The following is a 254,170-nucleotide window of genomic DNA, read 5'->3' on the forward strand; positions in this document are numbered from 1 at the left end:
CGCCTGGGTGGCTTAGTTGGTTAAGCATTGCTTTTGGCTCAGGTCATGATCCCAGGGGCCTGGGATGGAGCCCCATGACGGGGTCCCCGCTCAGCTGGGGGCCTGCTTCTCCTCCTCCCTGCTCTTGTTCTCTCTCACTATCTTTGTCTCTCTCTCAAATAAATAAGATCTAAAAAAAAAAAAAAAAATACAATTTTATTTATCAAGGTAAGGCGACTTCTTTCTTGTTTCTTTCCAAGTTTTTATTTAAATTAAGTTAGTTAACCTATCGTGTAATATTGGTTTCAGGAGTAGAATTTAGTGATTCATCACTTATATATAATACCCAGTGCTCATCACAAGTGCCCTCCTTAATGCCCATCGCCCATTTAGTCCATCCTCCTGCCACCTCCCCTCCAGCAACCCTCAGGTTTTTCTCTATAATTAAGAGTCCCTCATGACTTAACCTCCCTTTGTTTTCATCTTATTTTATTTTCCTTCCTTTCCACTATGTTAATCTGTTTTGTTTTGTAAATTCCACATGTGAATGAAATCATGTGGCATTTGTCTTTCTCTGACTGACTTGTTTCACGTAGCATTATACCCTCTAGTTCCATCGTCGCAAATGGCAAGGGTTCACTCTTTTTGATGACTGAATAATATTCTGTGTGTGTGTGTGTGTGTGTGTGTGTACATGTACACATGCCACATCTTTATCCATTCAACAACTGAAGGACACTTTGGCTCTTTTTTTTCAGCATGTAGAAGAGGCTTATTTTCTTCTCTCCCCCCCACCCCCCAGTATGTAGAAGAGGCTTGTTTTCATTAGTTGTATTATTAGGCATTCTGCCTTATTCAGTGGAACTATTTCCATTATAATTGGTTTGGGTCTAATTATAATATCCTGCCTTTTGTATATAATTTTGATGTATTAGCTCCTTATAATTTATCACACTTCTTAAATAATAGTCAGATGTATTTGTGCCTATTATTGAAAGTGAAATTAATATATAACCCAGATTTCAGTTGGGGCTTCTCGTTCCTGAAGATTTAGGTAAATTTGGTTCAGACCTTCAATCTCAGTTATTTTGTACACAGAATTAACCACAAAATTTCTGTGACTTCTTATGCTTCTTCCTTCCTTCCAAGATTAATTTCAGAGAAAGAGTGTGCAGGTGGGTTGGAGGGGCATAAAGATAGGGACAGAGAGTCTCAAACAGACTCCACGCTGAGTGTGGAGTCCAGCACCGGGCTCGATCTCATGATCCCGATCTGGAGATAACAAGCTGAAATCAAGAGTAGGACATTCAACTGACTGTGCAACCCAGGCATCCCTTCCCATACTTATTTCTAAGGGTCACTCCTCTTTATCATCCATCCTAGCATATTTTCCCATTATAATCTAGCCTACACCAGCCAGTAGGAACACCTTCATTATCTCATTTTATTTTCCATGACAAAATCCAATCAGTTATGATTTTGTGAATTAAGTAGCATTACTGAAAACTTGAAGAGCTGTTAGGAGAGATCACATCCCACAATCTTTGATCAGTTTCCTTGCCCACTTGTCAGGCTCTGCCTCCTTTTAAATCCCCATGCCTCTAACAAAGACCTTTCTTATGATATGCAGACCTTGGAAAAGTATAATCTATTCCTATCAGTTTTACTCTGTCTTTAATGGGAAACATCCTCTTCAGTTTATTCTGCCTGCCTCTGACACCTGGAGTTATGGAAAATATTATACTTTCTATTTTGTAATATTTCACTTTTTCTATTTCACCACTATGATGACATTAAAATGTAATGTTGCTGACACTTATTCCACTCATCAGTGGCTGGAGAGATACTCTGATTCAACAAGCAAGTATTTATTAGACAACCTCCAAGTACTGAATACTGTGCTAAGTACTAGGGATACAAAGACATAGTAATGAGAAAAATATCTTTTAAAACCTTTTGCAGTTGAAGAAAATATAAAATTATAGAAAGTTATGGGATGTTTCCATAGAAAATAGAAAGTTATAGAACTAAGAAGGTGCTTGGTGGTCACCTGTTCGAACTCTTTATCCTTATACAGATTAGAAAATTAAGGAATAGATTGCAGAACTTATTGATGGCAGATCTGGGACTGATAGCTGTGTCTCCTGTTTCTCGGTCTGGTTATTTTTCCTAGACATCTTGTATTATGGGGGATTTTGACCAAGTGAGGATATAGGTGAGATATGTTGGGGAAACACCAAGGGAAAAAATGTAGTATCTACACAGGGAAAAAAGAATGAAACAAACTGGACCTTATGATGAGAAAAAGTGAGAGAGGATATGCCAAGTGACAAGGCAGCACTGGGTTCATTCAAGTAGGAGTGGTTCATCAGCAAAGTGAGGTGTTTGAAAAGGAAATGAACTTAGGTGTATGCATTAGTAGGTGGGAAAGAAGGGAGAAATGTGAAACCAGAGATTCCTGAAGCTTGCTAATGTTTCATATCATTTATCTGACTGTCTGATGGTACCCAAAATTTCCTCTGATGTCAATTTTTTTATGTGGGGTATCAGAGTAGGAGTTGGCAAATTTTTGAAAAATCAGGACCCCTTTGTGGGATTCTCAAAGGGTTGGAAAATAAACCGAGTAATTTTTTTTTTTTTTTAAGTTTTATTTAGGGGCGCCTGGGTGGCTCATTGGGTTAAGCCTCTTCAGCTCTGGTCATGATCTCAGGATCCTGGGATTGAGCCCCGCGTCGGGCTCTCTGCTCAGGAGGGACCCTGCTTCCCCCTCTCTCTCTGCCTGCCTCTCTGCCTACTTGTGATCTCTCTCTGTCAAGTAGATAAATAGAAGCTTAAAAAAATAAAGTTTTATTTATTTATTTGAATGAGAGAGGTAGAGCATGATAGAGAGCACAGCAGGGAGTGTGGGAGAGGGAGGAGCAGCCTCCCAGCTGAGCAGGGAGCTTGATGTGGGGCTCAGTCCCAGGACCTGGGATCATGACCTGAGCCAAAGGCAGACATTCAACTGACTGAATCACCAGGTGCCCCAAACTGAATGTTTAAAAAAGGAAAAGAAACTCTCTTCTCTTAGATTTATTGGTATCCCTGATGTAGACCAAATGGTTCCAAAAAATAAAATTAAATGTGACAGTGTTAACCAAAGAACCTAGATACAGACACAAATACATGATTTCTGTGATCCAGAAGCTACACAACACCAGACTGCTTAGGAGCGGTGATAGGGAGAGGATGGAAATACCGCTGAAGACCTGGTTTGTTCCTGAGTACAGCAGAAAGGGGAGCACCCATCATGCTCAGGAATGATTTTCTTTGACCTCTCTGTTGTATGGCGTTTTCATTCTCAATCAGCACACAATTTGACCTTGCGTTTAAATTGGTAAACTAGGCCAGTTAGAACCTTTTTATTTTTTTAAAGTTTACTGTTTATAAGACTAAATATCCACTTAAAATAGGGTAGAACATAAACATTTAGGAATAGAAAACCAAGCAGAGCAAGGCCATTGTGGAACTAGACCTGAAAATGCAGCAAGTGATGTACTTCCTCTGTAGTTTCAGTCTGGGATAATCTTTTTATCCCTGTTTCTGAATGTCTCTTTGCAAACTTAAATGGTTTTTATAGACGCCTGGCCCAATGTGGCTTCCTTGGTCCAATTCTACATGATCATTCTTATAATTCTTCTATCCATGATCATATTATTATGTATTACATGGGTTTCCTAGTTCAAATACATTTTTTAAAGTATAGCTGACCTACAATATTCTATTAGCTGCAGGTGTACAACACAGGAACTTGACATTTATTTACATTATGAAATTCTCACCACTGTAAGTCTAGTTACCATCTGTCAGCATATAAAGTTATTATAATATTGACTATTCCCTGTGCTATACTTTGTATTCCTGTGACTTATTTTACAACTAGAAGTTTGTACCTCTTAATCCCTTTCACCTATTTCACCCATCCACCTACCCTCCTACCATCAGTTTGTCTTTTGTATTTATGAGTCTATTTCTGTTTTGTTTTGTTCATTTTCTTTTTTTTTACATTCCATGTACAAGTGGAATTTTTCAGTATTTGTCTTTCTGTCTAATTCATTTCACTTAGTATAATGCCTCTGGGTCCATCCAATGTTGTCACAAATGACAAGAGTTCATTCCTTTTTTCTGGCTATGTAATATTCCATTGTATACATACTATATTTCTTTTTTATTTTTCATACTATATTTCTTTATCCATTTATCTACTGATGGACTCTTACACTGCTTCAATATCTTGGCTTACAGATAGTTCTGGAGTGAACATGAAGGGAACATATGTCTTTTCAAACTAGTGTTTTTGTTTACCTTGGATAAATACCGTTAGTGGAATTTCTGAATTCTGTGGTATTTCTATTTTTAATTTCGTTGAAGAATATCTATACTGTTTTCCATAGTGACTGCACCAGTTTATATTCCCATTGACAATGCATGGGGGTTCCCTCTTCTCACATCCTCACCAATACTTCTTATTTCTTGTCTGTTTGATTCTAGCTATTCTGTGAGATGGTATCTCCTTGTAATATTGCAAAACCTTATTATGAGAGTTTGATTTGCATTTTCCTGATGATTAGTGATTTTGAGCATCTTTGCATGTATCTGTTATACCATCTATAGGTCTTCTTTTGAAAAAAAATGTCTATTCGGGTCCTCCACCCATTTTTAAAAATTGGATTATTGTTTTTTTAATTTTTGTTTTTGTTTTTGGTATTGAGTTGTATAATTCCATTATATGTTTTTGACATTAACCCCTTATGGATGTATCATTTGCAAATAGCTTTTCCCATTTGGTAGGTTGCTTTTTCATTTTGTTGATGATTTTCTTCACTGTGTAAAACCTTTTTAATTTGATGTAGTCCCAGTTGTTTGGTTTTGCTTTTATTTCCCTTGCCTGAGGAGACAGATCCATAGAAATATTACTAGGACTAATATCCAAAAAAATACTGCCTCTGTTTTCTTCTAGAAGATCTGTGGTTTCAGGTCTTACATTTAAATCTTTAACCCATTTTGAGTTTCTTTTTTGTGTATAGTGTAAGAAAGTGGCCTATTTTCATTCTTTTGCAGCTTGTCCAGTTTTCCTGACACTATTATTGAAGAGAATATATTTTCCCCATTATATATTGTTGCCTTCTCTTGATTAATTGCTTCCTTGTAGATTTTTTTTTTTTTTTTTAATAAGAGAGAGTGGAGCGAGAGCAAGCACAGGCAGACAGAGTGGCAGGCCGAGGCAGAGGGAGAAGCAGGCTCCCTGCCAAGCAAGGAGCCTGATGTGGGACTCGATCCCAGGACCCTGGGATCATGACCTGAGCCGAAGGCAGCTGCCCAACCAACTGAGCCACCCAGGTGTCCCAACTTCCTTGTAGATTAATTGACTATATAAACCTAGGTTTGAAAAAAAAAAACAACTACCCAGGTTTGTTTCTGGGCTCTATATTCTCTTATATTAAAGTGAGCGTGTTTTCATACCAGTGCCATACTGTGTGTGTGTGTTTTAAAGATTTTTTATTTACTTATTAGAGAGAGATCACAAGTAGGCAGACAGGCAAGCAGAGAGAGAGAGAGGGAAGCAGGCTCCCCGCTGAGCAGAGAGCCAGATGTAGGGCTCAATCCCAGGACCCAAGACTATGACCTGAGCTGAAGGCAAAGGCCTAACCCACTGAGCCACCCAGGCGCCCCTGCCATACTGTTTTGATTACTATGATTGGTAGTGTAGTTTGAAATCTGGGAGCATGATACCTTCAGCTTTGTTCTTTCCCATGTCTATTGGCTATTTGGGGACTTTTGTGGTTCTGTACAAATTTTGTGTTTTTACAAATTTTTATGTTCTAGTTCTGTGAAAAATACCATTGGTATTTTGATAGAGCTTGTACTGAATCTGTATATTGCTTTAGGTAGTGTGGCCGTTTTTAATGGTGTATTTCTTCCAGTTCATGAGCATGATATATCTTTCCATTATTTTGTATTACCCTCAGTTTCTTTTATCAATTTCTTATAGTTTTTAGAGTATAGTTCTTGCACTTCCTTGGTTAAATTTATTTCTAGTTTTTTTTTTTTTAAACTAACATATAATGTATTTTTATCCCCAAGCCCCAAACCTGAATCGCCAGGTTTACACACTTCATAGCACTCACCTTAGCACATACCCTCCCCAATGTCCATAACCCAACCACCCTTTCCCTAACCTCCTCCCCCTATTTCTAGGTATTTTTTAAATGCTGTTGTAAATAAGACTGTTAATTTCTCTTTCAGATAGTTCATTATTAGTATGTAGAAATGCAATTGATGTTGAATCAAAGTGGCAAGAGTGGCATCCTTGTCTTGTTCCTGATCTTAGAGTAAAAGCCAAAAGCTTTTCACTGTTAAATAGGATGTTTGCTGTGGGTTTGTCATTATACAGCCTTTATTATATTGAGATATGTTCACTTCATGCTTTTGTTCACTCCATACATACTGTGTGAAAGTTTGCACAATATGGATGTTGTTTTTGTCAAATATTTTTTCTGCATCTATTGAGATGATCATTAGATTTTTATCATTGATTTTGTTAATTTGATATATCAAATTATTGATTTGTGAATGTTGAACCTTCTTGCATCCCTGAATAAATCCCAGTTGATCATGGTGTATGATACTTTTAGTGTGTTTTTTAATTTGGTTGTTAATATTTTGTTGAGAATCTGTCTGTGTTTATCCCAGGTACAAGGCTGTAATTTTATTTTTGTAGTGTCTTTGTCCAACTTTGGTTCAGGATAATGCTGGCTTCATAGAATGAATTTGGAATGATCTCTTCTTCTTCAGGTTTTTGAAATAGTTTGAAAAGTCTAGGTATTAATCTTTTTTTAAGTGTCTGGTAGAATTCAGTGAAGCCATTTTGTCCTGAATTTTTGTTTGTTGGAAATTTTTTGATTAAAGGTTCAGTTTCATGACCTGTAATCAGTCTATTCAGCTTATCTATTTCCTCCTTATTTAGTCTTAAAAGATTATATGTTTCTAGGAAATTACCCATTTCTTCTAGGTTATGCCATTTGTTGCTTTATAATTGTTTACAGTAATGTTTTATAATGCTTTATATTTCTGTGGTGTCAGTTGTGACTTCTCTTTCATTTTGATTTATTTGGTTTATCTCTCTTCTTGATGAGTCTACCTAAAGGTTCATCAATTTTGTTTATCTTTTCAAAAAACCAGCTTTTGGTTTTATTAATGTCTTTTTTTTTTAGTCTTTATTTATTTCCATACTGATTTTTATTATTTCCTTCTTTATTAATTTTGGGCTTTGTTTATTCTTTTTTGGGGTTTCTTTAGGTATAAAGTTAGATTGTTTGAGATTCTTCTTCTTCTTCTTCTTCTTCTTTTTTTTTTTTTTTTTTTTTTGAGATTGGCCGATAGTGCTACAGAACTGTATCTCTTCTTCAATTCTGAATGATACCCTCACTAGGTAGTGTATTCTTAGTCGTTTCCTTTCAGCACTTTGAGTATATTGTGTCCCTCTCTTTTGGGCTGCAAAGTTTTTGCTGAAAAAACAGGTGATAGCCTTATGCATATTTCCTTATATATAAGTAGTTGCTTTCCTCTTGCTGTTTTTAAGATTCTCTCATCTTTAAATTTGGACATTTTAATTATTACATGTCTTGGTGTGGACTTTTGTGAGTTCATATTATTTGGGGTTCTCTCTGGACATGGATTTGATTTCTGTTTCCTTTCCCAGGTTAGGGAAGTTTATAGCTATTATTTCTTCAAATAAGTTTTTTTTCCACTTTCTCTCTCTCTCTTCCTGGGACCACCTATAGTGTGAATATTGGTATTCTTGATGTTGTCCCTTAAACTATTCTCATTTTTAAAAATTTGCCTTTTCTTTTTGCTATTCAGCTTGCGTGATTTCCACTACCCCTTCAGATTGCTGATCTGTTCTTTTGCATCATCTAATCTGCTACTGATTCCCTCTAATGTATTTTTTTCTAATGTATTTTTTATTTCAATTATTGAATTATTTCACTCTAAGTTGCTCTTTTTTATATTTCCTGTCTTTCTGGTAAAATGTTCACTGTGTTTATCCATTCTTCTGCCAACTTTGGTGGGCATCTTTGTGACCATTACTTTGAACTCCGAACAGGTAGATTGCTTATTGTCATTTCATTTTTTCTTATATTTTGTCTTAGGTTTGGAACATATTCCTCTGTCTTCTCATTTACCAGATTCTCTATTTTTGTAGTAAGTAGATCAGCTGTATCTCCCAGTCTTGTAGGAGTGGCTTTATGTAGAAGAAAAGCCCTTTTCCATCCTCCCAGTCACCAGAGTTAGGCACTCCATAGGTGTCCCCTTGTGGTTTGTATGAACTCTCCTATTGTGACTGGGCCATGGTTACTACAGGAATTATGGCCCAGGAATGCTGGTGGACAGGACTAACCCTCTGTGTGCCAGCTTTGTGGTGGGAGTGATGGTCCTATTTGGGCTTCCTGCTGGGTATGGACAGTATGGGAGCTTCTTTGAAGGGGCAATCCCTGGGGCAAATGGGTTGGGCAAGAATGCGCCTGCTCATAGCTCAAATTCTTGAGAGAGAATCTGGTTCATTGTGCTCAGCTTATATCTTGGTTTCCTTTTGAAAAGTGTCCACTGTTGGTCAACTCAGCTATGGCTAAAGAGGAAGGAAGGAATGATGAAAGCCCCTTTCTTCAGTAAGGGAATATGGTTTCCTGTTTTTAGAGAATGTCCATATGCTTGGTCCTGTGATCTATTTTTTTCTTTTTTCAGGCTCATGGTTTTGAAAAGTGTGATTTATTTGTTCTTCAACTCATTAAGCATTTCTCAATGGTATTTTGGTCTGGGATTCAGGTTTTATTAAGGAGTACTTAGGAAGTTTAGAATTAGGATTTGAGATCTCATCAGGAAAGGTGAGAAAATGTTAAAATTATGGGAAATGTGGGGCTTTGCTTCCTTAGGCTGTAAATGGCAATAGTTAAAATGGAGTATAATTTTCTCCATGTTCTTGATTCTTTCACATGGCCCAAGTTTAAAATAAAATGAGGGTAGATTTTTAAAGAAATATATATTTGACATGGTGGCCCAACACTCCTTTAAAAATGAAAGTCAATTTGAGAGATTAAATAAAATTGGACTGTAGTGGGAAGATTGGGGTAGGGTGGATTTTTTTTTCTTTTTCTTGTCCATAGATTTTGATCAGTGGTGAAACCATAGAATTCCATTTGCTCTTTTGTAAAGATCTGAGACCCCAATGCAAAGCATCATTCATATCTCCTAGTAATGTCTGCAGGATTTGGTGGGTCACAATGAAGCATCTTATTGATTACATTATGAGAAATCCATTCAAAACTCACCTAGAACTTTAGTTTCAGGATGCATTCTGTGCATGCAATGGCAGAGGCTGCTTATTCATCATTGTGGTTAAAACTGAGTACTATAGGGTGCTCAATTACAGCCCTGGCAAGAGGATCTTCGGGGAAGTAATTGTGGTTTTTTTCATTGCCTTTATGCAGCCTCTGAGTGAGGAGCCTTATGATTCTTTGCCAGTCTGGGGCAGCAAGAGAACTAATATGACTGTAATTTTGACTTCCCCTGTCCACTAGATCAAATCAATACTCCCCCATCCCTTTAATAAAACCATTTCCCACAGATGTTGAACAGCTGTCCTTGTCTGAAGATGCTTTGAGAAAGAAAAGGGCTAGAAACCCTTAATTTCCTGTGTTGATAATAAGCAGACTTGTTTATTGAAAATAAAACTTTCCCCTAGTTAAGGAGGAGAGCAAGAAGACATGAGTAGAAGAGTGAGCCAGAGAGGATGGAGGAGTGTAGAGGAGGAGTTTTTCGGAAGCCCTCTTATGAAGGTTATATTCTTAAGGTCATCTGCATTCGTTCTGCATCCTATAATTGAAAATGGTTAATAAAGTGCTTTGGATCAAGTAAGTTACTTAAAGAGAATATAGGACATAGAAATTATTTCTATTAGGATTGAAGTCACCTTCCAAAAAGATAAAAAAAAAAAAAAAACAGAGCAGTTTGGGCAGTTTATGACAAGTCTTACCTACCATATATTGACTTACTTTGATAACTTTTTTTTTTTGGCTTCACATGTATAGAAGTGCCATCAGTATATGATAAAAGGGAACCATGTTATTCTGTCTTTCAAGAAAAGATTTAGTTTTCTCTTGTTTCCCCATCATCTCCCTTAGTCTGGAATGAAACCTAGCAAGAAGAGAACAATAAATAATAATGTCAAGAAGTTGGGCCTGGGTGGGGATAGTAGAAGACTCAGAGTCAAAGATGGGCTGCTTAATCCACACCTAAACTATAGGGGATTGGTAGGTCTGTTCCTTTGCAAATTTGATAGGCAAACTCTAATATTGTCAATTACTGGATTTTTATAATTTTTTCCAGTTGTAGCTAATCTTTTGAATTTTCATGATGAAAGAGATATCCTCAATGACTAAGTCCTGAATATTTTTATCCTTCTCAAAAGAAATACATTAGGCTTTCTTAGCGATTCTGTGTGGGAACCATTCCTGTAATGCAATCAACACATCTTCTGCATCAAAATAAACCACCATCCAAGTTCCTAACAGTGGCAATAGAGAACAGCTGATGAAAACAGGTGGCATGCACAAGTCAGCTATGAGGAATTATTTGTCTCTGTTGTCAAAAGCAAACCCTTCTAGACTCATTTTTCTTTTATTGAAAGATAGCAAAAAATAATGTTTGGGGAAAGGCTGCTATCTTAAAAGTAGGAAAATATTTAAGCTACATTATCTTAGCTGCGTTGAGTTTTGGTGGTGACTGATGGGTACAATTCTGTCAGCTTTGTTTTCTCAAGAAAAATTGTCAATCTAAACTGTGGAAGAAAAAATTGTCAGCTATGTCTGGATGAGCAAAATTATTGGTTGCGTCTCAGGAAGGTGAAAGTTCTGGGGAGTAAGAGAAAATTGTCAGATGCATATTTTCAAGACAGAATTGTTGGCCATGTCAGTTAAATAACAGGTTATTATTATTTTACTGCTGAACTGTGAAATTTACCATTTTTATCCCCTTCGGCATTTGAATTGACGAAGTGAACTCCACCCAAATTGTCATGTGCATTAGTACTTAGGAAGGACAGACATGCCACACGTGCCTTTGTGCTGTGGCTGGAAAGATAGATATGTATAGGCAGCCAACCAGATAGTATATGATAAAATGTTGCCTGTATGAACGGAGAAAGAACCATTCTGGATTCCTTTAATGGGTACTTCAATTCAAAATGAAAGGCAGCTGGGTCAGTGGGAGGTGGGACAAAGGCGCAGGGAGTGGGCAGTCATTATGAGAGCACTATACTTAATAACATGGCTGGTGACAGGTTTGTACTAAGTCAATAATTCTTTTCTGAGTCACAGTTGGTTCTGGGGGTGTGTGCTGGGGGGGATGAAGAGAGAGAGGCAGAGAGAGAGTGAGGGATGGAGATGGGGAGACAGAGACTGAGACTGACTGTATTTCTAAAGTGGCTTCCATTCAACTGGTAAGAGTATTTCTGACAGAGGAAGGTAACCTTAAGATTAAGGAGCAAAGACATGAAAATATCTTGTGTACACCTATAAAACACATCATATAATAAGACTTGTTTATTTAAGATTTATTTATTTAGAGAAAGTGAGCGCAAGTAGGGGAGGGGCAGAGATAGGGGGAGAGAGAAGCAGACCTCTGCTGACAGGGAAGTCTAAAGCAGGGCTTGATCCTAGGACCCTGAGATCATGACCTGAGCTGAAATCAAGAGTCTGACACTTAACTAACTGAACCATCCAGGTGCCCCTAATAAATGTTACAAGAGTTTTCAAACTCATGTTTGAAAAACTAGCCTGAATGACACTGAAAAAATGAGGTTGATTAAATTTCATTACCAGAAGAATGGTAATTCCCTTCCCAATTACTGAAACGCTAATACTGGGCACATTTTATTTTTTTAGACCTAAATGGTTGGCTTCAATTCTGAAGGAAATCTCTGGGATAGCCCCAGAAATTTGTCGTCTGTTTTATTTTTATTCTGTGGGTTTGTGATTGTGGTTTTGGAAGGCAGGTCTGGTTTTGAGTCTAAATTAAAGAAGTTGAAAATGTTGAGTTTTAGGATTCCTAAGGTTTGTTCATTAGAAAAACTAATTTGCTTACCTGTTTTATCATATACTCTGGCTCACAACGTTTAATGGCTTCCTGATGCCTGCAGGATAAAGTAAATATGCCCTAGACTAGACCTGAAGACCTTTATAATGTGGACCCCCTTGGTCTTTTCAGTCCTGTTCCAAGTCCTTATGTACACCCTGTAGACAAATTGCTCCAAACATTTTTGGGCAATGTGCACAAAATGTGCAATCCTGAGCCCCATCCTGTTGTTAATCTAATCCTAACCTTAACTCTAATCCTGACCTTGCCTCTTCTTATTGGAGTTCTTTGGGACCTAGAGCAAATATATCTTTAGTGATGTCTAATGCATCTGAAGAGCACTCTTACTCCTTTGTACCTTAGGCAGTTACAGTTGTTACTCTGTACTACTAATTTGGCACTGCATATATACTGTTTTTAGTTAAATATTTTTAAGGGTTAACTGTGTGTATTATACCTGATGTGAGAGATAGGCACGTCTTATTTCCCATTCCATCTCTTTGGCTATTGTAGTTCAGCAGGGAATCAGAGAAGAAAATAGGTGGTTCTGAGAGGGTGCATTAAGTGTTGTGAAGAGGAAGCCCAGAGCACAATGAGAACAGACAGGAAGAACTCCTTACCTAGACTTAGGGTTCTGAAGGGGTAATCTTCACTGTGGCAGTGGCATTTTGGCTGTTACCTGAAGGAAGGGGAAGAGTCCGAGAGGTGCACAGGTGTGAGATCCTAGCTCCTGCAAGGAAATCATGGCAGGGTCCTTTATTGAACTAATAAATAGAGTTAATATTCTTTATCCCTTTTCCTTTCTCCTTATGCCAAGCAAGTGGACTCCATGTGAGATGAGGGGGACGAATGATGAGGGAGATGCATATCCCGAAAGACACTGTGGGCTATCCCAAGCGGTTTAACATCATCCTATAAAGAGCCATTGAAGAGAAGGGTAAAAGGGGAGAGACAAGGTCGAATTTGTATTTCAGAAACATGACTCTGGCTTTTAGTGGAAGAAGATTGTCAAGTTGGATAACCATATAGTCTGGTCTACCTGTTATAGTGTTCTGCTCGTTTTAGCATATGTCTTAGATTTTTCATTTTTTAAAAATAATTAGGAACTCTATACTTCTAGCTTCTGCCATTGACTGTTCTTCTAGTATTTGAAATATATGTCAGGGAACAGAATTCCCATCTTAACATGTGATTAAGTCTAAAATATACCTCCCTTTCAAGGACAGCACTCAAAGCAGTCATGATAAAAGAGCCAATGGAGGGCTCCTGGGTGGCTCAGTGGGTTAAGCCTCTGCCTTCGGCTCAGGTCATGATCTCAGGGTCCTGGGATCGAGTCCCGTATGGGGCTCTCTGCTCAGCAGGGAGCCTGCTTCTTTCTCTCTCTGCACCTCCATCTACTTGTGATCTCTTTCAAAAAAATTAAAAAAATCTTAAAAAAAAAAAAAAAGAGCCAATGGATAACTAGATTCTAAGTCCTTTAGGTCTTGACTAGTGGTGGGGGTAGTATATAAAACTGCTTTCCGGGGTACCTGGGTGGCTCAGTGGGTTAAAGCCTCTGCCTTCAGCTCAGGTCATGATCTCAGGGTCCTGGGATCGAGCCCCACATCGGGCTCTCTGCTCGGCAGGGAGCCTGCTTTCCACCCCCTCTCTCTGCCTGCCTCTCTGCCTACTTCTGATCTGTCTCTGTCAAAGGAATAAATAAAATCTTAAAAAAAAAAAAATAAAACCGCTTTCCTACTTCTGTACCAGCTAGTTGTGTCAATCTGTGATATGCTGGAAACTATAATGTTCAGCAGAAAATGAGGGACAGAAAAAGTGAAATGCACGTGAAACAATGAGCAGAAAACAAATTGGGTGTTCTTGTAGCATATAAAAGGAGAAGTCCCACTATTGTAGTTTTGTTATTTATCATATGTTATACATCCACAACTATTTGCTTGGTTTTATTATTTGATAGCCTTTTATTTATCAATAAAAGCTTTCACCAGCTGTGAGTTCAAAAAAATCAAAAGCACATGTTCAGTGAAAAATTAGGTGCTGAGTTATTGTTTCTTGAGAAAGTTGATGTTCATCAACAAAATGATTAAACAAGATGGCATCCCTTACCAAATGAAAAGCAGTAGATAGAAGTCACTGAGAGCCAATCTATTACAGAATTTAGTATTTGTAAGAAAGCTGTGTATGACTATAACAATTTAGTATGTACAGTTGCAGAAAGTATGTTTTCTTACCACTCTGTAAACATAACTTTTCAATAGATCAAATAATGCTCTGTTTATCTTCAATTCCTAGTCTTCTAGCTCATCTGTGAAAGGTGAAGAATAACCATTGTCTCCATTAGCAGGAGAGAAATCCTCAATCATTGATGCCGGGAATGTATCAATATTATCTATCAGATGCTTCAATTAGAAAATCCATTATTTCCAATAATCGTCCTTTTCCTAAACAAGTATCATACATGGAACTAAAGTAAGCCTTTTGGAAGTTTATTTGATTGTCACTGTGACTGTTATTGCAAGTTTAGTTTAAAGAGAAGTTCAACTTTGAATAAGAAATTATTTTGTGATAATATAGATTTTGGTGAAGCACAGACATGAAGTTATGAATATTGCTTTTATACTGAATTAAGAAACGTATGGAGCGGAAATGTACTTGGATTTTGTACTACACACTTTATAACACCAGAACCATTCTTGGGAGGAATATGAGCCAAGCTCCAAGTTCCCAGCACACTTTCCATTGTCCCACCAGGCTTCATTTACAAAAAGAAAAAGAAAAGAAGAAACTTTTAAAAGAATTTCAAGGGCTTCAACTTCAAGAAAGTAACAGCAAGAGCATTAAACCCTAAGCATGGGGCCTTCTGCTCATGGGGCCCTGGTTATGTGCATGCCTGTGAAGCTGGCCTGGGATGTAATCAGCTTACCAGAAAATGAAACCAGTTGTTGGGTTTATATGGCTTTGTGCATTCCAGGCCCCTTGACTCCATCCTACCTTTTTCAGAGAACCAGGAGTATGATCTCCCTCACTTTGATGGTGAACATAAACATGCACAGTCCCATCTGGGAGAAAGTCCAACTGAAATGAGAAGGGGTTATTCTAAACTGAAAATGAATGCCCCTCCTCGGTCAAGTCTTTCCAGGCCCCTTACTGAGAAGAAAACTCCTGGCACCATCAGAGCCTGATGCAGAACCCCTCAGGAGGTTGAATCTACACAGTGGAACAGATGCGTGTTCACACCCACATGTCTCTTTTTCCCTTTATTACTTTTTATTTTTTCCTAGTGGGGAAAATATAAACAAACCAAAAACACACACACGCACAAATGTGAATGTGTTTAGTCTAGACTAATCTTTGTATTTGGTTCTGGTTTTCCTTTGGGTGGAATGCAGGGCTGGGGAAAGAATATGAAGGCTTCATTTGACTCGGGAAAAGAAACTTCTGGAATAAGCACTACTTTTTAAAATAATTTTTTAAAGATTTTTATTTATTTGACACACAGAAATCACAAGTAGGAGGAGAGGCAGGCAGAGAAAGAGCTGAGCAGGGAGCCTGATGCGGAACTCAATCCCAGGACCCTGAGATCATGTGCTGAGCTGGAGGCAGAGGCTTAATCCACTGAGCCATCCAGGCACCCTGGAATAAGAACTACTTTAATATGTAGTGAACTTCACATCATCTTGTTTGCTTCTGTTAACCAATATGCAAGATAACCATCATTATTCTTATTCTTTGGGCTGAAGACAATAAGGCTCAGAAAAGCTAAATAACATGTTCAAGGTCAGACATGGCAAAATCAGAGTTTGAATTCATGTCTCTCTGACTGAAAAGCTGTGGTCTTTCTCTGGAGATTAGATTCTTGTCCTCATGCAGCAGTGATCTTTTTCCCCAACAGGGTGTGCTTAAGTTCCTGGCTTTCCAGGGGGGAAAGAATGCTATTCCTCCCTTCTCAGTTCCCTCAATAATCCTGGTAGCCACACTCGTACACTGAGCCCATGTCTATGAGAGGGGAGAGAAAAAAGGGGGAGGAGTTTTCCTTGCCCAGTTAATTTTTTTTTTTTAAAGATTTTATTTATTTATTTAACAGAGATCACAAGTAGGCAGAGAGGCAGGCAGAGAGAGAGGGGGAAGCAGGCTCCCTGCCGAGCAGAGAGCCCAATGCGGGGCTTGATCCCCGGACCCTGGGATCATGACCTGAGCTGAAGGCAGAGGCTTAACCCACTGAGCCACCCAGGCACCCCTTGCCCAGTTAATTTTCCTCTCTCCAGTGCTCAGATGTAGATGCTGCACCCACTGGATTGTGAAGGCAAGTTCTTTCCTTTCTGGGCTCTCTGAAACTCTGAGGTAGATGGCAATCTGCTACTTTTACGTCTCCGACCTTTTGAAAGCACTGATGTCATGATTAAATATTTGAAAAGAGCACTAACTTTGAGGAAATGTGCTTCTCATGTCCCCTCCTTCAAACTTCCCCTCAGCCCTTGCTCTACCTTCCATTCTTTGACCCTATTTCCAGGACAGGGAGTGCTCTCTTGAGTCATTCTTTCTGTTTCCGGATGGTTCACATTAATGGTGACTCAGAATAGCTCAACAGCTCTCTCTTCTCTGAAAGATCTCATGGTTAGATTCAGTCAGTGGCTTCTGGGTGTCTTTCTGTCCTTCCATTGTCATTCTGCGCAGCCTTTGGGGTTTTCCCTCTTTAAACATTCTGGTTATGAATGGTTATCATGACAGCGAGTGACTCACCACTATTTAATTTATCAAGGGGTAGGCGAGGTACTGTGACATCAGCTGCCTGCGTGTCTTTGGAACCAGACACATGCCCACCCACACCCACACTACTTTGCTTTTGTCATTTAGAGCTGGAAGTGCTAAATAGGGCAGGATCCCAGTATTGTAATATCACCGTCTAATGTTTTCCACTGACGCTTTTCAGAGTCAGGTGCATGACCCGGCTAGAATGGGGGAGTGGAGGCAGGGGACGGACTTGTGTAGGGGATGCGCATCACCACCCTAAGCTGTCTTTGGATCTGAGGTCATTTTTGTCCCTTTCACTCCTCTTTTCCCACTGACCACCCAGACCACTTTGCCGGGGAACAAAGAAATAGTGGGGCAGTGCTTCTTAGCCGGTTCATCGATGGGGCCCAGACACAATCCACAGGACACTATTGACAGTCCTAGATGAGGTTAATATATATGTGGTCACCTGGAAATTCTTTTAAAAATTGGACAGCTGGGTCAAAGGCTAACCTACTGGGCCTCTGACTGGTCAGCCAAAGTTCTGCTACCCAGATAAAGCAGAATTTCTCACATCTGCCTTACTGGCTGCCAGACTCCAAAGCCACTTAATAAGTAGCTCTATGACCTTGAGAAAATTACTTTAATTCTGTATCTCAGTTTTGTCAAGTCTAAAATGCAGATAATAGCATTACCTCCCTTAAAGGGTGGTTAGCAAGGGTTGAGAGAGTTAATCCATGTAAAGTACTTGGATCAAAGTTTGACACATAGTAAAACTCTCTAAGAGTTAGTAATTATTATTATCCTTAGTAAGCCTCCAGTTTGGGAACTTCTCAAGCTACAAATGTATAAGTAATATCATAGCCTATCTGGGAGATGAAAGCATCGTTTTTGGAAGGTTCTGTGCCTCAGCCAGAAAGTATCTCGACTGGCTGTCAGAATCTTCCGGATCCATAAGTACCTTGATGCCCCATGCATAGGATGCTCTCTGCTTGCACTTACAGTAAAAGGAAGCATGTAGGGACTTGGGGCTGAGTTGGATGTATCCTTATTTCCAGCCCTTTTTGTGGTTCTTCATACGGGCTGATGTGTCGTAGATGCTCAGTGGAATCGGCACTGAGGGCTCTGCCCAGGACCCTTTATCATGAAAATGCTACTCTTGCTCATGCAGAACTGGCTGATCAGTGGCAGAGAGGAGGATGGTTTCAGGTACTGCAAACTCTGTGTACTGCAACTCTATGCACTGCAAACTCAAGGACTATGATGTAAGTGTCCCTGAGAACACAGAGATTTGTTTCAAGAATGGTCTTGCCAGCCTCTAGAACAGCGCTTAGCTCATGGGCCATGAATAAATATTTGTTGGAGGTGAAACTAAACGAAAAACATTGGAAGAGCTTTGGGAGGTGATGTGTTTAGAAGGGGCCACAAAGGGACTAACTTAAGGCCTGTGCTTGTAGAGCTACCATGTTTTCAACTTAGGTTTTATTTTTTAATTCTTTTTGTTTGTTTGGTGATAAAACATGCAGAAAATGAAGTTCACTATTTTAAACATTTTTAGGTGTATGATCTAGTGATGTTAAGTACATTCACATCTCTGTAGAGATATCTACCTTGCATCTCCAGGAATTTTTCAACTTTGCAGAATAAAGTACCCATTAAACACTAGTTCTGCATTCCCTTTTACTCCCAGCTCCGGCAACAACTACTCTGTTTTCTGTTTCTATGAAGTGGACTGTGCTGGGCACCTCAAACCAGTGAAATCGTGCAGTATTTGTCCTTTTGTGTCTGGCTTATTTCGCTTAGCACAATGCCCTTAAGGTTTATTTACATTAGAGCATGCATTAGAATTTCATTTCTTTTTGTGGCTGAATAATATTATGATCAGTTGATCTATCTGTCTTTCTCTCCCACATTTTCCTTATCCATCTGTCTTAGTAACTTTGGGCTGCTGTAATAGATTACCATAAACTGGGAGTTGAAACAACAAACTTTCTCATGCTCTTTGAATCTGGGGAGTCAGAGATAAAGGTACCAGCAGATACTGGGTCTTCTGAGAGTCCACTTCCTGGTATGCAGATGGCTGTCTTCCCCTTGTATCCCCACATGGTGGTGAGTAGAGAGCAGGAGCAAACTCTAGTGTCTCTTCCTATAACTAGTCTTATTCACGAGGGTTTTATCTTCATGACCTAATTACTTCCCAAGGATCTCACCTAATATCATTGCTTCTGGGTTAGGATTTCAACATATGGATTTAGTTGGGGGGGCACAAATACTCAATTTTTAAATACTAGTCCTCCATCTATGGACATTTGGATTCCTTCCACCTATTGCAAATAATGCTTTTAGGAACATGGATGTGCATATACCTGAGTCCCTGCTTTTAGTTCCTTTGGGTGTGTACCCAGAATCGGAACTCCTAGATCTTACGGTACCTCAGTGTTTGATTTTTTTTTTTTTCCTTTGAGAAACCACTGTACTGTTTTCCTTAGTGATTACACCATTTTATAGTCCCACCAGCAATGCTCAAGAGTTCCAGTTTCTTCACATCCTAACTAACCTTGTCACTACTATACCATTGGGTGTGAAGTGATATTTGGTTGTGGTTTGATTTGCATTTCTGTAATGATTAGTGGTGCTGAGCATGTTTTTTCATGTACTTCTGGGTCATTTGTATATTTTCTTTGTAAAAATATCTGTTCAGGTCCTTTCCCCCTTTTTTAATTTGGTTGTGTATGGTTTTGCTGTAGAGTAGGATAGTTATTTTAAATTCTTTGTGTAGTAAATGTGATGTCTGTATTTTTTAAGGGACACTTTGTGCCAGTTTATTTTCTTTAGAATGGGCATGTTTTCCTCTTTCTTTGTCTACCTTGTCATGTTGTTGTTGTTGTTGCTGAAAATTGGGCATTTGGGAAAAGTGCAGTCTCTCTCAGTCTGTGTAGACTGGCTTTGTGCTAGAGTAGTAATCTCTTGCCCCGTGCATGCACTTGTCTTACTCTTCAGGCAGCTTTCTTGAGGTGTTCCCACTCTTTTTCCCCACTTGAGCTCCAAGTTAAGTGAGATGGAGACCAGATAGATATTCAGGCAGACCCGAGACAGATCAGAACATTGCATGAACCTCTGACCTTCTGGTACATGGGAGAGAATCGAAAGCTAAACATACTGCCTTTTCTAGACCAAGAATGTGCCTCACCCAAGAGATGGTGGGTAAGGACAAATAGAAACACCACAGAATTCCTAATATTTTGAAAGTAGCTTTTTCTTGGGTGGATGTTCCCTTGGTTGCTGGTAGACTTTTGACTTTGACTTTGTCAAGGGCTAAGGTTATTTTGACCAATCTGCGCGTGCGTATGTGTGTGTGTGTATGTGTGTATTTAATGTTTTCATAGGACTTAGAGACTCCTGGTCCACCACTATGTTGATATCTCTCCTCAGGTTAGGTTTTATGGCTTCTTTTAGAGTATTTTTGGGGGAGTATTGATGGAAATTGATATTTCTTGAGTGACCTGTCCATTAAAGTTACTCTTCTTTTTAATTTTTGGTTTTTTAAAGTTAGTTTCAGGGGTAGAATTTAGTGATTCATCAGTTGCATATAACATCCAGTGCTCATTACAGCAAGTGCCCTCCTTAATGCCCATCACTCGGTTACCCCATCTTCCCACCAGCAACCCTCAGCTTGTTTCCTATAGTTAAGAGTCTCTTATGGTTTGCCTCCCTCTCTGTTTTTGACTCATTTTGTTTTTCCTTCCCCTTCCCTGTCCCTTCCCTTTCTTTCTTTTCCTTCCTTCCTTCCTTCCTTTCCCTTCTTGGGTGAAATCATATGGTATTTGTCTTTCTCTGGCTGATTTATTTTGCTTAGCATAATACTTTCTAGTTCCATCCACATCATTGCAAATGGCAAGATTTCATTCTTTTTTATGACTGAGTAATATTCCATTAGGTATTTTATTCCATAAAATTTATAATTCCATTATATACAATGTAATATATAACTCCATTTTATATACACACACATACACACCACATCTTTATCCATCTGTCAGTGGGCAACTGGGCTCTTCCCATATTTTGTCTGTTGTGGACATTGTTGCTATAAACATTGGGGTGAATGTTCCCCTTCAAACTACAGTTTGTATCCTTTGGATAATACCTAGTAGTGCAATTCCTGGCTTATAGGGTAGCTCTATTTTTAACTTTGTAAGGAACCTCCATTCTAGGCATATGGATTGGAAGAACAAATACTGTTAAAATGTCTATGATACCCAAAGCAACCTACAAATTTAATGCAATCCCTTTCAAAATACCATCAGCATTTTTCATAGAGCTGGAATAAACAATCCTAAAATATGTATGGAGCCAGAAAAGACCCCAAATAGCCAAAGTAATGTTGAAAAAGAAAACCAAAGCTGGAAGTATCACAATTCCAGACTTAAGCTTATCATGTAGCTGCAATGATCAAGACAGTATGGTTCTGGCACAAAAATAGACATAGATTAATGGAACATAATAGAGAACCCAGAAATGGACCATCAAATCTATGGTCAGCTAATATTTGACAAAGCAGGAAAGAACATCCAAAGGAAAAAAGACAATCTCTTCAACGAACAGTGTTAGGAAAATGGGACAGCCACAGGCAGAAGAACCAAACTGGATTATTTTCTAACATGATGCACGAAAACAAACTCAAAATGGATGAAAGTCTTAAATGTGAGACAGGAATCCATCAAAATTCTAGAGGAGAACTCAGACAGCAACCTCTTTGAGCTTAGTCACAGCAACTTCCTGCTAGACACATCTCCAAAGGCAAGGGAAACAAAAGGAAAAAAGAACTATCAAAGGACTTCATCAAGGTAAAATCTTTTGCACAGCAAAAGGAAGAGTGAACAAAACTAAAAGGCACCCTACAGAATGGGAGAAGATATTTACAAATGTCTCGTTAGTTAAAGGGCTAGGTATCTAAAGTCTATAAAGGACTTACCAAACTCAACACCCCCAATGCCCCCCCAAAATCCAGTCAAGAAATGGGTAGAGGGCATGAACAGACATTTCTCCAAAGAAGACATCCAGATGGCCAACAGACACATGGAAGAAAGTGCTCAACGTCACTCAGCATCAGGAAAATACTTATCAAAACCACAATGAGATACCACCTCACACTGGTTGGAATGGCTAAAATTAACTCAGGAAACAACTGATGTTGGCGAGGATGTAGAGAAAGAGGAACCCACTAAAGTTACTCTTAGGCACCATCCCAGATTTCTGGATTTTGAAACCATGGGTAAGTAGAAACTCTTATGAGAAATCAGAGTAAAGAGGATATGGACAGTCATGAATGGAGTATAAAGAAAGCCTTTCTAACCTCTGCTATGAGGATGTGATTGAGGGCATTATTCACATGATTTGTGTGTGTTCTTTATGAGATCCCAGAGGAGAAGTTTTTCTTTCTCCTGATAGGTTGTGAAATATGTAAATATTCCCTGAAAAGTAGGCAAGAAATTTATCATGCCTATTTGCTTCATGAAGAAACTAAACATTAATAGAATTTTAGCCAGAGTTTTTCTTCCTACTTTACTAAGCTGTCTCCCCACCCTCCCTGAATATTGAAGATTCCTTTGTAGTTGAAAGTGAAATCTCTGTCTTATTTAATGATGTATCCTATCCATCTAGAATGGTGCCTGGCATTTAGCAAGTGTTCAATAAATATATGTGGAGTGAATGAATGAATGGGAGGAGCCAGTTTTCTATAGAAAATGAAAGGAAAAATGAGGACTTTCTTTTCAAAACTTTGTTTAGTGAACTTCATCAGGAAGTATAACATACATACAGAAAAGGGTGCCTACATTAAATATATAGGTCAGTGAGTTTTCACATGAACACATTTGGGTAACCAGCTCCCAGATGCAGAAACTGTATGCCCTCTGCTTGCTGGTCAATACCCACCACCAACCCTTATCTTCTCTCTAAACAGTAACAACTACCCTGATTTTCCTAACCCCAAAGGATTTGATTTGCCTATTTTTGAACTTCCCATAAATTAAATAATGTAATCTGTACTCTTTCATGTTTGGCCTATTTTTTTCAACATGTCATGATATTTATCCATGTTGTTGAATGAAATTGTAGTTGAACTTTGTTACTTTTTGAAACTTTAGAAACATTTAATTCAAACATTTAGTTTGAAATCAATGCCAGGTAAAATCCCGGATTTATACAACAATAGCCTTTAATAGCCATCATTTACTGAGAACCTAGTAACAGACACTATGCTGAGAATGGGAATTCATGAATGATTTTACTTAATTAACTCTCTTGACAGGTTTCCTGATGTGTAGGCATCATTCTCTCTTGATAAAGAAACTTAAGCATGAAGAAGTTAACTAGCTTGCCAGTAAAAAACAGGCTTGTAATTGATGAAGCCCTCATCTGAACCCTGACCCTGCATCAACCATGCCCAGGCTTTTATTAACTACTACTCTGATTTACCTCCCCATATAAGACTCCTTTAAGACATCACTTTAAATGAATATACATTTAGGTAAAACTAGGTGGAAGAGTGGGCTGGTCTTCCTAATTTGGATATGGCTGCCTTTTAGTCATCTGCTCTGTGTGATAGGATAGTTTCCCAGGCCTCTTTTTTGTCCTGAATGGTATATATGTTGACCGTTGGATCCTTTGCCTTCTGGTCACCAAGGCTGACTGAGGGACCTGAGCCCAGGAGAAGAAGAATGGAGCTGGCCTCCAGCCTGTGCAGAACAGATTTGGGCCTTGGGATAAAGTCAGCAAGGACCATCTCTAGCCATGTCTTGTTTCTTTGGGCCGCAATAGTCATGGGTCGCAGACCCAGCTAGAGGTCAACTCCATACCAGCTGTTCTCAATTTCTGTGTAAGAGGTGGTGACCTTGGCTTAAATCAAGTCCCAGTTGAGAACTGGATTTCTCTCAAGTGAACTGTATCTGTGGAACTTGTCCCCAGAGGCTAACTCTCCCAGCCTGGGATTTACTGTGTTTACCTCCTAGCCGGTCTTAACACACCATTCAGAATGATGCAAGTTTTTTCTTGTTAGATCTTCCTTGGGCCAACATTTGAGTGTCTTCATTTTCACAGCCTTAAATACTCCAGGCTCACTTTGACTGTTGCTTTTGCATTTGTTTGTAGAAGTTATCCACGTGCAAGGACAGACTCATCCACTTGGCACCAGGAAAGGCTCTACTCATACGTTACATCCTGTCTCACCATGACCTGTCATTTCGTGAGGCAGCACACACCCTAACTGTCCATTCTCCTTTTATGTTTGATTTTTTTTTTTTTTATTTTTTTTTAAGATCTCTATTTGCTGATTTTGCAGACTTAGCTAGCATTTAACTCTTGGTTTAGAGTTTTCACTTCCCCAGTCTAGGGTACATGGCTCTCTTTTAGTTCCTTTCCTTAATTCTTATATTTCAAGCTCCCCCCTTTGTGGGGAGTCTTCCTAGTGCCATCAGCTCCCTTTGGTAGCTCAGCATGTCATCTCTGGGCTGCGTTTGAAGTCCTCTACTCTCTGGGGTTCTGTGATGGTGGCCTTTACCTATTTCGTCTGCTGAGCTAACTTTTTAAAAGGCATTTTTCTCCGGGCTCTCCCTTTTCTGTTCTACTTCCTCTGGTCTCAGAGAGTGATGTTTTAAGGTGGTAAGTACAAATGCATACTCCTGCGGCCTCTCTGAACGGTCTGGAAGAGTGAGCTTGATTTTTATGCCAGGCACAATACTGGACGCAATCCCAGGCATAGCCCATGGGAGCCTCATGGCCACCTTTGCAAGAGAGAGAGAGAGAGAGAGAGAGAGAGAGAGAGAGAGATGCTATTGCCATTTAATAAGAGATGAGGAAGTTGTGCCTAAAAGCACAGGGCTGGGAATCAAACTCAGGTTTATTCAAGCAAAAATGTTGTCTGCTTTACCCTAGTGGCTCCAGATCCTTTTCCTTTTGTTAATTATAAAATAATACTGTCCAGAGGCAAAGGATGACCACATATATAGTCTGTGGAGGAGCTTCCTAAAATAGAAGGCCAATCCGGCGGTATTTCTCTGCCCATTCACCCTGTCCTTCGAAGCCCAGCTCAGATCTGCCCTGTTCTGCCCAGCCTTCCCCGGGAATGCTTCCTCCCGGTGCCCTTTCCTTCCTCCGAATAACTCTGAGGCCTGTTTGCTCTTGTACTTGGCACCCACTTCTTTCACCCTTTCATGGTCTTCTTTGCGCCATGATCCATCCACACTCCCCATCACTATCCTCATATGGGGCACAGTTCTTTTGTATATTTTGTTTTATCTTCCAAACTGCCCTGAATGGTTTATACCCCCCAAATATATTTGGATGAACTGAGTAAACCACATCTCTGGATTATCTTGTAGGGTCTGGCTATTGTTTCAGTTCATATTTTGTCTTTTCTTTTTTTCCCCCTCAAGTCCAAGGACTTGCTCTTGTTTCTCCCCTACCTTGCTACTCATAAAAGTGCTTGTGTGTTTCCAGGCCATTTGTGTCACCTTCCCAGGCTGCTTCTGGTCTCTGGTGGTGGCTCCCTCCTCTAGACTCCATATCTTCTAACAGCAGCCTTCCTTGTGTGTGGAGCCTATGCAGCCTTGTATTAATATACTTTCCTAATTTATTTCAGGGGACTGTTCAATATCATTTGAATTCCTTTTACTTGCCAGGCATAGATCAGGTGGGAGGGAGTAAAACCAGGATCCAAGGAGACCTCAGTCCCTGTTCCTGAGGAGCTGAGCAAGCTGTTGTAGTGGTGTGAGAGGGGAGACAGGCCCTGCCAGGGGGAGGAGTTGGAGTATGTTCCCTCCTGTGAAGTGGGGCTGCAATGGGGGAACTAAAATGAGTTCAGTCTGAAGAGCCTGGGTAGCTCAGTCAGTTAAGCATCTGCCTCAGCTCAGGTGATGATTTCAGGGTCCTGGGATCAAGCCCCACACTAGGTCTCTCAGCTCATTGGGGAATCTGCTTCTCCCTCTCCCTCTGCCCACACCTCCCACCTCCACTTGTGCTTTCTCTCTCTCAAATAAATATCTTTTAAAAAATAAAAAAATAAAGAGTTCAGTCTGTTGAGACCCTGAAATGGGACTGGAGATGGGGGAGTGGCAAGAGATGTGGCCAGAACCCAGAGCGGTGGCCCTTCTGGAAGCCCTGGCCAGAAGGTTGAGCTTGAGTCTGAGAACAGTGAGAAGCCCCTGAAAGAATTGGGTCAAGGGTGGGTCCAAGGCTGTCTCCCTGAACATGTGGCTGAGGTCTGTGAAGGCAGACAGCTCGTGCTGCTTTCTGTCACTGGAGATCGCTCAGCACTTCCTTGCTTAGCTGTTGACAGTTGATAGGGCTGGTGTTTCTCCTCCCAGCCCTATTGTCTGACCCAGAATTGAAGGAGGAGGAAAGTGGGGCCACGCTCGAGTGCTCACTCTGTTCTGGTCATTGGCTGCGCCCTGTGTATGTAAATAATTTTATTTAATCTCTACCAATACATTATCTTCATTTATCAGATGTGTAAACAAAGCTGATTTGATCAGTAACAATATCTAATAATAACTACCAGAAAAACTAAGTTACTGCAATTGAATTGGCCAAGAAGGAGCCAAACAATCCCATCGCAGTGTACACTCAGTGCCTGGTTAAACCTCATTTCATGGAGGTCTTTACTGAAAATGCCCCGAATGAAATTTTCTCCCTCAAATGTGTGTCTTCCTAAAGTTCACGATGGCATCATACTAGGAAAAAAAAAATGAAACAGAAATAAAGCTCTGCAAAGCTACCCTTATCTAGGTTCTTCCATAACAGACTAGACAGCATTGTGACTGTGTTGGACATAACGGGCCTGGCGAAAAAGAGCAGTTACTTCTTTGAGGTAAGATTGGTAGGCATTTGCCTACTTGTGATTCACAAATTATCTTTTTAGCATTTGGGACATGAACTGGCAACTATATAAAACTTTGTAACAATTATGAATGAACTTGATATATGAAAAGAACTACCAGCACCTCTGCTTGAGAAAAATCCCCACTTCAGTTAGAAATGGGATAGGATTATAATTAAATGCTATTTATCTAAAGCAGCAGTGGAATTTCTCAAGTCAGGGGGTTTTACCTGCTACTTTTTTTGACCTTTACTTATGGGACCTGCCGCTGTGATGGTGGGACCAGTCTTAAAGGAAATGGAGAGAGGCCTGGGCCACCCCTTACTGCTCTGTGATCTCAGCCAAGTTGCTTTACTTCCCTAGGCCTCAATTTCTTCATCTGTTTCTTTCTTTTTTTTTTTTAAAGATTTTATTTATTTATTTGACAGAAGGAGATCACCAGTAGGCAGAGAGGCAGGCAGAGAGAGAGAGAGAGAGAGAGAGAGAGGGAAGCAGGCTTCCTGCGGAGCAGAGAGCCCGATGCGGGGCTCAATCTCAGGACCCTGAGATCATGACCCGAGCCGAAGGCAGCAGCCCAAACCACTGAGCCACCCAGGCGCCCCATCTGTTTCTTAACTTAAAGAAGCCTCTTGCCTGCTCAAGTACACCATGCCAGAAAATTTCCCCTCATGCTTTCTCTAGCATGATCAGGTCCCCATCCCGACTGGATCACTGTATCTGCGTATTGAGATTTTCGATGGTATCCCACCTTAGGAAGCATTTTCCTTGCCTCCTTGCGCCCTTCAGATGTCACCTTATTTCTTTTTTCTCATCCTAGTGAAATTTTGACAGAACTACCCATGCTCACTGACCGAAATTCCCCTTCTCCGCTTCTTGAACTCTCTCAGGCGGTAACCTTTGCCATTCCAGCAAAACCACTCCGGAGGAACTCAGGGTTGCCAATCATGTGTCTAACTCCAGCTGTCCACATTCAGGCCTCCTTTAACACAGCTGATCATGACTATCTTCTCAAAGCCTTTTCTTCACTTGGTTTCTAGAAAACCTCTCCTCCCCACGCCCACCTGCTTCATTCCTTGCTCTTCCTCTGTGGGTCGTCTTTGTGGTTTCTTTTTCACTTCTCAGTCCCTGAAAATTGGAATGGCCCAGAGTTCAGGCTCAGTCCTTGGGCGTCTATTCTCTATGTATATTCCTTAGATAATTTCTTCTAGTCTGATGGTGTTAGTACCATCTGACACTGAGGATGCCCACGTGTGTATCTCCAGCCACGTTTCTTCCCCAAGTCCAGATTTTGTTTCCAATCAATTTGTCAGTCCTCCACTGCAATGTCGAGTAGGCATTTTAAATTCAGCATCTCAGAAACTGAACGCCTAACTCTTCCCACCCCACTGCCCCCAAGCCTCCTCTTTCTACAATCTCTTCATTTGAATTTCATGCTTTTCCTGAATAGATGGCCGTTGCAATCTTCCACATCCTTGGTACAACCAGTCATTATGTCTACCACTCTCGTCTCTTACTTGCCTCAGTACGGTGGCCTCCGATCTAGTCTCCTTATTTCCATCTTTGTCTTTATTTCCCAGCTTTAATGAGACAAAACAAAACTTACAACAGGGTGTTGATTTGATATTTGTATCCAGAAAAAGGATGGCCACCATAGCATTAGCTAACACCCCCATCCTGGCATTCTGTTAACATTTCTTTTTGTGGTGAAACACTTAAGATCTACTCTCGTGGCAGCATTCAAGTATATGATAAAAATCACCGTGCTGTACATGCGATCCCCAGACTTGTTAAACTTGTAAAGTTTGTACCCGGCAACCAGTTTCCCTAACTCCCTAGCCCCTGGTAGCCACCACTCTCCTCTTCGTTTCTGAGCCTGACTTTTAGAGTCCATAAAGAAGTGTTATCATACCGTGTCTTGGGATCTTCCTCTTCGCATGATGCCCTCAAGGTTCATCCAAGTTAGTGGAAATGGCAGGATTTCCTTTCTCCTCATGGCAGAATATTAGTCATTTATATCATTTATATATATATATATATATATATATATACACATACATATACACACATATGTATATATACACACACACATATATATGATAAAGATTATAGAAATATATATATATATATCTATAGAGATATATATCTATATCTTCTTTATCAGTTCATCTGTTGATGGACACTTAGGTATTTTCCATATCTTGGTTATTGTGGGTACTTTTTTTTTTTTTTTTTAGATTTTATTTATTTGTCAGAGACAGAGGGAGAGAGAGCGAGCGAGCACAGGCAGACAGAGAGGCAGGCAGAGGCAGAAGGAGAAGCAGGCTCTCTGCCGAGCAAGGAGCCCGATGTGGGACTCGATCCCAGGACCCCAGGATCATGACCTAGCCGAAGGCAGCTGCTTAACCAACTGAGCCACCCAGGCGTCCCTATTGTGGGTACTTTTGTAATGAACATGGGAATGCAAACATCTCTAAGAGATCCTGATTTCAGCTCCTTTGGATATATACCCAGAAGTGGAGTTGCTAGATTATAAGGTAGTTCTATTTTTAATTTTTTGAGGAAACTCTACATGTTGTTTTACACAGTGGCTGCACCAATTCTTAGTCTGCCAACAGTACACAAGGCTTCCCTTTTCTCCCCATCCTCACCAACACTCATCATATCTTGTCTTTTTGATACTAGCCATTCTGACTAATGTGAGGTGGTATCTCATTGTGGTTTTGATTTGCATTTCTCTGATAATTAGTAATATCAAGCACATTCTCACATACCTGTTGGCCATTTGTATTTCTTCTTTGGAAAGCTGTTTATTCGATTCTTCTGCCCTTTTATGCTGTTGAGTTCTATTAGTTTGTCATATATTTTGTGTATTAACCCCTTATCACATACATGATTTACAAGTATTTTCTTCCATGCCATAGATTGCCTTTTCTTTTTTTTTTTTTTTTTTTTTTTAAGATTTTATTTATTTATTTGACAGAGAGATCACAAGTAGGCAGAGAGGGAGGCAGAGAGAGAGAGAGAGAAGGAAGCAGGCTCCCTGCTGAGCAGAGAGTCCGATGCGGGGCTCGATCCCAGGACTCTGAGATCATGACCTGAGCCGAAGGCAGCGGCTTAACCCACTGAGCCACCCAGGCGCCCTAGATTGCCTTTTCATTTGCAGAAGTTTTTAGTTTGTTGTAGTCACACTGGTTTGTTTTTGCTTTATCGATTGTGCTTTGGCTGTCTTATCTAGGAAATCACTGTTAAGACTAATGTCAGGGAGCTTTGTTTTCTGCTAGCAGTATTACAGTTTCAGGCCTTACATTTAAGTCTTTATTTTGAGTTAACTTTTAGAGTGGTCTAAGATAAGCAGGCAGTCTCATTTTTCTGTATGTGATTATCTGATTTTTGCAACATAATTTATTGAAGAGATTATCTTTTCCCCATTGAGTATTCTTGGTGCCCTTGTCAAATACTAGTTTGCTATATAATATATTTAAGGGTTTATCTCTGGCTCTTGATTATGTTTCATTGGTCTTTGTGTCTGTGTTTATGGTAGTACCATACTGTTTTGATAACTATAGTTTTGTAAGTATAGCTTGAAATCAGGAAATGTGATGTCGCTGGCTTTTTCCTCTGGATTGCTTTGGCTATTCAGAAACTTGTGGCTCCACACAAATTTTAGGATTGCTTTCCTCATTTCTGTGAAAATGCCATTGGAATTTTGATATGATTGCATTGAATCTATTGAGGGCTTTGGGTAATATGGATATTTAAAAAAAAATTTATTTATTTTTTAAATTTCTTTTCAGTCTTCCCGAGTTCACTGTGTATGCACCACACCCAGTGCTCCATGCAGTCAATGTCCTCCATAATGCCCACTACCAGGCTCACCCAACCCCCCATCCCAGTCCCCTCCCAAACCCTCAGTTTGTTTCTCAGAGTCCACAGTGTCTCATGGTTTGTCTCCCCCTCCAATTTCCCCCAACTCCCTTCTCCTCTCCATCTCCCAATGTCCTCTGCATTATTCCTTATGCTCCACAAGTAAGTGAAACCATAAGATAATTGACTTATTTCATTCAGCATAATCTCCTCCAGTCCTGTCCATGTTAATACAAAAGTTGGGTATTCATCCTTTCTGATGGAGGCATAATACTTCATAATGTATATGGACCACATCTTCTTTATCCATTCATCTGTTGAAGGGCATCTTGGTTCTTTCCACAGTTTGGCAACTGTGGCCATTGCTGCTATGAACATTGGGGTACAGATAGTCCTTCTTTTCACTATGTCTGTATCTTTGGGGTAAATGCCCAGTCATGCAATTGCAGGATCATAAGGTAGCTCTATTTTTTAAATTTCTTAAACAATCTCCGCACTGTTTTCCAAAGTGGCTGCACCAACCAGCATTCCCACCAACAGTGTAAGAGGGTTCATTCCCCTTTGTCCACATCCTCCCCAACACTTGTTGTTGGACATTTTAACAATAGTCTTCTGATATACAAATATGCAATATCTTTCCAATTGTTTGTGTCTTCTTCAGTTTTTTCTATCATAGTCTTGTAGTTTTCATCGTATAGATCTTCAGCTCCTTGGTTAAATTTATTTCTAAGTATTTTATTTTTTTGCTGCTGTTGTGAACGAGGTTGTCTGTTTATTTTCCAGGTATTTTATTTTTAGTGTATAGAAATGCAGCTGTTTTCTACATGTTGATTTTGTATCCAGCTTGACTGAGTTCATCCATCAGGGCTAGCAGTTTTTTGGTGGAGTCTTTAGGATTCTCTCTATATAAGATTATATCATCCATAAGCAAAATAATTTTACATCTTCCTTTTCTATTTGGATGCCTTTTTCAAAAACTTGAGATACAATGCCATAGAGCATTATATTAGTTTGAGATGTACAACATAATGATCTGATATTTATATATATCACAAATGACCACAACAGTCTAGTTAACATCTATCACCACACATTAGTCATACATTATTTTTACCCCTGTGATGAGCATTTTAAGATGCACTCTTAGTTACCTTCAAACATACAATACTGTATTATTACCAAGAGTCACCATATTGTACACTACATGCCCAGGATTTACTTATTTTATAAATGAAAGTTTGTACCTTTTGTGTACCTGTACGCCTTTCACCCATCCTCCACACCTGCCTCTGGCAATCACCAATCTGTTATCTGTATCTTTTGGTTTTGTTTTTGCTTTTATATTTCATGTATAAATGAGATCATATGGTATTTGTCTTCTCTGTCTCACTTACTTCACTTAGCATAATGCCCTAAAGTTTCATACACGTTGTTATAAATGATGGGATTTTCTTATATGTTCAGGATTGAGTAATATTTCATTATACACACACACACACACACACACACACACACACACACACACACACATTTTATCCACTCGTCCATTGATAGACACTTTGGTTGCTTCCATGTTTTGGCTATTGTGGGTTATACTGTAGTGAACATAGGTGTACAGGTATCTTTTATTAGTTAGTAAATACCTGGAATTAGAATTTCTAGATCATATGGTGGTTCTATTTTTAATTTTTTGAGGAATCTCCATAGTTTTCTATAGTGATTGCACCAAATTGCATTCCTATCAATAGTACAAAAGCTCCACATCTTCACCAACACTTGTTATCTCTTCTTGATGTTTGATACCATTCTAATAGGTATGAAGTGACACCTCATTGTGGTTTGATTTCCATTTCCCTGATCATTAAGGATATTGAGCACTTTTCATGTACCTGTTGTCTGTCTGTATGTCCTTGTTGAAAAAACCTCTATTAAGGTCCTCTGCCCATTTTGTAATCATATTGTTTTTTTGTAATCAAGTCATCTGTAAGTCCTTCATATATTTTTGGATATTAACTCCCTATTAGTTATATGATTAGCAATTATTTCCTTTCATTGGTTACCTTTCATTTTGTTGATGGGTTCCTTTGCTGTGCAGAAGCTTTGCTGGTTGATGTAGGCCCACTTATTTATGTTGATTTTGTTGCCTCTGCCATTGGTGTCAAATCCAAAAAGTTGTTTCCAAGATTGATGTCAAGGAAACTACCACCTATATTTTTTTTCATAGAATTTTTATGGCTTCAAGTCTTTTGTTCAAGGTTTTATTCCATTTTGAGTTAATTTTTGTGTATGGTGTAAGATAGTGATTCAATATCTTAATTTTGCATGTGGATATCCTGTTTTCTTACTGTTATTTGAAGATAACTGTCTTTTCCCCATTGCATATTCTTGGCTTCTTTATCATGAATGAATTGACCATATATGCATGTATTTATTTCTGGTCCCTTTATTCTGTTCTGTTAATCAATGTGTCTTTTAATGTCAATACCATATTGTTTTGATTACTATAGCTTTGCAGTGTAGTTTGAAATTAGGAATTTTTTGCCTCCAACTTTCTTATTGCTCAAGGCTTGGCTATTTGGAGTCTTTTGTAGTTCCATACAAGTTTTAAAATTCTTTTCTGTTTTTGTGAAAAATACCCTTGGAATTTCAATAGGGATAGCATGGAATATGTAGATTGCTTTAGGTGGTATGGACATTTTAACAATATTCTTCCAATTCATTAGCACAGAATATCTTTTCATTTATTTTTTTCAATTTCTTTCATCCTGCCTTATATTTTCAAAGTATGGATCTGTCACCTCCTTGGTTAAACTTACTCCTAGATACTGTATTCTTACTTTTTTAAATTAAATTTTTTAAATTAAATTTAATTAACATATACTGTATTATTAGTTTCAGAAGTAGAGTTTAGTGATTCATCAGTTTCATACAATACCCAGTGCTCACTACATCAAGTGCCTTCCTTAATGCCCATCACACAGTTACCCCATCCTTCCACCAGCAACCCTCAGTTTGTTTCCTATAGTTAAGAGTCTCTTATGGTTTGCCTCCCTCTCTGTTTTTGTCTTATTTTATTTTTCCTTCCCTTCCTCTATGTTCCTCTGCTTTGTTTCTTAAATTCCACATATGGGTGAAGTCATATGGTATTCGTCTTTCTGTATTTGACTTATTTTGCTTAGCATAATACTCTAGTTCCATCCACATAATTTCAAATGGCAAGATTCATTCTTGTTGATGGCTGACTGTCTCTGTCTCTGTCTCTCTCTCTATATATATATACCACATCTTTTTTTTTTTAAGATTTTATTTATTTATTGACACAGAGAGAGAGGGAACACAAGCAGGGGGAGTGGGAGAGGGAGAAGCAGAATATTGTTAAAATGTCCATACCACCTAAAGCTGAGGAGGCAGCCCGATGCAGGGCTCGATCCCAGGACCCAGGGATCATGACCTGAGCTGAAGACAGATGCTTAACGACTGAGCCACCCAGGTGCCCCTATATACCACATCTTTATCCATTCATCTGTTGATGGACATCTGAGCTCTTTCCAGATTTTTGCGATTGTTACTAGATACTGTATTCTTTCTGATGCAGTTGTAAATGGAACTGATTTCTTAATTCTCTTTCTGATAGTTTATTGTTAGTGTATAGAACACAACTGATTTTTCTATTTTGATTTTTGTATCCTGAAACTTTACTGAATTTTTAAATCAGTTTTAACATTTATGGTAGAGTCTTGAGGGTTTTTTGCATCTAATGTGTTATCTGTGATAGTAATAGTTTTCCTTCTTTCTTTTTGATTTGAATGCTCTTTTTTCCCTTGCCTAATTGCCCTGGCCTGGTTAGAATTTTCAATACTATATTGAATGAAAGTGGTGAAAATGGGCATCCTTATCTTCTTCCTGATCTTCGAGGAAAAGCTTTGAGGTTTTCATCATTGAGTATGATGTTAGCTGGGGGCTTATCTTATATGGCCTTTATCATGATGAGATACATCCTTCTTCACTCAATTTATTGTAAAATTTTAATCATAAGTGGATCTTGAAATTTGTTGTAAGCTTTTTCTTCATCTATTGAAATGATCATATGATTTTTATCATTCATTTTGTTGATATGGTGTATCACATTGTTGGTTAGCAGATTTTGAACCACTCTGTATCCCTCAATAAATCTTACTTTGATCATGGTTTATGATCCTTTTATTGTACTTTTGAATGGGGTTTGCTATTATTTTGTTGAGTGTTTTTAAAATTTATGTCCATCAGGAATATTGTCCAGTAATTTTCTTGGAATGTCCTTGTTTATCTTCAGAGCTATGCTGACCTTGTAAAATGAATTTGGAGGTGTTCTACCCTCTTTAACTTTTTGGAAATGTTTGAGAAGAACCATTGTTAATTCTTCTTTAAATGCTTGGTGGAATTCACCAAAGTTAGGCTGTCTGGTGCTAGACTTTTGTTTATTGGGAAATTTGATTACTAATTCATTCTCCTTACTCATTACTGGATTGTTCAGATTTTCTCTTTTTTAATATACTAGTCTTAGTCAATTATATGTTTCTAGGAATTTATCCATTCCTTCTAAGTTATCTAGTTTTTTGGTATAAAGTATTTTTTAGTAATATCTCATGATATTTTGTATTTTTGTGGTTGTCAGTTGTAATTTTTCCTTCTTCACTTGTGATTGGGTTCTCAGCCCTCTTTCTCTTCTGAGTTAGTCTCTAGCTAAAGGTTTGTCAGTTTTGTTTATCTTTTCAAAAAAGCAGCTCTTGGTTTTTATCAATTCCTTTTATTGTTTTTCTGGTATCTATTTTATTTATTTCTATCCTGATCTTTGTTATTGCCTTCCATTCTGCTAACTTGGGTTTAATTATTTTCTTCCTTTTTTAGTTTCTTGAGTTGCAATGCTAGGTTGTTTGAGATCTTTCCATTTTCTTAATGTGCATTTAGCACTATGAATTTCCCTATTATTACTGCTCTTGCAACATCTTACAGGTTTTAATATGTTGTATCTTCATTTTCATTTCTTTCAATGTATTTTTTGTTTTCCCTTTTGATTTTTTAGTTTGATCTGTTGGATGTTCAGGAGCATATTGTTGAATCTGCACATATTTGTGAATTTTCCAGCTTTCCTCTTATTACTGATTTCTAGTTTCATACCACTGTGGCTGGAAAAGACACTTGTTATGATTGGATTTCAATATTCTTAAATTTGTTAAAACTTGTTCTGTGGAATATCTTGTGGTCTTTCCTTAGGGAAGTTCTGTGTGCTCTGGAGATGACTATACATTCTGCTAGTGTTGGATCAATGTGCATGTCTATTAGTTTGATTTGGTCTAACATTTGGTTCAAGTCTAAAATTTCCTTGTTGATTTTCTACCTGGATGATCTCTCCATTGTTAAAAATGGAATATATAAATCCACCACTGTTATTATTGTACCATATCTATCCTCAGATCTGTTTGTATTTGCTTAATACATTTAGGTACTTCAGTGTTGAGGGCATATATATTTATAATTGTTATATCTTCTTGATGAATCCATCTCCTTATTATATAAAGTCCACCTTTTTCTCTTGTTAGCATTATTGGCTTGGAGTGTATTTTTTCTGATGTGAGTCTAGTTTCCTACTCCTATTCTTTCTTGGTTTCCACTTACAGGGAGTATTTTTTTTTAAAGATTTTATTTATTTATTTGAGGGAGAGAGAGACAGTGAGAGAGAGCATGAGAGGGGAGAAGGTCAGAGGGAGAAGCAGACACCCTGTGGAGCTGGTAGCCTGATGTGGGACTTGATCTCAGGACTCTAGGATCATGACCTGAGCCGAAGGCAGAGGCTTAACCAACTGAACCACCCAGGTGCCCGGGAGTATGTTTCTTATCCCTTCATTTGAACATATGTGTGTCATTTAAGCTGAAGTAAAACTCTTGTAGACAGCATATAGTCTTTTTTTTTTTTTTAATCCATTGTTCCTTTTCATTAGAGAAATTAATCTATTAACACTTTGAGTAATTATTGCTAGGTAAGGATGTATTAATGCCATATTATTAATTCTTTTCTAGCTGTTTTGAAGTTTCATTTTTCTTTTCTTAATTTCTGGCTTCCTTCCTTTGTAAGTTGATGATTCTCCATAGTGGAATATTTTGATTCTTTCTTTTTTGTTTTTATCTTTGTGTATCTATTCTATATTTTGGCTTTGTAGTTCCCATGAGGTTTATATAAAACACTTTACATATTAGGTCTGTTTGATGCTAATATCAATTTAACTTCAGGTGCATACAAAAACACTATCCTTTTACCCCCTTTTTAAAATAAAATTTTACCATTTTTTAAATCATGTATTCAACAAATTTTTGATGCTGTAGTTATTTGTATGCTTTCATGTGTGTGTGTTTTTAAAAGATTGTATTTTTATTTATTTGACAGACAGAGATCACAAGTACGCAGAGAAGCGGGCACAGAGAGAGAGAGAGAGAGAGAGAGAGAGAAGGAGGAGGAGGAAACAAGCTCCCTGCAGAGCAGGGAGCCCATTGTCGGGCTTGATCCCAGGACCCTGGGATCATGACCTGAACTGAAAGCAGAGGTTTTAATCCACTGAGCCACCCAGGTGTCCCTGCTTTCATGTTTTAACCTTTATTCTAGAGGTAAGTAGTTAACACATTACCATATGACAGTATTAGGGTATTCTGAATCCTGTGTATGCTTACCTTTACCAATGTGTTGTATATTTTCATATTACTAATTTGCATCATTTTGTTTCAACTTGAACTCATTTTAGCCTATCTTGTAATGCAGATTTAGTGATGGTGAATTGCCTCAACTTTTGTTTATTACAAAGGTCTTCATTTTACCTGCAATTCTGAAGGAAAACTTTGCTGGGTAAAGTATTCTTAGTTGGCAGGTTTTTTTTTTTCTCTCTTAGTGCCTCCAATATATAATCTCATTCTCTCTTGGCTTGTAAGGTCTCTGCTAAGAAAGCCACTGATGGCTTTATGGGGGTTCCTTTGTATGAGAGATTGTTTTTTTCTCTTGTCTCTTTTTAAAATGTTTTCTTTGTCTTTGGTTTTAGAGTTTTGTTGTTAGTATCTTGAGGAAGAATGTTGTAGATTAAAATATTGAGATGACCTATTAAGATAAGTATTGAAGGGGAGGAGATGAAGGATTGGATAAAATAGGTGAAAGGGATTAAGAAGTGCAAACTTGTAGTTATTAAATAAATAAATTATGGGAATGTACAATATTAGGAAATATAGTCAGCAGTATTATAATAACTTTATATGGTGACAGATGGTGACTACACTTATGGTAATCATTTCATAATGTATATAACTATCAAATTGCTATATTGTGTAGCTGAAACTAATACTGTAAATTATACTTCAACAAAAATTCATCATTGTCACAGTTATCCAATATCCATTAAGACACAAATCAGCTAATGTTCCTCCTCTGGTGAGAACCAGCACTCTCTTTCCTTTTCCCTTTTCTTTTCCTCGTGGCTTTTATCTCCATATTTACTTTATTCTCTGTCTCTCTCTCCCAAGTAGAAGATAAGCACAAGAAGATAGGGTCTTACTGGTTTGCTTATTGTTACCTGCCTAACTCCCAGAAATGTACCTGGCACCATTTTTCAGAGTGGGAGCTTAAAAATATTTGTGAATGAACTAGTAAATGAGTGATAAAATGAGGGTGTGGGAAAGGTGATTTCTAAGGTCTTATTCAAATCTGCTTATCCATGATTTTGTGCAGTGCATAAGTTTTTCCTTTCTCACTAATGACTTGGAAATATATAAAATAAAACTTATAAGGTCAAAAGCAAACAACAACTTCAACCTAACTAATTAACATAATTATCATTATTATATATAATTATTATTAACATAATAGCTGTTTTTAAAAGTTCTTTTGATTTGCTTTAAATAAATTCATTTAAAGCACAACAGCCTTGTGAGGTAGGTATTAATTTTCATTCTCCAGATGCAGAAATTGAGGAAAGATGGAACATACTGGCACCTAGCCTAAAGACCCACAGCTAGTAACCAGCAGGGCCAGAATTTGAACACAGAGCTGTAGTTCTTTATTGTGTGGCCTAGGGAATATGAAATATTGCTGGCCTAGGAAATATGAAATTGAAGGTTTTTTTAAAGTTAGTGAAATACAATATTTAAAACAGCCAGTGTCTCCCTTCCATTGTAGCATACTCTGCCTTAAAAATATTTTGTAATTGGGACGCCTGGGTGGTTCAGTTGGTTAAGCGACTGCCTTCGGCTCAGGTCATGATCCCAGCGTCCTGGGATCGAGTCCCACATCGGGCTCCTTGCTCGGCAGGGAGCCTGCTTCTCCCTCTGCCTCTGCCTGCCATTCTGTCTGCTTGTGCTCGCTCTCTCTCCCTCTCTCTCTCTGACAAATAAATAAAATCTTAAAAAAAAAGATTTTGTAATATGCATATTTGAAACATGGATATTATAAACATTGATTTCATGGAACATAAGTAATAGAAATTAAAATACTATAGTTTCCTTAATTTATTTTTTTCTCTGGTTGGTTTTTCTTTTCTTCTCTTTTAACTTTTTTTTTTTAAGGGTTTGTAAAATTTATTTGAGAAAGAGAGAGGGAGAGGGAGCATGAACAGGGGGAGGAGCAGAAGCAGACTCCCTGCTGAGCAGGGAGCCCAAATGGGGCTCAATCCCAGATCCTTGGGATCATGACCCGAGCCCAAGGCGCTGAACTAACTGAGCCTCCCAGGTGCCCCTCTTTTCTCTTAATGCTTAAGTTGTTTGGAGGTTTATTTACTTATTTATTTATTGTCTTTATGTATTTGGTGTATTAGAAATTGTGACATCATTTCAACTATAGGAGTCACAATAACTAGAGGATTGTTAATTTATATGAAAAGCAGAGTGAGTCTTTATGAGATTACCAGACAGGGGATTATTTCCTCATTTGCCACTGTCTCTCTAGCTTTGAGGTTCTAGCGATGCTTCATCAAGAGGCTTTATACCATTACCTAAACCCATTTTGTCAGGTGAGGTAATTTGGGCTCCCGCCCTTAGGGAGAGAGGAGGGAGGCAGCAGGAGTCTGCTAGGTGAGCACTGACGTATGCTCAGTGGACTGAATCTCCTAGCAGTAAGCAAAGGAGAGGGAGGGAGATGTAAAAGTTTGTGAGAATGGCTGTTTATTCTAGTTTGTGCTTACAGCTTTACATTCTCATTAATCCTCGTCACATTTCCGTGAGGGATGTATTATTTTACTCATTTTTACAGATGAGGCTTGATGGCAAACAACTAGTGAAAATGCAAGGCTGAATCCCAAACCAGGTCCCTTCTACTATGCTGTTACTTGTACTTCATTGTATTCTTTAGAGCCATATCAAAAGCTACCCATAAGGGAAGGGTTAGGGCACCACAGACATCTTAAGTTACAAGCAACAATACCCAGATTTCTATTAATGTGACTATTCTGTGTAAGGAATAAAAGCAAGTGCTCGGTGAATATGCCCACAAATTCTTAAATTAGTGGTTTAAATGCTGTGAATTCATTCTTATGGGGGTAAGGAAGAAATAAAGACACTCTATGTAACTATTTTATTCTTACTACCCAACCAGAAATCTCATTTCAGTTTGAATGAAGAATTGGTTAGAGAGTGAAATGTCAAATTGGGTAGAGAAATTCCTTTTGAAACAGTATAAAAGGAAGTCCCAAAGAAAGCATATTTGTTGAGTGTGTTTCTGGGAAAAATAACTGATCCTTTCAGGAGTGTGTTGGACTAGGCAAACATAGGATTTGTGAGAAATTTCTGGGTAAGATAGGGAAGTGTAGGCAGGTGGCCGCCAATATATGGAAACAAAAGTATCTTTGTTCTTTGAAACTGAAGAGTGCTGGTAACACTGAAACAATCTCTAATTGCAGCTAATTCTTTTCTAAGCCGCTTTTGTGAACTCTAACAGCTAGAGAGTGTGCTCCCAGGGGAAGGAGGAAGGCAGGGAGAGAGCACCTCGAGCCCTCGGTGGTGAGTCCAGTGACTGGTTCGTGAGCAAGTGTCTTCACCTAGCAAGTACTCTCCCCTCGTATTGATTGTGGGAAGAAAAGATGCTCCTCTGGCCGTGCTTTTTTTCTGTATCCTCAACTCCAGATGCCCTCCAGCCCAACAAAACCAATTTAAAATTCTCAGCAGCTTGAGGAGAAGGTCCATGATAAATAAGGCCTTTCCTTGCAGAGTCTAGTTGTCACGCAGGTGATGAGGTCCAGAATCAGAGCATCAGAAAGGGGTCAAAGCTAAGCTAGAATTACCCCAAACAGGGGAGAGGGTAATGACAAACCAGCTGAAGAGACTGAGGACAGGAAGAAGCGCCCGGTGGGAAGGGCAGCTGTGTGCCTGTGTGCCTGTGTGCCTGCCTGCCCGTAGAGGTTCATTCTTGACAGTATTTGCAGAGGAGGCAAGGGGCAGGGAGAGCTTCATGAGTGCTGGCTCATTGTTATTTCCAGCTCTCTCTCCCATTCAAGTTCACCTGCAGGCCCCAAAGCAGCAAGTCTTCCTCCACCTTCATTTTACAGCGTCACCAGCCCCTGCCAGCCCAGGGCGGGATGGCGCCCTAGCAAGAGAAACTTTTGAGCTCATATTCTCAAATTTCCCTCACCCTGGGAAATGACTAGCAAAATTTGAAATGTGGGAGGTTCTCAAGGTTCGTCCAGAGGATAGATGGTGAAATGAGGATTGACAATATCCCCCGAGAATTGAAATTATTAAAAAAAAAAAAAAAAATCCAGTCACTGGATTACTGCTTTTTAACAGCAACATTGCTTCTTCTCTTAATATCCTGGCTTTGAGCTAAATGCTGGAGGAATCACCAGTCAAACTCAAAGGTTACATCATAGGGCAGTCATTTCTCCAGCTCAGGAATAACTATTTAAATCAAATCCCAGGGGGGCAGGGGGTGGTTCCTGGCTGGCTTAGTCAGGGAGCATGCAACTCTTGATCTCAGGGTTGTAAATTTCAGCCCCTCGTTGGGTGGAGAGAGTCCTTAAAAACAAAATCTTCAAAAAAAAAAAAAAAACCCAAAACAAAACAAAACAAAAAAACCCCAAAGTTGGCCCAAGTTGAATAGAGATAGAAATACGGGGAAAGGGAATTCCCTTGAGTTCTCTGGCAGTTTAGGAAGGACTGGCGGGGATTGGGGAGGAATGCGGTGGTGGCTCTGGGTGGGAGGGCCGTGGCAGGGAAGTGGCCGGGGTTAGGTTCGAAGGCTCGTGTAATTGTAGGAAGACTCATGTAATTGTCATCAGTGTTTAGTAGCTCATGTTTCTAAAAAGTGTTTCCCACTGATGGTGGGAAACACACTGGTGCTGCGTGAGGGCTGACCAAGGGGAGGAGAGGAGGACAATCTAACTTGTGGCTCCCGGAAGCCACGTGGCAGGGGTGAGGACTGGCACGTTTGTCTGGTGCCTCCTGGGCCACCTCTCCCCACTCTGCTTGCCTAACACCGCCTGCCTTTCAGATACATAGGAAGACGAATCTTCCTTGGGAAGAGTGGATGTGAAGAGGGAGAGGAGTCTGAGAACTGGGCTGGTCTCAGATCGAAGCCATTGTGAGCTCAGCTCCGTGAACCTGCTGCATCTCGAGAAGCCTTCACAGGCCACACACCAGAAGAGACAACCGTTTAAGGTCGTTAGAAGTGCTGTTGCTCCATCCCTAGTACTGGCTACACACACACAAAGTGCACAAGCTAAAGGGGACTGGGGGGGAAAAAGTTGAATGTATATAGGCTATTCCACTAGAGATAAATTTTGGCTTTAGTTATCTAGATACTACTTTAGGTACAGTTTAACAAATAACCATCTAAAAAGTATCTTTAAAAAGCAATTTCTTTTCATTCCCTTTGGCCTCATTGAAGTAGCAGTGGTTCAGGCAGTAAACAGAAACTTCAACAAGACAGTACTTAGAGTGCATTAAATAAATATAAATTTTATTAAAAACACTCACATAGCGTTATCAGGAATGATATAATAATAAACGCTTTTCAAATAACCTGCATTCATAACATTACAATACTTACAGTATTTATAACCATCCTCAGGTTTTATAGACAAACCAAACATGAAAATGAAATGAAACTAAGTTTTAAAAAAAGCACAGAAAAATGCACACAGAGTTCATTATCTTAGTGTCAAACTGCAAAAATTTCCTACACAAGTTAACCACTAGCTTGAGAAGTGAACTGTACACCACTGTGCGTCAATCAAGATGAAAAATTCATTCAAGTAAAGTTGACACCACTCAGAAGCATTTTCAAGTATGGCTATATAGTTAACCTGATATTCCTATATAAGCAAATTGGAGATCTGCTTCCATTCATTCTAACTGAGGCAGGTTTGATATTTACAATTATAGATCTGATATTTACAATATGCCACTCAATTTCCTCTCTTCCTCCCTCCCTCCCTCCCTCTCTCCAAAGCAAACCCCAAACTACACTTCTTGCTCGTTGGCCAGCAGTTTGACAAATGACAGTGGGTGACACAGAAACCAAATATTCACAGAGGGATGGCTGACTCAAAACCAACAGATGTGCCTGTAGTAGCCAAATATCTGGGGTTAGATACATGGTATATGTAAAATATTTAAATCATGTGGTTTGACATACGCAAAGCAGACGTTTTTGAAATGTCTGTAAACTGGTCACAGCCAAAGACTGTGGGGCGATTTTTAAAAAAATCGAAAGCCATGTTATAAAGACTTGACCAGTAAAACTCAAAGGCCTCATTTAAGAATTTATTTGAAATGTCAGTAAGCACAAATGTACTCAGACCAAAATGTAACTGTACAGTCGATTGCACGCCACACCCTTATGTGTTCTGCCTGTGGAGGGAAGTCATTGTGGCCCTCTACTGTATTGGCTGCGGGATCAAAAACTCTGAAGAGTGTCAAGAGACTCTAGCCAACGGCCACTTGCCAAACTCCTGCCTTACAATCTTCCCTTTATCAACTCAGTGCATTCTATTTTCATGTAATTTTTTTTTTCCTGCTTGAAACAGTCAAAAGATTTCCCCAAACTTTTAAAATGCTTTTCTTTACAATAAAAAGAGCCAACAGATTTTTTACAAAATTAGTTTTAGTTACATCAGGACATATACAAGTAAAATAGGAGGGATTCAAAGTAAAAGGGTTAAATCCCTGAAAAAAGAATATATTTATTAACCTACAACAATTTTACATAAACACAGGTGACATGTTGGCATAAGGAGAACATGAGCTGAAATATCCCTGAATTTTTAGAACAAAAAGGTTGAAGTTCAAGTTATACTTGCTAAGAAATCAAGTATTGAAAAACAGGTATGCTTTTTTAATAATAATAATAACAATAATAAAAAGACTTGGAAAAAAAATGATGGTACATGATGCTCTAAGCTTTCACTCTCAGTTCAATATCCTATTGCCAAACTAGTGTTGAGGTATATGACAAGTAGGAACATCACTCAAACCTTTAATGAATTCTTAGCTCACATTATGATATATTTGTAGCAGGCTGAGTAGCACCATCATGATGTGAATTCTGCTTCAAATCCATATATATATATATATATATATATATATACACACATATATATGTATATATTTAAATTTTTTTACAGTACTAAAATACTAAAGCATTGCGTTAAAAAAGTTTTGTTTACAATTTAATTTACTTACTATACATCTCTTTCACCACTTCTTTATACAAATTAATGATTTAAAACCACCACAGCAAACCAGCTGCCCGTTTTTTTCTTTTTAATTAACAGATTCACATGGAACTAACCCTGTTTATTCATCTTATGCAGGCATCAGTCTGCTCAATCTTCCTGGAAAAGAGGACACTTCAGCTAAGAAATGACAACATCACAATATACAATTATCAACACAAAAGCAGACTGCCATTCGGTTTGCTGAAGAGCGTACAGATCCATAAAATAACATCAGCTTAAGTGAACTAGCTTTGTTAAATCTGTAGCATGTCGTTAATAATTACCTGCAGTTAAGAGAAATTCCTAAAACTACATATTTGAGCAATGAACTTGTCATACAATGTTTTATAAAACTGTTTTACAGTATAGCATGTGAGATGAGCACCAGAAAACACGTGTTGTGGATTAATGTATTCCCTTGAATCCAGTTGAGGATTTAACTGGCTGTATTAAAAATGGACACATTGCTCATCAGCAGATGCATGGCTAAAAGCAAAAATATTTTAAAAGCTTTCCTTGTTTCCTTAAAAAAAAAAAAAATCAACTTTGCATTCTAAAATGAAAGTAAACTTTTTTTTTTTTTTTTAAACGTCTCAGTACCTTAGCATTGTTCAAGTTGTCAAAGCTTAGGTAGACAAAGTGCTTCTAAAACACCATTTAAAATATTTATACATATACGTGTGTGCACATATACATATGTGTATACATATATGTACATATATGTTTATTGTCCTACAAGGACTTCACTGGATGAGCAAAATCCAGAGGCCTTTAAATGTCCACATTAAAAAAAAAAAAACCCTCATGTAAGAATAGGTAATTATGCTAAAAACTTGAATGAAAAGGTACCCCTATTATTCAAGGGCATTGGAGTACACTGATAGCATCTTGATGATATAAAGGCATTAAATTTTCAATTGTTAAAGACACCATTTTCTTAGCACCATTTCTTAGAACATCCGAACAAATTCAGTGTTTTGCTCTCTGTTTATTTATGCTTCCTGTAGCTATTTTGATAAATAAAAGTTAATATTAAGATTACAGTAAAAACTGCATGTTAAAAAGCCGTAATTCCAGTATTTCAGTACATTGTATATTCAGCACCAGATGGTATTTTAAAATTCCTGCCACTGTAATACTACAGTACTTGTTTAACTTGTGTTCCATGACTATGCAAACTTGGTATTATTAAAAGTGGTCACAGATGTGTAGAGTTCTAAGGGGGAAAAATCACATTTACATATCATCTCGTCCAATAATAGAACCAGTGTTTAAAAATGTAAATTGTGGAACACTTTCTTCCCCACCTTCTTTTTGCATAGAATGCTTTGGTCTTTTTGCCTAGATGCCATCTGTGACCACTTAGGAGTCAGTGGAAATTAAGTGCTATGGTAGGATGACCTCTTCTTTTGCTGGTGAGCTGAGGTTCCTCCTACCACATTTGTCATAAATCCTGTATCCTTTCCCCACTGCCCCCGTCATGAGAACTATACTATGGACAGGTTGGTTGTGGTCTTTTCAAATGAGGTACCCACCACAAGGGGTGACATCATATGTATCTGTTGTAAGGCCCTGTGACCCGAGTGAAGGCATATGGAGATGTAGTTACTGTGGAGTCTGTGGTCACGGACATGGTCCTTTCAGCAAGGGACTTGATAAAGCGCAGGTAAGTGGGCTCGGAAGGTTCATGCGGCTCAGTGGGCTCCCGTTTCACTTTTTTGCCGTGGGTTTTCTGAGGCACATAGTCCGGGCCATACTTCTCACACTCTTCCTCTTTCTCTCGGGCTTTCTCAGCCATTTTGGCTTCCCAGAGCGCCAAGCCATGTTTTGGCTCATTCATGCTCTTATGCTGGTAAAAGACAAGCGAGATCCTGGTGGGGTGATTCCTATTGGGATTCTTTAAAGGGGTGGTGGCGTGAAGCTCGCGCTTGGCACACTCAATGAGAATTGACCCGTGAGTTGGAGCCACAGCCACTCCCCCAATGTCAGGATCTAGAAAGCTCTGCTCACTGTCTGACCAGACTTCATCATTGTCCTCGGTGGCAGATGGCTGCTTTTCCTGGTTACCAGCCTCCTGTAGCTTGTGTAAGCCTTCTTGGACAGAAGCGGTTCTATCATGGCTAAGACCTGGAAGCATCTTAGAGAACCCATTAGCTGTGTGGGCAAGCATGTCATTTTCCTTGTTTTGGAGGTGCAGGGCATGGAGAGAGCTGTTGAACATGCCTGGAGCGGCACCGTAGTTATGGATTATATGAGAAGATGGGGGATGTTCACCATTCTTATAGTCTATGTTTGGATTGCTCACACTGGGTGGTAATCTAGAGGCGGCTCCCATGAAGTGGCCATCCATCTCATGAGTGGAATAAGGAGTAAATGTCCCTACATGGTGTACATTTGTTTTAAGGGTACAACTGCTGAAGGCATCTCCCTGCATAGTTTGGTTTCCATAACCTAAGTACTTAGAAGAAAAATTCTGGCTATTTCCAAACCTCGGCTGGTAAAGTGTATGGATGGGTGGTAAATTTAGTTTAGAGAGAGGGTCTTGGTTTGGATACCTGTATAGATCCATGGGTTGAGGCTGTGGAGAATAGGAACCCAGATATGGGGAGCAGTTATCCACCGATACATTTCCATTGCACTGATAGGATGGATATTGGTTATTCTGGTTGAGAAGCCCGGTGTAGGGATTCATGGGATTAGAAGAATTCAAATATGAACCTGTAGCTTGGGATGGTGTGGAATAGAGGTTCATAGGGCTGGCACTCCCATAAACATCTGAAGTGTGTGAAGAGCTCGGGTAAGCCTGGATCACTGGATTGGGCCGTCTGATGTACAGGTTGGCAGATCCAGAGGAAGAGTAGGAGTTGACAGGCTCTGACTGAGGGTTATTCGTCACTGGGTGATGCTGGGGTGGGTGCTGGGGTGGCTGCTTCTGTGGCTGTGGAGGTTGCTTCTGCAGCGGCGGGGGTGGGGGCTGCTGGGGCTGCTGCATGACTGGTCCTGAAAGTCGCAAAAGCTCTGTGGACAGGAGAGGAGAAAGCACACACATGTGTCCAGTTATTATTTTACAGGAGCTAGCAAGGATGCTTAAATGGACTGGAGAACCCCGCTAAGATTATGCAATACCCATTAAACAAGGATAAGAGCAAAGTCAGGGTTCTGATCATTGTCTGGTGTAATTTTTTGTCTAAAGCATTAGATAAAACAGCAGATCTCTACAACAGTACAATTTGGTAAGTGAAGAAAAATGTCACAAACATCCCCAAGCTGTTTCACTGAGAGCACCATGTTTTCTGGAGCTTCTGTGTGTCTGACGAACCACACTCTCCCTCAAGTGCCCATCTCCCTCCATCCCATCTCCCTGCCCTTCCTGAGTCCTCCCTTCCTCAAGGAAGCCTGCTCGGACCTCATCTCCTAGTGCATGTATAATACCCACTGCAGACATCAGTGAGATAGAAAAATGCGTCCTAATGTATGGTAATTATGCATTTTTAGTCCTCTTCTCCCGCTGGTGCAAATGAGTTCCTTGAAGGAAGGGCCAGGTCTTATTTTACTTATTTCTCCATTGCCTGGTGTGCAATAACATTTGTTAAATAGTTGGAAGTAGCATAAAATTTGTTACAGGAGACAAATTTGTTCAACAATGCTATTAGAAAAAGAATGACATTCATTTAAATACCTCAAGCATATCTTCTATAATTGGCAAACCCTATCTACAGAGTTGTCAATAAAACTTTAAAGTAATTTTCAGCTTTGTAAGTGAAAATTTTGTCATATGTCTGTTTCATGACCTCGCTTAAAAATCTATATATAAGAACAGAACAAATAAATGGAGCTGTAATGGCAATCCTAAGCATTGAAATGATTATTACAGAGACCAGTTAGAAAAGACTGGAGGCAGAGTTCTGATTATACTTTGCAGCTCACTTAAAGGAGAGATTAAGAGTGAATAGGATTTACTTCTCTCTCTCTCTCTCTCTCTTTTTTTTTGTCATGAGATGCCTTTATTATTATTTTTTTAATTTATTTTTTATTTATTTTCGGCATAACAGTATTCATTGTTTTTGCACCACACCCAGTGCTCCATGCAATCCGTGCCCTCTCTAATACCCACCACCTGATTCCCCCAACCTCCAACCCACCTGCCAATTCAAACCCCTCAGATTGTTTTTTCAGAGTCCATAGTCTCTCATGGTTCACCTCCCCTTCCAATTTCCCCCAACTCCCTTCTCCTCACTTCTCTTAGTGTAAGTCAGCCAATCAACACACATTTTTGTTGAGCATCTTTAGCATATTATTCTAAATTACTTAGTTTCTCTAGGTTTTGAGATGAATTGGTAGGGGAATTTGACTTGGTGAAGATAGTTGGCTCTAAGCAAACTAGTAGACTAAACTTAAAAAATAAGCCTTTTCCTTTTGTTAATGCCAGGCTAATGCCATCTGTAAGATGTGGATATGGATATTACATGGTATGGCATTTTGTAGAAATTAACTGAAGACAAATGCAAGGGGCTTTGACAATCTTCTCCTGCCCATTCACCATAATTCCCATTTTCAAAGTTCTTATTTCAACAAATAGTACTGTTTTAGTTACCTAGGCTTAAAATGTTGAAATCAGTCTTAAATTTTTCTTTTGACTTTGTTCCAGTGTTTGGTCATCCATGAATTGAGAATCATTTTAGGAGTATTTGCTTCCATAATTTTTGCTGTATCTTCATTGCTACCACCCAAACTCAAGCTTTTCTCTTGGTTTATTGCATCAATCTCCAAACTCATAGCTCCCCAGCCTCTAATCTGCCCTCCTGTCACTGCTAGATTAACCCTAATTTCACTATATTACCTGCCTATCATAAAACTGCCACCTATTATAGAACAGAACCCAAACTTCTCCATTAAGCTGGGGTTAAGGGTGCCCTATCTCATTATCATCTCCAAGAACAAAGCCTGGTCCTTGGGACTTCAGAGAAGATTTTGGTACAAAACTAAGACCATGATTGAATATATTCATCTGAAATAACTGATACTCATTTTTAATGTAAGTTTCAGATAACACAGATGCACAATGCTTTACATTAAAGTTACCTGCCAACTGTTTAGCCTGGCTTGCATTTTCAGTCTGTTTTGTACGAGATGAGGCTGACTTTTCCTTTTCATTCTTATTTGCGCTGTTCTCCAGAGAGGAAAGCTTTTCAGCTGCAGCTTTCTTGGCTTCTAGTTTCCTTTGTCGGCATGTCTTGACTGGTTCCGCTAACATCCTGACTTTCCGCCGAAAAGAACTCAGCACCTGAATCGCACCATTTTGTTTCTTCTTCTCTTGAGCTTCCACACTCCCAAACTCATCCACATCAGAGACTTTGTAGAGAGGCAGAACATGCAGCTGCTCATCCTCAGGTTTTCCTCCGATTTCTCGATTGTCTTCTCTAGTAAGGGTGCATACCTGTAGGGAAATAAGACAGTACTCAGTTTCAGCCCAAAAGAAGTGTGTGTGTGTGTGTGTGTGTGTGTGTGTGCGTGTAACTTTCCCCCTGTCAGTATTTAGATTTGTGGTGGTGGTCTCCTGTACCAGATCAGTGACAGGCATATTACCATGAATCACGTCTATCTGTTCTTAAGGGAGGTGCCATTAAAATGGTACAGGGAAAAGACAGTCCACGTTAACTTTTTTTTTCCCCTTTTCTTTTTTTGAGTCTATCAGGAACTGTTGCCCATGGTGACTTTCTTCTTCACATATATTTCTGATTCTAGGAAGAACCAAAATGAAGCAATCTCCCACCTTTCACACTTGAAACATAAATGCAAGAGATGTGAAACCTCTTTAAGAAGAGGCTATAAGTTTCTTCCACCAAATGATTTCCTGTTTTGCTAGTTATCAGTCACCTAATCTCATACTTCTGTACACAAAGACATTTCACATCTTCCCCCACACCAGACTCTTAACTCTCCTTCATTGTGCTTAAGAAATTTCCACAAAATACCAAAGTGAAATCTAAATAATGTAAAATTGGGTCCCCTAGGTGGCTCAGTTGGTTAAGCAACTGCCTCCAGCTCAGGTCATGATCCTGAAGTCCTGGCATCAAGTCCCACATCAGGCTCCCTGTTTGGTAGGGAGTCTGCTTCTCCCACTCACCTCTCCCCTCTCATGCTGTCAATCTCTCACTCTCTCTCAAATAAGTAAATAAAATCTTAAAAAAAAATGTGAAATTGAAGATGTAGTTGCTATAGGGAATATATAACTCGACACTGTGTCTATCTTCCTCTTCTTTCCGTCTCTGTACTCGTTAAGACTGACTTACTATCGTTCCTCTCTTGTTTCTCTTCTAAGCTGTCGTACCATACGAGGGGCTGTTCCAAAAAGGGAAAAGTCTACTACTCCTGCTTTGCTAATTTAATTGTACTTTTTCTCTTTTGTTAGCCACAATCCTATTGGTGTTGATGAGATATTATTTGTTGGCTGGAACATACTAGCTCTTAGTAGTTCGTGTTTTTTTTTTTTTTATTATAAACATATATTTTTATCCCCAGGGGTACAGGTCTGTGAATCACCAGGTTTACACACTTCACAGCACTCACCAAAGCACATACCCTCCCCAATGTCCATAACCCCACCCCCCTTCTCCCAAAGTAGTTCGTATTTTTGACTGATGCAGAAAACAATGTGATCATAGTTATTTAAAGTGCAGGTAAAATAAAATTACTGGAAGAGACTCTTGAAAGGAATGTGAGCCTAACAGACTTAACTTGAAAGATAAATTCAACATGAGATGGGACTAAAACGAGCTTTTCACTTCCTGTACATAAAAGTCTTCCAAATCCACATCTTTTGGGCACCTGCCACCTTTTCTCACGTTTGTCCCTATTCCATTCTTCTTACCTCGTGTTGCTTTCCTTTCTACCTCGTGAAAACCGTGACCTATTAGACGCAAAGTCCCCTTTATGTGGAACCCTGATCATCTCTGTCTTCTCTCCATCACCTTGCTAGAGTGAAACATGGCTATGTTTAGACCTATTATGGCTCTGATTATCATTTATTTCTCCCCAAATCTAGCCTAGCCTTCTAATAGTAAGCAAGTGTTCAACACATGATTAATGATGATTTTAGATATTGTGGATGATAAGCCTCGTTGTTGGTCCTCCTGGGTCAGAAGTCTGCAAGCCAAACTGTCTCCGAGCCAGTTTCTACATGGCCAGTGAACTGAATGGGTTTTTTTTTTGCATTTTTAATTAAAAAAAAAAACACAACAAAATAAAGAATGTGGTCTAAGATACTATGTAAGCCTAAAATATTTACCATCTTTCCTTTAATAAAAAAACCCTTCTGACCTCTGCTTTAAACCATTAAACCAATACCTTTTCTGCCTCTCAAAAACTTCATACCAGGTTCCGTGAATTACTTCCCACTATAGCTTACCACCTCCCTGGGTTCTTTTCTACCCTAGACTATGACTTTGGTCTCTGTATTCTATTTTTCAACTTAAGTCTCATTGGTCATCTTTCTCAACTACACTAATATATCCATGTTGATGACTCACTAGGTGGATTAATTTATAATTTCTTCACTTGAACTTTTTCATTCTTTATCTCCACTCTGGTTTCTCTTTCTCCATGCAAGGCCACACCATGGACACTATCAGTGTTGAACACTGTTCTACCCTCAGCCCATATTCATTTTCTCCACTTACCAAAACCTCCAATTATACAGCCCAATCCACTTCACCCACTGTACTATGTAGTTATAGTGGGCTCTTTTGTACTTTGAATTTTCTACAGTACTCACTGTGCCACAGAGGATGTATTTTTCATTTACACTTCTCTCTGCAAGGTGGACTGGTGCCTTGGCTTGTATATGGCTTTCTACTATACTGATTATAACCTACCAGATACCTGACTCTGAATTTTGAAGGAACTTTTGGTAGCTAATGGTAGCTGGCAATGCACAGTCACTGGTTTAGTTAGCATCAACATTTCCATGATTTTCCTGTGATTGTCAACAGATTTCCAGGAATATGCCAACCCAGTATGAGAGTACTAGTTATGCCAAATATGGCCACCTTTGCAACAGCAACTCATTCATGAAAACACTTGTGCAATGACACCTGCAGAGAATACATTACTCTAATCACATGCTACTAACTTTCAGCTTTCCACTATTTCACAGGATGTGCTGCTAACCAGCACACTTACCAATGTGCTGCCATTCTGCATGTTGTGTAAGTCCCTGTGGGCGTGAGCACAGAAGTCCAAACATGCAGTGACCCCTGAGAATGGCCGGCCTTCCTTCAGACCCAGTCGGCACTCTGGTGCTCTGTGTTCATATTCAATCTGAAAAATAAAAGTGTGTGTGTGAATGGGGATGTACTTAGGCATCTGAAATTCTCAGGCATACATTTGAGAAAAAGTGTACGACCTGTGCACTGAAAAGGTCAAAAAGACTCCTTAGTATTTTTGGCTATTAAGAACTTTAAAAAAATGTTGCATATTTTATATCCAGAAATACAATGGAGTGACACAAAACTCTGATCTTTTGGTATATAATGGTGTGTTGGGAGGTATGTTGTATATGCCAATATCACTATCCTGATTACTAGTAAATATGGATCTTTAGTAATCTTAAAATCAGGCAGTAGAAATCATCAAATTCTGATCTTTTTGAAAATTCTCTATTCTAAATCCTTTGCATTTCTCTCTCTATATTTTAGAATGTCAATTCCTTCAAAACACTTGGCAACGTTTTGACAGATAAGGTACTGAATTCATTGATTGACTTGGGGAAAACTGACATCTTAAAAATATTTAGTCCTGTGATCCATAAACACAGTATATCTTTCCAGTTTGGGTCTTTTTAAATTTCAGCAAGTTTGTAGTTTTCAGTGCACAGGTCTTGTACATTTTTGTCAAATGTCAAATTTTTATGCCCAAGAATTTCATATACTTGATTTTGCCTTTACTTTTGAGAGTTGTTTTTACTGGGAGAGATTTCTAGGTTGACAGTTTTTTTCTCTTTCAGTACTTAAAAGATGTTTCTCCTCTTTTTTTCTTACATTTTTCTCTGATGAGAAGTTTAACTTTAGAAATGAGACTTTACAAAATCAAGGAATAAAGCCAGGGAAGAGCATAGAGATGAGAAATGAGGATAATATATTCAGTTGGGGGAGGAGATAAAAATCAAATGGTAGGTTTTGACAGCATCCATAAATTTAACAGGTCTTCCCCTGTACTGTGTGGAAAGATCACAAGGCTATTTTTTGGATCTCTAAACCATATTAAAACATATGGATGAACATTACTAATAGGAACTACCATGCAATACAGAAAACACCTTATCCATTCACAGCTATTGACTGATTTAATTTAGGTAGATCTTACATCTATTTTTTTACGTATTTTTTTTAATGTATATGTATGTATTTAAATTTTTAATTTTTTTCCCTTTATTTAAATTGTAGTTAACATAGATGGTAAAATTGGTTTCAGGAGTAGAATTTAGTGGTTCGTCACTTACATATAACATATGTTACATATAACATCCAGTGCTCATCGCAAGTGCCCTCCTTAATACCCATCACCCATTCAGTACACTGCCCACCCACCTCCTTCCATCAACCCTCAGTTTGTTCTCTATAGTTAAGAGTCTCTTATGGTTTGCTTCTCTCTTTTTTTTTTCCTTTCCATATGTTTATCCATTTTGTTTTTTCAATTCCATATATGAGTGAAATCATAAGGTGTTTGTCTTTCTCTGACTTATTTTACTTAGCCTAATACACTCTAGCTCCATTCACATCACTGCAAATGGCAAGATTTCATTCTTTTTGATGGCTGAGTAGTATCCCATGATGTGCACACATTTATATTTTATGGTAAGAATGCATAACACGAGATCGACCGTTAAAGTGTCTGTTAAAGTGTCTAATACATTACTGTTGACTGTAGGTACACATGTTGCAAAGCAGATCTCTAGAGCTTATTCATCTTGCTTAAATGAAACTTTGCCCATTTATCAGTACATTTATTCTTATACAAATACTGAAACACACCTGAAGAGTCATATCTAATCATCCTGTTATAACTAAAATTTGGGGTACTGTTGTATTTTGGATATGTAACTGGGTGGAATATCAATGCTTAGAAAATCACATGTGTATGACACCATCTATAATAAAAATAAAAGGAGTAGAGTGAAAAGAACATTAATACTTTGTTATTCTGTCCTCTTTCCCTGCTAAAGCCATTGGATTAATAGCACCTATAAAAAAATTTATTCAACAGAAAATGGTCAAACTTGAAATCCAGCAACATAGACTTTACTCATTTTCTTTTTATAGCTTGATCTATTGTGTTTCTCACTCAGAATTATTTTACAACAGTACCAAAGCATCCCATATATTTTTCTGTGATACTTACCAAAGCAGATAAGGTTGTAAAATAAGTATTAATCCAACTACTATTAACAGCATTTAAAATATTTTTCATAGACAACATATACATTTCTAAAAACCTAAGTTGTGACATGAAACAACTTTATAAACAGATCATCATTATTTAATTTGCCTCTTTTGCTCCCACTTAAAAAAGAAAGAGTTCAGGTTTGAGGAAAGTGTTAAAAGTCCATAATTGAAACAAGAGTAGCCAAATCATTAAATTAGTATTGGTGTCCCCATCTGTCTCTGCTACATAAACTAATCTAACCCCATTAGTCTTTAATGTCATTAAATGACAACTGTTTGCTAAACACACTCTTCTTCATACTTCCCTGTACCCCCTGCTGTTGTGTACTCCTCTCTGGCTACCTTCATCACTTCCAGCTTTCCTCCATCTATCAGTCTCTCTCTTTCCCTTAAATCTTTAACTTCTTTTACTATATTGTGCCTACCCCCAGCATTTACTTTACTGGTTTCTCATCTTCTACTCCTAAAATGTCCATGTGTTCCAGAATGCCATCAGCAGCCCCTTTACTTTAGAACCTCCACTTTGAAAAACTGTATTCACTCCTATGTATTCAGTTTCAACTACTTGCATTTTGATAAGTCTCAAATCTACAGTGCTAGTTTGGATTTTTCTCCTGATTTTCTATCCAATTATTCCAGAATTATGTCAAACATAGTTGTCCCAAATAAAATGTATCATTTCCCCCTATTTGCCCCCAAACTTACTTTTCCTCATTGACTCCAAATACTAAATAGAACCATCTGTCCAAGCCAGAAATTTGGTGAATCCTGAACCTCTCCCTTTTGCTTATCCTCAAATCCAATCGGTCACTAAGTTCTGTAAGTTCTACCTCAAATATTTCACACATTTTATTTTCTTTATTCTATCACTACTGCCATCTCTTTAATTTAGGACTTTAACATCTCTTGCTCAATGACTACACTAGCTTACTTCTCCGATTTAATCTTATGCCAACGTACGTTGTATTTTAATTTGGCTTATTGGGTAAACTATATTTATTTATTTTATGCTTTTTTGTATTATGTTATGTCACCACATCGTACTTCATTAGTTCTTTTTCTTACTGTGTCATGTCAGTCACCATACAATACATCATTAGTTTTTTTTTTTTTTTTAACTACAAAGCTGTGATCACCAAGACAGCATGGCACTGGGATAAAAACAGACACATATACAGTGGGAAAAAGACAGTCTCTTCAGTAAATGGTGCTGGGAAAATTGGACAGCTATGTGTAGAAGAATGAAACTCAACCATTCTCTTACACTATACACAAAGATAAACTTGAAATGGATAAGACCTCAACATGAGGCAGGAATTCATCAGAATCCTAGAGGAGAACATAGGCAGTAACCTCTTCAACATAGGCCACAGCAACTTCTTTCAAGATATGTCTCCAAAGACAAAGGAAATAAAAGTGAAAATGAACTTTTGGGACTTCATCAAGATCAAAAGCTTCTGCACAGCAAAGGAAACAGTCAACAAAACAAAGAGGCAACCCACGGAATGGGAGAAGATATTTACAAATGACAGTATAGACAAAGGGCTGACATCCAAGATGTATAAAAAACTCCTCAAAGTCAACACACACAAAACATAATCATGTCAAAGAATGGGCAAAAGACATGAATAGACACTTCTCCAAAGAAGACATACAAATGGCTAACAGACACATGAAAAAAATGTTTATCATCACTAGCCATCAGGGAGTTTCAAATCAAAACCACATTGAGATACCACCTTATACCAGTCAGAATGGCTAAAATTAACAAGACTGTAAACAATATGTGTTGGAGAGGATGTGGAGAAAGGGGAATCCTCTTACACTGCTGGTGGGAATGTAAGTTGGTACAGCCACTTTGGAAAAAAGTGTGGAGAGTCCTCAAGAAATTAAATATAGATCTACCCTGCAATTGCACATCATTAGTTTTTGAGGCAGTGTTCTTTATAAATTAAATCACCCTCCTCTGCCCCCAACACACACTTAAAATGCCCCAATGGTAGCCTTCTTAAGTACAGGGTCAAGTTCAAAGATTTTTATATGGTCTCCAAGGCCATTTGTGACCTTAATTCTTAAATCTCTACTTTCAGGGAGAACTTTTTTGTTCCTTCAGAAATATGCATACCTCTATTCCAGCTGTTATCATATTATTCTATAATTGCTATTTTACATATCTCTGTCTCCTCTAAAGACAGAAACCCTACATTGCTTACCTTTATGTCCACAGTGACTAAATATTTAGTTTATAACATAAATATATATATTTAATATATATAACATATACTAAATATGGTATCTAGCTTATATCCATTTAATGCTCCTGTTGTTGATGTTATAATGACAGGGAAGACTTCACAGTTTTTTTTTCCCCTTCATGAGCATTTCTGAACAAATCACCTAGCCTTCCAAATAGATACAGTCTACAACACACCCCCAAAATAGGAAAAAGATGTTTTTACTTGGTTCATGGAGCTAAGGCCAATTAAAAAGAAGAGAATCCAGCAAAATCTGACATATTTGGACATTTCTATGTACACTTACAAAGCAGTACACTCACAGCTTAATATATATAGACATATATGTGAAAACAGTTAATAGGTGGTTAGAACCTATAGTTTGTGCCACATAATTTTAATTAACCACCAAAGTCTGATTACAGAAGAGATATGAAAACAAGATTAGTGGATAGAACAGCTTGTGAGACTTAAAAGCTCATTATCTTTACAGATTAAAAGACCAAAAATATGCTCTTTTGGATGATATAATTCTTATGTACCAGAAACAGAACACTGTGGGTTCTCTAATTGGGAAGAGGAAAAATTAGAAAAATAAAGGAAAATCATTGCTTCAAAAATAATTTTGGAAGTAGGTAGGTCATCAATAATAAGTAAACTGTTCCAGTCATTGTCAATGATTTTTTTTATAAACTTACCTGATTATTATATGCATCAGGTGCAAGTTTCTTGTATGTTGGTGCCATAAGAGTGGACAGGTTTTGTAAATGGGACTCCAGTTTCTCTTCCTGTATAAAATGAATAATTCTATGTATTAAATCCTAAATCCTTTCCATATGTAAGAGAGGCTATCAGTTAAATTTTTCTCACTACATCTTAGATCAAAATGACAATAGTGTCTTTCTTATTAAATAACGTTCCTTAACACAACTATTTCTAAATAAAAAGTATAAACCATACATCATCTATTTTTGTATGTGTTATTAGAATGTCTAGCTCTTTGGTGTTTTATATTAATCAATTTTGTACTCCCCATGTGGATATTTGGCATTTTATAAATGTAAGACTATGCTAGTAGTGGGATAAGGAGAATAAAGCCATATGGTTTTAAAGAGGTCACATTTTCCACTCCTTCTCCAGTCAGCTGCCATGGAAGATGAGCTATTGAAAGGATTTCTTTGGTTCATCTATTTTCAATCTTCATATTTTTAAATGTTTATAAAAATAGCATTCAAAATTTGAGAAAATCTTTCCGCTGAACTAAAAGTTAGTAGATGCTTTACATATGGATAAAACTCTCAGAACTAGAAATGTTGAGAGTTTATATGCAGAACTTTGTAAATTTACTTTAAAGGAGAAATGTTCAGTTACACTCCTTCCTTCCAACCTACAAAAGAAACATTTTCTAGGTAAGATAGTTGTAAAATGGTAGGTGATAATACCTAGTTATTCCATTCATATTTAGAAGTTCTCATTTCACAGTAACATTTTTCTTTTCTCCAAAACCGTAGAAGATGTAACTACCTGGAGGAGTTACACTTATTTATAATTTAGAAGATGAGGAGGTTTCTAAGCCAACCTCTCCTACCTACCTGAGGGAGGATGTTCCTAGCTATCCCTTGGATTTGCTTTATGTTAAATCTAGTAAAAGCGATAAACATTTATAAAATAGTAAAAAAGCTCCGCAGTATGGAAAATTAAAGTGGCTTATCAGCTATGTAAAACTGCTACACTTCATTAGGCTTATTGTTTGTATTTTCTTCTTATGAAGAGGGATATGTAGCCCATTTACTATAGTTTATTAAAAATACAATCCTGTGAAAAAAATTTTATCATCATTTCAAGAGTTTTTGTACTTTACTAAATTTCCACTTACTATTATAGTCACAAATAATAACACTAGCACATTTTTCATTTAGAGGGACATATCAATAATATATATAGTATAACTGTATTTCAATTGCACTTAAAGTTTGACTGTATTTCAATTACACTTAAAGTTTGAAAAAATTATGAGGTTCACAGAGTCACTAAAAATTTGGTCATATCTAAATGGTAAGCATTCAGGGGTTTTTTGATTATTCAATTAGCATACACTAGAAGCTATACCCAAAAGTTATTAAAATTGATATCCATTTTTAAGTTATATTTTGAGAAATATATAATATCAATTAAAATTTTATATTAATATCTAAATATGTTTTAGTTACTTGAATGCATTCGTTATGATAACTTTATCAAATATCACGGTATGACAATGTGATGAGAAATGGTCTTTATTGAATGGGATAGTGATGAACATGACTTCTGCAACTCAGGTTTGAGAAAAATGAAAGTTTTAACAATGAAATGTTAATACTTGGTTTTAATACCATAGTGATGGCTGCTTAAAACTCTGCAGTTAACATAAAAGGTAAGTACGAAAGGCCATAGGTATGAGTAGTTTATGTTCAGACTTTACTACTTTGGTAAACATAGTTATTATTATACTAATTTTATCAAATATATAATGTATACCTACAGTTCAGCGAAAATTTTGATGTACCTCTGAGATGAAATTCTCTATGTTAATGAGAATTTAACAGTATGTTATACTGTTTACTTCATCTGTACTCATCAATTCTCCATGAAAATCAAAGAGATTATATATCAAGAAGTAAACAAACCTCTTTTGGGTCATCCCCAAGCAGCTTAAATTTTCTTGGGATCTTGCTTCTGGCAAACTTACATCCATTGTAGTACATGCTCCATGAACAACCAAAAGAAAAGGAGGCACCACAGGTCTCAGGGTCCAGCCCTTGACAGGCACAGGTTCTCCTGAGGAATCAAAGGACCAAGTTCATAGATAACGATATCGAACATTTCTCTAGGCTACCAATCTTGTATTCGGGATGTCTGCATGCAAAAACGAGTGCAAATTAGTTTTAACAGAAGTTCATTTAAAGCTTGCCATAATCATATCAGAAAAGAACTATTTTAACTCATTTTAAAACAAACCAATTTAAACAAACTTTTTACTATAGCGTAATACATATAAATTTTATAGCTTACAAATGCTCACCAAAAAAAAAAAAAACCCAAAAAATACAAATAAGTAACACCCAGAGTAAGAAACAAATATATACTATCAACTATAGTCTCCATGTTATATATTAAATCCATAGACCTTATTCATTTTATTTATTTAAGATTTTATTTATTTAGTTGATAGAGAGAGAAGACAGGGAGAGAGGGACTACAAGCAGGGGGAGAGGGAGAATCAAGCTTCCCACTGAGCAGGGAGCCCAATGCAGGGCTCTATCCCAGGACCCTGACCTGAGCTGAAGGGAGATGCTTAATGACTGAGCCACCAAGGCATCCCTTCTTATTCATTTTATTTTATTTTATTTTTTAAAAAGATTTTATTTATTTATTTGACAGATGGAGATCACAAGTAGGCAGAGAGGCAGGCAGAGAGAGGAGGAAGCAGGCTCCCTGCTGAGCAGAGTCCGATGCGAGGCTTGATCCCAGGACCTTGGGATCATGACCTGAGCTGAAAGAGAGGCTTTAACCCACTGAGCCACCCAGGCACCCCCTCCTTATTCATTTTATAATGAAAGATTGTACGCTTTTTTTTTTTTAATTTTTTATAAACATATAATGTATTATTAGCCCCAGGGGTACAGGTCTGTGAATCGCCAGGTTTACACACTTCACAGCACATACAAGATTGTACACTTCTATAAACCTTTCCCTATTTCCCTTACCCCCAAGTCTCCCAACAACCTTATTTTTTAGGTTATTTTTTAAAGATTTATTTGTTGGAGAGAAAGAGCAAGAGAGAGAGCACACAAGTTGGGGGAGGGGCAGGAGGTAGGGAGAGGAAGAGGGAAACAATCCCAAGCAGACTTCATGGTGAGTGTGCAGAGCCCCATGTGGGGTTCAATTTCATGACCCGTGAGGTCATAACCTGACAGAAACCGAGAGTTGGATACTCAACAGACTGACCACTCAGGTGCCCTCACGATCCCTTCTCTACTGTTTCAGAGTTCAACTTTTTTGTTTCTGATTCCACGTAAAAGTGGAATCATGCAGTATTTGTCTTTCTCTGGCTTATTTCACTTAGCACAGTGTCCTCTAGGTGCATCCATGTTGTTACAAATGACAAGATTCCACCTCCCTTTTTAGGCTGAATAACAACTTTTTTCCCCTCTCCCTCCATAACACATTTTCTTTATCCACTTACCACTGGTGGACACGTAGGTTGTCTTTACACCTTGGTTATTATGAATAATGCTAATGATAATAATAATGATAATGATTTCATTTCTTTTGGATATATACTCAGAAGTGGGATTGCTGGATCATATGGAAGTTCTATTACTAACTTTTTGAGGAATCTTTATACTATTTTCCATAGCAGTTATAACAGTTTATGCTCTAATAGGATTTTTCTTTTCTCCACTTTCATGTTAACATTCTTGTCTTTTTGGTATTAGACAATCTAACAGGGTCAGGTGATAGGAGATATCTCAACTGTGGTTTTGATTTATATTTCCTCAATGATTAGTGGTGTTGAGCACCTTTTCATGTACCTGTTTGCCATCTGCATGCATTCTCTATAAAAATGTCTACTTAGGCCCTTTACCTAATTTTTTTCTCTATTGAGTTTTATAGATTTCTTGTGTATTTGGGATTTTAACCTCTTTTAGATACTTTATTTGCAAATATTTTCTCCCATCCAGTAGATTGCCTCTTCATTTTGTTGATAGTTTCCTCTACTGTTCAGTTTTTGGTTTGATGTAGTCCTGCTTATTTTGCTTTTGGTGCCTTTGCTTTTGGAATGCAAAAAAAAAATTGTTAAGATCAATTCCAAGAAGTTTACCCCTATGTTTTTTCTGGGAGTTTTAGTTTCAGGTGTTGTGTTCAAAACTTTAGTCCACTTTGAGTTGATTTTTGTGTATAGTGTAAGAGAGGCCTGATTTCATTCTTTTAGGTGAGATCCCTCTTTTCTCAATACCATTTATTGAAGAAATGATCTTTCCCCCATTGTATAGTTTTGGTTATTAGAAATTTTTTTTTTACCATATTTGCATACATGTATTTGTTGGTTCTGCATTTTGCTCCATTAATCTGTTTGTTTTGTTGTCAGTACCATGTTATTTTAATTACTATAGCTTTGTGATATAGTTTGAAATCAGAAAATATGAGGACTCTAACTTTGTTTTTTGTTCTCAAGACTGCTTTGACTATTGGGGTCATTTGTGATTCCATATAAATTTGGGATTATTTTTTTCTATTAGCATGAAAAATGCCATTGGAATTTTGATAAGGATTGCACTGAATTTGCAGACTGCTTTGGGTACTGTGGGAATGTTAACAATATTGATTCTTCCAGTCCATGAACATAGACCATCTTTACATTTATTTGTGTCTTTTTTTCTTTCATCAGTCTTTTCTTGAGACATCAATCTTTTTTGGTTTTCAGTATATGGATTTTTCATCTCCTTGCTTAAATTTATTCCTAGGTATTTTGTTTCTTTTGTAAATGGGATTATTTCCTTACTTTCTCTGTTAGTTCACTGTTAGTATATAGAAACACAACTGATTTTTGTATATGGATGTATCCTGCAACTTTACTGAATTTGTTTATTAGTTCTAACACTTTTTGGAGTCTTTAGAATTTTCTGTATATAAGTTACCTGCAAATAGTGAAAGCTTTTCTTTTTTCCTTTCTGATTTGGATCCCCGTTATTTTATTTTCTTGCCTGATTGTTCGATCTAGTATGTCAAATAACATATTGAATGAAAGTTTTGAGAGTAGGCCTTTTTTGTATTGTTCGTGATCTTAGAGAGCTGTTCATCACTGAGAATGATGTTAGCTGTGGCTTACTCATATATGGCCTTTATTATGTTGAGGTGCTTTCCTTCTATACTCAGTTTTTATTATGGAAGGATGTTGAACTTTGTCATATACTTTTTTCTGGACTTCATGAATGATCATACCATTTTTATGCTTAATTTTGTTCATGTGGAATATTGCATTGATTGGGAATACTGAACTATTCTTACAACTGTGGAGTAAATCCCACTTGATCATAGTATATGATCCTTTTAATGTACTATTGGACTTGGTTTGCTAATACTATGTTGAAAGTTTTTGCATTTAACTTTTCATCAGGGATACTGGCAGATAATTTTCTTTTTTTGTAGTTTCTGTCTGGCTTTGATATCATTATAATGCTGGCCTTGTAAAATGAGTTTGGAAATAATTCATTTTCTTCAAGTTTTCGAAAGAGTTTGAGAAGGATTGCTAATCCATCTTCAGATGTTTGGTAGAAATGACCACTAAAGCCATCTGATCCCAGGCTTTTCTTTGTTGGGAGATTTTTGATTACTGACTCAATCTCTTTACTAGTAATTGGTCTATTCAGATTTTCTATTTCTTCATGATTCAGTCTTGGTAAGTTGAATGTGTCTAGGAATTTAGCCACTTTCTCTAGGTTGTTCAACCTGTGGATGTACAATCGTTCATAGTATTTGCTTATAACATTTTGTATTTGTGTGGTACCTGTTGAAATGCCTTCTCTTTCATTTGTAGTTGTATTTCTTTGAGTCCTCCTTTTTTCTTGGTAAAAAGGTTTACTATTTTGTTTATATTTTCAAAATGTAGCTTAGTTTCATTCATCTTTTCTATTGTGTTTTTAGTCACTGTTTCATTTATTTCCACTCTGATTCTTGTTATTTCCTTCCTTCTGCTAACTTTAGGCTTTGTTCGTTCATTAGGTTCCTTGAGGTAAAAAGTTAGGTTATTTATGTGAAAATTTTCTTTCTTTTTTTTAAAAATGTTGATATTTATTATTATGAAGTCTTTTAAAACTGCTTTTGCTATAGTCCACAAATTTTGGTATATTTGTTTCAAGATTTTTTTTTATTTTTTTGGTTTGTTATTTCTTGAATAAGCTTTTTGCACCTCTCCCTTTTGTTTCCTTCTAGCACCTTTATATTGTGTATATTGGTCCTCTTAGGGTGTCCCATAAATTCCTTAAGCTAGCTTCACTCTTTTTCATTCACTTGAACCCCTCTAGAGGATTTTTTAGTTTAGTTATTCTTCAGCTCTGTGACTTATGTTTGATACTTTAAAAATATTTTCTTTTTGTTAAAATTGCTTTGTTTATATATTGCTGTTCTGACCTCAGTGAACATCACAATCTTAGGAGTAGTATTTCGAAATTATTTATGTATATTGTGACATGAAGAAGTTATTGTTAATGTCAAAAAAATTTCAATGTAAGGTAAGTGTAAAAGGTAAGTGGATATCCTATAACCTTAATTACAAGTAGGAAATAACAATATAAACTCATGATTTAATAGCCCCAATTGTAAAAAATTGTAAAAAATAATTACTATATCTGCCACTGAAAATGTCATAAAGTAACAATATCTCAGTGGTAATGAATATATCTTGGCACAAAGAGTGACCTCTAAAAGCACTTCTCATCAAAAGGAAATAGGTTAAAACCTACAAGTTAATAATGATACCAAAAAGAAAGAACTGACGAATTGGTCATTTGGGGTAATTACTGAGACACCAAATCCCCATTCTCAAATTTCACAACTCAAGATATGTACCATATATTTATCTATTAATTTGCTTACAAACTATACTTAATGGTAATCAGTTTATTTATTTTTTTTTTAAAGATTATTTATTTATTTATTTGACAGAGAGAGAGATCACAAGCAGGCAGAGAGAGAGAGAGGGAAGCAGGCTCCCTGCTGTGCAGAGAGCCCGATGTGGGACTTGATCCCAGGACCCTGAGATCATGACCTGAGCTGAAGGCAGCGGCTTAACGCACTGAGCCACCCAGGCACCCAATGGTAATCAGTTTATAAGAAAAAAATCTTTAAAGAACTCTAGCTAATAAATGCAGAAGGAATGTTATAATTAGAAATTGTCATTTTAGAGATGTCAGCAAAAATGGCAGAAAAAGGATCTCTGAAATTTCACTCGTCCATAAAAGCACTTAGAATACTGACTGGTAAATATTGTCAAAATTAACTTTTCAGAAACTTGCAAATTAACAACGACTTGCAGCATTCCAGGGAATATTTATTCAAGAAAAGCAATGGAATTTCCATTAGAAGAGTAAGCTTCATAGTGTTTTCATTTGCCCTATACCCACTGTTCCCAGAACTCTATGACAGCTTTCAAAACCAACAGCCCACATTTATAGTAAAAATCAGCAACCTGGGGACCACTGGAAGGGGAAGAATTAGGCTAGATATCCTTTAATGCTCCATTCCCAGAAAAATATCATTATTTTACCTATTTGATAGTTCTCTACAAGACCCTACTAGCAAAGCTGTCTTCATTTACCTGACCTGGAGTCAGGAGGTGTTAATTGTTAACCACTGTGGCTGCCTGAGGTAGCAGATAACAGGTGGCTATTTAAAAAAAAAAAAAAAAAAAAAAAGGCTATTCAAAAGCTTAAAATTAAAAGATGGGAAATAAGATGTCTGTAGGAAGCTTTAAAAAGTTCTGACATGTGCCTGGGAGTCCAGAAAGCCATGTACATACCTAAGGCTGTATGCTCACTCACAAAAGACATAAGCTCTAAACTGGCTAACTTTGAAGCTCTGCACAAGCAGGGAGTAAAGGGGTAAGGCAGAATTGTAAATTGCCTTGCTGACTGTTGAGGGCACGCTCTAATATACATACAGAGATCCTTTGCCCAAGACTGGGAGACTTACTGATTTTAAGTAAGAATCTATGTATAATCATTAGGTGACCACTAAGCTAACCAAGCACAGACTTCCACAACTGCTTATGAGAAAAATATAGATTTTACTGAAATACTTTAGAAGAGTCACTAAACTAACAAACAGTACCAGTAACAATAACAAATCCTGGGTAGGGCAGAGAATCTAGCCTTGTAACTAACTATATAATTCTAACAATTATAAAACATACAACAAAACAAAGTATGGTTAATACACAGGAAGAAAGCTGTCAGTGAGGAAGTCCAGGTGTCAGACTACTAAACAAAGACTTTGAGTTATGATTTCAAGTATGTTTAAAGAACTGAAGGAAGTCATGCTTAAAGAACTAAAAGTATGAAAACAATGTCTTTTCAAATAGATGAGATATAAGAAGTAGAAAACATAATAATAAAACAAGTGGCAATTCTGGAACTAACAAGTAAAAATCACTGAAATTAAAAAAAAAAACTCCATTACAAGGATTCAATGGTAGATTTGAGGAAGGGACAGAAAAAGCAGTGGGAGAGAAGTTGAAGTCAATTGAGATCATACATTCAAAGAAACAGAAAAAGAATGAAGAAAAAAATAACACAACCTCAGAGACCTGTGGGGATAAAATCAAACATACCAACATGTTCATAATGAGCATCCCCAAAGTAAAGGAGGAAGAGTAAGAGAGTATGAAGCCCAAACTCCTCAAATTTGATGAACAACATTCAAGAAGGTCAGATAACTCCCAGTAGCATAAAAAGGTGCTCCACACCTAGAATAATTATAACAGACAGCCAAAGAGAAAGAATCTTGAAAGCAGCAAAAAACTCTTTTGAGTAAGATTAACAGCTGACAATGGAGGTCAGCTGACGATAAGACTGTCAACTAAGAAATTCCGTATTTAGTAAAGCTATGCTTTAAGAGTGAATAATAAACTAAGGTATGCCCTGATAAATAATCTGAGAGTGTTTATGGTTTTAGGCCTGCTCTGTAATAAATGCTAAATGAAGTCCTTCAGACTGAGAGCAAAGGATGCTGGACAGTAACTCGAATCCATATGAAAAGATGAGCACCAGTAAAAGTAAATACATAGTTAAACAAAAAGACCTTATATGTGTATTGTTTTTAACTCTTTATATCTGATTTAAAGGCAACTGTAGATTGACACTTGAAGGAGGAGTAAAGATGGCGGAGGAGTAGCAGACCGACATCAGGTCACAGTTCAGTTAGATAGTTATCAAACCGAACAATCCTGAACACCTACAAATCCAACAGGCGATTGAAGAGAAGAAGAGCAGCAATTCTAGAAACAGAAAATCAACCACTTTCTGAAAGGTAAGATGTGGGGAGAAGTGAATCTAAAGCCACGGGAAGACAGACTTTGGGGGAGGGGTTGGCTCCCAGCAAGCGGTAGAGCAGCAGAGCACAAAATCAGAACTTTTAAAAGTCTGCTCCATTGAGGGACATTGCTCCAGAGGCTCAGCGGAGGTGTAGCTATCATAGGGAGAGCTCTCAGAGGTCTCAAATTCTGCAAGGTCACAGAGGGATTGGGGGTGTCTGCGTGTAGCAGAGCTTCCCGGTATTAGAGCAATGAAGCCAGCTATAGAGACGGAGCTGAGGAGTGAGCTCTCAGCTTGGGGTTACCTTAAACTGTGATCGAGGCATAGTCAGACCACTGCTCCTTGAGCAAGGACCACACAAGTGGCAGATCCGGGGAGACCCACCAGAAGAGCAGAAGGAATCTGCTGGGTTTGGAGACTCTAAAGGGGCTGTGTGTCAGAGACAGAAAAGTTTGGTCACAGGCCGGGCGAGCTCAGAATGCGACTGGAGAACAAGGAGATGGGAATGACTGAGTGCTTTTCTCCAAGGGCGCACTAAGGAATGGGGCCCTGAGCTCTCGGCTTCTCCAGGCTGGAGACTGGGAGGCTGCCATTTTCATTCCCATCCTCTAGAGCTCTATGGAAAGCGCTCAGGGAACAAAAGTTCTGGAGTGCAAACCTGAGCAGATTACATGGCTTGGCCCCTGGCAAGAGCAGTGCAGTTCTGCCTCAGGCAAAGACACTTGAGAATCACTATAACAGGTCCCTCCCCCAGAAGATCAACAAGAACATCCAGGGAAGATCAAGCTCACTGATCAAGGAGAACAGTGGAATTCCAGAGGAGGGGAAAGTAAAGCATGGAATTCATGGTTTTCTCCCCATGATTCATTAGTCTTGTGAAGTTAATTAATTAAAATAATTTTTTTCTTAATTTTTTAACTTTTACTCTTTCTTCTTTTTATGTTTTTTAAACTAGTTTATCTTAACAATACTTTTAAACCTTCATTATTATAGTCATATTTTATCCTTCATTGTATCTAATTTTATTTTTTGTACACATACAAGGTTTTTTCTTCTGAAAAAGGTTGGGAACAACTTCTTTTAATAGATCAAAATATACCCTAAATCTAGCACTCCAGCCTAAGTAAATTATTCTAGTCTCCAGCCTAAGCAAATTATCTCCACTTTCTTTTTCTTTCTTTCTTTTCCCACCCAACTTATCACTCCTTTTTTAGAATTTTTTTTAAATTTTCATTTTACAGTCATATTGCATCCCTTCATCATGTTTACCCTTATTTTTGTGTACACATAAGTTCTGCTTTCTTTAAATTTTGGGAGGTAGTTTCTTCTAAGAGACTAAAATACACCCAAAATCAAGTGGGCGGTTCTGTTCTCTTTAGCAGTCTAATATATATATTTTTTAAATTAAAAAAAAAAAAATTCTTGTTTAAACTTCTTTTTACCCTCTTTCTTCTCCCCCCAATTTGGGGTCTCTTCTGATTTGGTTAACACACATTTTTCTGGGGTCTTTGTCACCCTTTTAGTATTTTATTCTCTCATTCATATATATATATATATATGTATATATATATATATATATGTATATATATATATATATATATTTAAGATTTTATTTACTTATTTTGACAGAGAGAGAGAGATCACAAGCAGGAAGAGAGGCAGATAAAGAGAGAGAGGAGGAAGCAAGTGACTGGCTGAGCAGAGAGCCTGATGTGGGACTCGATCCCAGGACCCTTAGATCATGACCTGAGTGGAAGGCAGAGGCTTAACCCACTGAGCCACCCAAGCGCCCCATCTCTTGTTCATATATTCTTATCTGGATAAATGACAAGGTGGAAAAACTCACCACAAAAAACAAAAAAACAGAAAAACAAAAAAAACAAGACAAACAAAAACAAAAACAAACAAACGCAACAAGAGGCAGTACCAAAGGCTAGGGACCTACTCAATACGGACATTGGTAATATATCAGATCTAGAGTTTAGAATGATGATTCTCAAGTGCTAGCTGGGCTCAAAAAAGGCATGGTAGATATTAGAGAAACCCTGTCTGGAGAAATAAAAGAACTAAAATCTAACCAAGCTGAAATTTAAAAAAGCTATCAATGAGGTGCAGTAAAAAATGGAGGCTCTTACAGCTAGGATAAATGAGGCAGAAGAGAGAATTAGTGATACAGAAGACCAGATGATGGAGAATGAGGAAGCTGAGCAAAGGAGAAGCAAACAACTACTGGACCACGAGGGGAGAATTTGAGAGATAAATGATACCATAAGATGAAAAAATATTAGAATAATTGGAATGCCAGAAGAAGAAGAAAGAGAGAGGGAGGCAAAAGTATATTGGAGAGAATTATTATTATTATTTTTTAAATTTTGTTTATTTATTTGTCAGAGAGAGAGAGGTAGAGTGAGCGCAAGCACAAGCAGACAGAGTGGCAGGCAGAGTCAGAGGGAGAAGCAGGCTCCCTGCAGAGCAAGGAGCCTGATGTGGGACTCGATCCCAGGACGCTGGGATCATGACCTGAGCCAAAGGCAGATGCTTAACCAACTGAGCCACCCAGGCATCCCTGGAGAGAATTATTGTAGAGAATTTCCCTAATATGGCAAAGGGAACAAGCATCAAAATACCGGAGGCACAGAGAATCCACCTCAAAATCAATAATAAGTCCACACCCTGTCATCTAATAGTTAAAATTACATGTCTTAGTGACAAAGAGAAAATCCTGAAAGCAGCCCTGGACAAGAAGTCTGTAACATACAATGGTAAAAAATATTAGATTGGCAGCAAACTTATCCAGAGACCTGGTAGGCCAGAAAGAACTGGCATGATATATTCAGAGCAGGAAATGAGAAAAACATGCAGCCAAGAATATTATATCCAGCTAGGCTATCACTGAAAATAGAAGGAGAGATAAAAAGCTTCCAGGACAAACAAAAACTGAAAGAATTTGTAAACAATGAACTAGCTCTACAGAAAATATTGAAAGGGGTCCTCTAAGCAAAGAGAGACTCTAAAAGTAGTAGACCAGAAAGGAACAAAGACAATATACAGTAACAGTCACCTTACAGGCAATACAATGGCACTAAATTCATATCTCTCAATAGTTACCCTGAATGTAAATGGGCTAAATGCCCCCAATCAAAAGACAGGATATCAGAATGGATACCCCCCCCCCCCCAAATCAATATACTGTCTACAAGACTCATTATAGACCCAAAGACACCTCCAGATTTAAAGTGAGGGTGGTGGAAAACAATTTACCATGCTAACAGACATCAAAAGAAAGCTGGGGTGGCAATCCCTGTATCAGACCAATTAGATTTTAAGCCAAAGACTATAATAAGAGATGAGGAAGGACACTATATCATACATAAAGGGTCTTTCCAATAAGAAGATCTAACTATTTTCAATATCTATGCCCCTAACATGGGAACAGCCAACTATATAAACCAATTAATAAAAAAATCAGAGAAACACATCAACAATAATACAATAATAATAGAGGACTTTAACACCCTCCTCACTGAAATGGACAGATCATCCAAGCAAAAGATCAACAAGGAAATAAAGGCCTTCAATGACACACTGGACCAGATGGACATCACAGATATATTCAGAACATTCCATCCCAAAGCAACAGAATTAACATTCTTCTCTAGTGCACATGGTACATTCTCCAGAATAGATCACATCCTGGGTCACAAATCAGGTCTCAACCAGTATCAAAAGATTGGGATCATTCCCTGCATATTTTCAGACCACACTGCTATGAAGCTAGAACTCAAGCACAAGAGGAAAGTTGGAAAGAACCCAAATATATGGAGACTAAAGAGCATCCTACTAAAGAATGAATGGGTCAAACAGGAAATTAAAGAAGAATTCAAAAAATTCATGGAAACAAATGATAATGAAAACACAACTGTTCGAAATATGTGGGACAGAGCAAAGGCAGTCCTGAGAGGAAAATATATAGTGATACAAGCCTTTGTCAAGAAATAAGAAAGGTCTCAAATACACAACCTAATCCTACACCTAAAGAGGCTGGAGAAAGAATAGCAAAGAAAGCCTAAACCCAGCAGGAGAAGAGAAATAATAAAGATCTGAGCAGAAATCAATGAAATGGAAACAACAACAACAAAAAACAGTAGAACAAATCAATGAAACTAGGAGGTGGTTCTTTGAAAGAATTAACTGATAACTCCTTGCCAGACTTATCAAAAAGAAAAGAGAAAGGACCCAAATTAATTAAATCATGAATGAAAGAGGAGAGATCACAACTAACACCAAAGAAATACAAACTATAAGAACATATTATAAGCAACTATATACCAGCAAATTTGACAATCTGGCAGAAATGGATGCATTCCTAGAGATGTATAAACTACCAAAACTGAACCAGGAAGAAATAGAAAATCTGAACAGACCTATAACCAGTAAGAAGATTGAAGCAGTCAACAAAAATCTCCCAACAAACAAGAGCCCAGGGCCAGATGGCTTCCCAGGGGAACTCTACCAAGCATTTAAAGAAGAATTAACTCCGATTCTCCTGAAACTGTTTTAGAATTAGAAATGGAAGGAAAACGTCCAAACTCATTTTATGAGGCCAGCATTACCTTCATCCCCAAACCAGAAAAAGACCCCATCAGAAAAGAGAATTTCAGACGAATATCCTTGATGAGCATAGATGCAAAAATTCTCACCACAATAATAGCCAGTAGGATCCAATGGTAAATTAAAAGGATTATTCACCACGACCAAGTGGGATTTATTCCTGGGTTCCATGGTTGGTTCAACATCCACAAATCAATCAATGTGATACAATACATTAATAAAAGAAAGACCAAGAACCATACAATACTCTCAACAGATGTTGGAAAAGCATTTGACAAAGTACAGCATCCTTTCTTGATCAAAACTCCTCACAGTGTAGGGATAGAGGGTACATACCTCAATATCATCAAAGCCATCTATGAAAAACCCAAAGCAAGTATCACTCTCAATGGAGAAAAACTGACAGCCTTTCCACTAAGGTCAGGAACACAGCAGGGATGTCTACTATCACTATTGCAATTCAACATAGTTCTAGAAGTCCTAGCCTCAGCAATCAGACAACAAAAAGAAATAAAAGGCCTTCAAATTGGCAAAGACAAAGTCAAACTCTCACTTTTTGCAGATGATATGATACTTTGTGTAGAAAACCCAAAAGACTCCAATCCAAATCTGCTTGAACTTTTACAGGAATTCTGTAAAGTGTCAGGATATAAAATCAATGCACAGACATCAGTTCCATTTCTACAAACCAACAAGACAGAAGAAAGAGAAATTAAGGAGTCAATCCCATTTGCAATAGCACCCCAAACCATAAGATACCTAGGAATTAACCTAACTAGAGAAGCAAAGAATTTGTACTCAGAAAACTAGAAAGTAGTCATGAAAGAAATGTAGGAAGACACAAAGAAATGGAAAAACATTCCTTGCTCATGGATTGGAAGCACAAATATTGTGAAAATATCTATGCTACCTAAAGCAATCTACACATTTAATGCAATCCTTATCAAAATACCATCAATGTTTTTCAAGGAAATGGAAGAAATAATCCCCAAATTTAAATGGAACCAGAAAAGACCTCGAAAAACCAGAGGAATGTTGAAAAAGAAAGCAAGAGTCGGTGGCATCACAATTCCAGACTTCAAGCTCTACTACAAAGCTGTCATCATCAAGACAGTATGGTACTGGCACACAAACAGACACATAGATCAATGGAACAGAAAAGCAAGCTCAGAATAGACCCTCAAATCTATGGTCAACTAATCTTTGATGAAGCAGAAAAGAATGTTCAATAGAAAAAAGACAGTCTCTTCAATAAATGTTGTTGGGAAAATTGGGGCAGTCACATGCAGAAAAATGAAACTGGACCATTTCCTTACACCACACATGAAAATAGACTCAAAATGGATGAAGGACCTCAGTGGGGGAAAGGAATCCATCAAAGTGTTTGAAGAGAACACAGGCAGCAACCTCTTTGACATCAGCCACAGCAACTCCTTTCTAGAAACATCGCCAAAGGCAAGGGAAGCAAGGGCAAAAATGAACTATTGGGGACTTCATCAAGATCAAAAGCTTTTACACAGCAAAGGAAACAGTCAACAAAACCAAAAGACAACTGACAGAATGGGAGAAGATATTTGCAAATGACATATCAGACAAAGGGCTAGTATCCAAAATCTATAAAGAACTTATCAAACTCAACACCCAAAGAACAAATAATCCAATCAAGGAATGGGCAGAGGACATGAACATTTCTGTGAAGAAGACATCCTGATGGCCAACAGACATATGAAAAATTGCTCCACATCACTCGGTATCAGGGAAATACAAATCAAAACCACAATGAGATACCACCTCACACCAGTCAGAATGGTTAAAATTAACAAGTCAGAAAACAATAGATGGTGGTGAGGATGGAGAGAATGGGGAACCCTCCAGCCACTCTGGAAAACAGCATGGAGGTTCCTCAAAAAGTTGAAAATAGAGCTACCCTATGACCAAGCAATCACACTGCTGGGTATTTACCCTAAAGATACAAAGGTAGTGATCCAAAGAGGCATGTGCACCCTAATGTTTATAGTAGCAATGTCCACAATAGCCAAACTATGGAAAGAACCTAGATATCTGTCACCAGATGAATGGATAAAGAAGAAGTGGTATATATATATATATATGTATATATATATATATATATATATATATACAATGGAATACTATGCAGCCATCAAAAGAAATGAAATCTTGCCTTTTTCAATGATGTGGATGGAACTAGAGGGTATTATGCTGAGCAAAATAAGTCAACCAGAGAAAGACAATTATCAAATGATCTTCTTGATATGAGAATTTGAGAGGCAATGTATGGGGTTTGGGTGGTAGGGAAGGAAAAAAATGAAATAAGATGGGGTCAGGAGGGAGACAAACTATAAGAGACTCTTAATCTCACAAAAGAAACTAGGGTTGCCAGGAGGAGGGGGGTAGAGAGAGGGTGGTTGGGTTACTGACATTGGGGAGGTATGTGCTATGGTGAGTGCTGTGAAGTGTGAAGCCTGATGATTTACAGACCTGTACCCCTGGGGCTATTAATACATTATATGTTAATTAAAAAAAATTTAAACAAAAAGCATAAAAAAGATAACTGTAAAGCAGTAATTATAAATGTTAATGTATATACAATGCATAAAACTGTATGACAATAAAAGCCCAAAGGAAAAGGAGTGAATGCAACTATATAGTAATAAAGTTACTGTACAGTATTATAATTAAATTGGTATTACTCTAATTTAGATTGTTATAACTCCAAGAAATATTGTAAAAGAGTGACAAGGGAGTGGAAATGGTACACTACAAAACGTCTATTGAACACAAAATAATGCCTTAAGGAAGAATAGTGTAATGAAATACATACAGAAACCAATAATAAATTGGCAAATATAAATCCTACTTCGACAATAGTTACATCTACTGTATATGGTTTAAATAATGCAACTAAAAGGCAAAAACTGGAAAATGAATTAAAATTTCAACTATGTGTCAGTTTTAAGAGACATGATTTAGTTTTAAAGATATCAATGGGCTGAAACTAAGTGGACAGAAAAATATGTATCATGTAATAGTGATCAAAAGAGAACTGGGATGGCTATACTAATATCAGATAGAGTAGGATTTAAGAAAATATTATTACAAGAAACAAGTACTTTTTTTTTTTTTTAAAGATTTCATTTATTTATTTGACAGAGAGAGAGAGAGAGAGATCACAAGTAGGCACAGAGGCAGGCAGAGAGAGGGGGAAGCAGGCTCCCCACTGGGTAGAGAGCTGGATGCGAGGCTCGATCCCAGGACCCAGAGATCAGAACCTGAGCCAAAGGCAGAGACTCAACCCACTGAGCCACCCAGGCGCCCCACAAGTACTTTTGTTTTAAACAAGTACATTTTTATAAAAGGGTCACTCCTTAAGATGTAACAATTATAAATATGTATGAGCCTAAAAATAGAGCACCAAAATACATAAAGTAAAAAATGACAGAAGTAAAAGGAAAAGCAGATTATTTAATAATCCAATTTCAATAATGTATATAACAACTCGAAACAACTGTATATAACAACTAGAAACACTGGAAATCAACTGAGCTAAACAATATCTAGAGAACACTCTGCCAAATAGCAGAATGCATTCTCAAGTGTGCATGGAATATTCTCCAGGACAGACTGTATGTTCTATCATAAACAAGCCTATCTAAATTTAAATGTTTAAAATCAATGGGATGGGGGCGCCTGGGTGGCTCAGTGGGTTAAGCCACTGCCTTCGGCTCAGGTCATGATCTCGAGGTCTTGGGATCGAGTCCTGCATCGGGCTCTCTGCTCAGCGGGGAGCCCGCTTCCCTCTCTCTCTCTCTGCCTGCCTCTCCATCTACTTGTGATTTCTCTCTGTCAAATAAATAAATAAAATCTTTAAAAAAAAAAAATCAATGGGATGAAATTATAAATGGGGCAGAAGCAAATTTGGGTAATTAATAAATATGTATATGCAACACACTGCTAAACAGTGGGTGAAATAAAATTGTAAGGGATGTTAGAAAATATTTTCTGACAAATGAAAATGAAAAATCAAAATATTAAGACTTTATGTGATGCATCTAAAGCAGATTAGAAGAAAATTTATAGCTTTACAGACCTATATTTAGTAAGTCCTCAAACCAATAAAATAATCTTCTGCCTTAAAAATCTCAAAAAAGAGAAAACTAAATACAACACAAATGAAGGAAATACTAAAGATTAGAGTGGAAATTAATCAAATAAAGAATAGAAAAACAATAGAGTTAAGTCAAAGGAATCCAAAGTTCTTTGGAAGGATCCAAGCTTGAGAAAGCTACATACATGGAATCAGAAAAAAGAGAAGACCCAAAATATTAAAATTAGGCATTAAAAAAGAAAACATACCTTATAAACATACAATAAAAATGATATATCATCTAAGTGGATAACCTAGAAGAAATGGACAAATGCTTAGACATGAACTACTGAAACTGACTCAAAAAGAAATAGAGATTAATAGAACTATAACTAATAAAAGACTGAGTTAATAATCAAAAAACTGCCAGTAAAGATAAGCCCAGAAGTACATGACTTTGCTGCCTAATTCTACCAAACATTTAAAGAATTAGCACTGGGGTGCCTGGCTGGCTCAGTTGGTTAAGTGTCTGCCTTCATCTCAGGTCATGATCCCAGGTCCTGGGATTGAGCCCCACTTCTTCCTCTCCCCACTGCTCATGCTTTCTCAAATAAATATATGAAATATTTTTTAAAAAATAAAGAATGAACCCCTATCCATCACAAATTCTTCCAAAAAATGGAAGGCAAACTTTTCAATGGATTCTATGAAGGAGGTATGAATCTAATACCAAAAACAAAGAGATCAAAGAATGCAATATATCAATATCCTTTATTAACATAAATGCAGGAATCCTCAGTAAAATCTAGCAAAGAGATTTGCACATACAAAAGATCTGTACATTACAGCCAAGGGTGATTTATCTCAGAAATGCAATGTTGGGCCAACATGCAAAAATCAAAGTAATATACTACATGATCACCTCGTTAGAAGCAGAAAAAGTATTTGCAAAATTCCAACATCTTTTCATAATAAAAATAACAAGCTAGAATAGGGAAAAAGAAAAAAAAACCCCACCTCACCCTGATAAAGAAGATCTATAAAATCTACAGGTAGCATCATAGTTAATGGTGAAAAAATGAGTTTTTTCCTAAAATCAGGAACAAGACAAAAATGTTTGCTTTTGTCAATTTTATTCAATAGCTACTACAAGTTCTAGCAAGGAAAATTAAGCAAGAAAAAGAAATAAAGGCACCAAGATTCAAAAAGAAAAAATTAGACTATCGCTATTTGTAGATGACATAGTCTTGTATGTAGTAAATCCTAAAGAATCTACGAAAAGAGAAAAAATATAACACTAATAAAACTAGTTCAGGAAGTCAGCAGAATACAAGATGAATACATAAAAATCAACTGTTCTATGAAGACTAATGAGGAGCTAAAGGAAACAAAAGCAATATGCCTTATAAAAAATTCAAAGTAATGGTCATAGATATTGGACTTGAAAAAAGGGCGCATGAAGTCAGAACACCAAAAACAAAGAAAATATTAAAAAATCATGTCATGGGGCACCTGGGTGGCTCAGTGGGTTAAGCCTCTGCCTTTGGCTCAGGTCATGATCTCAGGGTCCTGGAATCGAGCCCCACATTGGGCTCTCTGCTCAGCGGGGAGCCTGCTTCCCCCTCTCTCTCTGCCTGCGTCTCTGCCTACTTGTGATCCCTCTCTCTCTGTCAAATAAATAAATAAAATCTTTAAAAAAATAATAACCAGTCATACCGAATCATACTGAATACTTAAGTATTCAGTAGCTAAAATGAAAAATATCCTAGAGGGAATCCACAGCAGACTAAAGGGTGCAGAAGAACAGATCAGTGATCTGGAAGGCAGGAGATGGAAAGCAACCAAGCTGAATAGCAAAAAGGAAAAAGCATTTTAAAAGTGAGAATAACTTAAAAGACTTTGCAACATCATCAAGCATGATAACATTCATGTCGTAGGGAATCCCAGAGGGAGAAGAAAAAAGGGGGCAGAAAATGTATTTGAAAAAAATAAGAGCTGTAAACATCCCTAAATCTGGGGAAGGAGACAGAATCCAGGTCAGAAAGCACAGAGAGTGCCTAAAAGGTGAACCAAAGAAGATCTATTCTAGGATACATAAAAACTAAACAGGCAAAAAGTAATTATAATGAGAAAAATTTAACAGTAGCAAGAGAAAAGTTACATACAAAGAAAACCCCATAAGGCTATGAGAGGATATTTTAGCAGAAACTTTGCAGGCAAGCACAAAATGGCATGATACATTCTTTTTTTTTTTTTTTAAGATTTTTTATTTATTTGTCAGAGAGAGAGAGCAAGAGCGAGCACAGGCAGACAGGCAGGCAGAGTCAGAGGGAGAAGCAGGCTCCCTGCGGAGCAAGGAGCCTGATGTGGGACTTGATCCAAGGATGCTGGGATCATGACCTGAGCTGAAGGCAGCTGCTTAACCAACTGAGCCACCCAGGCGTCCCTGGCATGATACATTCTAAGGGCTGAAAGGATAAAGCCTACAATCAAGAATACTCTACCTACTCTACCCAGCAAGATTATCACTCAGAATTGAAGAGACAGAGTTTCCCAAACAATAAAGTAGTTCATCACCACTAAACCAGCCTTACAAAAGAGGTTAAAGGGAATTCTTTAAGTGGAAAGAAAAGGCCATAACTAGAAGAAAATTATGAAAGGCAAAATTTCACAAGTAAAAGCAGACATATAGTAAAGGTAGTAGAGGAATCGCTCATAAAGTCAGTGTGGTGGTGAAAACTGAACTAGTAAAATCAATTGTATCTACAAAAATTAGTCAAGTGATAAAATAAAAAGATGTAAAATATGACATCATATACATAAAATATGGAAGGGGAACAAGAATTTAGTGCTTCTATGTGTTCAAATTTAAGTGACATCAACATAATATAGACTGCTATACACACAAGATGTTCTATATGAACCCAATGGTAACCACAAATGAAAAACCTGTAATAGATATACAAAAAAATAAAGTGAAACTAATCCAAGCATAACATTAAAGAAAGCCATCAAACCACATGGAAAGAAAGCAAAAGAAGAAAAAAGGAACAGAGAAGAACTACGAAAACACCAGGAAACATTAACAAAGTGGCATTAAGCACATACCTATTAACAATCACTTTAAATGTAAATGGACTAAATGCTCTAATCAAAAGATCCAGGGTGACTGAATGGCCAAAAAACAAGCTAAAGACACACACAGACTGAAAGTGAAGGGATGGAAAAAGATAACCCATGGAAATGGAAGTGGAAAAAAAGAAAAAAAACTGGGGTAGCAATATTTATGTCAGACAAAACACTTTAAAGCAAAGACTGTTGAAAGACACAAAGAAGGGAACTACATAATGATAAAGGTCAATCCTTTGACCTATGGGTCAATCCCATAAAAAGTACAACAATTATAAATATCTATGCACCCAACACAGGAGGACCAAAATACAGGAAGCCAATACTAATACACATAAAGGGAGAAACTGACAGTTATACAGTAATAGTAACTCTACTTGCATAAACAGATAGATCAAGCAAACAGTGGCTTTGAATGACACATTGGACCAGATAGACCTAATAGATATATACAGAACATTCCATCCAAAACTACAGAACAATTCTTTTCTCAAGTGTGGATATTATCCATGGAACATTTTCCAGGATAAATCACATGTGAGGCCAGAAAACAAATCTAAATACATTTAAGAAGGCTGAAATCGTATCAAGTACCTTTTGACCACAATGGTATGAAACGAAATCTACTATAAGAAAAAACATAAACCTCACAAACAGGTGGAAACTAAATAACATACTATTAAATAACTGATGGTACGGCAGTTGGGTGGCTCAGTTGGTTAAATGACTGGCTTTCTTGGTTTCGGCTCAGGTCATAATTTGGGGTTATGAGATCAAGTCCCACATTGTGCTCTACACTCAGTGGGGAGTCTGCTTGAGATTCTCTCTCTCCTTCTGTCCCTCCCCCAACTCATGTGTGCACATGCTATCTCCCTCTCAAATAGATATTAAAAGAAAATCTAATGGATTAACAAGAAAATCAAAGGGAAGATTAAAAAATACATGGAGACAAATGAAAATTAATACACAATAGTCCAAAATCATTGGGACACAGTTAAAGCAGTTCTTAGAGGGACGTTTAGGACATTACAAACTTACCTCAAAAAATAAAAATCTCAAACAATTTACCCTCATACCTAAATGAATTAGAAAAAGAAAAAAGCCCAAAGCTAGTAGAAGGATGAAATAAGGAGGTTAGAGCTGAAATGGATGAAATAGAGACTAAAGAATAATAGAAAATATCAATGAAACAAGGAGCTGATTCTTTGAAAAGAGAAATTAAATTGATAAACCATTAGGCTGATAAGTAAAAGGAGAGTGAGGACTCAAATAAAAACAGAAATGAAGGAGAAATAACTGAAATAAGAGATACAAAAAATCATGACAATTTTACAAAAATTATATGCAAACAATCTGGACAACCTTGAAGAAATGGATAAATATCTAGAAATATACAATCTTCCCAAACTGCATCAGAAAGGAATAGAAAATACGAAGAAACCAATTACTAGCAACAAAAGTGAATCAGTAATAAACTCCCATCAAAATCTAGGACCAGGTGGCTTCATACATGAATTCTAGCAAACATTTAAAAAAGAGTTAACACTTATCCTTCTCCAACTATTCCAAAGAAATAGCAGAGGAAGAAAAGTTTCCAAATTCAATCTATGAGGCCTACATTATTCTGATACTAAAACAAAGACACTATTAAAAAAAAAGAAAAAAGAAAAACGTAGGTCAATATCTCTGATGATAACAGATGCAAAAATTCTCAACAAAACATTAGCAAACCAATTTCAACAATACATTAAAAGGTTCATTCAACATGATCAAGGGGACTTATTCCAGGGATTCAAGGGTAATCACCACAAATCAATAAATGTTATATATCATATTAATAAGAGAGAATAAAAGCCATATGATCATCTCAATACATGCAGAAAAATAATTTGACAGAATACAATATCCATTCATGATAACAACTCAACTTAAGTAGATTTAGTGGGAATACACCTCAACATAATAAAGGCCTTATATAACAAACCCTATTAGGGAAAACTGAAGCTTTTCCCCCTCAGATCAGGAACAAGACAAGGATGTTCACTCTCACAACTTTTATTCAACATAGCACTGAAAGTCCTACCTGCAGCAATCAGACAAGGAAAAAATTTTTTAAAAAATTCAAGTTTTAAGGAAGAAGTGAAATGGTCACTATTTGCAGATATGATACTATATAGAGAAAATCCTAAGGAATCCACCAAAACAACTATTAGAACAAATAAATGAATTCGGTAAAGTTACAGGATATAAAATTAGTATACAGAAATGTGTTGTGTTTTTGTACACTAATAATGAAGTACCAAAAAGAGAAATTAAAGAGACAATTCCATTTACAACTGCACTAAAAATAATAAAACACTTAGGAATCTATTTAACTAAAGAAGTGGAAGGCTTATACCCTGGAAATTATAAGATGTTAATGAAAACATTGACAACAACACAAAGAAGGCTCATGAATTGGAAGAATTAATGTTAAATTGTCCATACTACCCAAAGCAATGTAGGGATTCAATGTAATTCCTGTCAAAATAACAATGGCATTTTTCACAGAAGTAGAACACATAATCCTGAAATTGTTATGGAACCACAAAATACCACAAATAGCTGAAGTATTCTTGAGAAGAAAGGTAGAGCTATCACAATCCCAGATTTCAAGACATACTACAGATAACCATAATCATCAAAATAGTATGGAACTGGGAGAAAAAATAGACACAGAGATCAATGGAATAGGATACAGAACACAGAAATAAAACCATATATACATAGTCAATCTATGAAAAGGAGGCAAGAATATACACTAGGAAAAAGACTTCCTTTTCAATAAATGGACAGCTACAGGCAAAAGAATGAAATGATTTTCTTACAGCATATACAAAAATAAACTCGAAATGAACTGAGGACCTAAATGTGAGACTGAAATGATAAGATCCTTAAAAGAAAAATGAGCAATAATCTTTTGGACATCAGCCTTAGCAATATTTTTCTATGTCTATTTCTATTTTTCTATGTCTTCTCAGGCAAGGGAAATAAAAACAAAACTAAACTATTGGGACTACTTCAAACTAATAAGGTTTGCACAGTAAAGGACACCATCAAGAAAACAAAACAAAAGAACCCCTATGGAATGGGAGAAGATATTTGCAATGACATATACAATAAGGGGTTAATATCCAAAATATATAAAGAACTTATATAACTCAAAACAAAAAAAAGTTAAAAATTGGGCAGAGGACCTAAATAGAGATTTTTCCAAAGAAGACATAGAGATGACCAACGGACATTTGAAAAGATGCTCAACATTGTAAGTCACCAGGAAAATGCTAATCAGAACCATAATAAGATATCAGTTTGCACCAGTCAGGTGGTTAGAATAAAAAACACAAACAAATGGTGCAGATGTGGGGAAAAGGGAGCTCTCATGCACTGTTGGTGGGAATGTAAACTGGTACTATCCCTACGGAAAAAAGCATGAAGTTATGTCAAAAATAGAACTGAAAATACCATATGATCCAGTAATTCCACTACTGGGTACCTGCCCCAATAGCCAAGATATGAAAGCAACCTAAGTGTCCATTAATAGATGAATCAATGATGAAATGCGGCATATATATATACAATGGAATATTATTCAGCCATAAAAAGAAAGAGACTTTGCCATTTGTGACAACATGGAGAAACCTAGATGGTATTATGCTAGGTGAAATGCATCAGATAAAGACAAATACCATATGACTTTATTTATATATAAAATCTAAAACACAAAACAAATGAGTAAACAAACCCCAAGGAAACAGAATCGTAAATACAGAGAAGAAATTGATTGCCAGGGGTGGGGAGAAGTGGAAGGATGGGTGAAATAGATGAAGGGGATTAAGAGGTATACACTTTTAGTTATAAAATAAGTCATGGGGATGAAAAGTATAGCATGGGAAATATAGTCAATAATACTCTAATAATATTGTATGGTGATAAATGATAATTACATTTTTCCTGGTGGGTATAGCTTAATATATAGAACTGTCAAATCACTATGTTATATACCTGAAACTAACATAACATTGTATGTCAACTATACCTCAATTAAAAAAAACCATAAGAAACAACTGTCTAAGTGTATGCTAATAATGAATAATCCAATAATGGAATCAAAATAATTCCATTTAATAGCATCAAAAAGAATACTTAGAAATTTAATGTGTGTAGGACTTGCATACTGAAAACTATAAAACATCACTAAAAGAAATTAAAGTCCTAAGTAAATGTAAAGGCATCCTTAGTTAACCAATTGGAAGACTTAATATTGGTAAGCTGGCAAGCCTTGGTCTTTTGGTCTACTGATTTAACAGAGCCCCTGTCAAATCCCAGATGAGAAAATTGATCTTAAAATTCTCAAGGACATGAAAAGAATTTGGATTAGAAAAAAAAAAAATCTTGTAAAACACTGGGGGACTTACATAAATACAGAGTAGTGGTTGCCAGAGGGGAGGTGATGGAGAGAATGGGCAAAAGAGGTGAATTCCAATTTCAGAACTTACCTCAAAACATAGTAATCAACTTTGTATAGTACTGCCATAAGGACAGATTAATGGAGTAGAGTCTCAAAATAACCCATACATCTTTGTCAATTAATTTTCAACAAGAGTGACAAGCCCATTTAATGGAGAAAATAATCTCTTCAACAAATGGGGCTGAGCCACATGTGGAAGAATGGTACTAGACTCTTAAAATCATAAAATTAACTCAGCAGTGATCAAAGAACTGAATATAAGAGCTAAAACTCTAATACACTGGAAAGAAAACAGATGTAAATACTCAAGACCTTGGACTGTGCAATGGTTTCTTAGATAACAGTACAATAAAAAAATATATAAATTTGATTTCACCAAAATTGAAAAATTCTGTGCTGCAAGGACATGATCAAGAAAGAGAACCTACAGCGTAAGATAAAATATCTAGAAGACAGATATCTGATAAAGTTCAAGAATTTGGAGTCTATAAAAAACTCTTACAACTCAAAAAAACAATGAACTCAAAAATGAGCAAAGAATCAAGTAGGCATTTTCCAAAGAAGATATTTAAATAGCCAATAGTACAGAAAATAATGGCTAACATCATCAGTTATTAGGGAAAAGCAAATCAAAACCACAAGATACTCTTCACACCCACTAGGAGGGCTATAATAAAAAAGATAAACAGACAATAAATAGTTTTGATGAAGATATGGAGACTTTGGAACCTCCGTATACTGCTGGTAGGAATGAAAAATGGTACAGCTATTCTGGAAAACAGTTTGGCAGTTCCTCAAAAAGTTAAACACAGAATAACCTTATGACTAACAATGTCACTCAAAGAGAACTGAAACATATGTCTGTACAAAAACTTGTACACAGATGTTCACAGCAGTAGCATTCATAATAGCCCTAAAGTAGAAACTATCCAAGTGTCCATTAACTGATGAATGGATAAAGAAAATGTGGTACATATACACAATGGAATATTATTCAGCCACAAAAAGTAATAAAATACTGGTTAACATTAGGACATTAAAAACCTGTAAAACATTACGCTAAGTGAAAGAGGCCAGACAGAAAGGCCAAATATTGTATAATTCCACTAAGACAAAATTCACTGTATAGGCAAATCTATGGAGACAGAAATTTGATTAGTAGTTGCCATTGTAGGGGAGAGGAGAATGGGAATCGACTGTCTAATAGGTATGGGGTTTTCTTCTGGGAGTGAAAAAACATTGCACAACTTTGTGAATATACTAAACCACTGATTGTATAAAATGGTGAATTTTAGGGGCGCCTGGGTGGCTCAGTGGGTTAAGCCGCTGCTTTCGGCTCAGGTCATGATCTCCGGGTCCTGGGATCGAGCCCCGCATTGGGCTCTCTGCTCAGCGGGGAGCCTGCTTCCCTCTTTCTCTCTCTGCCTGCCTCTCTGCCTACTTGTGATCTCTCTCTGTCAAATAAATAAATAAGATCTTAAAAAAAAAATGGTGAATTTTATGGTATGTGAATTATATCTCAAAAAAATCCCTGCAGGGGCATCTGGGTGCCTCAGTGGCTTAAGCCTCTGCCTTTGGCTCAGGTCATGATCTCAGGGTCCTGGGATCGAGTCCCACACAGGGCTCTCTGCTCAGCAGGGAGCCTGCTTCCCTTCTTCTCTCTGCCTGCCTCTCTGCCTACTTGTGATCTCACTCTCTGTCAAATAAATAAATAAAATCTTAAAAAAAATCCCTGCATAATAAGGTGGAGCAACTTCAAGATGATTTCCCACATGAAATGGCTACTAAAAGACATTTTTATTTCTATAGGGTCCTTTCAAGTAATATTAGAATTAGCACACGGCAGCTTCATTTAACATGACTCAATTTGGCTCATGGTTAAATGACAAATCATAAAGCAACTATAATCAAAATATTCATCTATATAACAGATTTTTACAAACATTCTCAACCTTTGAGTTACCATCTGGACTTCTAACGGAAAAAAACAAACACACTTTAAACTAAAAATTAGTTCATATTCAACCTTATGTAAGTTTAGAAACACCAGCAAAAACTTGTCAAAACTGACCAATAAAAGTATACTTCAAAAAATAAGAAAATTATCAATTTGCAAACAAAATAATGGAAACAGGCAATAATCCTCAATGAATATGCTGCACCATTAGGTGAAAGTTTTCTGGGAAAACTGATGATAGACAGATCAAGCTGGCAACTCCTGAACTCACTCACTCTTAACACCATTAAGAATGAAACAAAGCAGACATTATAACCCCCATGCTGGATATGAAGAACTAAGATTATTTCATCACCACTTATGAAGCACATCTACCAATAAATACATATATGTATACACACGTAACTTGCTTAGGTTTCGTAATGTCAGTGTAGAAAAGACAGCTGGGATAGAGGAGTAAGGTGAACAAAACGAGTGTGCAATCAACCAAATCCAGAATGCAGGAAATTTTGTAGAGCAAATGATATCATCTGTTTTAACAGTAAATTCATTAAAAAGAGAGGGGGAACTGTTATAAACAAAAAGAGGCTTATGAATCATATAGTTTATCTTCCAAACGAGGATACTTTTGAGAGTGAAAAGGAAGTTCTATTTTTTTTTTTAAAGGAAGTTCTATTAATAATTATGCTAGACAACAGGCATGATCCGGGACCACTCAAAAGTCTCAAATACAAGGTATGGGCTTTCATGTTGTCAATATCTTTTTATTTATTATTATTATTATTATTTGGAAAGAAGATCCAGTTAGGGAATCTGAACATGAAATGATATTAAAGAATCACTGACATGACACTGTAACTAGGTTTTGTATTTAAAAAAAAATCCTTATCTGTTAGACACACACTGAAATGTACATAGGCGAGAAGGTATCTGTGCTTTGCTTTAAAACACTGGTAGGGGTGGCGGTGGGGGTAGGATGTAGGGGAAATATGTGAAACAATATTGATAAAATGTTGGTACATACTGGAGCTGCATAATGGGTCCATGGGGATTTATTACACTGCACTCCTCCAATTTAAGCATGTTTGAAAATTTTTGTAATATAATGTTAACTTAAAAAATTTAGCAACACCCAGCATGGCAGAACATGTTTCTGGCTTTGACTTCCTATAATGACAGATACACTCCCATAACTCTTCTTGCCAAAAAAATATTGGTTAGGCTTAGTCATAAAATGGAAATCTCAAAGGGAAATCTTTAAAGAAGAAACAGCTGCTTAGGCTCAAAGGATACGTAAAAATCTGTTTTTGACTTTCCCACTGCTCTCAGAGTTCTTTTCTGGACTCACAGTGGGGTGGTTATGGAGCAGGCACTGGGATTTGTAAGATCTCGGAGATGAGGTTCATACAGCTTTGAATATTAAACTGAGTCAGCAGCCCCAATTTGAGATTATCCTCTGTTCTTGGCAAAGTCATGAGTTTAACTTCTGCCAGACATAAAATTTATTTTATGGGGTATTAGTAACTTCAAAAACTACATCTGAATGAAGTCTCTATTGCCACTGGTAAGTGTATGTTTTAATTGTGTAAGTTTTGTTTTGTTTTGTTTTTGGAGAATTGTTTAAATATGCATAGCCCAAATCTAAAACTTCATCTAAATAATTACCCTTACCTTTTGAAATTCCAGACAAAGAGAAGCAAAAGTATGCAGATTGGCTTTTAAAATGTCTTAATATTTGAAACATGTCTTTTAACGGTTTTGTACTCATCTCCTGTTTAGACCAGTTAAACTAAAATTTTTCTTAGACCCTGGCCCAACCATTACTCATGGATTTTAAATGCAAAATAATACAAAAGTTCTTAAAATAGAATTTCTTTCTATATGTCAGACTCCATTTCAGGCAACAACATTTATAGAAATTATAGAAAAGCCTACAGGGGAAAAACACCAGAGATATAGAATAACTGAAAATTAAATCAGTTACGAAGAATGTGAAATAAAGTTTGCATGAAACCTCAAGAAATTTAAATAAACAACTGTTATTTTCACAAGAAGTTCTTCCGTGGTTCAGAAGTTCAAGCCATCAAGTCTAAGAGGAAGTCTGCTTAAAACAAACAAACAAGGCAGATACTTAATTCCTGAGGAAAATGCTGTCACCAACATCATCTCAAGGTGCCTTAACTTTCATTTTCTTTCTGATTAAAGGCATTTAAATATATCTTTTAAAGAAGGAACAAGGAAAATTAGGATATACTGAATAGTATTATATACCTAAAGCCGTCCATTGTGAGTTTATAAGTCATGTGTTAGATGTGTTAGAAGTGGGTTTACAGTGAGGTACACACCACGACATTTTTGGATCATAACTACCACAGGAAGCCAAGTCACACTTTCATATATGAAAAGTAAGTTTCCTAGACATATTATTTATAGTTTATTTGAGCACACCCCATCACCCAGAGAAAACCCACATCAACATGAAGTTAGCAAAGCAGTACCAGTCAGAGTAATAGTCAGCAAAGGAACAAATTAGGGTAGTAATAGGCTGTTGCAAAGAGCAGCACAGTGTTTCCATAAATTCAGTCAACTATATTGTAGTTTGGTGAATGCAGAGGAAAAGAGACTAAAGGAAGAAGTGCAAAATTAAAATTATTTTAGGATCAATTTGAGTAAAATAACTCCTGTAGGATTCACTATGAATCCTTCCGTATTCTAATGTTACACAGGAATAGCATAGCAGAGGAACATTAGTAATGAAGCTTTTTCCAAGTGAAGAGTTAAATACCCTAAACTGGATCAGGTTAACAAACAAAAACATAGTAGCACTTGGATGCACTAAATATGTTTAACTGGATACCCCTGCTTTCCTATGCCACATGTTAATAGTCCTCGAAAACAGTGCATGTCTATAGCCACTAACTTCTTGCTTATATAGCAGCAGTAAAAATGAAAGCGATCTTTATTATTATTGTGTTAATAATAAAAGAGATTGAACTGATGTATGAATCAGTTCGTTTCTACAGAAATTCTGTAAGCCTTCTATTTTGATGTTTGTTACCTTACAATTATGTATCTGTTTCAGATACTGCAACACAGAAATGGTGTCAATACTTACTAGTGTGGTGGCCAGGCATACAAGACTTCTCACTGTAGCAAGTGGACACACAGATATTTTCAAGTTTATGGCACGATCGAATTCATGATATGGTACAGACATTCAGACTCTCAGCAAGCTGCTCCTAACAAAATGTCTACACTGCCCGAAGGTACGAAATGGTTAGCGAAATCACCTCAAATTACACACGTTAGCAAATCCAACTTCCTTCTGCTTGACTGTGAAAAAGGCGTTTTGGTCCCCATTGTATAAATAAATGTAAAAATGCAGGTTTGACTCCCATGAGTCAGACCCATGATCAGGTTTTGCTGTCAGTGAAACGAGAGGGGAGGCTTCACTTACTCTTCATTCAGGGCACACCGGCGATTGGTGAGAGTGCCGTATTTCCTCAGGGTTTCAGTGAGCTCGGAGTAGAGTTTGTCAGCCAGGGACAATGGGATTCCTTCCCACACCAGGATGAGAATCACAATCACTGCAGCCTCACAGGTGTGGCCAGCTCGCTCCCGCACCAAGCACAGCAGTTTCTCTTCACTGCAGCTTCTGCGAACCACCTGTGTGGGTCCCCATTCCACCCCAACACCCCCACCCCAACCAAAACAAAACAAGGGTCACTTGCGGCAGAGGAGAGCAACGATTTATGTATGCATATTTTTCATGTCTGGGTCACAATTAGAGCAACATTTGTCAGCACATGCAACTTGCCTTTTGCTACCCATCTGTAAAATGGGGTTAGAACCCAGAGAGAGGCAAAACTGCTCAATGTTCAGCAGACTATACCAGTGCAGGGAGGGGCAATGACCCCTGCATTAAACCTAGAGCTATATGGAAGACAAGCAGGTCTTTTTCACAAACTTCAAGGTTTTCAAAAATGACAATATAAAGATTAATGGAAGGTATTTAAAAGATTATGGATAACTTCACATTCCAGGAAGAATCATACTTTTTATCAATTTGAATGGACCTCCTCCTCTCCATTAAATTCTTTCAATTAAATATAGTTTGTATGTACTTTCAAAGCTAATCTGCCTTTTTCTTAAGAGCTAACACAAAATAAAAATAAGCAATATTCATTTCAACCGACATAAATGACTCTTTTATCTGGTAACCCAATTCTTAGGGTTAGATTAATGAATCAAAACACCCAAGAATGAAGACCAAAGGCCTTGTCAGGTCACACTTACCCATTTAGCAATAGGACATCCCTGAGAACTTTTGCCTTCTTTACCAGTATAGATGACTCTTTCAATCCTAATAGCTTTACCCTTCTGTCCAAACCTTAAAAGAAATCCACAGAAACACACACACATAAAATTAGCAAATGAAACTGAGGCAAACAAAATACTGAACATTTGAGCATAATTTTATTCTATGACCACACCCTGAGAAATGAATGGTTTAATTCATTTTTAAAAAATAAGTCTAAGCCAAGCAAACAGGATAACAGACTTTAAGTTTTGTATTTCTTTGGTATCAAAATATATTGATAACCATAATGAACTATTTTGAAATTATATGTTGGGTGAAAATAAATGGGAAAGCTTATTTTTAAACAATTTCACAAAGCACAAAACTTTTTTAAGTTTGTTAAATTCAGTCTTCTAAGATAGATTCTATTTGATTTTTGTCCTCTACTAAATTTAGCTATTTTAAAACTTGGGGAATCACAACAGATTTTAGTTAGAACTGTTCCTCACAGACTCTCTACCATTTTTTAAAGATGGCTTGCAAATAACTAGTATTCAGCAATTTTGAAAATACAGGATAGTTCTAGAGATAGATTATATTTTCCCTTATGACCATTTACTACTTGCTAGTAACAAAAGGCATTTAGGGAAATCTACTGTATCTGCCAGGCTACTAGAGGATTATTTAGTGAATTTCTACACACTAATTTAGAAATGGGTAACTTGTAAATTGGGCAAGAATGATACAAAATATGTTCTTGCTGCCCACAATGTCTAACGTATTTTAATGATAACACTGTCTACTTCCTACCATAGTTAACAGCTAACATCTGTGGATACCTATTTGAAAGTCTCTCTCTGCATCAACTGTCTCACTCCTAAGAATCTTCTACATGCAAGACTAACTGTGTAGATTGAGGTAAATACTTGCCTACCTGTGACTGACAGTAAAAAAAAATGTAGCTATAAATAGAATGTCTCTATTTCTATTCAGCATCTCACACTTACCCTCTGCTTATACTAAGGGACAACTTCCTTAGCGGTAACTACTCATTTACAGCTCTAGGTGCATTTAACTCGATGATTCCTTTCTTAAACCACATCTCCCCTCTCTTTCTTCTCTGACACTTTATCATCAAGTGGGAAAGCCAGAGTGGGGCCTCTCTTTGCAGCCCGTGCCAGCACCCCTGTGCCTGGCAGGCGGGCTGGCTGGTTCTCGTGCGTGCCTGGGTTTTCTGGCATCCATCTCAAAGTGGGCAGCCTGTGCCAGCTCGCAGACTATTAGTCCTGTCAAATATTGTGACTCTCTGGTGAATAGCACAGTGTGGAGTGCTGGCAACCCTAGAATAGCTAAGCCTACTAATAATTACTCAATTTACAATTGTTTACTGCTTTGTATGTGAAAGCTGAAAAAATTCTGACATATACAAAAGGATAAACGTTAATCTGCCCTGTGCCTTTGCGTTAATTACCTTTCTTCCATGATTTCTCTAATAGCTGCCACATTAGGACCTGCTCCTAGATGGGTATAAAAAGGACCTTCATCTTTTTCAATAATTTGCTCTGTTGAGATAATAGAAGATTATTATTTTAGACCTCAATTATACTAAATATAAAGGCTACATCCACAAAGCTTATCCCCCAACTGCACATTAAGGGCCCTAAATGTGACTTTAAACATTTTTTTTTCTTTAAAATGAATAAATTGATGGACTAATCTATTAGAAAATGTGCCAAATAATTAAGTATATGTACATGCTGGCTGTTGGATAAAAAAATATTAAATTACATTTCAGATACGGAATAAGAAATTATTTATTTTAAACAAAGTAAGTGGAACTAAACAAAACGGCGAGGGAATTAGAATATATTATATGTAATACCAACTATAATCCTGTTTTTTTGAACTGAAAAAAAAAATTATAGCTGACTAGAAGCCTGCCTGATACTTGGATGTTAAAAGATTAAAAATAAAGCTTCCTGTTTGATCGTATCCCCAGGATATTGCTGTTTTTATTGTGAAGGTACCTTTTTCTCCTCCTGTTTCTCCCCAACATTTAATTGTTGTGTTTTGAAAATAAAAATATTAATTCCAGACCCATATTTGTATGTACTTTAAGAAAAATTTATGATGAGAGAAAATACTGGAGAGAGGGTCTGGTAAGAGGAAGAGGTTCTTGTAGACTACTGAAGATGGAAGTGGGAAGAGAAGTTAGAGTCCTCGGAGAAGAGACTGTAGAGGATTAGAACTTACCTAATGTTATCTATGACATGTGTGGTATGGCGCCCCTGAGGCAACCTAAAATTAACCACACAAAGGGGCGGTATGACTCCTCCCTCCATTCTTCTATAAAGTGTGGGGTGTCTGTTGTAAGAGGAAGAACATGAGGTGGGTGGACCACTGGCCACATTGGTTTGTCTTTTCAAATGTCTTCTACTGTATCCACACTGAGGGACTCTAATAAAGTCTTTATATATTTTATATGTATTATATATATACATGTGCATCTATCAGCAAAATGTTTCCCTATCACATATCTTGGATTTTAACAAAAAAGTGTTTGAGATAAAAGAAAAAAACATATTGCATATTTTCTATCAAAAAGATGACACTTTAAAGAGAAAATAGAATCAAAATGAATATAAATCACACAATATTTCAAGCGTGTAAATGAAGGGCAATGTCATGAGTATTTCGAACTTCAGCATTACAATTTTCCCCAACTCACCAAGACTGAAGGTAAAGGCCCCCATTGAGAAATTAATGTTGTAAAACCACTAATACGTTCAACCTTGAAATAATACATATGAAAAAGCTCCCACATTAAGTTGCAGATAGCAGTTATTTTTCTCATTTTAACAGATGTTTTTAGAGATGCCTAGGTGTCTCGCCAGAAGATGATATACAAAGAGTTAAACAGATTGATTAATCTAAAACAGAAACCTTTACATTTTAAAGGGTTTGATTAGAGGAAGATATGAGCATGCACATTGTTTTATTTATTTATTTTTTATTTTTTTGGAAAAACTGAATGTAAGTGAAGTTCTCTCTCGCACAGCATAAGCATCTGTAATTTAAAGACAAGAAATGTAAGCTTCAGGTTTTTTATGAGCCTTTACAAATTGCTGCCAGACTCAGGGTTTCTTTCTTTTCTTTTTTTTTTTTTTTAAAGAAAGAAAATCCCATATCAGAAGATGAATTTGCTAATTCTGGATAAACACCATGTGTCTCAGTACATTTCTAGCACTTACCTACACATCTGCATGATGGGAAATCATACTGAGTCTTGACAGGTGTATCCAATAAATTTTTTATAGGAGTATCTAGTAATCTGGAAGGTGACTCTAAAAAATTATTGAGAACAGAGCCAGCTGTTCTTTTGGTTGGTGTCTTTTCTGAAGAAGGAGTTGCTTGCTGTTCTAGAGCTTGGGTATGGCTATCGAGTTCTGCAGCTGTGGTCTGTCTAGTTAAAACTGTGACCGGCCCTGACATTTCAACTTTTACTTGCTTCTGTGATTTGAGAGTCAGAGCCCTATGGTCAAATAATGATTTGACCTGAAACTGCTTCAGATGTTGCTCCATGGTCTCAAGGATGCTCCTTTGCTGCACATTATCACAACTTGGAGGTGGAATCTCTTGCTTAGTTATCTTTTTCCACATTTTGCTTTCTGGCTGTGCTGACGTGGAGCGCATACAGGTATGGGGCTTGGATCCAGGTTCAACCTTAATTGGTCTGTGCATCTGACTATGACAAGACTCAGTATGGGGGTGTTGTGTTTGCTGCTGCTCTTGCTTTTGCAAGAGGTGCCACCTTAGAGCAGCATGCTTTTGAAGGTCCTTCTGGGGAGGAGTCTGAATGTGACTTCCTCCCTGGTCAGACACAGGGAAAGCATTTGCCTGGTTTTGCATCAGGTACCTTTGCTGAGGGAGCTGTGCTGCTTGCTGGCCAGGCATATCTTGGTTTCTACTTCTATATCCCTGTAGAACTGAAGCTTGTTGAGGCTTCTGCTCTTGTTCTTGAAAGCACCTATGAAGAACGTCTTGCTTTGGAGTCACATTATTTGGAAAATATTGCCTGTGATGCAAGTTTTGGGTCTTGTTTCCTGCAAAGAGTTCAGGATTTATAGTCTGTTCTTTATTTTCTGGAACTAAGTGTGTATTGTTTGAACAAGGAATCTGTAGTTTGCTTGAATTTGATTTCAAGATCTGACCATAGGGGGGATTTCTACTATTCATATTCTGTACTTGCTCCAATCCCATTTGAGCAGTAGGAGTCTGGAACTCACTTGATTTCAAATACTGATTTTCACCATGGAAACATTCCTCCACTTTAATCTGGCGAAAGAATGATCCTTCTCTTTGCTGATCATTGTTGCCTTGGGGATGAGAAAAAGTCTGGGGCATTTGTTCTTTATTCTTCATTTGTAATTTTTGCTGCTGCTGCTGGTTTTGAGAGATAAGCGAGTTCTGGGATGGTTGTGTTTGTGTTTGTGCTGCCTGCTTATGAGGCCTGTGTTGTAAAATGTGTGAGTTTGAGAATGGCTCAGTCTCTGAAGCCTGCTGATTCAAGTGCTGTTTTAACGATGCAGGTAGGAGTTTCTCAGTTTGGGAATCTGGTCTTTGTTCAAAATAAAACCTGTGGGTGCACAATGACTGCATGTGAGCTTTGGATGAAGGGTCTGTCTTGGAGAAGTGCACCTGGAGTGAAGGTTTTTGGAACTGGAGCTGCTGGTCCAATGTACCTTGAGACTGCTCTCGATTCATCTCACCTTGGTACCTTTGTGGCCTCTGCTCTGGCTGCATTATTTTCTGGATGTAAGCTTGCCCTGGGAGTCCCCCAGGCAGGCTGGAATTTCCAGTGTATTGTTTGGAGGTCATTTGATTGGCGGGGTTGGACTGATACTGAAGAACTGACCGCAGTGATGCCTCAGGACATTTTGGGTGGGATTCTGCTTGATGAAAATGAGGGGGCTTCAGTTCAATCCACCCCGGTTTCAGAGAGGGCTGTGCTGGGAGCACAAGACCTCGTGTTTGTTCCTTGTCTCGACCCTTCGGAATATCTTGCTCTTTGTGTCCCATCAATCGCTGGCAGTGGTCTTGTGGATCCCCACTGCTACCCAGCATTGGTGGATTATGCATGATGTGTTCTGATATTTGTCTCGCTTTCTCAGAACATGCTGGAACTGTCATCGTCCCTGGAGTTTGTATGTCATTCTGGTTAACACAATTATTCTGAGGCCTTTCTGGAAGCATCAGAGAGTGGTTGGATGCATGTGTAGATGGATTAGGACTTGGGGATGGCCGTGCCTCGGGTTGACCCTCTATTTTTACTTCCCTTAAAAGAGCTGTGTTACTTTGGTTGGGGTAGTGATGGTGTTCTTCCAAAACTCCATCGTTCAGAGTGCTTTTTCCTTCTGAAGGAAGCTGTGAAACCTCTGGAAGAGGAGGAGGGGGAGAAAGACGCAATTGTGATGGTGGTGGTGGTGTGGTAGGGGCAGAAAAGGAATCCTTAGAGAACACTGAGCTTTGCTTGAAGTAAGCACCATTTGTTTCATTTTGCTTTAAATATCGTTCAGAGCTGCCACCAGGAGCCTGCAAATTGCTGCTGGAACCTGAACAGAATTCTTCACCAGATACCAGCTCTGTGGTTCCTTGGATGGTACTGTTTTCGGCACGTGACGGGCATCTGTCAAAAACTGATTTTTGTTTTTCTGGTTTCTGAAAGGGACAGATCCCTATCACTGCACCTGTCTTACTGGCTTTGTCAGCATCACAGGCCTCAGTCACCACTGCAACTGGCTCGGGAGGCAGCTCAGAGTTCGAGGTCTGTGGGACATTGATCTGCCCTGAGGTATGCGATGGGTGAGTGATCTCACAGGACAACTCGTTAGTAGCCTGACTGTTAATGGCATGTATGTGAGATGTGGTTTTCTGCACCGCAACGGAAACACAATCTGGATAATATTGAGACAGTGTTTTTTCCAGGAGTTCACCATGTGTGTTTTCCATGGAAGAGGCAGAAACTGTAGCACCATTAGGCATTAGCACTGCCTTGTTTTTAAGAAGTAATACAATATTCTTGTCATGGTAGTTAGCATTTTTCTCTTCTTGCTCATTCAGAATCTGAAGCTCTGGTTTTTCAGACCTACTGCAGTTATGTGCTGAAAAACCGATGAAATCTTTAACTGCATTTTCTTGAGCTACAGAGCTCACAGATTCTCTCTTATCACTCAAATCGGAGACATTCATTTGACTGCTGCCTTTGCCTGGATTTCTTTCTTGGCTTTCCCCGAAGTTATTTCTTTCTCCATTAGCCTTTTGGTCTTGTCTCAATTTCTTGCTCTGGTGAAGCCCAGAGAGGGAAGGTTCACTAACTGTGCGCTTGATTCCTCCGTTTTGTAAGCATCTGGAATACCCTCTACCTTCTTGTATAAAGTCCGGACTCCCGCGACTGTTCTGGCTTCTCTTCATAGGGGGTATTCCATAGTAACTTTTGAAAGACTGCCACTTGGTGTCTCCATTTACTTCTGAATAAGGTCGCTCAGTTAATGGGCTTCCATTCTGGAGCTTTAGAACCAGAGGTTCTGTCTGGCATAAGGGAGAAGGAGATGGTGTCAGGAATGGACTTAGTCTGTTGCCCTCAACATGGTTGGTTCTGTCCTGTTCCATCAGGCTTGCTTCGGGGCCATCCACGAGGCTGCCCTCTGAATGAATTCTAAAGAGCAGGGAAACAGAAATTGAAGTTCATTAATACCTATTAGCACTAATAATAAATCTGGAAGAATAATGATGGCATTGATGATACTGAAATTCCTAGACACAGCAAACTGAGATACTCATTTTCATGTTTCAGAGTGAAAACCAATAGCTCCTCAGGAACTGATTACTCTTGTCTTCTGAGCAACTCTCAAATATTAATGATGATCAAAATCACGAGCTAATGTGGGAAGTTCATACTGTATTAGTAAAGAGAATCAGCTTCCTTCTCAAATAATTCTTTCTGTCAAAATGCTAAGAAGAATAGAGAAGGATTACCTCCTTTCTACCTTCTCTAGTATCTTATACATCCAATCACTTGCTAAGGTTTATCAATCCCATTTCCTATATGTCCCTTGAATTATCCCCACTGATACTTGGTAACCAGACCTACATTATTTTGCTTATTTGTTACAGTAGCTTTTTAGAGGGTCTCTTCCCCAGCCCAGCCTGTCCTCTCCCTAGTCCTTCAAGGTTCCTTCAAATTATTACCAAAGGGAATGTTCTCAATGCAAATCTGATGTCATATCCTCCTTAACATGCTTTTCTGGTTCCATATTTCCTGTATTAGGAGTTCTCAAACTCTTTCATCCACATGCCTGGAAGACAAGAGGTGCTCCCTGAAGCGTTAATATTCCAGCAAATGGAATGGGCTGAGAAGTGCTGTTTAAACAAGATGGGACCAGGAAGGGAGACAAACCGTAAGAGACTCTTAATCTCAGGAAACAAACTGAGGGTTGCTGGAGGGGAGGGGCATGAGAGGGATGGAGTGGCTGGGTGATGGACGCTGGGGAAGGTATGTGCTATGGTGAGTGCTATGAATTGTTTAAGACTGATGAATCACAGATCTGTACCCCTGAAACAAATAATACATTATAATATTAATTTAAAAAAAAAGTATCATTTGTAAAATGTCACTTCTAGGTGATTCTGTGTCTTCTTCCGTAGGGGCTGACTGCTCACTTCTACTGAGAATTCCTACTTGATCCAAATGGTTTTTCATAGGCAGATTTCTGTTCTTTCCTTCTATATCCTCTCACAGCTTATACTCCAAATATGACAACAGCATATAAATATCCAAACACGGTAAATGGTTTCAGGCTTCCATGCTGTTGTTTTGTCCGGCTAGAATGTCTTCTTAGTCCCCTGATTTGCCCAGTGACTCATATGTGTCTGAAACAGTCTCAGGTTATTACTTCCCTTATGATTCCTTCTTTGATTTTCCAAAACAATTAATCACTCCCATTTCTATGTTATTTCTATGTCTTGTATAAGGTTTGCTGCTGAATATATCATACTTGAATTTATTTTGTTTATACTCTCTGGGATGTGAACTTCTTAATACTCTACTGTGTTTTGTATAGAGTGAGCATCCAATCAGTTTCACAAAACTGATATGAACTTGCTCATCTTACAATCATTTCTTCATTCACTCATTAATTCAAGTATTTTGGAGACCAATACTGATGGAGATTTCAAAGTCTAAGTGATTGGAGTGCAGGGAGAAATGGGCACTCAAAAACATAAATAATCTATAAAGTGAATGCTGCCTCATTCACGGTATAGTCATGTTTTATTTTCCCACAGTTTTTCTCATCACATTTATTTTAAGGATGTAAATAAAAAATCTAGGCTATTTTCCTTTTGGGCTATAAAAAACTATTAAAATAGCCATCGCTTACTAACCAAGACAAGTGAAAAAGAGGAAGAAATAAGACATAAACATTGGAAAGCCACAATAAAGTTATCATTTACAGATAACAAGATTGTATTGGTCAACCAAGAGAATCAACTGAACAACTGTTAAACTTATGAGAAAAGTACTCAGTAGCTTTGATACATAAAAGCAACAACCAGTCAGAAACTTTAGTGGAATAAAATACTGTAACAGAAAAAAATATTCTTAAAACAGTAGGAATAAATTTAGCAAGAAACACGGAAGGACTATTTAAATCTTTAAGACAGTATTGACAGATACACAAAAGCAAAACAAGGAGAAAGGTACACTATTTTTGGATAGTTGTCAAATGAATTTATTAATTTAGTATATTCTCAATGAAATATACATTGAGAATAAACACTGGCAGAATATTGTGAAGAATTAAAGAACCTGACTCTAAAGTTCATGTGGAAAAATAAACAAACTGGATAACCAGGAATAACCTGAAAAAGAATTGTAAAGGGGCCTGGGCAGGGCAGTAACCAAATTAAAAGATACTAAAAAGGAACAAAGGCTACTGTACTTCACACAGCTTGTACTTGGAAATCAGTAAATGAAAGAGTGTTAATAAGACCAATGAAACAGAAAAGAATGTACAAAAATCAATTCTAACACAGAAATGTGGCATCCTGACGGCACTGCCAATCAATATGATATTGAAACTGGACAGTCTTCTGAAAAAATGATAAAGTTGGATCTACCCCTAACATCTTATACCAGAATGAATTTTGATAGATTTAACAGTTAAATATGTAAAACAAAACCCTAAAAAATCTGTAACAGTCTGAGAAAACTTTAAAAAAAAAATCTAATGACTAGGTAAATTCTTTATGACACAAATTCTAGAAGCCATAAAAAATGAGAAAGTTCAGTAAAATATATGCATGCAAAAATAAACCCATAAGTAAAATTAAAAATCACATAAACCTTTCTTAATATACAGAACTCTGACAGATCGACAAGGGAAAAACCAATCATTGAATAGAAAAATGAGCGAAGGACATGAACAGTTCACAGAAAATGAAATGCAAGTGGCCTTTAAATGTTTAAAAAGATGTCTAGTACAACTCATAAAAAGAAATGTAAATTAAAACCTCAGCAAGATACAGTGTTTTTTTTTTTTCCCCTCAAATTAGCAAAGATCAAAAAGTCTGATAATATGAAATACTGGTATGCACATAAGGAAAGAAACACTCCCTTGTATGGTTCAGGGGAGTGAAAACAAGTACAAATACCATGGAGGACAATTAAGTAATAATCTACAGAGTTTCAAAGAAGCCTTCTTTGACCCTTCAGTTTTAACAAGTTTTCTAACAAATACTCATATATATGTTAAGTGATGTACGAACAATCTCCTGTAATAGTAAATGGTTGGAAACAACCTACATTTTCAGGTGTAAGTATTTTCCACATAATTAAATGAAATACAGCAAGCTACAGAACAGTATGTGTAAGAATGCTACAACTGGGGGGTGCCTGGGTGGCTCAGTCAGTCAAACGTCTGACTTTGGCTCAGATCATGGTCTCAGGATCAAGCACTCGGCTTCATACTGAATGCGTTGTCTACTCCTCCCTCTCTCTCCCCTACCCCTCCCTTGCTCATGCTCACTGGCCCTCTCTCTCTTTCAAATGAATAAATAAAATCCTTTAAAAACTGCTACAACTGTGCATTTACAAAAATAAATATAAAATCAGCTCTGGGCGGATATACAACACAACTGTAATAGCATTTTACATCCAGAAAAAAGACTGAAGAGTCTGGAGGATAGCACTGGGAAAGAAACTACATTTTATTAATATATTTGTAACTTTTAGGCATGTATATTACTTAATTAATAAATAAAACTTAAACTGCAAAGTCACAATTCCTATTGGACAAAGAAAACAAAAGAGTAAAGTGATTAATTTCTGCTAGACCAACTTCCTACAGATGTTAAGAGTTGGGTTAGATGTGCATAGCCACTAGTTACATATGGCTCTGGGGCCCTTTAAATGTGGTGAGCACAAATGAAGATGTACCCTAAGTGTAAATACATGCTGGATTTCAAAGCCTTTAGTGTGGATAAAAACAAAAAACAAAAACCAAACCAAAACAAAAAACCCCCTGGATTTTTAAAAGCATTTATTATATGTTGAAAGAATACTATTTTGGATATTTTAAATAAAATATATCATTAAAGTAATTTTATTTACTCCTAAATTTTTACTTGTTTTAGTGTAAGTAGTGGAAAATTTTAGATTTCATACGGCTTATGTTGTATTTCTATTGGACAGCTCTGAGCTAGACTAATATTCTTAATCATCAATAATCCTTATTAATAAAAAAACTTAAGGTTCTGGAATCATGAGTGAAAATTGATTTGTAGTCCTTAATGTAAGGGGTTTCTGCAAGATCAGGGTCACTACCACTTTTTAAAAATAAGGAGGACAGAAATAAGCCTAGATAAATTCTTTAGGGACCAGGCCAATTAGCTTTCCAAATACTGTAACAGAAAAATGCTTTCTTTTGGCAACTGTAAAATCATTTCACACTCATACCAATCAAAATATTTACATATACACATATACGTACATTTATGTTATATTATATATAAAACTTGCAGACTCCATATGCAGTATATATTGTTCAACTTAGTTTTCTAGATGTAAAATACTATAAGCATTTAACACATTATTCTCTATTATGGTCCTTTCCACATAATTTGGACATTCTTTAAAGTGTCAAGGGCAGAATTACAATAGATGGAGTTTGCAAATCTTTTATGAGCATAATAGCGCCTAAGAACAAATGAAGGTGACTTAAGATGAAATTTATTTCAATATGGAACTTTAAACACAATACCCATCTTTAAATACTAATTTAAACTATTAACAGAACTATTCTGTCCATGACAGCAATTTCCTTACTGAGTACAACCATTGGATGTGAAAAGCTAAAGGGTTAACTTTTTTAAGGAGAGCAGGAAAATTATGTATTATCTTTTTTTTTTTTTTTTTTTTTTTTTTTTTAGGATGAGGATAGTTTATTTTGAGGATCACTCGTTACTGGTTTATGGATCTGATTCAGAAAATTTTAACCAATAAAGTGCCACTGAAGGGGTGCCTGGGTGGCTCAGTGGGTTAAAGCCTCTGCTTTCGGTCATGATCCCAGCATCCTGGGATTGAGCCCCACATCGGGCTCTCTGCTCAGCAGGGAGCCTGCTTTCCTTCCTCTCTCTCTCTGCCTGCCTCTCTGCCTACTTGTGATCTCCGTCTGTCAAATAAATAATAAAAAAAAATTTTTTTAAAAAGTGCCTTTGAAGAGGAATGTATTCTATATATTCTAATATATTCTATAATTAATATATTCTAAACCACTTTTTGTGTACATACCCCAGAAAATTACATGATCCAGTAATTTAGTTGTTAGAAAGCACACTTTTAATTTTATACTGACACTGGTCATTTTATACTGACACTAGCAAGCATTATTTATTTTTAATAAAAGGAAGAAAGAAAAAAATGAGACTTGTTTATGTTGCTCATTATAGAAATATTTAAAAAGCATTGATGCTATCATCTTTACAGTGTCCTTTATGTAGCTTTCCCAAGCTTATAAAAATCATAATTTGTATATAAAAGAAAAAAATCCAAGATAACTTTTTATAGGTATCTATGCACTGATCAGTGAAATTAGAGTTAATAAGGTTGTTTTCATAAGCTGAGGGAAAAAAACAAAACTTTTTCAAAGTTAAACTGTTTTTTGAATGAATGTAAATTTTTGCTATAGAGATTTTTGTGTGACATTCCTTTTGCTTTTCAGATACTAGGAGTAGAAATCGTTTTTATTCATTCATATGTGCTCTTATAAGTAAGTAGTATCAGAAATATTTTGAATTTTCACAGCTGAGTGTTTTGAGATTGATATTAAATATCTTTTATTTTGTCCTATACTAGAGAACACTTAATTACTATAATGTACAGTACCAATCAGGATACTATTCCCTTGGGCAATTGAATATTCAAATGTTTTTTAAAGTAATGCTAGCTCTTGTAGGTTTGTGTATGGTAATTTATGCCAAATAAAACTGTATCTGTAAAAATCAGGAGAGAGAATTTTTATTTTAGGAGTCTCAATTTTTCACTAGGGATACAACTCACTTAAGAGGATACTGTCAGATCAAAATTAAGGCAATTTCCCCCCTAAAACTGTTATGAAGTTTATATGCAAGAGTAAAGGCAGAAGAGCTTTTGGTAAACCTGGTAACGATGACTGGTTAGGCTTACCCAGGAATGTTTAACATGATGCCAACACTTCATGTTGCAGTAATTAGCTACAACTTAAAAATGAATAAATGAGCTTTTAATACATTCCTAAAAAGACGCTCTTATGGGTCATGGCTGATTTCAAGCTATCAACCTTTAGCTCACAATTCCTGAAAATTTTACAATCTGCTCTCACAAACAATTACAAGCTGGTTCCAACACACTACTGATCAGAGCTACCCAAATATTAACAAATCATATTCCTTTCTTTTCTTTTTATAAAAAATGAAACAGAATGAAAGCTCCCTAAGATCAAGTACATGCCATATCATATTGATAGTCTTCAATCCAGAGTCATACTGGACAACAAAACTCCTGTTCACAGAATTAGTGAATTGCATTTTAAACTAAGAAATTTTACAGTGACATATGTGATATGTGATATCATAAAATCATATGATGATATGTGACGATGATGGTCCTAATAATATATAAAACATTTCAGAGTATAAGAAAGGATCTAGTTCCATTCTTTCACTTTATAGACGTAAGAACTGAGCGATTTGCTTGAGGTTAGGCATCAAAATACTCTCTCCCACAAGGGCTAGACTGGTGGCTCCATAACATCAAGAAAAATGCATAATTCAGGGAAAATGTTTTATTTTACTAATAAATTCACTTTGCCCACATTTTGAGTCTTTAGTTCATTTGTGCATTCAGTCAAGCATTAGTTGCTTAGGGCAAGTGTTATGGAATTAAGCTAACACAAAGATGTACTGCCTTGGACTGTGGTAAGGCCATGTGACTGTTTAAGAGCCAAGGGACTACAGGAGAGAGGAAACACACTCTTAGCTGTCAAGGTCTGGATACCATCAACTGAAATCTTTCATGAAATTTAGCTTCATTCCATCTTGCCTTAGTAAGAGACAAATAGATATCTCACTAAGTCAAAGTTAGTTTTAAAACGTTAATAATCAATTAAACATGTCTATCAATATCACTGAGGCAGAAGGACTAGTAGAATATAACAGCAGTCATCAAGTACAGAGAAGACTATGTAAAAAGTCTGGTAGAGTACATTAAAAAAAAAAAACTAATGATACTCAACAAATGACTTATGGAAACTTTTCTAACTACTGAACTCTTAACCTAGGAAAAGACATGGCATATGCTTATCTGCCTCAATAGCTATCTTTGCTCATCAAAATGCAGTAAATAGCTCATTATTTAAATTGTGCACATGTGGGTGGGCACACACAGGATTTTTGATTATGTGGTACAGTGACACTCAAATTCTAAAACCAGATTTGGAACTTTTAATAAAAATTTATTTATTTATTTTTGAGAAAGAGAGAGAGCATGAGCAAGGGGGCAGAGGGAAAGGGAGAATCTCAAGCAGACTCTGCACGGAACACAGAGCCTGACACAGGGCTTGCTCTCATAACCCTGAGATCAATATCTGATCCAAAACCAAGAGTTGGATGCTTAGCCAACTTTACTCCACAGGTTCCCCTGGCATTTTTTTTAAGACTAAAGAGACAGACTCAGAAATTATTTACTTAAATGACAGATGTCAATTAAACCACAACTTAGAATGTTGTAATTTAGATCCTATTAGTCATATTATTTACACTTATCCCTTTATTTTAAAGACTTTATTTATTGGACAGAGATCACAAGTGGGCAGAGAGAGAGAGAGAGAGAGAGAGAGAGAGGAGGAAGCAGGCTCCCCACTGAGCAGAGAGCCCGATGTGGGACTCAATCCCAGGACCCTGAGATCAGGACTTGAGCTGAAGGCAGAGGCTTAACCCACTGAGCCACCCAGGTGCCCATATCCCTTTATTTTAATAGTCCAATTATTTCCTATAAAGTATGGCTTTCTAAGGAATGAAAAAGAATAGTTCTATCAGCCATAAATATCACCAATTTTGTTTGAAATTCTTAAGGTCAAATTATAACAAGATAATGTAATATATACAGGAACACACAAAAATATGTTACGGTCACCGTACTGATTTCAGCTAATGTCCCAAAATAATTTTTCATAAGCTATGAGAGTGAATGAGTGAGAAAAGACAAACAGACAGACAGAAAGAATGAAAGAGAGAGAGAAAGAGAGAGGAAGGGAGGAAGGTAGGTAGGGAGGTAAGGAAGGAAAGAAAGATATTGAGACAGAGATTGAGAACTTTTTGTTTTTTTGTATTTTTTTTGATTGAGAACTTTAAATAAAAAATGCCAAATATGTCAACCTTCATCCTCTATGTCACAGGTACAAATTTATACTCAGCTGCAAATACTGTCTTTTGACTAGCGGCTAATATTTTGGTTTCCTAAAGCCCAAACAGGTTTAGCCACAGCAGTTTTCCTTTGGTGTTTGATTTTGCTCCTTCTCCTGCCTCTCTGACATAATTTATTATGAATTCAAGTCACACTGGCAGCATCTGTGAAACAATTACTGCATCGAGGACTGACTCTGCAGTCTAATCCATCATAATTATGACAGGCCTCTTTGAAGATGCTATGATGCATGACTTAAAAATAGCACATTAGTGTGCAAATGGATCAGCATCTCACTTCACCAATATGCATTTAGGGCTGTAATTTAGCTCAACACCATTTGACTCCTTTTGAATCCCTCAAGAATGGGAGCTGTATCTCTCATCACAGAAAGCTGTAGATGGTGCTCAAAATTTGTGAAGAGGGCTTTTTGTTTTTGCTTTTATTTTTTGGTTTATTGATTTTGTTGGTGGTGTGTCTTTTACTGTTCCAAGAGAGAAAAACACATCATTTAAATCTCATGTCAGTTTTTTTTCTTCAAGGAGACAAGAGTCAATTTATAGATCTGCATAGTTGCCATAGTATAAAACAGTACAGAAAAAATCTATAGAAAGGCTTTTTCTATTAAAAACCTTTGACTTCATGAACTCGTATCAAAAGTACGTAAAATATTCTGCTATTATCAGATGAGTCCTATTTACTGATATAAGCAAATTATTGGAGGTAAATACTTAAAAGCAGTACTTGTAAGGATTTTATCTACTGAAGTCCGTGTTTCAGCATCAACCTTAGGAGATGACTGGACTTGTTTCCAATACCTTCACTGGCAGGTTCTGCAAACCCTATAGGTAATTCTGGTGGTAAGAAATTAATTCTTTCTTGATATAGAAAATGCTGAATAAAGAGGAGGCATTTGACTCTACTTGCATAGATGGTACTATCTCCAGATCTATTTTAGAATCTTTCTACCAAAATGGGACATAATTTGTGTCAATTATACATTTATTTCAGGATATGAGGACAATGGGCCCCAGTATTGTCTATTAAAATATCTGTATGCATAGGGCTCTAAAATCCTAACCATAATGTTGGTTTCAGTTCCTATCTTCTTGCACTTATGACATTCTATTCAGCTTGACTTTCTTCCTTCACAGACAATGTTGGTACGGTTAAGTACCACTCGGGTAGTAAGCAAAGTGTTTTTTGATTTTTTTTTTAATATCTTATTTATTTATTTGACAGAGATCACAGGTAGGCAGAGAGGCAGGAAGAGAGAGAGGGAGAGGGAGAGAGCAAGAGAAGCAGGCTTCCTGCTGATCAGAGAGCCCGATGAGGAGCTTGATCCCAGGACCCTGAGCCAAAGGCAGAGGCTTTAACCCACTGAGCGACCCAGGTGCCCCAAGCAATGTGTTTTTATAGGGCTTTACTAATAAATTAAAAACTATTCTTTATTAGCTTAATGTTAATTCAATAGTAAAACAAAAAATTCGAAGGCAAATAGCCAATCCAAAATATACACTTCCAAGAGCAAAATTAATGTGTCCACACAATACAGTTAAGACTGGAATACAGTGCTTCCTATATGCATTAAGTATGGAAAAAAAGAGATGAATTAGTATTTTCACGGTAAAAATGATTTTTATATTTTTCATCTTTTAAGAACTTTCAATCTTCATACTAAGAAATCTGTGAAGATAAACTTCACATTTTTTGAAAAAGGACCCAAGAACATAGAAGCATATAAAAATCGCAAAGAAAGTTCTCGCTTTTCTGGAAGTGCATCAGTGAGGACCGTACCCCTCTGACAAGCATGTGCGTTGCTCCTGTAGTGTACTGTCTGCTCAGAGGGGAGACCTTGTCAAGTTTTTCATAATCCTCAGTGGAGACTATCTAATTCCAATGTCTGAAGTTTTAAAATTTGTTCCTTATCTTAACAGTGGAGACAAAATTTAATAATGTATAGATTATTTGAGGGAGGAGACTCAGGAGGAATGTCACTGATGATTACAGAAGAGGCTTACAGACAGAAGTCTGCATTTAAGATGTAGAGACAACTACAGTTTAGAAACATATCTGCTTACAGTTTGCAACTCTAGTCAACCTGGTTCCCAGTGAGTAAAATGGGCATCATCTTGTCAGTTTCCAAATATCCACATTCTGGGATTTTCTCAAATTTAGGCTCAAATTGGGGCTCCTGATCTCTAACTCTCACCAAATTAATAGGTGCTGAGGGAGAAGATCCCCAAACAGAATTCAAAATGTAATTTGTCACAAGCATTATCTGTTTCTCCTAAGTTATAAAAAAACTATTCAGATTTTCCAGTTTCAGTCCATTCCTATCACTGAAATGGCTACCTGTGAGCTGACTGTTCTCACTAGGATACCCTCCAGAGTACACTTACTCTACTTACTCTAACTTACTAGGTTACACACTATCCCAAGCTTGACACTTTCAATTAAAAACAGACACACGACAGAAACTGTAGTTGTTTGGGCTTGACCTCACATGTAGAATCTGTGCAGAGGGCAAGTGATCCAGCAGAAGGAGGCTGCAGGATAGACTGTAGGCAAAGTAGAAGTGGGTGAGGTGAGAGTAGAGATGAAAGGAGGGAGCTGTGCAGTAAGAGCCCCACATCCCCTCTGAAGAACCCATATGTGTCAAGAGAGAACCAGTATGTGAATGCTTGCCCCAAAGAGGGTATCCCACGGCCAGTCAACGTTGGCTACCAAAATAGCAGGACCAAAAAGTCACAGCCTTATTCACTCAATAAGGAGCCCTAGTGCCTTAAGCTTTTTTCATTCTTCCCAGCCCTGCTCAACCTTCCAGTGGCTGGAATTAAGTAGGTGACAGGGAGAGTGAGACTCTCCTATTCTCAACTGCAAGTGTTGGAACCTGAGGTCAAGCCTGTGCTGGGGAAGAAGAAGACTGAATCCGGCTTGACTTGAGGGGTTTAGGATGAACAGGACTTAGTTTCAAATACTGGAATGAAATTGTTCCAATAACCAAAAGATGCTATAAAAATCATGGAATCTAGTCAAGAACACACCATAGGGAGAGTACGTTGGGGAGAGACTATCATAATATATCTCAGGGCCAATTACAGGGGAAAATGCTTTCCTTTTTATACTCTGAGGTATGGCTTTTCCAATAAAATGGTTACATAAATCCAATAAAACCATTTCTAGTAACATATACATTTTATGTAAATTCTGAAAGTTCATAATCATTCAATGTTTTTACACAATGACAGTGGTACAGTCATGAAACTAACATGTCAATTTATTCATTCTTCTTTTCAACAAATACTTACTGAACACATCCTATGTGCTAGTCACTATTGTAGCCAACAATTATATTACCCTGAACAAAGGAAACAAACACCCTTGGTGTTACTCTCTTCTTTGATCATCTGTGTTCTGCTAAAAGATCTGATAAATACTTTAGATCCCCCAAAACTTTAAATGTTATCAAAATAAAATAAAAGGAGAAAGACTATTCAATTTCTTTTTCCTCAAAAAAGTTTCTTACTTCTGGAAGCACAATCTATGGGATCCAGAAGTAGTATTAAACATGGTCTTCATCCCTAAGGATTTTTAAAAGTATTTAAATGGCAAGACAAGACATATACATATGGGAATGGCTATTCAGAATAAGAAAGCTGGTTTCTAGGCCTGGATATGGATTTCTGTGCAAGTCACAACCTCTACACATCACAATTCAAAAAAGAAGTCTATAATGTAATATGAAGGAAAGGAACAAGATTATATCTAAGGTCTTTTTGAGTTCTAAAATGCTACAACCTCTAAAATTGGCAATGACAAATGCCAATGACTGGCGTCTTACTGAAATAAGTCATCACAAAGACTACTTTTGGTCAGGAAGGCGTAATTGTCTTCTCATTTTACACATAAGTAAACAGAAGGTAAAAGAGTAAAGTAGATTTGCATTGCTGATATGAGGCAGAGGTGAATAAGAAATGCAGACCTGTTTCAACTTCTAAGCCAGTGTGAACAGATGGAGGGGTGGTCAGTTCAGGGCAGAGAAGCAGATTCATTACTCTTTATCAATACTGTCTTGGGAAGTGAAACACCGCATTGGCTGATATGAATACAGTCAATAGGCCAGCAAACTCTTCTGTGGGACAGGGATGATTAAGAAGCTGTCGTTGCTAAAGGCTAGATAATAAAATATTCCTTAAGTCTCTCCACCTCCAAGAAACACTGAGTACCCTTAATGCAAGCACTTTGGATAGTGGATGTAAATCATATTTTGATCACTGGAAATATGAGTTCCTGATTATGAACTGACAAATATATAAATCTGTTTAAACACTAACTTCATGTGAATCTGATGAAAACAAATCCCATTCCTTCAATCCAATCAACTCTCAGGAGAAGATAAAACTGAATTACTGGATTTTCAAATTAAGACACAGATCTTGGGTAACGGTGTCCACCCCAAAGTTAGATCTTCCTGATATCCCTATGAAGTCTCTTTCTAAATGTACTGCTGATAACCTAAAGATGAGTCTGTAAGTACAGCCGGGTGAGCACAAATACATATCCTGTTATTGGAATAGAGTCACATCACATGGATTTCAAATGTATTTGTAAAAAGAGAGAGCCAGGCTGAGGGAGAACAAGTAGAGAAATAAAGTTAAAAGTACGTTAAAACTTTCTTTAATGAAAATCTTCAAAGACTTTAATACGATGATGGGATATCTAAAATGGCACTGTGATATGTGCCATTTTTAGTATCTTACAAACCAGCATCACATGGAATAGCACATAGTGGAAAACCCTAATTCAGATGCATATGATATGCAGATTTAATATGTACATGGATCTTGAGGCTTTGGTGAGAACCTTTGGCCTGGGAGAATATAAATTCATGTCACCACTCATAATTTAGCTATAAAGAGCTCTGAGTCCATCTTCAAGAGCCAAGGGCATGTATATATGCCAGTCTTGCTTTCACTTGAAATTAAACATATAAACACTGAACTATTTTCTTCCTCTTATTTCTTCCAATTATATTACCTTTCATATTATTCAAACTCTTCCTTAGAAACGGCTTTCGTTTTTAGCTTAAAACCTCTTCTGTACTGGCAGAAATGTTCAAAGTGGTAATAAAGTCTCAAACTGAAATAAGAGTTTTAAAACAGTAACTCATTCTGTAATTATTAGTAACATTTTTGCTTGATAATTCTAAGAGTGGCAGCCATTTAATTAATGCCAAAAATGATTTTCATCATATATTCTTATTTTAAGAGACAAATGAGCACTTAGTTTTAAATTTTTTAAAAACAGCTTTTGTGATCTCTATGTTCCCACCTGCCACATTAAGAAAACTACTCTTAATTGTCCAATACCAGATCACATCAAAATGGAATGGAAGCATAAGGATTAGCATAAGGTAAATTTTTATATACTAAGTATAAATAATAGAAATAAAAATTGGATTAGAGTTGAGAAAATACAATGATATAAAGGGTACTACTGAATAAAATAGGAAGAGAAAATAGCTTTTTATGAATTTTTAAAAAGATTTTATTTATTTGACAGAGAGAGAGATCACAAGTAGGCAGAGCAGCAGGCAGAGAGAGGAGGAAGCAGGCTCCCCGCTGGGCAGGAGCCTATGTGGGGCTCGATCCCAGGACCCTGAGATCATGACCTGAGCTGAAGGCAGAGGCTTAACGTACTGAGCCACCCAGGCACCCCTATGATTATTTTTTGAATCAGAAATGCTACTATTCTCATATATGAAAGAAATAAATTTCTATCAAAGATTTTGTCAGCCTTGAAGTAAATGATTAAACTTCTTTCTTCTAAATCCTTCCAAATACACCATATATTAGATAAAACAGTATTTAGCGCTAGTGTTGAATATAATATAAAATAATCCTGAAGCATAATTTTTTGAAAAGATTTTTATTTATTTCTTTGACAGACAGATCACAAGTAGGCAGAGAGGCAGGCAGAGAGAGAGGAGAAAGAAGGCTCCCTGCTGAGCAGAGCCCCCCGATATAGGGCTCAATCCCAGGACCCTGAGATCATGACCTGAGCTGAAGGCAGAGGCTTTAACCCACTGAGCCACCCAGGCGCCCCTGAAGCATAATTTTTAAAATGAAATTAAGAGAAACAGGGAAATTTAGATTCACAGCAGAAATTTTATTCATATTAAACTATCCCATGTAACTCTTTACTTTGCCCAAATACATAAGAAATTGTTAAAAACATTTTTTATATGAGAAAAATAGGCCATTTAAGTTATATTTTTAAAGTTAAGAGAAAGGTTTCTCTCAGGGTGTAATCTAAGTGATCATTCCTTTGATATACCATTACAATGATATATCTTCATAAAGTATACAGGAAAGAAAAAGAAGAAAAAAAATAATGTCTTTTTAAAAAATTATTTTTTTTGAAAAAAATGTTAAAAGGATTATAAACTCACTAAATCTAAGCATTAAGAAAAACTAAAAATATCCTTCCAAACATGTCTATATTAAAAATACCATTTGAATTCAAAATAAGACCCAATTACCTGCAAGTAATCCTTGCAAAGAATTAAAGAGAAATAAACACATTTGAAACATTCATTTGTTTAACTCTTTGGCTTTAAAAATATTAACTTCTACTCTACCTGTCCTCTTCCATCTGCCCCAGAAACTTTAACCAAAAAAATACTCTGAAGCTAAAATAATTTTATTTGAGGAGAAAACAACAGATAGAAGGAAATGGTAGGTAGTCACCTAATAGGAAAATTACTTTATTCACATAGGGAGAAAACAGAACCCTGAATCGTCAGATTTTTCTATTCAAAGGTATTGACTTACAGTTAAAACTTACTACTTAGGCCACTCATTTATAGTATTACATAAAAATTCAACAGTGCCTGCTAAAAGAAGTTATGGGTTAGAATCCCATAAGGAAGTTGGCATTCCAGTCTCCTTTCCGTTTCCTGTAATTCAAGGCAAATGTTCTCTTTGTGGCAAAATGCAGCATGAAGACATGGTGAAATTACTGCAGCCAAGAAAACAAAACAGAACAACTGGCTGATGTCATCCTCACTGCAGTTAATGCTTTAAGTGGATGCTTAAAATGGCATTGCTGAAGCAATGCTAAGAAAATGTTGTATTCCTTTCTCTTTCTCTATTCAAAATACTTTCAAAACCCCAAATCTTTCCTCAGAATCCGCTCTGACATTTCCAGCTTTGGAAACTGCCACAGAGCTATCAATCTTGTAAAAAGTTCAAGTACCTCCTAGCTAATTTAAGTTTAAAATAATTGATATTATAATGTGCTGTATAAGAATTCAGGTATTTTGGTAATAAATACAAGTCAAATGGCACAAAATTTAAAGAGCACTTTCATTAATTTTCCTGAAGATATATTTTACAATCTAGCAAGTGATCATAAGATGCTGTTATAAAGACACAATGAAATAACCCATTCTCTTCAGTTTAAATGCTATTTAGTCAAAGAAAGTTGGATTTTATAAAAGGTTTCATGTGGAATTTTCTGTGGAAGTAAGCATTACACCTTTATTACTAAACATGGCAAACGTTTAATGGTAGGTTTGACACCTATTTTCAGAACTGCAGTTTAGCTCATTGTTTATTGAGCCTGTCAGCTGAGTACCGTGCTAGATGCCATGAAAAACATGATGGTGACTGGCCATAGTGCTCTCTGGAAGTTTACATTTAATTTAAAGGTAGAATATGGAGTTATGTGCCTTATGTGCCATAAGGCTCATATAAACATGAACTACAGTAATATCAAAATGAGGAAGATTGATAGAAGACTCAAGAATTATAAGGATTTCTTCAGTTGCAGTGAGAGAAGACCATTCTAGGTAAAGAAAAATGCTTGAGAAAATTTACAGAAGACTCAAAACACAGAGACCTTAAAATAACAAGAAATCCATTCAGCTCTGCATAGGTATATATAAAACTTTATAGAGTGAGAAGGGTACAGATGTGATCATAATTAGGATGTCATTTTTAGAAAGGCTATTTATGATTGTTACAAGTTTTGATGCATAATCACTCAACTTGATTAAAATTGGCTTAAAAATTTAGTATGCTTCTAGATTTTACTTCTGAATATATTTAAAAAACTGAGAATCTTTTCAAATTCTATTTCCGTGACCTCAGGAAAACCAAGTAACTATATTATCAAACTTCAGCAAGTTATGTCAATATGCTTACAGATACTGACATCTAGTTCTAAAAAGTAGTCACTGTAGGCTATTTCATAATGTGGCTGTTCATTTCCATTTCAGAAGAAGGTTGGAAGAGTTTAGTCAAGATTTAAACTCAGACTTGCAAAACTGCTCTATGCAGATAAAAAAAAAATTAGATGGGCAGATGCATTTGTAAACTAAAACTTCTATGGAGTCTTCTGGTGCAGAGGTAGTGGGGTGCAGAAAGAATGACAGCCTTCACAGTGTTAGCTTCTATAATTTGGGGAATCCTAAATTTCAATTTAATGTGCTCAAAGGAACAATTTTATTCTATTTTAAAATATAATTGTGTAAAAAAACCCTGTAAGTTAGCAGAAGAAGGAAACAATAAGGATTAGAGCAGAAATAAAATAAAATAAAATAAAATAAAATAACGAAAAACCAATAGAAAATATTAACAAAACTAAGAGTTGGTTATTTGAGAAGGTAAAATTGACAAACTTTTAGCTAGATTAACCAAGAAAAAGAGGGAAGACTCGATTAAATAAAATTATAAAAGGAGGAGTAGACATTACAAATGATACCACAGAAATACAAAGGATCGTAAGAGACTACTATGGACAACAGTACACCAACAAACTAGAATATCCTAGAAGAAATGAGTAAATCCCTAGGAACAGATACCAAGTATGAATGATGAAGAAACAGAAAATCTGAGCAGACCAATAATGCATAAGGAGACTGAATCAGTAATAAAAAACCTCCCAGAAAGAAAGGCCCAGGACCAGATGGTTTCACTGGTGATTTTTACCAAACATTGAAAGAAAAATTAACATTAGCAGCCAATACCTCTCAAATGCTTCCAAAAAATTGAAGTGGGAACACTCCCAAACTCATTTTACAAGGTTAGCATTACTCTGATATCAAAGTCAGCTAATAATACTATAAGAAAAGAAAACTACAAGCCAATATGCCTGATGCCTGATGTCAATATGGTTTGCTAGTATTTCCTTGAAATTTCAAGGAAATACTAGCAAACCAAATTTAGCAGCACATTAAAAAGATCATACACCATGATCAAGTGCAATTAATCCCTGAGATGCACAGATGGTTTGCCATACTCAAATTAAAAAAAAATGATAAATCATGTTAACAGAATGAAGGATAAAAATCACATGATCATTTCAATAGGTTCAGAAAAAGCATTTGAAAAATTCAGCATCTGTTCATATTAAAAATTCTCAAAAAAGTGAATATAGAAGGAACATACCCATACTTAATAATGGCCCTATAAGACAAGCTCAGAGCTAACATCATACTCAATGGTGAAAGGTTGAAAGCTTTTCCTCTAATACCACAAAGTAGACAAGGGTGCTCACTGTCACCAATTTTATTCAACATAGCACTGGAAGTTCTAGCTAGAGCATTCAGGCAAAAAACAAAATCAAAACAAAACGGGCACCTGGGTGGCTCAGTTCTTAAATGCCTGCCTTCTGCTCAGGTCATGATCCCAGGATCCTGGGATCGAGGCCAGTGGGAAGCCTGTTTCTCCTTCTCCCACTCCCCCTGCTTGTGTTCCCTCTCTCACTGTGTCTCTCTCTCAAATAAATGGATAAAATCTTTAAAAAAACAAAATAAAACAAAAAAGAAATAAAAAGCATCAGAATTGGCAAGGAAGAAGTAAAACTGTTTCTATTTGCAGATGACTTGATTTTATATATAGAAAATACAAAAGACTCCACCAAAAAACTGTTAGATATAATCAATTCAATAAAATTGCATATACAAAATTATATGCAAAAACCAGTAGCGTTTCTATATAGACAATGAATTTGCTGAAAAATAAAGAAAATGATTCCTTTTACAATAGCATCAAAAACAATTAAATTCATAGGAATGAATTTAACTAAGGAGATGAAAGGTCTGTACATTGGAAACTATGAAACATTGGGGAAAGAATTAGAAGGCACAAATAAATGGAAAATTATCTGTATTCATGAATTAGAAGAATTCATCTTATTAAAATACCCATACTACCCAAAGCCATCTATAGATTCAGTGCAATCCCTATCTAGCTTTCCATGGCATTTTTTTTTTTAACAGAAAACAAAAAAATCCTAAAATTTGTAAGAAACCACAGAAGACCTCAAATAGCTAAAGCAATCTGAGTAAGAACAAAGCGGGAATCGCTGCACTTCTAATTTTAACAATATTATAAAGCTAGAGTAATCAAAATGATATGGTACTGGTAAAGAACAGGCACAAACATCAGTGGATCAGAAACAAGAACCCAGAAATAAACCAATGCGTATATAATCAATATCTGACAAGTGAGCTAAGAATTCTGGAGAAAAAATAGTCTTTTCCATAAATGATGCTGGGAAAACTGGATAGTCACATGCTAAAGAGTGGACTTAGACCCCAATCTTACACCACTCACAAAAATTAACTCCAAATGAATTAGACTTGAACATAAAGACCTGAAACTATAAAACTCTTAGAAGAAAACATAGGAAAAAGCTCCCTGACATGGGTCTTGGCAATGCTTTTTTTGATAAAACCTAAAACACAAACAACAAATAAAAAATGAACAAGTGGGACTACTAAACAAACTAAAAAGCTTCTGAACAGCAAAAGAAATAATCAATGAAATGTGAAAACAACCTACAGATTGGGGAAAAAAATCTGCAGGTCATATTTCTGATAGGAAGTTAATATCCAAAATACATAAAGAACTCATAAAACTCAATAGCTAACAACAGTAACAACAACCCAATTAAAAATGGGCAGAGAGCCTGAATAGACATTTTTCCAAAGAAGAGGTACAAAAGGCCAACAGGTATGTTAAAAAGTGTTCAGTATGACTAACCATCGGGAAAATGCAAATCATAACCACAATGAAGTACCACCTGACATCTGTTAGAATGGTAATCATCAAAAAGACGAGAGAGAACAAATGCCGTTGAGGATATGAGGAAAAAAGAATCTTAGCACACTGTTGGTGAGACTACAAGTTGGTACTACCACTACAGAAAACAGTATGGCAGTTCCTCAAAAAATAAGAACAGAACTACCAAATCATCCAGCAATTCCTTTTCTGGGTATATACTTGAAGCAAACAAAAATACCATGGTTTTCTTTGGAAAAATGTCTATTCATTTCTTCTGTCCATTTCTTCATTGGATTATTTGGGTTGTTTTTTGATGTTGAGTTTGATTAATTCTTTATAGATTTTGGATACTATCTATCCGATATGTCATTTACAAATATCTTCTTCCATTTCCAAGGCTGCCTTTGTTTGGTTGACTGTATCCTTCACTATGCAGAAAATTATTATCTTGACAAAGTTCCAATCACTCATTTTTGCTTTTGTTCCCCTTGCTTCTGGAGACATACCTAGTAAGAAGTTCTACAGCCAATGTCAAAGAGTTACCACCTCTGTTCTTCGCTAGGATTTTGATGGTTTTCTGTCTCACATTTAGATCTTTTATCCATTTTGAATTTATTTTTGTGTAAGGTGTAACAAAGTGGCTCAGTTTCATTCTTTTGAAACTAATGTCACACTGTATGTTAATTGGAATTTAAATACAAACTTGAAACTACAAAAATAAAAATTAAAAACAAAACCAAAAACATGATGTTGAAGGAATATTTGTACCCCCATGTTCTTTGTAGCATTATTTATAATAGCCAAGACATGGAAACAACTAAGTGTCCATCAACAGATGGATATCAGAATGGATAAAGAAAATGTGGTATATATCAAATATCAAGTAATCAGTATAGGTTATTTTGCAAAACAGAACAAAAAATGATAAAGAGGAGATGCTTCTCATTACAAGTAAATTGGATCTGTCAACCATCTGACCAATGGAAGCTTCACGGTTCAAATATTTCGGAATTTCTCATATTTTGGGACAGATGTAGTGCTGAAATGAGAATACAGGCACACCTTGTTTACTGCACTTCACTTTAGTATGCTTTGCAATTAATGCATTTTTTTTATAAATTGTGGTAACCCTGTGTAGGGCAAGTCTATCAGCACCATTCTTCCAATGGCATTTACTCACTTTGTGTCACATCTTGGTAATTTCCACAATACTTCAACTCTTCCATTATATTTGTTATGGTGATCTGTGAACAGTAGTCTTTGATGTTACTGTTATCATTTTGGGGCATCATGCACCACACCCACACAAGATGGTAAACTTGAACAACAAATGTATATGTTTTAAAGGTTCCTCTAACCAGTCATTCCTAGTCTCTCTCCCTCTCCTCTAAGTGTTCAGATGAAAGAAAGAGTCATATATCTCTCACTTTAAATCAAAAGCTAAAAATGATTAAGCTTAGTGAGGAAGGTATGTGGAAAGCTGAAACAGGCCTCTTGCACCAAACAGCCAACTTGTGAAGACAAAGAAAAGGTTCTTAAAGAATATTAAAAGTGCTACTGCAGTGACATGTGAATAAGAAAGCGAAACAGCCTTATTGCTGATATGGAAGAAGTTACTGAGTGGTCTGGATAGAAGATCAAACCAGCTACAACATTCCCTTAAGCCAAAACCAAATCCAGAGCAAGGCCCTGACTCTCTTCAATATTATGAAGGCTGAGAGAGGTGAGAAAGCTGCAGAAGAGAAGCTGGAAGCTAGCAGAGGTTGGTTCAGGAGGTTTAAGGAAAGAAGCCATCTCCGTAACATTGAAGTGTAAGGTGAAGCAACAAGGGCTGATGTAGGAGTTGCAGCAAGTTATCCAGAAGATCTAGCTAAGATCATTAATGACTACCCCAAACAACAGATTTTCAATGTAGATGAAACAGTCTTCTGTTGGGAGAAGATACCATCTAGGACTTTCATAGCTAGAGAGGAGAAGTCAGTGCCTGATTTCAAAGCTTCAAAGGACAGCCTGACTCTGCTGGTAAGGGCTAATGCAGCTGGTGATTTTAGGTTGAATCCAGTGCTCATTTACTACCCCCGTAATCCGTGGGTTCTTAAGAATTATGCTAAATATCCATCTGCTGTATAAATGAAACAACAAAGCTCAGATGATAGCACATATGTTTACAATTATGGTTCACTGACTATTTTAAATCCACTATTGAGACCTACTGCTCAGAACAAAAAGATTCCTTTCAAAATACGGCTGCTCATTGACAATGTACCTGACCCAAGAGCTCTGACTGAGATGTACAATGAGATTCATGTTGTTTTTATGCCTGCTAACACAACATGCATTCTGTAGCCCATGGATCAAGAAGTCATTTTGACTTTCAAATCTTATTCAAGATATACATTTCATAAGCTACCATACACAGTGATTCCTCTAATAGATCTGGGTGAAGTAAACTGATAATCTTCTGGTAAGGATTCACCACTGTAGATGGCATTAAGAACATTCATGAGTCATGGGAAGAGGTCAAAATATCATCATGAACAGGAATTTGGAAGAAGTGATTTCAACCTTCATGGATGACTTTGGGAGGTTCAAGACTTCAGTGTGGTAATAATTGCTCATATAGAAAGAACAAAAGAACCAGAATTAGAAGTGGATTTTGAAGATGTGACTGATTTGTTGCAATGTCATGACAAAACAGACATGTACCTTCTTACGGATGAGCAAAGAAAGTGGTTTCTTGAGATGGAATCTATTCCTTGTGAAGATGCTGTGAAGATTTTTTTTAAAGATTTATTTATTTGAGAGAGTGAGTGAGCACACATGAGCAGGGGGAGGGGCAAAGGGAGAGGGAGAGAGGATCTCCAGCAGGCTCCCTACTGAGCATGGAGCCAGATGCTGGGCTCAATTTCAGTGAGATCATGACCTGACCTAGAATTAGGAGATGCTTAACTAACTGAGCCACCCACGTGTTCCAGTGCTGTGAAGATTCTTGATAAGACAGCAAAGGATTTAGAATATGACACAAACTTAGTTGATAAAGCAGGGTTTTGGAGGACTCAGCAAGAATATTATGAGATGGAGCTCAAAAACCTGCAAAATAGACTTGAAGGGGAGGTAGCTCAATTAAATGAGGCTCATTCTAACACTTTGGAAGAATTAGCTTGGAAGCACCACATGGCAATTGAGGCTGTCCACAGTAATGCAATTAGGGATAAGAAGAAACTGCAAGTGGAATTGGAGGAACAATACAAAAAGGAGAAACTAAACCTGGAAGAGGATAAAAGTCAACTTCAACAAGAGCTGGAAAACCTGAAGGAAGCATTAGAAGAGAAGCTAAATACAGCCAATCACGAGGCAAGAATTCTTTAGGCTTATCACCTGTATTATATCTTATCAGTAATATCTTATTTGGTAACATTGTGTATGTCGGTGAGCCTCACTGATGGTAAAATATCTAGAATAAAAATAATCACATGCTTTCAAAAAAAAAAAAAACCAATTTTGAAACAAGCTCTACTATGGATAAAATGCCATGAAAGGGCATTGCATGCTATTGAGAAATTGTTCATGTAAGGAAGAATCAAGCTTGGCAAACCTTATTGCTGTCCTCTTTTAAAAAATTGCCACAGCCACCCCAACCTTCAGCAACCACCAGCCTGATCAGTCAGCAGCCTTCAACACTGAGGTAAAGACTCTCATCAGCAAAAGGATGATAATTTGATGGAAGGTCAGATAATGATTAGCATTTTTTAGCAATAAAGTATTTTTAAATTAAGGTGTATGTATATACATATATATATGTATACACATATAGTTTTATATATATGTATATATATATACACATATATATACACATACAGTTTTTTAGCTATAATGCTATTGCATACTTAACAGACCACAGTATGGTGTAAACATAACTCTTATATACACTGGGAAACAAAAAAATTCATTTGACTCACTTTATTGCGATATTCACTTTATTGTGGTTGTCTGGAAGTAAACCCACTCTATCTCCAATGTATGCCTATAGTTCATTTTATCCTCAACCTCAATTTCCCTTAAGGCCATAGTAATATTCAAAGTTAAGCTTATCTGTTTTACTTCCACCATGCTTGTTCACACCTCATTCCATCACTGCCATACTATTATTTGCAGGGTGAATATGATTATTTATAGAAATTCAATGGCTTAAAGTTGGAGTAAGAGTAGGATTCATAGTCAGACAGATGTGAATTTAGATTCTCATTCTTCTACTTACTCTGTGATCTTGATGGAGGCTTCTAAAGGAGTTACTCTACATATTAAATGAGGTATGTGAAAGACAAACAAGATGACTCTATTCTCCCAAACAGACATGCATTTTCCGTACCTAGGCCTTTGGGCTTCTATCCACTCCTTCTTACAAGATTTCCTTACCTAAGGTTCAATAAAAATTCTCTTTCTCCACACAGCATTTCCTGCTCCCTCTCAGCCAGAAGGACTGCTGTCTTCTGAACTCTCTTTTCCTGCAGACCTACAGTAGGGCATATCGCTTTAGTGGCACTTTGGTCTTAGTGGTCCTCTATCTCTCATTGCTATTTCTCAGTCCCACCAAGCTCTTCTTCCTCTGCATACTCCTTAAAGGCTGGTGTCTTCAGGATTCTAGTGTAGACCCTCCCCAATATTCATTCATCTATTCATTCTTATTTAACAGATAGCTATATTCAAAGTATCATTCTGAGTTCAAGGGATGTATGAGTGAACAAGATAGTCTGGGTTCCCCCATTAGTGAAGCGTATTTATTTATTTATTTATTTAAAGTTTTTAAAAAGATTTTTTTTTCATTTTTTATTTATTTTTTATAAACATATATTTTTAATCCCCAGGGTACAGGTTTGTGAATTGCCAGGTTTACACACTTCACAGCACTCATCATAGCACATACCCTCCCCAATGTCCATAACCCCACCCCCCTTCTCCCAACCCCCCTCCCCCCAGTTTGTTTTGTGAGATTAAGAGTCACTTATGGTTTGTCTACCTCCCAACCCCATCTTGTTTCATTAAAAAGATTTTATTTATTTATTTGACAGACAGAAATAGAGAAAGGGGGAGGCAGGCTCCTTGCTGAGCAGAGAGCCTGATGTGGGGCTTAATCCAGGACCCTGGGATCACGACCTGAGCCAAAGGCAGAGGCTTTAACCTACTGAGCCACCCAGGTCCCTGAGTGAAGCTTATTTAAACGAACACTTAAGCCAATAAGACAACTGCAGATTTGTAAGTGCTAGGAAGGAAATAAATCTGAGTGACAGGATAGAGAACTGAAATGGGATTAATTAGAGAAGTGAGCAAAAAGACTCTCTGAGTTGGTAACATCTATCTGAGCTGACTAAAAAAGCCAAGGGTAGGATGTGCTGGGGGATACTATTCCATCTGAAGGGACAGACAATACAAAGGCACCAAAGCATAATTGAGTTTGGAATCTGAAGAACAGAGTAACTGGTTTGGTTGGTTCTCAGCAAGATAGGGAGAGTGATTTCAAAATGAGATTAGAGGTATGCAAAAGCCAAGTAGGGGTAAGGGACTTAAATTACTATTTAAATCTAATGGGAAGCCATCAGAACATTATATATAGAATAGTTACATGCTCTGACTTGAACTTTTAAAAGATCACTCTGGTAGTCCGTACAGAATGAATTGAAGGCATTAAGCATAAATGTTGGGAGACTGCAGTAATCCAAGAGAAGTGGATGGATGGATTGAGGATACATTTTGGAGACAGAACAGAAACAAAACAACCTGGAATTACACTGAATTTGAGGGACTAAATAAATGAAAGGGAAGAAACCAACCTAATGCATAGTTTGGGGTGAGCTACAAGGTTGAAGATGGTACCATTTACTGAGATAGAGGTGAATGGGAGTAATAAGACTGATGGGAAAATTCTAAATTCTGTCTCGAACAACCTGTTTGCATTGCATGGTATCACTCAAGTGGGTATATTAGACAGGCATTTGGGTATAAACATCCAGGGCTAAGTAAGAAGTCTAAATGAATGTAACTTCAAACCGTGTCAGACTTTGAGTGCTATTTAAAGCAATAGGACTGGATGCAATCGTCCTGAGTGAGGCTACAGTTAGAGACGATGGCCTAAGTAAGATTGGGGCTAAGAAAACTCTAGAATTTATAGGTTGCAAAGAGAAAGAAAAGACAGCAAGGTGATCTAAGAAATGGCCAGAAAGAGTGAGATCACCATTTTTTAGATGCCCCATTTACATCCCATGAGCTCTAGGGGCAGATCAATCCCAGATCTCCACTTCAAGTCCTCACAGAGTCCCAGTCTGAATTTGCAGTAGTTTTTTAGTCATCTCTGTATCTCAAAGTGAGTTCATTGTCTTTCACTCCAAACTTGGACCCTCTTGTATGTTGTTCCCTATCCTAGTGGGTAGTAATACTGTCTACCCATTTACTTACAAAACCCTGGATATTTAGTTCTTTCTTTCCTCATACAAGCATCCCATTAAATATCATGTATGATTGATTGTACTCTCTGATTGTTTCTGGAACTCATAAATTATCCACATTCTCACTTTTACTACCATGACTCTTGCTGTCATCATCATTCCTGGCTCACTACAACAGTCCATTAAAAGGACTTCTTGGTTCTTGTCTTGTTCATCTTCTACTTATTCTCTATACTAAAGCCCAGTGCTCAATACCATCACCTCTTTTTCTTCCTACTCTCAGCAGATCCTCTTAGCTTTCTATACCCACTAATAGGACCCTAAAGCTGTCAGGATATGCCTCTCTGAGATTTTCTCTCATGCCCATTTGCCCCAGCTTCTTACTGACATATATATATATATATATATATATATATATATATATATAATTTATAGTTCTTTTAACATGCCATGTTTTCAATTGTCCCTATGCTTTTATACATGTAGAACTTTCCCTCTCTCTCTCCTCTTCACCCTTACCCTCTGGGCAAATTAACTCTCACATATTCTATCCAGGTCTTAGTGTTGTCAGTACTTCCTCTGGGAAACCTTGAATGACCTTCCAACAGAGTGTCAGATGCTCTCCAGAGTATTCCAAGAACACCTTGTATTTTTCCTCATCATAGCACTTAACACATCATAGTATTTCTACCTATTTCCTATCTGGATCCTCCGTCAGACTTAAACTTCTTGCAGAGTAAGAGTTGGGTCTATCAGTTTCATAGTCATGATTGAAATACTTAACTCAGTAGATATTCAATATATGATGAAGGAATGAATGACAGTGTATACATATTCTCTTTCCTGCTGGTTCCTAGCAATCTTAAGATTTACATTTAGCAATCATACATTTGAACATAGAAATTTATTTTAGTGACTAAGCATATTAAAAGCTGGAACACACAACACTTCTATAAATAGAAAAAAAAATACTGTCGGGTATAGATAAGGTATTACCTAGAAAAAAATGAAACCTAGTCATTGAATTAGCAGTTGAGAAAAACAAGTTTAAAGTCTCTTCCCATACATGTTTATTTCCAATCCAGGTCCCAACAAATACAAAAACAAACCCTCAAAAAACTGCTTAACTACAATAAAAAATGATTCATTTATTTTTTTAGCACACTGGATAAAAATGCAAGAACTTCAGAGGGGTTTGGAGCCTAAGTTCCTTTGATAACTCCTCTAGCTATCACTAATGTTGGTTGTCCTTTGGCTCAGTTATTTCTAAAATCCCTCTAGGCAAATACTATGCTTTATCTACCTTCCCTCCCCATCTTGAAACCTAATACAGGTATGCAGCAGGCACTCAAAAATTGCCTGCTGACTGAATGAAAACAGAATAGATATGATTATTCTTGATAGGCTCCACTGTAGATAAACAAACCTGAAATGTCAATAAAATGTCTATATCCAAATACTGTGTGCCAACCACATGGGGAAGGTCTTAGCATTTCAGTATTCCCACCTGATTAGAAATAAACACTAAGTTTTCTGTTTCTATTTTAATTACTTATATCATGGATAGCTACAAGTTTAAGATTTCTGAATTTTCCTAAACACATCTTTTATTCACTGTAGAAGAGTAAAGTCACATATTTAATTTAAATAAGAAACACACAAAAAATATGAGAGAAATCTGCTATCAGATTTCGGTTCTGTTCTCACTGTGACAAACCAAGCTGGCATGTGTACTATTTTAGTTAAAAGAAAGCTGTTAGAGGCACATCATGTTAGCCATGGACCTGAATCAATGGGCACAGAGTATTCAGACCCCTAACCTTGGAAGGCAATTCAACTGACTTTGTGATAGAAGGAACCACAGTCACTGGATTGTGTCTAGGATTATCCAGAGCATCTTGGTTATGGTAAGAACAGAGAGTTCAAATTTTAAGTTTCTTTTCAGATAAGGTCGAAGACTTGTTTGGATCCAGAAACCTGTTATTACACTCCACTCATCCTAGAAAAATTCAAGCTTCAAACACTGCTAATCAGATGCAAACTTAACTTGGAATTTTTTTGGTACAAACTTAATCACAGTGGTTGAATAACTCATAGCTGGAATGAATACTAAAGGTGAATATATAAACAATATTCATGCAGACATTCATCCCAGTGTATTCAATCTTGCTGGAAAGAGACCCCACCCAAACATATACCCCATGCATCAGGCATCTATTTATGCTACTGCTGCGCAAGTTGTAACTTATTAAATACCAAACTTAATTAAACTGGCATGCATTTTAATTGTTTTCCAGCAGATGTTGAAATTTAATAGCTTTGTTCCTTTATTCCTGTTTCACTCTAAAACACTTATCAGTATTTGAATTTGAGATTATATTTGCTGACATTTCAGTTTTTTGGTGGAAGGAGACAGGTTTTAGTTGGTACCAAGTTTCCTGGTGTTTCCTCTTTGTTATGGAAGGTCACCATGTCAAAAAGAAACTCCACAAGAAACAAAAAAACAAAACAAAACAAAAAACAGGAAGACATCAAAGAATAGGATTAATACTAAATTAATCCCAAACTTTGAGATTAATTGGAAATACTGTCTACTCACCACTGTGTCCAACATACTCCTATTTTACTCTTTTTCATCTTATAAGCTAGTAAATGAAATTGAGCATGTTCAGCAACTTTTATATGATTGGAAAAGATTCAAGAAATATAAAAGGGTTAAGTAGTAAAATAAATATGCCCTAATTAGGTCTTTAAACTTGTTGCTCATAAAAAGAAATCAAGTCTTTCTGCATTCTTTAGACTTCACTTAATGGTTAGAAAAATAATTAGATGACAAAAATAAATGAAAACACCAGAGTCTTCTAATTTGGGAAACTGATTCTTCAGAGGCCTTATCAGTAGTACAGAGGAATATACTGAGCAGTCCTGCTCAGTCCTGGACAGTAGTTCACAAACTGAACAATCAATTGGCTCAATTTTTGTAGAAATATGTTCTAACAGTCCACAAAAACAAACAGCAGATGAAAATATTCTGATACATTAGAAGAATATGCTTTATTTATTCTACTAGTGCCTAACTGCAAAATGAAGGTATTTTCAGCAAAATATCTTTAGCAGAAAAAGTTGTGTTAAGAGGGAAATAGCTGGGCTCTTTTCCCTTCTGCGACCATAGAAGCACACAGTTGCCATCATGACCAATCATTTTAAAATGCTCCTTCTTATGTTCCCTCAATACGGCCAGTGAAACTAAAACAGGCCCAGAGAAACTAAACGTGCTCTCCACTTGTCTTTAAAACTCCCTCGTCCTTCCTCCTTCTGCATACCAGAGGAACTACGCAACACAGGATCTTGTTTAAAATCTGTGGATTATTCTGGATGTACTTCAAATCATCCAGTTTTCTGCACTCCAGTTTTAGCTCTTTACTCCCCTTTTATGTAGTAAAAAGAGTTCTCATGCTTAAAGTTTTTGTGTTTGTGCTAAATCAATCTCTTGTGGAATTAGGCTTATTACCTAAACTAGAAACTCATAAGGTAATGAATTTTTGCCATAATTTTCTTAAGCATTTGCAGCATTCATTTCTAAGCTCTGAGATCCTGTTGAGAATCATATGAAAGCAACTAGTACCCTTTTCCTAGCAAAATTTATGTAAAATTTCCAGGGAGCTTATAGATTCCTATGAATTCATGCTTAGAATGTTTATGAGTTAAAGAGTTTAGATCTTCAGTTTCATTTGAAGAGTTCAACTTAAATTAGAAACGTTTAAAAAAAAAAAAAGTTTACTCCAAAACCTGTTTCATAAGATTTGGCTTATTTCTGTCCTTGTGAGACTGGTTGATAATTTATTCTTTCTTCTTGAAAGCCTGCTTTCTATTTTGAATTTCCTTGAAAGCAGCATCCAATATTAAATCCATTTGAGGAGATAATTTTCATCATGTTCATGAACAAAATTAGGCTGGAGGACTTGTAGAGAAGTGGTAACATAAGAACAGACATCCCAGCCCTCTTCCAGTGAATCACTGAAATAATCAAAAAAGAAAAATTGGAAAATATCCCACATCAGCACTAAAATACCAGGAGACAGTGCCAGCAGAAAGAAAGTTTGAGGAATTTATGGATAAACTGCATATGAATCCATATTAAAGGACAATGCTGAGTCTAATATCATAGTCCCTCTTCCTGAGCTAGTTGTAGAAAATAAAGAAAACCCTATCTGATTGCCCAATACCCCTTATTGTAAGGGGAGAGGGTAGGGGGAGGAAAGGGAGGAGGGGAAGGAATGGGAGGGGAGGGAAGGGAAGAAAGGAAGAAGGAGAGAGGAAAGAAGGCGGGAAATCAGACAAAACCAATTTATGAACCTGGACTAGAGCCCACAACAAGTGAAAGAGAAATACAAAGACAGACTGGGGAGTGGGGGGACCTGATCTCTTAAGCAATAGTTTCAAACAAACAGAAAAAAGTAATAATGTTCTAAATGTCCCCGTAAAAGAATGTTTTGAATAGTCTAAGGTACTCTCACATTTTTGTGGTAGTAGGTGAATCAGCCCCCCTTCAAGGATGTATGAGTAAGTAGGGAGAGCAAATCCAGAATGATACCTATGAAAAAAATAAAACCAAAACCAAAACCAGAACTTCAACTAGAAGAAAAAAAATTAACATATTACTGAACAGTAGTAGAAGAGCATGCTTTCAGAAATGATTTGCTTAGTGTTCTAGAAATAAACTGTAGATCTCCTGTGCCTTGTCCTGCCAAAGGAAGTTTTCACAGGTACTATTTATTTATTTATTTTTCCCACAGGTACTTTTTAAAACAGCAGATAGATGACTAAATTGGAGAAGAGACTGCAATTAAGAAGTTAAGGAAAATAGAACCAGTTACCCTAATTCTACAGCAAAATATAAAACAGAATTAAAAGAAAAAAAAATTGAGTTCATGTTACAAAAAAGTCAATCAAATAGAGAAAAAGCTGAACAGGTTTTTGTTTTTCTTTTTCTAAATAACTTTTTATTCAAAGAAGAAATGAAGACTTTATTTTTTTAATGAAAACTTCAGAAGAAAGGATTTCTGAGAAACAGGTAATGAATATAGTGCATCTTGAAATGCATGAGCAGAGGCTGAATTATAACCATAGCCTTAAAATCTTTTACAACACAAAATAGAATAAAAATAAATGAGATACAAGCATTCTAACACAATAATTTAGGAAAAGAAAACAAAATAAACTTAACCAAAGGAAAGTAATTGATAATAAGAGAATTAATTAATAACAAAAACATATATAGTAGGTTCCATGAATAAATCCAAGAGCAGATTTTAAAAAAATATATTTTATTTATTTATTTGTCAGAGAAAGAGAGTGAGCACAAGCAGGGGGAGCAGCAGGCAGAGCAGGGAGAGGGAAAAGCAGACTCCCTGCTGAGCAGGAAGCCCAGATGCAGAGCTCCATCCCATGACCCTGGGATCATGACCTGAGCCAAAGGCAGACACTTAACCAACTGAGCTCCCAGGCATCCCCCACTGTATTTCTTTGAAAACAATACAGTGGACAGAAAAATCACTAAGGCAATAAGAAAACACACACACACACACACACACACACACACACACATTAGTGTAGAACAGAGGTGCTATAAATACAGATATAGAGAATATTAAAAAATAAAATGCTATACACTTTTGATGAACAAATTAGAAAACCAAGACAGAATGGTGGCATAGGGAAATACACACTGCTAAAATAAGCTCAAAAGAGGTATAACGCCTAAATAAATTCATATCTTTGGACCATAATCTTTAAACTTTTCAAATTATTATCTGACAATTAGTTCCAGAGCTCAAGTGTTCTCAAAGATCCTCTCTCAATTTTCCAAGAAATATGTAACTCTTATGCTAAAGAAGAGATTATACTAAATATTTTTCTATAAGTAAATTATTCTGAATAACTGAGAATACTTTTTTCTATTAAATATATACCTGATATTACATGGTTTCTGTTTTTTTAGGCAATAGTAGCCCATTATTCATTTGAATATTTATTAAGTGCCTGGTATGTATGAAGGATTCAAGATTCTTGTCCCTGAGGAAGACAGGTTCTTGAAACATCATAAGGAAATAGTGTTATTAGTTTTCTACTAAATTATAATAAACATGCTTTGGAGACATAGAAAAGAAAGGGGCTAAATTTGCTTCGGGGTTGGGAGGACTTCACAGAGGTGTGTATCTCTTACTACAATTAAAACTGACTCAAATCACGTCTAAGACATTTCCTCAACGTCCTCAATCATGCCTCTGTCTCTTTTTGGTATTTCCTAGTGCTCGGCAGCATCACTACTGTAATTAGGAGTTCAGCAGATATGTTTCCCAGAGCCAGGCACTCCTTTCTGTGTGATGAAGTGTGCCAATAAATATATACAAAGACCTTTCTTTGACACAAGTGCATTCAATTCCCAACCATTTACAGTATTGTTTAGGATTTTAAGCAGTTAGAAACAAGATTATTTTCGAGTAAATCCATAGTTGAAAATCGTCTCCTACCACATCCTTTTCCAACTATCTTTTGTTCTAGAAGATGTCTGCATTTACTAAATTTTCATTTTGCCTGCTATAGTTAACAGCCACTCCATCTATTCACAATAAAATCTTTATGGGCTAAATGGGTGATGGGTATTAAGGAGAGCACTTGTTGTGATGAAAACCGGGTGCTGTATGTAAGTGATGAATCGCTAAATTCTATTCCTGAAACCACTATTACCTTATATGTTAACTAACTACAATGTAAATAAAAAATTGATACAAAAAATATTTACGGTGCTAATACAGTAACCACTCTTTTGTTGTCAGTAATCCTATTACAAAACTATAGAACCTAAAGGATGGTACTTTCCCTTCAATAAAAATTACAAGAACTGAAAGAAAAGAAAAGAGAGAGAGAGAAAACATCCAAGCTTCATTATAAAACGTTAAGTAGAAATATGGTTCAAAAGAAGGGCTTAATGTAGCCATGATGTTATGATGTTACTAAACTGTCATTCAGAAGAGGACACAAAAGTCCACTGCCTTTAAGGAATACAGAATTTCAGAGAAGAAAAAAATCACCAAGATATTTGAGAACAATGGGTAATAGAAAAGTGCTTCCTTTAAATATTTCTTTAATAGCAATGTATCAGTTTATGAAAAAGATTAAATAGAAAAACTATGAATAACAGATTTTTAAGATAGAGGTTGTATGGAGCAGTGGGTAGAAAGCATTCAGAGGATCTGAGAGGCAGGCCCAGTGCCACCAGTAATTCACCATTCCACTGGACGCAGCCACCTTACCTCTCAGAAGACTCAGGCTTCTTAAAGGCAAGGATCAGGAAAAACAATTAATTGACTTTCATATTATTTTTAGCATCATCTATTCATTAAGATTAATACAGGTTATTTATCCAGTTTTTGCAATCCTCTGTAGTAATAAAGTTTGAAGAGGTGTGTGTGTGTGTGTGTGTGTGTGTGTACTCATTCATTTATTTGTCTGGGAACTAGTGCATTGGACACATATCTTTGTTCACAATATGTCAAGGATTGAAGCTGGGGGACAGGTGTTATCTCAGGAAACATGCAGTAATTCTCATGGTCACACAAATCTGAAGGGGAAGAGCTGATAATGTACAGATTTTGGATGAAGGTGTCCTCTTAACAGTACCTTATTTAACTATATTGGCAGTGATTCAACTCTACCCCTGACTTGGAGGTGACCTTCCATTGCTTTATACTAGGCTTCATGTAATCCATGATTAGTAGTCCTGAAACCCCCTCAGTAAAATTAATTTTTTTTAAAAAAAGCTCATATATAAGCTTTTATATCCATTTATTAAAGTAGTTTAAATGTTATCAACTGATAATTTTATTTACAGAAAGCTATTAAACACTGAAATGGGAACAGAAATTAGGACAGCACCAATGCACATATCATCTATCACTTTTAAATCCTTTTTCTTTTTTTTTTTTGCATTACATCTGTTGTACTGATTATGAATGCATGAAGATATACTTACTTCCATAAAATTGTTAATAAATCCCTTGCATTAAACAAGAGAGCAAATAATGTAAGTCTGAATCACTTCAATAGGAAAAGATTTCTTCTCCATTATGTATTTGGGGAAAATGGGGTCTGTTTGGAAGAAGTGATTTTGTTTTCAAGGGCAATTCATCCAACTTTTTAAAATATATCACATGTAATGTTTCCAAAGTATATTTGTGATTTGCAAGTACTTAAATGATTCAGTTGAATAACTGAATTTAAAGGAAATTCTTATCAATCTTCCAGGGGTAGAAGGATTCAGCAACAGGTCTTTCAATCACAGTATTATCAAGTATCTCAAGACATAATTATCTCAGGAACATAAAACACAACAAAAGCACCCCAGTGAAGTCAACCTTCTTTCTCATTTTGATTACGAGTAAGACCTAGTTATTTTAAAAAATGTGTTGTGTGTGTATGTATTCATATCAGACAAACAAGAAGCAGTGTTTTCAGAAAGGGAGGAAAATGAAAACCAGTTAAAAAGTAGAAGGGAGGGGCGCCTGGGTGGCTCAGTGGGTTAAGCCTTTGCCTTCGGCTCAGGTCATGATCTCAGGGTCCTGGGATCGAGCCCCGCATCGGGCTCTCTGCTCAGCAGGGAGCCTGCTTCCTCCTCTCTCTCTGCCTGCCTCTCTGCCTACATGTAATCTGTCTGTCAAATAAATAGACAAAATCTAAAAAAAAAAAAAAAAAAAAAGTAGAAGGGAGTAAATGAGAATTAAATAAAAAGGTAATTAGATAGTGGTTAACTGAACATATAAAGAATAGGGAATTAGCAGATATTTTTAATACATAAATATACCTCTTCCTAGGTTGACAAAACAAAACTCTTGAAGGAGTTCTTCCAAATAGAAATAATGGATGAACTGAGGCTTAGGGAAACAATCATGAAGTATAAAGCTTATATGTATCAGTTCTAATATCCTCTAAAAACAAATCACAGTTTTGTTTTTTTTTTTAAGATTTTGTTTATTTATTTGACAGAGATCACAAGTACACAGAGAGGCAGGCGGGGGGCGGGGGGAAGAAGCAGGCTCCCTGATGAGCAGAGAACCTGATGCGGGGCTTGATCCCAGGACCCTGAGATCATGACCTGAGCCGAAGGCAGAGGCTTAACCCACTGAGCCCCCCACGTGCCCCCAAATCACAGTTCTTCATATCAATGCCAGTTGTGCTTGTTGTATCATTCTAACCCTCATATTCTTATCTTAGGCCAAACATTCTCCGGTTTCTATGATTTATTATCAGGTGTATTTACCTGCTATTCCTGATAAATTGGTTATATGGAAAATAAGATGAAAAATGCATTCTATGCACAACCCATGGAACATCTCTAAGTAAAGGCAAAAGGAATCACACATTCAGAACTGAGCAAGTTGCTTGGACATGTTCAAACCTACTTTCTAGTACATCCTTAGGTTCATGATTCATCACTGTGTCCAACTCACTGAATAAATTCCTTAAAATGACTCCAGTAAGGCCTTGCCAATCCCGTATCTGCCCTTTGTTTAGGGAAGGAGGACAAGGTGGGGGTGAGGGGTGAGCAGAGTACATCTCATCCTTCTCCAGCTGCCTCCAGTCTGTGGGAGCCATCGATTATGCTGCTAGTTATAAATATAACCTAACTTTTAATGTTTTAAAAGGATGGTGTTATATCAAGAAAGTAAATCCTTTTCTCCTATAAAGTAAGATATCCGTTGCCTCCATTTTCCAGAGGAGAAAGTTAAGAATAGAGAAGAAGGAGGACCTAACAAGTAAGAGTTCTTCTAAATTTTAGGTAAGATTTTAATTAAAAACATATGACTTGTTCTCTTAATGATTATCCACTTAAAAAAAGAAATTATATCAACATTTTAATCAGTAATAACAAAGAAGTCATCTTTACAAAATCTATAGAGGAAATGAGAGGAGTGTGTGTTTATAAACAATACATGGAATGGAAATAAATTTCATAAATTTACACAGGCTTAAAAGAGAAACTAAAAATAACAAAATGGAATTTAATAAATTAAATGTTAAAATCTTTAACACTGGGGTGCCTGGGTGGCTCAGCTGGTTAAGCGTCTGCCTTTGGCTCAGGTCATGATCCCAGGGTTCTGGGATTGAGCCCTGCCTCTGGTTCCCTGCTTAGCGGGGAGCCTGCTTCTCCCTCTCCCTCTGCTTCTCCCCCTGCTTGTGCTCTATCACTATCTCTATCAAATAAATACATAAAATCTTTAAAATCTTCAACAATGATTTATACAATCACATTAGCAAATTAGGGTTGCCGAGGGGAGGGGGTTTGGGAGAAGGGGTTGGGATTATGGACATTGGGGAGGGCATGTGATTTGGTGAGTGCTGTGAAGTGTGTAAACCTGGTGATTCACAGACCTGTACCCCTGGGGATAAAAATATATGTTTATAAAAAATAAAAAAATTATAAAAAAAAAAAAAAAAAGATAGAAGAGATCTGGTTTATCAGCTGCTGGTGTAGGAAAAAAAAAGTATGCTGCCACTTGAGTGTGAGGAAATGGCATGTACTCACAGGCAAGGAAGCTAGCGTGCCCCAGGACTACAGTGACCTGTGACCAGACAACTAGATCTGAAAGTAGGCATTTTTTTTTTTTTATGATAAATCCCAGTTGTCTGACCCATGTAATGAAGTAAAGTATCTTCTACGTCATTAATAAAAACTACAATTTTTAAAAAAATATTTTGATATTAAGTCATCCTCCTTCCTGTAGGATGATAATCCTATCACTCAATCAGAAAGTATTAAATACTTAACTATATGCCAGACATTCATTCAGATATACTTCACTACTTTGCTACTCCAGGAAGACTTGCTAGTGCATTGAGCATCAAAGTAATCTCAATTTTTAAAATGTCTAAAAAAGTGACCCATCTTTGAAATGAGAAGGGAACAACTAAAGTACAAATTAAACAAAGAAAACTACTACATTATACCTTAAGAAAGTATGAAATTGCACAAGAGAAATAAAAACTTTTTTTAAAGATTTTTAATTTATTATTTGACAGAGAGATAAGGTGAGAGGGAAGACGAGGAAGGGAAGTGGGAAAGGGAGAAGCAGGTTTCCCTTTGAGCAAGGAATCAGATGCTGGCCTCAATCCCAGGATTCTGGGATCACGACCTGCACAGACATTTACTGAGCCACCATGGTACCCAGAAATAAAACCTCTTTGAGAACACCTGGTTTTATACTTTCAGTATATATGACAAAAAGTTATCCATTTGTTTTGTTCTAAGTGAAATACATTTAATATATTCAGGTGTTCAATGCTGCATTTTAATCAAGAAGTTTACTCACTCTCTTCTAGGACTTCTCATAATCTAGAAAAGCTGTGAATTCTAGTAATCACTTTACTATTTGGTTAGGGAACCTGGAGCTCAGAAATATTTCCAAAAATGCTCTCTAGAGATCCAGCATATTGATAGAGCCCTGCAAGGTTGCACACATTTCCAGCCCTCTTAATACCATAAAGCACCTGGACAACAATGCCAAACATATGGCTTCCCAAAGAGCCTATGTTCTGAAGTACACTGTCACTTTTCTCCTCCTCCCTGAGACTAAAAAACAGAACAAAACAAAAACTGCTAGAGAACACAATTATCAACTAAACTTTCTGGTATTTTCAAACAATTTTCCAAATTCATGTTTTGCTAAACAAGGCTTGAGTATTATTCATTAAAATTATCATCCAGTAGACATTAAATATCATCTGCAGCACCTTTCAAATCTCTCTCCCTGCCATGAAGCATTTATGTTTATCAATACTACTGGAATTAGAACACTGAATACATCCCTAAAGTCTCCCAAAAGAGCCAACAAAAACCACAAATCCCAGGGGCAATAAATTTAATTTGGGTAGAATACTGCAGGAACAAAACATTTTGGTAGCAAATGTTACATATACAAGTGTTAGTTACAACTGAGTATGTGTGGGGTTCAAGCTCTGAAATAATGTTAACTTGGTATATGATATTGCTATGCCTAGACAGCTGAAGTTCCAACTACTCACCTGCCACAGTTCCTTACCTCCCCCCATTTCCATCCCCAAATGGAACAAGTGTTTTAACTATTAAAACTATTAAAACAAGTGTTTTAACTATTTTAATAAGGACTGGAGAGGACAAAGAAAAAAAAAAAGATATGAAAAAATCACAAAGTGAATGGTTTTGAGAGTGGCATTGAATGCCTACTATGTAGCCAGATGCTGTGCAAAATATTAGGAATAAGAAGATGAGACATGGCCTTTGCCTTAGGGATTTGAGTTTGTAGAGAAACAGGCACATGTGACTACAGTAAGTGTGGGGTTTGAGGAACGCAAGTGTCATAAATATGAGGCCCTGCTGATGAGAAACCTGAGTTGGGTCTTTATGGAAAAGGCAGAGGCAAGAAATTGCCAGTACAAAGGCTTCAATGTGTGAAATACGTTAGGTTCAAGACCTATAAAGAGTTAGAAATAATTACCTCATGGAATCTGAGGGACAATATGGTGACCTGGAAGTTGAAGAGTAATTAAGAGCCAGATAGGGATATCAAGCATACAGTTTGATCTGTTTTCTGTAGGCCAATGGTTTTCCAAACTGAGGACTTTAGGTATCAAGGGTTCATAGAATTGTTCAGGGCCACACTGGTTAAAGAGGGGTGAGTAGGTGACCCTAAGAGTTGCCACATTGCATCTATTTCTGCACTGACCAGATGAACTCCATTGTAATTATAAAAATTTTGTGGGGTGGGGAGGGGGAAGCTTCTATTGCTTTAGGAAAGTTTAACAATGGGTATTCATCAAAGCATATTAAGAAGGAGAATACATGGTTAGATTTGCATTTAAGAGTAAGCACACTGGGACACTTTCAATTGACCAACAGGAACAAAAAGAATACCAGAGGGAACAGTTAAAAAATAATTCATGGAAAAAATGAGAAAATTCTGAAGAGAGGCAATATGGATAAGCTGGATTTGAGGATAGGAGTGGAAAAGAGAAGCAGAAGTTCGTGCCCAGTAAGTTCAATAGTAGCAATAAAGTAGGAAGCAAGCTGGCTAGGAGGATTTAAGAAAGCACATGTGTGTACACACGTGTAAGTACGGAGGAGGATTCAAGATCTTGAGAAGATGGCCAAGGTTTTTTGTTTATTAGTTTGTTTCTTAAAGTCCCTCTAAGACTCCTAGGAAAACTCAAGGACTATATATGCCTCTAGGAATTAGAAAAGTGCAATAAACATATACAATGTTAACTAAATGGTCACAGATTATCCAAGAAACCCATTAGTTATTCTCCCAATCTTCTCAACACTAAAATAGCCAAGATAACACACTACAGTAGCCCCTGCCTCCCGCCCACTTGTTTTTGCTTTCTGCAATTTTGGTCATCTGTGGTCATCCACCATCCAGAAGCAGATGATCCTCTTTCTGACACATGGTCAGAAGGTGCCATGTCACACTGCCTAGGCCATTCATCTCACTTAATTTCATCATGTAGGCATTTTCTCTTCTCACATCATTATTAAAAAAAGAGGTATTTTGATGGAGAGGAGAGAGAAAAGGTGAGAGAGAGGGCACATTCAGGAACTTTAATTAGAGTATACTGTTATAGTTGTTCTGTTTTTAGTTGTTGTTCTTAACCTCCTCCTGTTTCTGTAAGTTAAACTTCATCAGAGGTATGCATGTATAGGGGAAAAAACAGTATATATAGGGTACTATCCACAGTTTCAGGCATCCACTGGGCATCTTGAAACATCCCTCCTCCAGTCCTTCATAAGGGGAGACTATTGACCACATTATTTCACATTTTGAGAAAAAGCTTTGGTCAGATTAACACCTGTAAAAATGGGTAAACATTTCTAATGCCTTCATTTGCATTACAACTTTCTTCCAGAATATAAAGTGTTTTCATAAGACTTTCATTTCTGCTTAAAATACCCTGTGAGATCAATGGAGACTACTGATACTTCACTGTTTGATGGGGAAACTGAAACAAGAATGGTGAAAATAGTTTTCATAGTGTGTAATCTATTTTAGCATGGCTTACTTATTCTAAACTCATAGCATAGGTCACAGGTGGATAGGCATTAATGCAAAAAAAAAAAATGCTACAATGTTATTTGTGAATTCAAGGATTGCCAAAGTTCTCAGAATCCCGTAAGATTGTCAATAGTCTTCTATAACTCAGTCTCTTGGGTCATGGAGACAATGAGACCAATCTGAGCCTTAAAATATACACAAGATACAGCTTTCATACAGTTCAGCCATGACTTGTAGCACAATGTAGATATGTAATGGAGAGAGTAAAGAAACATAAAGAAAGATCTGTAGCACCATTGTAAATGAAAAAGTAAACATTTTCCTCTTTTAAATACACTTCTGCACACTGCTAAATAATTGCATTTTATTAAAAAGAAGAAAACTTTAAGTGACAGATGGCTAGGAGGATAATAGTTTGAAGAGCACTGCCTCAGATGACCTCTAGGATTTATTTTTGTTTTGAAGTCCTGTGACAAAGGATAAATCAATCGGGTTTGTTAGAATAATGATGATGGAATTTAGTTCATAAGACTGGTCTGCAAGAAAGGACATTTGGAGTCTTCATTTTAAAGTCTATGTGGGGATTTAAATTTGAGATAAGAAAAGCCATTTTTCTTCTGAAAGACAAACAGAAAAAATACAATGCTCGAAAAAACTGTTCTGTCTCAAACTATTGATGAAATAGAAGGATGACTTATTCTTTAATCAGGATACATCAACAATGACCATAGGTGGAAGAAAATGACTAAGGCGAGAAGAGTGAAGCTTGTAAATGAGTAAGGTCTGGTTCATGAGAAAGGGTGAGAATGTACATAATAATCAGAAGAATGGCTACAAGAGAGTTCTAAAGGGCAAATCCAAATCTTCTCTTTTCTCCACAAACAAGAAGCAAAATACAAAGCACTAACACTTCTTAGAGATGACATGGAGGGGCAGTAGGTCTCAGTAAGGACACCTGGGAATAGAACAGGTTTTGCCAATAGCTAATGATATGACCTTTAGAAAGTCATGTATTAGGTCTGGGTACCCTTTAGTCTGCCATAAAATTAGCCAACTGGACAAAGGTGATGTCTAATGGCCCATTTTGGGGCAATACTTTTACGATTCTCTGTTATTCCAACCTGGTATAAAAATACAATGTTTTGATAGGCATATTCTCTTAAAATTTTGTACTAGGTTGATATTTACATAGATTTCAATGCACAGTGAAAAATTCCTCTTAGCAACTCAACTCACTCTGTCAAACATTACATGAACTTTATCCTTAGTAGTCTTAAGGATACCTACCCTGCATTGTCTCACCTCCATCACCATGAATTCAAACTCATGATAGGCCCCTACTTCCCTATTTTCTTTAATGCCAACACTTAATTGGTCATTTAAAACCTGAAAACTTTTACTCTTATCTTCGATTTGCAATTAGTGAATAAATCCTCTGAATTTCCCCTATCAAATCTTTTCAATCTTACCTCTAACATCATAACCCATGTTCTCAACTTCAATCCTAAATCACTTAAACCACTTCCTCCATACCCACCTAAACTTGTCAAAATAATATTGCTAATGACCTGAATGCATCTCTTTAAAGACTCACCTGCTTCCATTGCTTCTCAGTATTTGTATAATGGCATGTAATCATCATTAGCCTGGCCTAAGAGCTTTACAAAATTTGGCCTCGCCTGCTTTTCTATGTTCTCTCCCACCACCTGCCATCCCGATACAAGGTAGCCTCCCTCTGCCTACCCCTCTCGCCCTTTGCCTTGCCCACCTGCCCTCAACACCAACATCCTTATTTCTCTCCATCTCATGCTGTTTTTCTTCCCCTTCTCCACTAGGATATCATTCCCTGTTTGTTTTGGTGTTGTTGTTATTGCTTTTATGGCTGACAGTGCAAAGACTATGGAACCATAACATATAAAAATTAACTTTAATTAGAACTTTTTCTTTGGAGGTTTTCTTTCAGTGTTACTGAGGTATAATCGACCAGTAAAACTGTAAGATATTTAAACTGCACAATGTGATGATTTGCTCTCCATAGAAATCATGAAAGGATTCCCCCCATCAAGTTAATGAACATATTCATCACCTCACAGTTTTACCATTCTTTGTGTGTGTGAGAACACTTCCACTCTCTTAGCAAATTTCAATTACACAATTGAAATTTAGTTATCAACTAACTAGTTGATATAGTTATTAACTATAGTCACCATGCCATACATTTGATTCTCAGACCTTATGCATCTTTTTTTTTTTTTTAAAGATTTTATTTATTTATTTGACAGAGAGAGATCACAAGTAGGCAGAGAGGCAGGCAGAGAGAGAAGAGGAAGCAGGCTCCTTGCTGAGAAGAGAGCCCGATGTGGGGCTCGATCCCAGGACCCTGAGATCATGACCTGAGCTGAAGGCAGAGGCTTTAACCCACTGAGCCACCCAGGCACCCAGACCTTATGCATCTTATAACTGGAAGTCTGTACCCTTCTGCCAACTATCCAATTTCTTCCTAGCCATCAAGATCCAGGCCACCATCTGCCATCTTCCTCTGCATCCCTTGAGAAATCCTCCTCTAACTGTTTTAGTCTAGATGGACCTTGCTATTCCTTGAACTTCCAAAGTTCTTATCTGTATCACTTTCTTTGGTATATGTGTACATATTTACAGATGGTATACGACTTAGCTGTATAAGATCCTCTGACTCTGTTTGAATCACTTTTTACACCTCTAGGTCTTTGTGGCATTCTCCTCTACCTATTTTTCACCATATGACTTTATGGTGTATTTGCATTTTTTTTTTTTTTTAGGTTTTAATCAAAATTAATCTTCTCATGAGGTCTTTCTTGACTACTTTATTTTTATTTATTTATTTTTTGGATACTTTATTTTTAATTACTACCTCACCACACTTCCAATTTTCTTTTTCTGTCTTAAATTTTTTATGCTTAGCACTTCTTGGTATTTAATGCACTATACATTTTTATTTATTTATCTTCTTTATATCTGTCTGTCACTCTAGATTTTAAGCTAAACAAGTACAGAAATGTTTTTGCTTAGTAATGTACTTTGGGTCCTAAAGAGTACCTAGTACTTAATAGGCACTCAAGAAATAATCCTTGGTTGAATTTATTGTTTAAAAACTCAAAGCAACATTAATAATAGTCAAAATCATAATAATAAACAAATTCTAATAAAGATTTAGAATTAAGTTGTGCCAGGCCCTGTACATATTATCCATACATGTACATATATATCATATATGTATATAATCCCATTATTGTTACTTAAGACCTATTTTCCTCCTTGCCAAATAAAACAAGGCTTGAAGAGGTTAAATAATTTCACCACAAACACAAAGATAATAAATATTATTAAAAACAAGTCCTAGGTTTATTTATCACTGAAAATATCTCCGAAGTTGAGCTTATCCAACTGTAAAAAGTTAAACACAAGATAACATTCTTTTTTGGATATGAGGGAAGAACTCCTCTGGGAGTTACTTGTGAAATAATTCTTTCAGTCTCTCTCTAACAAATAGTTAATACTCTAATTTCTTCTTTCCTTGTTAGTAATTTCTCTTACATTTTCCCTAGACTTTGCACTTCTTTCCTTTCCTACACTTCATCTCTAAGAAGAGAAAAATTCTGACTAATGTTATTGTAAAAATTCCATCTTCAAAATACATCTCAGTTCTCATATAAAGGTCAAGTACAGAATGAGTAGCCACAGTCCTCACAGCAAGAGGTAAAGCATCCATTACGGGAGGAGGGGAAAAGCAAAGAATGCTTTATTCATAATTACCTAAGATTTTCCAGCATGAGAGGGGAAAGAGGAAGTCTATTTTCAGTGACAATGAATACTCTAAAAATATTAGCATGCAAGGGGAAAATTTTCATTCTGAGAGTTAGTAGTGCTGAGTTCTCTTTCCCTTACAGAGTGATTTAAAATTCCCAGGGTGGAGAGGTAATCTAGGCAGATGTTAGTTGCCTTATGTCTTGAAAATGGCAACATCTAGGAATCATGGGAGTTTAACTGAGGACACACTGGGAAGGATTTCTCAGGAGCAGGTCAGTCCCTAAGAAGTATCAAGTGGCAAAGTGGATACTTATATCTTCAGGCATCTAGAGTGAGGGCAGAGATTACAGCTACACAGACCTTTTAGAAGATCTGTTACGCTGAATGTATAAACAAGATTCAGTGAAGCTGAAGCTGAACTCTGCTAAAAGAGTTATAAAAGGAAAAAAAAAATAAAAAGACTTCTTCTTTTTTTTAATCTAGCCTCCATTTGCTTTCCAACAATGCCCCCATAATTTTAATTGACTTGAAGTACAGGCAAAAGTATACATAGAATTCATTCTGGTGTCCATCTTGAATATTTGGAAAACAGTATCAGATATCAGTTCCCCACTTCTGTTCATCTATATAAATGTTAATGGTCTGATAAATAACCCTTAGGTTGGGACACTCATTAGTCTGTCGGTGAAGAGCATTTAGAACAAACTGATCTTTATTAACGTCAACTGTAGATGAAAAAGTACTTGGTATCTCCCTGTCAGTACCTCATATTTTCAGAAAAAATCATGTAAAAAATTACATAGGGTTTCCTGAAATCTGTCATTGTATACTTTAGTTCTCTAATGGTTCTATGGGGCCAAATCATCATGAAAACTGGCTGCCTAGGCTCAGTAGGTGCTCTCACTTTTCTGATCAGCAAATAACCACAAATAATCACTTCTTTTTTCATCTTCAACAAATGAGACAAAGTGGCCACAAGTGAGATAAAAATGGAGAGGAGAAATACTGTGACAAGTGGTTATAGGTATCACATTTCTCCATTCTTACAGTTATATTTGCATGGCTCTGTTCTTTTCTGAAAAATTCAAAGACACTGAGAATCTGATGAAAATCTTCCTTTTCTCAAGAAAACAATGTAGATACACATTCATCCATCCAACCATCCGGTTAGCACAAAATTCTGGGACATTTATAGATCTTAAGATCTAACCCATGTGCCCTAAGCATAGATAATTAAGGTACTTGAGAGAGTACAGAGTAATTTATTAAAGTTGAAAGTTAGAAGAAAAATTGACCATTAAATTAGGAATAAATTTATACTTCTGGGAAACCAAGCACCAACTGTCCCCAACGTCTTACCAGCAGCTCTATCCCTTACTGCTCCTCCTGGATCATGGCCTGTTGGCTGCTGCTGAGCCCATCTCCTGCTTCCAAGTGTGGTAACTCAACAGGAGCAGGGGCAAGTAGACAATCTTGAGAGGGTTTGATGATGATGTTGGCCAGCCTGGAAAAGAAAAGAATTTAAACATTTTTAAGTTAGCACAAATGAACAAGACATACATCTGGTATGAAAACTATCATGTAAAGCTTAAAATAGTACAGATGCCCATAACTGGATATGTCCAATTACACCACTGACTATTAAAAAATTCAGGGTTTGGGGATCGTTCTCAAAGCAATGACAATTCCCAAATGCACCATAATATAACACTAATGTTTGTAGAGAAAATTTTGCAATGCCTAAAGCTTCTCTGCCCAATCAGCAATCCTCATAGCTTGACAGTGATTATCAGTTAGACTTGGGACCCACTGGGTTATATTACTTCATCTGTTGAATCCAGTGGATCTCAACCTTGGTTGTAATAGTATTATCTGGGTGGGAAGCTGAGGCCTCATGCTGAGAGATTCTGATTTGTTGGGCTAAAAATGAAGCCTTATTCCCCAGGTAATTCTAGGGTGCATCCAGGAATGAGGCTTAATCATTAAATTAAGGCCTTGTACTTGTTGAGATGCAGCACTAACTTAACTTGTAAACAGCAAATGTTTATTCAGAATATACTGTATCAAGGCAATGTGCTCAGTGCGATGGTAAACATAGAACATTATAACACGTGGTCCCTGTGCTCAGGGACTTTAATTTAGTTCAAAAGATTGAATACACATTTTAATCTGATCACCTAATAAGACACATACTTTTAAAAAAATTATTACTATTGTTTAATTCCCTTTCTGCTGACCCTTCTTAGTAATCACTATACATGCAATTAAGATCTGTCCACTTGAAAATGCTTATTAACCACCCAACTGTTTCAACAAGGCAGATAATACATTTCATATGTTAGCAGACTGCAGAGTTTGGTCAGCCTCAGTCATTACTTTCAAAAGTTACGTTAGAATAAGATACAACCATCTCCCATTTCTTATTTGTGTTACTTCTGAAATCTCCTTGGGTCCACAACACATTTCTATGCCTAGACTTTGCTTTGGAAATTTACGCCGATGACACGGCTTTGCCAAATCCAACCTCTCTACACTATGTGATACTTAACATCCTTAATCCAATTTATCTAAAGCATCCAAAGTTACAAGATTATTTACATAAACATTTAGGATTGCTGAATGTGTACCTGTAGCTCTTTTTATTTTTTTGATTATGTTCACTTAACCAGCATACAGTGCATCATTAGCTGTATATTACACCCAGTGCTCATCATCACATGTGCCCTCCTTAATACCCATCACCTGATTACCTGGTTACCCCATCGCTGACCCCTCTCCCTTCTGTAACCTTCAGTTTGGTTCCCAGAGTCCAGAGTCTCTCATGGTTTGTCTCCCTCTCTGATTTCTTCCCATTCAGTTTTCCCTCCCTTCCCCTGTGGTCCTTTGTGCTATCCCTTATGTTCCATATGTGAGTGAATCCTTATGATCACTGTCTTTCTCTGCTTGATATAGTTCACTTAGCACAATCCCTTCCAGTTCCATCCATGACAAGACATATACTTCAAAAATATAACCAAAGTAAGGCTTCATTAGTCAAAGATGTAGTGAGAATCTTGGGTGCTCAGAATGTAGAGATGACCATGAACTGAAATAAGGGAGAAAGTTGAATGCATGAAGAAAGTCTTCTGAGTCCCAAGGGCAGGATGAAAGTCAGAGAAAGACAGGAACAGGGAGGAAGCATTCTCAAAGACACAGCTGTTAGAATATGTGTAACAATATACAATATGTGTAGCAAGTTGAGGGAGACTAAAGAGCCCACTCTGACTGATGGATTTCTGAAAAGGAGCATTAGAAGAATTTGGAGAGGCAGATCTGAGCTAGAATTTACAAACTAGCGATAACTGGCTAAAGAAGTTAGGTCATTTTCTGAAATATCTGAAAATTGCATCTGGAATAGTATTGAGAACTACTGAAGGTTCATGTTCCAAGGGGCCTTAGTAAATTTACTGGGTTCTTAGTAAATGCCAGGCACTGATAATGCTTGATGTATTACATATGTTATCTCATTTAACACAAACATCTGGTGAGGCAGTTATTGTTATCCCTATTTTACAGAGAAAGAAGGGAGGTCACTTCATTTTCTCAAAGTTCCATAGCTACAAATAATAGGTCAAGACCAGCAACATTCTGTTTCTTTAGAAACACAGCATTACCAGAGTTATGTACTCACACTTAGGGTTTTTAAAAATTGAGATATAATTCACACACCATAAAATTAATTATTTTAAAGTATACAATTCCGTGGCACAAAAGGTTGTGCCATTATTGCCACTATGAAATTCCAGAAAAGTTTAATCACTCCAAAAATAAATCTATCACCCAGCAGGAGTCAGTGCTCTTTCATCCCTCTTCCAACTAACCCCCCTTCTGTTTCTATGCATATGCTCATTCTAAATATTTCAAATTAATGAAATCATGCAAAATTTGACTTTTTTGTGTCTGGTTTCTTTCGCTTAGCATAGTGTTTTCAAGGTTCATCTATGTTTTGTTGTGAATCAGTACTTCATTCCTTCTTTTGGCCAACTAATATTCCACCATATAGATAGATCATACTTTATTCATGATGGATATCTGAGTTATTTCTATTTTTTAGCTATTAGAAATAATGCTCCTATGAACTTTCATTTACAAGTCTTTTTATATTGTGGTAAAATAGAGCAACAAAAAATTTAGCATCTTAACCGTATTTTAAATGTATTTTAAATGTAGAGTTCTATGCATTAAGCAGTCTTATTGTTGTGCAATCATCACTAGCATGACCATCTAGGAATTTTTTATCTTCCAAAACTCAAACTCCACCACCATTAACCAATAACTCCCCAGTCTCCCCTTTCCCAAGCTCCTGGCAAATACAATTCTATTTTCAGTCTCTATGGACAATTCTAGGTATCTCATATAAACAGAATCATGTAATACCTGTCCTTTTGTGTCTGACTTGTTTCACTTAGCCCAATGTCTTCAAGATTTGTCCATGTTGTGGCACATGTCAGAATTTTGTCCCTTTTGAAGGGTATTCCATTACACGTACATACCACATTTTGTCTGTCTATTCATCTGTCGATGGACACTTGCCTTGCTTCTATCTTTAGCCTATTGTGAATAATGCTCTTTGAACATGGGTATCCACTGTAAGTTTTGTGTGTACATACATTTTTAATTCTTTTGGGAGTGCAAATGCTGGGTCATACAATAATTCTGTCTTTACCCTTTCAAGGAACTGCTAAGCTGTTCTGCAAAGTGAATGACTGTGCCATTTTACATTCCCATCAGCAGTGTATGAGGGTTCCAATTTTTCTTCATCCTCATCAATACTTGCTATTGCCTGACTTTTTTTTTTTTAAAGCCATTCTCATGGGTATGGAATAGTAAAAGATTTAGCTGTTACAACTTATTACATTCAAAATACTGGCTTATTGCAGTAGTTCAGATATAAAGTGAGGAGTCTGAACAAGAGGATGGCAGAGAAAATAAAATGATCAAGCAGGGAATAACTACTGATTGGGAAAGGAGTGGATATTAGTAGTACTGTAGGTATAGGGAGAAAAAGAAAGAATTGTAGAAGTAAAGTTTTGAGCTTGGCTGCAAAGAAAAATAATGGTATTAATCAGAGATAATTCTAGAAAGAAATTTGAAGTGACAAAATAAATTGTTGATGTGATGGACTTGAGAATCTATGTAATCCAATTAAATAATTATCAGATGGGAGGTCAGGGTTGGAGACAATAAAAATACCTTGTGCTTTTAGAAAGCATCAAAGAAGCATTGGTAAGCCTAGAAGAGGGCTTTTGCCTGGGCATGTTTAGTTTCCTTAAGGCTGGATTTACTTAGGGGCCAAACACTGAGAAATACAGAGCAACAGACTACACATTTGCCTTCCTGTTTTCTCTTTAAAATACTAATGTAGAACTTAAATAGTAAAATAATACATGCTTTACACTCAGAGGTTTATCAGAACTTGAGCTGTAAGTCCCTTGAGGTGGTATCAGATTTTTATCTATAGTTTGAGGCATTTGGGACAGCAGTGCCCTTGGTTCAGAATGGTGTGAGCAGGCTGAGTGGTACTGCCCTCTAAGGGCTGGCACAAGATCAAGAGGCCTACAGAAATGAATGTTGCTACAAGCAGTTATCTGGTTGGCTGAGAACCAGCTGGCAAACTATCAAGGAGAACATGAAGTTCCAGTTTTCTATGCCCCAAATAGCCCCCTTAAAAAAAAAAAAAAATCCCAACAATTAGAATGTACACCCATAAGAGACCACAAGTCTATTGTTACAACACAGTTCCTTAATGGTCAATGATCCTGGCTTTGTTCAGTTTTGGAAAATTTCCAAAAGAGTAACATTCAGAAATCAATGCAGTGACGACTGGTTACCTGTTTTGAAAGAAAAGTTTAATACTATTTAGGATGCTATGGTAAACATTCTCAAAGAAAATGCAAAACACTGTCAGTCAGCTTACACACTGAGTTTTCCCTCTGACCTAATACACTGAGATTATACAAAAAAAATCACCCAGAAGGCACAAGAGAATAAACACAAAGGGTAATGGCTGAAGACAGAGGTTAAAATAAGAGCCATAGAGGGAAAAAAAGAAAAAAAAAGTCTAAGAGAGAAAGCCAATGAATACATTTGAATGTTCTCACTCCCACACACATATCTACATTTTTAATTGAACGAAATAAACCTCAAGGTCAACGTTGTAATCTTGCTGAGGATAATGTGGTTCCAGGACAGAGTTTTCTTTGTTTCCTAAATTAAAATCTATTCTGGTATATTTAATCTACATCATCTACTCACTGCCATTGTTTTCAAAAGACAGTATCTATTTTCTATAATATTTTCCAGAGTGTAGATGAAAAAAAACAATGACAATAAAAATTGCTACAATTTATCGAATGCATGCTTAGTCATTTAACCTTCAAATTATTATCATATTCTCAGCCATGTCCCTTAGCACACACTTTGTAGGTGGCAGGCTGCTGGAGCTTATGCTCTTACCTACCATATTTCACAACGTCACCAGCTGGTAAGAGATACAGTAAAGAAAACATTTTATTTTGGTGAAAGGTAAACTATTCTGTATTTCAAACCCTAGAAGTAGACACTTTAATCTCAAAATCAAAATAAAACTTTCCTCTGTAAACCAGTTATTCTACCTATAAACATGCATGATGTATAGAAATGTTTCTTTGGGGCCTTAAATGCATTCTCCTTTCAACCACTGATCAAAAGTTATTAATACTTTCATCACAAACTATGTTGATCCTGCTGGATCCAGTCCTTTCTTTCCTTTCTGTGCTTCTTGCCATCCTTTGCCAAGTCTCTTCAAAGCTTCCAGCAATAGGTTCTTCCTTCTGTTGTGATGCTGCCTCAGCTGCTTCCCTGCTTGAAATGATCCTCCTCCAGGTCCAAATGGGGTCAGACCCGAGTTCACTGAACAGCAGGTTACTGACCTCAGCAGGATATGCCCATAAAATGGTTTTCCTCCTCCATGCCCCCTCCCCAAAGCCTCTCCCATGCACTTTTTCTGCAAGTAATGATCCCAACTGTATGGTGCCCAAAGGGAAGTGCTATTTCAGAATGTCAGCTTCTTGGCAGCAAGGGCTATCCCGTTAATGCTTTTAAAAAAAAATCACTACAGCAGTTAAAATTCTAAGAAGAAAACCTAAGGAAGTCCTCATGCATATTTACTCCCTGAACTTCCTAACAGAGACAAAGTGGTGAGGAAAAATTCAGTAAGCATTTACGGAACAAATTCCACTAAGCTAAAAACAAATATACACCAAACAAGGTTGTTTCGAATCAACACTTTTTATGGAACTACAACTGCCAAACACAAAGTATTAGGCAGCAGTTGGAAATTGTTTGGCACAGCATTTCCACGGCAAAAAGAAATTATTTAAGAATCAAACACAGGAATGTAGAGGGACAGGTATAAAAGAACCCACATTAGAAGAAAACACAGAATGAAAATCAGAAAAAAAAAACCCACATACAAATTCTTACATCTGAAATGAAAACATTTCTATGACATTCTGATACTTGCTAATACTTGATTTCTTTGGTCAGAGAACACACTATAATAAACAGATAGAGGTGTGCCCAATATCTTAATTCTAAAAAGCCAGCAGTAGATACGGTTTATTCTTCATCCACTAAAATAGGAAAGACAATTTTCTAAAACAGAATTGCCAATCCTAGTGTCCAAGCATTTGGGGCAGTCTGTCTAGAAATTCCATGTAGTGAAGAGAGGAAAGAGGTAAAGAAAAGAGTGTGTCCTTATTTTAATTATTCATCCATCCTTTCCTTTTTTCTTTATGCAAGGGACTTTGGGAATTGGCCATTGTATTTACATGGTTTGCTGCAAGACAAGAATTCTACCGGGAGGTAGGTTGTAAGCTGAATCTCAAAAGAAACTTCTCTCCCGTAACTCTCACAAACCCATAAACAAACTAAGGAAGTAGATAGGTGGAAGAAAGAACCAAAGTATAGATCCATCTCAGGTTCTAATTCTGACATTAATACTCCATAACTTCATGATCTTGAGCCAGTCACTTAAGGAAACTGAGGACGAGAGAAATCTATAAAATATTAAAGTGCATTATCTCTGTTCCAAATCAGGTTTGGGCTTTATGATTCTATGGCTTAGATGCTGCCTAGTTTGATAAGGGCGAAACAAATACAAATATAAAAAATGGGTTATTGCAAAGTGAATAAAGTGTAAAAAATGAGCAAAATTATATCGGTAGAATTATCCAATTTAAAAACATTTACAGGATATTAAAACTTTATAATAAATAATTCTTAAATCATAATATTTAACTGTATGCAATAGTCACAATGCTCACTATTGATTCCAAAGAAATTTTTTTTTTTAAGATTTTATTTATTTATTTGACAGAGATCACAAGCAGGCAGAGAGAGAGAGAGAGAGAGAGGAGGAAGCAGGCCCCCCGCTGAGCAGAGAGCCCGATGCAGGGCTCGATCCCAGGACTCTGAGATCATGACCTGAGCCGAAGGCAGCGGCTTAACCCACTGAGCCACCCAGGCGCCCCTCCAAAGAAATTTCTACATGTAGATTCTATTCCAAGATATACAATGTATATTCTATTCCTTTAGATTTGGCAACTTCATGTTACAAAGTAACATAATGCATTTTTCAGAGTAATGAAGCCACTACCATGGTTCATTTAGAGTGAGCTGCTAATTACATCCATTTATAACAGCCACAGACTGAGGATCAATAACTTGGTAGACTGTAAGTGCTTTTTGAAAAACTGTTTCAAATATACGTTAACCTAGATACTTTTTAAGTGAGTCCATTCTCCTTACTCTTTAGGAAAATTATTAGGTGTATATTAACCCCATCTTCCTATTTCTTTAGGACAGATGGGAAGTAAAAGAATAAATTTTTAAATCATTAATTATGATATAAATTATTCAAAAGCCCGAAGAATATCTTCATGTAAAAATGCTATAGTCTTATGGGCTATATGAGTTAAAGTTTAAAGCCATTACATTAATAAGATCAATACAAACAGCAAAGGATCAATGAGAAAAATTCTAATGCTTGATGAGTTGGCAAGTCATATAAAATAAAACTTTATGCTATATATAAAATTGCCAAAATTTGATTTGTTACTATTTGTAAAAACCAATATTGCTTCAGTTATAATACTTCTACATTTTGCATTCTAAAAATTTAAACAAGGAAACTTCATTAAATTTTATTTCTAATAAAAAGGCAAAGAGTCACTTATGGGTTGCTGGGGGGAGGGGGTTTGGGAGAAGGGGGTGGGATTATGGACATTGGGGAGGGTATGTGCTTTGGTGAGTGCTGTGAAGTGTGTAAACCTGGTGATTCACAGACCTGTACCCCTGGGGATAAAAATATATGTTTATAAAAAATAAAAAATTAATAAAAAAATTTAAAAAAAAAGGCAAAGAAAGGAGAATGAAAAATTCCACAAATTTTCTAAAGGTTCTAATTTTATTCTGTTCCTTAAAGTGGAATATTACATTGAAAAGATTTCAGAACATATAGGAAAACTGAAGTTACGCTTACCAGGACTGTTAAAGCAAATTATTCATTTTGCAAAACTGAAATGTCAAGAAGATATAAAATACTCTATCATAAGATCTTCTTAAAAACAGCTTAGTAAACATCAAGTTAAGACAAATAAATGATGATTCTCTTGCCATGGACAGGAGTAGTAACAAAAATATTTTAACAGTTGGCATGTCAAAACATGGGTCATAGGGATAAAGGAGGAGCTAGAGGCCACCTACAGGCCATATATTACTATTTCACTTACAAGATTGTAGGGAGGTTCAGGGAGTCATGCAGAGGGAGCCACAGCATCTTAAGAGAAGAGTTCTCTGGCTACCTTGGAAATATTTCCATTACTATCAGCATAGCTACACCCATGTATACCTGATGCATATCAGCTCTGGCTGTTTGTATAATTCTTAAATACAGATTTAAAAAGCATTAAGCAATTGTTTAAGTCTTTGCAAATCTATTACTCGTTACTGGAGAAAATGTTAACTATTAATTTTGGCAGTAGCTACCAAGCAATATCATGAAGGAAGTTCAGGGAAAGGAATAAAAACTTAAAGATGAAAGCTTTTTTTTTTTTTCATTTTCAAAATGAAACATAACAATTAAAAAATACTTAATGGCATTATCAAAAATTTTTTAAAAATGAAAATATGAGGTTACACCTTCAAGTAATGACCAAGATGACAGAATTTAAATATATTTCTCCCTAAATAAATAAGACCATTAGAATAAAAAGCTTCAATCGCACTTAAGACTGGAGAATCATACAAATGGATGAGAAATCCAAATAGATACCTAAATAATAAAATTTTGACATGGTAGTTTTTCACCAAAATACTGTGTTCATAGTAAGCTGGATTTTTGTATATTAAATTTCCTGGAGTTGGTATTCAACTATTGCTATTTAGCAGTTGATGTCTTAAGAACAAGCAAAATCATAAGGAAGAAATAGCAGCATAATTTAAAAAACATTTGGTGCAATGCTACTGAGATGTACGGGGTGGTCTATATAGAACTGCACAGTTAAAAAGTGTTTCAAATCATTTTTTATTTGCTAGATCTCCTAGATGGAATACATCAATATAAAGAGCAGGAATTTGTTGTTGTTTATTGTCCTCTTTTTGCAAGGGATTAAAACCACCTAGCAACCTCTATGTTGTAGAAACCAAAACGGAATAGTTGGTTGTCTACTACCAATTCATCCAAAACAGAAGAATGCAAGGCAGTAGAAAAGCCCCATGCTACACTATGGTGCTCTGACACATATTTTCATCACATGACAAGGTAAAAATCATCAAGACATGCCCAGGAAAAGAATCTCCTATAAAAGCATATTAAGTCTAACTAAATTGAGAGCTTACAAACCCTGGACACACAGTCAAGAGATACACATACACACACACTCCAAAAAATAACAAAAGACTTAACCAAAGAGTATATACATCATAGTTTAGAGAGGGGACTCAAAAATGGAAACTTTGTTAAGGGCTTTAAAATATTCTAGGTAGAAACATATATGGGCATAATAATTTATAGAAGCAGATTTTATTTTTTGAACTTAATTTTATAGAGGCAAACAAGGAATGATTGTTAAAGTAGGGCAGGAGGTGGGGGAATCAACTTTAACACAGAGTAATAAATATGAGGATTTGAATTATAGAGATTTATAAAGGGACAATATCAATTAGAATGTGAAATGCTGTTTGTGATAATGGAACAGAGCAAGGTAAATGATAGAGCATCTTAATACTTCAGAAAGGTTTTTTTTTTTTTTTTTTTTTTGAGTGTCATATTCCAGAGTATAGGAAATAAGGTCTGCAATAAACATAACTTAGCTCCCTAGTAAAAAAAAAAAAAAAAAAAAAAAAAAGAAAAGAAAAAGAAATTACATATTTTAAAAGAAAAGAGCTTAATAATTTTAGGACATGTGTACATATATTTTAAATATATAAGAGCAGGAAAAATAGCAGGTATGTCAGAATTTGTATTTTCCTCTATGTATTAATGATGGAGGTTTTGGACTGTGTGGCAACATTTTTAGATAGTGAAAGAATAAAATCACCATTTTTAAATCACCACGGAGCAAAGTGGAGTTTGGGGAAAAAAAAGAGTCACTAGCTTTGCCTTTAGAGGAAAATGTCTGGAAAAGCCCTCTGTGCCAAGTTGACACAGGTCCATAAGCCATGGACATCAATATTCAATGTCTTGATTCCTCATTGGTTCTGAGTAGATGAGAAGGTAAATGAAAAATGGAGCATCTAACTCCTTATACTTGGAGATGTTAAAGTGTTATTTCTAAAAAGTGTCAACTGTCACCTGACCAGAAAGGCACGCCTACTCTAAGCCCCAAGAATGAACCAGTAAAGGAAGGGAAACAAACAAATGAATAACCATTCACACACGCATGTTATTTCAGTGGCCATTAAAAACCAGATAATGCTGCAGACTAAAAACCGCTCTTCTTATGAGAAAGATGAGTAATACTGCAGAACCTAAATAGTGGGATAAATTTACTCAGGTCTCACTAGGAATGCAGCTGCTTTACACTGCAGACAGTCTTATAGTGAGATGTCAGTCTTCCTTCCAGCAAGTGCCAATGAAATGACTTAACACTCCAGGTTTACGCCAGGTCAGTGTACACAGGTCATGTCCAGAGCCATGAATGAAGTCATGCTTTATCAGAAAGCAGGTCAGAGGTGACATAAATCATGGAAGTGTAACAGTTGACTAAAAATAACTTTCTATTACAAGCTGTCATTTCCTAAATGAAGAAGATACACACCCTCTTTTTTTTTTTTTTTTGAGGTGTGTTTGAGGGGAGATCCTCACATAAAACTGAACAAATCTTTCCTCTTCAACACCATAAGAAAAGTCATGGAGTCTGTAGGTACAGGAATTTGGCTGGTAGCCTTTGATGTGGTATAGGCACTGAATGAAGCTTCTTGAATTATGCCTATTTACTGCCTCTGGACATCCTATACCTCCACTTCCATTTACCTTTTCATGAAGGACCAGTGCTAACTGTTCACTGTAAGTAAGTTGATAGGTCAGTTAAGAAGGAAATTAGGTTATTTTTCCTTAACCTTAGGTTGGAAAACAATGTCAAAAGAGGACTTGGGGGACACCTGGTTGGCTCAGTGGGTTAAGCCTCTGCCCTCGGCTCAGCTCATGGTCTCAGGGTCCTGGGATCAAGCCCCACATGGGGCTCTCTGCTCAGCGGGGAGCCTGCTTCCTCCTCTCTCTCTGCCTGCCTCTCTGCCTACTTGTGATCTCTGTCTGTCAAATAAATAAATAAAATATTTTTAAAAAAAAAAGAGGACTTGAATTGAAACATTACAACTACCCATAAGAAACAGAAGACATACTTGTATTGCCTAGGTTATTTTCTTTTTATAAATTAATTTTTTTCAGGTTGCTTTGTATGTTTTTAATCAATAAACTTTATTTTTTAGAGCAGATTCAGGTTCACTCTAAAATTTAGCAGGAAGTACACAGTTGTCATATACTTCTGTCCATGCACATAGACAATCTCCCCCACTATCAACATCTCCCATTGGGGTGGCACGTTTGTTAACATGACACATCACTAACACCCGAAGTCCACAGCTGACGTTAGGGCTTACTCTTGGTGTTGTGCATTCTGTGAGTTTTCACAGATGTATGACGGCATGCATCCACCACTGTAGTAGATTACAGAATGGTTTCACTACCCTCAAAATCCTTTATACTCTGCCTGTTCATCCCTTCTTAACCCCTCAACTGTGAGAATACTGCTGACTGTATGGTAAGAGTAAGTATAATTTTGTGAGAAAGTGCTAAACTTTCTTCCAAAGAAGCTGTATCATTTTGGATCCCCACCAGCAAGGAATGGTGTCTGTTGCATACATCATTACCAGCATTTGGTGGGTCAGGTATATAGCACAGTATCATTGTTATTTTAATTTGCAATTCCCTAATGACATATGATGTTAATAATCTATCATATGCTTACCTGCATCTGTCTATCTCCTTTGATGAGGTGTCCATTTAGGTCTTTTGCCCATTTAAAAAATTAGGTTGCTCACTTTTTAAAGTTGTTTTGAGAATTTGAAGTGTTCTTTGTGTATTTTGGATAACAGTCCTTTATCAGATGGGGCTTTTGCAAAAATTTCTCCTAGTCTGTGGCTTGTATTCTCATTCTCTTGACATTGACTTAAGCAGAAGAGAATTTTTTTTTTCATTTTAAAGAAGTTCAGCTTAAAAATTATTACTTTCATGAATCATGTCATTGGTGTTTTATCTAAAATGTCATTGCCATACATAAGCTCTTCTAGGTTTCCTCTTATGTCATCTCTAGAAGTTTTATAGTTTTGCATTTTACGTTTATGTCTATGATCCTTTTTGAGTTAATTTTTGTGAGAAGTTTAAGGTCTGTGACTAGATCCATGTTGTTGCATGTGGATGTCCAGCTGTTTCTGCACCATTTGTTTAAAGACTGTCTTTGCTCTACTGCATAGCCTTAGCCTTTGTAAAAGATCAGTTGACCGTATTTATGTGGATCTATTCATGGAGTCCCTATTATGTTGAACGGATCTATTTTTCTACCCTTTCACCAGTACCACACCGTATTGATTGATGTAGCTTTACAGTGAGACTTGAAGTTTTGTCAGTCCTCCAGCTTCATTCTTTTCCTTCAACATTGTGTTTGAATACTGGGTTTTCTTCTCTCCAAATACACTTCAGAATTCATTTGTTGATATTCGTAAATGCTGGGATTTTGACTGAAATTGTGTTGGATCTACAGATTAAGTTGGGAAGAACTGACATCTTGATAATATTCATAAACATGGGCTATCTCTTTTTTTGGCATTTTAAAAAATCAGAATGTTGTAGTTTTCCTCATATAGATCTTATACCTATTTTGTTAAATTTGTACCTAAGCATCTCATTTGGGGGGATACTAATGTAAACGGTAATGTGTTTTCAACTTTAAGTTCCACTTACTCATTGTTGATATATAGGAAAAGTGATTGACTTTTTATTTATTTATTTATTTGAAAGACAGAGATCATAAGTAGGCAGAGAGACAGGTAGGGGTGGGCTCAATCCCAGGTCTGTGAGATCATTAAGGCAGAGGGCAGAGGGTTAACCCACTGAACCACCCAGGTGCCCCGTGATTGAGTTTTGTATATTAATGTTGTACTCTGCGACCTTTTTATAATTGCTTATTAGTTGCAGGAGATTTTTTTGTTGATTAACAGGTTTTCTACATAGTCGATCATGTCACTTGGGAAAAATGATGTCTTTATTTCTTCTTTTCCAATCTATATACCTTTTATTTCCTCTTCTTGGCTTATTGCATTAGCTAGGACTTCCATTACTATGTTGAAAAGGAGTAGTGAGAGGAAACATCCTTCGCTTGTTCTTGATCTTAGAGGAAAAAATCTGAGTTTCTTACCATTAACTATGATGTCAGGTGTAGGCTTTTTTTAGATGCTCTTTATCACGTTGAGGAAGTTCCCCTCTATTCTTAGTTTGCTGAGTGTTTTATCATGGATAGGTGTTGGGTTTTGCTAAATGCTTTTTTTTTTCTTTTTTTGCTTTTGTTAAATGCTTTTCATGGATTTGACCATGTGGCTTTTCGTCTTCTAGCTTGTTAGTGTGATCAACTCATTAACTGATTTTTGCATGTGGGACCAACCTTGCATACTTGAAACAAATCTAACTTGGTTATAGTATATGATTCTTTTAATCTATTGTGGGATTTGACTTGCTAATATTTTGTTGAGGATTTTTCCATCTGTGTTAATGAGAGATATTGTTCAATAGAGCTTTCTTTTAATATTGTTGTCTAGTTTGGGTATTAGGGCAATGCTGGTCTTAGAATGATTAGGAAATATTCTCTCTGCTTCTGTTCTCTGAAAGAGATTATAGAGAAGTGATATAATTTCTTCCTTAAATGTTTGGTAGAATTCACCAGTGAGGGGCACCTGGATAGCTCAGTCATTAAGCATCTGCCTTTGACTCAGGTCATGATCCCAGGGTCCTCAGATGAAGCTCTGCATGGGGCTCCCTGCTCAGAGGGAAGCCTGCTTCTCCCTCTCCCACTCCCCCTGCTTGTGTTCCCTCTCTTGCTTTGTCTCTCTCTGTCAAGTAAATAAAAATAAAAATCTTAAAAAAAAAAAAAAAGAATTCACCAGTTAACCCACACAGACCTGATGCTTTCTATTTTGGAAGGTTATTAATGATCGATTCATTTCTCTAGTAAATAAAGGCCTATACAGGGCGCCTGGGTGGCTCAGTGGGTTAAGCCGCTGCCTTCGGCTCAGATCATGATCTCAGAGTCCTGGGATCGAGCAGAGAGCCTGCTTCCCTCTCTCTCTCTGCCTGCCTCTCCATCTACTTGTGATTTCTCTCTGTCAAATAAATAAATAAAATCTTTAAAAAAAAAATAACAAAGGCCTATACAGATTTTCTAATTCTTCTTGTGTGAGTTTTGGCACATTGTGCCCTTTCAAGGAATTGGTTCTTTTTATCTCAGGTACCAATTTATGCACATGGACTTGTTATTTTATTATCTTTTTAATGTCCATGGGATCTGTAGTGCTGCTTTCTTTCATTTCTAATATTAATTACTTGTATCTTCTTTTTATCTTAGCTACCTGGCTAGAGGCTCATCGATTTTATTTTATTTTTTTTTATTTTTTTTTTTAAGCAACTAGCTTTGGTTTGGTGGCTTTCTTTACTGCTTATCTATTTTCATTTTCACTGACTTCTTTAATTTTTAGGGTTTTGCTTGTTTACATTTTTTTTTTTTGCTTATTTTAGATTTAATTTGCTCTTTTTCTAGTATCCTTAGAAGCTTAGATTATTGATTTTAGAACTTCTTTTCTCGTATATGCATTCAAAGCTATAAATTTCCCTCTAAGCACTATTTTTATTGCATCACACAAATTTTGACATTTTCATTTAGTTCAAAATTTTTCAGATTTATAATAACTTTCATTGTGCCTTTAACACTGTGGTTGCAGGTCCCCTCAGACAGTGAAATCCTCTGATCGCAAGAAATTCACAAAAATTGAGTGAAGTAAGCACTTTGAGTGAAAACAAAAGTAGCACTGAAACTACATGACAAATCAGTGTCAAGCAGAGTAGTTCAAATATTTTTATATTTGTCTATATTGTGATTCCTTCCTTTATCCATGTGTTACTTACAAGTATGTTGTTAAATCTCCAAGTATTTAGGATTTTCCAATGATCTTCCTATTATTGATTTCTGATTTAATTCCCTTGTGGTCTGAGAGCAGACATTATATAATTTCTATTCTTTTAACCTTGTTAAGGTGTGTTTTGTAGCCCAAAATGTAGTCTATGTTAGTTAAATACTCCATGGGAACTTGAATATGTAATCTGCTGTTGTTGGATAAAGTAGTCTATAGATGTCAATTATATTGAGTTGATTGATGGAGCTACTGAGTTCAACTATATTCTTACTGATTTTCTGCCTGCTGGATCAGTCCACTTCTGACAGAGGAGTGTTAAAGTCTTCAATTATAATAGTGAATTCATCTATTTTTCCTTGCAGTCCTATCCGTTTTTGCCTCATGTATTTTGACACTGTTAGATGTATGCATGTTAAGGACTGTTTGAAGACAGACATAAGAAGTTTGAAGACAGACATAAGAAGACATAATGCTATGTCTTCTTGGAGTACTGACTTCTTTATCATTAAGCCATGTTTTTCTTGTCTAATAACTTTCTTTGCTCTGAAATCTGCTGTTTGAAATTAACGAGCTCTCCCAGCTATTCTTTTGATTAATGTTAACACGGTCTATATTTCTCCATTTCCTTACTTAAAAAAAAAAAAAAAAGTTTTATTTATTTTAGAGAGATAGCATGACAGTGGGGAAAGGCAGAGGGAAAGAGAGAGTCCCAAGCAGACTCTATGCTGAGTGTGGAGCCAGACATGAGGCTTGATCTCATGACCCCAACATCATGATGTGAGTCGAAATCAAGAGTCAGGTGCTTAACCAACGGAGCCACCCAGCCACCACTCCATCTCTTTACTTTTAATCTACATGTCTTTATATTTAAGGTATCTTTTATATAATATATAGTTGGGTCTTACTGTTTTATCCACTCATTTTTTTTAACTGGTCAAATGGACCACTGATACTTAAGATGATTATTGGTACAGCTGAATTAATATCTGCCATATTTATTATTTTCCTAATTGTTGACTTTCTTCTTTGTACCTATTTTTGTCTCCCACCTTTTTCTCCTTTTGTATTTTTTTTTTAAGATTTTATTTATTTGACAGAGAGGAAGAGATCACAAGTAGGCAGAGCAGCAGGGAGAGAAGGGAAAGCTGACTCCCCGCTGAGCAAAGAGCCCAATGTGGGGCTCGATCCCAGGACTCTGAGATCCAGACCAAGCTGAAGGCAGAGGTTTTAACCCACTGAGCCACCCAGGCGCCCCTCTCCTTTTGTATTTTTTTTTTTTAAGATTTTATTTATTTATTTGAGAGAGAGACAGTGAGAGAGAACATGAGCGAGGAGAAGGTCAGAGAGAGAAGCAGACTCCCCGTGGAGCTGGGAGCCTGATGCGGGACTCGGTCCCGGGACTCCAGGATCATGACCTGAGCCGAAGTCAGTGGTCCAACCAACTGAACCACCCAGGCGTCCCTCCTTTTGTATTTTTTTTTCCTCCTTTTGTATTTTTAATTGAGGTTTTTATATATTTCCTTTTTTTTTTCTTTCTTAGCATTGTAGTTATATTTCTTCTTAAATCTTCTTTAGTGGTGCCCTAGAGTTTGCAATGTGCATTACAACTAATCCAAGTTCACTTTCAAATAACACTATACCACTTCTTGGGTAGTGTGAGTACCTTATAATAACAAAATATTCCTAATTTCTCCTCTTGTCTCTGTATCATTACTGTCATTTATTTCATTATACACTTAGTACATTATACACATTATACATTATACATTGTTATTATGTTGAATAAACTAATTTTTGTTAGAATTAAAAGAAGAAACACTAAAGATTTTCTTTTACCTTCAGTTTTTTACTCTCCAACATTCTTCCTTTCTTTATGTAGATTCTAGTTTCTGATCTATGTCATTCTATTTTTGCATAAAGAGCTTTCTTAAAATTTCTTGGAAGGAAGATTACTGTCAACAAATTTCCTCAATTTTTGTTTGTCTGAGAAAGTCTTTATTTCTCCTTCACTTTTGCAGGAAAATTTCACAGGGTATAGCATTCTAAGGTGGTTTTTTTGTTTGTTTATTTGTTTGTTTTGTTCTCTCAACACTTTGAATTTCTCCCTCCCCTCTCTTCTTGCTTGTAATGGTGTCCCAGCAGAGGTCAGATGTAATCCTTATCTTTTTCCTCTATAGGTAAGGTGTTGTTTTCTTCTAGCTTATTTCAAGCATTTATCTTTGATTTCAGAAGGTGGAATATGGTATGCCTACATGCAGTTTTTGTTTTGCTTTTGTTTTTTGGTATTTATCCTACTTGGTATTTCCTGAACTTCCTGGATCAGTGGTTTGGTGTTTGATGTTAACCTGGGAGAATTTTCACTCATTACTGCTTTAAATATTGTTTCTATGCCTTTCTCTCTTCTCCTTCTGATAGTTCCATCATGTCTATATCACATCTTTTGTAATTATCCCACAATTCTTGGATATTATTTTTTCCCTGTTTTCAGTTTTAGAAGCTTCCAGTCATATTCTCAAAATCAGAGAGTCTTTCCTCAGTCATATCCAGTCTACAAATTAATTCATCAAGGTATTTCTGTCATAGTATTTCTAATCTCTAGCATTTCTTTTTCTTTCTAAAATTTTCATCTCTCTGCTTACTTGTTGGAGGCTATGGCATGGTTGGAGTCGAGGATCAAACCAGGCCCTGACTTGTGTCTCCTTCAAAGTCCGGACACCTTGACAAGGTTAAGGACAGGAAAGTTGAGTAACACTGAGAAAAGGGTCTGTGCTACGTGTTGTGCGTTCGCCTACGTGACTTCCCACACACTCTCCCTACAGAAGGGAACAATGTGGCCAAAGTCCTGAGTTCTTAGTTAGTCCTTGTTGTTCTGTACCTCCCATAACCCATTCCCTGGTTGACTGTCTTGCTAATGGCATTAGCCGAGACTACCTGGCATCACGAGGTTTGCTTGTAGTTAATGTAAACTTGTTATAGAAACTTGCGGTCATCTGACTAGATACTGATGTATTACTCCTCCTATTGTTGTCTGACTTATAAATGCTTGTAAGATGTGGAATAAAATCGGTACTATTGGACATCCTCCTCAGTGCTCCTCCTGCCCCCATCTCTTTGTCTCTTAATTTCTTTTCACCATTCTCTTAACCCTCACATTTTCCTGGTCGATTTGTCGCGCTAGCTGCAGCATTACATTATCCATCTATTCTTGCATCATGTCTACTTTTTTTCATTAAAACCTTCACCACGTGGTGGGTGTTAGAGAGGGCACGGATTGCATGGAACACTGGGTGTGGTGCAAAAATAATTAATACTGTTACACTGAAAAAATAAAAAATTAAAAAATTAGAAAATAAAGTCTAGTTTGATGTAAAAAAAACAAAAAACAAAAAAACCAAAAGCCTTTCACACATTAATCACAGCTTTTTAAAAAAAATTCCCAGTGTGATAGTTCCAACATTCTTGCCTTATTTAATTCTGGGTCTGAAAGTCTCTTCGAACAGTCTTTGAACAGTTTTTGCCTTTTAGCATACCTAGTAATTTTTTGCTTTAAGCTGGACAAGATGTACTGGGGAAAAGGAACTGCAGTAAAGGGGCCTTTAGTGATGCAGTGGTAAGGTGTGGAGAGATGGGAAGCATTCTATTGTCATATGATTAGGTTCCACCTCAGTCTTTTGGTCAACCTGCACTTCACCAGTGCTTCTGGTGCCAACTGCTTCTTCCCTAAGTGGGAAAGGATAGCTGGAGGGGTTTGAAGGTACATTATTTCCTTTCCCCCACACAGAAGGTTAGAAGGAACGGAAGTTGGGAACTTCCCTTCCCTCAGCATTTTAGGCTCCGGTAAAATAGTTTCTTTTGACAGCAGGCCTTGTTAAGAAGAACAGAATGTTCTGGCATATTTCACAATAATTCCTCTCCGCACCTACTGAAGTACAAGGGGACTTTCCTCTAATATTTACTGAGGGGACTGGTAGGACACCTGAAGGTAAAACTCATGAAAGTGTGGGGGCTCCCTGTCACTGAGTTCCCCTGGGTTTTTACTCTATGATTTATCCATGCTGAACCTCCAACAATCTGTTTTAACGTTCAGGTTTTTTTTGCCCTGGCATTGGTTCCTATGGACGTTTCTACTTGTGTGGGTTTCTGCTCCAGTAGTTTGTGGTTCTCTGTATTCGCTGGTCTCTCTACTTTTGGGGGTAGTGGTTTGCCTTGTGACCTCACCTCTCTAACAGAGCTAAGAAAAGTTGTTGATTTTTTTCAGTTTGTTCAGCTTTTTATTTGTTGGGATGGTAAGCTCCTTACATGTCCAAGAGGAAACTGGAAACCTTAAGGTTTTTAAAATACAATTTTTAAAACTTTTTAACCATATGTAATCCTAGTAATATATCAAGTCTTCTTTTTCAAATATGTATTAGGAAATACTAGTGACTATAAATTCTGTGTGTGTGGCAAGCCACTTCTCAAAAAGGGTTTTTACAATGTACAAATAATTTTTTTTAGAAAAAAGCAGCAGTAAACTGTCTTTTAAGGCCTATCAAATAAAGTATAGGCTTACCATGGTTATGTGCCTATATTTATTCTTTTATTTCTTTGATATCCATAAGGTTTTTTTTTTTCGTAAGTTTTTATTCATATATGTACTCTAGTGATAGAATAAATTGAAATTCTAAGTGAAAATGGAATTAGCATATTCAATTCATGGTTGTAATAATATTGTCAACGTGTATGTTGACAGAGAGATCTATGGTCTTTTGAAGTCATTGCTACCTACTATTAAGAAATGATACGGAGTTGAGCCTGAAACAATGTGTGGTTTGGGGCACTGACCCTTTGCACAATCAGAAATCCATGTATAACTTTTGACTCCTCAAAACTTAACTATTAATAGCCTATTATTGACCAGAAGCCTTACCAATAACATAAGCAATCAACACATACTTTGTATATGTATTATATGCTGTATTCTTACCATAAAGTAAGTTAGAGAAAAAAAAATCTGTGTATAAGTGGACCCAAGCAATTCAAACTGTGTTGTTCAAAGGTCAACTGGACACTATTTTTGTAAGCATGAATAAAATGTTTTATATTTCCATGTGTACATCCACTGCTAGTCAATATTTTGTTAAATTGAAGTCCTAAAGAAGTCTCAAGATTTTTCACAACCAGCATTAGTCTCTATTAAATTATAATCCTGTTTATACTGGTTTGTTAAGAGGAATTCTCTTAATGATAGTAGACTGACTTCAAAGATGTTTTAATTGTCATGTAATTAATAACTGAAAAAATGGACTTTTGTATTCACTGAGTAATAGAGAAAATAAATCAGCAAATTTCTTTGGATTTCCTAGTCTCATCAACTTTGCACTCTCATACCAAATCTGTCATTTTCAAAACTAGACAATATTTCCTTTACTTACTAAATGACTCATTATTATCACAAAATTTTCAATAAACTTGATTTTTTCTTAAAAGATAATCCAGGGGGCATCTGGGTGGCTCAGTGGGTTAAGCCTCTGCCTTTGGCTCAGGTCATGATCTCAGGGTCCTGGGATCAAGTCCCGCATTGGGCTCTCTGTTCAGCAGAGAGCCTGCTTCCCCCCTCTCTCTGCCTACCTCTCTGCCTACTTGTGATCTGTCAACTAAACAAATGAAATCTTTTTTAAAAAAAGACTAATCCAGGAATTTATCACTCTCCTATACTGTACACAGTAAATAGCATTTTTATGTACATTTTCCTTTAAGGATTAAAGATAGGTAAAATTTTTATCCTTCATTTTGGCATGCAGGAGTGAACTTCCTCTTAAAAGCAAAATCTATATTCTTAAGAGGTATGAAAAGCAGAATACTTTTTCACATCTATTCTCTGAAGGAATATTTAAGGCTTCGTTAATGGAAATAAGACCAAAGTAACTTTGCTCTCTGCTCTGTCAGAAAAGCATTACCATTGCATAAAAACATAGTAGTAACACAGCCAACTTAGAAAAAAAAAAAGTTAATTACCCCATCAGTTTCCTTTTCTTTTCTGCCCCTATCAGTTTCATTACCAAAAATATATCATCTACTAGAACACCTCTGATGAATACTTTTTCCCTTGCTGAAAGAATTTTTTTTAATTGGACAGTTTCATTATTGACTCCACCATTATTCTCACATTATGAGAGATATTACTGAAAGGGCAAAGACCATCTGTAAGAAACCTCGAATTCAACCTCAACAGTTTAAAAATGTTTCTCATAAATATACAGGCATTTGAATGTAATACTATTTTTTCCTTGAAAGGAAATAATGTGGCCACTTAAAAATGCAGTAAAATAAATATTTGTTTAACATCTGCAATATGCCTCAACTTGTCATATATAATATAGATCTCATGTGTGGACTTTTAAATTGAGTGAAATTTCAGAAAATGTTATTTTGTCCAAGTCCTTCATTTGATAAATGAGGAAATAGTAAACTTCCTGCCCAGCATCACATGAAAAGTCAAAGAACTCATTTAAAGTCAACAGCCCCTTTTTGCTATACAAAGTATGCACTAATTCTGTTTGGCCTCTGAAAAATGCATGCAATGGACATATGAAAGAGATGATAAGCCCTGGAAGAAGGTTAGAAAACAGACTTCCAAAAAGAGGTAAAGACAAGCATGTGAAAACAAATAATGCAATCTGAAAGAGACTAGTCTATTTTTGCAGGTCTGTTCACAAGTATGAATGTTGCCTTACCTTTTTCAACATCTCAGGTACCACACTGAACTCTTTACTATATAGGGGAAAATATAACATTGGCAGTATGACCCAGCATCCTTTATCAAAAAGCAGTTGTAGCTCAAGATCTGTACCTTGCACCAATGTAGAATTTAAAGATCTCAGATGTCTCAGTAAGTTATACTGCTTAAAAATTTTTTTTGACCTCTGCTTTTTCTTCTCATCTTCCTGCCATTTTTTAAAGAACTGGTTTCTGTTTCCTGGTTACATATCATTATGTCAATGAAACATACTAAAACTCATATTAATTCTTCTCTGATTTCAGAAAGTTCTCTATATTTGGAAGAAAAGTAAAGAAAGAGCTACCCTACCTGTTTGTATCTCATTTCACTAGCATTGAGTACGGCATTACTCATTATGGGTTTCTTATTCTACTAAATCTTTGGAATGAAAATTCTCTAGAAATACTGGTCTACCTTCAACAAATACTGATTTTAGTTTTTATAATGTTTCAGGCACTGTGCTAGATACTGGAGATAACATTTTGAACAAAACAGAAGTAGAATGCCCATCATGGAGCTTACAAATCAAACTCAAATTCTGCAGGATTTTGAACTGTTAATAATAAGTTACAATAAAAGCAGCAAGAAAAATGCACTTAAAATACTATTATTTTAGCCATATCTAAAATGAATAAAGAAGGTACTTCAAAACCAGTGGAAAACTTGCATATGAGGAATGATCTATCTATAACCATTTTTCACTATGAAATAAATACCAAGTTCACTTGAACCCAGAATTAAGGACCAACCAAATATTATCTCATCATGACAATAAATACTGAGAGATACTGGAAACTTTGCTATCTCTTCCAGCCCAGAAGGGAGATGGTAGTCACAGAACTGAACAAAAGGAAGCAAAAGAAGAACACAGGCAGTGCTCATCTTCAGGAGGCTTGAGCTCCAAAGTCTATTTATAAATCAGTTGTTTAAAACTTAAAGTCATTTTGCAAATCATGCTTATATTTAGAAGCAGTCACAGAAGCCTCTTAAACACACAATATAACTGAAATACTACTCAATTACAATAACATCAGAAAGTTCAGTCGCAGGCACCTGGGTAGCTCAGTTGGTTGAGCGACTGCCTTCAGCTCAGGCCAGGATCCTGAAGTCCAGAAATTGAGGCCAAATTGGGCTCCCTGCTCAGCAGGGGGTCTGCTTTCCCCTCTGACCTTCCCCCTTTCATGCTCCCTCTCTCTCTTAAATAAATAAAATCTTAAAAAAAAAAAAAAGTTCAGTTGCTAACATATATATGGTAATGTAGTTATAAACATTTCTTTCTCTGTTGCTCTATTTTTTTTTTTTTTTTTTTTACAAAATTTCATTCATTCCTTAGGATTTGAGTGCAAAAAAAGGTTACCTTAAGAAGAGTCAATCAAATGATATAAGAATTGGGGCAAATTAAAATTTAATTTTTAACATTTAAAAAAGATCAAGTGGATTGGGAAAATATAGAGAGAAAACAGATGGAACATATGAGAGGGAATTTAATACACCAGAAAAATAAATTGAGGTCAGTTAGCACGAGTTCCATAAAGAGAGAAAAAAAATACAGGGGAAGAAATAATAAAAGGTATAATAGAAGAAAAGTTCCTAAAGTGGAAAGAAGACATTTTTTTTTCTAGATTATACAGAATCATTTAGGGCTGAGAAGGATGGATATTTAAAGAGCTATGCCTAGACAGATCTGGATTTGGATTTTCCTGTGAGCTTTTAATTTTCTAGGTGGAATTTCAGAACTGACAAGATAAAGATCCTAATTACCATTTAAATAAGGAAAAAAGTTATCTAAAAAAGATGGAATCAAACTTTTATCAGATGTCTCATTAGCAACACTGGATAAAAGTCTCCCAAGTTTTGAGGGGAGATTACTTTGAACTAAGGAGCATATATATAATAAATTATTAATTAACTCAGAAAAAAATAAAGGTGTTTTGGATATGCAAGGACTCAGTTTCCTTCCTACCCACCATTTCTGGAAAACAAAAACAAGAATAAACTCTTGGGGACATCTGCAAGGAGAAAAGGTGGGGGGGGGGGGGCAAATACCAAGCAAGACAAGGGACTGAAATAATACAGCAGCTCTAATCAGGAGAATAATGAAAAGAAACTAATTCAGAAAAAAGGAAGTAGACAGCATAGGGAAAAATGACTTGAAGAGGAAGGTATATTTCATTCACCAAGTGATACAATTAAGAAATTGGAAAAATCATTGTGAGTGATGAAGGCATATAATTCTTCTATCAAGGACACAAAATAAGAAGTTTAGAATTTTCAAGAAAAATTTAAGACTCACAGAAAATTGTTAAGTCCAAATGTGAAAGAAACTAATATATGGCACAATTTTGAGGAGTTAAAGGACTTTAAGAAAATACAATCTATTTTATCTTGGTGTTTAAAATATTATCTTCAGAACAAACCAAATTTTAATGCTATGGGATCATTTTTTTTTTCCTTCTCTACATATTCAACCATAGCCTCGGTATTATACTGGAATCTATTTATTATAATCATGACATTATAAATGCTGTGGGTTTTCTTTTCTCAATTAGCACTGAGCTACAAAGCACAGGAGAGACAGCTATAGGTGAAGAACATAATACAAATATTATAGACTTAGCAACAGAGAAGGTATAGAATACAAAAATTGGCAGAAGGCAAGGGAGAAAAGTAGATGAAATGAGAAATACTAATATTCATATCCTGCATAGTGGGGAGTCAGGAAGCTATGGTTTGATGTTGATAATTTGGAAAATTCAGTATATTACTGTAGGAAAAAATAATAAAGACATACTTCTAATTACATTATTTTAAATTATTTTTGTTGTTATCATGTACCTGTATTTTTTTAAAAGTCACTGTAGAAACTAACCAGTCAAACCTCTCCATTTCTGTGTTCCTTATTTCCGAGAAATGATAGTTCAGACAGGGAGGGTCATCAAGAGTATTTCCAACCCACAAGTCTACCTGCAGGCATATATGTATACTGAGGGCCTGCTATGTACTTGGCTGCATACTAATTACTGTGGGGGATTCAATGAATATACAAATTATGATCCTGGCTCTCAAGGAAACTTCTATCATGATGAAAGGAGGTAGTTGCTGACACATAAATAGTTGATATATTTTAAACTGTTAAGTAATTGGGAGACACTCCAAAACATCTTTCACAAGGGCCCCAAATCCCATGACACCACCATGTACGGAATCTTCATTCTCATGGGAAGTCCCTGGGATTAGCACAACAAGACTATCATCTATCTTTAAGCAAGGTGTGCCAAAGTATCTGTTTTTGTTCCTAAAAACAGGCTATGAAACAGAGTTAGAATAAGTAACATCTACAATCCTTAGTAGTTTTTAAATCATACATGCTACCATTCTATATTTCTACGGACAAGTTTGTATCCTTTCAATATACCTGATATAATAAAAGATGATTGTGACAGAAGAAACTACAGACTCGTAATTTGTATCCTGATTGAAATAATAAAAGGGATGGAAATAATCTTTCCTTCTAGGGTCCTTCTTCAGAGACAATGCTGTTAAGACTTGTGTAATCTCTGTGGGCCCCCAACGTTGAGAAAGTCATGCCAACTCTTGTGCCTAGGACCATTCAAGCAATTAAAGAATCATACCTTTGAGGGATGCCTAGGTGGTTCAGTTGGTTAAGCAGCTGCCTTCAGCCCAGGTCATGATCCCAGTGTCCTGGGATTGAGTCCTACATCGGGCTCCTTGCTTGGCAGGGAGCCTGCTTCTCCCTCTGCCTCTACCTGCCACTCTGTCTGCCTGTGCTCACTCTCGCTCCTCTCTCTCTGACAAATAAATAAATAAAATCTTTTAAAAAAAAAAAAAAGAATCATACCTTTGAGCAAAGGGCTGGATGCATCCTGGGAAACTCCCCCTGTGACCAGTCTGTGAGTCCTACAATTTCCATCTCATTATGCTTTTTAAAAGATCATGGTATTGACTCTTTCCTATGAGTCTATATACTCTACACGGGCAAGGACAATGGTTTCCTTCTTTCCTAATACATAGACGCTCAACAAACACCTGAGAAATGACCAAATAGTGATTCAATCACTGAAGTTTTGCCAAGTAATAGGTTGAATGTTTCATTATATTAACTCATTCACTTATTCCCTCTTGGCAACATGGGAGATAAGAATTATTAGCTATTCCTATTTCATAGATGGGATAGCAGATTCAGAGAGGCTAAAATTACTATGTTGAATGAAAACATACACAGTTTTTAAGAAGGAAACTTAGGATTCAACACTAGATCTTCCTGACCCAAAAGGCCAGACTGTTTAATGGCAGCCAGCTGTTTAAGAGTTCATTGTGATCCATTAGAAATAAAAAGACAGTGTAGATTCCTTTGGGGGGAAAATATGGTGAAAAGCAGGAAAAATCAGGAAATGATGGAAAGGAAGGTCACACCAGTGGGAACAACAAAGAGGAAGAAATTATATTTCTAAAAGAACAGCAGTGATGTTAAATATAATTCCTTATACATGAAGAGGTTTAAAACTCTATGACCTATCTTTTCCTCAATAAAATGGGAATATATGCCACAGACAAACAAACAAAAGAGGTGACATGAGACTAAAACAAGATAATCTTTGTAAAGCATCCAGCATGGTGCTTAACACAATGTAAGAACTTAGTCAATATTGGCAATTATTAGAATGATAGATATCTATTATATAATTTGAAGCAAATGTCTTCCTCTTCCTATAGCCATAGGAAATTTTTTTTTAGAAATTTAGAGGTTGGAGAGCCTCTAAAATCCTTTCCAGTTGACAACAACCTATGATTCTGTATTTGAAAATGAACTATATTTTTGCAAATCTGATGAATGATTTACTGAAATGTTGAAGTAAAAGTGGCTGCAATATCATATAAGCAATTGGAAACAATTCTAGTTTACACAGCTAGATCTAAAATATAAAAACATATTCAAACGCACACATACATGCACACAGAGTTAAACCCACAGTCCAGAAAAAAACTGTTAAAAGTTCAAAGGAAGGTGGATGAAAAAGTCTTTGACAATTTGTTATAAGTAAGAGAGTCTGAAACAGATCTTTAAAATGTTCATCATTTGTGATAGAGCATTTATTCATTAAAAACTCTTTATAGTCTCCTTATATTTACATGTTTTCTCCCTCACCATTTTAGGCACATTTCCATGTTAAACGTAGATGTTGGTATTTAGTTGAATGAATGCCACCATTTTGTTATTACATATTTTCCAAAGTTATCACCTATCTTTTCTTTTCCTTTATCATCATTCTACCAGATAAGAAGGGGGTTTCCCCCCATGTGTTTGCAGATACAGGCTCTTAAACAAGAGTATAATGTTAAGCAAATTAGTTCTACCCAAACATATTCAGTGATTTTGGAAAGCATTTCTATATGTACTAGAAATGGCATATTTTCAAACATGAAACAAATAATGCATGAGGAACAATTTTAAATCATGAGAAAATGATAGCTCTAACTCCAACTGTTTCCATGCACGTATGCAGTAAGGTTACTAGAGATGGTTAAGTTGCCACAATAGCTTCTAAAAGAGGCTGAGTCAGCCTGGTTATGAGACAGAGTGACACTCTTAAGACCTTCATCACCTTCAGTCCTTGGATATTAAAGCCCTTAGTCACTGGTCCCAGTTAAAAGCTACTATTTTAAGTTCAAAGTAGAAAGCTCCTTTGGAGTGGTAACAGCAGTTTAAAATAACTGCTGTGGGGGGCTGGGGGAAAGCTTCCTTTATGCATCTACCATGCCCCATCACCGCATCCCCCTCTGTCCCAGTCAAGCATTATTATAATCAGTACTTTCTTCTCCTGCATCAATATTTGTGATCCGGGACGCTAAACAATTAATGAGATACAGACCTCTCCTTCTACCCACATTGTTGCATCACTGGTGTTCAGAATTCTGGAACAGTGTGTGTAAACATTAGAGCCATGTGTGCCTGACCACATGGGAAGGCAACAGGATGGCCAGGAACTCCTATGCAAGAGGGAATACCTGGCACCAATCTTAACATCACCAAGCCAGCTGTTTCTGGGTAAGCTCCTATTTGATTCCTCAGAGATCTTCTAAAAGGACCATCTAAAAGCAGTTGATACAAACGACCTTGAGGATTTTGTGTAACTTCATGATATCTGGAAAGATGCATGACATTAATTATTTTTTCTCTTTATATTCATAAACAGAAACTTTTCCTGTCGTTTGTTTAATCAACCATTTCTGCCAAGAGGACTTAACTCATACTGAGTCCAAAACATATGTGAACAGATGCACACACACTCAAATGCAGCAGTAACTGAAAGGGGATAAACTCAAACTTCATACTGCTTTTTAGCATGTATCTTTCACATTCAGTCTACCATTCTGATATTTTATAATACTAAGACAATGGCCACTAAGTTTCTCTTTATGAAGGGAGTCCACCCATTGAATAAATCAATTTTTATTGCATGCTTGCCACTTTAAGTGAAACTGAAGCACAATCAAATGAAAGTTATATTTAAATCCCTTTCCTAGCAGAAATGCATTAATTTATGGCCTTTATCAAATTATGACCACTTCCAGCTTATAATTGCATATAATTTAGAGTCCAACAAAGTTAAGAGAAGAAAATATTTTTGTTCTAATACAGGAGAAGATAATTCTTGTGAAAGCCCACGAATGTTCTAAATTGGCACTGTTCTTAGAAAAGCGGGGAGGGGGGCACCTGGGTGGCTCAGTGGGTTAAGCGTCTGCCTTCGGCTCAGGTCAAGATCCCAGAGTACTAGGATCGAGTCCCACATCGAGCTCCCTGCTCAGTGGAGAGCCTCCTTCTTCTTCTCCTTGCCACTCTGCCTACTCGTGCTCTCTCTCTCTCTCTCTGTGTCAATAAATAAATATATATATGTATATATATATATATATATATAAAGAAAAAGAAAACAATACAGATAAGTAATTTCACACAAACTTTCACTATTTAGGCCAAGGGTGACTAAGATGAATATATTATCTTTAGGCCAAAATAATAAAAAAGCAAAAAAAAATAAATAAATAAAACAAGCAAATGAAAAGAATCTTTTAAAGCCCAAAGTCTACTTTTATTATATCTCAATTCAATGTATTAAAACTGTACAAAATATTTTAAATGATAAACACTAAATAAATTATATCTTTTCAAGTCCAGAAGGAACTTCACTCAGCAACAGGGATGAAAAATGCCCATTCTTAGATTTCATTGTGTTGGTTAAATGAGTCACTCTTTTGGCAATTTCTTTCAAATGAGAACAAATTCAGATGTTAAACAGCTAGACTCAATTTCTAAGTCTCATATGTAAATAATAAATTTGGCAGATAATCTCTAAATTATTTCAGATCTTAACTTCTCTTATACTGAACTGTACTTAAAACAAAATAGTTTTTTGATGCTTGGTTTATCTCTTGGAGAAAAGATCTCTTATTTTTAAAAGTTAAACAAATTCCTTTTGTTTATTGTACTGCATTTCAAAGATTTTAATTTTGCTATTTTTTAAAGAAAGATAGTATAATTACAAAAGAAAACATTCTATGAAAGAAGAGTTCAAACACACCAACTTTTGTATTAACTAAGAGTTCATTTTTTAATGATCTAATTTCAATTATTTGTTTCTATTTTTGGATAACCAATAGTGATATCCATCTAAAATGATCCTTAAATGTAATACAAAAGAAAAAAAAAAAACCCAAAACCCTCAAAGTTCACTCATATTTTAAAGATTCCAACCAGTCAGCTTACAACTTACGATGGAAAGGACCGGAAAACATATGCCAGATACACTTTAAATTTGTGTGCTTTAACTTTTGTAAAAACTCGACTTTCTTTTTATTGATAAGCATCAATGGGAAATTCTTAAAAGCTATCTGTGAAGGGAAAAGCAATTCCCTAAGTATAGAGACTTTTTTTTTCTTCTTTTAAAATAACCCAAGTCTTGATGTAGAGTTAGAAGTGGAGGAGGGCTGGGGGAGGTGTGATGAAGAAGAACTGAAAAGGGAGGGAGAAGAGAAAGGAGAGGGGTCAGCGCAGGAAGGAATAAGGAGGACGATCCATTAATCCCTTTCTTGAGTGTTCTGTAGTTTGAGTGTCTATACCGCAAGTCAGATTATGAATTCTCTTGCACTTTAAAAAAAAAATTCTCTTGCACTTTTTTTTTTTTTAAAAGGCATTACTTAATGAGGCTGAGTGTCAGGCAAGCACACTTTATTCTCAGTGGCACTGCAGAGTACAAGTAGAAAAAGGTACAATCTGCCCACATTTACCAAAATCACACACACAAAAAAGTTTGGCATAACTGGTTCTGTTTGCTGAAAGAAGAAAAAAAAAAAAAAACAAGATTAGTCCAGTATTAAAGCACTGCCTTTGAGACTGTGGTAGGAAAACTGCGTATTGGGCGGATCCTGACCTAGACACCTTGATCTTTGGTTCATGACCCTGTCAGAGCCAGACAAGGGCTCCCTGACTATGAATTAAACTGTTTGATTCCTCCGCCCACAGACACACAAAGCCCGCACTCTCTCAGCTGTTACATAAGAGTCTCTGGAATCCTAGGATGGTGTTTGTAAATAGTGCTGCCATGCTCACGCAAGCACTGTACCCACGTGTCAGATGTTGATGTGACCACCTGTAATCGGAAGCCGAGAAAGCATCGACAAACTCTGAAGGAAAACCTCCTTTTTCTTTGGCCCTAAAAATGAGCATGTGCCTAACAAGAAACTGACTCTAAGAGGGATTTATTTTCCTTATGTCTTCCTTTCCTTACCCTCTGTCCAGCACCCCTCCAACAACAACAAAAAATCAATGACGAAGAACAGGAGAAATGACCAATCCCCATTGCATTCCCTTTCTTCTTTAAGCAATATCTAACCAGAGGACAGATCACAATTAACTGCCTTTTCTAATTAAGTTTGGGGCAAATTTTGAAATCTCAACAATGCATTCTGAATGTACTTTCTACCTCCTCTTATCCCAAAACTTCCCCTTTATCTTTGCTCACTTACTTCAGTGTGAACTGAAATATTAAGAGCAGTAGGGTTACACAACTACTAGACAGAGATACTCTAAGTAGACAAGTGGTTTGCAAAGTGACAATTTACATTCAAATAAAATTACAACATGACTCTATCAGCAAAAAGTATCCAATGGCTATGTTTGAGTAAAGAGAAACACAATTTAGTATTTTACCTCTCTCCTTAATTTTCATTCTCATCTACATTCACTGTATCTTTTACAATGGGTTTGTGAACATGAAACAATTAAATCATTTTTTAAAGGGGTTGAATCCTTACAATATTCAAGAAAAATGTCAATATCAAGTTTTTTATAACTAAATATGGAAAGTTTCCTATAACCTTCAGCTTTAAAGCATGACATATTATAGCAATGCAAAAAAACAAAAACAAAAACAAAACCCTGCAAAACTGTCAGTAGTAAATTAAACTAGTGATTTAAAAAACTGATTTCAATGAATTCTCAAGATTTTTTTAAAGGATTTTAAAATGCTATATTCTATATCTTCTACACACTTGGTAAAATTTTTTAAAATTATATATTAAAATTAGTTGATGTCTATAAAATTTCCTACTTGAAGAATCACATTTGAGAGCAAACAAGTTTCAATCTAATTTTTAAATCAAATTGAACTTAAATTGAAATTTAATTTTTCAAGTTGAAAATTTAGTTCCCAAAGTTAACCAAATGTCCTTACCAATTCTGATTTTCAGTAGAAACACAATTAAATTACAGATATTAAAAAGGTAAGCCATTAGCAAAATGTCTACTAGTTTTGCTTCCTGCAAGTACGTTTTTCTCCAAGTTATGATGTAGTAGACATTCCAAAAATAAGTACAACTTTGTCTTACTTTCAGCTAAATATGTTATAACTTCATAGGAGAGAGAAAAAAAAACACAACAACCATTTGGGTGGCTATCTTGAAATAAAGCTAGATTAAATCAAGAGTACAAAGTTTAAAATATATGCTTTCCTGCTAAAATGTACCTGCTTCTCTTTTTACTGAAACAAACAATTTACATGGTTATTTTGATGTTGGAAAATTTGTTCTTCCTTCATGTTTGAAAGTATTCATATAAGGTATTCTTCCTTTCACCAATTCTCTTTGGTACATTAAAATATAAATGTAAGTGAATTAATGTTTTAATAAATGGATTCAGTTTTTAAGATGCTTATCCTAATTTTATGAATGACCAGACACTTTATTTGCAGAAGTGATTTCTTGTTCTGTTATGATGTATGCAGTAAAACAAACAAAAAGCTAATAATCATCCAAACTAATTAGAGGGTGTATAAAAGTAATCCTTTTAATTAAAAAATCATGAGAGGTTATAAAAGAGCTGAGAGAACTTTATAGCCAATGGCAAATATGAAAATTCTGCAACTTCAAAGTAAGAGACTTCAAACAAAAAATGGATAGAGTGCTGAAAGAACAAACAGATTAAAAAATAAATTAATAGGAACAAGGCGGTATGTTCGGGATGGAATCTGGGTGTGGTGTCATTGTATTATTTTCAGATTCTGGCACTTTACTTTAGAAGCGGCACAGCTAATAATTAAAGTATTTTTTAATGGTTGCCCTTGTTTCTTAAAGTAGACAGGGAAGAAAAACAGGACGAATAACTCAGAGACAGATTATGTTCTATCCTCTGGGTTTCACTAACATTATTTAAGCCTTACTTCTCTTACATTGGAAGACAAAAAATATACTAATTTGAGGAGAAATACTATAATAAAAATTCATCTTGAAAGGTGGGTGAATAGTTTTCATTACAGAATAATCTGGACATAGAAACTAGTTTAAAACTCTATCAAAAAATCAAGCAACTTGAAAAGACAGGTTTTAGCGATGGCTAATGAGGTATGACAATAGTAATTAAAATTCTCATTACTTTGCAGCATTCATAGAAGAAACCAAAACAAATCTCAAAATTGTAAAAGTAACAAATGAAAATTACCAATACTGTGTGTGTATGGCATGACTTAATGGGAGATCTGCTATGTCCGTGCCTGACCATAGACAATTCTGTTCCCAGAAGACAGCAGTCCATCAGCAAAAATTCACAGCTCTATGTTTTACTTCAGAATATAGGGCATCTTCCATAAAAATCATTTACAAAAAGCAAGGCTAGGGGCACCTGGGTGGCTCAGTGGGTTAAGCCTCTGCCTTCGGCTCAGGTCATGATCTCAGGGTCCTGGGATCGAGCCCCGCATCAGGCTCTCTGCTTGGCAGGGAGCCTGCTTCCTCCTCTCTCTGCCTGCCTCTCTGCCTACTTATGATCTGTCTCTGCCAAAGAAATAAATCAAATCTTAAAAAAAAAAAAAAAAAAAAAAAGCAAAGCTAAAAATATAAACAAAATATCTCATCTCATATTTTTAATAAACTTGAAAATTTAAGATTTTTGCAAGTATATTTAAAAAGCAAAGATGGGGGGGGGTGCCTGAGTGGCTCAGTCCTTAAGCATCTGCCTTCGGCCTCAGGTCATGATCCCAGGGTCTTGGAATTGAGCCCCATGAGCCCTGCATCTGGCTCCCTGCTTCTCCCTCTTCTACTCCCCCTACTTGTGTTCTCTTGCTGTGTCTCTCTCTTGTCAAATAAATAAATAAAAATCTTAAAAAAGATAAATAAAAGGCAAAGATGGAAGAGCACACTGGAACCCAGTGAACAACTTTTGAATATTATGGCGATACTACCATAAAAACCTATTTTGAATTGAGGTAGTTCACAAACTATTAAGAGAAACAAGAGAGGGTAAAAACAAGGAAGCTATGCATTTTTCCTATATGGAGGACCAGACCTATATTCTACCTTACTGCTTTCTATAACAAATGCTCCATCAGCTTGACTGGATAAAGATTCTAATGTGAATGTCATTACAAACCTACAGGTAAGTCCTAAAATCATATTTTTAAAAAGTGGAATTTCTGGTCACTTCTATAGTTTTTCCTTGAAAAAATAAAGATTACAGCAATTATACGAAGCCAAGGCCATTTCCTTATTGAGTACAATAACATGTATATATTATTATAGCTGAAAGCTTGCAGATCATTGAATTTCCCCCACCCTTGTTATAGTCATAGTTCCAAACTATGGAATCCAATTGGCACCAATTCAACATTCTCATCAGAATAAAGAGGGAGAGAAGCATTGCTCAACAAGAAGAATGTCTGGTATCTAGAATTACATTAAGTTAGAAATTAAAATAAAACCAACCCCAAGTAATTCATCCTGTGTGTCTAAAGCTAAAAATCCTAATTTCATAGGGACGTATCATAAAAAACTCACTGGTGCCATGTTTCTAGAAAGGTATGCATAGTCCCTTACAATTCAATTCAAACAGCACTCTATATTTCTTTGCATGAGACATGAATTACTTTCCGAATGCCAAATACCTTGTCAGTTGTATGCATTTTTTATAACTTTATTTAGGATATAATTCACATATAATAAAAAAAAAATTCACCTTCTTGAAGTATACAATTGGATACTTTTTTAGAGCTGTGCAAACATTGCTAACTACAGAACATTTTTGGGCTCCAAAAGAGACCTCATATCTATTAACACTCTGTCCCCCTTCTTCTCTCTCCATCCCCAACCAGCCCCCAGCAATAAGTAATTTACTCTCTGCCTTTTTAGATTTGCCTATTCTGGGGAGTTCATGTAAATGAAATACCATCATATGTGACCTTTTGTTATTTACTTCTTTCCAAGTTCCTCTATGATGCAGCAAGGATCAGTCCTACATTCCTCTTTGTTGCTGAATAATATTCCATTGTATGGATATACCATAGTTCATACACTTATGAGTTGATAGACACTGGGGTTGTTCCAATTTTTGGACAATTATAAATAACATGCTATGAATATATGGGTACCATTTATATGTAGACAATTGCGTGAACCATAAGTCTCCTCTTAGTACTTTCCCTACATTCTCTACACTACAGCTTTACTTTTTTATTAATAGTAATGAGGCAGCAAAGCATAGTGGTTAAAGGGCTGGGATCTAGAGACAGACTGCCTAATTCAATACTTAGTCAAACCATGTACTGGCTGTATGAATTTGGTTATTCAACCTCATTTTGCTTCAGTTAGCTTACCTGAGATGAGGATAATACCTATCTCTAGAGTCATGAAGAGAATTAAATGACCTAAGATACAATGTAGTAAGCTATTAAAACAACTGAAAAGATTTTGAACGCTAAGGTCATTTTATGCAAAAACACTTTTAAGTAAACAAAAACCTATATTCTGATGCAAATTTTGATAAGGAATGGCAGTACAATCATATGACTGATGAAGGAGAACTGAGTTAAACTTTACTCCTTTCAGAACAAAAGACTTAAAGATATCTGATAAGGTAATAAAATGGTATGGACCTGAATATATAGTACACAAATGTACAAGTCGAACTGGAGGTATCCGAGTAAGACTGATAGACTATATCCATGTCAGTATCCTGGTTGTGATATTATAATTTTTCCAAAAATTATCAGTGGAAGAAATTGGGCAAAAGGTACATGCCCAGTTATTATTATTTCATACACCTGCATCTGAATCTATAAATATCTTAAAAGAAATTTCAATAAAAAATAAGTGATGTCTGTGTAAATTTACTAAAGATTCTTAAGCTGTATGTTTACAGTGGATGGCTTGTAGAAGTTACATGTAAGGAAAAACCACTGTCATTACTACCATCATCACCAGTACTGAGATTACATTATATATTTTCTAATTTAATGACATTATTTTTTTCCAGTTCTAGGTCACTCATTATTTTTTCTCAGCTTTTGAGACATAACTGACATTTAACATTATGTAAGTTTAACATGTACAACGTAATGATTTGATATATGTATATACTGGCAAGTGACTACCACAATAAGTCAATTATATCCATCACTTCACATACTTAAAAAGTTTGCGTGTGTGCGGTGGGAACTTTGAAGATATACTCTTGGCAACTTTCAAATATACAGCACAGTATTGTTAATGATAGTCACTGAGCTACACATCACATTCCAGAACTTATAACTCATAACTGGAAGCTGGTACTCCCTTCATTACATATTGACTAAGTAGAACACCCTAGGTTATACTATGGAATAAACAGATGTAGAAATCAGTGCCTCTCTTCCAAGTGACATAAATTCAATTTAAAAGAAATAGTATTTTTAGTGAAGCAACCAGTTCATTTTATGTCCTAACCTGTCCTCCAAAAACACTTCACCCTAATTTATTCATCTCTTAATTTTAAATCTCAGATTATTTGGCACTTGATTTCAAGCCAGTCTGAGTAACAGCCCTGACTAAATATCAAATATTGAGTTCCAAATTCTTAAAACTTCAGGTATGTAGACATTATCATTGAGTTTGTTTTTACAAAAAATATTGAAAATTTACCTACTATCTATTTCTACTTCTTGAATCTTGGCACATTTAACCACATTTCATGACAAGTGGAGAAAGCATAAATCAAAGCTGATAGAATTTACTATTTTGGAAAGGACAACCAAAATCTATTTCATTGGGAAAAGATTATGTATCTTTCTTAAGTTAGGGATTTTCTGCGATGTACAATCGAGGATCAGAATAATGCTGGAAACAGATACTTAAGACTCTTTGGCTTGCAGTCACAGTGATTCAAGGGCTCTCACTTTACCCTCTCCTCTTGTGGAACTCTTCTTTCCCACTGTGTACCAATGCATATGTATTTTGTACTATACACCAAGGTATACAGATGTACTATATAACCTCCTTAAATAATGTCACAGTTATTCCCTGAGTTTTGGCAGTGCATCAAAATAGAAACTAGAGCTCTAGACCAAGTAAATACTGTATATTTGGCAAAATCATTTGTGGTTGTGTTCTTCAGCACTATTTCCAAGATAACCACCAGTTCTACTTGGCAAACCGACTCTCCCACAGTTAAGGCTCCAATTGTAAAGTTGGCTTGTAAAATATTTTCCTGCTACTGGCTTTAGTGCCATTACTACGCTTAAGAACTAGTGTGCAATGGTGGCATAATAGTTGAGGAAAATGTTATTTTGATGAACCAACACTGACAGCTGCTCCAAAGTTTTAACTTGTCTATATGCTTGTTCATAAAACAAAGAAGGCTCCTGCCAGTAATTTGAGATGGCTAGGTAAGATTATTAAATTCCATTAAGCAACGACAACTGAACTTATTGAAGAAGGAATTACAGTACAAAAAAGCAGGTTTAATCTAAGTATTACATATTCTAACATGTCAAACATCCATAGCTTTTAATGACATTTAAAGATAATTTCAAAGAATTCATAAGAATTTACCAACTTGGATCTGGGACATAATGGAAAAGAGGGTTTCTGCCAGGTGTGTCTGTGAATTATAAGAAAGGTTTCTTACTGAGATCAGCAAATAAGGAAATACATTTCAGTAGTGACATTGGCTTACAACATTGTGTGTGGGTGGAGCCTTGGAGGAATTGATAGAGAAATTATAACTTCAGCAAGTGAAACCAAAACATTAACTCCAGTTTTTGTTACCTAATACAAGTCCAGTGCCTAAACAGGACTTTGGAAGTCTCTCATAAATAACTCCTTGGCAGGTGCATTTCACTTGTTCTGAAAGTGATGTTGGCCTGCCAATGTCTACCTTCATGTGTCACTGCATCAAAATCATACCAAGGCCCTTGACTCCTTGCATGGACCAGCATAATGCCAGATATAATTAAAGCCATAGTTAGTAAATCTGTGAATTTAAACAAAACAAGGAACTCTCTTCATTCCAAGTTAACTTCTCTTTAACTATTAGTTCAATAAGAAAATAAGCAAAATAATATTGCAGTTTAAGAAGATCTATCTTGTTATTATCTACTATCACTTCCATAAAATCTAATTGCTCAAGACTGTTCTATCCCATGAAATTCTGAGAACATCCTGGTGATACTATAAGACATAATAAATGAAGAATGGACACTGTGTCTGCTATAGTCAACTATTCTATATTAATCCAAATAATTTCTTTTATAATAAAGGAGAAAGTGGTACTTATATTGAAATTGGTGAATAATGTGCATCTCCTCCTTATAATCATTAAAGCCCCTAAAATAGTAACAGCTATTTTCAGCATACAAATAGGATACATAAAATTACAGAGTCTAAATTTGATAGGAAAGAACAAGTCATCATGGTCACAATAAATATTATTAACCAGTGCGGTATTCTTATTTACCAATATGAATGGAAAATACTACATCTATAATTAGTTTAATAATTTGAAGAAAGCATAAACCACAACATTTGAAAAGTCCCAAAAAAGCAGTTGCATATTAGTCTGTTAGCAAAAGGAATTATTTAACTCTGAATTACTGCAATTAATCATAGTTTTCTCAACGACTAGTAAGCATTTATGCTAAACTCCTATTTTCCTTATTATTTTAGGACAAATAAGAACTAACCAAACGAGCTGTTTCTACACCAGATCAGTAATATTACTCCCTTGTACTCATGTGAAATAACCATCAGTATCAACAATTAAACTTAATTACTTTTTCAGAGATCAAAATATAAAGAGTTACAAAGTGAACTACTGAGGACAAATGGTTTTGGAAATCTGATTTACGGAGTAATGTCCATTAATGTGCTCTTCCTTCTACCCATCTTTTAATCATATACATGCTTTCTAAACTTAAGTTTGACTTTTTAGTCCTTTCCTAACAGTTCTCTGCTTAATAACATTAAAAAAAAAACCCAACGTTGTGTTGAAATTTATATTCTTCCTCAAACTTATAATCAGACATGCATACAAACATGTAAAAGAATATAATTCTCCTCCAGCATTTCAACTTTCCATTAAAATGCAAATATAATTATTTCATTAACCAGGCAACAATACCCACAGTCTTAAAGCAAAGCAAAGCAAAGCAACATCTTTTCTCTTTACATCCCAACTTTTCCTAAGAAACAATCTTCCTCTCATGCTGGATCATTTGTTGATGAATATTTTTTTATTTGGATTTGCCATTATTATTCCTTACTGGAGAGATGAAAGCACATTATCAGACTTCAGATTTTAAATTCGTGGATGTAACTTATTCCCTACACAAGAAGATGTAAAAAAATATTTCAGTAAACTTTCAGCAAACAACTGGAAAATAACCCTTTTTTCAATTCCTAAACACTAGATGAAGGTGGTGGGATGGGGGGGGGGGGATCACTCAATGCAATTAAAAGTCTGTCATGAAGGCAATAGCCAGTAAATAACACTTATATTTCATATTCGACCTTCCCAGGACTCTACCCAGGCCATACTTTATTGTGTCATAGGTAGAAAACTCTCCATAGAAACTCAGCTTAATAACACGAGACAAGCAGCCCCAGCGAAAAGATTCGGCAAGACTGGAGAGGGAGGAAGGGAGGGAGGGAGGAGGGGGGGAGAGAGAGAGAGTGTGTGTGTGTAGAAGGAGGAAAAAAAGAGACACGGAGAGAAAGGCAGATAAATAAAAGACGAAAAGCGAGCAACCAAGCCGAGAGAAAAATGGGGATGGGACTGTTAGAAATTGGCTCCCTACTTCTCCGCTTCTTTGCTGGGACTGGGTTTCATTTCTTTCGGCGCCCCTGACCTTGCAGTCTTCCAACTCTCAACTCTGCCCCCCTCCTCCCGCCCGCCCGCCCCCCCCCCCCCCCCGGCCTGCGCCTGCCTTTGTGTCTGCCTGTCACTTACCGGGGAACCAAACGAAGCTGATTCGGGAGAAGCACAAAGCCAGGGCACAGATTTGCCCACAAATTCTCTTACACCCACTCCGCAGACTGGCAGGCACAGCCCATCGCAGAGCTGATGTACCTTGAGAAAAGTGGGATCTGGTCTTGTTGGGGGGACCAGAGAAACTATTCTCTCTCACTCAGCACCACTAGCAAAACGCGCGGACTTGGGGGGGGAACCCCAAACCCCATTTAGTGTACTACAGTTCTACTCCCCGTGACATTCGCTTAGTTCGCCCCCCCAAAAGCGGACACCGGGCTGGAGAGGGGCGGACGCGAACGCAAACCCAGTCCCAGACCCTACAACAGATAAAAGGGTCGAAAACACTCCGTCAGAGTTCTTTCCGGGGTGGGCTAGGTGAAACGAGAGACTGGTCTGACTTACAAGAAGGAAAGGGGGTCGGGAAGGATTCAAGGGAAAAGTAGTGACCCCCAAAGCTGAACTATTTGAGAAAGGAAAGCAAAGAAAAATCACTTTTCCTGAGGATAAAAGGCCGGGAAACCGGCTGGTCGGAGTAACAAAGGTAAGTTTTCTGGGTGAGGAGAGGAGCATTAGCAGGAGAGAGGAGGGAACACAGAACTACAGGTTTAAAGGGGGGGGAAATTAAAACTATATTTGTCAGCCATGTTGAAGAGGCTCCAGTAATTTGTGAAGCTTCCCTCTTCCCTCTTGGTATTTGCGGGTGACACTGCAGGGTTTGCTCCCCAGTCCCTGGAAGCCCGAGAGAAAGCAAGGGGGAGAGGAAAGGGAGAGTTTCGCGGCATAAGAGAAGCGCTCTGACCTCGTTCTCGTCCCTCAGCCTTGCAGCAATCCAGCAGTTGCAGTCGGGTCTCCTTTCTAACAAATCCTAAAGGGCAGCCATCTTGCTTCCTTCTGCTTCTCTACGAAAGCAGCCTAGCCTCCGCATCAATATTCATAAGGCAGTTTGACGTCTGTTCTCATCACTCGGCGGGGCCGGCGTCTCGGGGCGGCCTCGCCGAGGGGGCGGACGTGACTCGCATGCGAGCCGGGCCTGGACGCGCGGCGCTCGCGAGGAGGCGGCGGCGGCCGCCCGAGCTCTCGCTGCAGCCGCTGCTGCTGCCGGCTCTCCTCCTCCGCCCGGCTCGCCTCCTCCTCCACTGGCCTCCTCCTCCTCCTCCTCCTCCTCCTCCTCCTCCTCCGCCCCGGCCTCCGTCGCCGCCCCGGGGCCCTCAGCCCCGGCTCCCAGGGAATCAGCCCCCCGCCCGGGGCTTCCTGCACAAAGGCCGGCGGCACCTGGGGGCCGTACAATGGGGTACGCAGTCGAGGCCGGGGCTGCCCTGGCGCCCTGCGGTGGAGCCTGGGGAGCTGTGCGCCGGGATGAGCACGGGGCGGGGGCGAGCGCAGGGGAGGGTCCAGCCCCCGGGCGCAGCAGCCAGACTCGGGGCACCCCGGAACCCCTCGGACGGGTAGCCAGCTGGATGAAGGCACCCGGCAGGCGCGCAGCGGGGAGGTGGCGTGGGTGCCTGGCACAAGGATGGAGACCCTAGATTAACCTTTTAAACTTTTTGTTAGTGCACCACTCCACCACCCACTTGGAGGTATGTGCGCGCTCCTCACTCCTACGCGCTGCCACCTCGCACTAGTCTGCACTCCCGCCTCCTTGCACGTATCTCCGCACACGCCACGCGCGCACCCACGTCCGCGCGCGAAGGCCAGCACCTCCAGCCCAGTGGGTAGGTGCATCCTCTACCTGCCTGGCCCCCGCGTTGGCATCTTCTACACCGTCGCTTTAATCTCCCTCTACAGAAGCGCTCCCCAGTTTCGTCAAGGGCATGCCCTTAGTGCTTTAGGGGCCTGTAGTTTTAAAGACTCGACAAATTAGGGAATTGACCGAGTCCTACTTCACCCCGCCCCGGCCCACCTTCTGTTTACTTTTGCCACGTGGGCTGGGAAGTAGAGGGAGCCTTACACATCCAAGATGAATTTCTCACCAGTGGCTCTGCTTCTCGCTCAACTCGGTTGTAAGAAATACACCTGCGCTTTCAAATGCCCACGTTTTCTCCAGTAAAAGCCTCTATTTTGGAAAAAAATTTCTACCCGTACGCATAATTAAGTAATGAAGTAATCGACCCACAAAGAACTAAATTCTGAGTGACGGACATAGGGTATTTCCTGATGTTCCGAATTCTATGCCTACGTCCTTCCATTGACAGATTGTTTTTCCTATTGCCGACTAACTTTAATTCTCCTTTTAACGCCCCCTTTCTGATCATAAAATTTTTATTTGAAGATAATTAAGAACAAAGTTCATATGAATCATTACATCAGTAGTTGTTGAGATTCGCCCTCTACAAGAAATTTTCCCATACTCACATCTTTTAAATAGATATTTCGGGCACTTTGATAGGATCACTGCATTGTGGTCACAATACTTTTAGGTCAACACAAGTTATTTTATAGAGCTTCTTTTCTTTTCTTTTCCTTTGTGTGTGTGTGTGTGTGTGTGTGTGTGTGTGTTGGGGGGGTAATTGCTTTAGAGGTGGAAAGTTTTCCTAATTTTATGAAATTGGAAAAGAGTTAAAAAGGGAACTCTTTCTATGTGTCGCATTGTTACTAAGAAGAACGTTTAGAGTATGTTCTAATGATACATTGTATATTACATTCTGAGGCAGAGTTCATTCAGGTTTCTCATGTTGCAAGGGCCAAGCAAAATCATTCATTTTTCCTTAAGCATTTCTTGTGACATTGAATTTCTGTCTTTTCCGGTTGTACAATAATGTGTCCTTGAGTTCTTGGCAATTGTCAGTGGACTTTAAGCTGTTTGGGAGGTCCCTTCTAATTTTTTTTTTTTTTTTTTGGTCCAGTCCAGTCTTTTCCAAAGACTACAACATGTATTTATGCAGTACACAGTACAGCAGAATTGTTGAACGCATGGGCTTTGGAGTTAGGTATGATTGCATCCTGACTCCATCCCTTACTAAGTGTGTGGCCTTGAGCATGTTACTGAACTCTGTGTATCAGTCTCCTCATGTGTTAAACACCCTTTGAAACAAAAGGGTTGTTGTGAGGATTCAATAGGGCGCTAGGTAAATGCCCAGATAGTTATTACTATTACCAGTAATAAACCATCTGCGTCCAGAAGTTTCTCTTGATTAACTAGAAATACATAAGTGATTATATGCCTTCTAATATTGAATAATGTGTGGCAAATATTTTATTCACATGTGTTTGATATAAATATCTGCATGTCCCCTTAGTTGTTTGTATTACAATTGGGAAAATGATCTTTAAGGTCACCCCCTTCTCATTTCATCTTCTAAACCTCTCCCTCTGTTGTAACAGGTGGTTCTTGTCTATCTGGAATCATACTTGGCTTGCAGTTGGTTTTGTAATAGGCCCTGGACCTTTTCTTGCCAACTTATTTCTGTGTACCCTCACCCCACCCTTAACTACTGCAACATTCGTGAATTTAAAAGAACATACATTAATTCCTCTTAGCTACTGTGACTTTTCAATAGCAAAAGGAAATAAAATTCTGAAGATCTCCAACTAAAATATGTTAATGAGATTTGATATTGTTGATTAAAAAATTCTTGCTTGGTTGCTACTTCTGGGAAAGAAAAGTTTTGTGCACACAACCAGTTATTTACTGGACAGTAGTGCATATTTGCATGTGTAATTCAGAACCAGCTTTAATTAACTGTGTGCCTTCTTGAGATTCTTCCTATAGGTGTGGATAATCTATTTTTAAAAGGTAATTTGTTGTTTTAACACCAGTCAATTGTTATCAAATTCCTTACTATTTTTTTCTCAAAATAGAAATAGCACTGCATCCACAGAGAAAAATTCTTGCTTCCTTATGAGAGAGAAAAAAAAAACACAAAAACTAATAGAACAAGTTCCACAACATGCACTTTGCATTAGAAAATGGACTTGATTGGCCTGGGCACCTGCTGTCTAACTCAGTTGCTCAGTCTCTAAGCCTCTTAGGGTGGAGGCAGCTTCCTGACTGCTCAGTACATTAAAGAGCTGACAACAGCAGCTTGCTTTACAATGCAAATTTCTTACAGTGTACTAACCAAACCAAACCAAACCAAAAACAACTACAAAAAAGGTGCATTCTTAATTTCCTCTCTACCTGCAAAATAGGAAATTTCCTTTAAGGACTTGATATTTTCTTTAACAGAGAGAAATTGTTGTGATACGTATTTAATGCTTTGGAAGAATTATAGTGGTTCAACAAAAACATTAAGTCATGGCCTGTTGTTTCCCATCTCCAAAAACATATTTCTGAAATATGACATGATAAAGATTCTCTGCATGCTTGAAAGACAATTGACCTTCAAACAGCACAGCAGTCATTGTGTGAAGGGACTTTCTTGTTTCTCTTGTCTGGTGACATTACCGCATACCCTACCAAGGTATATGTTTAACACAGGTAGAACACAAATATTAAAAGTTTCTGATAAATGAAACATTTAGACATAACACTAACTTATTGATATAAGTGTTATTATTAACAAAACCCATTATTGTCTAAAGCCAGGGACCATAATATAATAATACATAGATGAAAATATAATAATAAAAAGTCTATTTTATTAACATGATTTCTATTTTTTTCTGACCTTATTTCATATGGCTAATTTCTGTTTCTCCAATTTGGAAATTTCTAAGGAACAGATACAAATGATATAATCCTAAATTACTCGAGTCAGGTGCTAGCCAATGTGTATACTGATATAACAGTTACCAAGCAAAATGTCAGATAAAACTCAAAACTCTAATCCTGTTCCAGTATTGCTAAAGGCATGGAAAAAAGAATAGCAGGATCATTAGTGGGATAAACACCATAGAAATGTTTTCAGAAGTATTGCAAATATATTGTTAATATCAATCTCTTTTCTCCTCATAAATTCTGATTTCACAATCTAATAACTACTTCTTAAAAATTTTCATCCAGGGGCACCTGGGTGGCTCAGTGGGTTAAGCCTCTGCCTTCAGCTCAGGTCATGATCTCAGGGTCCTGGGATCGAGCCCTACATTGGGCTCTCTGCTCGGCAAGGGGTCTGCTTCCCCCTTCTCTCTGCCTGCCTCTCTGTCTACTTGTGATCTCTCTCCCTGTCAAATAAATAAAAATTAAAAAAAAATTAAAAACAAATTTCATCCAAATTTGGTAACTCAATAGCTCTACTTTTTTGAGAGAATAATCTTTCAACTTTAATGATGAATTTCAATAATGAATAAGTTTTAACTATCGGTAATTACCCTAACAACACCCTTTGTATTTATATATGATTTTACAGATTTCAAAGCATTTTGTACACTATTGGTTTCTTTGGTAAAGTTGTACTATTATGTTTAATATTCAAATCATATGCCATATTCAAATTGGTATTGAATTTAATTCCTATCTTATAAATATGAAAAATGAGTTTAAGTGACTTTCTCAAGATCAGACAGCCTGTTCATAGAGGAATAAGCACCTCACCAACTCAAGCTTTGTGAATTCAAGTTCAGGCCTTACTCATTACACCAAAACTAGCCTTCTATCTTTTCCTGTTCAACTTCCTCTAAATTGTTCTTACTATTAATAGTACTGACTGATAGAGGAATCCTCCCTTCAAAACTCACAATAATTTTCCATTATTTTTTGTTACTTAGGGGAAAAAAACTCAGCATTTATATTTACTCATTTTTAATACTCCAAAGGTAACGCCATCGGGTAAATACTGGCCACACACCAAGCATGTGGATCATTGTTTTACATTTATTATCACTTAATTTAATGCTTATTAAAACCAAATAAGGTAGGTATCATTTTATTGAGAATGAAGGATTGAGTAATTTGGTTGAGATTAGGTATTAAAGGGGCTGGAACCAAGGTATAAATCTAGGTTCGTCTGGTTCTAAAGCTCATGTCCTTGCAAACTACACTGTACTGTCTCCCCATTTTAGCTCATAGAGATACTGATATTTACACCATAAGTTATTCACACAGTAGTTTTTAGCAATAACATCAGTATTCCCCCATCTCCATATATTTAAATCTCACTTGTCTAAAGCTCTACTCAGGCTTTTCTCATCATTTACTCTCTCCTCTGTTTCTTTAGTTTCCATTTCATGTTAGGAAGTTGGCATGCTTGAACTCTTGGAACGGTGATTACATTTGTGTGATAAAAGTGATGGCACAGTCTTGTCTACTCATCCCCCCAACACCACTTTAACATATATCTTACCTCACTAACAAATTGGAAAGATAAGTTCTGCTATCTGCTTTTAATATTGGTGTGGTAAAAAGGAATTGCGTCCTTGATCTGCTCCTAACTTCCTGGAATGACTTTGAATTCATTCCCGCCAAACAGGGAAGCTGGCAGGTGGAAAGAGCGCCACCTACTGAAATTGTTGCTAAGACATGGGTCTTTGGGGATAAAATACTCCGCATGCCATAGCTAGCACCGAATCTTTCCATTGGGAAAATGAATCAGAATCACCTACGAGGCACTTGAAAAATAATGCATAAATAGTTTCCACTCTTCTATTCCCAGAGTCTTTTGGAGATTCTGATTAATGAGGTCTGGTATGGGGATGAGGTACCAGTATTTTTTAAAAAGATTCATGGACAATCAGATGTACAATTCTGTTTAAAAATCACTGATGTAGCTTAATATGTGAATATTAATAGTTAATAGGCATACCAATGTCGTCATTCATTGAGTGTCCCATGACAAAGAGCAAATAGTGTGTATCCCTCTACAGTTTGGTGGAAATCTCATACCCTTGCAAAGACCCAGCAAAGCTGCCTGTGACTCTCATTGTGTATTTCAGGTTGAATTCATGTAAGTTCTCCTGTGACAGGTAAAAGATAAATCTTCTTTGAGAAAAATATAAATAATTAGCAGCCATAGAATGACCCAGATTATCAGTAGTGAAAAAGAAAGATCAGGGAAAATATAAGTGACAGTATTGATACCTTGATGCCTTGAGAAATATGTATCAGAAGTTGCCAGAGTTCAATTTGTGAAGAATATTTTGGAATTTGCATTCCTATGGGGGTAATCCTACTCGTTGAGTTTTGTCACACTTTTTTTTTCCTTAAAAAAAACAAACCCATTTTTGAATCTAGACAATTAGACAAAGTGATTCTAATTTCTTTTTTTTATCCCCCAAATAATGGCCCTATAATAGTTTATGAATGTATTATATAGCTCCATGCTGTTACTGCAATGCTTCTAGAAGGAAGAACTATAGAGATTAAACTAATTTTAGGTCCCTGTTAGTGTAGTCCCTTATAGATACTCTGTATGAAAAAGAAAGAAAAATTTAAAAAGGAAGTAGTGTAGACATTATTTGACATCTGATTTTTTCAAATATTCAGAAGTATGTTTCGTTCTTTCTAGAGGTATGTGAGAAAACCTAATAAGATCTGACCCATGCCAACTCAGAGCCAGTGGGAGCAGGAGAGGCCAAGTAGTTTCCTGGAAAACTCTGCTCTACCAACTTCTGTTTAATTTGTTTTCTTATTTTATATCTTTTTTTTAAAAGATTTTATTTATTTATTTGACAGAGAGAGATCACAGTAGACAGAGAGGCAGGCAGAGAGAGAGAGAGAGAGGGAAGCAGGCTCCCCGCTGAGCAGAGAGCCCGATGCGGGACTCGATCCCAGGACCCTGAGATCATGACCTGAGCCGAAGGCAGCGGCTTAACCCCCTGAGCCACCCAGGCGCCCGTCTTATTTTATATCTTAAAGTACAATATTATTACTATTTGGCAGAAAGCCTCCTTGATCTGTCAGTAATTAGGTATGCCTCTAAATTGAATATGGGTTGATTTTGAGACAATTATTCTGCAGTCTGTAATGACTTTTATTCTGAAGAAAATGAATTACATCCAGAGACCACAAAATAAGGGTTCCAGAAAGAAATATTGGAGTAAAGGGTGAAAAGAAACACACACACACACACACACACACACACACACACACACACAATTAGAACATCAGAAAGAAATTCTAAAGGAAAATTTCATTGAGGGTCTCTAATTTTTATTTCCCTGTAATATTATGATAATGGGCTCTTGTTAGACTGGGTAGGTAGAGGCAAGGAAGTGAGAACTGTTGGAGACTATAGGAGAACTATTGGTTGTTAGGTGGGTGCAATTGTAGTGATGATATGGATACATTTTCATGAAGGAGACTTTCCTGAAACCTCCTAAAATCATAAAACAGCAATAGCAACTTTCTGCTAGGGAAAAAGAACTCAAAGAGCCTCTCTCTAAATTTAAAACCCAGAAAAAGATGAAGTCATAATTTTAATGGCCGAGGGCTGCTGTTAAAGGTAAAAGTAGTATGAACTCACAAAATAGATGTTCCAAAAATTTAGAAAGAGAAACTAATAAAAGTATAGCTATTGAAAGTGCTAAGCTCAGTCTAAGTAAATGACATGGTCTAGGATTGTAGTCCAGATGCTGTTATTGAAATTCTACCAAGAAAACTTTAATATGCTTTATCTCATTTACAATAATCTTGAAAATAGGTGAGAGAGTTATTATCTAACTTATTAAAAAAATTTTTAACACTAGAGAACACGTGTTTAACACATGATGGGACATGTCTGAGAGATTAAGTAACTTGCCCAGGGTCACACAGCAGGTGATAAGTTCTCAGACTTAAGTCTTCTTCAGTATGCTTTCCACAAGCCAAAGGGAAGCAAATAAACCAACTTTAATTCCTTCCTGGGGGAGGAAAAGAAGCTTTAGGAGCTTGTAACATTGTATCTTAGGATGATACATTTTCATTCCTTGCCTATGCTCACCCACATGGAGGAGAATACTGCATTTAGGAAATATGTGTTTCTTGTATTTTTAAAAAGATTTTATTTATTCATTTGAGAGAGAGATATCACAAGCAGGGAGGAGACAGAGGGAGAGGGAGAAGCAGATTTCCCACCAAGCAGGGGACTCAATACAGGACTCAATCCCAGGGCCCTGAGATCATGTCCTGAGCGAAGATAGATGCTTAACCTAAGCCACTCAGGCACCACATCTTGTAATTTCTTTTTTTTAACAGGTCATCCATTGTGGTTCTGCTCATTCTAAATGTGAGGTGAGAGCTAATCTATTTCCTAAAAACATTTCTAAGGGAGAGAACAAGTTGCTCAAAAATTATGAAAGATAAAATGTTACTTGGTTTCTCCTTTCTCAGGCCACAGAGAAAGTTGTTTGGAGTATGAACATTAATAAAAGAAGCACACTTGTTGAATAAGAACACACAGACTCTCCTTTTCATAAAAAGCAAAAAAAAAAAAAAAGTATTAATTTCTGAAATTAATGTAAACAATTTCTCTTTTATTGAGTAGGGCTTGGGGATTGGGTGTGTTGGTGGTTGATTTAGTTTAAGTCAGAGTTTCAAACTCACAGATTTTCTAATGAAACCAAAACTCAGAATGAAACTTCATGCACACAATCTGGACTGAGTGAACGGTTTTCCTCTAAACCATTTCATAAAAAGACAAGTTTTGTACAATTCTAACAAGTAACAATGCTCTCCAACAGGGCTGCTTGCCAAGCAAAAAACAAAACTAAATAAAATAAACTAAAACACCTTATCACATATCCTAGGTCTTTATAAAAAAATCTAGTGTAGAACAAATTTATTATAGAATTGTTAATTCTTCATGACAATAATTATTTTACTTGGTAACATATATTTTTACTTTTGAATTTTTAGAGTCTTCATGCATGGTAGCACATGAGGGCACTGATTTTGGTAGTAATACATAAAATTCAAAAGCATGGCTTTGGGTGACAAGAGAAGTAAATTTTTAGTTGAGATGAATGAAAAAATAGCCTAGTCAGGACACCTTCTCAGAAATGTTTTTTTTTTTTTTTTTAAAGTTAGAAATGAAGGATTGTTAATTTCACTTTCCATTGCATAAATGGTTGTTCAAATCTGAATTTCTAATTTATCATAGTTTCTCGTGGTGCTTGAGACATCGGTGTGTCATTTGTATCTCAATTTTCTCATTTTTGAGAGGCAGTTTAATCAGTGCATGACCAAACTGAGTCAAACTGTGTCATTATGGGGGTCTGCTCAGGAAATGCTCAAACACAGAGGGATCAGAGGTAGATGGAAATACCATCATAGAATGCCCCTCAAAAGAGTGTTTTAAGAATGACTTACCTCTTTTTCCTTGGTCCACATTAGTGGTGGCATCTCCCATGTTCTGCTTTCTCAGCCTTATTCTGTGCTTGAAATTAAACTTATGTAGTGATGGTCCGTGGCATTTTTCTCAATTCAGTATACTCTTATTTCTTCTCTTACCCCGCAACATAATAGTGAACAAGGTGTGTCCCCTGTCCTCACAGAGCTTATAGTCAAGTTGGGAAAGAGACCTATAAATGGGCAATTACAAAACATTGTATAATGTATGAAGAAAGGTGTGCTAGTTGCAGTAGGAAGGGTGCTTAACTCATATTTAAATGGCCAGAGAAAATGTCCCTTGAAAGTAAGATTTAATCTGAGATTTTAAGAATACATAGGAATTATTAAGTCCAGGTAGAAAGTCAGAGAGGAGTATTTGGTAGAGATGAGAAAGAGTCTATGAAGAACCAGGGCATGACAGAGCATGACATATTTGAAAAAATAAAACACATTCCAGATGCCATGTTTAGAAAGTCAAGTGCAAGACTGTGAACTCTCAGACTGCAGCAGTGTATAGGGAGCTGATGATCAGGGTTAGTATAAATCACAGTGACGGGTTTTGCTTGTGGCCTAAGTGCAATGCGAAATCAATAATGGGTTTTAAAGGACAAGAAAATGATCAGATTTGGACTTTGGAAATATCTCCGTAATTGCGATGGGGAGACCAGAGGGAGAGAACACAATGGCAGAGGCTGGAACACCAGTGAGGAGACAGAGAAAGTCACTTAGGGAAAATGAGAGTGATCTGTGTTAGAGATCAGGTAATAGGAAGGAGAGAAATGGAGAGTCCATGGGTATCACAGGCATAGAAGAAATGGAGCTTAGCAATTAGTACTTTGAAGCAGGGTAGGGTTCAAAGATGCAACCTGGGTTTCTGACCTAGCCAATGAGAAAGTTGTTGGTGAGTTTCATTGGAGGTAGAATTAACAGGAAGAGAAGTCAGGGAGGTAGGGGTTTGGGGGCTATGGGAGGAAACATAAATCAGTGGTTAAAAAAAAAAAAAAAAAAGTTAAGTTTGAGGCACCTGAGGTACCACACCTGTGAGACTGTGCAACAAGTGGTGGGATATCTGAACCCAAAACCCTGAAAACAGATTCAGACTGCAGTTATAAATATGTGGATCATCTGCATAAAGATGGCACCTGGGAAAAATCACTCTGGGCTCTGAGAAGAAAAGTAGAGCTCTAGGAGAGAAACAGAGGAACACCACCACTGAGTTCTGAGAGAAAGAAAAAGAGCCCCCAAAGGAGGAAGGCTTTGTGGTGTTGTGGGAGCCAAACTAAGGACAAGCTCCCTGAAGGAGGTCTGCCCTGTTAGCAGTGCCACCTATCATTGAGCTGTCACCAGAGACAAGTGAAGAGAAGTGTGCCTTGGATATGACAGTGGTGCAATCATTGCAGTCTTTGGCAAAGTGCCATTCAGCTGAAGATTAGGGGTAACAGAAGCCAGATTGCCTGAGCCTGAAGGATAAACAGGAAGTAAGGATGAAGGGATAGGGAGTGGAAATGTCTATTTAAAGGTTAGCTCAAAAGAAAAGGAAGGAGATAGCAAAGTAAGAACAGGGGCATACAGGATTGAGGAAATAATTTTTTAAGATAGGAAAGACTTAAGCGTGTTTACTGATGGGGGAGGTCAAATTGAGGTGGGTGCTTAAAGACACAGAAGAGAGCACAAGACTTACCATGCAAGGTCTCTAAAAGGCAAGGTCTTTTAAAAAAACTTATTCTGGGGGTGCCTGGGTGGCTCAGTGGGTTAAAGCCTCTGCCTTCGGCTCTGGTCATGATCCCAGGGTCCTGGGATCAAGCCCCGCATCGGGCTCTCTCCTCTGCGGGAAGCCTGCTTCCTCCTCTGTCTCTGCCTGCCTCTCTGCCTATTTGTGATCTAAATAAATAAATCTTAAAAAAAAAAAATATTCTGCTGATAAGCTGAGGTGGAGGATAGGCTAATCTGTTCAATGTGAAGTTTTCTTTTCATTTCTTAAGATTCAGGTAGGGTGTATTCCATAGTTACTGACAGGTTTAAAGAGTTCATTTCATGGTGATGTGCCTGATTTCTCCCTCTCTAGTGGGTCCTGAAGATTTTCTTCATGATTTTTTTTATCATTGCTTTGGACGGAGGGAGGAATGGGGCCCATGAAATATACCGTGAATTAAATGCTGGTGTTTTGGGCAAGGTTGGGGTGGTGTCTGTTGTATAATATAAGATTCTAGAAGTCAGAGCTTCCTTTAAAACAAAAGGGTGTATTGTGAAACACTATAGGTATTACATAAATAAAGTTGACCTATGGTGAAAGAGAATCTCCTCTGGGTGATGTGCAGGGATGGCTATGATTTCTAATCCATGATTTTTACTAGAGTGTCAGCTCGATGATCCAAGAATAATCATAAGAATACATATCAAATAATGATTGCTGAATGCTGGGTACAAAATATATATTGTTTTTATATTCTTATAAGAATCCTGCAGGTAGGTATCATTTTTAGTTTATAGATAAGGAAAAGTTCGGAGAAAGTAAACAAATTTCTACAATCAAAGAGCTAGTAAATGGCTCAACTAACATTAGAGCCCAGGCTTGTCTGTTTCAGGGTGTGACCTTTTGCACTGACAAGGTGTCCTGCAGAAATATATAATTAGAATTATTTTTGTTCTGAATTTTTTCTTTCATAGTCATGTGTTGGTATGCAACTAAAATATCTTCTCTGTTAGAAAATTGTGAACAACTAACATATGGGAAAAATGGTATTGGTGGACAAAGGAAAAAGAGTTGGAGGTATAACAGATCCAGAAATAAAGAGATTAATGGGGAAAAAAATCATTATCTCAAGCATTACATATTCCTTCAGCTTGCTCATTTGTTCACACACTTCATTTCTTTATTCAATGAATATTTTTTTAAAAATGTAAAGTTTTAAAAAATTTATTTATGAGAGTGGGGGTGTATGTGCACACATGTTAGCAGGGAGGGGAGAAGCAGACTTCCTGCTGAGCAGAGATCCTGACATGAGATCATGACCTGAGTGGAAGGCAGATGCCCAACTGATTGAGCCACTCAGGCACCCCTAATATTTTTTAAATTTACAGAGAGAGATATTTTGTCCTCATAGAACTAAAAATAATCGCAAAATTAAATACTTACTTGCAATTATGACAAGTACTACAAAGGAGAAGTTTGGAAGCTGTGGGGGGAAGATGAAAGGAGGGGAAAAACTTAGTTAAGCTTTCCTTGTCAACTTAACCTTTCCCCTCCTCTGTCAGGCAGTGAGTGAGAGTATGGTCTACACTTGGACGACCAATATTTAAACCATGAACCTCAGGGAGAGCTAGTCTACCCTGAGCTTTAAGGATGAGCACTTGTTAAACCAGCTGTGGCCAAACAGAGAATAACCTTCTTGTCCCCCTACAGGACCTTCTAAGAGAGAGAAACGTACACTGCAAGCCAGGTCAGTCAGGAACAATAGGGCTAACAGAACCTTTTGCTGGTGTTATGGTGAAAAGTATTCTCTTTCTGTGGGGATTGTTGTCTCTGTGGGATCTCAACCTAAAACAACGGGAGCTGGAGCAAAAAATTCAATTCCCTCAAAGGAAATGTCTCTCCTACAGTGTAGCAACACAGAAGAAAGCCAAGCTAAGAGATGAAGAGATGAGTCCAGTTGACATAAATGTACAGATCTACTCCGTAACTTTTCACTTTTGTGAAATAGTAAATTTCTCTTAAGAGGCAATCCTGTTTGAAATATGTTTTAGTCACTCAGCTCTGGAACATTCTTGATTCATTTTTTTTTTTATTTTTTTTTTTTTATTTTTTTTTTATTTTTTTATTTTTTTTTATTTATTTATTTATTTTTTTTTTTTAAAGATTTTATTTATTTATTTGACAGAGAGAAATCACAAGTAGATGGAGAGGCAGGCAGAGAGAGAGAGAGGGAACAGGCTCCCTGCTGAGCAGAGAGCGCTATGCGGGACTCGATCCCAAGACCCTGAGATCATGACCTGAGCCGAAGGCAGCGGCTTAACCCACTGAGCCACCCAGGCGCCCTTGATTCATTTTTTAAAACATGGTACAAGAATTGAAGTGTGGTCAGTAACAGACTCTAAAATGTGGAATTAGCTGAATCTAGGTTGGATAGATGCCATGATGACCCCTCTTTCTTTAGCGGAGAAATTAACATAGGGATTGCTTAACTTGATATCTGTGGTATCTTGGGACGCAGAGCCTGGGCCTATGAGACTGGAGGTTGGAAGATGTGTGAGGAAAACACCACAGGGAAGTATTATTCCTTCACGTGAGGTTTAGTGAGGTCCTCCATAAAAGGGACAAACTGCGCTTAAAAAGTTGGCTTGCCTGGAATAAGTCAACACAACCAGAGAATCCCTTTAGTCCTTATCCTGAAATCCAAAACAGCTAAGAGTCAGAAGCATTTTAACTGTTTGTGGTTTGAAGAGTCAGGTCCTCTCCTCCAACCTAAACTTAGTACTCATGAAGCTGGAGAGCACAGAATGAAATTAGAAAATAAGATTGAAAGTAGAAGCCCTTCCCACTCCTGTTGACAGAACATCAAGGTCAATAGAAGACAGAAAGAATGTGATTGGAATCTAGAATCAAGGATTAGGCCTCAATACTAACTCTGACTTATATCGTTAACTCGCTGAATTTACTGGAAACAAATAGATTGTAGAGTTTACTAAGATTTTAAGGAACTTGCGTTACCAGAGAACCTCAAACACCTGTAAAACTCAGGGCTGTGATTGCTCAACCCCCAAGGCAATACTTAGTGGGGATCTTAAAGCCATGCTAACAGAAACAGCATTATTAGTCAGTTATGATGATCAGTAAGTGAATATTCCCCAGTGCCTTTCTCAGCTGTGGCTATATAGGACAGATTGCAGGGGAAATCACCCCAGAAGAGAGATCCAAAAGCAGAAGAAAGGGATCCCCAAGAAATTCACTTTGAATTCAAGAAAAGGGACCCCTCGACTCCAGTCCAAAGGATAGTATATGTGCAGATCGTATATTGCATACTGCCTCTCTTCCCATTTCCCACTTTTTTCCAATAGAAGTGTTTATAGTAGTTGTTTTGTTTCCTCCTCATAAATGTATATTATGTTTGTTGGAGATGGTTAAATGTATCATTTTACAGTAGGTTTCTGAACCATGAGGAAAGTGCATTAAGGAGAGTTTGGACTCAGCCTGGATGCAGTAACTGGATAAAACTTGAGTGGTGCTGGTGCATATGTTTCTGATTCCATCTGATATTACCTAATGTAGGCTTGGGGAATATAAAAAAAATTAAGTATAAGAAAAATATATGTGGAAGTGGTGTAGCCTGAGGTGAACTGTAATAGCTATCTGTGTATCCAGAATCCATTTCTCATAGATTCACTACCTGATTTTCTCAAGGGAACTACTCTTCCCCTCCCATGCACCCCACTCTCATTGCCTGTGCCTAGGTGAATCTGAGTTCACTTTCAGCCTTAGAAGCTCAACATCGACATGGACCTGGCCAATCAGACATTATAAACCTCTGACTTTAGTGATTGCTTTTGGACATCTGAACCACAAGTTCATATGCAGCCTAGTTAAATCAAAACCAATGAGGCATATTATTTCTGTTGAGATTGCTGCAAATATAGACCACAGTCTTGGAGCTTCTAGCACCTATCATAAATGAAAAACCTACCTGAAACAGAGCTAAAATAGACGAAATGAGAGCAGAATGATAGTAAGACTCAGTCCTGGTGATATCATTTGAGCTGCCTCATCTAGCTGAACCCAATATATCCTTGAAATTCTTTACTATGGGAGTTAATCTCCTGCCTTTCCACATTTGGAGGGCAGTCTATTTTATGTTGGGTTTATTTTCTTCTCAACTGAAAGAGTCTTTAATTCAAGAGCAATGGGATATCATGAAATGAATTTTATCAGGAGAAGGATGTGATCAGGCTTGAGATTTTTGAAGACTAAGGTTTGATTGAGCAATTCTTTCCCATGTCATTCTCCAAAAGTGATAAAGAAGAAAAATCAGTCAGCTTGCTGGTTGTACCTACATAGGTACCCAATGTTTGTAGTAAGACCAAATGTAACTGTGGTTCAGGGATCCTTCTTGGGGACAAGGTAGATGAATACACATCATTTTGTTTACTCTTCTTTAGGGTCTGCTGTTTAATTTTCCTTTACTTTTTATAGGATTCTATCCATGAATACTTTTATACATTTACCAAGCCAGTTAGCACTTCACAGATGAAATGACTAAATTTCTGGTTCATCTGCTGGTTGTGAATTAAAAATTTGAAAGGACAGTGGTAGAACTCCTTTTTCTTTTCTGTGAAAAGATGGAAGAGAATAGGCCCATTAAATGCCATAATTACCTATAGAAAAATAATTATTTGTTAGCATTTATTATATCCCATGTGAATATATTCATTAAGAAGAAATATTGGGAATTTTCTAATGAAGTTAGCAGAATCTGGCTGTCTTCTAGCATATCATATAAACTAACCTGTTTTTAAAAAAATCTTTTAGTTTTTGCCAATAGGTAAAATTAAAGTATATACCTTGTCTATCACATTTTTAAAAGGATTTCATCTCCTCACCCCACTATGGGCCAGACTGTGAACATGATGGTATGAGACAGTGTTGAAGCCAACACTTTAGAGGAGGCAGGGGAACAAATTAAAACAAGCTTGGATCCCCAACTGACCTCCTGGATTGGAGCTACCTCCATACTCTGGATCACATATGAGAAATAAATAAACTCTGTTTTATCTAAAGCATGGTATTTTGGTGGCTCTTTATTATATCAGTTTAGCATATACCCTAATTATATTTACATCCATCAAATACAATGGATTATTATTTCCAAATAAGCAATGGTATATGTGGTGTGTGTGTGTGTGTGCGTGTGTGTGTGTGTGTGTGTGTATACCAGATTAGATGACCAAAAACTCAACGAAACCCAATTTGTCCTTTTTTCTTTTAATATGGAGGGATCAGCCTCCAGGGTAATGGCTGTCAGACTTTAGAATGCATAAAAATTTCCTGGGAAGTTTATTTAAAAAGATAATTTCTGATATTACTCCCAGAGATTCTCATCTACTCACGCTGGAGTGTGGTCTAGGAGTCTACATTTTTAAACAAGCATTATAGATAACTATATACAAGTGGTCTGAGAAACTTTATGTATGGATTTGTTGACACCTTCCATAGAGAATTACATGTACTTTATGAAAAATATGGATATGTAACAGAATAACAAAGGATGTTTCTAATTTTTTAGCAGAAATATTTTGAATTTGATTAATCAGTTTATAAGTAATGATTTTATAAAGTTACTTTTTAAAAAATCAGTTTGAATTTAATTCCGAGATATGCACAAAACTTGAAATATTTAATCCTGTATGTTCTAAACATGATTGAAACATGTTCAAATTATAAATATATAATGAAAAATTGAATAATGGGAAGTGGCTGAGAATCTGAAATTTATACCTAAAAGATACAAAACAAGAACTAGAATTTTTGCTGCAATATTCAGTTCTGTATGTAGTAAATAAAGGTTCTAAATTTTAAGCAAATGTAAATTTAAGTTTGGAATGACAAACTTAGTATTTGTTTCTTAGGTATTTCCATAACTTTCTGAAGCAACAAGAAGTAAGAAAACAGGTAAGAAAAAGGAAAAGAAATACTAAAGTTAACCGCCTGTTGCTTCAAATCCTCAAGTCTAAAAAATTTTTTTTTAGGTTTTATTTATTTGTCTAACAGAGAGAGAGAGATCACTAGTAGGCAGAGAAGCAGACGGGGGAGGGGGGAGCAGGCTTCCTGCTGAGCAGAGAGCCCAGTGCAGGGATTGATCCCAGGACCCTGAGGTCATGACCTGAGCTGAAGGCAGAAGCTTAACCCACTGAGCCACCCAGGCTCTAAAAAAGATTTAAGAGAAAATTTTATCTGATAATGCCTTTGAGGAAAACAAAAGCCAATCTGGGGAAAATTTTAAAAATAAAAATTAAAAAAGCAAGCCCCCAAACTACACTTTTAAACTCTTTCCCTCATTTAAAAAAAATTATGTGTCTTCTACCTCTAATATGTATTTGCTGTGAAGAAAAAAGGGTCTATTTTTCAGCTGAGAGCCTATTCCACTTCCTCAGAATGCAAGGAAAACATAAAAAGAGGAAAATTATGACCTAATGCAAATTTTTCTTTAAGGTAGCTGTGTTCACTTCCCGGTGGGAAGCAGCTGACACAGGGAGGCCTGTGCAGCAGTAGAGACGAGTGTTTCTCTTCCAGGCAAGTGGTTCTAAATGCTTCTCTCACTCAAAGGAGGAAACAAGTGGGACTTCACATCTACGCAACTTAAAAGGAAAGAGGTGAAACTTTTACACATTGATTTTTTTGTGTGTGTGTGGTTTTTTTGAATGGTTAAGTAGTTTCCCTGCAATGGACTTTTAAAAATGCTCTCTTTGGGTGTTTTCATTCCACTGGAAAGAATGCCCTTTACACTCTGATGTTAACATTATTAGTGAGTATAAACATTTCTTTCAAAGAAAGTCAAGAATTACTTTGAATCAACAGATTTCTAGAACCTGAAGTCTTATTTGGTATAAATATAAATTTAAAAAGGAGCTACCAATCAATAGTATCAAATTTCTTGACAACCTATTATATATGTGGACTTGGGTAAATTAACATTATCTACTTTGCAATTATTATACTATTATCTACTTTGTAATTATCTACTTTGCAACCACAAAGCAAAAATCGAAAGTCGAGTATTTACACAAAGATACTCTCAGTATCATACTACAATGAGGACTAGTTGTGTAACATAATGTCAGTAATTTATTATGTGTCTGATGGAAGATATTTAGGAAAAATAATTTTGAGAAAAGCAAGCCGGGTTTTGCTAGTGAATTTTTGTATCATTTTTTAATAAATGCTATTGATCTAATTTTTTACTTTAAAATTAAGTAGCATAAAACAAGTTAAGGGGTTTAAGAGGTACAAACTTCTAGTTGTAAAATAAATAGTCATGGAGATAAAAAATACAGCATTGGGCTTACAGCCAACTAAAAATAAAAAGAAGTAAGTAGCGTTTTTCCCCCACTCAATGTTGCCACCACATTACTATTCTCTAGTTGTGAAATATGACTTCATTATCATCAGAAAACTCTGGAAAGCTCTGATGATATAATACCTTTGGCTTCCCACTGTAGTCCTTCTGTGGCAAGATGCTAACCTTTACATATATTTTGGTTTGTTACTTACCTTCCATCCCAAAATGCTTCTGAGCTACAATATTTCCTTCAATATTCTTCTTTGCTATGATTGTCAACATTTTACTGAGGAAAAATGACCTAAAAACCTAGATCATTGAATTTTGTGGGTGACATTTTGCTTACTGATTGACTAAGAGATTTTCACATCAACAATATTGACAATATTTTGGATAACTCATTAGACCCATTCTCAGAAGAAAACAAGAAAAGAAATACACTCCTTGAGACTATTTTTTACTCAACAAGTTTATATCTTAACATGTTAAACTGTTTCCCTTTGAGCAGAAGCAGAAGAGGGTAAGCGTGGAGACTAATTTACTGTTTGACAGCGTTTGTTATTCAAAACCAGGCTTCTGTGGCCAATTCTAAGTGGCCGAGGTTTGGGGTAACCCTTTTGTGGTTTTACAAATGATTGTCCTTAAAATTTGAGTTTCTTAAGATGAATCCGCATATGCATCAGTGAAGACCACAGCTTAAGAGCAACCTTCCCATTCCCCTTTTATTTTAACCAATACATAAATGTGAGTTTAGCCACAAGAAATTGGCTGTACCCATAATATCATGGTCCTCAGGAGATCTGCCAACTATTTCAAAACATAGAGGGCATTGGTTGGTATCAGTGAGACAAATGGTATTTAACTTGGAACACTGATTTTTTAAGTGCTTTTGTTTCTACTATACCTCATGGAATCTCATTTAAATATGTTTTCCAGAAGTGTGGTTACTACCATACTGATCTCTGAAAAAAGACAGGCACTTTACTTTTTAGAGGAGAAAATATTCTCATCACATTAGGTTAAGGTCAATTTATGAACCCCAAATACTTTCCATTTCAGCATAGATTTTTTCTGTCTGTCCTGTGGACAGCTACCTTAGGTAGAAAAAACATCTACAAAAACATATATTTCATTTAAAAGGCCTGAATTTCCCTAGAGAAAGATAAATAAATTTTTTGTTTCATAAATATTCAAAATTATGATCACAGTATATCACAAAGGAGACATTCATTCCCAAGGTCCAAAGTGTTTTCAAAAATTGTCCCCAAACAGCTTACATGAAGGATTATAATACACAATTGGATAATCTTCTTTTCTTCCATAAATGAGTAACATAAGGTTTCTTTATTTCCTTTTTTTAAAAAAAGATTTTATTTATTTATTTGACAGACAGAGATCACAGAGGAGCAGGCAGAGAAAGAGGAGGAAGCAGGCTCCCTGCTGAACAGAGAGCCCGATGCAGGGCTTGATCCCAGAACCCTGGGATCATGACCTGAGCCAAAGGCAGAGGCTTTAACCCACTGAGCCACCCAGGCGCCCCTAAAGTAAGGTTTCTTATAAAAAAACACATGCCAAAGATTTTTAAAAATAAGATCTATTTATTATTTACCACTTAGAAAGATAATTATTTATGATTCTCTTCCTAAAGTGGTTTAACAGCCCTTCTCAATCAACATAAACCTTAGAAATCAATAATAAAGTTAACAAAGTCAATATCTATATTACATAATATAACTTTTAATTTTGTTTCTTACATTCTTTTTGAAAAAAAGATATTTTTATCCATAAAATGTAAGACCTGTCAAGACTTCCAGAATTTTTATTCATGTTAGAATATTGTGTACAAAAGTCCTGAAACCTGGGAAAATACTGGCATTTAAAGTTTTTAGATTGTAGCAACTTTTAAAAACCTAGCAACTTTTTCATGATATTTTTTTAAGTTGAACAGCAGGTAAACCTCTGTTAGGAACTTTTATAATTACATTAAACAACTTTTAATTTAGCAAATTCTAATTAATTCTTCTGCTTATTAGTTTACCTTTTAGGTATACAACCCTATATTTGATAAGTATGAATTCAGAATTGATCATTCCTGAAGTAATAATCAAGAAATAAAGCCCTTAGCTCCTTTAGAGAAATCCCAGTAAAGGAACTGTAAGTCAGTGAGGGTCCCAGTTGGAAACAGAGGGCATACTCAAATATGCTCTTTGATAAGGGCCTTTGAGAAGGTTTTAATAAAGAGACATTAAAGATGTTTAGAGAAGACTTATGGAAATCACAAAGGAGAACACTATTATAACCCTGAAGCTTGAAGGGGCAAGATGAAGGAATGATTATCAGAACCCAAAAGGGGAGCAGTGTATTAAGTAAGCCACCTTTAAAAGAGCTATGACCTTGGGTAGAGGACAAAAACAATCTGAGATGACCTCACAGGGAAAGAGTCAGGGATCTGATCCCTTTGGGATAAACTTCACTGTTTTCATGGTAGCCTGGTTGCAGATGGCTACTGAGCACTTGAAGAGTGGTTATAAGTGTAAATAAAACATGCACTAAATTTTGAAACTTTAGTATTAAAAAGAATGTAAAATGTCACATTAATAATTTTACATTAATTAAAAATAGGAAGGGTAATATTTTAGACATATTCAATGTATATATTATTAAATACTAACTTACATTATTAAATATGTATTTATTATGTAACAGTAAATAATATGATTTTTAATACTAATTTCATCTGCTTTTAATTTTTAAAATGTACTACTAGTAAATATAAAATACTTAGAAAATTATTAAAGTTAAAAATATATTTAAATAGTATCATATCATTTTATATCATATTATATCATATAACACATACATCATAGCATTTTTCTTGGAGAGCACTGGATAAACTCACCAGAAGTAAGGGGATATAGGAGTCCATTGATAGAGTTAATTAGAGGCCAACTTCCTCTAGCAGAATGTAGGATGATGGAAAATGTACATAGAGGGGCCAACAAAAATATCTGACTTAGACTGTTAATTGAGAAAATTATCATAAAAAGATTGCCTTAAGTAAGAGGATATATTTCTTGATGATTTCTATAGATGGCCTGTGGAATAATTTGTTAGCACATTTGTTTGGACATTCCACATCAATGAAGACTAACATTTTTTTAAAAAGTAGCATTGGAAGTGAACCAAGTACACAGCTGACTCCTTTAGAATTTTAACTTTTATGCATTTCCCATGTTGTTTAATCTTAAATATAAATCAAAATTCATATTATGGAAATGTCTTAGGTCTTTAAAAGATAGCTACAGCTGGGCACCTGGGTGGGTGGAATTCGAATTTTAACTTTTATGCATTTCCCATGTTTAATCTTAAATATAAATCAAAATTCATATTATGGAAACGTCTTAGGTCTTTAAAAAATAGCTACAGCTGGGCACCTGGGTGGGTGGGTGGGTTGGGCATGGGACTCTTGATTTCAACTCAGGTCATGATCTCAGGGTCGTGAGACGAAGCCACACCTCAGGCTCTGCCCTGCCCATGGAGCCTGCTCAGAATTCTCAGTCCCTCTGCCCTTCTGCTGCACATGTGTTTTCTCGCTCTCTAGAAAAAATAGAAATAAAAATAAAAAAGTTAAAAGCCAGGTACAGCAATCTTGACAAGTAGAAGATATAACAACAACAACAACAACAAAACCATAGCTTTTTAGGTTGATGTTTTGATAAAAACATTTGATAAAAATGTAATAAAATATTTGAAAAGTTTTAGATAAAAAAGATTTGATAAAAAAAAATCTTGTTCAAAAACTTTTGTTTAATTTTAAGCATTTATCTATTTGTTCAGCAAATCTTACATCTGAGCACTTTTTACATTCACCCATTGAACTTACAGTCTAATATTAGAAGAAAGATATTTAGCAAGTAATCAAGCACATAAATAATATTAACTTTATAGTTTTATATATTGTGAAGGAAGAATAATAGGTTCATATATAAATAATGACTGGTGTGCTTTATACATTATTTTTTAAAATTAGAATGGCAGATGAGTTTTCTATTGCTGTGCAACAAATTACCATAAACATAGCCATTTAAACATCAATTGTTAATTATCTTACGACTCTGCAGGTCGGAAATCTGGCACAGTGTGACTCCATTCTGCTCAGGGTCTCTGAAGGCTGAAATCAAGGTGTTGACTAGGATTTGTTCCCATCCAAAGGCTCTGTGGAAAAATACACTCTCAAACTCTGTGCTGTTATCAGCAGAATTCAGTTCTTTGCAGTTTTAAGACTCTGGTCCTTGTTTCCCTGCAAGCCCTCAGCCTGGGCTAGGCTTGCCTTCCACATTCTTTGACTTCCTCCATCTTCACATCAGCATCAGCATGTGAAATCCTTCTCATGCTTTGAATCTCTGATTTCTGCTAACAGCCAGGGAAAATTGTCTATTTTTAAAAGGCTCATGTGATTAGGTCAGATCTATCCTGTTAATCTTCCCAATTTAAAGTCAACGGACTTGGGACCTTGATTTCATCCCCCAAATCCTTTCACAGCAGGAGCCAGATTCATGTTTGAGTAACTGGGAGAAGGCATGCATATACGCCAGGGCCAGAAACCTTGAGGGGCCATCTTAGAATTCTGCCAAACACACAGAAAGGAGTTTTCATTTCATTTCATTTCATTTCATTTCATTTCATTTCATTTCATTTCATTTCATTTCATTTCTTATTTCATTCATAAGACCTGGATGATGTGAAAAACAAAACAAAACAAAATACAACACAACAACAATAGCAACAACAAATAGGCATAAGAACATATGAGAGTCTGATCATGATCTCAGTGTCCTGGGACTGAACCCCCCATTGAGCTCCCTGCTTAGCAGGGAGCCTGTTTCTCTCTCTCCTTCTGCCAGCTTCTCCCCCTGCTTCTGCTCTCTCTCTGTATTAAATAAATAAATAAAATCTTTTTTAAGAAGTTCGGTCTAATTAATACTGAAAAGACTTAAAAAAATCTTTTATACAAATTGGAGGAAATGAATGAGATTTTCTCTTGCATGAGAAATGAGTATGCTTTGTCTAGATTGTGAAATTCATTGATATGAGAGGCTACTTTATTTGACTTTTGCCACTTAGGTAATTTCCATGTTTCTTTCTGCACCCAATGTTCGGGACCATCTGCATTACCCTACCAAAAGACCTGATATTTGACATGCTGTTTATTTCAAATTGTCCATTACTCAAGAAATTATAAAGGGAATACAATTTCAAAAACTCTGGAAGTCTCCGGATGCATATGGACCATCAAGTTCTAGAAGTAAATAATGGCTGTCTACATATATCTATTATGCGGATGCTGATTTTAAATATTTGAGTCCACCAAAGAAGTTTATATAGTAGACAATCTTGTTACTTTTTATACTTCTCAAAATTTCTACCCTCTTCATCTTTGTCTAGGCTCCACCCTTTGTTGCCTTTCCTCATGTATCTTCTTGACCCATCTTCTGCTTCCCTTGCTGTCACACAGTCTTAATCACCATATTATGCCTTTATATAATCTTTCAAGTGATCCGACCTCTCTGGAAAAATCTCATCTATAAGTCTACTGTTAAGCCAAAGGTCTGCTCTGGACAAAAATAGGAAAAATTATCCTTCATGTGTCTTTAATCTTTCTTTTAAGTCTTCTTTGACTTCTTTTTAGCACCTCTGCTCTATCAAGTATCCATCGATCTCAGGACTTCTCTTCCAATGTTAAACCCCTACAGATTAGATTGGAAACCTCTCATGTGTATTAAAGTTAAAGCAATTGATGAGTAGTTTTATGTGTGCAGGTAGTGTCTGCATCTTAATATGGAGTGACTGGTTAATTCAAACTTCTGATGATTTAATCTTGAACTGTTCAGAACAATCAGGTTAGATGCCAACCATGGTCGATGTTCCTGTGAACATTGAATTCTTTGTGCAGAGTCAGACAGTAATATTACCAAAGTGGGTACCTGGCCAACGAAGGTGCACCCATAAAAATGCCAATAACCTATACGACTGATTGGTACAAAAGTTTCTGCCCAAGAACCAAACCAATTAACCTATTTCCTTCCAAAGTTTTGTCTGTAGATTGGTGGGAAATTTTTCCCAGTAAGAGTGCAAAAGCAGAATGCACTGGCCAGTCAGGAAAAACAAAGATGCCATAGGAGAAAGACCATAAAGCATAGAGAAAATAATAGAATTCCCTTTAAATGTATGGAAAGACTCTTACAAAGTTCATAGAACAATAAAATTATAAAGGTGAAAAATGTGAAAGAGGTCTTTATGGAAGATTCTTTAAAAATTTATGAAATGGGGCACCTGGTTGGCTCAGTGGGTTAAGCTGCTGCCTTCGGCTCAGGTCATGATCTCAGGGTCCTAGGATCGAGTCCTGCATTGGGCTCTCTGCTCAGCACGGAGCCTGCTTCTCTCTCTCTCTCTGCCTGCCTCTCTGTCTACTTGTGATCTCTCTCTGTCAAATAAATAAATCTTTAAAATAAATTTGTGAAATGACCACCATTTACACTGACATGGGTGGAACTAGAGGGGATTATGCTAAGTGAAATAAGTCAGGCAGAGAAAGACAATTATCATATGGTTTCACTCATATGAGAAACATAAGGAATAGCATGGAGGACCATAGGGGAAGGGAGAGAAAACTGAAGAGGGAGAAATCAGAGAGGGGCACTACCTATGAGAGACTATGGACTCCAGGAAACAATCTGAGGATTTCAGAGGGGAGGCGGATGCAGGGAGGGGGTGGCTGGGTGATGGGTATTAAGGCAGGCACGTGTTGTGATGAGCACTGGGTGTTATAAGCAACTAATGAATCATTGAATGCTACATCAAAAACTAATGATGTACTATACAATGGTTAACTTAATAAAACACAATATAAATAAATAAATAAATAAATAAATAAATAAATAAATTACTTTGTACAGAAGGGAAAAAAATGGACATGTGGTCTGATGGTATGAAGTATAATAGAAGTGACTATGTATTGAAGAGGGAGCTATTATAAGGATTAGATGTTTATTTGACTGTTCCCCATTGAGTGAGAGTAGATATCACACATACGAGTAAATTCTTTCCTGATCTGAAATAACAAGGGATTTGACGATACATGCTGTTTTTACATTTCATGGGCTAAAAGCATATTTAGAATGCATATAACACATGTTTTGGGTCAGGGCAGAGTAGGGGACAGAGGCATAGGCAATGGCCAAACTAGAAGTGACCTAGGGTGAAAAAGATAGCCCTGTTAATTTATAGGAAATAAAACCCAAGGCACTTGAAGACATGAGAAAACTTGTATTAGGGTTAGAAGACTTCTTTCTTGGCCTTTTCTTTTTTAAGTATAGTTCTAAGACAGGTTAGAAACTTATTCAAAGTTTCATAATTACTTGGATACAGCTGTATTATATATGCAAGTAATATTTTGGACCTTCCAAACATCATCCTGGTTCTGTCACCATTCAAGAGATCACTTCCCTTGTGTTTCAATTTAAGGTAGGCTTTTGATATTAATTTCAAAAGGACTTCATTTGCTTTAAGTCAGGTTTTCCCAGACTTGAATGTGAAGATTCTGATTTTCTAGTTCTCACAAGCTGCTAGGTTGATGATATTAGTCTGTGGGCCACGCCTTGAGTAGCAAGGAATTAGGTTACTAGGATCTCAAAATTTATCCTAAAATACCAGTGGAAATCACCAGGAAATTAATATTAGGTATAAAAGCCAAATGAATTCTCTTTTCCTAGGCTATTTATTTGTTGAGGAAATATTTATCAAGATCTTCTAGGAGAAAAGATGAAATATTCTACTGTCATTTCTGCTATTATAATAAAACAATTACTGCATTTACTTAGAAATCACTTTTCATATGCTCAAGCAGAGTTGTTTTCAAATTTGGACATATTTATATTGAAAGACCTTTTCCAAGAATAGACTCTTTCACTCTATCAGTATACTGTTCAAGTTTCTCAAATTTAGAAATACTTCTGGAGAACACTTTCAGTGAAATGTACCTCCAAAATAAAATATTTCACCAATTAAACAAGTGGCAAAGCATGTTTACTTTTAGTCCACAGGGGAAACCCAGCTTGTAGCATATGGTATTTGAACTTGTTAAATGTGCACAGAATGCTTTGTGTGACCCTTATGCTAGGATTGCTGATTTGCTTCCAGAGCTGCCCCATGTGGTCTTTTGCAACATAACCCAGGTCAGGTTGACGTGCTAAATAACTAACATTGCCAAATGCCAACCAGAGAGAGCTAGCTGAATTATTCGGTACTGTCTTTTCTCATTGCAAAGGCAACAACTGCAGCATTTATTAATTCAATATGATACTTTATAATTAACATGGGAGCTACATCAAATGTCTAATTGTATACCTGACAGCAAGAGGGTGAACTTTGCTGAGCCTGGAAACTCTCTCAACAGATTCTTAGGAGGTTCAGCTTTCCAACTATCAGTTAGTGGCTTTGAGAGTAAAAAAAAAAAAAAAAAAAAAAAAAAAATAGTAGTCCTGCTGTTGCAATGGTGATTGCCCCAGCCTCTTCTTTCAGTTAATGAAATGTTGAAAGTTCAAGACCTGTTATTGGTGGAACTAACAAGATCCCGAAGAATACTACTTGCTGGAAAAAGCCCTTAGGATTTAAGCCTTATTCACAATCATGCCATCAGAACTGTATTTCATCTGCATTTGCTAGTTCATAATGTACCCATTCATGGATATCTGTTGATCACAAAAATGTAAGCTACTTGTGAGCAAAGATAATGCCACCTGTTTCTCCACTGTGCTGATATACAGCCCTGTTCATTATAAGTGCTCCACATTGCTTGGTGAATAATAACAGGATGCAATCTGCATTCATATCTTTTTTATTAGCATCAAATTTTCGCTGCTTATTCCAAAAAGGTTTTCTTAGTCCTCTTCTAGCTTTCCTGATAATGGCTGGAATAGGTTTTGGATTAGTCCCTCAATGCAGTTTGGATAAGTTCCATTATTTCATTATTGGCTTTTCTAGAAAAACAAAAAAGTGCAGATTATCTAGAGAGTCTGAATATCTTCCTGGATAATCCAAACCCTGAGGATTGGTTTGGGGAATAGAGTAGGAGGCTGCATTGGTTTCAGAAGGACCAAAATTTACTCTTCCCTTTCTCCTCAAGCACATATATTCCGTGGGACTCAAGAAATAATGTATCTGGATATAAGTTTGCAAAGCTTTTCCTGAAAAATCTCCCATGCCCTTATTATTATATTACTTAATATAATATCTTGTATGTGATAGAACTAGAGCACTAAAGATGCCATCAAGGAATATTGTCTATGAATATTCCAGCTATAATGGAAATTATTCTAATTACAGAACAAAGTCCTACAGTATTAAAGATGTACCTTATTCTGACCACCCCTAGACCCGATAACTTGCTATGTAAAAATGGCAGATTAAAGAGAGCCAACTAACAGCAATACCTGATGTTCACCTAGAATCACTTCATGGGAGGCATTATGCTAAGAACTTTATATGCATCAACTTATTTGATATTCATGATAACCCTAGAAGGTATATATAATTTTTGTGCTACTTTAGAGATGAGGAAATGGAGGTACAGAGAGACAGTAAGAATTTACCCAGGGGGTGCCTGGGCAACTCAGTTGGTTGAGCATCTGCCTTCAGCTCAGGTCATGATCTCAGGGTCCTGCTCAGTGGGAAGCCTGTTTCTCCCTTTCTACACCCGCCCCCCAATGTATATGCACACTCTCTCTTGTTATCTCTCTGTGTCTCAAATAAATAAATAAAATCTTAAAAAAAAAAAAAAAGAAACATATCCAAGGATACTCATCCAGTATGGACAAAGGGATTCAAACCCAGATTTACCTAATTCTAGAGCCCTCATTCTGATCCCTAGTATACGGTTTCTTTTCTAAACCAAGCTTCCCCTAAATGACAAATAGAAATAGAACTGTTCCGTGCTTTGCTTTCTCCTCCTCTGGAATTCTGCTGCTCTCCTTGGTATTGAAACTGCACTCCTTGGTAGGTGAACTTGAAATAAGTCAAGCGGAGAAAGACAACTATCATATGATCTCCCTGATATGAGGAAGTGGTGATGCAACATGGGGGCTTAAGTGGGTAGGAGAAGAATAAATGAAACAAGATGGGATTGGGAGGGAGACAAACCATAAGTGACTCTTTTTTTTTTTTTTTAAAGATTTTATTTATTTATTTGACAGAGAGAAATTACAAGTACACTGAGAGGCAGGCAGAGAGAGAGAGAAGGAAGCAGGCTCCCTGCTGAGCAGAGAGCCCGATGCGGGACTCAATCCCAGGACCCTGAGATCATGACCTGAGCCGAAGGCAGCGGCTTAACCCACTGAGCCACCCAGGCGCCCCGCATAAGTGACTCTTAATCTCACAAAACAAACTGAGGGTTGTTGGGGGGAGGGAATTTGGGAGAAGGGGGTGGGGTTATGGACATTGGGGGGGGGTGTGCTTTGGTGAGTGCTGTGGGGTGTGTGGACCTGGCAATTCACAGACCTGTACCCCTGGGGATAAAAATATATTTTATAAAATACAAATTTCTGCTTTTTAATTAAAAAAAAAAAAAAGAAATAGAACTGTTGCCAGTTCTAAAATCACACTATAAAGGTGAGAATCTAAAGTAAATGCTTTCACCAAATTGGCATAAAAGTTTTTTTAATTTTGTAAATATTGTTTTCATGTCTTGAAAAGATGGTTTTATAGCAGAATAGCCTGAGGAGTAGTGGGGATTTAACACAAATTTCACACAGTCTGTAGCAGAAGTGAAGAGGGAATTTTTATTTATTGATACCCCAAAAGATACATTTAATATGGTATACTTGGCTACAAACATGCCATATCCTATTGAGCGAGCAATTAACGTAAATCTACTCTCATAACAATAACAATGGAGATTTAAAAAGAATTAACTCCTATTCCCATCCCAACTTTAGTCTAACAGATTAACCTTTCCTTGTGCTTCATGACTTTATATGACTGAATCATAACAGATGCAATATTTAACTCTATATATTTTACTTAGCACTGGATGTTATCATTTTCTTTTCTTCCTGTACAGTCTTATGATTTGCAAAGTGTTTTATGCATTTAATGTTGATATGCATTATATAAACATTTCATTACGGAGTGTATTTCTTCCCCCTTCCTTTTCTTCTAAGTATCTGAAATGACTATCTTATTATATATAGCTCACTTTTCCTTCCTTCCTTCCTTCTCTCCTTTCCTTACCCCTCCCCTCGCCTCCCCTCCCCCCTCCTCTTCTCTCCTCTCCTCTCCTCCATCTCCCTTACTCCTTTTCTTTTTCTGTCTTGTTAAGATAAATTGTGAAAAGTGATCAAATAAAAAGATTTTTCAACTCTTGAAAATTTGCCATTTTGCCAAAATGTACCAATTTTTGCTGAAATTAGTAATGTACGTACTATTTCTTTTCATTCATTACCAGAATTGTTCATTATAATTTTAAATGGTAGAATGCTTTTTTATTTTTATTTATTTTTTTAAGATTTTATTTATTTATTTGACAGAGAGAGCTCACAAGTCGGCAGAGAGGCAGGCAGAGAGAGAGGAAGCAGGCTCCCTGCTGAGCAGAGAGCCCGATTGGGGGGGGGGAGGGACTTGATCCCAGGACCCTGGGATCATGACCTGAGCTGAAGGCAGAGGCTTTAATCCACTGAGCCACCCAAGTGCCCCAGAATGCTTTTTTATTAGCAAAAATTCCACCTTTTGGGGAGAGTTCCTTTTAAAGCTTTTCGTCTTATGCATTTTTAGAAAAGTTAATCTTTTGATTATTAAAAAATGCTCAATATAGTTCTAGAGATAGACTACCAAAATCAGATTATTCTCCACCATCCATATCTTCCCAAGATATAGGAGGCATATGGCAATCTTTGTCAAATTCTCTCTCCTGTTTTTCCACTGGAACATTGCACTGCTACCTTAGTCTAGGAAAATAAATTCTCTTGGGCTTCCTATTTTTTTTTTTCACCACAAGCTAAATTTGCATTTAGGGGTTCCCATTTTCTTTCTCTTGATGTTACTCAATAGATACCACAAAGTAACTGGCACTAGAGAATTCCTGTGGCTATAATTACAAGAAGAAGCTAACCTCCAAAGAACCTGGTGTTTTTTTTTTTTTTTTTATTCAGTGATTTTTTTTTAATTTAATTTTTTATTATGTGAAGAGTTAATCAGCAACTAGTACTGATTTGGATTCACACATTCTCCCTTTGATGAGGAGGGTGATGGACAAGAGTGGATGACTGAAAACTCACTTTTTGGAAACAGTATCACAAGTTATTTACTCAAAGTTTATTGTGAATAATGTCTTTTTTTAATTTTGAGAAACTTTTTTAATTTTGAAAAATATCAAAACTGCAGTTGAATTACAAGAGTAAAATAATGAACATTTGTAGATTCTTAATCTACGTTCACTAATTGTCAATATTTTGCTCCTTTTTAAAATACTTTATCTTACATTTTTCTCCCAAGTCAGTTGAGAGTAAGATGCATATCATGTTACTTACCCCTCAATACTTTAGCATATATATCCCAATAATAAGAACTTCCTTCTACTCAATCACAATATTATTATCACTCTCAGAAAATGTACCATTGACACAATACTATTGTCTGTATATGGCCCATATCCAAATTTCTCCCATTGTCCCAATGCCTTTACATCTTAAAAAAAAAAATTGGGATTCTATCAAAGATCATCTATTTTCTTTAGTCTACTTTAATCTAGAACAGTTTCTCAGTCTTTATTTATTAAAAATCTTTCATGACATTGATAATTTTGAAGGTTCTCAGACTTATCCTCACTGTCTGTTTGAAATATGGAAGATGTCTTTTTGATTGTCATATCAATCTACTTTTTTTCAATCTACTTTTGAAATCATTTTGCTTTATGTGTTCCTTTATGTACCCCCCGCCCCTGCCATCTCCATGTCTCTCCCCTTTATTTAGAAAGCCCCTTTCTTCCTTTTCAACAGTTTTGGGGATTTTTGGGTGGGGGGGCGTTACATTTATTTTTTTCCTTTTTTTCTTAACCAACTTTCCTCCTTCCCTATAGGCAGTCATCTGTTTCCTTGAGATAATACTATTTTTGTCATTGGTCTGATATTACTCATCTTTATGACTCTTAAGCACCTCCCTTTACAACTATGTGCTCCCTGTAGAGACACACTCTGTTTTACAAATATTTTCTAAAGTGTAGTTTAAATTCTCCTTTAAGACTGACACTTGCTTTCTGTCAATTTCCCAGCTCTTTCTCCTTTATGTAAATCTTAACTGAAGTCCTCATTTTCTGAGTTGCCCTAATCGAGAAGTTTACTTTTATTAAAATTATTTATTAAAATTTATTAATTTATAGTACTGTATACTTGACTCTTTGGTAGAGAACTGGTTTTTGGCACATTTCTGGTTCAACATTCATGAGACTTCTGTCTATTTTGGTTAACACAAACCTTGAATTTAAAGTTTAAAAGAAACGAAATAAGCTTATACTTCCGCAAACCCATGTGTTAAAAAGTGGCTATTACAAAATGGCATTCCAGTTATTTCAAGATAATCTGATCAAATGCATCTTAGTAGAAAGAATGAAAGATCTGGAGGTACCTTAGAGATAATGAATTTATAGCCCTCAGTCTTCAGAGGAGGAAACACAAGCCCAAATCACTTAAGATTACAATTGGGTGGTTGCAGAGAGAGCCACTGTATCCCTACTCTCAGTTCAAAATGATTTCTTTTGCTCTCATGGTGATTGAGTTTAATACTATCTTAAAAATAATATTCAGATATATAACATAAATCATTGCAAAGCACTTGGAAAAGTGTGATAACAAAATATCAAGAAGGTCAGTCACCGCTTCATTAGCTGTATCTTCTGATTGCTTTAGAGATGGAGGCAAACCAAGAAAAAATCTTAACCATAGAGAACAAATTGGTGGTTACCAGAAGGGAGGTGGTGGGGGATGGGTTTTATGAGACAGGGATTAAAGAGTGTGCCCTTGTGATGAGCACAGGTAATGTATGGAAGTGTTGAATCAGTATATTGTACACCTGAAACTAATATTACACCACATGTTAACTAATTGGAATTTAAATAAAAACCTAAAAAATATATGTAGTCTTGCTCTGATGGTTATGGCTACAGACCCAACATTTATTGAATCATTGCTTTGTATCAGTTACTGTTCTAGATATTTGACATCCATTTGTTGATGTAGTGTTTACAATATCCCCCAAAGTTGGCATATTATTATCCACCTTGTTTATGAATGCAAAAATGGAGGCACAGAAAGGGGGAGTAACTTGTGTAAGGTTATTTATTGATTGTGTCAGAATGGGCTGCAAACTCATTCAGAATGTTTCCAGGGTTATGCACATAATCATTATGATATATTGCTTCTCTTGGTCTTAAGAGCTTCAAACACAAATGTGATTCATTTTCTTTCACAGAAATAGAAACTGAGGCATAAATATGTTGGAATGATTTATTGATTTTTACCTAGTCAATGAGATGCCAATAGCTATCCAAAACCACCTTTGACTTGTTAGAATTTTTCCAATATCACAAAAGTGCTGCATTCTGCATTCTCCATTCTAAGAAGATTGCTGGTGAAACTTCCAACAAGAATTTTATTTACAGTTACATTGATTTATCACATTATTTCTTCTTGCCAATATGATTTGGCAAGATGGCTATCTGTAGTGTATGTTCTATCATCTCTGATAATGGAACTATTTCTTCTCCAAACCAGAACTAATCCATTTGTATCTGCTGGAGACCAGATATTTATAACTAACAAATGCTTCCTTTTAAATATAAAAAAATCACTAAACTAACTCTGCATTTATGATTAATAATTTTCCTTCAACTGTTATCTATAAAAGATTTTTTTTAGTGTTAGTAAGACTAGAAATAAACATGGCCAATAACTAAGTGAATAATTGACAACTGACTTTTTGGCAAAGAGAATGACACATGAACTAAATTGTCAATTGGAGTTGACCTAACAGTGGGATAAATTTTGAGCTGATGACCTAAGTCCTGAATGTTTTAGACATCTCTGGAAAGATGAGCTGTAGGATATTGTACTTGATAAATAATGTATGACACAACAGTGACCTTCTATTAAATGTAAGGCTAGTAGGAAATGATACTTAAAAAGTTGGAAGACTTGGGCTGAATTTCATGAGGTTATGCTTCTGTCTTCCCCTTCTCAGTGTTAGCTAATAATACTTCAAATTGAGAATAGGGATAGGAGTTCTTGAGACTGGCTCAGGTCTGAAGACTTAAGGCTTACCTTGAGCTAGGTTTGGCACCACCACATAATTTCTCCAGACCATCTGGAGAATGGAAATGGTACTAATAACTTGGAATGACTACTTATACAAAAATTACTAGTGCCCCCCCAAATCCCTGGCATCTCCAAAAAAATCCCTCCTACTTTTGGGGGCATTGGTGGTGCAGCATACAAAGCAGGTAATAACAGTTAGGCTAGCATGTAAGTCAGCCAAGGTTTTATCTGAATAGCACATCTTCCTTAAAAAAATGAAGTGTAGAATTATAACTCGGGAAGAATATATGGTGGAGCAAGTTTCTAGGGAGAAGACTTGGATAGAGAAAGGAAGAGACAATAATAGGAAAGGGGAATACCAAATATAATCTTTTTTGGTCTTCTAGATGCTACATAAGATTCCAGAATCTTATCCCTAACGTCTATCATAACGCAATTTCTATAGGGAAACTTATGTGTGAAGTAGACATGTAAGGCAATGCCACAGTTTTGTTGAGAGAATTTATTGTTGAAGAGCATCAAAATGTGAATTTGCGGTTTGTGGCAAACGCAGGGGATGCACCCTAACATAAGCACTAAGCAGTTCGTTAAATTCAAATAAACTACGGTTTCAAGCTGTCAGGAATTTTTTCCTCAAGGGAAAGGTGATAAAGGAGAAAGCAGTAAAAACCTCTGTTAGGAAAAGATAGACCAAGGGCAATAGTTTATGTTTAAAGGTTGACATGTGCTATAATATGGGTCTTATCAGTGGAGTCCCTGGACCACTGGGGAAAACAGCTACTGCATTGAAGTCCTTATATTTTCGTTTTAGAAAACAAAATTAGGATTGAGATAGAAAAAATGAGTGAAAGCTCTAAATGGGAAACAATTTTATATAAAATAGCATTAACTTAAAAAAAAATTATAAACAAGGATGCCTGGGTGGCTCAGTTGGTTAAGCGGCTGCCTTCAGCTCAGGTCATGATCCCAGCGTCCTGGGATTGAGTCCCGCATCGGGCTCCTTACTCTGCAGGGAGCCTACTTCTCCCTCTGCCACTCTGTCTGCCTGTGCTCACTCTCGCTCTCTCTCTCTCTCTCTCTGACAAATAAATGAATAACATCTTTAAAAAAATAAAAATAAAAATTTATAAACAAAATTGCATAAAATTATGTTGATATGTGTAAGCTAGAGATTTGGATAGCATGTATTCTCTGCCATACACCTTGATGACTCTTACTTTTAAGCAACACACAAGTACATGTTTGTTGTCATGGGAACCATCTTCCTGGGATACCATGAAAGCTGTTTTTCCTCTTCTCCCTACCTTTGGAGTTCACAGTGGCATAGGACTCAAATAACTTGAAATATAGTACTCAGCATCTGGATTGTCTAGATTTTCAACCACATGATTCTTAAGTGGAATTTCTCAGATTCACCTGAGAGGCTGAACTATGGATTTAGTGTGGAAAAATGTTCTAAATACAATCCACTGATTTACGAATGCATTTTGGAATACATTATTTTGTATTCTGACTGTTTGTAAAACTCTTCTCTGTGCATTTATAAGAGACATGTAATATGTTGTTCTGTATCAGGTATAGATATTTTGGGGACTGCAGATGCTATGACCAGTTAGGCCTGTGGAAGCCTGCTAATTTAAAATATTTAAAGCACAAAGCTTGCTCTCTCTCACTCTTGGCTAATGCCAAAGGAATTATATATCTCACTCCTGGCATTTAACTTGATATCTCCTTTTGGATCAGTGAGATAATTTTCATATTTATGGATTTGCTGAAAACAAATTTTCCAACTACTTATACTTTAATGAGGAGATTTATTACTTTAATTTTAAAAAATTTCCCAGAGAAAGTTCCAAAAGTTCTCTTAGTCATTCTGGTCTTCCCAGACACTTCTTCACTTGCAACTACCATGCAGACCTACTAGAGCCAGCACCAATTTCCCTCCTGTGATCCTTGGAATGGGAATCAATGCTCTGTTGGCACCCTGATGGTAAGGTGGCGCAGCATTTATTCCCTGGCATTGGTGACCTCAATTAATTTCCTTGTGTACTTCAATTTTTTTTTTTTAGATTTTTTTCAAGTTTATGTCTTTGTCTCTTCTTTCTTTTTATCACTTAGCTAATTAGAAACAGGTAATATATAGTTTTTCCTATGGCCAACAGATGAAGAGAAGGAAGTGGAATCAGCCTCTCGCTAGATTTCAGGCATCATCAGGAAGTTCATATTCAACATCAACTATTGTTACCTTGTTTGGTGTCTCAAGTAGGAGCAAGGATTAAGAAACACAGATTACATATATCACCCCGTAGAAAAGGGGCTTAAGACAAAAAAAAAAGTCCTTGCTCCTTATATTCTATGAGGAGCCTTAAAAAATTTCTAAAGAAGGGAACTAGTACAATTTCCCTGATAATATGAGTTCACCTACTAGGGCAAATGAAAGAAAGATGTACCATTTTCAGTACTCAGAAAATAAATTCCAGCTTGCACTTGAAATATGCTTCCTGGACAACTACACATGGTAGACAGATGGCTATTGCCATGAGAGCCATCTCCCTAAGCTACTATAAAAACTGCTTTTTCTCTAATTTCCCACCCTCAGAGTTCTCAGTCACTTAAAACTCAAATATACCTGTGACTTTCCCATCTTATGTATTCTTTTGTGATAATCTTGCTATTCACCCACCAAGATGTAGAGTTTGTTTTTCTTTCCCTTGAATCTTGGCTGGCTTGTGGCAATTTTATCCAACAATTAGTAAGTTTTTAGCTACATCATGGATTAATTAGAATTTCTTTTATTCCCAGAACCTAACCACAGATATTGTGAAGATATATATGCCAAGCTCCAAGCAGTTGTATCCAGGAATTGAACCTGGTTTGGTAGATCCAGGGCAAGTGATGGTTCACACACTTGCTAATATTTTTGATTCAAAAACATTTGGAACAGATAATTTATTATTTTACTTAGGGCTTGGTTTCTGAAGCAAAAACTAGGAGAAACAAAAGGATTAGAAAGATAAAGGTAGAGGCTAGAATAAGAAGAGACTATGGGAAGTATGCAAACATGGCCATTTATGAAGACATACAGCAAAAATATGTTAAGAGAACTTAGAATGCTCTACTCAAAAGAGAAGTTAGATCAAACTCCAATAAATAAGAAAAGGAAGAGGAATAAGAGGAACTATACTGAAAAGGACAAACCATAGAGATGTGTCCTCAGGAAATGACTAATTGAACTAAAAGTCCTCTGACCAGGGCCATCTGGTCTTAAAAGAAATTCAGTGGATGGAAGGAAACACTCAAAAACTGAGTGTTTTCCCTGTGTATCTATTGTATTATACCTGAAAAAATATAATGCCAATCTATGTTTAGTAGTCATTTCTACACTTTTTAAAAAAGGTTTTATTTACTTACTTAAGAAAGAGAGGGATAATGGGGGGAGCAGAGGGAGAAAGAGTGAGAGAGAGAGGTGCAGTCTCCCTGCTGAGCAGGAAGCCTGACTCCAGGCTCTATCCTAGGACCCTGAGATCATGACCTGAGCCAAAGGCAGATACTTAACCAACTGAGACACCTAGACATTCCACATTTCTGCATTCTTTATGGAGTTTCATAGCATAGACTTGGAAATAGGGTAAAAAAACTTTTTTATCTGGCTATTAAGGACTCAGCAATCTTACTACAAGTCAACTAATTATCTTCCTTACATTTATTAAATATCATTGTACTGTGTATTTGAAATTCAGAAATTTAAAATTTGAGTCAGAATATTAAAACACTCTAGGACTGTTGGAGATATGTAATAAGCCAACACACACACACATACACGCAGTCCTGAAATACAGGCTTAAAAAAGGGTTTGCTTTTTCTACCAAGAGAATGTTACAGAAAAATTATATGAACTAATGAATATCTTGATCCTAATAGCTTAAAATTTTAGTAGCTCTTATTAAAAGAAAAGGTGACTTATCCAACAAAAGAATTGTGGCAGCATGAAACCCTAGAAAAAATGAGGTAAAATGAGAAGGGTGACAGGAATAAAGGTGACAATGCTTCATTTGTTCATTTTCTCATTCATTCATTCATAAATGATTGAGTACTGCAGTAGTTTGTCTTATTTCATTCTCAGAGATAGCTGCAACAATATTTCCCATCTTACATACTCTTTTGCAATAATCTTGCTACTCATCTACTGAGACATGGAGTCTCTCTTCCTTTTGAATCCTGGCTGGCCTGTGGTAAGTTCATCCAACAGTATTTGTGGAAGTGATGCTTTGTAACTTCTGAGGCTGGGCTTTAAAAGATCTTTAGCTCTTGCCTTTGTTGTTTGGAACCCAGCTACCATGCTGTGAAGAAGCCCAAGTAGCCCCATGAAGAACCCATGTGAAGGAGAACCAAGTGCTCTGGCTAACAACCCCAGCCAAGCTCCTGCATGTCAACTGACAGTCACGTGAGTGAAGCTGTTTTGTATCTTCCAGTTGCCTTAGTACCCAGGTAACACTACATGGAGCAGAAGAACTATCAATAAAATCACAGAATCAAGAGACATTGGAATTTTCTATTTATTTATTTATTTATTTATTTTTACTTTAAGTCACTGAGTTTGGTGAAGTTTTGTTAGGCAGCAATATATAACTGCAAGTGCTTACCACGTGCCTGTCATGGAGCTAGATGAAAAGAGTGAATGCACAACCTCTTTCAAGAAACTAGTAGAATTAATAGTCCAGTGGGAGAGACTTATGTATTAACTATGCATATGATATAAGGTGATAAATTCAACAGTAGCATATTCTTGTACAGACAGAACACAATAAAGGAGATGATGAATATATTCTGGGTAATTAGGAAAACTTCTAAGAGAAGATAGCATTTAACTAAGGTATTTAAATGATGCATTTGAGATTGAGGCAATTGCATGCACAAATATGTGGAGGTGTGAAGCACTATGTGTGCATCAGTGTGGATGCATCTGATGGTCAATAAAAGAAAATCTGAATCAAATTAGGTTAAACTAAAAGTGAAAGGTTGGATCATACACATGAACAGCTTGGGGTAGACCTGGCTTCTAGTTTGGCTGCACACAGGGTCTCAGATGAGGTAATCTGTATCCTAATTTTTTTCTCTCCATCATTCACTTTGCTTCCTCTGTGTTGGCTTCATCCTTAGGGCTATTCCCTATAGTCTCCAGATGGCTGCCAGTAGATTCAAAGGTTACACAACTCTGGATTTGTCTTTAATAGAAAAGCTTGAGGATTTCTTTTTCAAGATTCCTGAAAAAACAAATTTCATCATGAATCTCTGGCTCTGATTGGGCAGTACCCATTCTTAGGACAATTACTATGGCTTAATTGTAAGCATATACTCTGGAAAAGCGGGGAGAACTTAGACTATGGTTTCTGGAAAGGAGAATGAATATTAAAACAACAAGTACAGAGTATTTGGAAGTTTAATGTACTTGATATTTCTAGAGTATGAAGTGGTTTAATGATGAAAAAATGACAAGAAACAAGGCAGGAGACATAGGCAGAGAAAGGCTATCCAGGACCTTATATACCATGCTAAAGAACTTAGTCCTTAACCTATAGGTAATATGGAGCCATTGAAAGGTTTAAAGAAGAGCAGAGATATAACTTTCTTTTTAAAAGCCTGTCTTTGCATTAGAGAAGAAAGTTTGGAAGGAGTAAGGTTGCAGTCAGGGGGACCAGAAAAAGAGACACTGTTCAAATGGCAGATTAACTGTTCCCAGGAGGTAGAGTCAACTGGATACAGAAACTGATTAGAGGAGTGTTGTTGAAGGAAGCTTGACAAGTTGTGAACTGCTCTGCAGTTCTGCCAGCCTTGGGGAACTTCTGTTGTGTTAGAGAAGGCCATGGGACAGAAGGCAGGAAGATGCTCAGGTTAATTGGTAGTATAAGCTATAGTCTTTATTGTTTCAATTAGTCCTCAGACTATAATTGATTTTATCATCTTCTTTTTCTGCCACCAATGCTAGATTTTTATAACCCTCAGCCAACACTTAGGCTGGTCTAAGTTGCTTGTATAGTAAGGTTGAGGGGGTCTGAGTCTTTGGTTACTTTGCCCTTATGAAGCTGTAATTGCGCCAATTACCAGTTAGCTCTTGTCCCCAGGTGTGGAAGCATAATACACTGTGGTTAATGCTCCAAGCTGTAGATATTGTCCACTTTATCTCTATTCTGTGGCAACTCTAACTCCACAAGAGAATCACATTTGAATGTTCCCATCAGTAGAGTATCTTTTGTATTTGCCAGTTGGTGCATTAGTATGAGGAACTCTAGCTTCAGGTTCAACAGAATACTTCTATGATGTTTGCTGATGAAAGAATCCCTGATTTTGCCACCTCTTTCAGAATTAGAACCTCTAATGCAACAGAGACTAAGACTGCAGGGAAAGAGCACACATTTTGCAAGTGTGTTATTGGCAGTGATGGTAAGGGGTCAATCCTAAACTTACCTCTTCGTATTAGTAATCTGTTGCATAGGAACCTCTACATACCCCTACTTCAGACCACTTCTCCCTCCAAAAAATGTGGCCAACTAGATATATTGCTCAAAGCCCTGCCAAACAGCATTTTCTCTCATTATTGTCCCCTAGGAAAAATCATGAGTGGAGCTGTAGTGTAGTGGCAAGATTTTCTGTCTCATATCAACTTATTGAGCTGTGTATAGGACAAAGATTTTTCTTCCTCTGTGAGGAGGAAGACTCAGAACAAAATTGTATGTTGAGGGAAAGTAACTGGTCCAATAGATTAATAGTGATAGCAGGATCATGGCCATATTTTTATGTGATTAACTTGTATCCTCTAGATCTGTTGAGGCCTGAATTGCAGTATATTATTTCCATTATATGATTGATTAGAGCTGCACAACAACGTCTGGTTTGCGTACTGGTATCCTTTCTACATAAATATGAATTGCTTTAATCCTCATTAACTGATAGGGATTGAAAAGAATCTGTTTACCAGCTTAATAGCTACATACCACATGTTACCATTTGATTAATAAGGAGTATTGATCAGTTCCAGTAAAGATACAACATTTCACATAGACACAAAACTGTGGCTTTCATTTACCAAGTTCATGGTAATCGATCACCATTTACAGTGATGTTAACTAGACAGCAATATAAGGACCATAATACTTGTATCCTTTATGTCTTGATTGAAATGTTAACATTGTATTTTCATATGGATTGCTTCCAATATACTATCTTGACTGGGTAGTGTTGTTTCAAAGTCTTATCCTTGGCCTTTCATTTAATAATGACTCATATTGGATAATTCAGGGAATCACATTATTTTCTTAATAAAGCAATATCCTACAAAACATGGTTAGGGTGAGTTTTCTTTCACAGTTCCCTGAGCCTTCCAAATTCTTCTCCAACACTCTGCCAGGCAGTTACAGTATCTCCATGTTTATTACTATAGGCCAAAATTGTGACTAAGCTTCATGGAGGCCTCCCTGCTCTGGCTAGGTCTGCATCCGGGTGTTCTTGCTGAGACATTAAATCCTGAGTCATGGACAAGTATAGTTCAATGTCAATAAATCTACCGTATCCAGGTTTATATACTGCCTCCCCATCTTAATCCTTAAAAACCACTCCCACACAGATACTTCTATTTCCTGACAATACATATAAACCAGCACTACATTTTCTGTTAAAAAAAAAAAAAAAAAAAAGCAGGGGTGTCTTGGTGGCTCAGTGGGTTAAAGCCTCTGCCTTTGGCTCAGGTCATGATCCCAGGGTCCTGGGATCAAGCCCTGCATCAGGCTCCCTGCTCCGCAGGGAGCCTGCTTCCTCCACTCTCTCTGCCTGTTTCTCTGCCTACTTGTGATCTCTGTCTGTCAAATAAATAAATAAAATCTTTAAAAAAAAAAGCTATTTCCTTCTAGAGCAAGAACTGTATTTCCCTGCTAAATAAATACTGAGTCATACCCAAGTAATTGGTTTGTAATCTATAAGGGGAGGCAATCATGGGTTTTGAGAAGGCAACATCATCTTACTAGGCATTTGCAAGATCTTCAGATAAAGGAGACTCCTCTCCTCTAGGGAGGAGGAGGAAGCTGCCAATTTGGAGGATCCAGGAGAACTTCGAGTTTCAATCTTAAATGAACCAACCCAATGTCCCCATATCAAGTCTCAGAATTCTACCGACTATGTCTTCAGTTTAGGAGACCTCTCCATACCACACATTCTGTCTTTCCATAAGGTTTAGATAACTGGCCTGACTTTCAGCATAGATTGCCCTCTGATTATAGGAGTTGAACATCTTTTTGGAAACTTTCTAGGGAAGATTTCTGATCTTCATGGTGTGCACTGAGTTGACAGCTGACCACAACCTGGTATTCTATTTCTATTCCATATTCTATATTTTCAAAGTTTTTAAGGCATTTAAGAAAAGACATTCAACTCCCTAACCATAATTACTATTTCTTCATATCATTTAGTGCAATCCTTTTCCTTTCTCCTATACTTCATCGCATCCATTATGAGTGAGAATCATAGTTATTGAATGCTACAGCATGCTAAGTCTCATCATTATCCTGTTTACTACTAGTAATTGGGTTATTAGTATCACCTAGAGACAATCCAGCTATAGAATCTCATTTTGAAAGTGCACTTTCCAGGAACATTCCTGGTACCCAGTGCCTTTGGGTTTCCCCAAAAGTAGTATCTGCAATAAGAACTTGGATACGGGTACTGTATTTAAGAAATGATCCCACAAACCATGAGTAACCAAGTAAGAAGAAGGGGACCATAAAGGAGAAAGATCCAGTACAATGGTACTTCACTGAGGTCAGTGCTCTGGGCAATAAGGGGCCTTTTAGAAGAATAAAGAATGCCTCCAAAAATTAGCCTATATGAAAGACAGGACTTTGGAGCATTTAACTACTGACTCCTTCATCATCCTTGGTTTAAGTGGGCAAGCAAGCTCCTATGGCATTATAGAAGATGCTGGGGGCAAAACATGGGAAGACACACACCGGCAGGCACTTGAGGTGGGAGTGTGGCAGCAGGAGCAGATTTGGAATTGTCCGTAATAACAGCGGCAGGGGAAGACATAAGGATTTAGGAAGAAAGTCTAGGCTAGAGATACAGATGTGAAAATTATGTAGAAGTGATACCGAAAACACAAGAAGGAATGAGATCATCAAAGAAGAGGTAGAGAACACAAAGATCTCCTATTTTTAAGAGAATGGGAGAGGAGAATTCAGAGAAGACAGAATTGATCAGACATAGAAGAGAATAAGGAGAACATAGTATCATAGAAAACAAAAGGAGAGAAATTTCTTAAAGGAGAAGGTGGTCATCATCTTCAAATGCCATAGAGAAATCCAGTAAAACAAGCAGTAAGAAACATTCACTGTATTTATTAATAAGTCAGTCATTTTAACCACTGTCTTTGTAAGTTTCAGTAAGGTAGTAAGGACAAAAGGCAGACTACAATGGGTTAATAAATCAGAGGGAGAGCCTGGAGACACTGGATACGGAAATGATTTTAAGGTGATTCCCTGAGAGGCAATGTAGAGGAACAATATTCAAGATTAACAGGAAAGGGAGAGAATTGTGGGTGGCTGTTCATGTTCCAAAGCTGTAAATTACGCAGCCCAAAGATTTCTTTTCTTTCTTGAGCTAGTTCATCTGACTAAGTCTTTACGGAGGGGTTGGTTCTTCAGCCAGTTAATAAGAGCCTCAGCTGCTCTATGAAATGCCATCCTTTTCTCTATCCCATTACCACTTCCTCTTACACAAGGAGAGACTTGGGTTACAACTTGGTTGTGTTCTGCTTGAAACAGCAGAATTTGAGGGAGGGCCTGGGTTGTCTAGAGCCTGGAAACAGGAGGAAAAAGTGATTAAAATAAACACAAAGCTTGTTTACGTATGCACAGGAAACTTCCCACGACATATAAAAATGGAAACAAAGAGATCAAATTGAAGAAAGGGATGCAAATGTTGAATTTCTCTTAATCCATGGAGGCCAATTTTCTTAACAGTAAAAAGCCCTGAAATAGAAAATTAGCCAAATGCACTACTGTTTTCCCTGGCTGCCAGCTTTCCAGCATCCGGTCACATTGTTGCACTGATTTTTCCCCTTATTATAGGCAGGCAGAAGCTTGAAATCCCTGCTAAAGCAGAAGGCATCCGTGCAGATGCATATCATAGGCAATTGCAGTGTGACTCACATGGTGAGGCTGGGAATCTTGGGAGTTGAACTGAGGACAAAATGGGAGGGATTTTCCTTTCCTAGGCTGGTCTCCAAGAACTCACTCCTTACACGCCCCATTTTTAATGTAAGCTTACTGCCCGGTTAGATTGCTTCATGAAGAAAGATTATGAGGCCTATAGGGAAAGTGAGTGCTTGCTGCTTTCTTTCTTTTTTAACTCACTTTCTTGACTTTGGCTTTACTTCCTTTTACTATTGTTTTTTTTCTGAAGTTCCCCATATCCATATGGGAATGTGGCTAAAATTGGTGATGATGATTTTACTTCTTAGTATTTATAAGCAATTATTATTGGAGAGTCTAAAGAACTGTGTGGATCTAAATCCTTGGAATGCTTATTAGGAGATGGTGATGGTAGGAACTGTTATTGGGATGAAGAGTGATATCTGATGACAGGAAGAACTGAATAGGCAATTATTAACCCACTGTAATCTGCCTTTTGTCCTTACTACCTTACTGAAACTTATGAAGACCGTGGGTAAAATGACTGACTTATTAATAAATACAGTGAATGTTTCTTACTACTTATTTTACGGGATATGATCCCCTTCTGTCTTTCCCTTCTTTCTTTCCTACCCCTCCTCTTCATTCTTTATGCCCTGATAGCCTGCTTGCCTCATAGAGTTATTATGAGATTAAATACACATAGGAAACTATTTTAAAGTTCACAAAGCCCTATGGGACTGTTTTATGATTAGAATGATCACTCTAGTGCTATTTTGGAAGGAAAATCAAGGATGATATCACTGATGAAAACATAGCAATTGATGCATAAATATTTCTTTCTTTTACCTTGCACTTGAAACTGAAGTAGAAGTAGTAGAGGACTTGTGATATTGTTTCTTAAGTAATTGATTGATAACAGTAGTCATACTTCTATCCCAGTTCTACCTATATCAGCCTTTAAGTGTATGTATATATCTCTCTTCATCCCAACCTCCATCTCTATATATTCTCTGTCATGTCTATATCATTTAAACCTATCTGTATCTATCTATATCTGTGTATCTGTATCTACCATAGATGTTTAGGATTATTAGTCAAAATCACATGGGTCCTCAAACTGTTTACTGATTTATTGTGGTGTCTGACTGTGACCTTCCTTCTTGGTGTTATCTTCTTCCCTTACAATTTTTAGCATACTCTCAAAAAGATCTGCCTGTGTCCTGTTTCTGTCAGGATGGGCTGGTATATTTCCTTGAAGCCCAGAACTGTTAGAACATCTCACAGCTTTCCTCAGTCTTTGAGACCACAATAGCTACTTTTCATATGTTTCTGAACATTAAGTGAGCAAGCCATCAGGGCCTCAGCAAATGATACAATATACTTATAGCATATTAGATACTCTCAGATATTAGATATAAAACTGATCTATTTGATAATTAGTAGAGCTTCTGGAAGATGCTGAAATTACCCACATGAACAATCTGAGCTATCTGTGGTAGGCTTATATCTCAGGACTGTGTAGAAGTTTGGCACATACTTGTCAGGTGAATACTCTGTTTGCCTATTGCTCTTAGCTCAAAATCTACCCTGAGCCAAGATGCTTGCTTCTTGCTTCAGGAACATTACTGAATTGGCTAATTTTTTTTTTCTTCTTACATAATTCTTTTTTTTAATTAATTTATTTATTGTTAAATAAATATATAACGTGTTTTTATCTCTAGGGGTACAGGTCTGTGAATCTGAATTGGCTAAATTTTTAAATGGGAAGGAAACATAAAAATGAAGTAGACTCTTTTTCTCTTAAGTTCTCTTTGACCCCTCTAGGTGGTTCATCTTCCCTAGGCTGAGATTTCTTTTTTAAAGATCCCATTTTTTCTCTTCTACCCCTCACAAAAGCATAATACCGTATCAAAAGTATCACATTTTAAGTGCTCATCTTAGTTGAAGAGCTTGTGGAATGTATAGCCTTCTTTGGGAACCAAGCACTACAAGAAGCCATTGGTGTGGCAATAGGAACAATTATCTATAGATGGAAATAGAAAAGGTTGTCTGCACCATCTCTGGGGTTTGGCAGTTTTGTTATTGTGTAATAATAATAAGGTTACCTCCTTCCAACTACACCCTTCTACCACATAACAAATGTATCTACAGATGCTTCTAGAGGTCATAAACATAACAAAGAATTTGTTAACTGAGGGCATCACTTGGATTGCTCCCTAGTATGTGTGCTTCTGGTTCTGTAATTTAACTGCTACAGAATTTTCTCAGTGCAATCAGTGTCTTCTTTGGGATAGAGGCTTTAAGAACCCCTTTGGGACAGGGGAGTTGCTTCTTGTTTGATGTTAGAGGGAAAAGAGAAAAAAAAGAATTTCTCCCTCTCTTCCAATTTGGGCAGGACCATGACAATTCCCATGGAATTCCATCACCCTCCCCACTCCCCCATCACCTCAAGGTTGTATTGTTTAATCACTTCATGCTCAATCTTGTATAGATTATAATGTCATCTTGAAAAAAACTGCCCAATGGCATTTAAACTTACAAATGCTAAGCAATTTTATTAAGCTGGAACCTAACCATGACACTCTTGGGTATATAGCAGAATTTTGTTCAAGGGTTTTAGTTTCATTGCTGAAGTGATGTTGCATGAAGATTATCAACCTTTAAATAATACTCCATTCATGATTTAATTTTAGTTCAAGACCAGTGGGTGTTCAAAATGAAGCATAGAGCTCAAGTCTTTATTTCTAGGAGAGTGGCTACAGATGCTAATTTAAATTTATGGAGGAAAACAATGGCCCGTGGCAAACTAAGTAGAGCATCTGGGAAGCCATGGTATTCTGGGAGGACAGTTCCTAATTAAGCTGTATACCTCCCTCTCCTACTCTCAAGACCCAGCAGTTGTTGTTTATGACAGATAACTTACCATTTGTTATTATTTTCATTTTCTGCTAGAAAATTTTGAATATTATCTAATTCACTGGACAACTCTCCCCTTCAGGAAAGCATAAGCTTTAATTAAAAATTAACTTCTGCTTTGGAGCCCTAGAAGTGTAGATATTTTATCCTTTTGTGGAGGTATGACAGAAGAAGCTTGTCATAATTTTCTTTTTGTACACTGGCACAGATTACTCTCAGGGATACACTGAGAATTATTAGGGAATGAAGGAGGAGGGGCAAACACAGGCACTCTGTTATCATTTCAAATTACCAAGGGAATGCTATTAATAAAGAGGAAATTCAGCTTTTATAGAACTCACCCTACCTGAGGTGTCATTCTTAATTTCTTTTCTTATTCTGTCTTTTTCCCCCTTGGCCCACCCTTTTCCCTACTGGATCAGCACTAGTGTATCCCTTTGAACTTGCCTAAGGTTATAGTTTAATAGCTGATTGTCTACTAAGGAAGTACTTACTGATTGATGGGAAGAGTGTTGTTGTCTGATTAGAAATAGTCAGTGACTCTCAAAGAACTAAGGTGAAGTGATTGAACTGTTCACAATTCTGCTTTGTGCGGGGGTCAGGATGATGGAGGTAGCATAGTCAATGGAAGAATATGCTACTAACTTCTCCCAGAAGCTCCTCTGGTGCAAGGAAGGTAAGCAAGGACTTTCACAGCCTTCTGCTGTCCCAGACTAGTTGTAGTAGTCAAGTCTTGCCTTAACTTTTGCAATCTAGTATTTTTCCTTCCCTTTCTACTGCTTAAGCATAGGTTTCCTATTGATGAAATGATACAGAATAATACATTAAGAAACCAATAGTGACTATTATGCCTTGTAAAATCTGACTTAGACCTGTGATGTGTTAAGGTTTATGACTGGCTCTCTCTGGATAAGAACTCCTAATCTGTAGTATCTGCTGATTTCCACAGTTTAGATACTCCCCTTGTCTGATTTCAAGGTACCAAAATGAGGTCACTGAATCCAGAGTTGGGAAGATGTACATAATTAGCTTTTGCAAGCTGTTATTAGATGCCTTTATCACACTACTGAAAAAATATTAAGTGTTTAGAGCATGGCTTAGAACAGAGTAAATACTAAATTAATGTGTCTTTTTATCAATCATTATTAATTACTATTGTGATTATTATTGCCTTCTGTTTCTCTTTTCCTCTTCTTTTATTAATGTATGTATATATCCAGTGATGTGCTGAAAAACTCTAAAAATTTTTTTGACTTCTACCATTCTCCAACTTCCTTTTTCTGCTATTGTTGAAGTATAGTTGGCATACAATGTTACATTAGTTTCAGGTGTACAACATAGTGATTTGACAACTCCATACACTATACTATACTCACCAAGAGAGGAGCTGCAATCTGTCACCATACAATGCTATTACAATACCATTAAATATATTTTCTATGCTGTACCTTTCATCCTATGACTTAAACATTCCATAACTGGAAGTCTGTACCTTCTACTCCCTTTCACCCATTTTATCCATCCCCTCACCCCTTCTCCCCTCTCCCCCAACCTCTGGCAATCACCAGTTTGTTTGCTATATTTGTGGGTCTCCTTCTGTATTTTTAAAATTTTTTTAGATTCCACATACAAGTAAAATCATATGGTATTTTTCTTTCTCTGACATACTTCATTTAGCATAATACCCTCTGGGTCAATCCATATTGTTGTAAATGGGAAGATATCATCCTTTTTAATGGTTGAATAATATTCCATTATATATTTGTATACATTGTATATGTATATATAAATATCACATTATTCATTCATTGATGGTTGTATAGGTTGTTTCCATATCTTGGTTATTGTAAATAATGCTGCAATAAACATAGGGATGTATGCATCTTTTTGAATTAGTGCTTTAATTTTCTGCAGCTAAATAGCCAGAAGTGGAATTACTGGGTCATATTTCGAATTTTTTGAGGAACCCACATACTATTTTTCCATAGTGTCTTCTCTAGTTTGCATTCCTATTAACAAAGAGTGCAAGTTCCTTTTCCTCCACATCCTTAACAACACTTTTTATTTCTTGTTTTTTTGATACTAGCCATTTTGACTTATTGTGAAGTGATATATTATTGTGGTCTTGATTTTCATTTCTCTAATGAGTAACAAGGCTGAGCATCTTTCCATGTGTCTATTTATCATCTGTATTTTTCTTTGGAAAAATGTCTATTCAGATCCCCTGCCCAATTTTTAATCAGATTGTTTGTTTTATTGGTGCTGAGTTGTATGAGTTCTTTATGTATTTTGGGTATTAACGCCTTACCAGGTATGTCATTTGCAAATATCTCCCATTCAGTAGGTTGCCTTTTTATTTTATTGATTTTTTTTTAACTGTGGAAAAGGTGTTTAGTTTAATGTAGTCCTAATTATTTACTTTTGCTTTTGTTTCTCTTCACTGAGAAGACAGATCCAGAAAAATATAGCTTATATTGATTTTTAAGAGCTAACTGCCTATGTTTTTTTAAGGGGGTTTTATGATTGCTACCCCTACTAAAATAGCAATAATATTTTTTATAGAACTAGAGCAAAAATGTTCTAAAGTTTTTATGGAACCACAAAAGACCCTGAATGCCAAAGCAATCTTGAGAAAGAAGAACAAAACTAGAAATATCATAATCCCAGATTTCAAATTACACTGCAAAGCTATAGTAACCAAAACAGTAAGTTATTGACGCAATAAAAGAGACCCCAAAATTAATGGAACAGGATTGAGAGTCCAGAAGTAAATTCACACTAACATTATCAGTTAATTTATGACAAAAGGGGCAGGGCTATCCCCGGGGGAAAAAGATAGCCTTCAATAAATGGTGCTATGAAAACGGGGCAGCTAACTGCAAAAGAATGAAACTGGAAAATGGACCACTTTCCCACACCACATACAAAACAAAAACAAATGCAAACAGATAAACATCTTAAAGTGGACTAAAGACCAAAATGTAAGATCTGAAACCACATAGTGTTAGAGTTAGTTTCCAGGGATGTCTGTATCATCTTCAGGATTTTGTTCACAAACATTAAAAGGATAGGTTGCAATTTTTACTTTGTTTAAATGAACTTTTCTCTTCTGAGGAATAACCTATGAATAAGTGTTTTCTATTTCTTTTTCCACAACTTTTTCTTCTTTTTGTATTTGAATAATTTTAACTCTCAATTTACAAAAAAAAAAAAAAAAAAAAAAAAGAGAGAGAGAGAATCAAATTTTACTATACATAACTCATCTGAAATTTCCTGGAAAGCACTGTAAATTTAAAACTTAGAATTGAAGCTTATATATTTACAAATGGAATAATCATTTTGGCCCTTAGTAGTTGCTAGCCTTGTAATTTTGGACCAGTCCCAAATCAAGGCTAATAAGAAATATCTCATGAGGAAGAGAGAAGATGGTCCCCTGAATGGAGCTGGATATCCACCAGACCATCCTGAATAGCCATGAAATCAGCCTGAAATGTAAGAAAATATGTCTTGATCTCTACAAACAGAACATCTCTGGCAGTTGGTCTTGAGGTAAGAAGATGGAAGCCATGATTCTGCAGGCAGATATCAGAAGATAAACAGAAGGGGGAGAGGGCCTCCAGGATCTTGCATCAGATTGCAAAAGCCTCCTGCTGGGGACTGAGAACAGACTGGAAGACCAATAGTGGCACGGAAAGGACTTTCGGGCAGCCACTCAGACTGAAACCTGGAGCTTTGGGGGCATGCATGTGAACTGGGGGCAGCTTGAAGTTTTAAAACACAAAGCAGAGATGTGTCTGGACCTGGAAGCAAGGACTGGGAGTGCTACTGTGGGGCACACAACCCAGGATGCTGCAGTTTTTGGCTTTATAGACAGAAGTGGAGAGTGTGGCCACATCACAACATATAATAGTACAATTTGCAAATCAGTGAAGAACAAACTGTGATCTCTCTGTTCTGAGACAGAGGTTTGGATATGGTCACTACTGCTCTCTTAGAAGAGATGGGGAAAGCTTTAAGGAAAAACCACCAGAAAACAAAAGCCCCCCCAAACCAGTTTTCACTGAACCATAACCTACCCCCCCCCCCACCCAGGGAACAGGGCAACTCTGCCCAAACAGGGTTGTCTGAGTAATGGTATGGCAGGCCCCTTCCCCAGAAGACTGGTTGGAAGAACAATAGGCTGACAACCCTAGGTCCCTATGAAACAGGTGCATCTTGTTTGGATTCTGTATATTCTTAAGAGGAGGAACACCCAACAAAGAAAAGATTCAGAGACTATGGCCTCTGGCACAGAACTAATGGGTATGGATATAACCAATATGTCAGAAATTGACTTCAGAGTAACAATTACTCTAGGTGATATCTAGGCTTGAGAAAACTACGAATGACAATATAGAATCTCTAAGGGCAGAAATGAGATCTAATCAGGCTGAACTTAAAAATGTTATGAATGAAATGCACTCTAAGCTGGACTGCCAGTTTACTGCAGTTACTCTGACTGCCAGGGTAAATAAGGCAGAACAAATTAGTGAGACAGAGGATAAGATGATAGAAAAGAAGGAAATCAAGGTGGCACGGGAAAAATAAATTAAAACCCAAGGAATCAAACTGAGAGAGATTAGTGACTCAATGAGACATTCCAATATCAGAATTATTAGGATATGTGAGGGCGTGGAGAGAAAGAGAGGCCTAGAATATATATTTGAGCAAATTATAATTGAGAACTTCCTTAATCTGGGGAAGCATTAAGGAGCTTAACAAGCATTCATGTCCAAGAGGCAGAGAGGACCCCTAGCAAGATCAATGAGAACAGGACATCACAACATATAATAGTACAATTTGCAAATCTTAATCTAAGGAAACAATCTTAAAAGTGACCAGGGGAAGAATTTCTTACACAGAGAAGGAGGAACATCAGAATAAGATCAGACCTGTCTATAGAGACCTGGAAAGCCAGAAAGGACTGGTGAGACATATTCAGGACACTAAATGTGAAGAACATGCAGCCAAGGAAACTTTATCCAGCAAGGCTCTCATTCAGAATGGATGGAAAGTCAAGGAGTTTCCAGCTCCTTGACAAGGAGCTTCAGTTTCCTAGCAGAAAGAATATGTGACCACCAAGCTGGACCTGCAAGAAGTATTAAAGGGGGTTCTATGAAAGGAGAAAGAACCCAAGAGTGATATAGAACAGAGATTTACAGAGACTATCTATAGCAACAAGGACTTAACATGCAACATGATGACAGTAAAATTATATCTTTCAATAATCACTGTCAATATGAATGCCCTAAATGCTCCCATGTAACAGCAGAGGGTTGCATATTGTTTAAAAAAACATGACCCATTTATATGCTGTTTACAAGAGACTCATTTTGAACCTAAAGATACATCCAGACTGAAAATGAGTAGATGGAGAACAATTTTTCATGCCAACAGATCTCAAAAGAAAGCTGGGATAGCAGTTCTCACAACAGACAAATTAGATTTTAAGTTAAAGACTGTAGTTAGAAATACAGAAGGGCACTATATCATGCTTAAAGGGTCTATCCAACAAGAGGATCTAACAATTGTAAATATCTATGCCCCCAATATGGGAGCAGCCAAGTACATAACCCAAATGTTAACCAAAATAGTCATATTGATAATAATACTCTAATGGTAGGAGACCTAAACACTCCACTCTCAGCAATAGACAGATCATCTAAGCAGAAAATCAACAAAGAAACAAGAGCTTTGAATAACACACAGGACCAGATCAAACTCATAGATATATCCAGAACATTCCACCCTAAAACAACAGAATATTTATTCTTCTCGAACTCACATGGTACTTTCTCCAGAACAGACCATATACTGGATCACAAATCAGCTCTCAACTGATACCAGAAGATTCAAATTATTCCCTGTATATTCTCAGATCACATTATGTTGAAACTGGAACTCAATCACAAGGAAAAATTTGAAAGAAATCCAAACACTTGGAAGCTAAAGATCATCCTGCTTAAGAATGTTTGGGCCAACCAGTAAATCAATGAAAAACTTAAACAATTCATGGAAACCAATGAGAAAGAAAACACATCAATCCAAAACCTATGGGATATTGCAAAGGCAGCCCTGAGGGGGGAAATATATAGCCATCCAAGCCTCACAAAAAAATGGAAAAATCCTGAATACACAAATTAACCTTACACCTTAAAGAACTGGAGAAAGAACAACAAATAAAGTCTAAGCCACACATATGAAGAGGAAGAGAAATAATTAAGATTAGAGCAGAGATCAATGAATTAGAAGCCAGAAGTACACTAGAGCAGATCAATGAAACTAGAAGCTGATTCTTTGAAAGAATTAATAAGATCAATAAACCACAGGCCAGATTTATCCATAAGAAAAGAGAAAGGACCCAAATGAATAAAACTATGAATGAAAGGTGAGAGATTACGACTAACACCAAGGAAATCACAACAATTATTAGAAATTATTATCAACAACTATATGCCAATAGATTAAGCAACCTGGAAGAAATTGATGCCTTCCTGGAAACCTATAAACTACCAAGACTGAAACAGGAAGAAATTGACAGCCTGAATAGACCAATAATCAGTAACAAAACTAAAACAGTGAACAAAAACCTCCCAAAAAAAAGAGTCCAGGACCTGATGGATTCCCTGGGGAATTCTACCAAACATTCAAAGAAGAAATAATACCTATTCTCCTGAAGCTGTTTCAAAAAATAGAAACAGAAGGAAAACTTCCAAAGTCATCCTATGAGGCCAGAATTACCTTGATCCACAAACCAGGCAAAGACCTCATCAAGAAGGACAATTACAGACCAATATCCCTGATGAACATGGATGCAAAAATCCTCAACAAGATCCTAGCTAATGGGATCCACCATTATATGAAAACGATTATCCATTAAGACCAGGTGGGATTTATCCCTGGAATGCAAAGTTGGTTCAACATTCACAAATCAATCAATGTGATAGAGAGCAATAAATAAGGAGAGAGACAAAAAACACATGGTCCTCTCAATTCATGCAGAAAAAGCATTCGACAAAATACAGCATCCTTTTCTGATTAAAATGGTCAGAGTATAGGGATAGAAGGAGCATTCCTCAATTTCATAAAAACCATAAAAACCATCTATGAAAAGCCCACAGTGAATATCATTTTCAATGGGGAAAAGCTGAGAGACTTTCCCTTAAGACTAGGGACATGACAAGGATGCCCACCCTTGCCACTATTGTTTAACATAGTACTGGAAGTCTTAGCAACAGCAATCAGACAACTAAAAGAAATAAAAGGGGTATTAAAATTGTCAAAAAAGTCAAACTCTCTCTCTTTGAAGATGACATGATACTTTATATGGAAAACTCAAAAGACCCCACCCCCAAATTACTAGAACTCATACAGCAATACAGTAATGTGGCAGGATACAATATCAATGCACAAAAATCAATTGCTTTCCTATACACTAACAATGTAATGGTAGGAAGAGAAATTAGAGAATCAATTCCATTTACAATAGCACCAAAAACCTTAAGGTAACTTGGAACAAACCTAACCAAAGAGATAAAGGATCTATGTTCTAGAAACTACAGAATGCTAATGAAAGAAATTGAAGAAGACACTAAAAGATGTGAAAGTATTCCAATCTATGAAGATGGGAAGAATAAACATTGCCAAAATGTCTAGGCTGCCCAGAGCAATCTATACGTTTAATGCCATCACAATCAAAATATCAATGGCATTTTTCAAAGTGCTGGAACAAACAATCCTAAAAATTGTATGGAATTAGAAAGACTCCGAATTACCAAGGAAATGTTGAAAAAGAAAAACAAAGCTGGGGGCATCACATTGCCTGATTTCAAGCTATATTTCAAAGCTGTGATCACCAAGACAGCATGATACTGGCACAAAAACAGACAGATAAATCAATGAAACAGAATAGAGAGCCCAGATATGGACCCTCGACTCTATGGTCAACTAATCTTCAACAAAGAAGGAAAAAATATACAATGGAAAAAAAGACAGCCTTTCAATAAATGGTGCTGGGAAAATTGGACAGCTATATACAGAAGAATGGCACTCAGCCACTTTCTTACACCATACACAAAGATAAACTCTAAATGGATGAAAGATGTCAATGTGAGACAGGAATCTATCAAAATCCTAGAGAAGAAAATAGTTGGCAACCTTTTCAACATCAGCCACAACAAATTCTTTCAAGACACGTCTCCAAAGGCAAGGGAAACAAAAGAAAAAATGAACTTTTGGGACTTCATCAAGATCAAAAGCTTCTGCACACCAAAGGAAACAGTCAACAAAACAAAGAGGCAACCCACAGAATGGGAGAAAATATTTGCAAATGATACTAGAGATGAAGGGCTGGTATCCAAGAACTTCTCAAACTCAACACCCAAAAAACAAATAACCAAGTCAAAAAATGGGCAAAAGCCATGAACAGACACTTCACCAAAGAAGACAAATGGCTGATAGACGTGTGAAAAAATGTTCAACATCATTAGCCATCAGGGAAATGCAAACAAAACCACATTGATATACCACCTTACACCAGTTAGAATGACAAAAATTGACAAGACAAGAAACAACAAGTGTTGGAGAAGTTGTGGAGAAAGGGAAACCTTCTTACACTGTTGGTAGGAATGCAAGTTGGTATAGCTACTTTGGGAAACATTGTGGAGGTCCCTCAAAAAGTTAAAAATAAAGCTACCCTATGACCCAGTAGTAATTGCACTACTAGATATTTACCCCAAAGATACAAATATAGTAAAAAGAAGGGCCATATGCACCCCAGTGTTCATAGTAGCAATGTCCACAATAGCCAAACTACAGAAAGAGCTGAGATGCCCTTCAGCAGATGAATGGATTAAGAAGATATGATCCATATATACAATGAAATATTACTCAGCCTTCAGAAAGAATGAATACCCAACATTTGCATCAATGTGGATGGAACTGGAGGGGATTATGCTAAGTGAAATAAGTCAAACAAAGAAAGACAATTATCATATGGTTTCACTTATTTGTGGAACATAAGGAATAACATGGAGAACATTAGGAGAAGGAAGGGAAAGTGAAGTGGGAGAGACAAACCATGAGAGACTATGGACTCTGGGAATCAAACTGACGGTTTTAAAGGGGAAGGGGGATAGATTAAACCATTTATGGGTACTAAGGAGGGGATGGATTGCATGGAGCGTTGGGATTTATACACAAACAATGAATCTTGGAACACTGAAAAAAAGTGAATTAAAAAAAAACTACTAATGACATACTGTATGGTGACTAACATAACATAATAAAAAATTACAAAAAAATCTCAAAGGATAACTGTGAGGTGTGTGAAAGGATGTTATAAAATGTACATATTTAAATATATGGCATGCTCTTATTGTCTCAACCATCAATACTGTGGCTAATTTCATATCCTCTTGTGCAAGGAGGCAGTGGGTAGATATATGGTATAGATTTTTAGTGTCACAATTTGAATAAAAGAACAGATCATTTAAGATTAAGACAGTTTAGAGAGAGGCTATAATGAGTGAAAATAGTTTGGATAGATATAAAAGAATGCAGAGGGTGTCCTAGGTAGAAGTATGTAAACAAAAGTAATGAAAGTAGAAATAAGGGGCGCCTGGGTGGTACAGCCAGTTGAGCATCCAACCTTGGTTTCAGCTCAGGTCATGATCTCAGGGTCCTGAGATCAAGCCCTGATGAATGTGGAGCCTGCTTAAAAGACTCTCTCTCTCCCTCATCCCTTCCCCCTTTCTAATAAGTAAGTAAGTAAGTAAGTAAATAAATAAATAAATAAATATTTTTTTAAAAGTGTAAATAAAATCAGTAGTATTCAGGAGGAGAATTCATTTAACACATTCCTGGTTGCTATATGCTGGACATTGTGCTTTGTTTGTTCCAGAGCACAAGAATAAGCATAAGACTTAATTCCTATATTTCTAGAGCATAAGACAGAATTCCTACATTCCTAGACTCTGAAATCCTTTAAGAGAAAATATACTAGATTGGAGAAGATGGTTTGAGAAAAGGGCAATTCAATTTTGTTGGGTAAATTGAGGTAATTTAGTGGAAGGATGTAGAGTTTGTTATCAGATAGGTAACTGGAAATCACTATTGAATTGTTAATAGGTGACTGAATTAAAATGGCATTTTGCAATGATCAGTTTAAATGAAAATTTAAACTGATTGTATATGAAGAAGTAAAAGGAATTAGAGATTTAGAAAATATATTGACAAGTTTCCTGAATTTTCTGTATTTTCTCAAAAGCCGGATAGTAAATCTTTTTAGCTTTGCAGGTCACATGATCTCTGTGGCAACTGTTCCATTCTGTAGTAGCAGGAAAGCAGCAGCCAGAGACCGTACAGAAGTAAATGAGACTGACTGTGTTTCAGTAAAACTGGTGGTGGTGGGTTTGGCCCCCTGGCTGTAATTACTTGACCTCGAGTTTGGAGAGTTGAGACCAGGACAAGAGTCATTGTCCAGAGGAGAGGATGAACTTAAGTTTTGGATATGCTAGGTTTAGGTGGTAAAAGGGAAATCTAGGTGGAAATATGGAAATTTAGGATTGGATTTAGGGTGAGAGATTAAGTTTGGATTCAGATTTTAGTTATTCATTATGGATGTGAAAGAAAGAAATAGATGTGCATTTCTGGTCAATGAAGAATAAGGAAACAAGGAGCAATCTGTTGCAAAGAGCAGATAAAAGAGGTGATAAAGGAGATGAGAAGACCTATAGAGAACTATGCAGAGATTGGGAGCAGCATGTGGCTAGGGTCCTAAACTGTGGGTAGGATGGAGATGGTGTTTCTGGAGCTTAGGACTGAGTGAGGAGTATTGTTATAATAATGGCTTCTAGTGAACACTTCTTGTGTCCAGGCTGTTTGCAATGGTATATTACTGTTTTTTTCAACCAAGAAGCAAAGTCTATTTTTCTATCCCTTTGACAGGGCTGGGCCTTGTGACTTGCTTTCACCAATGGAATGTGGTAGTTGTGACATTGTATGAATTCTGGAAACTCTAGACCTTAAGAGGTCCTGTGGTTCCAGTCTTGCCCTCTTGAAACCTTCAGAAAACAATGCTGTGAAGAAGCCCAGTTTAGTTACCTGAAACATGAGAAGTCACACAGAGGAGGACCAGCTAAGCATCAAAACCCATTGTCAGATATGTAAATGAAGCCATTTTGAACCATTCAGCTGCAGTCAAGACATCAGAGATCCTATCCAAGGCAGAAAGAGGAGGGAAAACAATACCCTGGTGCTCTTGTCCTTCACGCTATCATTCTCAGTGCCTCCCTATTCCCTTCAGTGCCTGAACTTGGTCTAACTAAATGATACAAGCTGATAGGGGACCCGGGGAAATGCAGCCCACAACATGAAGTAGAGCTGGGAAACAAGCCCAGGATTAGCACAGAGATGAAGCAAAGAAAAACAAGTATGAAGTGGGAGAGGGAGAAAAGCAGAGGGGTTAGTTCTGTTGTGTCCATGGAAAAGAGAGAGGAACTCATAAAGAAGTGGAGATGGACCAGCCAGACAAGTTGGAGAAGCAATAATATGATGTTGGCCAGAATTAGGAAATGAGAAATTATAAGGAAGAAGGAGTCTGATAAATTCTGGAAAATAATGCAGACTTTAAAGAGGGTGACTGGCAGAAGAGACAAATTTATTTGCTGATGTGCAATAATTAGTGACCCATGAGTAGCCTGTAAATGTTCATTTTTCCTTCCCACCTTGTGATTTGAAAATCCTCAAAGGTTTGTGAAAGTGTCATAGGGGAGTCATCATTAAAAGTAGTAATTACATCTATCTTGATTTCTGGCGTGTTTGAAAAATTCTTTATTTACTTTGTAAATTTATAAAAGATTTTCAAATGTATTATACCTCTATTAAAAATAGAGATGCATGAACAATTAAGTTGATCTCTAATTTCTGTTTTAAAAAATCTCTAAATGATGTGATTTTTTTTTTTCTTCCAGAACTGAACGCTTTGAGGGTCCTGTAGAGTGAATTGAGAGGCTATGCACACCAATCATTAGATATAAAAGGATTGAATTTGTGCTCAGGTCACCCAGTTGGATACCCGTAGCTGTTGTGTTGATTTTGATTACTATAGAGTTAAGTATTCTTTTTATTCTTAAGTATCTTTTAAATTTAATTTATACCCATGATGGGACTTTTGATAAAGACAAAAACGAAAATGAACACTGAAGTTAAATATAAGTTAATTAAGGGTGTAAAAATGACAGTAATTCTCTAATTTGCTCCAAGATGTCCTGCACAAGATTCAATCAATTTAACCACAATTTTTATATAGCACGCTGAAATCTCTAGCACTTCCAAAACCACTATAAAAAGAAAAAAATGTGCAGAAAGACAAATATATCTTATTTAATTATTTTACTTACTGCAAATCAAGATAACCCATATCTACATGTTAAAGAAGTGTTGCCTTAGATATTTTTCTTATTATTGAAAAATGAAAGATACTGTATCATTCATTTATATAAAATTGTGAAAAATCAAATCTAAACTATAATAATAGAAAGCAGATCAGTGGCTTTCTAGGACCAGGAGTAGGTGTGGATAAAGGCAAAGGAGCAGAACGGAGCTTTTGGGGATGAAGGAAATGTTCTGTATCTTGGTTGTGGAAATAGTTATTCCGCCAAATGCAACGAACTGTACATTTACAATGGATGCATGATATTGAATAAATTAGATCACAACATAGTAGATTAAAAAACATATAAATTTCTTGAAAATTACTCAACTTTTAAATATTCAATTAGAAAACTCCAAATAGAAGGTCAAAAAAGTAGATTTTTTTTTTTCTATTAAGTCCAGGACTGGGCTAGGGCAAGTGAGGCATTCAGGACACAAAATGGAAGGAAGTACTCACTGCCAGATTTCTTCAGGGGGCAACCCTGCACTTGCACATCCTTAGATTTTCCCTCAAATTTTGCACACTGGATGTCTCACTTACCTCACTGTTTTTGATGACTTAACAGAAATAAAAATTTTATTACATCTTTTAATATACATTTGGTACCTGAACCAAGGGGTGCCTAGGTCACTCAGTCGGTTAAGCATCTGTTTTCTGCTCAGGTCATGATCTCAGGGTCCTGGGTTGGAGCCCCACCTCGGACTCCCTCTTAGTCGGGAGCCTGCTTTTCCCTCTCTCTCTCTGCCATTCCTCCCAGCTTGTGCTCTCTGGCTCTATCTCTCTGTCAAATAAATAAATAAAATATTTTTTAAAAGTTTGGTACCTGAACCAGATGTTATAAAATATGCTGCCATTACATTTTATTTGTCTCCAAAAAAATTAAAAAAAATAAATGCTGTGTGATTTGTTGGGCTTCTTTAGTGTAAGGATTTCTGCATTTCACTCTGGAAAAGTCTCAGCCATTATTTCCTGGAATAATGCACCTCTCCTTCATTTTCTCCTTCTGAAACACTGACTGGATATGTTAGAGCTGCTCTATTCTTCATGTTCTGTCACCTCTTGTTCAAAATCTCTACACCTTTGTCTCATTGTATTGCATTCTGGATAAAACTCGAGTTCTCCTTTGGTCATTACTATGTGGCTCATCCTATCCACTGAATTTCTAATTTTAATCATTACTTGTTTATTTCTCCAAGATCTGTTTATCAAAACTGCTCGGTAATTTTGACATCCTCTTGTATTTCTTTAAAAAACCTTCCAGACATTCTTTACATTTTAAACACAAATTAAATCCCACCAAAATGGCAGAAATTCAGTTTTACTCATTGATGTGCCTGATCCCAAGCACCAAAAATAGTTAGGCACAAAGTAGGAAATCTATAAATATTTGTTTTAAATTATTAATTTGCCATCTTTGCTGGTTAGATGTTCATTGTTTCTGCTGAGTCTTGCTAATGACAGCTTAATTCCTTAGATATTTTGTGATTTTTTTTTTTCTTCTGAGCTCATGTTTCTTGGAATTTTATTTGGGAAAACTTTGTGTCCTGGGTTTAAGGTGCTTTCCTTTGGAAAGTTTCTGTATTTGCTCTTTCCAAATGCCTTGAAGGCACTTACAACCACAGGCTGCTAAACTAAATGCTCAGTTTGAGATTTTATGGTTTACACAGGTAGAGTACATGAGTCCCCAGTCTACATGAAGACTAGCTTATGATTAAGAAGTATTCTCACATGAGAACTTTTGTTTCCTTCATGCAGGGTAAAGGCAGGATTTCTTACCATTTCTCCCAAAGGAGGAAATGGAGGCTTAAGAGGAGTAAGGTCACATAGCTTGAAAGGGGCTTAAGATGACTACATATATTTTGCAGGACTTTGGAGCCCATGCTATCTCTTTATACAAATATCTTCAAACTTGTGTTGTTGTATGAACCGGACTTAAATCTGCTCTTGTATGGGTAAACAAGTTAGATCATGAGGGAAGCCAGTTGCATCTAACTGCTAGAGTGGAATCAGAAATGGGATTGGGATAGAAGTCTATGGAAGATTGTTGGTTCTTTGTGGCCAATGCCTCTGTCAGTTCACCATAAAAAGTTAGATGGCAGCCTGGTTTTGCCATTTGTCCACAGAGCAGGTAGTCAGTAAGGGAGCTGGGCATAGATCAGAAGAGACCAGGGCAAACTAGAAACCTTTTTGTCTGTCTCTCTCTGCCTTGAGTAGCCATGATCTTCTGAGCATAATGGGTGCTGCTTTATTTCACCTCCCAAATCTCCTGTGCCCAGCACTAGATGGGGGTGGGGGGTGAGGGTATGGAGGGAAGGGGATTCTGGGAAATGTAGTTCCAGCTTATCTAAGTGGACATAGCATACAACCACCAAAGGAGGGGAAAAGATTGGTGACCTACATAGACTAGTCACTTCTTTCTCCTGCCTCTGGCTAGAGGAACCTTTCTTTCTCCTGCCTCTAGCTTGAGGAACCTTAGTGCTCACAGACTTTTCATAGTGGCCACCAGCTGCCTTAGCTTCTCACCACACAACTTATCACCCTGAGAGCAAGCGTGGGAAGCTGCATATCTCTTGCATCTAGTGTTAAAAGTGTATTTATTTTTTTGGGGTTTTAGTTTCAGAAACAAAAATATACAATAGTTTTCTAGCCATAATTTCTGCAACTTGTTTACTATTTAAAAATCTTGAGTCTCTATAATAATGGAAAGCTATGAATTTTGAAGCAGAGATATAGTAATGAATGCTTGCCACTACTGACTTCACGTGAGACTATAAAACATGTGGGGGGGTGCCTGGGTGGCTCAGTTGGTTAATGAGGGGCTTTCCCCTCAGGTCATGATTCCCAGGTCTTGGGATCCGAGCCCCACATCCAGCTCCCTGCTCAGCGGAGAGCCTGCTTCTCTCTCTCCCTCTGCCTATTGCTCTGTTTACTTGTGCTCTCTCTCTATGTCTCCGTCAAGTAAATAAATAAAATCTTTGAAAAAAAAAATAAAACATGTGGGCAACTGATCTAGTGAGGGGGAAATATGACCTTGGCAAGTTAATGTGACCCTTGTCTTCTATGGGCAAAGGTCATTTGAAACCCTGCAAGTTCTTTGAAAAATAGGATCCTCTATCAGCCTACACTTTGCTTTTGAAAAAGGCTCCAAGAAAGATGTGACTTTAATTTAAAGCCTGCAGAGTTTCTTTCACAGAATGCATATTAATGTGTCTAAAGTCTACTTCAGTCAGAATAGATTTCACTTTTTTTGTATGGGATTATAGGGTCTGTAGGTCTCTTTTCTTGTAGTTCAGAGAATAAGAACATAGTCTGAGCTGTACCATCTACCAATTTTCAGCACTTCTGGGCAAGTTTCACTATTTCCAATAATAATAATAATAATAATAATAGTTATATTTAATAATATTAGGATTGTTATATATTTGTTAAAATTATTACCATAATCATTGCTCTTCTGTTTTCCTTCTTGATGGCCTTAAAATGTTTTACCATTTATAAAGCTTTCACAAACATGTCCCCATTTCCTGCTTACAAGAGCCCTGGAAGGGAACATTATACTATTTCCACTTTATAGATGGGGAAACGGAAGCTTGGAGACATGAAATGATTTGCTTGGGCTTTTACCGTCAAGGTCAGAGCTGGGCTCAACTCATTCTATTGTTCTACTCCCTCCTATTTTTTTTTTTTATTATTTTTTCTATTTTTAACAAGGCTGATTTTTCTTATTTCTAACATTTTCTTATTTCTAACATCTTATACAATGTGAGCCTTATTTTGCAGTAACAATTATGGACAAATCACCAATTTACTCAATATTACCTGTTTAAAGAGTGAACACATGTGACAGTAGCTTCCTGAACAAACTGATGAATTTGTACCATTTGTTCATCCTCCCTTAAAAGTGATGTTTTGGGATCAATCTTCCAGGTAAATTACATGTTCTCAAGGAATTGATTAAATATGGGAACATTTTGACTCCTTAAAATGGCCAGCCCATGGAGATGGGTAGGGGATATTTCCTTTTGCCCACACAGAACAGAGCAAAAAATGATTCGTCATGCACTGATAATTACAGTACAAAAGAAATGTGACTATTTTTAAAGCACCATTTTTCTTTTTAAGACGCAAAGCTTCCCAACCTCTTATATAAAAATCCATTCACCTGATATTAAAAGCTCCGTTCCCTGCACCAAACCTCAATCTCTGACCTGAAACATAATGGCAAGTTCCAAGAAAATGATGCAGCCGCTGCCACAGTCGAAGCCTTTGTTGTTTGCACTTATCCTCACACGCAGACATCTCTGAATAGAGAGGCAGGTGCTGTTTGATTAAAAAAAAAAAAAAAAAAAAAAAAAAAGGAAAAAGAAAAAGAAAAAGGAAAAAACCTCGTCCCCACAGTAAATGTGAACTGCAGTCAGAGTACATTTACATTTTTTTATTTTCTGAAGCAAATGCTAGATGAGTTTGGAATCTTGCACCAGCCTCCTGCAGTTAAGCACCCTCCTTCCTTCCACATTGGCCAATTCCAATATTTTAAAGCTGTGTCTAGTTGTTAATTCATACAAGTTGTTCAGATGCAGGCATCCCAGTAGATGACAAGACAATGACAAAGAGAAAAATCATTGTGTATTTCAACTGAAACCCTGGATGTAGAATGAAAGACTATGCTTGTGTATTCCCATTTCTTACGATTTAGGAAGGTTCTTTGGAGTTGCTCTTTGCAGACACAGCAAATTCATTGACAGGATTAAAAAAATTTGGAGCTGGATTTTAGATGAAAGTGTTACTGTCTGCATATCAATGCCAGCTACAAATCAGCACAAACAATTGTTCCGTCATTAGCAGAAGCCTGTGAACAGGAGCAGTCCTAATATTAAGCCTTCTGGCGCTCTCGTTGGATTTGTTGGACTTGATTGCATCCCATTACATTTACAATCTGTTTTCCGTTATCAGCACATAGACTGACAGACTTTTAAATTCACATTTAGAAAATTTGAGAGCAGTTCTCAAAAAACAAACACTCCCCGAAAGAGTAATGTATCAGCAGCATCGACTTACACTGCCAATAAATAATATTTAGCCACTGGAAACAAATAACCTGATCCAATTAAAGAGGAATCCCAAAGTTGAGAGATCTAGATACTGCTAAGGGTTATCTTGGTTTTACTTTGTGCATATGGAGTTAGCTTTCGAAACTACAATTCTTTTTAATAACTAGGCCATTGTATGTGCTCCTGCCTCTACTCACATAAAGTAGACAAGAATTAATATTTCCCAGGGCTTTGGTCCTCTGAGATGAAAGGTGCTGTGGAAATGCAAAGACCTATTAAAATCATGGGTTCCAAATGTTGTTATCATTTGGCTCAGACACATGAAGCAGCTAGTTGCATGCATAGTGAAAGTAATAATGAGTATAAATTCCTATTTAATGAGTGTTTATCATGTGCTGGCCATGTGCTAAGTGCTTCACATTTGCTCTTCCTTTTCATTCTCACGGTAACACTATTATTATCTCTGTTTTACACACAAGGAAACTGTGGTTAGAGAGGCTTAGCAACTTGTCCAAGGTCACACAGCTCCGTCTCACAGATAGGATTCAGACTCAGACTGCTCTGTTTCTTGTCTGTGCTCTTCACCACGAGGGGAACTTAGAAAGCCACTGCCAAGGCCCCATTTTCTGAAGTTGCCTTTCAGAATCTGCTCTCCACATCCCATGTGATCTTTACTTTTATGCTTCTGACAGATCATCTCTCCACGTAGTGGAGAAACTCAGGGGATGAATTCCAGGGATGGGAACTTTGTCGATTTCTGTGACCCACATACCCCTTTTAGCCAAGAAGAAAGCTAAATGACTTTGAGTTCTCAACAAATAGAATAATTTTAAGGATTTTGAGAAAGCCCTTCCATAAGGATGTAGGTCCCACAAAGGGATCCATAAAAAGCAGATGTGTTTTCCTAATATTCTAATGTGTTATATCAAAGTAGTGGTAGAAAAATCTTTTTTTTTTGATATTGGAAATAAAATTACTTAAGCTAAAAATTTTCTGTCATTCTTACATAAGGTCTATTTTGCAGATAAATTATTTTAATGACATATACAAGGCTCTGGAGTCTATTATTGATCATTTCTGATAATTAACTGAGTTACTATAGACAAGTTATTTAACTTCTATAAGCCTCAATTTTCACTTAGAAAGTGGATAATAATTCCTATTCCAGAGTGCTGTTGTAAGGATGAAGTAAGAAAATAATCTGTGAAGTGACTAAAGTAGTCCCTGGCAAAAATCAGCACTTAATATATGTTATAAGCCAAAAGGACTTTTTTTTTTTTTTCTGATTAAGCAATAGGAGAAGTACATTTTATTTAATAATAATGATTATAAAACAGAATACCTTCTAAGGTCATATCCATAAGAGATAAGTGCATCCTGTTTTCTTTCTGGTGTTGTTTAAAATAAAAAGTTCTTACAATGCTTTTAATAAGGCATAGGGGTTGTGAAGGCAGAGAGGCAGCCTCCGAGTCTACCTGTCTTGCACATGGGATCAGGCACACTGTATTTCTTGGAAAGACATTCAGGGGTTCTGCTTATTATTCCTCTTTTTATTTTATTATTTTATTTTTTTAAAAGATTTTATTTATTTATTTTTTGACAGACAGAGATCACAAGCAGGCGAGAGGCAGGTAGAGAGAGAGGAGGAAGGAGGCTTCCTGCTGAGCAGAGAGCCTGATGTGGGACTCAATCTCAGGACCCTGAGATCATGACCTGAGCCGAAGGCAGAGGCTTTATCCTCCTGAGCCACCCAGGTGCCCCATTATTCCTCTTTTTATTTGTTGCTGGTTTTTTTTGTTTTGTTTTGTTTTTGCAATGAACATAAAAATTGAATTGTTAAGTACCCTCACTGTATGGATTCTGAGCTAAGCCTTTCCACGTACATTTACCATTAGTTCTCTAACACCTTTATGAGCAAAAGATACAGATCTGGGAGAGTTACAGACTTAGAGATCATCTGAGCCAGGATTACAAACTTTCTATTTCTCTTTTTACGGGTGTCAGTTCCTCACTGTGGTCTGAAGCCTCTCCTGCCCCCCTCTATCATTCACAGGAGTTACTCCCAGTCAACATCTTGCATGTGTAACCTTGCCTTAGTGTCTGCTTCTGGCTTGACCTGAATTGATATGTTTGACACCAAAAGTGTTCTGATAAAACAGGTGATAAGGTGGGTTTGGAGCTTGGCTCACTCACTGCCCATCAGGCCAGAGAACCTCATTTATAGGGCCCACACAGTCCCTACACAAAATGACAGCCAAGTTGCTGAACATTTCACCACTGGTGACTTGAAGAAATATCTCAATGGAGAACACCCTTGCAGGTGTGATGATTCCCCCTTTGAGAGATATGGGGATGGGTGTGCAAGGACAGCAGGATTGACTAGCAATGCTGTATACTGATCCACTGCAGTAGGATAATAAGAAACTGAGAGCCATTAACACACAAATGCCAAGAGTGAGAGCCAGGGAGCCTGCTTGTTATCTTAAAAAGAGGCCCTTATAATTAAAAAAAAAATTAAATAAAAAATAAATAAATTAAAAAAAAAAAAAAAAGAGGCCCTTATCTCCTGCCATGGAGTAGGGAAGAGCTGGAGAGCAGAATCAGAACTTAATACAGTTCTAGAAGCTCCAGAGATATTTGGATTCTCAGCCAAGGCCTGTCTCTTCCAGGCCCTGATTGGGAAAACCTGGGATCTTGAAATATGGAATAGAGTTATCTAGGTAGATATTGCTAGAGGCTTTTGTCTCTGTAGACCTCCCTGGATGTTTAAAATTTACAAAGATACTCCACTCCTCTATAGCTAAGAGTTGGCAGTCCCTGAGTATGGGAGGTAAAGTTGGGAACTGCACTTATGTGAAGTGTGCAGATATCCAGTGGCCAGGAACATGGTGCAATACGTCCTCTTATGCCAAAGTTGCTGCATCTTACATCACCACAGCAAGAAAAGAATCATTGTACCTGGTAGATCTCCTCAGGTTTTAGAGGCAATACATGCTCTAGCTAGGAATGCTTAAGTCCATAGACTTGGTTACATAGAGGGCTGCCTGTTTTGAGTGGGCACCTGTGCTGGAAAGGGTTTTGCAATAGGTTTAGCCTGCAGCAGGGTATAGGTCCTTGGACTATTTGAACCATCAGACTCTATGGTGTTGGAAGTGTCAGTGTTGGGAAAAGGTATGGTTTGGAGTTTATGGCAACCTCTAGGAGAAGAAACTCAAGACAGGCCTTTGGGCAAGAAATGTCATGCCATCTTCAGCAAGCTCATGCCATCTGTAGTGGAAAATGACAAGCTTTTTGAAAAATAGCTCCTGAAGTGACATTGGGTCCTACTGGAGGTGGAAATCTTGACCATGGGAAGTCAGTTGAGCAACCCATGATGAGCTAATTTCTTTTGGACTGGCCAAGCTGTAATTATGGATGGGCCCAGCCGAAATTTATCATTAGAGCTATATATCAAGGAATGTCACAAATAATAAGAGTACAAGTAAGCTGCATGAGCAGGTAGCCCAGACCCCCATGTCACTTGACAGTCACACCAGTGATACTCCCTTAGCTGGTACCATTGCTTATGGTGGGGTAGGGGCAGGTACTCTACAGTCAACTGAAGAAGAGTAGAAGCACCTGAGCTTGGATTATAGATGAGTTGACTCACTGTGTGAAAAATGGAAACTGACTGTATTATAAGGATATTTAGCAGAGCTACAACTTATGGATAAACATTTGGCTGCAAAAGTAGACAGTTTTTAACTTAAATACGTGTCAAATTTTATAAATGTATCAATTTTTTCTTTTCTAAAGTTTTTTCTTAAAGAATTTCTTAAAAATTCAGGAAACTTATAAATTATTTGGGTTATAATTATATTCTCATATGTTTCTGACCACCTAATTTATGATAATAAAGTTTTTAGTCTTTAACTTAAACATTTCCATCTGCCCAACAACTGGAGTCCATCTGGAAGACTATATTTTTATCAAATTGTATGGGTAACTCAAACCAGGATCACTCATCTGAAGAGAAAATGGTTGTTATTTCATAGGTTTCACACATGAGCAAATTGATCTATAGCTGTGAAATGAGTAATAGTGTTATTTGACTATGCAGTTAAATTTAAGTCTTGGAAATTATATAGTTGAATATTTTGCATTATTACTGCTATTTTCTTTGGATTTCTCTTTGGGAGGGCCTTTATACTTAGTTTTTCTTCACTTTTCATTTATCTATTAAACAATAAAAAAGACTGTTTTGTTAGTGCAGGGTTGGTAACAGCTCTGGAATGCTCCATGGATGTGACAGAATTATGACAAGTTAACACCTCCGAAGGTAGATTTATGAGTTTAAAGTCACTGTAGTGTCTTTCCAGTTAGTGACCAACTCTGTCCCCAAATGGAATCATTGCACAATATGGAATAGAAGATAGTTGGATAATTCCAGAATGTGATTTTATTTTATCTCCATCAGCACAGTGATGTGAAAGAAGCTCTTGTATTTGGGTCACCTACATCTGGATTGGTGTGACCTGCAGAAGTCACTTAATTAGTTTGTGCCTCAGTTTCCTTATCAATAAGATGGAGAGGTTAGATTTCCTTCCAGGTTTGATTTTCAATTCCTTCCAGCTTTGATTTTTCTTCCAGCTTTGATTTTCAATTCCTAGAATTTGATTTTTGGCTGATCACAATGAATAACCAACTGCCCACTACCCCAAAGTATCCTTCCTAAACAGTCTATTAAAGTGATGTTTGAAGGTTAAACAGATTAATGTATGCATTGTGACTTAATCTTCTAACTAATAATCAATTGTGCTAAGTCCTCACGTTTCTTTATTCTCCCTCCAACAAGATGACATTAAAATGTCTCATTGCAATATTTTAAATTATTTTTCTGGCAGAGTTAGACCTTGAGAGATATTGATCATACTTTAAAAAAGAAACAGTTATCTGAATAGATGGCACATGACTTCGTTTATATAATGTATTTCATACAGAAATTCTCAAAAGATGGATGAATAAGATTTACCATGTATGTTATCCAGTCTCTGCCCTTTCCCTGTTCTATTGCCAACAGTATTCCTGTCTCAAAGATTATCCCAGTGGTTTTTACATCTGTTTACATTTCTAAATTTTTTAAAGTAGTAAATTTCATAAACTCATTACATACTAGTGAAGCAGTAATTATGGAATTTGTCTAAAAAATCCTCCTTTGTTTCATCTGATATTTGCCAATGTTCCTCATATCAATTGACTTGAAGATATTTTTTATTCTTTACACTGCTGATAAATAACCTTTGTTTTGAGAATTCATCATGGAAGAACCGTATCACAGGAGGACTGACGCTTGGCAACCTTGAGGAATTACAAGAGAATCTCGGTTAATGTGCAAAGGCTGTAGGCAATAAGGTAATATGTTATGACCTTCATAACCTTAATGTTCACAATAGAACTTGTCCTAGAGTGAGCACTTAGCAGCTATTGCTAATAAATGAAGGTATTAAATGAGCACAGCAAGCTTTTTTTCTTTTAAGCTCAATGCAGATAGTGACTATCAGGCAAAAAATATATTATTTCAACTATTTCCTATCCAACAAATGTCATCACACTACTCTCCTAATTTTCGAGATTTTATCATGCCTAGCAACGAAATTGTGGATTAAGATCTACAGTCCGTTTTGGTGGTTTTCAGATCCTGGAAATATGGTAGTTAGAGCATTCTGGATGCTCACTCTTCCTGTTGGAGTTATACTGATACTTTCACTTCATTTTTGTTTGTTTGTTTCTCATAACAGCATTCCCATCTTGGTAATTAAGCAGAAAGCTTCGCTTGTTCTGGTTGTTTCACAGTTGATTCCATCCTTTGACTTCCTGTTTTCACAATTTACCAGCCAATCAAAGATATCTGTGGTTTTAAAGCATGTGTCAACTGAACAGATATCAAGAATAAAATGCACATATACATCCCAAAAGACTTGTGTCAAAATCAGAAAGATTGCACAAGGCAGGAACCTCGGATAGTATTGTAACAGAAGAAAATTGTCAGAAATTAGTTTGTTCTGTCTAGTATCTGAGCTTTAATAAACTGTGTCTTATCTCCTTTGCCCAGTGGACAGCTTCTAATTGGTAGGGGTCCAAGGTAACACAAACAAATGCAGGGAACCTGTCTGCCCAGCTTTATACATCAGCAAGATAGCCCTATCGTACATCAACGGACAGGCTTCAAGTTGACAACAGGAAAAATGTGACTCAGCTTATACAAAAGAGGAAGTTCCAGCATTGGCCTCAAACAATGGGCCTGTCATTTTACTGCTTTGCCTGTCTGTCTTACTGTTTTACTTTTTTGAAGATATGCAGGGGTAGAGGACTCTGTATTCTTCTCTGGGTCTTGGACAGGGACACTGAATTTAGTATCAAAAATTATTATTTAAGGGTAAGAGTGGAGCAGAGGAAACAACATGGAACTTGTGGTCAGGATGGTTAAATGACTCCTTAAATTCCAGGAATACTTCATCTGGGTATGGAAATGGGAGAGGTCCAGCAACAAAACAGAAGCAGCATAAAATCCCCCTGAGAATGATAATTCTCCTGAATGAATAAAGAAAAGAGCGGTCTGGGAAGGATAGGCTTATTTTTTTCCTCTTTTCCCCTACCTGCAATTCCCACTGCAGAAGGGAAATCCCTTTTCAAGTCAGGAACCAACTCATCAATGCAAAGACATTCTTTATGATGCCAAATGTCGTGCCTGTGGTCAACATATTTTACTATGAATTTTGGGATATTCTTTACTTAAGACCTATAAGGCTGAAGAAAACTTATTTCCCTGACAACTGAGCTCCACCTTACATAAATCATGCCACCAACACAAAAGGGGGAGATCTCACTGTAGAGTCAACAACAGAGATGGCACGCTCTTGGAATAAACCACTTCAAGAAATCTTTGGTCTCTGACAACCTGACCACCATTACTGTCTGTGCTTATAGGTTGTCCTCAGTCCCTGACTCAGGGCTTCACCTCATTACACTGTTCCCGATTCTTTCTAATTGACTTTTTTGAAGCTTCCGTCCTCTTTCTTTCTTGTGGTGAAGTGAAAATATGGTAAATGTGGGTGATTAAGCCCTTTCAGTAAAACACAGACTTATTAACAGGAATCATAAGTAGTGGCTGAATGTTGTTAGGGTTTCAGAGTTTTATGGGAAAGACAATGACAGTAGTTAATCGTTGTTAAGACCATGAATTAATTTTTAAGTTTTACTCCTTTAGAATCCATTGAAAAAATGTTTATTATTTTTGACTGAATTATTTCTAGAGTATGACAAACATATTGTTTTTCTGTGACTTGAGGTGATTATGTTCTCTAGTAATACATCAACAAGTTATTAAGGATGGCTTCTCACTAGTGATAGAATCGTCTCTTCCTTATCTTTGTATCTTTCATACATAGACAGAACCTGAAACCTCTTAATCTTAACCTAACAAACATATTTAATTGAATGAATAAATTTTCAACTCTGTTTGGATTAGTTGTGTTGAAAATCCCCAAAGAACAGAGAGATATAATGAGATAATACTACAAGGATTAGGACAA

At 36.8% G+C, this 254,170-nt stretch overlaps 1 protein-coding gene across 1 annotated transcript; it reads right to left on the minus strand.

The window, feature by feature from the left end:
- Positions 1–42,554: 42,554 nt before the first annotated feature.
- Positions 42,555–182,490, minus strand: TET2 (tet methylcytosine dioxygenase 2). Its single transcript, XM_059171723.1, has 11 exons — positions 182,190–182,490; positions 141,447–141,591; positions 92,953–96,416; positions 91,173–91,263; positions 89,698–89,791; positions 88,859–89,067; positions 59,683–59,833; positions 57,715–57,804; positions 52,522–52,659; positions 49,423–49,777; positions 42,555–47,358 (listed from the first exon to the last, which is right to left on the minus strand). Exons 3-11 carry the CDS (start codon positions 96,368–96,370, stop codon positions 45,890–45,892), a joined length of 6,015 nt encoding a protein of 2,004 aa, XP_059027706.1. The 5' UTR covers positions 96,371–96,416; positions 141,447–141,591; positions 182,190–182,490; the 3' UTR covers positions 42,555–45,889.
- Positions 182,491–254,170: the final 71,680 nt, after the last annotated feature.

Source organism: Mustela lutreola, chromosome 1 (genome assembly GCF_030435805.1).
Source record: "Mustela lutreola isolate mMusLut2 chromosome 1, mMusLut2.pri, whole genome shotgun sequence".
Classification (NCBI taxonomy): Eukaryota; Metazoa; Chordata; class Mammalia; order Carnivora; family Mustelidae; genus Mustela; species Mustela lutreola.

Bases quoted from the DNA above. Each gene is read 5' to 3' on its own strand.
- TET2 (XM_059171723.1), bottom strand. From the start codon at position 96,370: ATGGAACAGGACAGAACCAACCATGTTGAGGGCAACAGACTAAGTCCA. The intron at 57,805-59,682 runs GTTTGTTTACTT...CATTTTATACAG, and splicing joins TTGGGGATGACCCAAAAGAG to GAAGAGAAACTGGAGTCCCA. The intron at 52,660-57,714 runs GTAAGTTTATAA...TTTATTTTTCAG, and splicing joins CTGATGCATATAATAATCAG to ATTGAATATGAACACAGAGC.